General features: G+C 38.7%; 3 protein-coding genes across 6 annotated transcripts; 2 read left to right on the top strand and 1 right to left on the bottom strand.

Moving 5' to 3' along the window:
- Positions 1–269: 269 nt before the first annotated feature.
- Positions 270–22,287, bottom strand: STX2 (syntaxin 2). Of its 2 annotated transcripts, XM_067307393.1 has the most exons (11): positions 22,177–22,287; positions 16,179–16,250; positions 13,923–14,022; positions 10,579–10,653; positions 9,106–9,179; positions 8,792–8,900; positions 7,114–7,187; positions 6,865–7,002; positions 5,268–5,378; positions 3,787–3,914; positions 2,291–2,361 (listed from the first exon to the last, which is right to left on the bottom strand). In XM_067307393.1, exons 1-10 carry the CDS (start codon positions 22,204–22,206, stop codon positions 3,831–3,833), a joined length of 867 nt encoding a protein of 288 aa, XP_067163494.1. In that variant the 5' UTR covers positions 22,207–22,287; the 3' UTR covers positions 2,291–2,361; positions 3,787–3,830. The 2 variants fall into 2 exon arrangements, with proteins under 2 accessions (XP_067163495.1, XP_067163494.1); XM_067307394.1 differs by lacking the exon at positions 3,787–3,914 and having other exon boundaries at positions 270–2,361.
- Positions 22,288–27,438: 5,151 nt separating this feature from the next.
- On the top strand, positions 27,439–33,214 carry RAN (RAN, member RAS oncogene family). Of its 2 annotated transcripts, none has more exons than XM_013949197.2 (7): positions 27,439–27,542; positions 28,535–28,577; positions 29,443–29,527; positions 29,621–29,746; positions 30,853–31,040; positions 31,633–31,803; positions 31,916–33,214. In XM_013949197.2, exons 2-7 carry the CDS (start codon positions 28,542–28,544, stop codon positions 31,958–31,960), a joined length of 651 nt encoding a protein of 216 aa, XP_013804651.1. In that variant the 5' UTR covers positions 27,439–27,542; positions 28,535–28,541; the 3' UTR covers positions 31,961–33,214. The 2 variants fall into 2 exon arrangements, with proteins under 2 accessions (XP_013804651.1, XP_067163146.1); XM_067307045.1 differs by having other exon boundaries at positions 27,441–27,536.
- Positions 33,215–47,498: 14,284 nt separating this feature from the next.
- ADGRD1 (adhesion G protein-coupled receptor D1) lies at positions 47,499–216,852 on the top strand. 2 transcript variants are annotated; one of them, XM_067306966.1, is made up of 26 exons: positions 47,499–48,359; positions 48,456–48,492; positions 53,152–53,235; positions 55,930–56,025; positions 58,886–59,008; positions 64,171–64,350; positions 65,533–65,787; positions 69,439–69,503; positions 70,366–70,521; positions 73,496–73,555; positions 74,776–74,893; positions 75,819–75,929; positions 77,619–77,694; positions 81,293–81,434; positions 138,485–138,558; positions 140,544–140,667; positions 157,294–157,397; positions 160,214–160,325; positions 167,130–167,283; positions 174,762–174,828; positions 175,853–175,919; positions 183,803–183,894; positions 208,396–208,522; positions 209,738–209,779; positions 212,709–212,801; positions 213,482–216,852. In XM_067306966.1, the coding sequence occupies exons 1-26, from the start codon at positions 48,294–48,296 to the stop codon at positions 213,575–213,577; spliced, it is 2,721 nt and encodes a 906-aa protein (XP_067163067.1). In that variant the 5' UTR covers positions 47,499–48,293; the 3' UTR covers positions 213,578–216,852. The 2 variants fall into 2 exon arrangements, with proteins under 2 accessions (XP_067163067.1, XP_013804646.2); XM_013949192.2 differs by lacking the exons at positions 208,396–208,522; positions 209,738–209,779; positions 212,709–212,801; positions 213,482–216,852 and adding an exon at positions 184,664–185,268.
- Positions 216,853–286,460: the final 69,608 nt, after the last annotated feature.

Raw genomic sequence — 286,460 nt, 5'->3', positions numbered from 1 at the left:
TTTAATGTCGAAGTAAAATTCTGAGTAGTAACTTTAAATGAATAAAGCCCATTAACTTATTCAGTATCATCTCTACACCTAATTTGCTAATTTCTACACTTTTTTTGATTAAGAGTTTCAGGAAACACACTATTAAAACTTCTACTCTAAGGCCTAGATATCAATTGTTGGACATGTGTTTACAAAAACATACCAGCCTTATTTAAACATTTACTGGAAATATTAACACACATCACAATAACATCATAAATATAAAAAGTCACAAGACACTTGCTTAGATAAATTTATTAATGCATAGGTTAGAGATTTCCTCCCCCCCCAATATTAACAGAAAAAAAAACCCAGCAAAAAACGAGAGGTTCATGTGAAAAAACAAACTTGTTGAGGCAGCTATATAACAATTAAAAAAGTATTGAGTGGCCTATTCAAATTTCTGGTCTGCTTGGGCAAATTCTTGCATTAAAAGTAGAAAATTCAACATGACTATTTCGGGGGCCATTTTAAATAACCCGCAATTAGACAGCAAAACAGATTTTTTTTCCCTGAACTAATCTGTGTATTTCTATAAATAATATTTATTGATAAAAATCTAGAAAACTATAGAATAAAATATATTTTACTTAAAATGAGTTAAGTCAAACAATCTCTCCTTACTTTGTACGTAAACCTACTCACAACCATTGGTGAGTGTTCTGGACTTAGAGGTAAAGTAATCTGTTCATTATAGAAGCTCATGGTTTTCAAGAGCCTTCTTTATGGCTGGCTTGCAAAAGACAAATAATAAGCTTTTCTACATATTTGACATCTCATTAGATTCAGTATATTCACAGTATATTTGGGCAGCAAAAGCAGGAGTATTCATACATACGATACACATTGTAAACCTTGCTGAACTTCATGAAGGAAATCAAAAGGAGTGAATTATATTTTAGTGAGTTACTTTGATCTCAGACACTTTCAACAAAATATAGGTTTAAGTATTCTAACCATTTATAACAGTTATTGCAGTTAACATTATCTGTAGTTGAAATAATATCTGGAAACATTGACAAATGTAGTTTTAGACTGTTTAAGAAGGCACCCATTATACTTTCTCTATTTCTCTTATAGTGTAAATATATCTACATATCTACATGGATATTCTTAAACAATGAGAAATCAAAAATCCAAGTGATAAATATTTTACACAGAAGATAAAATAAAAAATAACCTATAACATTAAATGCAGTTATTTGGTTACATTTGAAGTCTTCCAAGCTTTGCAAGCTATCTTTATAACAGATATGTATACACTAAAACACTTCATATATGTTATAATTCATAAGTTGAATAACAAATCAGTGTCTTAGTTTGCATTACATTTGGGAGTTTTCTGAGGGGGTTCATTTGTCCCTATGTGCTGTATTCACACACCAACATAAGCAGCCTTCTGAAAATAAAATCTTGATTTGGCTTTATAGAGGAAAAAGTGTGAATTTTGTTGTATTCATATGAACAGTAAGGCTAAACTGATCCATCAGTTCCATTTGCACAAAAAGGATTATTTGTAAAATTACCTGCTAAAGTTCAAATTCTGTGTGCTTTGTTATTTCATTCTTTTACCACAAAACAACACAACTACTTTTCTGATTATACAGGCAAAGAAATATTTAAAGCAGTTAACCTTAGTCATGTTGAAAAAAATTGAAAGTGTAAAAAAAAAGCAGCTTAAAAAAGAAGTAATGCAATAGGCAGATAGTTGAATAACAGTCCTTTTAGGATAAAATATTTTAGCAGTTGTTGCAGAAAGAATTTTTAGGTATAAAGCTTAGATAGGTTAAGGTGACTGAGTAGTTATTAAAGGCATGGCTACATCTCTTATAAAAATGTTCACAAGAGTGCTAACAGAAGCAGCACTGATACGGTACTAAAATTCTTAATTAGAATTATATTAGCAATAGAGAAAAAAAGCCATACAGTCAAAATTCATTGTCTCTTAACTCCCTAATTAAACTGTTTATAACACTGAGATATGAAAAAAATTAAATTACTTTAGTTCAAAACAATTAAGAACAAGTTTCAGTCTTACAAATGTATACTTTATGATGAAAATCCATACATATCCTCATTCATTGTGATCTTCATTTATGAGCAAACATTAAGAGTGATTTTCTTTTCATTTTAACCATTAGTGATAGGTCATTATCATGCAACAGTGTAAGGCATCTTTCACAACAAATATTTCATTTTACTGAAGATGAATTTTTGAGTTTCTGAAGGTTCATAACTCTTGGAATGTGCTTGTTATGATAGTGTTGTTGCTAGGATAATCCCGAGTATCAGAAGCAAGACAGTTACACATATAATTATGAACATCACTTTCTGCAAAAAGAGAAAAAAGTCTAGATTAATGTACCTCATCAGATATATAACACTTTAAATATATGCATACTGACAGCAAATTAATAATGCTGATAATCCAAACATTGGAAGTATTTGGATTTTCTTTTTAAAATTACTTACTGCCATTAGTTTTTATTTGTTAGTCTTTTTTTTCCTTGCAGTACTTATGTTAACTATATAGTGTTTTTACTGACACTTTATTGAATACCACTAACTGCCCAATTGTGAAGGTTTGAGCAGGCTACAGATATTTATCCAAGGAGAATGGCAGTAAGCAAGCGTTAGGAATCTCAGATTTTAACTTCATAAGTAAATATTCACTATTGCATCGATTTCTTTAATGATACTAACAGAAATTGTATGTGGGTACTAATTATTCTATAAAGGAAAATATAGAAATGTTACACAGATAGCTATAACTTGTAACTATCATTACGTATACCTTAGAAAAGAAAGTGTTCTATTTGCAAACTCTGAAGTCAGGTCAGGTATTTCTGACTATCAGCAATATAATACAGTAAATTTTGCTATCTGCCTATAAACTTAAGACTGTAGCTGTGACACCATAACTGAAAACTTTGATATTAAAAAGATGTTAGTAGAGACAATTGAATTTCTGATTACTTCTCTGAATTGATATCTCCTATAGCACTTTATAACCATGTTTTCAAGATATTACATATAAGAAGTTGAATTTCTGCTGAACTCACGAGTGTTAAGTACTATTATCTTCTTAGCCTGACTAGATAAAGTGTTATTTTCCACAAGAAATGGTAGGTTAGTACAGCAAAAGACTGAACATCCAGAGAGATGTTCATCAGAGAATTCTGAAACATATCCTCATATTCAGGTTAGTGTCTTTTGCAGACATCCTTTTATATATACACTGTTACATCAGACTGTTTCATCAGGTCTAGTATAAATAAAAAAGCTTCAAAATAGGAAATTTTAGGATGCCCTGCAAGGTAAAACAGTTAGCTTCAGGGTTGTAGGTATTAGGCAGCTATTTTTCTTGAAAGTTCTGTTTAAAACCATAGAAAACCTCATTTGATAAAGCTCCAAGTGTAACTAATATTCCATCTTACTTCAGGCTGTTTGCCAATGTGAACTTTCAGTATATAAAGAAAACTGAATGCATTATAAGACATTAATTGGATGTTTTGTCACTTTTTCTTATTTGTTGACAAATCTTACATAACATGGTTGCATTCTGTAAGTTTACTGACTTACCACTAGATGTCACAGTTTTCAAGAGTCACATGCATAGAACCTTTAAAGTACAGATGGAGAAGACCCACCAATTCAAGTCCACCCCCAATGCTAACGGTAAACATATTAAGGGTTAGTATAACAATAATTGTTTTAGCAAGTTGTCAGAGCAAAATTAGTTGATTAGTTACTTACTGCCACACTGGCAGGAAGGCATGCATGCTGAAGTTATCTAAGCATCACCGAACACCAACAGACAAACCAATAATTAGAGCAATTATGGCAATCGACACCAATGACACAATGACAATTATCCATATTTTCTGTCAAAAAAAATAAGGTTTTTTTAATCAAACATATTAAGACTTGCACTAATTTTCAAATTTTAAAATATTCAGTTCTTAAATCCAGACATTTTTATTAAACTCACAGTACTGTCAAACTGAGGTAAGTTTTTCTGTATACTCCTGCATGCATAATTATAAACATTTTTCTAAACAGTTTTTACAGGTAAACTAGTGTGAATAATACCTAAAAGCTGTCTCATTTCAAATGTATTCAACAGCTATCAAAACAGGAAAAGCTGTGGTTTATGAATATATAAGAAATAGGATTGCTGACACTTCTTAACATGCCAGTTACAGGTAAATTAAAAAAAATTAAATATATGTAGATATCTGTCTATCTATATATAGATATACTGTTCCCTCAAATCCACCTCATTGTAAAAAGCTTCAGCAAATTTCAAAGCATTTGAAAAGGGGAAATAATGTCAAAGGAACACTTCATTCACTCTGCAGTCCAGCACATACAATTACAAAATTTAAAAAGAAATTACTTAATAGTTTGTCCTCAGAACATGTTATTTGGTTGGCTGATGGAAAGAGAGGTATTCAGGCATAAAAACAGTTTATGCAAATGCATAAATGTTGCTTTAAACATAATTCCCCAAAAGTTAGATAAGACACGCACCCTTTCCAGAGAAAGGATCACCCCAATTGTACCCCAATAGGGGTAAAAAAGCAGTCCTCTGTAAAAAGAATAGGTTATGGATGGAATTCTAAGAAGTAATGCTGCTTCAGCAAAACTAATGATTATATTTTTCCTGTTAACATGGTAATTTTATAGCTACACATCCTGATAAGTTTGCCAGTTTTGAAGACGCAAAAACATTTACGTTTATTTAGAGCTTGAATAACTGTAGGTATCACAATAATTCATAAAAAGGGCCTGTGGAGTTATCAACTAGCACAATGTATTAATCCTTCTTTTAAGGGTTTTCTGCTCTGCAACCACAACTTTAACTGTTCAGTTTTTGCTGTGTGTGAATTACTATTTATTCTCATTATACAATAAACTTCTGTTCTCTAAAGGTACTACCAAGTTTTAATACTAAAACTACCACACAAATTCAACACATTGACACATTTATAGCATTGTTATAAATTAGTATATGCTACAGAAAGATTCAAAGAACTTCACAAAAAAAGAAGAAATCAAAACATTTCTCATATTTTCTAATCTAATTTTAAATACTACAACTACGAAGAAGTAAAATACATTTATTGATTCTATCTTGTAGGGCTGAGTACAACAAAATCAGCTAAAAATGAAGGTCACTTCATATTGTGCAAAGTTAATATGATCATTAGCACAGTTACAAAAAGATGGCATACCCTTCGTGCTTTGCTTTGATATTTAACTGCCTTTTTTGTCTCTTCTTTAGCATGCTCCACATAATCTGATGCATTCATCACATTCTTTTCTATGTTGTTGATCATTTCACCCTTAAAATGAGATTATTAAGAAAAAAAAGTTTTATTATAGGAATCCTTGAAGCTTTGTTTAATGAATCTAAAAGAAAAAAGGCTATAGAATATTAAGAATTATTTTAAACACGTGTATGTTTTAAGTATTGCGACTGACATTTTCTGCATTGACATGTAATGGAAAAAAGGGAATGCGAAGCAAGGTCTCCAAGTTCTAACCCAACAAGAAACAGTCATAGGCAGGGCAGGCATTTCCCCCTCTTGCAGGAAAAAAATACTGAACACCTAAAACATACCTTTAGAAGCGAGGTACGTTTTAACAGCTGATCTAAAATTGACATATTAAAAAGGTCAGAAAACCCTCATGTGCTTGGAAGCAGGCAAGGATAACTGACCATTTTGACAGAAGATTAACAGGTATCTAAAAACACACACTGAGCAGTAACTTCAGGAAGCAAGGTTCCTTGCGACTGAGGGTTTAGAATGCCAGTACATAACAAGTTCAAATTAATTATGGTGAATGAACTTTGGTAATGAAATGGAGGATCAGTGAAAAATTATGGTAGATTTATTACCTGTGTTTCTGTCCATCAGAAGAAATAATCAGCAGCAGTAAACAGCAAAGCATTAAAGAATGATGCACAAGTAGCTTTTGTTCATTTCTAGCTTCATGTGAAATATATTTAGTTCATTAAAAAACTGCTACCTATTTTCCTTGGCTATAAATTTAATATCAAAGTAACATAAGACTTCTAGAACCAATTAAATTGATTGTCCTTTTCAGGACAATTCAACCTACATTGAACAGTTTCTCTCCTGAACATTAATCTTTTCACTTCACTGCAGAAGTCAGATAGTTTTAAGACCAGAAGTATTTTAGTCAGAAAACTGGTATCTGAAGACTAAAAATAGCATGAATTCACATACATCATCTTCTCAAGATAAATCTTATAAATGTAAGAGACTACTTGGATGACTTGTCAATCAATCCCTTTACATTCATGTTAGTTATAACAGAAATTATATCTTTGTATTACATAGGGGTTGCATGCATCCTTCCTAATGCACATTTAATTCTACCACAGCAGTCCATTACCATGTCTGTGAGAATCCTAAGCAAGCTTCCAAGATACTAGCTGACATTCAAGGAGTTGTTCTTTCTTACACATACACAAAATATTCAAGTGTTTTGCAATATAAGCATATTGAAGTAAATACTTAGAGTAGACTTTCTTTTCAGCTGGGCATACTTTAGTTATCTGTAGCACATACTATCAGTACAGACATTTGGCTAGATTGTAATTAGTCTAAAACAAAACAAAAAACCTTTAGTGACTGATTTTCATAGGATCTACATCACTGCGATTAGAACATAACAAAAAATTACACCTACAAAACCACTGCAAATAACACATTTGTATTATCTGAATATAATTGTTTCTGCATATTTCAAAGAGGAAGACTGAAAAAAAATCCCACTTACATAAAAGTGCATTTAGTTTACCTGAGTCTCAACAAACATAGCCATGTCCATAAACATTTCATGTAGTTCCCGTATGCTAGATTCCAGTTTCATAATATCCTTGTGTCGTGACTCAATTTCATTCAGAGCTTGTCTAGTAATTTGAGAGTCTGATATAATCTTAAAGAGAACAAAAAAAGATATGGATGTAAACAAGTATGTGTTGATGTATATCTAAATAGCAGAAGAAAGAGAATGGATGACAGACATTACTGGACCAGAAATACGTACATCGGAAGTAAAAATTGAAGGATTACCACTCTCTAACATTTCTTCCAGTTCCTCATCAGTGGTGGTCTTTCCAGCTAAGATAAAAATAACAGTACATCATATAACATCAAGTTATTTACTATTCAACATACAATTTTACCATTGCAGAAAGGGCAACAATTTCAGGAAAATAGTTATTTCAAGTATTTTTCAGGATAAAACAAGGTAGTCTTTAGAACTTCCAAGGTACCATTTTGCATATGGGAAAATCAAGTGATAGTCAGAAAACCAGTATGCTAGATTCAGTGTTAGGATAAAAGAATTCTGAGGAGTGGGGTTTTTTTGTTTGTTTTTTGTAGAGGTAGATAAGTTTGATCAAATACATTTACAATGTACATATGAACCCTGTTCAGTGGAGTATTTTTCTTCAGAAAGAATAGCTTGAGATATACAGTATTTATAAAGCATTCAATATTCACCTGTTCAATCATGTCACATTGGTATCTAATTTACTTCCCCCCCATGCTTTGGGCAGAGAATGAAATCTTTATAGAAATAGGATTTTAACAACACAGGATTATTCACATTCCATATAGAGAAAATGATTACCCACAGAGCACTCTCACTTCTACTTTTCATAATACACCAAACAATTTACTTCTGCATGTTTATGCAAACTGAATCCTATCTATTGCAGTGAGAAGACAAATGCAAATGTTATAAGTTACATGGCATATGCAAGTGATTTCTATTGTACAGTTTTAAAGATTACACATCATATACAGACGTGCAATTTATTTTACATGGGAAGGGCAGGGATTTGTAGTACCTTACATAATTCTGCCCTATCAAGTGAAAATTACAATTTTAATATTTTCCTAATGCTAATACCCAAGAATGCTGCAAAACCTGCTTTAAAATTTTTAGTGCCAAAGAAAAACTAAAGTCTCAAACTGATTCACAACAGCATTAATTTGAATGAGCTTTTAGTTTGGGGTTGTTTTTTTTTTCCTCCTCCAAACATAAGGGTGGAGAGTAGTGTAACTTGCCAAATAAACTTCACTGAAATGGCTGAGTTAAACCATGCTTAGCCTGAGAAGCAAATGAAAAAAAAAAAAAAAGAGAAGCACATGAAAGGCAGTCCTCTTACAATTTGCTAACGTTTTTGTTTGCATTTTTCATTTAAGCAGTATATGTATTTATCTTTACAGGAGATATTCACAAAGGTTAATTTTAGGTACAAGAGGTTATGGGTGTTTTAGACACCTTCTGGGCTCAGTGGAGTGGATACTGTAGTTCAGAGAAGAGTTCAGTGCTTTTCTAATCATGAATGGTGGAATAAGTTCATGTGAATCAGCAAACAAACGATTAATCTAATGGCAGCACTGGTGACATGTCAGCTGAATTTAACGGATGTTCTTATTGACACAAACAGCATAACAAGAGTGCTGTTTAGCATGTTAATTTTGGAATGGTTTTAATAACACTTGCTACAGAACATTCAGTGTCTTTACAACTGTTCTGAAGAGTAACAGAGTTTATGCCACCTGACAGAATTGTTTCTTTTCCCTCCCATTCACATGCTTCAAGAAGATGTCCAAGATGTATGATGGTTTATACCATCTTTAAGCAATGAGAAACAAAGGGAGGTTCTAACAACATAATTCAGCTTTTTATAAGTAGTATTCAGGTCACTTACTTATTTCTAATTGTCTCTGTATCCGACCTTTGCTGCGTTCTCGAAAAAGAATTTGGGTCTCGTTGTATTCTGTCATGACCTCCACAAACTTGCGAGCTAATACCGAGTGCTGGTTTTTGAAGATTAAAAAAAAATATGCAAAGTTTTTTGTTTTTTTAATACAACAAATGCTACTGCACAACATTGAAAGTGGTATTAATTTTCCATGAAAACAGAATATGAAGTTCTGAAACTATTTCAGAAAAGTGAAACTCATTATCTGATTTAGTAAAAGAATCCTTTTTATTTTTTTTAAACCGATTACACGATCATACCTGTGTTTTTCGTATCCTGAGGTCCACTGATGTCCGATTAGCATTCTCGCCCTGATCAAAACTTTGTTCAATAGCTAAGAACAACACAAGAATATAAGTCAATGTTCAGTTACTCAATAGTATAGATCAAAGTTACTTTGTAAACACTACTAATTATCACTTTTTGGATATATAATCCCCATGCAAACAAGGTTTAATTTTTCTTGTGTTTTTTTTTTTTAATTCAAAAATTACTACAGTTGGTACAGATCTTAAAACAGAGTAATTGATTGAATACTCTTAAGAGACAGACAGCTGTCTATTAACCTCAACACATTTCAAAAAGTCTAACAAAATAGGTTGCTCCTACAGTTTATATGATAAACACCATATCCTAGTGCTTATGGAAGTCTAACAGAACAAAAGCATATACTAGTTGTATTCTAGTAACATTCAAACAGTCAACACATTTTAAAACCAACGAACAATTAAGGACATGCCCACAGAGTAAAACCACAGCAAAATTAGCTAGTCTGAATTTAAAAGCAATTCCCTATGTAGACATTTATGCCATGCAGACTGTCTTTTGCAGTTAAACTTCTTCCAAAACACAGTATGACCAAAAAATGGCATTTCAGTTGCAGAATACATTTCCACACAGAGAAATTACTTCACATTGTAATTTTCTAGGTTATTTCTCCAAGTAAACAAGCTCTTTGTATTGCTCCACAAACTACGCAGTGCTGAGACCTGTATTTTTCAGCTGAGAAGCATGCCAAGGAGGGATGAAGTAGAGGACACTATGTTAGTGAAATTAGCTGTACATTAGTTGTTTGTCTGTTTCTTTTGGAAAGGTAAATTATAGGAGAATGGGGTTCAGCTATAATGCTTAGATCATGGGGCAAGATCCTTGGGTACATGGAAGAGGCACTATAGGAAAAACAGGAGGAATGCAGTAAGCTCGTGATCTCTAATGGTTATGTTCAGAAAAAACAAAGGAAAAAAGGGTCCTCGTTTGCATAAGAGGGTAGACTCTATAGCAGGAATGTAAAGAAAAATAAGGTATGGGTTTGGGGTCCTAGTTTGAATATGAAACTGAGGAAGATAGAAGCATGCCAAGCCTGCTAAATCCGGAGCTCTGATCATTACTTATAGCACTTGTCTTTTCCAGTACCAACAGAACTGTATCAAGCTGAGTCTGGAACTCTTACAACAAATAGAGACAAAAAACAAGCCTGCATAAACACTGAAACAAAAAGTTGAAAATTTTGTATTCAGGACTCAGTGTTAAAGTGATTAAAATAATAAACCATACACTGCATTTTCTTAAAATTTGGGGACTACCAGGAAAGAGGCATACAATACTATTTATGCATATATAATAGCGCTGTTAAACTTTAGAATTTCAGCTACAATGCAAGGAGTATATAACATGTATTTAGGATATTAGGAGTGTTATGTTTGATGGCAATTCTATTTCTCCTCCCTACTTACTCTTTAGCTTGGCTCGGATTTTATTAGCAGTCTTCTTTATTTCTTCATTTAATTCTTCGAGTTCTTCCTTTGTTCCTTTAAAAAATTAATTTTTTCAGAACCATTAGTTATTGATAACAAATCATTAAATCTCTCTTTTGGAAGACATTCAAGTCATCATCTCTAGACACTTACTAACTATGACCAGGGGAAATGAAGTAGTTGGTAAGTGACATGAGTATGATCATTAAGAAAGGTATAATTTTTAGAAAAACAACCTGCAAATGCAAACATTCACTCCCAGGAATCTTATTCAATTGAAAAAAATGAACTGGGAGACAAAGAGATATGATTTTTAGGCCTAGTTTCATAACATCGGCTTAAGATGTTCCAACTAGCATGGTCACTGACTCCCAACCTCGCACTGCAACATATCACCCAACTGTAAGGGCAAGATGGCAACAGGAACTTTTTAAACTGGCATTGTTACCATATTATGGACTCATTTGCTGAATTAATTTGGACAATTCATTTCATTCTCCCGTGCCATTGGGTAAACCATTTTAAAAAAGTGAGGCTAGTGTTTGGGTTTGTTAGCCATTTTGTTGTACTCTGGAAAAAACTAGGAGACCACAAATTACTCTTATTGATTCCGAGTTTATCGCTGTGGTACCTCTCTGTTTGTTCCTCGTATCAGTTCTTTGATCTTAACTCCCTGGTGACATTCATCCTGCTTTACTAGTTTACAGCTGCCCCTACTCTTTTCTCTCAGCAATCTGTGGTGGACAGAGAAAAATCAATTTAGCAGCACCTGTTTGTGCAGGGGCAACCATTAGCACTTGGAGGAAAGCTGCTGTTGCCCAAAGAAGCAACTTAAAAGGGGAACCAGGAAATCCGGACTGGCCATTGTGGTGGTGGAGGCTGCACCACTTCAATTTTTCCTTGGAGCAATTATATCTTATCAAAAAAGATGTCTTTGCATTAAAAAGATTTTTTGACATCAGCAATAAAAAAAAAACTTGCATTGCCAACATCATCATTAAATGCAAATTCCTCAAAAACTTGAATATTGAACTAAATGTAACCCAAATAAGCTAGGGATGGTTTGTAACTCAACCTTGCAATCCCATAATCACATTCAGTGAAATCATTCAGAGGAAAAAATGTATGATACTTGTAAGTATTTTAAATTAGATATTTATAATATCATTTTATCAGATTTCTATTTGTCATGGTGGGCCATTAAACCTGGGAAATGTTACTACCAAATCACAACCTAAACCAGGTGGTAACATTTCAAGCTTTTTTTTTTTTTTTTTTTTAATGAACATAACACTTCCAGGGTAATATTTTTTGCTAGTCAAAATGAAAGTTCACTGAAGTTTATCAAGTGAAAATATGGATTCATCTCAAAATACGTTTTGTTGTTTATCACAGATCCATGCATCTTTCCCTTATTAACATAACTGTACCATGCACTGCCTATATTGAAGAACACTATACAGAATACCCACAAAGAGCTTAGCTAGATTTCTGTTCTTAGATTTGTGTTCTGATGACACTAGATTCACAAGAGCCTAAATTACTTACAAGCAATGTCATGTTCCTACACAATTCAGATGCATTATTGAGCACAGTTTTTAGCACGAACACAAGTTGATGAATTAGCTCAGACCACAGATTTTAAGCATTCACATGAACCCAGCTGACTTTGCTGCAGATTATGTAACCCTCACTCTGCTGGCTGAAGTACAATGGCAGTAACTCCCATGTCTTGGCCATCACTATGGATTTGGAAGATGATGTTCCCTTGCGATGTAAGAGACATTTTGAACACCTGAATTTTATAAGTAGATTTTAAAATGCATGCAATGCTACTGTTTTATCCAGTTTCTCATCAAATACTGGCCCTGTGAATTCATTTTCCACTAAGTGTGTTGGCAGTTTTTAAAATAATGAGCAGGCTGTCCCTTGCTGATAATTACAGGCTGAAACAGTATTACTGCTTGTATTAAGACTTGGCAGATATGGCAAGTGCCAGATCTGTGGTCTGAAACCTTTACAGAGCCCCTGAAAACTATTTTAACATGAATATAAACTTGATGAACAACTTTCAGGAAAACAATCACAATAGCAGTTAAAACATCTATTCAGTCAAAATATTCTCATTTATGTATTACACACTATTGTATTAACAGGTCACTTATGGTTTGAGTCAAAAAAAACAAAAAACACAAAACACAGTACTTTCATGTTTAAATCAAACCTATCTCTATTCCTTTGCCTATTCCTTCCTCCAAACTCTTATTCTTAAAACAGAATAGATCAAAAAAGTTAACAAACTATTTTTCCCCTACCTGTTCAAAATGCTTCCTCTTAAACAACTCTCTAGATAGTAGGAATATAATTATTCAATATATTACAGAATTTAACTTATGGTTCCTTTATCAATAGGCTGTCAAAATCAATGTGAGGTCTTGTTCCTCTAGGCACAATTTTTATTAACCTGAGGTTCATGGACCACATGTGATTGGCCAGACAAAAAAAAAAAAAGAGTCTGCAAAATCATTTGCAAGAACAAAAATATATACCCATTCACATACAGGCAAACAAATTAAGAGGAAAAGTTAACATCCAAAGTTCAGTTTTCACCAACAAGAAGCTAAAAGTTAGGCTACTGCTGCAATATTCCACAAAAATATCTCTGTATCTTTCCCAATCCTTTCTAAACAAGGAAACAACCCCCTCCCCCCCCAAAATCCCACAAACCTAGGCATACCTTGAACTAAGTGAGTGAACCCATATTTCTGGGTTAAGTATGGGTTACTTTCCCTGAGCTTTTAAGTGCTCTCTTCAGAAAGCACACCCTAATTTTCAGCTATGGGGTTACAGCCTCTAAAGATAGAGCTCCAGGATAGAACCCTTACTATCTGAAGCAGCTGGCTGGGACTATATACCACTTTAGACAGGGTCCTGCCCCTGCTGAAAAAGAAGGTGACAGCTGCACCGTGTGAACTTCAGTTGACAACATCCACATTTTCAAAAAGAAGAAAAAGAAATGGCAGTAGTCTCCAAGTCTCTGAAAACACACAATTTCAATATACCACACTAAGCTAAGTTTTAGACTAGCATTGGTGTGGATGATGCAACAAATGTTGTGAAAATGCTTATTCAAATGAGAATTTAAAAAGGAAAAATAAGTAAAAATTTTCATTATGTTTTCATCTGAAATATTTAAAGAAATATATTGCATTAAACTTTGCTTTTTCAATATCTGCTCTGAAGTTCTATTCTGATACATAGCTAAAACAAAATTAATTTCCAAATATCTACTGACACATATGAAATAAAAAAGTGATACTTACTTCCTTCAGGATTTGGTGCTGACAGGATAATGCTGTGCTGCTTCTTCACTTCTTCCACGTTTTGTGCTATTTTTGCTATATTATTTCTAAGTTCTTCAACCTAAAAGAAGAGAAAGATATGGCAATGAAAGCATTAGAATAATTCCATGTGAATGATTCTTTTTTAAAAAAAGTTTTTGGTAATAAAAATCTTCAAACATTTTACTGCAGCATTAGTAACTGACAGAAATCCCAGCATGTGTATAGGGGCCTGTGTCCTGTGTTGACATTTAAACAGCTCCTTACACAAGTTTTTTATTTATTTTATTTTTTTTAAACACATGGGTACTTATATGCTATACTGGACTGAATAGCAATATACCTAAGGCAATTCAGAAAAGCATTAAACAGTAGAAATCACACTCCAGAGTCCTCAGTTATTTGTTAAAACAGAATCTTTTCTAAGAGCTTTACTACAATTTAAGTGAGAGGAACATCATATATACCATACTATGAAATATGGAATAACAGGTACCTACTACATACTTTGCCATCAAAATTATAAACTTAATCACGAAAAAGAGTCTGAAAATGGCCTCAAAAGGTATTTCAGTATATTCTCACATTTTGGGAGGAGGAGATATTTCATAGGCCTATAAGCAGTGTCTCCACAACCTCTCTGTGCAAGCTATTATAGTGGTTCACTATTCTTACTTTTAGAAAGGTTTGCTACTGACAAGCCTGGCATTTCTGGCTGAAATGAGTTTTACTACCTCTCTGATTCACCAGAGATGTGAAAAACATTATCTCCTCCTTCAGCATTCACACACTTGATAATGGCTGAGGGAAGTTACTCTTCTTTGGAACCACCCTAGTTCTTTCAGTCTTTCCTCATTGATTATATATTCTAGACCTCTTGGCATTCTTACTGAAGTTCTTAGGCTCTTTCCAACCGGTCCACATCTTCCTTGAACTGTGATGATTACAATGTTCCAGCTGAGGTCTTACCAATACTGAACAGATCAAGTCTACACATACTCTACAGGTCATCCTCCTGCTCACAACCAAACGGTTCCCTGCCCTCCCTTTTTTCACAGAAGCATCGAGAAACATTTAGCTAAATTTATGTCTGAAGGAGAAACCTTAAGTGCAGTAATCTGGCAGATTAATAAATCAGATAGCTCCCTACTAAAACTGACAAATATTATTGTAAATTTAGAATTCCAAATTTGAGTGCAGTGCATTTTACATAAAATGTCAACTGCATACATAAGTTCTTCCTTTTCATTCCTTGCTGCAAATCAGCATGAGGCATAAGTTTCTAAACAGAACTCAGAACCATTTTCAGTACAGGTTCCAGTGAAAAAGATGCATGTTCTTGTAGAGATAGCATAAATATCTTTTTTCTGTTTTTAGAGAATTCAGAACGTACTCTTATCACATTTAGTTATACAACTCTAAATAACATCTTCCTGACTAGTCAACCAACCTACTCAAGATTCTTTTCCTTTTAAATATTCTTGCAATTTTAACAGCCCATGTATATATAAACATGCTCAGTGATAAGCTTATAAGTTCCATGGAAGCTCTTCTAAATGCAGTCATTTCTTAACATCATAAACTATCAGCTGCCTATGACATGTCAGAAGTACAAATTCTCTTATGTTTAAAAGCTATGAAATAGAAAGCTTCTATTGAAATAGAAGCTATTCTGTAGGATACTGGAAGTAAACATCACAAAATTCTCTTTTTATTACTCCTCACATAGCAAGAGCAGATTAAACGGGCAGACACTACTATAAAGAGTGAAAACTGATACATATTTCTAGGGCAAAACTATATTGCTACAGTTCTGTCAGTTATCCAATCTGCAATTATTTTTAAAATAAACTGATCACTAACATTACAAGCAATGTCAGCTAAATGTCAAATAGTTATTATTTTTTTAAACAGGATTATTTTTAATAGCAAATAGATTCCAAATGGCCAACAACTTAAATGCCACTATTCTTCTTACTAGAAGAGATTTTAAAATTCTTTAAGCAAATTCCTCATAAACAGGGCATAACACATTTTTATGACTGCAGTGAAGACAGAAAATACCCTGAAATAAACAAGCAAAAGAGTTAAAACCTTACCATCATTTGTTTTAGCATATTGCGCAGTATATTATTGGGGGAGAGGGGAAATAAACTTGAATTTAATTAAGAATATTGCGACAAGGAGAAAAAAAATGCTGCAAGTCTTTAAAGCATGGTGAAATCTATACAACTTTACCTGCTGGAAAAAGTCATCCATGAAATGGTCTTTTTCAACAATAACTGTCTCTCCATCTTCATTTCTTTTACACTAAAAAACAGCAAAACAAATCAATGAAATAAAACTCAGGTTTCTGTTCTGAGACCACTGAGACTTCTTCCACATTGCTACTGCATATATATTTTTGTTGATAGTCTGCAAGGTCAAAAAGGAAGTTTTCTTCTTGTGAGGACTGTAATCTAAGGACAAATAAGCAGAGAGGTCAAAGGAAGTCACCTGACTACCATGAAGTTGTGAATGCTAGGGCATGTACTCCTCTGTAAACAACTTCAGGACAGAATAAGTCTATTGGGGATTTTAAAGTTTTCATTAGTTGTCATAAAAATTATTAAAATACAAATTAGCACAAAAAATATACAAATGCTCTCTCACAGCATAAAGATGCATCCAGTTAGTCCCGTGTGAACTGAAAATAATACTCAGTTTCACCAATACTTAGAGACAATATATCAAATCCTCTCAAAGAAATACCAAAAGTGGTGTTGAAGATTTTCTGACTTGTGATGTAATGAGCCAAGCATCTAAAGAAAACCTGCAGAACAAAAGCTATCAACATCTGCTTACTACTTTTTGCTCTTGGGTACTTTCAATGATCACATTCCACACTGATTTAGATAGAATTATGCTATACTAAACTGTACATGCATTACAGTCTAGAGATCCTCAGAACAGTAGCCAGTGAGACAGACGCTCCGATGACACACTCTTACTGGGAGGGTTACTCTGGAGATCTGTAAATCCCCTGAGTCATACTTCCCTAACCCATGAGCAAGCCTAGTAGAACAAGTGAGTCTTGACAAAGATTTAAATTTGTCAAAGGAACAGAGAATTAACATGCACCACACAAAAGCACAGAGTTCTAGCTTTCATGTTTTCTAACTCACTCTGTAGAACACAGACTGTTTGAACCGCATATAATCAAGATTAGAAAAAAATATTAATTACTATGTTTTACCATACAGTCTAGGGGTTAACTGATAGAAAAGACAAACTACAGGTTAGGTAATATTAAAAGAAATTCATGCCCAAACCTTCTTTTTCTCACAAGCCCCTCTGCCTTTGATCTTTCAACATCCACTTTCTGCTCTTCAAACCCTGATCCTATTATCCAATAATCCCTTTGCTTCTGGTTTTATTAAATTAGATGAGGTGTGGATTATTTGCATGACAATTCTGCAGTTTAATCCAATGTCAAAACATTGCTATTATCTAATAAAGAAGGTTATTTTAAATGATAATCTAAGCATCGAAATACTAGGGAGTACCCCACATTTTCAAGGAAAGTTATTATTTATACAGTTGTGATGGTTCTTTCCCTGCAAATTCAAAAAGCCTATAAGTCCCTATATGATAACATTATAGCGAGAAATAATCTGGTTTTTTTATATATATATATATATATATATATATATATACACACACACACACACACACATAGACACACCACTTTAGACAGGATCCTGCCCTGGAGATATATATATATACACATATTCAGGGGAACCATAATGTCCCAACTGAAATAAAAACATTAAGATGTTATTGCTCTCCTGCACCATTCTCCAGTCATCCACAATGCCATATCTCTCCAAAGACTTAGGCAGTGACTCATTTGGGGGAGGTGATTGTTGGAACTCAATCATTAAAGAATTTATCCTTAGAGATTTTGCTGATTAACAGCCCTGCTTAATGAAAATAAGTGAGGAAGACAGTGCCCAAAAGAAGTCAATCATGCAATTTCCACCCATATCAGAGACTGCAGTGCTAGAAAGCTACCAGTTATAATATTTAAGAATGAGTTACACTTCAAAGAAGTATAATTTCATTAGCTACAGAAAAGAACACCTTCTGCTTATATTTACTGAGTAAAGAATGAAATTTCCAATTATTTATAACAAAATTTTGTATTACACCAGTTAATTGAAATAAAAACAATTAAAATAGTACCACAGCGTCCCATCCGACTCCCACCCTGAGGATGCAGCAGGTTTGTCACTGCTGCATATACATAATAGAAATCTTTAAGATTTCCTTTAAAAAATGTCTAGAGAACTTACAGGCTAATTAAACTATGCTGCATAAAGTTATTTGGCATACCAAAAAAAAAAAAAGCATCTGAGGGACAGCAAATGCCAGATTCACAGCTACCCCTGCAAACTGTAGCTTAGCTCTCTTGTACACACACGCTCCCACATTATTCAGTGAACTAGATGGGCATAAAAGGAAGTAATGCTGACAACACCGAAAATAGCCTTTATGGTTGCCTGTTTCCATTAAGTGATTGCTTTTGTTATTCAAGTAATCTTCTTTTACTTACATATTTTAATAAAATGTAGAAATTTTTTTTCATATGAAAGTCTATCTTTTAACAGACTACCATTTTTACATGACATCTTCTACATTAAATTTAAAGTTTTCCCAGCCTCTTCTATTCAAATACTTTTTATTAGAAAATTTATGACACCAGAGGTATTGATCTAAACGTCACTGAATCTGTGTGTTAGGTGCACTCCTGACCATGAGCACACAGGTTTCCAGTTTTTCCTTACAGCATCAGTCTTTCAAAACATTTTCTTTATCACAAGTTGTGAGCCTTTTCCCTTACTGAGGGCCAACCAGATCTGTCAGGCACCTTTGGCAGGTCAATCATGCATGTTAGTAGCATTACTGCACAACATAGAAAAAGATCATATGGGGACCAACCATAGGAAACAACTTGATGCTGTTATGGCATGGAAAACTCACAGCTCATTGTTAGAAGATTCTGTGCTTAAACAAAGATTAATGTAAAAAATGAACTCAAAAGCAGCAACTCAGTAACTTTTTTCCTCCCTCTGAAAAAGCTCCTTTTGCAGTTTTTCCTTACTACTACAATTCTACCAATTTTAAGTGTTGTGACTTTGTGGTTCTTTACCCCATTCCTAAACTGAGCTTTGGGGGCATTAAGTGAATGCACAGGAGTTAGTTCACAAAAATCAGTGCAGTTCTGTTCAAGTTATTGTAAACATCAAATTTGCTTAGGCAGAGAAGGTTTATATTGTACATCTTCTTTAAATGGTATAACAAAAAAATTTTGAACTTTTTATTAACAGACCTTTAAAAGGACATCTGTTTTTAATACCTGACACTGGCTAGATGTGCTGAACTTACTGTCAAAACACAGATCCTATAGCTCTTTAAAATATTAACAGTCATTTTAAGGTGGTCTTGTAACCCCAAACTGCAAACCATTGAAGGCTAGGAGAACAGGCCAGGGAATCATTGCTGCGTGCTTGTTTTGCTGTTCTGTTCTTTGCTATGTATCCACTATTGACCACTATTGAAAACATCATACTGGATTAGGTAAAACTTTTTATTCTCATTTTAATCTTACACTCGTTTTGGCTAAAAACTACCAAAATCCACCTGGGACTTGATGAATTGGCCAGTCAATTGTATTAAAGGAATACAAAAGAGAGCCAACAGTTCAAACAGCTAAAAGTTGTTCATATAGGCCTGCACAGAATAATTTGGAAACAAGACATGAAAATAACCCCTCAAAAGTGAACAAATAAACGTAAGGCTGTTATCTTCTGAAAATGTGTGTACATTGCAAGACTCTTCCTAGTTGAGAAATAATAGGAAGCAAAATTATCTGCATGTCTACACCAGTTTCTCTTTCCAGAAAGTATTTTAGCACTATTTAACTGTCTGATACAGTGTATGAATGAAAGTATCCACAAGTAAAGATAGTTTCACATGTCAATGGAGCATGAACATGAATAAGTAACATTTCTCACTATTCTTTATAAAGATAAATCTAAGAAAAAAAAATCCACTCTAAGTGGCAAAATATTTTTCTTGCTGTCAATTACGATTCAGGAACACGGAAATTGTAAACTTAAATGTATATTTCTTCTTAAGGGAGTACTGCATTTATTTAAAGTGTGGACTGGTTAAAGTGCTACGACCTCTTAGTGCAGCGTATCAAGTCTTTTAAGGAAACAGGATGGAGGTAGCTTTTGTATAAGATATAATCAATTTAATACAAAATAACACTCTCACATTAAGGCAAAAGCTTAGTAATTCCTGAAGATCCTGGAGGCCCAGGCCTGTTTAAAAACTGCAACATACAAACACTACCCTTTACTTAATGATTTTGCCAAATAAAATACAGTGCAACTATACTAATTAGACCAAAATGGTTTGGCAAATAGGCAAATAAATGTTAATGCAGTTTGCATTATTTCTAGAGATTATTTATTCCTTTTCAAAACAATTTTATCTAAGTATGATCAAGGAAAGAGTCACTGTTCAAAGTGTTTATAGTAGTAAAGAAAAATCTTTCACTTCACCAAAATTTCATCTCTTTTGATATTTCAGATAAAGAAGCAAGATTGTAGATGCTACTTCAATGAATTCCCTGTGGATATCAAGTTTTACAAAGGCCATCTCCTCTGGTATGTAACTTCTCTAAACTTGTTGCTGACAGCACGCTTTCAAGTAATAAAACATAAGTTGGATCTTTGATAGTTTCTGCCTTCACTCAATATTGCCTTCACTTTGCTCTAGTTAGAAGAAAACCTTAATTTTAGGTCCCTTTGCTAGTTGTTGAGTTTTACAGGCTGTAAAACTCAATTTTACTCTTGAACATATGAAGCACCTGAAAATACTGACCACTGTGTTTACGATTAAAGAAGTAGTTTGCAGCAATGGTGCTTTTAGATGACAAATACTAAAGCTGGCCTAGAAACCCCTATGTACACAGTTATTTTAAAAGCTTCTAACAATATCTAAGCGAATGATTTTTATTTTTTAAATCAAAGACAGACCACTGCTGCTTCTCCGCAGTCAGAGAAGGCTACATGTTTAAGATTATAAATTAAAAAGCAAATTCAGATCATTTGGTGCTTCCTTTTCCTGGAAAGAGTGCACATATTCCTACAACCTGGACTAGTTTAGAAACAGGAAATAGGAGAAGTATACCTGAAAGAAAATAAACTTTTCTTTGGCATGACTCTTATGTATCTTTCCTGGTAAAGACACTGTAACCTAATTATGCAAAAAACTTTTCAAATGCCAATCCACCCTTTTGGAGAGGAAGGCAGAGAGACTAGTAATCCTACTGCAGAAACATAGAGCTTCTAAAATGTATTTTCTGGACCATAAGATATGAATTTAATTTTAAGACAAATAAGCCACAAATCTGTACATACCTCAGCACAGGGCAACTCCTACATATATGTGGAGTCCTAAAACTATTAGAGAGACCCCTGTGTGCTCTCCAATTTCATTTCTCCTTAGAATAAAGTCAAATATTCTTTTATTTTGATCAAGCCACGTCCTGTTGAAAACAGACAACGCAGTACTTCCCTCCAACTCTCCCTTCTTTTTTAAGGATACTGCTTTTAAAGCGCGAATAAGGGAAAGAAAAAAAAACGAATAAACATTTCCAACTACCATTTTGTAAACACACGCAAAACAGGATCCGCAGATAGCTTTATTTGCTGATGAACGTATTACTGGTTAAACAGCTCCAAAGCAGATAATCTATCCCACTACACCGTGGACAGTTCGAAAACAAAATGAGTTTCCCCAGTTTATCCGTCATTCAGAATATTAATATTTAAAGCGTGCTGGAGATCAGGAAGAGGAGGGAGAAATTAACCTATAAGAAGTCGGAGGCGCTTGAAGTTTGCTGCAAGAATCCCGAGGCTCAGAAGCGCCTTCCCATCCCCGGGGAGGAAGTTCTCCTCCTCCCCGCGGAGGGAGCTGGAAAACAGCGTGCGGCAGCTCGGACCCTCCCTGCCCCCAGGGACGGGGCCCAGGCGTTGCCTCGGCGCAGCCGGCAACGGAACATCAGCGTTCCCGCCGCTGACCGTTACCTCGGGCGGCGCCCCCTCCCCCTGCCCGGGGGGCCTCCCCCCTCTCCGAGCTCCCCGCCGCCCACCTGCCCGGCGACCCCCGCCCCAGCCCTCACCTCTGCCAGGTCGGCCAGCCGGTCCTTCATCCCCGCAGCCGCTCAGCGCCTCCCCGAGGCGCCCCCGGCTGCTCCTCGCCCGCTGCAGAGGGCCGGCTGCGCTTGGCCCGCCGCCCGCCCCCCCGCTCTCCTTCGGCCCCTCCTCGGCCGGGCCGGGCCGCGCCACCTCCCCGCTCTCCTTCCGCGGTGCGAGGGGCAGCTGCCACGCCCCCGCCCACAGTCGCGGCAGCGGCGGCCCCGCTCCGCGCATGCGCCGCGGGGGAAGGGGGCGGGGGCAGCGATGCAAATCCCCGGGCGCGGCCGCGCGGAGTGGCCGGGCGGGGCACCCGTCCCCCGGGAGTGACGTCACGGCGGGGCCGAGCAGCTGGGCGGGGCCGAGGGGGAGCGGGCTGCTGCGCTAATGTTTGCAGGGCGGCACGTGGGAGCGGTCGGGGAGGCGGCGGCGCGCAGCGCAGCGCGTCGCCGCAGGCTTGTTCAAGGCGGGCGCTCCCGAAGGTAGGCGTGCTCGGTGCCCGAGAGCCGACTCTTGGGGTTCCCACCCCCAGCAAGCAGTGCTGCTAGACGTTACAACAACACAAAATTTGGGGAGACTATCGTGAGAGAAAGAATTGTAAAAAGTTGCGATATGGTTACTTTTCAGTTGTATTTTATTCTTCTCTGGTATGTGATGTGTGCAGGCTGCAATCAGACTTCATGCAATTCATGCTTAGTTCAAAAAGTGAACAGACTGTTTCCTCTCCTTACTGACAGTTCTGCTCATCACAGGCCACAGGCACTTCCCTTTGCTGTTCCGTAATGTTAAACTGTGGCTTGCTAGTCATTCCGAGAGCATCTAAGAATGATCCACATAATGACAGGAAAGTAAAAGCTGCACACTCATTCTGTGGAACAGAAGATGAGCTGTGGACTTTTTTTTTCCACCATTCGACTAAAATGTGCTGAGAAACATTGCCTTTTAGTGAGTTTATGGTCTCGGGTAAAACACCAAAAACAATGACCACAAAGCGTCACAGGAGAACAGATTAAGGATTTTGCCAAAGTCCTAAATCAATGCAATAACAGATATGCTTTAAAGGCCTGGGAGATTCTAGGAAACAGCATGGACATACCATAGAAGGCATAAAGTCCTTAGTGGTCTTGTTTCTTTTTCTTAGGTGCTTGCTAGCAACTACTACTTCAAACTATAGTCCATTACCTATAATTATTAGTTAGTATCTCAGGTCTATCATATATAGATTTTATCTCCAAGTTTATATGTTTAGCAAATGTAATTTCTAAAAATGTTAATTTTGGATGCTGGCCATAATAATCCAATAATGATACATATTTTCTTAGTTGTCTTTAAACAAATCTACCCAGGTGCTGGATCGGGAATTTAAAGTTCCTGAATTAGCATTGTAAGTTGCTATAATAACAGTAAATTGTTAGAATGAAAGGTTCTGAAGTTTTGTTTTCTGAAAAATTTTAGATCTGCATCAGACCTTCATCACTGGCTTAGTAAGTGCTTATCTATAAAGTCTCTTAGTTAAAGCTAGAGTCAGACATGCTTTCATTCCTAGAATGGCTATTTTATTCCTTGGGAAAAAAAGAGTCTGTCTTTTCAGTTCTTTTTTTTTTAATTTTACTATGATCCATATTACCTATCCATGTTGAAAATGACTAATTTCCCCTTTAAATTTCATGTATCACCTTTAACACTAGTGTGCAGAGCTCTATTCCTATTCAAGCTAATATTCCAGACATTTCCACAATCAGTGCTTTAACTGTGAAGCATACTTATATTCCTTTTCATTTCTTGCTGGCATACACTGATGTTGTCTTCTAGAGTTTGCAAAATAGTTTGCTAATGTAGCAGTTGTGTTCAAAGATAGCATGCTGTTTAGCTCTGTGACTGTGTTTATCTCCAGTACAACCTTTTGTACCACTCTTTATTTGCATCTTCCCTTACTTAGTAAGTGCTGTCCTTTACTTAGTACATGTATCTGGGTCAGTGAGTTGCTAAGTTTGTTCACAGTTGAGCTGAGTCAAGATACAGGAAATGTAAAGATCTTTTAAAGGTAATTATTCTGCTGATTACTTAGTGATATCTTATGGACCCTAATCTCTTAGATAGTTATCTAACACTGTTGATGAGTGGTTGGAAGTGTTTTGTGGCCTTTGCTGAATGGGGCTATCTGGAGTAGATATTTTGTAGATCCTCTGAACTGAATGCTTATTTGTACATATTTAAAACAGATGATCACAAGTAGATCCCATATGGTAAACCTATCTTTGCAACAACTTGTACATATTTGGCAGGAGCTCAAATCCAGTGATTGGGGACCTTTTAATTAGCAAGTCACTTTTAATTATCCCAAAGTAAAGTATCCTACAGTATTATTGTTTTGTTTGAAGGAAAAAAGGTAGTTTACTAATTAATTTGTAACAATACTTAGAAGCTTCTGTCAAAGAAATTCTCAATACTTCTGGGTTAGGTCAGAACAGAAGCTTTTATTTACTATAGCTAGCAATAGAAGAGAGTACACGGCAGCAAACGTAAAAATAAGCCTCACCAATATGGTCTCTACATACCAAACAGGAACAAGGTAATATTAGTACAACATGTAGTTAAATAAACAACAACTAGTATTGCCCCAAAAAATCAAATCTATCAGCAACTGGCTCACACAATTCAAGATCTAGGTCTAAGACTGTAAGTCAACTGAGATACAAATGGCGACTTATCCACTGGGTGATCTGTGTGTTCCTTGGAAGAAGAGATGTCTTTTCCTCTGGGGCTTAAGCTCACTTGGACTATGATGTGTGAATCCAGTTAGGCAAGTCCTTGCACTTCACTGCAGTGTTAGTGATTAACTGCACTTGATAGGGTCCTTTCCGGCACGGCTGTAAGGCATTCTCCTGTTGGAATGCTTTAATATAAAAATATTTAATATATCTTCTGGCTCTAGGGGATGGCAAAGTCCAGCAGGCGGTTCTTGTAAGGCCTGAAGTACCTGTGTATGGACAGATCTTACACATTTCATTAAGGCTCTACAGTAATTCAATAATACATCATCAATTAGTTGCAAATTAGTTTGAAAATACATTGAAAAACCTATATATATACAGTACATATTCAAACTTCCTTTCATTGTGATGCCATGGTCTAAGCAGAAAAACAGAGTTCTTTATCCAAAACTCAGTTGTGTTGTGAAAACTATGAAAACGTTTGGTAAAATAATTTCTGTAAGTCATTTGAGTCTAAGTATGACAATGAAAAGTTGTATTTTTAGGTGTCTTCCCTATTGTTCACCTCACAGTCTAAGACCGTGCAATACAGACATGCAGTTTACATACTGAAATTCAGTGCTAAGTGGAGGATTAGATAAACAAATGAACTGTCATTCCATGATCAGTGGTGTGCTTCAGTTTAATTACATACAGGGCTGAATTTTTATCATATTAACACTTGTTTGAGAAAAGGAGGAAAAGATCTGTTTCAGTGTTGGCAGTCTGCAAAGTTTGATCAGCTTGGGAACTGACTGATACAAGACACCAACCATCCATTGGTAGTAGGATAGGGGAGCGTTCAAATAACCCAAGGCTTGAATTTATTGTTATTTTAACAAGCTCCACACTTCTAAAGCATACTTAGCACTGTGTAGAGAAAGTTACAGATTGAGAAATTTCCTGGAAGTGTTTATATTCTTAAACACTGCCACAAACCCCACTTATGTGGCTTCATGGGCTCCTATTGATAAATGGATGCCTATTTGTCAAGAAGGTAGGTGGATTCACAATGGGTTTATAAAGATAGCATTGTACTGAGAAAAATATGAATTACATATTCTGAAATACATCCTTCCTGGCACCTAGAGGTGATCACCAAAAATGCTAAAAAAACCCCATAGTACCACCTCCTCCAAAAAAAGAATACAAGTTCAGTGATTTTTGCAACAAATAAAATCTTAAGTAAAATTTTGGACTGGCATTCCACTATTAATTATGTGAATATTACAACAAAGAGTGCAACCTCTCTTGTAAAGCTTTCTGTACACATTGTTGCTATGTATGTAGAAAATGAACAAGAATAGTCTGTTTGTATGTATCACCTTCCATGAAAAAAAAATCTGTATTATTTCAAGACAGAGGTATTTAAAAGTTCATGTATTTATCTTGGATTAGGGGATGCAGCAACAAACAAATGTTATGCAGACTACAGAAAAGGAACATACTGCGTAAGCATACTGAGGTAAAAAAATCAGGGAACTTAGAACTCAGTATGAACATGTGGACTTGATATTTATAATCCCATGCAAATTATCTATTTTAATGTTAATTTAAATCGGTTTTTGAGCAGCTTTGCTCTCACTAAAGTTTAGACTTGAGGGCTTAAAGAACTTTATTCTAAATCCAAGGCCTACAAAACATCTTTGGTTTTATTTTCATTAATACAGGTAAATAGCATCTTCATGAAGACAGGTCATTTTTATGAAGAACTGAAAAGAATAGCCATATGGCACATTTAAGGAAAGTCCTTTTGAACACAGCAGTTTTTACCTGAAAGCTGTTCAATTAACTCCTGCTAATTTTTATTAGACTGCAAGACCTCTCTATATACTGGTGCTAGAGACAGTTTAGCAGGTTTTGTAAGTAACTACTTGCAGTTTTTAAACTTTGTCCACAGGACTATGGTAAGTGGACTAGTTCATTGCACGCTCCAAATCTCTCCCGATGCGACTTTAATGATTAAAGAGTTTCTCAAGCAGCTCAGCACAGCAGCACGTTCCCAGCCAGAAGACGCAGAGCCACACAGGGTCCATCTCAGCCAAACCCCAGCAAACCTCGGGCTTTACAGCAACAAGCACTACTTGGAAGCACGGTTTCGGCCCTCTTTCCAGCAGCCGGCGGCTACACAGGGATGGCAGAACAAGGAAGCCCGCCCAGCTGGAAACCTGCTGCGGATGGGAACGGTGCTGGCGCCTTTTTCCACCCCGGGCCACAAAGAGCTGCTCGGGAACCACTCCCCCATTCCCCTTTTTCAAACGGGCTAAATCTTGCCAGGCCGCTTTCACGCTCGGGACAACAGCACCGAGCCGTTTGCCGCGCTTAGGGCTGAGGTAAACGGCCGCCGCGCCGCAGCTAGCGGAGAACGAGCCCCCTCCCTCCCCGGCTCCCCTCAGAGCCGGCGCCCGCGAGCGGTTAAACAGCGTCCGAGGAGGCGCGCGCCTAACGCCCGCTCGCCCGCCCCGCACCACGTGACGCGCGACCCCTCCCCCTCCCTGCGGCCGCGCGGCGTCGCTCTCCGGGTATTTGAACCGCGCTTCCGCCATCTTCCCAGCGCCCAGTCACTGAGGGGAGAGACGCGGAGAGAAGCCTCGGTAAAGGTAACGGGGTCGGGACGTCCTCCTTTTCCTTGGAGGAGCCGGTGGGGGGAAGCGGGGCTGCTTTCAAAAGCGCGAGTGGTAGGGGTGGCGGTTGCCGTTAGCTACCGCCGGGGAGCGGGGGTAGGAGGCGATGGGTTGGGTTGTAGCGAGGCGAGGCCGGGCCTGAGTGAGCGTTACTGCTGTGGTCCCTAGTCCGGTGTCTTCCTCCCCCCCTCTCCCCCTTTGCCTAGGATGGGAGAGGTGGAAAGGCAGGAGCCAGGCTCCCTTTCGCCTCAGATAAGGGGTTGGGCGAGATTTGGGAGGCGAAACAGAGTGGGGCCTCCAGCGGGCCGAGTGTCTGCAGGGGGGGAGGGGAGGTGGCGCGCGCTGCTCAGTCATGGTGGCTCATGGCGGGGAGAGAGCGTTAGGCCCGTTGGTGGGGGCTGGGGGGGAGCTCGAGGCCCGGCCGGGGGGAGGCGTTTAGGAGGGCTCTGCTGGGGCGCCCTGGAGGGCTCCTCCTGGGCTCTGCCGATCGGAAGGCAGATTCTCTTGAGGGATACCGATTCTGGGCGGGGTGGAGGGGGGGAACTCCTTAATGGAGCGAGGCCGAATTCGGCTCTTGCTGAGGTGCCCTTCGGAGCTGCAGCTCGGGTCTCTCCGCGAGCCCGAAAGCACAAGGGGTGCGGCGGCAGCCTTCCGTTACAGGGCTCCTGGGGTGGGCGGGGAGGTGCCGCCGCCATTACCGCGCGCGCTCCCGCCGCATGTGGGGAGCCCGAGAGGCGCTTCCTGCCCCATGAATGGGCCCGGGACCTCGCGCGCCCTAACGCTGGGGAGGAGGGGGGAGCGGCGGCGTGGGCCGAGCCTGAGCCTCCTCGCCGGCGGCTGCTGACTGGCGCGCGGAGCACGCGCCCTGGGAGGCGATTTGGGAACTGAGAACGGCGCCCAACCCCTTCCGGCTGGGCCTTGAACCAGCTTGCTTGTTGTGAGCTCACATGCTTCCATTTCCCCTGCAGACCCAGCATGGCTGCCCAAGGAGAGCCCCAAGTGCAGTTTAAGGTAAGGGACTGTGGTTTTTTTATTCATTCAGTAGAAAAGTAGCATGTATAACTCTTGAGTACCAGTGTGGATGGGAGGTTTAGTTTTGAGAATTGTTTGTCCATCCTTAACACTGCAATCAGGTTATTGTAGTATAACATCTAATAACTTGTATAATAGACTCTAGTATTGTGTCAATATGCTGCTTCTTGTAGTTTAATCTAATAAAATTTAATGACTTTTTGACTATAGCATGATATGAAATTATGTGGTCAAAAGTGAGGTTCACAGTTGGCAACAAGGGAAAAAAATGTTTAGAATAGTTTAAGTTGTCTGTTAATGGCAGGGGAAAAAGGTTAAAGAACACAGTTTAGAACAGAGGCTTTTTTTGTTTATATCTTAAACAACCAGAAGTTATTAAGGCTGCTTCATGAAAGATTATTTGTTAATTAGACTTATTACAGTGCTTGGCTAGTGAACAAGATGCTCCTATCCCAATTGTCCTGTAGTGCAGCTTTCCTAACTGTAAGGTTACACTGAATTTCTCCGATTTAAAGAGAGACTAGAAAGTCATTTAATATTGTCACTTTCAGGGTGAATAACCTGAGTGCCCTTAATTCAGTCATTTGCAGTTTAATAGAGCCATATTTACAGTACATTTTAGTTTTCAGCTATGAGAACTAAAAAACTTGACTTGAGTTACAAAATGATAGGTTTAACAAGTTGGGTCCTAGTACTGAGTTATTCCAGAGGAATTTTCAGTCTTTTGTTTACAGCATTTTGTAGGACTAAGGTCTTTGCTTCTAGTATAAATACTGATTACTAATACAGTGATAAATGTCTAGAAGTCTAATGCCCTGACTTACCTGTCTTAATCTGCCAACAGCTTGTCCTGGTTGGTGATGGTGGTACTGGCAAAACAACATTTGTAAAACGTCATTTGACTGGTGAATTTGAAAAGAAGTATGTAGGTATGTCTGCAATAGTATTTAAGACTTAATATGTTACAACTAGAAGTGGCATTCACAAGTTACTAAGGGGAATGCTTTTTTTCCTTACTACAGCAACGCTGGGTGTTGAAGTTCATCCTCTGGTGTTCCATACTAACAGAGGTCCCATTAAATTTAATGTATGGGACACAGCTGGCCAGGAGAAATTTGGTGGCCTGCGAGATGGTTATTACATTCAAGGTAAGATGCATATAGTTGTAAGAATATTCTGCACATTCTACAGTACAATCCTTATTCATTCTACTAATGTTGGCCACTCTGAAAACTTTCAATATGGATTACAGTTGTGAGCCTGGCTTTCAGGTTTGCAGACTCTTCCTATAGGCTCAGTGCCTTTGTCAGGCAACTTGCCCTAATGTAGGAATAATCTCAGCAGATCTTGTTTCCATATGCTAGTGCAGGCTTTGGTATTAATGAAAAGTAGTAATGCACTTTAATCAGCAGTATCTTGTTTAAATTCAATGATTAGAGGGCGAAAGTACATGCTTCAGTTCACACAAACTTACCTGTATTAACTTACTGTGCTGGAGCAAGGACTTGCAACACATGAACTGTAACATTCCAGATTTAGTAATGAAATTAATAAACTGTTACAGCTTTATCCCTGTTATCAGTTTTCTTTAAATCTCCTTGCCAGTGTCTCTGTCTTTCTAAAGAAGTACTGATAGTGTCTCTGAATTTTTGCTTGGCCAGGTGCTATTTTCTGTGTATCTGAGTCACCTGTGTATTCTTAAAATTCTTCAAGGGATTATTAGAGTTTGACATTCTTGCTTTTCCTTTAGAAATATCAGGATCAAGTCAAGCCCCTGTGTTCTTTGAAAAACTGTTTTGGACAAGCACATCCTGACATGTGCACTACAAGCTCTCAACTTATCTGAAAGCCTGGATAGGATGCCTGGGATTAGTTAAATAGGTGTTAACTAACTTCTGTCAAATATTTGGGTAAATAAAAGTTGACTTTTGTAATTCTTGTATATTCCCACTTCATGCAACACCATGGTATTCAATGGGACACTTGCATGAATAAACCTAGCTGGTCTTTAGGATTGGACACTAAAGATGTGAGATGGCATATTGGTCATGGGCTGAATTTTGTGGACTTGTATGCATAGAACTTCTTTACAGAAAATAGCCTCTTCGAACTCCTGGGCTGAGGGAGGGAAAGTTAATGCAGGCATTGTAACTGTAATATGGGATTTCTATGAATACTTTTCCTATCTCTGTATCTGATAGGAAGGTGAGGGCTTACTGTACCAGTATAAATTCTGACTACTCTTTTCTTTCAGCTCAATGTGCCATCATAATGTTTGATGTAACATCAAGAGTTACTTACAAGAATGTACCTAATTGGCATAGAGATCTGGTACGAGTATGTGAAAATATCCCTATAGTGTTGTGTGGCAACAAAGTGGATATTAAGGACAGAAAAGTCAAGGCAAAATCCATTGTCTTCCACAGGAAGAAGAATCTCCAGGTATGGTGGCATGAGTTTGTAGGAATCCAAATTTATTTAAACTTTAAACTGCAGTTGGGTTCTATGTAGTAATTTGATAATACTTTGGTGTTCCATGTTTGTCACTGCAGGTTACAGTATTTCAACTTTACATCCTGTTTGCTTCTTGAACCTAACTTCAGGGAAGGGGGAAGTGATCTTGTTAGGGATGATCACCACTAGTCTTGAGCAGAAGCTATGATAAGAGATTAAAGAGCTTATATGCATTTGGCTTTTACTGCTTAGAGTCCCATCAGATCTTGCAGAAGTGAGACTCTTCCAAGTAGGCCAAGTCACAGGAGAAAAGGTAGATGCATTATTGTCTCCTGCAAGTTCCACCCTTGGTCAGGTCAGATACCTTAGTTACACAGTATACGCTATTGATTATCCACTGAAACTGTACATTTCTAGATGTTTAGGTCTAAACTGTTTCTGAGAGCGTAGATGAAAATCATGCAGTAGAAAAAAACAAGGTAAAAGTAGAGCTGATTAAATGCATATTGATCTTAGTATTGGCTAAAAATCTGTTGGAGGTATCTTTTTTGTGTGCATGTAACATGTATTCTTTTTGCAGTATTATGACATTTCAGCTAAGAGTAACTACAACTTTGAGAAGCCTTTTCTCTGGCTTGCTAGAAAGCTAATTGGAGATCCTAACTTGGAGTTTGTTGCCATGCCTGCTCTTGCACCACCAGAAGTTGTTATGGACCCAGCACTGGCAGCACAGTATGAGCAAGACTTACAGGTAACTGAGAAAGGGCACAAAGATCAAATGATTGTCCATTTGCCTGATAATACTTGGATCCCTGGGGCAAACAAGAGAAGAACAGTTCTTAAGTGTAGCTTCTTTGTTTCAGATTGCTCAAACCACTGCACTGCCAGATGAAGATGATGACCTGTGAGGGATGAAGCTGGAGCCCAGCGTCAGAAGTCTAGTTTTATAGGCAACTGTCCTGTGATGTCAGTGGTGCAGCGTGTTTGCCACTTTATTATCTAGCTGAGCAGAACATGTGCTTAATCTTTGGGATGCTGAAAGAGATGAATGGGCTTCGGAGTGAATGTGGCAGTTTAAAAAAAAAAAAACCTTAATATTTTGGACCTGCATATTTAGCTGTTTTTTGGACTGCAATTACTTCCCCTTTGAGTTTCAAATATAAGACTGCTGCAGTCACATCAGAGTATTAAGTGGTAAATCTTGTTTCTGTCATTCCCATTCTTTTTTGTTTAGATAATAAAGTTGTATTTCAAATATCTCTAAGCAAGTGAACTTTTATGCATTGTTAGGAATAATTCTTCAAGAAGTTCTCTGTTCTTCAGTTGAGGCTAATACTTGGTTGTCTACTGTATTTTTCCTTTTCCTCTGTTTCTCTTCCACACACCACCTCCCCTCCCTTTCTTGTTATGCTCCTCTTACTAAATCAGAGCTGACAGTTAACCTTCCCTTTATTTCCTGAAGCCTGTAACTAAGCACCTGAGGAGAGCTGAACTAACTGCCAGGTAAAACTAAAGCAGTGAACACTTGACTGGTAAGTGTGACTGAATTGACAAATAAGCATAAACTATCCCCTACAAATGGGCATGTTTGTGATCTGCAGGGCTTCTTGAGTCTTGAGGGTAGTTCAGCTTGCATATGCTACCTTTAGATATATTCTCTAAACTCTAATTTAAAGTATGTTCCACAACTTGCCTTCAGAGCTCTGTATTTTAGTAGCCTGAAACAAATGGCATCTAGGTCTGTTAAGTGGTGTAAAAGCTGTATCTTTGCATGGAACATCATTCAGTAGAGCTATAGCTGATGAAACAAATTCTGCTCATCTTAAAATTCACTAACTAGAAAACGGCTGTAGTTGAGCTAAAAAGCTCTTGGCTATGAAACGCATATTAACTAAAACCACACTTGTATAAATAGCAAGACTTTATTGTAACTGCACCAAGTTCTTAATTTGAAACTCTAGCTTATTATAGCACAAATGGTGGAAAATGTCAACTTTTAACACTATCTTGTAGAAATTAATCTTGGTCAATATTAGTACTGCTAGTAAACAGAATATAAGTTTAAGATTCCATTTTTCAGTAGTGTTTGATTGAGTACATGAAGCCTTGAACTCTTCAGTTTTGTATTTTTGGTTTCTTAATAAAGTGAAGCATTTCATTTATTCCTCTTAATTTGCATGTTTGTGTACATAACTCCTGCTACTTGATTTTTTTTTCTTAAATAACACTACTCAACCATTCTGATATGTGGTTGCAAAAGATAGTTTACTATGAAAATCTATTTATTAAACACTATTGTAAAGGAATCGTGTTTAACTTAGTGCAAGTTAAGTTCTGTATTGCTTAACTAGTTAATGAAAAGCTGAGTTGTGGTATCTAGAACCTGAAACTGACTAATGACAATGAGTATTTTACGCTTTTATCTGCTACATAGTAAAAAGACCAACTCTCACTTAAATATTCCATTGAATCTTCTTGCTGCATCACCTTGCTTGAACATATTTTTTGGGTTCCTGTCTGTAGTCACTAATTTACCTATGTGTACCTTGGCTAATACTGCTAGCTTGATTATCTGCTGCTGCTTTACTAGGTGCAGTAGCTTTTTTCTTTAAGCTGTCCTGCTTCTGATAATACACTGCTTTAAAAGTACAGATTGTAATAATTCTGCAGTGTTGATACACCTTTAAAAGGAAGAAGAAAAAACTGCAACTCTGAGTTTTATTTGTACTGTTTCAGTGTGTGCTTGTATGGTGGTATCTGCAACTCACCTGCAGTACACACAGGTGTATAACTGCTCTGAGGTTTTGGCTTTGTAACCTCTCATCCTTCCAAGTCCACAAAAATTACTCTGATGTAGTGGTAATAGTTGGCCTGCTGTACTATAGTCTTATTAGCCTATAATGTTTTGGGGGTGAGACTAGGTCCACTAGTTTACAGCTTTATACTCAGTTTGTCTTATCTAGAACCTGTTAATTTGATTATAAATGCAAGTAGTCTTAGTTGGGACATGTGCAAATTCCTTTCAGCTGTAGTTCCCTAACTATAATACAACAAAAGACTTGGAACTCTAGACAACTTTTTTCAGTAGTTTAACAATTTTTTAATCTATTTAGTTAATGAGGAATATAAAATTTGCATTGTAAGTACCTCTGTGCCAAATAGTCACATCAGTCTATATTACAGCTCTGCTGTTATTGGGACTGAACTCATGAGACTTGATTCCTTCTTTCTTGTAATGCTCACTCTATTCTACTTGCTTAACTGCTAGATGTGTGCATGGCTGGGTCAGGATAAAGGTAGGATATAATATGTTCTTTATACCTCAGTTTGTGAGTTTGTGCTGAGGTGCCTGGTTTCACACTGTTCTCTGGTAACTTCTCACCGGAGACCTTAATCCAGTTTTTGCAAGCAGGAGGAAGTGTTGGGATGTTTACTGTTTCTGGTTCCATGATGAAGCCTTGAGGCTTGAAGTATGTAAATCCAGAGGCTTGTATTAGAAAAGCAATTGGGAAATTGGTGCATGTGCAAACTTGAACATAAGGCAAAAGCATTAGTTTAAGAAGCTGGTAGAGGAAATATTTCACTACTGTAAGCATGTATTATTACCATACCTTTAAATGAAGGAAGTATTAAAGGCCTCCTTAGGAAAAATAAGGTTGTCTTTGGTAGATCTTGAAGACTTCAACAGGAAGTCTTTAACAGAAACTTCTTCAATGTTTTAGTTAAAACATGCTGCTTAATCTACAACGACTGGAGCCCCATACAGCAGAAAGGTCCAAGTCTTCCCCTTCTGCTTTTGATATGCAAGTTACAGTACAACAAAATGTATTCCCACCCTGCCTCAGACATGATTCTTCTCTTGCCCTTGTTCTGTTGTTAGTCTTGATCTAAATTCATGGAAAAAATGCTGAGACAAACTTCTCTTCTGCCTTCCCCTTTCTTCCTAGTGTGTAAACATAGCTTGGCTGAAGTAAGTTGCTTTCCTGACCTGGATGGATAGTACTAGTCGCTCTTCTCTTGCCTGGGCTTTGGCAACAGTTAAATAGGGTCTTTATAAAGCCTTTTCTACAGCAGGATTGATACAGCTGTTTTACAAACAACTGTGAGGAACTAAATCCTCTGCTCTCTGCTTGCTTTCAAATGGGTACTTTATAAATTGATGTCTTTCTTCTGTTAGAAGACTTGCAATTAAGAATCTTTTTTCCTAGTATGAGCTAGTATATGAACATCCCATGAGGGAATCTTTCCTTGCATGCATCCTGAAACTTAACTTTTTAGTTATCTCTACAAATAGCCAGAATCATTAAACAAGCTGCAGACAAATACTGGGAGATCATGAATGTCTATGCTGTCCCAGTCCAATAGCTTTTATAATCCTGTATTTTTTTTTGTGACAGTGCCCAGGCTGCAGTACTTTGGAAACAGCTGTAGTGATTTTGGAGTTCAGTACCATTTGGCTTGTTTGTAACTCTTCCTTTGGTGCAGGCTACAACCCTTTCAGCAGAGGGGCAGAAAAACATTCCTTTGTTTCAGAGTAAACTCAGCTGACTGACAAGTCAGGGAAAGCTAAATGTGGAAGAATTTTATGCTTAAAAGGAAGGCTTAATGTTATAGCCTATTTAACAGACTTGAGACTGATAAGCCACACTAGGGCTATTAAATAACCAAATATATATTCATATAAATCAAAAACTATAAATGTTTAAACACGGCATGTATGTTATTTATACTAAGGCTCTAACACAGACCCTATATTTTTGTTTAGGTTACAGATTTGGGCTTACAAGGCAAATGCAAATATTGTGACTGGGTGCTGTGAGTGATTCTCTTTTCACAATCTGTTCAGTTTGTGAAATGAGTGAATGACATTTCTCCAAACCCCTGGAGTAGTGTTTTGGAAGCTATATCACTGTAATGGGCTGATGTTGTTAGTAATGGTCTGCTAGTTCAATATAGGAATTGATTAATTTTGACTGTGGGTATTGCCATCATCCTGGGATTCTGTCATTAAAGTTAAAATTTGGTTTCCTATAAAGGATACATTTCTAGTGCTTATTTAGGGAAACACTTGAAAATACAAATAGAATTTTTGAACAGCAGAAGGTCATAAATGGAACTTCACACTTCATATAACATTTTAAAAAAAGTCAGTGTTTGATCTACCATCTCAAACATGGCAATTTTGATTGCTTACATGAAATGTGAATTTCACCAGTATGGTTCCAGGTTCTAAAGAGGCAATGAGCTTGACTAATTGTGTATTTCTGTTCTGACCTTTTTTATTATTAAAGACTGAAAAAGGCAGCTAGAATGAAAGACCAGTAAGTATGAAATAACTGTTTGAAAAGGGAAATGGTCATAAGCATGTAGCTCTTAAGGATAATTTTTTGATGTTGTCCACTTCCCCCCCCCCCCCCAAAAAAAAAAAAGCTTTGATCAATGCAAAAACTAGTACCTAGGAAGAAAATTTTAATGACCAATGTCCTTCCTGTTGTCAACACTTTTCTGTCAACACTTTAATCGATCCCAAAACTGGGAGTTGGGCTCGGGAGCATCAGAATCTTTCCTGATACGGTTATTGTCATTTAAGGCTTCTATATAAAGCTTTAAGCTAAAGACAGTAGAACTGAGTGACTAATATAAATGGTTCTTGTTTTCTTTGAACTCATTTTCAATGTAAGATTTACTGTTCATGAGCCAGTCCTACCATCTGATTTCCCAGTTGTATTAAATTAACTAATTCCTACTGCTGCTACTTCAAGCTTGTCACTACATGAGCAAGTGATAACTACTGATGACTTTCTTCCCATCACGATTTCTGATAGGTACTGTGATGCAAAAGAAGTGTTTTGCTTATGGTGAGAATGCAAAGGCAATCTTTTTTTTATGGATTACATGATAACACATTTGTTAAACTTTCAGTTCTCTGATTCCATTTGCAGGGCAGGTATTTAGGGGAAGAACTCAAGCCAAACGAGACTCTTTCCGTTTATAAATAAAAAGATGAGTCATAATCAACAAATCACCTTACCTTTCATTACTTATTGCTTACTACTTACAGAATCAAAGGACTGTATCTTTTTTTATTTGGGTCCAGATGCTTTGTTTTATTTGAATGCCAAAATTAAGGTCTAATTGTACAACTTCTGCTTCAAACTATAGCTAATGAGTATTTTTTTTTTCCAGAGGTTAGGAGTAAGAGTTGTTTGAGATGCATCATCTGCCTGAGTCAGAAGTGCAGAAGATGTTGCTTGATATGAGGTTTGAACCTGACTAAAGAACAACTTAGCACACTCTCTGAACAGCAGGTCTGATACAGCTTAAAAAAAAAGGTCATGGAGAATGAGTGACTACTGCATAACTTTCTTCTCTTGCTAGCTATATACAAGTAGACTATGTAGCATCCAAGGAAGAGAGTTTAATTCCAGGTCTGCATGGAAGTGTTCTCCAATGGAAAATGAAATGGTAAGAGAAACAGCAATTGCTTTTGTGGTTCCAGTTTCAGCCACATGATGGGGCACGCTGTCTATGTTACTACTTTGATCAAGTGAAACTAAACAAAAATACCTATTGGGGTTGCACAAGCAGCATATATTCTAAGAAGAAATAATCATAGGGATGCTTTTAGATTTATTAATGATAGCAAATAACTACACTTGTGAAAGTGTATTGTAAAACTGCTGCTTGAGGTGTGTTATCTGCCGGGACCAGAGAAGTGCAGTAGCAGCTGTTGGTATGAGTTTGTTTACTTTGTACAGTATTCTTTAAAAAACAAGCTAAATATAGTTGCACTTCTTCATAGGGTTATTTCTTCATCTTAAATTAAATCCACTAAGACTGAAATAGACCAAGACAGTGAATTACAAGGTTTCTTGTCACCCTGATGTTTTTAGCATGACAAAGCCAGTGCTGTCATACTTCGTTTTTCCTATACTTCAGTAACTTAAGGTTTAAAAAAAAAGCATCAGAATTCCCTATATAGAGTTAGTCAATATCTTGATAATTAATGTTGAATTCAGTAAAACTTTGCCTGAATAAATAAACCCACTCATTAAGTGTTGAACTCTTAAGCTTGGTGATTTTTTTTTTTAACCAAAAATCTACTGTGGAATATACAGTAGTCAAACTTGATGCAACACAACTTCATATATTATGCTTTAGTCTTGTCAGGTTGAAGTATAGGTGGTGACCTGTACAGAAAGTTTGATGGATCAATGTTGTATTATAGTTGTGTGTCTTTTCCCCCTTCTGTAAAGCGATTGTAAATGAGGGGGAAAGGTGTTCTTCCACTCGGACCTTCAGATTTGAAATGAAGTTGGCCAGAACAACTGTACTATGGCAACTTTTCTCTAATTATACTGGGAAACACTAGCTGGAAAAGGGTCTTAGTTCAAATGCCCTCAGCATATTTAGGGGATGATAAACTGCCTCTGTGCTGTCCAGGCAAGGTCCCTGGTTCGGAGTGGAATATACATGTGACTGACTTTACACAGGCAGATTCCTAACTGATACGATACTCGTGGAACTTCTGACCACTACAGCACAAAAGAAGTCCAGGTAGCATGGTGCAAAACTATTGTAGCATCTTCAGAAGTATAGCCTAGACTGTCAAGAAGATAAAAGCAATGAGTAAAACGTTGCATTTGGCAGGGAGAAGATGCTTCTGTGTTGTAAAGGTCTAAACCTGTAAGGAGGAGTATGACAGAACTCAAAGACAGGATGAGGAAAGTACATGTGAGTAGGGCTACCAAGAAAGGTATTGAAAACTGCTGAATACATCAATTACAACTAGAGAACGAAATACTCATTTTCATGGCAACTTTTGGATGCCACCTGGGTGATAATGTTTAATGTTCAAAAGCATAATTACAACTATACTTAATGAAAGTCTGTTAGTAGATATCAAAGCAAATATAAGAAAATGATGGTGGTGAGGAAAATAAGCAGATGGGGGGGGATAACAAACCTGTCCTGGTAATTGAGAACATCATTAGAAGTTTCTCCACCACATAAGAATTAAAATAAGACTAGTTTGTTATCTGTCAAATTGGAAGAGCTTCCTGTAGCCATACATGAGAGGCTAATCATGTTGCTGCTGTGCTTTCCTGGAAGCTGCCTGTGAAGCTGCCCTAACACCCTACAAATTGAAGTGACTTGTCAGTGAGAGTCATTTGCCACATTTTCTTGTAGTTGAGTAACTTGCATATTCTGAATTGGGCACTACTTCAGTAAACAGGGTCCTTTAGCAACATGTAAAAGATGAATATGCTTTAGGCATGTAATACATACTTTGTAGTACAGTTCATAACTTGTACCCCAGGGAAAACACTTCTATTGTGTTTTGTCACTCCTTTAAGTTATTTTGGTTGACTATTTTTTGGATGTGTTCTGAAGTGTTCTGGTTATAGGCACTTAACAGGTAGTTGCTGTCTTTTTGATACGTGTGTAAACAGTGCCTTGTACAGTTAGGACCATGCCTTGAGCTTGGAGATTTCAGTACAACACATACAATGATAATACTTTTATTTTCATGTTAATGTTCTGTATTAGCCTTGCAGAACTTAAATGAACAAGCATAAGTATAAAATTACTCTCCTGCCTGTGTAAAACGGATAGAAGAAAATAATGCTATCTGCTTGGATTAACTACGCTTTCAAAGTTGCTTTGTATTTTAGTTGCTCTTGCTCTCTCTTGTGTGGACACTTGCTAGTGGCTTACTGCTAGCAGAGGGCTTTCATCTGCTCTGAACACTGGATAGATCCTACTTCTAAATACATGGCATGTGTCACTGCACTTAAAAACTTAACATGTTAAGTTCTGTAATGTCACTTCCGCAGGTACTGGTTTGTGACTAGAGAACTTTGTAGAATTATAAATAAGGAAGAAACAGATGCAGCAGTTGACATGGTAGATATTTTCTGGATTGCTCTGTTTCTTGTTCTCCATCCCAGCTGGATGATTTTTGCATATGCTAAAAAGACATAGAGCCTAAGAGAAAGAAAGGATGTATTTAATCTCTTGAAAAATCAACATTTATGATTAATTAGAAGGGATCTGAAGGAGGTCACATCAGTCTTCATCAGCTGTAAGTGACATCTTAAAATGACACAGTGATTTAAGGAGGCTATGGAAATCACTGAGATTAGCAAACCCTTTAGAGAGAGGAAGAATGTTTTCATCTTAGTTCCATATCTGTTTTCATATCCAAAAATCACATGTTTTGAATGACTGATTTTTCTGTAGTTTGCTTTTCTGTAGTATGCAAAAAGAACAGTGACAGTAGATGGGGAAAATCAATAACTTAGATCATTCAAGGAAGCAAAATCCCTCAGAGTAGCACTTTAAGCAGCAGGTGAACTAAGTATAGTAAATGCCTTGTCTATGTCCAAAGCAATGTATTATTGCTTGCACTAATCTCATCTCTGGAGACAGCTTTTGCTGTTGCTTTACATGCATGTTTGTAGACTTACAATGATGGCAAGAGTGTGGCTTTCTGCACGGTGACTATCAGTTTATCTATTCTTGAAGTTATCAGTTGCAGTTCAGATTTGATGATTATTCAGATCTTGCTACGAACACACATTTGGCAGCCACTGCCAATATTTGTCAGCCCCGATTTCTCTCCCCACCCTCTCATTCCTTTTGCCATTTAGAACTAAAATAAGAGACTACAGAAGACAAGAATGTGTTATTCCCTATAAAGTCTTTAATAACATATATAATGGGCTTAGATGCTTTTACTGAGAAATAACTTGCAGATTGGCTTCTGGGTGTATACTCCATTTGTGCTGGACTGAACGGTAAACTTATTTCACAAAGCAGTTGAACAAAATTTTCATGGAGTTGCTTTTACCTGGAAGGGCATGAGAGAAATGAAGTAAGCCTGTAAAAGAGAAATTGGCAAAAATTTCAAAGGCAAAACTTTATCATTGTGAAATATGTCTCTGTTCAAGAAAATTTGATTACCTGAATGATGCCAAAAAATATGCAGTTAATATAGGCAGTGACTTTTTGGCAAATAAGACTTGACTTAATCATATATTAAAACATGATACTTTTTTTAATTATAGGATTAGCCAATTTTACATAAGCTTAGTGTTCTGTTGCTAAACATTAAGGCTCAGGTTATCAAAGATTCAATTAAATGAATCGCATACCTACAAATCCTTGGGATTTGCAAAAGCCTAAACTATTCTTGAAAAACAAGCATTTTGTACAGTGTCCAGAGTAAGATGTTCAAGGCACTACCACAATACAAAAAGCTATCTAATGACAGTCAATAGAAAATGAAAAGATAAATCCAATAACTATTAATCAGTAAGTGGGACCAAAGAAAACTTAAATGCATAATTTATTGTATGATTATCTGCTTACTTGGTATTTGAATCAGCCTCTTAATGTCTTCATAAAGAATGATAGGTAAATTAATCAGCTTAGCATTACAACTGTAGCATGGTATAAGTATTTTCATCTGACTAATCCTAAATTTTGTTGCCAAAAAGCTTGATTTTGTTTGCTGGCACCAGCTCAGCAACTTCACATTTTCTTAATTAGAAAAATATTTTTGCATGATAGCATTAGCCTTGTGAATTCTCTCCAAGATTTGTTTGTTTTTTCTTTAGTATGAACTGTTCTATTGTCCTTTTTGGTGTAATTGACTCAAAAGAAATCTCATGTGACATTTTCATAAGAATGTGGTCTGCTTTCTGACTTGTTTTTGCCAAAACGTCTTTTACTACCTGTAGTGCCATAGACTGACTGTTTTCATAGCTTTTTGTGGTGCTTTGCTGTTCTGAGAAACACTTGAGTCCCTCATCAACAGTGATTCTTGTGCAGGTGGATCCCTACCAGGGTCAGTGGGCCCAGTAGAGTGCTGTACTCCCCATGAAGTAGCTGGCTAAATCAGATCAGATATCCTCTGACTCAGCGATCTGGTTGCACTATTGAAGATCTCAACTGCATGAGAAGATGCACTCTAGCAAGAATCTTCCTATCGTTAATCACACTAATACAGATATAAATACATACAGATTTTATTAGGACTGTCTTTCATGCTAGTAAAACATCTATGCCTCTCCTGTATCATGCATTCTTTCAAAGGCAATATACATTTGCAGACACTACTGATTTTTAAAGCCTATACAAAATTTTTATGTAATGCTTTCTTAAAAGGTCTAGAAAGACTTGCTTTTATTCTTGTACTAAAATTGCTCCTTATAATGACTTGAGGGCTCTTTGGGGGATATTTTTTGCTATGTGTTGGAAATTCAAATCAATTGTATTTCAGAATTCACACTGAAAATTTAGTGATGATTCTTGCCAAAGTTAATATCATTTGACTATTGGGGAAAAAATGAATAAGGAGAATATACAAATATATGAATGATCTCAAAGGCCACAGATTCATGGAAAAACACACCTGGAATGGACCAGAAGTAGAAATTTCTCATCTTCATCTTCTTAGGTAAGACTGTTTTTATAGCATTCCTGACAAGTGTTTGTCCAGCCCATTCTTCAAGACCTCCAATAACAAAGATTCCACAGCCTTTTCTGTCCTTCACTTTTCTTACAATTGGTTCTACACTAACACAAACCCCACTTTTTTGATTTAATATGCAGTACAGAATTACTGTGAAAATTGTCCTTTGGAGCAAAGAAGACTTATTTGCTGAAAGTGAAAGAAGCTGATTCAATAGCAGTAGTTAAATTAAAGCAGAACTTGTGAGAATACAGCAAACTTGCTGGAACTATTGATCAAAATATTAACCAATATGCATATTGATTCTAGATGTCCAGTTCATCAGAATGAGCACCTTTCCCCTTTCTAATCATGTGACTTGCCTCTGTTCTCATTTTTCACTTACAATATAAACTACCTACTTAACTAGCTTTCACTGTTATAATGTAAGTTCTAATTCTTTTGAGGTGCCTGAATAAAAGACATTATGTGCAACCTCCTATGATGGTGAAATATTTTCACTCAGGGCAGGTCACACTAACATTCTATTTCAGTTCCCTCCCTCAAAGAAGAAATGAGAGGTTGGAAAATGAAAAACCCCCAACCCTTCAAACTGCAGTGCCTTTGTTTTAAGCGCTGCCAAATGCAAATCAAATCTGTCTGTCAGGATATGAGAACAGCTTCTTTCAAAAACAAACTTAGTCTTGGTGAACTGGGTGGAGCTGGCTTGGACCAAGCCCTGGCTCCTTTGAAAGACTGAAATGAACCATGCAACAAAAGAGGCTGCTTTTAGTCTGCATTGCAGATACTGATACCTACACCTTCTAATATTTGAGATGTAGCCAACAGAAAGGAAGAGGAATTTTAACTCCCTTTCCTGGCTATAAACTGTACTGTGTACTTAGTTTTGTGTACTAGTGGTTTACATTATTTGAACTGTAGTGGAGTGGCTTTGGTTCCAACCTATTTAACCCCTAGAATGGGGGAGGGGGGTGAGGACTAATGGTACAGCCGAAAGCTCAGCCCCTCAGTTTAGGAAGGTAACCATGGAATGCAGAAAGAAAGAATGTGAGATAGAGATGCACAAGTCAAAGAAGGACCAAAGGTACAAGACAAATTGCTTCTCTGTGAGACACTGGCAGTCCAGTTATCAACGAGAAGGGCTTCTTTACCCTGTCCCTCATTGTATTTCAACCTTGTATGGTAACTAGAGGGAGCATTTTGTTTACTAGGTCCTTGGCCTTCCTGTTGAGTGTGAACTCAGTACGAGGTTTCTAAATACAATGGCGGTGCGTTGCCATTGACTGTGAATATGTCAAACCTGGTCTGAGAGCCAGCACAAGGCCTTCCCATTGCTGCAGTCCTGTTTAAGGCCTGCTTCCCAGGTTACCATCGTGAAAGCGAGGGCGAGAAACTCTTTCGGGGTATAGATACACAATTCTAGATTGGAATAATGTTACATAAAGAAAGGGAAAAAACTTTGTTAGTAGTGACCCCTTTATCTGTAAAACCACTTCCATTTTGGAGTTCTGTGAGTGAATAATGTCAGTCTCGACTAAAACAGTTGTACTGGTCACAAAGGTGTGTATTCAGAAGGTGGTAAATACGGTACGGGATTGTGTTTTTGTTCCCTGTAGATGTGTAAATCTAATCAAACTGCACCTGTGTGCATCTGAGTAGTTCCAAGAACACCATAGAGTTATCCTGGTTGTGCACTGTGGCAAAGGATAGCTGGATTTTTTCACAAACTGTTTGTGTGTGTGTGTGTGTAACTGAAGTTAAATAACAGCACTTCTTCAACTACTTTCCGTGAAGATTCATGACAAGCCAGAAAAGTTAGCACTAAAATTACAAATTTCAATGGGTGTGTGTTGATATTAGCTGCAACCAGCTAGTTAATAGTATGTATTAGTCACAGAGAAAGTTTGACCAGAGAGCCATTTTTATCCAGAATATTTATTGGAGTATTAGTAGGGGCTGTGATACTATAGAAACTTAAGATTAAATCTAACAGCTAGATTTTGTTTAAACTACTCCTTTCTAAGGTATTTGTTTAAACCCTTCCATCCCAATTTTGCACTAAGTTCTCATGCATGGACTTAATGATTCCAGTGAAAACAATGGAAGAAAACTGTGTACAAATTTTGTCTTCTGTAGTATAAAACATTCTATTCTCTCTGCTTGTATTAACATAGTTAGAGGTAAAGACTTTTAACTTCAGGGTGTTTTTCATTTCCTAGTAAATATCAGCTATAGCATTTGCTAATTTTCTGGTTTAATAATATAATTATCCTGACTGAACATGAAGTGAACAAGGCAAGCTGAAACTAAAAGTTAATTTTTCTCATGGTAGCTCACAGTGTATTTTTTTATTAAATAGGCACATGCTGGTTATTGCTATGAAATTACTGCAACTGAACAAAATCTCGCCAACCTATGTCAGAATGATCGATCTTTATTTTTGTTAAACTCTTTTTTTGAAACCTTTCACCCCCACCCAGGCCCCAGGAACAACAAACTTTCCCCTTCTTACCTGCTATGGGACATATAAATTCCCAGTGCTGTTTGCAAGCTTTTGACTCTTTTTTTTTTTGGGGGGGGGGGAGGAGGGGGCAGGATGTGGGGGGGGGGGGGGGGATGCAGATCATCAGGCTCTCTGGTCTGTTTGGGGAATTAAATCTACCTGTCAGCAAATGTCCCAGCTGCAGAGCAGCTCCTCCGCAGCCTTTGCAGCTCCTCGCTCGGCAGGGATAGAAAACTGAGAGGCCTTTCAGTGAGCTGCTGCCAGCGCTGCGCTGTGTAGTGGCGCCTGCAGCGGGGACTCACCGCTCCCCCCTTCCCCAGGAGGGCACCGGGGGGGGGGGGGCTGGGTGGGAGAGATGTCATGGGAGCAGCCTGGCCGGGGGGCTCCGCATAGGCTGTTACCCGCACAGTGTGTACGGAGCTTTGTGCTATCACTATGGACAAGTACTTTAAACGAATGTTATTTCATCTGCAGGTTCTTTGAGAATAATTGACTAAAATGGCTTGTCTGCTGAGTGTCGGCTTGCTTGATCTGGCTTGCGTGCAAGATTCCCCATACTACCTCTGGCCTGTGGTGGGAGCAGTGTGACTTTTCAGATCAGTTTCCAGAGAATCACACGAATAAATTCAGAATTTGTTTCTGCAAGTAATCTCTGTCTGCTTGCAATTTGCTGTTTCCACAAAAATTTCTGGCAGTGAATGTGTTTGCTTGGATTCTCGCAATTGTTTTGGTAAGTATATTCTTTCCCTTGACAGGCTTTCTTGGCAAATATTTCAAATTCCTGTTTTTCTCTTTTTACATTTTACTTTTTCTCATGATTTTCTGCTGCAGCCCTTCATTATTTCTAAGGTGGCTCTACCTGTTAGTACATGATGCAGAATTCCTGGGCTTGCACAGATTTTTTCCTTCTGGATACAAATGAGTTTCTGGCTAACCATAACAATGGAAGGAGTCTAGCAAGACTTAGAGAATAAGCAAAAGTCAGACTGGTTATAACTAAGCAGCAAAATGAATTTCAGTTCCTAAAAAAATTTAAAGTTCTCAGTTGTTTTGTTGTGTAGGTCTGAAATCAGGGTTACAATCCAAATACTTAATTTTTTCCCAATATTGAACTTTTATCATAATTAATTTTGGTCACATTGAAATATTCATGCCTCATGAATATCTTGCTGCTTTCTAAATTAAATATGTTCTCTTCAGTCCTTGGAGCCCTGAAGTCCCATCTACTTGCCAGTCATCTGCAAGGATTTGGATACCTTCAGACACTTCAGAAGTTCAGTGTGCATTTGAGAAGTCAGCTGGGTAAATCAGGATTGTGATCACTAGGCAAACCTACTGGCCTTCCTGCTCTATCATCTCTGCAGAGAGTGTCGGTAGAAAATTGTTTCATCAAAAAGCAATAATCCATTCTAGCCAAGAGCCTGGTACCGAAGAAGCTGTGATTAAGAAGAGGACAAGTAGGAAAGAAGGTTAATATCCTGGAGGGAGTAGACTTAAGGGAAAGGGACCAGGCAAATATAGGCTGGTATAGGAACCTGAAGGTATGGGGCCAAGAACCACAAAATGGAAAGTTGGGGGGAAAGGGTAGCTGAAACACTTAAGAGTCCAAGATAGCCGTAGATGGTCAGTGGTGTGCATGGAAGCAGAATTGCATGGTATCTTTTTCTGTGGATCAGCATCTTGTGTCTCCATGGATTTCAGGTAGGGAATGCTTTGCTGCTTGAGGAAGCATCTGGGGCTGAAAATGAGATCTAATTTATTGACATATTTCTAAGTTGAAGAAATGATAAATAAAACAATTTGAGTTTTGCTGAGATATTAGCATGTTCTGATTCGGATTTCTTAGGTTATAATCTTGCTTACCTCACCTGTATATGGCTCACGTGAGGATTAAGAAAGAGCTGAAATGGGAATGCAGAGAAGAGATGAACAGGGATGGAGAGCTTATCAAAATTTGTTTAAAATATATTGTTTCATTTTTTTTCATTGAGAAATTGAAGAACTTGAAGGAACTTGTTTTCAGAAACAAGATATTAACACAGAAGAAAAGAGTAAATGAAAAATATATCAACCAGTTCTAGCTGCTGGGTTTTTTTTTAACATATAAAATAGTGGTTAATGCATGTGATATAATTTAGAATGTAGTAATTGTGAGGCTTTTATTAAAATATGTACTTAAATGTAATTAATTTTGATAAAAAGGGAATGGAAGTAAAGTGGTTCCTATAAAAGTTTAGGAGTCTTTTCTCAGCTTGTCCAATAGTTTTGTTGAGTGGATTTGAACAAGTCAATCAAATGGTTAGTGCCTCGGTTTCCCCATCTTGATAGAGACAAAATATAATTAATCCCTCAGAGTGCTATGTGATTTTAATTAGCTTTTTAAACTCATATTTCTTAGGCAGAAATACAAACTGTTATTTTAATAAAAAGATTTTAGATCTCCTTCAAAAACTCCTGTCTTAAATCTGTCATATTGTTCCTATGAATTTGAAATATGAACGCTTGTCCTGGCTTTGTTTCTTTTCTAAGTGTGCAGATCACCAAGAACAGTACTCTCTTAGGTCTGTTTGCTGAACCACGTTGACTTGTTTCCACTTGTTCTTAGCTGGCTGGTGTTAGGACCCTGAAAAAAGACAGCAGCAACGTGATATAAATAGAGTACCAGAATGGGACAAAGTTTGAGAAGAAAGCATGACATCACTCAGGCTTGCTCTCCACCCAAAAAGATCTGAGATGGAGTTGCAAACGTGAGCTGGACAAGCGAGGAGTTAACAAGTCATTTTAGTCCAGTTGCTGAGGAAATAGTGAAGAGTTATACGCCCTATGCACTATAAGGAAGTACACTTTCTTGCTAGCAAAACCAAAACTGGCTTCAGATCTCTGACAACGTGAAAGTAATTGAAAGGAAAAGACAACTATAGAAAGAAAGTTGAAAACAATCTTTTTGTTTGGCGTAGATTGTAACAGAAATATTTGACTTCTTTCCATGGAACGATACAAGTTTGGATCTGATGCACATTTCTTATAATTTTGCTCCAGTCATGGTAATTTATTTATGGATAAATGAAGAGATCAAAGTGTGAAGCAAGCAGATATTACTGAAAAGATCTGGAAGAATATTTTGCCATCGCTGAAGGAACGGACTTCTTGAACCTGCATGGAAAATGTCCCTTTTAATACAAAAAGGAGCAAAGGAAAACTTATGACTGAAACATTACAGGAATTTGATATCTGTTGTACTTTTAACCTTTAAAAGACCATGAAGAATTTATTATCTCTACTCTGTTGTCATTCTTTGCTGGTTTTATTGCAGTCCAAATATCAGGTAATATTCTGAATATGGCTAGCATTGAGATTTATTTGGATTCCTCTTAGCAAGTTTTGCTTCACACTGTCTCATTATGTAATGTTTTATGTGCAGGTGTATGGAAACTATTCCCAGCTCCCCAAACACCCAGGTAAGAAATGTTCTATTTATATTTTATGACAATAAGCTTAAATATTTATTTGCTTTTTGGTTTATATATTTTGTTTTTCTTAGTAGCTCCAAAGAAACAGTGATCTTACTTCAGACTTTATTACATTTTGAGTACGGAACTGGCATATGAATGTATCAGACTGCTTCAATCAGTTTAAATTCAGTATTCTCTCTACTAAATATTCTGCATAAAAACGTATATAGAGAAAAACTGCTTGTATTTGCATAGAAAAACTCAGACTTAAAAAGTAATAATAAGTGATCACTGTATATGAGTTCTCTGAATCAGACTTCTACACAGATGACTTTTTGCCACAATTTCATAGTGTTCAGCATTTTAAATTCATTGATTTGCAGTTAAATATTACGGTTTGTATACTTTCCAGTACTTTGGCATGGCTTCAGGCCATCTACCCTCCTCCCAGCCTTCTTGCTTAAATTTAAATCAATCATAGAGCATACTTGGGCTCTCATCTGTTTTCAGTGTAGAAAAACTCGCTCAAAGCTTATTTGAGGTCTGTGCGTAACTGCAGAGTTCTTCTGTTTGTATAAATAGTTTAACCTCAAGCCTCATGGTGGTGTACAAGTACAATTTTACTGTTTCACCAATTTATGTATTCCTTTGTGCTTTTAAGTTTTAACCATATGTAATTATTTTCATAATAAAACACAGCATGCTGTGGAAAAGCCATGTTGTTGGCTATTGCAGTCTCTTCAGCCAAGTTAGCTTCTTTTGTTATGCCTTCACTGGAAAACAATGAAAATATAGTCTCTGTTCCTATAGATTGGATCACTGGCTTTTAATTGGTGGCACAATAAGAAAAAAAAAGGCCTCACTCAATAAGGAGGCGAGTTATACGACACTTAGTTTGTAGTACTTGGTTTGTAGTATACTGTGTGTGTGCGAGCACAGCTGTGAGTGATCCTTTTTGGATTTGAACTGGGCAGTAAACAAGTTTCATGATTTGGTTCTAAACACGCAGAGTTACCTATTGAGAGAACATTGCAAGTAGAAGCTGAATTCAAGTCAATAGGTCCCTGTTCCCTGCCCGCCCGTGCCCTTCCCCCCAACCCCCTCCGGGTTTTAGGACTCTAGGCTGTAAGCAGGGTGACAACACGGCTTGCTTTATATAGTTCAGAACTGGGATCTAGGAAAGCCAGTTTCCATGCAGCGTGGCTAGACACAATTCACTCCTTTGCTGTATCTCTGTTACCCTTCCCATTCTCTTTTTTCCCAGCTTTTAAATATAAGCTCCATAAAATATAGCTTCTCTTTAGGTGTTTGCCTGATGTCAGTCACAGTAATGCATAAAGGCCTTTGTTGTGATGGACCTACAACTAGTAGTGTTTATGCCATGTTGTGCCATCAATTCATTTTTCTCTCTGGATTCTTCTTTTCTTTCTGTTCTTTTTCTGTATTTTACTGTGTTTTTTCCGTCATCTCTCTGTAAATTTTAATGCTTTTTCTAACACGAAAAGTTAGATATTAATGGAAGCAAGAGATGTTTGCATAAAAGCACACTGCAAAACTGCAGGCATATTCTGTGCTTAGCAAAATAGAGCTGGTAGTTTGAGAGCCAGGTGGAGGTATACTAGCACAGGTTGCCTATGTGGATGCTCTGAATGCAGCAGGAATTCTTCACTTTCACTTCTGCAGTAGCCAGTGTATCTTCTTGCAAAAATAGAACTGAGCACACACCCAGACTTAGTTTACTTAAATTAGGGTATAGGAACAAGAAAAAGTTTACCTTATTTCCTCAGTGTGCTTTGCCACACTCAGCTTAGTGGAGTTTGGGTTCCCTGGGATTTTCAGACTGTTTTGTATGTGTGTGGTGTTGTCTTTTCTTACCTTACAATAGCTTTCTCTTTTGGTTAGCAGTTGTACCTTTCTCTGTATTTTCCAAGTACGCAAAGCAAATGTAACCATAGGAGCTCATCCATTTCTCTAAACAGATCCCTTTCTCATCTAATTACTGTCATGCTCCCTCTCTGTGGGAGAACCTCTCTGGCAACTGCAAACATTCCTAGTTAGGGAGTCCAATAGCACATTCTGGTCAATTATGAATCATTTGTCAGATATCCTTGGGTATAATTCAGTTTGGAGGGAAGTCTGAGCAGGCTGTGTATCCTCATAAGATGCATGGTTTCTTTTAGTTCTGTGCTCTCAGATCTACAATTTTTTGTTGTGATGTTTAGCAGTTTTATCAGCTCTCCTCTCTTATTCGGAAAATCTTAGACTCTTTTGTCACAGCTCTGAAATTACACCAGGACGGCAGAGGAGATCAAGACAGCGTGGGTTAGACAGTTCGAGGGTGCAAAGAAAATTTTAGCCCCTCCAAGTTCAGTGTAAACGACTGGTCTCTGTATCCAAGACATTGGAGTGATTATCAAATGGGCAAACTGTTTTTGATTTCTCTCAAGGATAAGGAAAGGTGGGGGACAGGCTGTAAGTGTCAAGGGACACTGCTTTGTAGTTTGCTTTAATTTGCACTCCATTTTTATAAAGTTTTGGGAGCTTTGGTATGGTGTGCATATTGTTTGACAGGTGGTTTTTAAGCAACTTGTTTCGCTCATCAGGTTCTTGAAAGGTTGCTTGAGAATCAAAAATGAGTGTAGGACTGAGCCGCTGATATGGTATAACTTGTAACTGAGAGTTGCTTCACGTCCTTTGGAGACCCCAGAAGGATCAGCAGTATTGTACTTGTTGGGTAGTGCTATTGAAGGCACACTTACTGTTTATTTACTTTAAGTAAGGTTACTTTGTTAGTAAGAGTTTTCAGGAACTAAAATGGGGCTTCATTAGGTCAGTCCAAACATAATATTAACTAACCATCAGAATAATGAAGACAAAGACATAGGTAGACTTTTTTGAAATTAATAATCTTTTTTTTTCCCAACTTTATACTTTGTCTAATGCTTGAAAACAGGAGCAGGGGGTAGAGCTGCATCCCAAGGTGTTACATGGAAAGGACTTACAAAACTTGTGATCAGGGATATGGGAAATCATTTGGTTAATAAATCTATGGAAGATCTTCTGTGTATGAAAGAAGATGCAGAGGGGAGAAGGACGAAGAACACTTGACACCTGTCAATACTTTTTATTTTGGGATGGATAGAGGGAATTGAGGGAGGACCACATCACTTTCTAGCAATCACCAAATTTGATTGAAAAACTTAGTAGAGAAATAGTAACCCCTATAAATGCTGGCTTTTATAAATATTTGCTCTTGCCCCCCCCTCGCCCCCCCCACCAAAGAAAAAAGATTAACTCATACTAGTAGAATGATACGTCTTGATGATGAACAAAACATTCTCATTTGCAATCACTATAATATTTCCATGCATCTGTATCAGCCTTCTAAAATCTTCTTTGATATAGGCAATTATTCGATTTCTTCCAGCACAGTGGGTTAAATTAATTTGGGGAATAAAGGTTTCTTGCACCTAACAAGATAATACAGTTCATGTTTTATTACATTATTAGTGCTATACCCTTAAAATAGAATTGTTATCTTAACATAAAATTTAATTGCTTTGGGTAGCCTGCTTCTGCTCAGGTTTGAAAAATCACATCTCTCTAAAATCTCTTCTAAATCCTGTCAATTAGACTGTGTAGATAAATCTGCCAATGGGCAGGGGAAACGATCAGATTTTCTGCTTTTGTCAGCTTGTCCACCTGATGCTGAGGAGGACATTAAGAAAAACAAAATGCTCTCATTAGTCACGTTGTTTTTGATGTAGTGAAGAAGATTCTGAACAAATAGTTAATGCAGAGTAGTGAACTCTTTTCATATATTGCTTATTATTTTGGAACCCTGGAGTTTCCTTCCATTATAGGGTATAGTTCTCCTATATAATGTTAAGATGAGAGGAATTAAGGCTAGCCTCTTGTGCAGTGATGGCTGCCTGTTCAGACCCTTATGCTCTCATCCACATCACAGCTCTTCCACCATTGAGTACTGCTCCCTATTATGTCTGACTAGCGTGTCCCCATAGAGAAAGGGGGTAAAAAATGCTCAGATTAATATAATCGGAAGGTGTTGTACTGTTTCTCCTGTGGGTTTTGAGAAAAGGATGAGACTCCTGAGAACCTGCTAGCATCTTCTCCTATTCCCTTGGATTCTAGAGCTGAGTCCTCTATGGAGAGGTTTCTATATGAGGAAGGAGCAGAAGAACTATGCTATAGAAGCTAAACGGCCTACACAGCATTCCCTTCTGTGTGTCTTGTACTATCTATTGTGTTTTAGAAAGCTGTGCAGACCTTTAGTTATTGTGTCATATCTATTAAAATCTTATAATTATTGGACCAGAGCCTCAACTGCTATTTCAATGAATGCTGCCTGATACACTGGCAGAGATTTGGTCAGCGATCACTATGCATTTCAAATGCAGTTAGAATAAAAAAATCATTTGAAAAAACAGATTCTCTGCAGTGGGCAATCAGATATATGGCTTTAACCTTCTCTGCCATTTTGATTTATAGTCTGTCTTCTTTGCTTATGTGCAGTGTTTGATTTACATAAAATATCTTGTTTTACTTAACCTATTGACCTCCTTTATTGTTTTCCTCTGTGGAGACTTGTTACACTCAGTGTTGGACCTTACTTTAATGACCTTTTCATCTGTTTTTCCTTGAAAGGGTTCAAAGTTCTGGCATCGGCTTCCCATTACTGGCCACTGGAAGATGTGGATGGAATTCATGAGTTTCGGGATACAAATGGAGGTAGACACAGAATTTGTTGACAATGGCAATAACATAAGTATTTGTGGCAGTCTGTAAGTAGAAAGGCAGCAGGAGAAATAAAAAGGGGTTAGCTTTTATACAACAGCAGTTGAGACTTCTTTTTAATACTTTAGTAATGCTCAGATGTCCAGATGATATTGTATTTGAGTACTGTGGGTTTTTTGTTTTTTTTTTAAGAGAGTATTCTTGGACACTTTGAGCTGTCTACACATTTTTAGGATTACAAAGAGAAATGGTTAATTAAAATTAAAATTACATTGCTATTAGTTGATTTGGTACATGCATAACGAGCACAGATATACTCAGTGAGATCTTTGGCTATGCCAGTAGTGAAGATACCTAATTTTTTTTTGCCTTTTAAAAGGAATTAAATGCCCAACTTATACAGGCACTTTTGAAAATTGCACATAGTATCCATAGAAAGAGAAGCACAGGCTGTTACCTGAATATTTCTTGCTCATTTATATCTGTTTTTGAATGATTCCTTAAAACAATATTGTAGCAATACTTCAAAAAGTTTTTCAAACTGGTCTAAATCATGAGAGGCTTGTCAAGGTAAAACACTCACTGATTTGAAAGGAAGTTGGTAGGATTGGAGGGTTCCACAGGGAGTGATACTGCTATAGTTGTTGCTATTTATTACACAAAAATGGTAACATCAATCACAGTTCATAAGTGGGGAAAAGACCTCGACCTATAAATATCTAAAATCTCTTATTCCAGAGGTGCTCAAGTATTTTAAACTTAGACTCTTTGACTCCTCTTTCCAGGAAGTTTCTTAAAGGAATGAAACTGGATGCGTAGAAATAAATCTGGGCACTATTCTACTCCTGTTAGAGACTGATTGCAGCATTTCCATTGACTTCAAAAGGATCGTAATTTGGCCTACAAAAAGTTACCATATGAGTTCTTTAACACAGTGGTAAATATTTTTTCTGACAGTGGACTTCACATAGTTTCAACTGGAGTAAAGCACTCTATCTAGCATTGTTTTGGCATGCTGTGTTATAAATATATTAAGTACTTGAAAAAGATTCATGAAACACAAAATACAGCTCTTGGAAAAATTATAATTGCACAATTAAGGTTACAAAGAGCATTTTTAAAAAATGTATCAAATGGCATTGTTTCAGTGAAATTCAGAAATGTTTTACTTTAGCATCATGGAAGAGTTATAGGAGAATATACATAGTTTCTGATTCTGCAAAACTTCTTGTAGGAATAGGACTGGTTCACATGAGCAATCCTCTTTGACTCCTATTATGCCATTGTGTTAAACAAATTTATAAAGGAGCCAATGGCACGACTGCTGAAAAAAGATTTGGAGGACCTTGTCTCGCTATTTGCAGAGGGTGCCAGCAGCCAAGATCTTTCTCTGCAGTGCAGTTCTGACAATGTTGAATTCTTTCTTTAATGGTATAGTGGTTAATTCAAATTCTTAGTTCTTAGTTGCTTATATTGTGCCTTATAATACATGGATATAATTTCAGCTGCCCTCAGGAGAAGTTTTATGTCTCTGATATTTGACTTTGAAACACAAGAGAAGTTTTCTTTATTGTTGTAATCCAATGCTGGCAACAACTTTCTTGTTTTTGATACCATTCTGATTATGCAGTCCTTCTGTTTATTGCTAGAGTCTTTCTTGATGTTTTTCCACTTGTCATAATGTCATGCGATTATTTTCATTCCATATTTCTCCTCTTAAATCCTTGAAGCATCATAATCTGTCCGTCATGTTAATCCGTTTTATTTGTTGAAGTCATTGTGTGTGAAGCCAGATTTATATCTCTCAATGCATTTGTGTGGTGAGAGTCAATGTCAGCAAATTGTTTTTTTGGTTATCTCAGCAGTAAAGCTAGTAGGAACAATTGAAGGGACACAATCAACATAAATACAGTGAATTAAAAAAATATGGGGACATGATCAAGTTTTTCATCTGACCCCTAGTTTTCCATGCATTTTGTCTTGAGGTTTTATGACGCTTAAGAGCATTTGCCTTTTCCTTCTGTGATCAAGCTTGGTCTAAATTCCAAACCAATCAATATTTCTCTATTTACTTTCACAGGCTTTGCATCAGGCTCTATTTGCCTGCTCAGGGTAAATAGTTATAGTGTACAAGATACTGTTAAATTATCAAAATAAGCCCAGAAAATTAAAGAAAAGTACTTTCTTGTTAGATATTCAAATTAATTCAATGGCTCTTGAAAACTGCAGTAGATAGAAGAGTTCCAAACAGAAATGCCTTTAAGCTGAGGCTGTCCTTCTAAGCCTATGTTTGTCAGTTGCCCATAGACTTGAATTACCAATAGCTTTTGCACCAGTGTAATGATCTTTGTTATAATTGCATGAATGCATAAGAATTGCATTCCTTACCGACATAATTATATTAGAGCCCTTCATTTGAATGCAGTAGTATTATTTTATAGTTTTTCTCTTCAGTTCCTGTCAGAAAAGACTGGGTTTAGTGGTACTGTATCCGCTTAAATTGTATGGTTAAATGATTCAGCGTTTACATGTACAGAAGTCCTTGGTGAGAAGTGATTGTATAATAGCTTTAAAGGCCACTGAGCAACATCTCTGATCTGTGGTATATTGAGAGATATGAACTGGTTAATTCATTACTGATTGTGTTTATTCATTGTTTTGCTTGTTTTCTTTTGTTGTTCCACCCAGCTCTAAGAATCCACAACTTCACTGTGCTTCCTTCCCATAACTCTACCTTTGTATATACCAATGACTCTGCCTACTCTAACTTCTCTGCAACTGTAGGTGAGGATTTACATATTTTCTTTTGTTCTGCATTTGTCAAGCTTGGATGGTTCTTATGCACTGGATTCAAAGTTAAAACTGGGTTTTGGTTCAAGTGGTCATGTGGTAAAGTTCTGTTTATGCTTACGTTGATGTAAATCAAAAAGCACTCCTGCAACATTATTTGAATTACTCTTAATTACTGGGATAGGCATCCTAATGCTCAGCATTCCATGGATGGATGGTCACCAGAAGCCCTCCAAAACTTAAAATATTTGTATTAAGTTAAACGAAATGGACATTTTGGAGGAATATATAGGAACAAAAAAGCTGACTTTTTTCAAGGTTAAAAGGAAAAACCATTTCACCAATTTATAGCCCTTTTTAAGGGACCCATTAGGAAAGACAAACGCAACCAATTTTGCAAAGCCTGTAAGATCTCTTCAATCATGACATCTTTGATTAACATACAGAAAAAACAGACACAAATCTCATAGAGGTATGCTCTTTTAATGACTTTTTAAAAATGTCAACATGAGCCAGGAGATAAAAGGAAGAACAGAAAATGATAACTCCCCAGGCAGAAACACAGCAGATTGGAAACTTGTTATGACTAAACCAGCATAAGCTCAGAGTAATTTACTTGAAGTCACTAGGAGTTACTGTATAAGTGCAGCTGCAAACAAAATCTGACCTGTTGTTCACCTTAGTTAGGTATCAGCTCACATCTAGTTTTTGGAAAATCTGACCTAATGAGAAGGATGAAAATGTTAGAACTGTTGTTTGGGCTGCTCAGATACTAGAAGGTTTATATTAGAAGACTAAAACCACTATTTTTCTACTCTCTAACTGTAAAAGCATGTTGGCAAATCTGAACTCTATTAATAATGAACTTCAAATGACCCTAATTCTTTTCAGTCTTCAATTATCTGCTTTATAGGCCATTTGCATAGCTCTCACATAATAAGATACATTCAGTATGAACATTAAAGAGTGACATCAATGGCAAAGGAAAGGAAATGCTATGGAAACAGGAATGCATTACCTTATGGGATTTGTTCTGACTCAATTAATTCAGAGTTTACATGACTCAGAGAATTTAGAAATGTTTGCTTCAGTCCATAATACTTATTCTCTCAAAGTTTTTAAAGAAGCTAAACTTTATCTGTCAATTAGAGATAGATCTTGACTTCTTGCTCAAAGGGAAGGAAAGATACCTGAAAACCGCCCAATATTTGCAGTGAGATTTGGGATGAACCGAGAAAATATTTGGACATAAATTCACTGAATACACTGTGCTGTTCCTGTTTCCTCGAGTGGTTTACCCTATGGATGGGCTAGCACCATGACTGCTGTCTGCTTTCTCTCTGTGATCCTGCTGGTGGTCTACGGCTTGAAGATGAGATTCCCTTTCACACAGGACCCTGCTGCATAAGGGGGGATGCACCACCTTGAGGCAGCAACAATAGTATTCGTTATTACTGCTCTAGATAGAGGGTTTTGCCATGGCACTGCCCGTATGGGCTATTGCCATGATTTGTGCTGCGTTCTGTTGTGCAAAGAGGTTTCTGTTAAGTCAGGTGGGTACCTAGAGATAAACGCAGAGAAAAGCCCCTTATGTCACAACCTTCACTATGCACATATCTTAGACTATTCGCATAGTTGCCTGATTTCCCATGTGACATCATTACAATTTCAAATATCAAGCAGAACCTAGCAGGCAATTTCTGTACTTCAGAGCAGGCAAAGACTATGTTCTCCTTGCTGGTGTTGCCCTTGGAAGAGCTCTTACCTAACACTGTTTTTCAGAAGAAGGTATAGAGGAGAGTCCTAAAACCATGGTCCTGAATCCTTGCAGAACCCCTGTCACAAACAACAGTATTAACATTGGTGTCCTGGATGAAAATCCGAACTGGAGAATTACATTCTATCTGCTCAGAAATGAAGTTAAATTGTGGGTCCTGTAGAATACAGACTTTCTTACTCTAATAATTTTTTTGATTGTGATTTCTTATTGCCTTCAGTGCTAGAGATCCCTCCCCCCTTTTATTTTTCTGCCGTAGGGTAAATGAATTGAACTTCTCACTGTGTTAGCACTCAGCTAGAGCATTGACTTGCAGATCTTGGGGAGGTTTTCTACAGTAAAACAAGTGTCTTGTGTTGGTGTGAGTGTGTGTTTTTCTCTCTTTTTTTTTAATTGGTAGGGCTCATGTGCCTTAGTTACTAGGAGACAAATGAACTTTTTTAGGAGTGAACACAATAGAAAATCACAATCAGAAATCACAAGACAATTAGTCATTACATGTTAGACAAAGAAATAGCCTTTCCAAATGATAATGATGACATACCAATGGATGTCTAAAAAGGACATTAGTGCCTCTTAAATACGGCTGGTCAAATATATTTCACTGAAATATTTTTTTAATGAAAAGTGGCCTTGGTCATTTTTGAAAGGGAATGTGGAAAACTTTGTGGGGGGAAAAAATCTATTCTGTTATATTTTTTTGATGGATTGAAGAATTTCTTGACCATCTCTAATTCTTAATAATAAGACAAATACCTATATGAAGTGTCCTGTATAATGAATTCTGGAAAGTGTAAAGTTTATTCAGACTATTTTGAAATAATGTTTTTTTGGCTGTATTGCTTCAGCTGAACAGTTTTAGTGAAGCAAGAATCTGGTGAGGCATGCAATTATGATTTTTACAAACTTGAAATGTAAGAACTATAATCTGTATGGTTCCTTTAAAAAAAACAAACAAAGGGCCCCCCTGTAGTTGGGACCAGATAAACATATGAAGTGTATGAGTGTTAAAGTAATGTTTCCATGAAGTTTTAATTGATATATATCTTAAAAATTATTTTGCTTCTCCTTCTTTAGATATTGTAGAAGGAATGGTGAACAAAGGAATTTACGTCACTGAAAAGAAAGGGGTTACCTTTCTGTTCTTCGGAAGCTACCAAAATTCTTGCATTAGTAACCCAGAAGTTTGTGGACCTGAAGGTCAGTCAACTCAAACATTACTATTTGCTTTTATTATGCTGTTTAGTTATGTCATTAAATAATATATCATCATTGCTTTCCTAATGGGAACGAGCTCTTTAAAATTCTAACTTTTGGCGCTTCTCTTTATTGACTTTTAAGACAATTGAGTGCTGATTGCTGAAAAGTTATTCTTTTCTAACTGCAATTTGAATTAGGACTAATAACCAGCTACTCAAATCAGTGATCTAATATGTAATTAGTATAAACAAAAACAGAAACAAGCTTACAGTGTCCAGTATCTTTCCTGTGACACAAAGATTAATTCCTACAAGAACTGCAGTGTGACAAACAGATAAGCTGTCCTATAGGTTTCAAATTTAGGAGACTAGGTTTTCCAGTGTGACCTCTTAGCAGGAATGTTTTTTCAGGCTTACCTTTGGAGATAACAAAATTTTTACACTTCTGGTGTCTGGGAATCCATTTGTGCCACTAGTTTGAATCTTTTCCCTCTATTTCTCTTCCTTTTCTTCCTCTTGGGCAAAGATCACAAAATAACAGGTGTAATAAGGGTGCCCAGGTTTGGCAATATGTTAACTTAGAGAACATGATTAAAACTCTGTGACCGAACAAAATAGTCACTAGCAGAAAACAGTCACTAGTGAAACTTAAAATTCATTAAAAGTAGAAGAATCAGTGGAAACTTGTGGCTCTCTATACATAACCTCCAGCAGTCCCTGAGCCTAAGTAGTACTGTTAATATTGAATTTTCTTTCTTTTGTTGATTTAGGCTATCTTTTAAACTGGTAACATTACATGAAATAGGATTTATTTTGAGCTGCTGTAGTAAGAGCTGTGTCTTAACATTTTAAAGTAGGAAAAAACTCATATAGCAGATGGTATACAGGTACTACCTGAGAGTATTAGAAAAGGTAATTGAGTATCCTACTGCAGGCATATTTTCTTATACATAACATATCTTCTAATATTTTTTCCATACCACTGGGAAATAAAAATCATAAGTACTAATATTTCTACAGCTACAGTATAACATAATAATCAGAATAAATTATTTTTATAGTACCAGAGCTCTTCCAATACCTCACAAACAAGAACATTAAAACTATAAAACACTGAAATGTTCAGCAGATAAAATGTGAAGAGAAGAAATCATAAACAATGGATACTAAATCACTATAGCAAGTTTAAAAAAAAAAAAATCCCCCCTCCCCCTGCCAAAAAAAGTTTTCCTTTTTCTCTGAATCAAATGAAACCTGTGGCAATGGTAAGCTATAATTTTACCTAAGCCTATGTGTGCTTAAACATATCTTGATGTTCATTGGTTGCATTTGTGTGGATTTGGTGTTAAGTAGAGTTAAGCAGGGAATATCTTCTGGGGTTGTCTTGGGATCTTTCCAGATGATTACAATCTAAATCTTTGTGAAACAAAAATCCCCAATAGTGTGGTTTTTTTCCTAGCCTAAATTTAATAAAGGTTCAGCACTGTTATTTTGACTTGAGAAAATAAAGTCTTTTTTTTTTTTAATGTTGAAACATTCCTTCAGCCCCTCACCCCCACCTCTTTCGCAGGTTAGTTTTAAATAATGGTTTTCTCTGAGTAGTTTTGGACTAATTAAATTGGTATTTTTAGCCAAAACAAGTATTTGTGAAAGATGCAAGTAAAGCTCTTTTTTTTTATCATTAGTTTGAACACAGTAGAAATTAGTTAATACATATGAAACTGAAATAAAAAGACAGCAGCCCTCTGCAGGACAGAATTTCATAAAGCTATATATTGGGCTGGATTTGCTACAATTAAAGTCATCTTCAGATTAGCCTCATGAAATATTCTCTCATCAGGATGTAGAGATTCTGCATATTGGTAAACATTTGTAGTAGTATTTTAACAGTGTATACAGTCACTACTACACTATAGTATGGTGCTTCTCAGTTGAAATGTAGTTATATTTACAGTATTCTTCAGTGATAGTGTGTTACTAGTGGGTAGAAGGAAGACAGTGAGACTTGACTGGTACAAGACCAAGGAAGTCTGTGTTGGAGCAGGTGACTGATATGAACTTTGCAGGTTCCAGAGGAAACCTGCTTGACTGGCTTTCCTGCTGTCCCCATGCTTCCTTCCTGCTTGAGCCTTTCAGCATAATAAGAAGTTTCTTCAAGGTTTGATTTCGTACCACTTCATGAAATTAGTGAAGCATCATAAGCCAGAGTTAAGATGGAAGAAATATATAAAAGCAGAACTTACCTGCTTTAGGTTAATGTGGGAATCTAGTCAGAAAAGATGTAATTTATGTTTGACCAAAAATAACTTTTTATATTTTATCAAGCTGTCTGGGAAAAATTACTTTTCTAAACTCCAGTGGAATTATTGTATGACTTAACAGTGAGTTTTACTTTTAGGTTCACCACTTCATGAAGTGATGAAATCCATGTAAAGAGGATTTAGGTCTGTAATTCTTTCTGGTGGCTGTTACAGTAGCTACAGGATGATCCAATAGGATAGACATTAGTCAAAGACAATGGAAACCAGTTCCATCACAGATATGTTGTATAACTTAATCTTTTCATCTACATCATTTAAACTTCAACTGCCAGTCTATAAAGAGGAGATAACAGCACTCCTCTACCTTACAGGAGTGTTGTGAAGATACAGGGAAAAAGATTGTGAAACACTTTGATAGAAGAACCACTTGAATAGGCCTAATACATGAACGTAGCCTTGGTGGCCCTTTTAGCAGGGCCATGAAGGACAGTATGTAGAGACAAGGGAAATGCATGGCTTTCTGGAAGAAGAGTTGGATCAATGTTTCAACCTATTATTGGTGTTCTAGAGAAGCCAAAGCACGAACACAGAGTAACAGTGCAATACCTTCATCAGCAAGCATTTACAACAGATCTCAAATTCTTGAGTTGGGTGTTCACAGCATTTATAACTTTCAACCCATATGCATCAACATCTGGTAAACTCTGACTGTTCGTATACTGATTGATGTCTATGAGGCTAATGATAGTTAATTAGCATTTCCTTGGTGATTATTTTATCATGTATAAGGTATTTTGGAAATGGTGTATAGGTATGACAGTGCCCAGTTTGTACTGAGGATAAACAAAGATCGCTTAGACAAGAAGATAGTATGTAGCTAAATACTTATTCTTCAATAATATAAACTTTAACATTTCTGCTAAGTTAATATGACAAAAAATATGTGCGAATAGTATAAAAAACTGTTCAGAGTAGTGAGGGAAAATATTTCTGACTAGTGAGCTGTCTGAGGCATTTCTATCTAATCATAAAATTACAAAACGTAAGTTATGTTTTTGACAAGAAATGTACATAATAGTTTGAGGGCTTCATTAACTTGAGCTGGGCTACCTGGTAGCAAATTGGAAAAGTTCATACTGCCTGGACAGCCTGCAAATACTACTGACAGGCATCCAGACAAATATTTTGACTACATGTCAAAAGAGCATGGTCAGCCGGTTAAGAGAAGTGATTATTACCCTCATTCAGCATTCAGGAGACTGTATCTAAGTATTATGTCCACCTTTTGCTCTCCTCGCCTCTGTACAAAAGAGATGCTGACTAACTGGAGTGAGTCCAGAAGAGACCCACTGAGCTGACAAGGGGGTTGGACCATACTACATAGGAGAGGAGGCTTAGGCTTTTCTCTTTGTCATGAAGGGAATGCTAAGGGCTCTCTTCAACTACTGGAAGGGTGGTTATAGAGGAAAACGGAGCCAAACAATCTTGGAGGTATACAGTGAAAGCGTGAGAAGCAACAGAGACAAGTGGTAATAAAGGGAATTCTGTATAGATCTAAGAAAAAAAAATCCTTTATGATGAGGGCGGCTAAACATTGGGACAGTTTGCACAGAGAGGTGGTGAAATCTTCATCCTTGGTGATGTTAAACTTGGCTGAACCCTGTGCAACCTGATTTAACTCTGAGGTTGGCCCTGCTTTGAGCAGGAAGTTAGACTAGATTATCTCCAGGGGTCTTTCCAACTTAATTCTATGATTCTATGACATAAAACCTCTTCCACTTCTGTACTCTTTTGTAAGCATTTTCTCAACCTGCACTGAACTTGGGTTTTGTTCTTAGCACTTTGTGTTATAAATTCTGAGATGAACATTTTTAGGAACAGTTTAGTTCTAGCCACTTTCTTTGTAATTGCATTTGACTGCAGAGCTCCTTTACAGCAGAGACAGTGTGAACTTGTGAAGTGGGAGGAACATTTGATTTGATACTTACATTTCAGTCAAGCATTTTGAGGTAACCTTTATTAAAGAAATAAGCAATCTTTAGAGAAATCATGTTTGTTCACTGATGTATGATGTGAAGATCTCTTCAGGCTTACCATAAAATAGTAAAACTTATAGTGAATTTGACAGGATTACTTGTAAACAAAGTAATCATGTGCAAGGACTGCACTCACACTTCGGAAGGGATTCTTTGACTTTTATCAGAATTTTGACTGTGGCTTTGTATGTGTAGGTATCCCTTGCTTTTACATTGATTCTTTGCTTTCAGCATTTATTGTATCACTGAAGTGTGAAAACACGGGTGATAACATGCTTTTAAGAATTAAAGTATAATCGGCAATGGATGCAACTCAGTAAGCACAGGCATGCTGGCAGCCAGGCAGCTTGGAAGCACTGAATGTGCTGTTTCTTGTTCTGCAGGCATTTGGTGAATGTTGAAGAAAGATGTAGGTGCTGGGGGAGGAAATGAGGTTGTGTTTTGAAATAGATAAAGATCATAGGAGGAAAGGTGATCACAGGAAGGCGAGACTATTGCAGTGCTAAAGAGAGTGGAGAGAGAAAGAATTAAAGGGAATGGAAGGGTGAATCTGGCGGGGGGGAAAGACTTAATTTTTGGTACTCAAGGAACTTCATTTTCAACTGAGAGAAGCTACTTGGGAAGTAGTGGGTATTACTATGTGCTGGCTATGTGACAGTGTGATGCAAAACCAAGGAATAGATGTTTATTTGGTTTAAACTGTTAGAGCATTGTTGATTCAAAAAATGCTGTCCTTGTGTATGCTAGCAGATGATCTGTCCTCAAAAGCATTTCCACTGTCTGTATTCTACAGTACTGGAAGCTTTTATTTGCACTAGTTTGTTTGTTTTATTTTCATTTAAAATCCCCTCACTTGCTTCCATCAGGAGTAACGTTTTCCTTTTTCTGGAAGACTCAAGACCAGCAAGCTAGGTTTCCCTCTGCCTCTGGTGGACAAGTAATTTCCAGTGGTTTCAAAATCTGTTCAAATGAAGGCGAAGGCTCCGTAGAATTTTACACCCGTGGAAATGCAATGATGAAGTGGAGAGCAAGCTTTAGTCCGCCAGGTAAAGGTCACCCTTTCTTCATTCATTTCTTTGTTATATTTTACTTTATTCTTGCAGAGAGATATAATGTTAAGAACACAACTTCAGGAAAGAGAAGTAGACTTGGGGGCGGGGGAAGGGGAGGAGAAGAAAAAGATGCAGCTCTGTGCCTAAGAGCTCTCTTGATGTGGGGAGAGGGAAAGTATGAATTGATGCCATTCAGTAAATATCCTTGGATCTGTACTCCAGGTGTTCCTCAAATAGAGTTCTTATTGACATCGATAGATTAATGGGCACTTACATGGAAACAGCGGAGTGAGGAATGCACGTAAATCCCTAAGAGTTCTCAGTATGTTCTAAAACTGGATGTGTGTGTTGCTATAGTGCCTCCCAAATTTAGAGTTCATTTAATAACTATCTTGCTATGTGTTCAGTGGTTTGGTCATTTAATTATCTGTTAAGTATCAAGTTTTGTATGCTTTGCGTGGTATTAATAAACACTTTTTGAATAGAAAATATCTTCCTGCTTTTATCTTTGATCTAAACTGTATATTGTTGGGAAGTGGTATTACCTGATGACTGGAGCAAATTCTTGGATTCTGATAATGCCACTGGCAATCACTAAATCTTCTCTTAATTTAACTACCTTTAAATTGGGAAAATAGGACTGACTTTCATCATAGTAACAGAGTTATACAGCTTAATAAATCCAGTTTAAAAATGACATTTTAAGATAAAAGCTGTTAAATGGTAAGAATAATTTGCATATTTGTGAATTATTCTAAGTAAGAATGAGTATTATGTTTTGGACCTCTGAACTATGACAAAAACAGACAACTTTTAGTTAATCTATTTGCCTGTTGTCCAGTTCTTGCAGTCTTTATGCAGCTCTTGTTGAATGGAGAGTTTTGAGTCAGTATTGAAGAGACTTCAAATCTGGGCTAATAGTACCTAGCAAGCATAATTTATGCAACTTCAGTGAGCCCAAATAAGAGTTCAGACAAAAGCTAACAGGCATTCTGCTGAAATATGGACTTTCCCGTGTGTATAAAGATTAATATACGTGACACAAATGTTCCATAACTGTTAGCACTTTCCATATAGCTCTACATCATTGCAAAATTTAGCAAAAACTTAGTGAATAGGAAAGAATCTAAATGGAATTGATTCATGGATTTTGCTGTGACTATCAATATTTTGCAGGTCCTTATTGGACACACATTCTCTTCACTTGGAAATCAAGAGAAGGATTGAAAGTCTATGTCAATGGAACTCTAAACACAACTGATCCAAATGGGAAAGTTTTCTATGATTATGGAGACCCCAGTGCAAATCTACTGACTGGGACAGAGGGGGATCAAACTAAGCGCTATGTGAATGGGGCATTTGATGAATTCATTATATGGGAAAGGGCACTCACCCCCAATGAAATTGAGCAGTACTTTACAGCCGCTATTGGTGAGTATATGCACTGTTGTCATAAGTCTTCTGTAAAGATGCTGACTTAATATTTAGCCTGTGGGATTTTTTTTGCTACTGTTTTCCAACTTTCAGCTACTGAATATACTTTTTGGGAGGCTGACAAAAATGCAGGTATAAATGCCACTGAAACTTTCAACTCTGTGTGTGCTTTTCACCTTTAGTTCTCCTTTAAAATGTCACCAAAAGTTAACAAAACCAGAAGTATCTAGCCATTGTTAGATCCCCTAGGATCAAGAGAAGAGAAGCAATAATTAGACTTGGGGTAGAATGGTATTAGGGAATACTGATAGCAGATTTTTAACTTGCATGCTAGTTGTTGTGTAACTTAGAGCCAACTCAGCCTCTTAGTGTGTTCCCATAAGATGTGGATAATAATGCTCATCTTCCAGTTCCTGGAAGGATGAAGACTTAATTCATGTATGCTTGTGAACTATAAGGAAGATATTAGCTGAAATATAATGTAAAAGTGACACAATTGAAATTTCAACAAAGATGTCACACTTGCAAGACAATGGCAGGTAAACTCCATTAGCCCTTCTATGGATCATTATTAGAAACCTTTCACTACAAGAAAGGCTCTGTTGCTATAAAGTGCTTGTGTGTGAGTAGCAATTAGAAAAGATCCATGTCTGAACTAAAGCTATGGAGCATCTTGACCATTTGGCTTCACTGGCAGTTTCACTGCTTTCTTGTGTGTTTACTAGGCTGTTGAGACCTGAAGCAGTGGGAACCACTTTCACAACAGAAACTCTTTGAGTAATACAACTTTTGATGAAACCATCAAAATGAGAATGCATGCATTTGACTTCCAGTTTTGATTACAGCAATGCAGTTTATTTAGGATTGAATCCACTGAAAAAACCTCCAGCTGGTATATAATGGAGCAATCTATTTGCTTTGCAACACAAATCACAGTAGTCACCTTCAAAAATTTTGCATTTTAAAAAATGATTCTTATGTCTTCAGGCAATCTGGTTCAGAGACTATTCATTTAATACCAAAAATAGTATAAATTTTCTGTTCTGTGTTTGAACATCTTATTTAAAAAGAAAAAAGTTTTATTAACTTTAAAATGTTCAGGTCATGTTGGAAAAATTGCTATTGTATCTGGCTGTTGCATTTTCCACAGCAAACTAGGGTTACTATAACACTATCCAACCCAAAGCTACCATAAATCGCATTCCTTGATTTAATGTAACACAAGAAGAATGTTATGTTACTGAACTCAAGAGCAGTGGATTTTCAAATTGACCTGATCATCTATATATGTGCCCTGTTTCACTGTCAGAGAGGTATGACTTATATAAATATGAAAAGAACTACTACTTTAACCTCTTAAATTTTTGTGAATCCACAACAACCATCCTCTGACATCTTCCACTCTTCTAACCTCCTATCTTCATTCTAACAAATATTCAAAGCATCATGGAAAGCTTTTTCTATGAATGCAAATCCTGTTCTGAAGTTAAATTTGTAATTCTTCCCTCTATTACTTTGGTTTGGAAATCATGGAACAAGTTTGTGTCCACGTCTATTATGCATTAGGGCATTGCAGTCTTACTGGAGGTTATTGGGGTCAGAATATTTGGTTGCTGGACATTAAAGCTTGCAGCTGAGATTTTCAAAGACTTCAGAAAGAATTGGTTACTCAGATTCTGCTGAAGTCTAAATTTAGAGTGTTGTACAGAATTTTGCCTGTATTTTTTCTTTCCATCCCTGTTGTGCGGATTTTTTTTGAAAGCTGTATAGCAAGTTCTCTAAGTCTAGTTTATATATTGAGATGTTCCTATTGTGCTGTGAGATTTTGCGAGTTTACTGTAATTTGCATGACATTAGGTGATTTTTTTTTTCTTGTTAAAACCCTAGTTCACAGGTCCTCAGGGTTATCTGAAATTATCAGTTTTCAGTGCAAAATCTAAAATAAATTTCTAGCCTCTTTATTTAAAGCTTGATGTGTGTTTTCTGGAGGCTTAAAATTAGAATGCAAAGTGACTCCAGGTATATTATTTCTGTAAATTTTATGAAATTTAAACCAATACTTTAAGTGCTCAAGTGATTTTGAGCACTTGAGAAATGCGGAATATTGACTTTTGCTTTTTCTCTCAATGATATGGACTGATCAGTTTTTTTTTTTTTTTTTAATTTCTATCTTGACAGATGCAATTGGGACAGTCTTGGGAAGCAAGGAATATTACAGTAATAATCAACATAGTAAACCAAAGTCATCCTTGGTATCTGTTTATTGTCCCTGGAGGACTAAAATCAGGGATGAAGCTGGGCTACTGTGGTCTGAAATGAGAAACTTAATAGGACAGCTTCTTTATTAATAGAGTGAATGATCATGTTCCTTTTGGATCCATGAAAAAAAATGTGACCAATCTATGCCCCTCCTGTGTGAATTTGCCCAGGAGTGTGCTTTTTCAGCACATATAAATTCTTGGGAAGACGTAGATCAGAAGAAAATTTTATTTTGCTATCACAAATGACCCATAAATCCCCTTGCACAGAGAGGAATCAATATATTTAAAATGGAGCAAATGGAAACCATCCAAAATCGAGTTTATTCTTTTTTTTTTTTGTCTTGACAAATCACTTATGACATACTCATATGGTAATTTTCAATGGATATAGTTCTAGTGGGTGACATTTATTAGTAAAGCTAGATTGATTAATGGCAACCTTACTATTGCTTGAAATCAACTCAAATACCTACTAGAGACATTATCTATAATATGCTCAAATTACTAGTGGAGGCTGTATTTTGCCTGCTTGACCGCAGTACTTGCTTTATGCAAAACTAACGTGCCCCTAGGCTTTAATATGCCACCATTTCTATACGTGTTGGTCTTCTGTTTGAGGGTGGTGTCTTGTTTTCATTGCAAGCAGCAGAAGGATTTTCATTGGCTTTGAGTGTTTCTTAAAGATTTTTGCTGAAAGTCACTTTATGATTTTACCTTCATGTATGTGACCTTATTTAGCACTCAAGCAATTTAGACCCAAGACAAGTAATTATTTAGACAACGCTAGTGTCTGGAAGCCGTAGCTGAGCCCTGAGTCTCATTTTTATCCAGTGTCTGTATCCACAGTCCCTATTCTAAAGAGTTTATAGTCTAAACAGAGAACCTAGGACAGATGAATGAAATATAGGAAGGTCACAAGTGAAACTTTCAGAAGTGCCTATAGACTGTTTATGCTTCATAAGGCCTAGGGGATTTTGAAAAGTTTGTCCTAAATAGCTTACCCCAAAGTGTCTGTGACAGAGCTAGAGAAGGAAGTTGGATGTCAGATTTAATTATACAGTTGTCCCTTCTTTTAATAGAGGGATTTCCCGTGAATCGCAAATAACACTTAAATTCCTGTTTGCAAAGAAAGGTTTAACTAAGTGTTTAAGAGTTGGATTAGGTTGCAAAATTCAACTGCATGAAGATGAGGAAATAAAATTGAGAAGAACAGTAGAAGAAATTGTTTAAACAAGCCTATGCAGCTTCAGTACTGGAAATAAGTAAAATGCAAACAGCAAGTATAATACTTTTAGTCAGAACTGCTCCAACCTGCAATGGGAATACAGTTTTAGTGAACTTTTTCTTGTATGTATGCATGTATTAAAGCAGCCTTTATTTTCCCCAGGTGTACAAGTTGTGCTTTCTTCAACACTTCCATGGTCTATGATGACAACCACTACAAGGCCTGTGGTAGGACAGTCCTCAACTCCTTTCTGTAACATCAGAATGTGTATATATTACAAAGAGTTACAGATCCTCCACAGTTTAGTTTTTGTTAATTTTAGTACCCTGATTATAAAGATTTTCAGATATGCATAGGAAGCATTTTCAGCCACTAAGTGAAGATGGGTGAATTACAAAATCCTTAATAAAAGAGTAGAACTGAACTAGGACAGATACAGGGAATTCACTGTTAAAGAAAAATCTGTTTTTCATAAATAAAAATGAAAAACAAAACAAATTTCTGAAATATTTCAGTGTCTCCTGTAGGTATAGGAGGACATTCAAAAATGTGGATATTCTTCCTCTTGTTTCTTTTGAAATTAGAAAAAACAGTTATCAAAATAACAAAACTGTTTTCATCTGTTTAGAAAATGTTAAATGAAAGAGTTAAATAAAAACGTGCAGTCTATGTACAGTTAGTCAACCTATGTGCAATTAGCTGTTGCAATTTATTTTCACTTGCTTGGTATCTGCAGTGTCAAAGTTCTATTAGTTGTTGTCTTGTTAAGAGACTTTCAGGAAACCATGGCTGATATGACCTGAATTTCTGATGAAAAAAGCCATGTGTGTCTGATTGATTACCTTATCTATTTGTTCATCTGCTTTCCTTTTTCCCTTGGTTTACCTAGTCTCCTCTGCGTAATCCCAGTGGTCATACTAGGCTGTGTTCTATCCAGTGAGGAGAGAAAGGGCTGGGTTAGGAACCTGCTTTTTTGGCTTCAGGGCCAGAGAACTACATAGTTAAAAACTGTCATTTAACTCCCTCGGGGCTAAAAACATAAATAATGACTGCCTATAAGTTCTGATGAGATATCTCTCTCTCCTGCAGCTGTCTACAAATGCCTATCAACCCATCATAACTAATCTGACTGAGGAAAGAAGAAAGTCCCACTCTCCAGATACTATGCTGAACTACCTAGGAAATATATCATTCAGCTTGCCCAACAAATCCTTGTCGGAAAATACTGCTCTGCACCTGACTGAGGTATATTTCTTTCAGATCTGTGTGTGAAGCCAGATGACCCTGAACTTGCTCCAGAAGCTGAAACATAGAATGCAGCTTTGAAAGTTTTTGCTGATTGCAAAATATACATATGAAAAAACCTAGAGCTATTTTAATAAGTATCAGAACGTGAGCTTCAACCACAGAAAATGGCCTAAAGGTCTGGGGATATTATTTAATACTTAAATTCTAAACATTTGGAACTGTGACTGCAGATTAAAAATAATTATGTAGTTAAGCAGACAACAGCAAAGGAAAAATAATTTCTTATGAAGTTTTCAGCTGAAAGTGTATCCAATGAATGATATGCATTCCTGGAAAAACTTTAGCATTTCTTTGTATGGCCCAGCTGATCTAAAGTGCAGCTGAGTTTGACAGTCCTCTGTGAGGCATAGGACTTAAAGACGTTTTAATCACAGCAGTGACAGCAGCAAAATGGAGGCATATTACAAATAGTTAATATGGGTGCAGGAAGCAGTCTAGTCGTGGCTGTATTGGACCTCAGCCTGGGCTAACTGCCCATGTATGTGCTTATTAGCTAATATCTTTGAGTTCCACACTACTGCAGTAGGCTGCTACTGGTACTGAAGCAAGTTAGTTTAAATCACAGTGGAGGGTTAAAATGTTATCAATTACTGCTGTCTGCCCAACCTTTTGTTAATGTTTATTGCTCCCATAGTGAACACAGGCTAAGTTGTGCCTGTCCAGCAGTTTCTCTTTTGCAAAGTCATGTATTATGCTTGCTGAACTCTGAAATGGCTGAGGCATAGGCACATACTCTGCTCTGCCAGCTCTGCGTTGAAGGTGGTAACCTGTGGGAGAGGGACTGTTTGTGACATTAGCGTCTTTAGCTTTTGTGAATTAACGCCCTTGTTTTATGCTATGGCTATGCTGCAATCACAGCAGGTACTCCTGTGGAAGACGTATCGCAGATCTCCACTGAACTTGGTTCATTGCGAGATCAGCTCCAAAGCTTGACTGAGTAATTCATTCTCATTTAAGTTAATTCACAAAGAAAAAAATGAAGAAAAAAGCTTTCTGCAGTCTGAACTGAGGACAAAGGGTCACTTTCTGCTAATATAAAGTTAGCCTTCTGTAAAATGATGGGCAGCTAATTCCCTGATTTCAGCAGGCTAGAAAGCTGCTATTACAGTAATCAGCTCTGGCCTCACCAGTGATTGTTTCTCTTAGTGTGTGGGTAATACAAGGGTGACAAGGATTATTTATTTAGACAAACAATATAAATAAATGTTTTGAAAAATACATGGGCAGCAATTGCTAGTTTATATTAAAGGCTTAGCATTTGCAAACTCTAAAGCTTGAATCTTATGGATCAGTTTAATATGGAGCAAAAACCCTTCTAAAAAGCTTTATATGTTGTTTCCTTTATTTCACTGAAAATTGTGTGTGGGATCTCATTTGAAAATGGGATATCATCCTGTCAGATATCATACCTGTTTTCCACATCATTGTAGTTGCCATTTTGTTGCTCATTCATGCTATCTGATGCTGCTTTGTGTGGCATGAAAGTGATGTGCAGACAGAAACACGGGACATGATTAGCAAGGCTATTTTGGGAAATAAACACAAGAGTCCTGATCATGCATACAGAATCTGTCATTTGTCTGACTGATGGTTTGGCTTTGTATTGTCTGCAGCTAATTCCCTGAAAGGCAGGAACTGAGCGTCATTGCTTTTTTCTCTAGTTATCTCTGTCCTGCTTGTCATATGCCTCACAGCACAAAAAAATTTTGATTTTAAGTGCTGTACAATAAACTTTCTGATTACTGACACATATTTATAATGAATTACTTCTGACAAATTTTATTTGTGTTTTCTGTTATAATTCTGTTCTGCTCAGTAGGTCTAGTCCTCCTACTTTCCCTCCCTTCCTAGTGGTCTACCATATCCTCTTTGGGGTAATTCTGGAGACATCCTGTGGCTTGGAAAGAGATCCTTCCTAAATACTCTGGACGACTCGGGATGGGTCTCAGGTTTAGCATAACTTTCATGCATGCCCGGTGGAATTCCACACTGAAGGGGGCAGCACAGACTCTGTAGCCCCTAAGGGTAAAGCTCATATAATAAAGCTTTAGTGCTGCCCCATATGTCATGGCTTGCAAAAATGTCCTCGGAAAACACCATTGCTGCTTTCTTCTACATTTCTCAGTGGGACTTTCCTGTAACCATGTTGATGCTTTTAAGACAGAGAGGCATTGAAGCAGGAGACAGATTTCACTTTTAAGACCCAGGTCCTTGTTTTGGCCTATCATACAGTGCTGGTGAGAGTTATGTAAGTGCCTTGCCTCAAGCTGGGAGTAGTCCTATTGTTTAGGCAGGGAACGGAGCGACCTGGCTTTTGACCCTGGTTTTGTCGTAGCCTGCTGTGTGATTTGGGTGGCAGTCACCTTCTGTGCTCCAGTTTCCCCTCCTCCTATTTGTCTTCATCAGCAAGACTTCTTAGGACAGGGACTGCACTGTGCTGAGTGCTTGAACAGTGCCCACTGTGACAGATCCTGACCTCAAAAACAACCTCGAAGTGCAGAAGTTAAGTAGATAATCAAATTGAACAGGAAATGGCTCCCAGAAATATACCCAGTGCTGTTGCAATGCCTCTTTACTTAATAAGGCTAAGCGTTAGTGTTACATGAGTTTCAATAGCTTCACTTTCTCTTTGTTCCAGTGTTGTCACCTCAGCTGTAGTGTAACCATTGCATTTTGGGAGTCTCACAGGGGTGTTATTTTTATTAAACAAACTATTACTTTAAAATGTCACTATACAAAATATGATTAGAGAGCTGGCAGGTAGGGGATGAATCTGTGACTTGCATGAAAACAGGTCTGTCATCTTAAAATAAATTGAAGGAAATCCTAGCAGAGGTCTGCCTTACGTGCTTACCCAGAGATGTAGCTGATGAATAAGTAATCGAATAATATGATTTTATTTATCTTCTAGGCTTTTTTAAAAGCTGTTGATGACTTTCTTTTATTGCCCGCCTGGACTGATAAATCAAAGGTAAGACAAATAGCTTAGGTTTGTAGGTTATTTCAGGTGCATATTTTCTTATGGATACTAATGAAATTGGTTGCCTCTATTATTCTTCATGTCAGAACTTCTTGGCAGTTTGACTTGTTTGTTTTCTCATAGGTCGCTTTCATATTTTAATTAAAAATCCATAGACAAAAAAATAATTTTCTTTTATAGTGGTTTTGAGCCTTAGAATAAGAGAACTTCTATGATTTCTATGAGTTCTACTCCAAATTTAGCTTTTCATGAATTTGAGAAACACCAGATATTTTAAAATTTTTATTTGTTTTGAAGGTTCACTTTTTTCAATGTATATGAAATATATGACAGTGTTTACTTGGCTTAGAGGACTTCAACTTTGAGAGGGGGAAGTGACTTTTATCACTTTTCTCTTCTGGTCTCCTGTCAGCCCTTTTGGAGTGCAAAGAAATACTAACAGGAGCAATTCAAGAATTTCCTGACATCTTTTGAAGTTTGGATCTTAAGGGAGCAAAGTTTTCAGAACAGAGAGCTCTTATAATGAGAGAAAGGGACAGGCTAAAGTAAATTGAGCTCTTACTGAACCCTAAAAGGCTTTGAAGAAAGACAAATGTCTGATGGATTTAAGTTCTTAGCCTAAAATCTGTGATCATTTCTCATGCAAATGAATATTCAAACAGATTCCTTTTCCATTAAGCCATGCGTTCACTCAGATTTTTATGCATCAAGTTTCAGCCTGGAGGGTTGCTTTCCAGTGGGCATATAAACACTTTGAATATAGCTTTATGCCAGGGAGCACTGACATGTTTTAATAAAGATGAAACAAATGCCAAACTACAGTATGTATAAACTTATGTTCTGATGAAGATCTGATACTAGTCTGGCATCAGGGTGGGGTGGTTTTTTTCAGTCTTTATATATTGCCAGAATAATCTATTAAGTTCTTGGCCTCGTTGTGCTGAATCCTGAATATACTTGTCAAATACTGATGGGAGCAGAGAGTCATTTGGAGACATACTGTGAAACAATTTTATGACATTGGGCTCTGTGCAGCGTCAATTCATGTAACTTTTTATTCACTATATGTGGAGAAGATTGTGGAGAAACATATTTGACTGGACAGTCAAATGATGAATCAAACAGGAATTTATCATGGCACCTTGTCATTTTGTGCTATGAACTTCAGTTTCTTTTGTTATAGAGCCTTCTTTTTTCCCCACCCCCCCCAGACCGCTCCCATATTTGGAGGTTTAATTGAAACTATTGACTGTGTGATGGTGCACGTGGCACGCCATCTAGGAGAAAACTCGTTGCCTGTAACCGTTGAGGGCACATCACCTGTGGCAGGTAGGATTTAGCAGAAATATTCTCTCTTCCTCTGGACTGGAATATGTCTGGGTATTAGATATACTTCTGTGCTTGTAGCTGTGCCCCCCCCCCCCTTTGCCAACATGGAGGAGGAAATCAAAATAAATTATTTTCTCTTTTAAACACAAAATGTTGTATCAGTTGCAGAAAGGTGGCTATACAGTTAGTCCAGAGTTATTCAGCTCTGACAGCACAGTCAGGTTCCTTGAGGTTATTTGGGGAGGGGTTTAGAATATGAATTCTGTGAAATTAGTCCAATAGTGTATAAGCAATTAAAGTATTTCCTAGAGCTCTTATGTGGTGCTTCGAAGTTGCAAATGTCTGGATACTACAAAGCTTTAATCTGAGGACAGGAGTTTGCAAATAATAAGAGAAGTTTAGACCTTTTAGGAGGACTCTTTCTCTTACTACTGTCTAGCCTGCTAGCGCCCTAATTTCATCTGTGTCTTTGGATGCTACAGGTAGTAAAGGTAACTGATCTGTTCTGGCATTCTGTTCTGCCTCATCGAGATCTATGTAATCAGGCAAATAACCTGAGGAGTCATCAGTTCCATTAATCACCTCACAAAGTCTCCCTAAGCTGTCTTAGACACTGGCATTCTCAAATGGAACACTAAAAGTCTAAAATAATGCCTTCAGATGTCAGCGGAAAGGAGAGGGTGCACACGATGAAGTGATCCATGCTATATTAACACTCTACATGCTACTTTCTCCCGCAAAAAAAAAAAACAGATATAAAGACTGTTTTATACTTGCGAAATTTAATCCATTTTCTGCGAACAGCTGCGGCTTTAAAGTCAAAACTTGCAATAGCTACTAGAAGAGTTGACTCTAGTCATATAGTCAAGTAGGTTCTAATGGTTATTGATTTTCTTACTTTTTTTGGGGGGGGGTTGTCACACAGATTACTCCTTGGCCAAAATGTATCCTCAGACTCTGAATTTGTCCCACTATCGCTTTCCATCTCAAGGCCAGAGTTATATTTCCATCCCCAGTGAAGCTTTTCACAAAACAGGTAAGGAAAAATTTAATGGGAGGGGCAGAATTATGTAAACAGGGTATCCAGAAATCATTCTGCTTTTGGTTTGCCTTATTTTTCATAGTAACTGATTTAATCACTGTCAGTTATGTTGACTTGAAACAGAAACAATTTCCCTGTCATATTAATGAATGATTAATGCAATATTCTTCTAATTGCAGTATTCTTGCAATAATGCAAGTAATGTTCCAGATTACTTGAAGAGTACTTCAAATTACTTAAATTTAACTGGAATAATACAGTTTGGCCACACAGACTGTAGACACTTAATCTGGACATCCTTCTACATCAGGGAAGCCATAATTTCATAAGTTATTTTTAGTCATCTGAACTGCTATTTTTAAGAAATTCCAAGGTATCAGATCAGGTATCAGTTATACATCATGCAAAACATGTCGTAAGGTTTTATGGGATTAAACCATAAAATGAAAGATTTAAGTAGCAGCAGCTACAGAAACAGAATAAAGATGTAAGCTACAGTTAAGGGAGAAAGGCAGAACTCAATATTGAAATCCATATCTAAGCTAAAATTTTAATAATCCCCAAATCTGGTTGTATGGCAAAAATCTGAAGTTTTAGTCAAGATTTAAAAATTACAGTATGTTTGAAGTTAATTATCTATGTTGTAATTAAGGATCAAAGGGAGCATATTTACAAAAACACCTACCTGCTGCATAACTTACCTGGAGACCTTTCTCCTAGTCACCTCTGTTGAAGGAAGGTTGGTCTTTTTTCATAAAGTTAGCTGCAGGTAGTCTGCATTGGAAATACTCCAATATTTACTGAACTATCTACCTGATTTGTGATGACGGCTTTGTTTCTTTGCCCTGGCAGGGCCTTTGGCAGGGTGGGTGCCTCTGGCAGGGCACTGTGGGTGCTCTGAGACTTGAATAACTATTATTGCAAACCAACCTGTAATGCCAAAAATAGGATGTGAAAGGACTTTTTCCCTTCCCACTTATAAAGTCTTCTCACCATGCAGATTTTTTTTTCTTAATACAGAACTTTATCATGCTTGGTATCTTGAAATGATCCAGCCTGTTAGATACTTAACTCTTCTGGAGAGTTAGAAACCAACTAAAGCTCACTTCTGAGCAAGTTTAACCTTCAGGCCACATTTTAACACTGTACAAGTGTACTAACTTAAAAATTTATTATTTCACCTTAAGTAGTTGGCATTATAAATATTGGAAGCCAGAAAACGGGGACAATAATAAAGGACATCTGTGTGGCTGACAAAATATGCATCTGTCTCTCCACTCAGATGCTGGAGAACTTGAAATGCATACAGCAAGCATACATTTACTGCCAGCTTACAAAACTCAGACATGGGCAACCAATTTGTCATGTGGCCATTTCTAGTGATGTGGTTCTTGTGGGAGCTTTATAATTGACAACTGATTGCTTTAACAACTTACTCATTTTGAAAGTATAGTGGAACAGGGTAGGCATCTTTCTATTTTACATTTGATGTTTCCTGTGCTGTCCTGCAGGCTGTTCATACCTTTTCATTTATTTAATAGAGTAATCAGAACTCTGCTAAAGTAAAGATATGATAGTTTACAGAAGTCAAGGCTCTTAATTAACAGGGAGTTTAAAGTCTAGGAGAGAAATGTCTCTTGGAACTGTTGCTCTAAGGAATAACCTCTGTTGCCTTTTTTACAGCTTGGGTAACCATTGTTGGCCTGCTTTACCATAACATGCACTATTTCTTTCATAATATCAACCCTATGGATACCAAGTAAGTATCTTGGAACTCTCCCACTGTAACAGTTTATTACCTTAGTGATATACCGTTATAACAGTCATGTCTTTATCAACTGTAAATAAATTACGAGCCATAATCCTGATTCTGCAATGCTAAGGACATTTAGTCATTAACTAGAGAGGGATTAAGACTTATATTAGATGTTTTATTTTATGCTGCAGTAAAATAGATTCCCGTAGCAGTGTTTGTCTTTCCTTGTCTCCTATTTCCATTCATTAGACTGGATATTAGAATTTCATAATTCTAATCTTTGTCTCATAAGACCCAAATTATATCTTTTCTCCTGACATGCATAAAGATAATATTTGCACTTAAATGAAACAGGAAAACATAACATCCCTCCTAAGAAAAGCTTTGAATCCTAATCCTATAAGCCTGTAAGATAATTTTACAACAATAAACCATGCAATACTTCAAAGACCTTTTGCTTTATATGCTGTTACCAATGAAATCATTAGCAGGTAAGATAAAGTAAACTAAGAGCTGTATACCTCTCAGCAAGACAGTTCCCCAGGGAGTTTTGCAAGGCCATTCATGTAAATCATTACACTTTTATTTTAAGCTAGTATTAATTTATCTTTTTATTTGATCTCTGCTAAGGGATGTGGATAAGGTTACACTGGTTCTCAGTCTTATCCAATCTGTGGCTTTTTGTCGTGTTTTGTGTGACAGTAGAAAAAAAAATGCAGCGTCTTAATTCCCATGTATTTTAGGGATCGCCTTCCATGTATCTGTATGTAAAGAAAGAAAGGTCATGATAACCCTGGAATATATTTATGAACTCCAGGGTAAGATTCCTGGTTTATGACCAGTCTGATCACACTGAGATAATGATACAACTGTTACTAAACAGCATTTTCAAATCAAGTAGAAAGTTGTACTGTTTTGTACTCTGCTCTCTCAAAAAGGGCTGTTAGCAGGCGTGTGTAAAGGAACCGTATCATTAGTGTGCAATATTTCTTACTGGTATGAAGAAATAGAGGTGATAATTTATGACAGCTTATGTTTTTCAAGCAGGAGAATCAGTGCAATTTATTAAGATAAAAACTATAATTTCAATTTCCTACAGAGAAAAAGAAAATTAGTAGGGTCTTTACGTAAGTCAAAGTTTAGCAAGGATAAACACAACAGTGGGTGAAGACCCTGCATCACAGAACATTGTATTCTAATGCGTTGTCTTAGAGTCTACAACTTCTGGGGATCTGATGTGGTGAACACACACAGTTATGTCATCTTTGTGGACATTTGCCATAATCCCATGTATTGAATTTTATGGAGGATCTGGAGACGGATCTGTCTTCCACGAAACTATATGGATTCTGAGAATGAAGGAACTGGCCCTGTTGCATAGTTAAAGAAAACAAGCACACAAACACTGGAGTAAAAATGGCTCCTAGATTTCTGTCCAGATAATCCAAACTATTTGAACTGTTTGCAGTATATATAGCATTATGGAACCATGTCTATAAAATTCCAGATGCAGGTCTGTCCAAAATGTGTTCTAAAAGTACAAGGAATGCTAGTTTGGTGCTTTTCCTTTGTTGAATCAAGCGCTAGGTATCTGAAAAATGTTTTAAAAATAAGTATGCAATTCTTTCCTGCTTGGTTTTCTTTTGTGTACTTTACTATTATCTTTTTTTTATGTTTCACTAGAATGACAATGTTTTCCAGGAGTAGTTTGTTTTAAAGACCTTTTAGGCACCTTCTAGCTTTGGGCCACTTGAACACCTGCAATTTGAAGCCTGCCCATTTTCTTCTTGAGGGCAGAATTTCATTTTCTTGTGGTAAAAAGCAAGCTCTTGGAACTTTCATGCTGTAGCACCAGATGACTTCTATTTTCAAACTGCGTAACTGTCAGCCTCTAAGAGGGAGTCAGGTTGTGTGTGTGGTTGGTTATTTATTTATTTTTAAGAAATCAAAACTAAAAAGGCTTTGAGCCCAAATCTGCTCCTAGTCATTTGTTTGTATAAATCTGTAACGATCTCACTAAAGAGAATCAGATGACAGATCCACTGCCGTCTGACATGCGTTGCTGCGACTGTGCCACAGTGAGCAAAGACTGGCATTTGCAAGCACGGAACATAGAAACACAGTTTCTTGCTTGTGCTGAAGTTCTTTACATGTCTCCAAATTCATCTAGCTTTTTTAATGCAAAATTAAAATAGCAGATAATGAGTGAGGAAAAAAGTGCCTCTGCTTAATCTTTGGAGGAGGAATCTCAAAATGCTGGATACTGACCTTCATACTATAAGTCCTTCTCTACTTTTCATATGAAAGTAGCAAATTCTGCCCTCCAATGAACAAATTCAATTTACATTTTGGTTATTGGGAGCAGATGTAATTTCTGATGCTGATTTTTTTTCATTGGTCAAAACTGGAAATGGAAAAGAACTGGAGAAATGGAAAGGACTGGTGGTTGGGGTTATACAAAATAAGTTCTGTTTTATTTGACCTCGCTGAGCAATTGAATAAAGTTATGTTAATGTCTGACATGACTTTTTTTTCTGTCAATGAAAGAAAAACAAGAAACCATTGTAACAGGTTGCAGATGTAAATAAGATTTTTAATGTGCTTTGTAAATTGGCTCTTTCCAGTAGTGTGCTATGTTTAGAAACCCACAGTGATGGTTAATTCATCATGGCTTATATTTGTAATTGTAAATACCATTCATTCACATACCTGATTAAGAGGTAGATGACAGAAAACACTTTACTCATGCACAGTTTGTTACTGATAGTATAAAATTTTTTTACTTTACAGCCAAAGGCTTAAGTTTTAACTGAAAACAGAAATAAAAGTGTTCCTATGTACTGCAAAACTAATTCAGCCTAGAAAAAAATACTACCTGGATCAATGAGATGTTTAGTCAGGTTTTCCTCTGTTTGTATTGTGACCTGAGCTTAGTAAACTTTTCTGAACATACTCAGTTTTTCAGAGTAAAGCTATAAATTACTTCTAAATATATACAAATATACACATGCATTATTGCGTGTGTTGCACACTGATATGTTTAAATAGATAGCCTGAATATGTAGGCAAATTTTCTGCTCGCTGAAAGGTTGCTTTGCCTAGTTAACCTTATTTTTATACCCCTTACTTCATAAAATGCTCTCAGTGACCTAAGGCACTTCCAAAAAGGCTTTTAAACCTTTGTAAAAGAGGAGCAGAATGGACGAATACCGATGAACTCAGGTTTCTTAATCTCTAAAGCTGTTCATCTGTGGCTTCTAGCCTTCAATAGGATCTTTTGGGGCCAGATCTTGCTCCCCTACAGAAATTTGTTGACTTGAATGGAAAGAGGTGCTGATGTTCCAGTGGCTGTGGGTGTATGAGTGAGTTCTTGGATGCAACTCTAAGAATAAGCTTTGTCTTTCGCTGCTTGCTACAGCCCTTTGCTTTAGACAGTCGTTTAAGAAACTGAGTGCTATAAGTTACATCCCTGAAATTACTGCAACAGTTACACTAGACAGGATCAACAGTTTTCAGGTGAAGTTGAAACAGGCCAACATTGGCATGAACTGCAGAATGCTCTTTTACTACTTCCTTAACATATTGTTTATTTCTTTCCAAGGATTGCTGAAGCTGCTGCCTACAAAGGCTATATGATCTCAGCAACCAGTTACGTTATCTCCCTGAAAGTGGAACCTCCACCTACGTTGTCCCACAATCTTTCAGGATCTCCTCTTATTACCATCCAGCTCACCCATAAATTGGTAAGTGAAACAGAAAATTTCGATTTAGGCTATTATCAGGGCTCTTCAAAACTTCAGTCTCTATGAGGGCTTTTTTGTATTTCTCTTATAAATTTTGTGGGTATTTTTAGTAGCAATTCAGATGGCATTTGTGACTGCAACATTACATTTTTCCAACAATTGCATTTCAAGGACTTTTGTTTCTATCACAGCAAAAGACTGATTAATGCATGTGTTGAGAAAAGAAGATAAAGTGACAAGTATAGCTTTAGGCCCTTCTGAATGTGTGATCTGTATAGATGTGTTTGTGCAATTTACAAAAGGTTTGGTATGAATCACTACTTTCTCATTAGAGCTGGTGAGAAAACAAGAATTCATTTATGTAAACGCTTCCGAGGCTTTTGCTTTTGGTCTTACGCCACACTGGGATAAAACTGAGGTGTTTTGAATCTCTTCATGAAGAAACCCAGGGAAGTAATTCCTCCAAGGGCAGCCAGAAGTATGATGAGTAGAGCCACCTCCTGGGATAGGAATAGAACAGGTTCAAATCCTTGTTCTAGTGTGAGCTTCCCTTTTTAAAGAGCAGAGTAAAATTCCATTCTGAATCTGAGAAACATGGCACAAAGTTTTATTCAACCAGATCAATTTCTGTAAGACACTTCAGTTTTACCAAATCAGCATAATCCAGCAAGAAACTGAAAAATACCTGCTTCTAGTTGCTCTCAGGGGAGGAGACACCTCTTTTTGTCATGTCACTGACAGTAGAGAATAGTTTAGTTCAAACTCTGAGATGGTGGCTTGAGGAATGCAGCAACCGTGACCTACTCAATAGTGTTGAATGGAAATGGAAAACAAAGATTTCATTTTTTTTTAGATGTACTTAGGTGTTTCTTAAAAAACATTCCTTAGATGTTCTTTCATTTCTTTTATTGTATCTTCTTTCAATGGCTAATTTCCAGCCAGTTTATCATTCCTATAATACTTAAGGTAAAGATGGAGGCTAGGGTTTTTTTCCTCATGTGTTCGTTTTCTGTAAAGCATAGGAATGGAAATTGTTGTTTTGCCAAGTGTTTTTCAAACTGAGGACTATCCTGAGTGTCCCTAATGACCTCTTAGAGGCAGGCAGTTGGGTCGTGAGGGTTCTGTTTTTATTAAGTGCTATTTCATTTATAAAATATATTTTGCTTCATTTATTCAGATATCTCCTCATGCTTTAGTATGATGATTTACTAGCAAGCTATTAAACAGACATCTGCTTTTTCTTTATGCCTTTTGACTATCACTGTGAGGATCACTGGGATCTTGGAATACATATAGAAATGTCATGTTTACCTGTCTCTTTTTCTGCTTGATTCAGTAGCACCAGAATGTGGTGTGAATAGAATATATTCTGTATAGCAGATGCAGGTTGACTGGGGGTTTCAGACTCCACCTTGAGCAATGTACACTTTATATTGTGCAGTAGGGAAGAGGCTTTTCTGTCCTCTAGCTAATCAAGGTTACATTTGCAGGCAGCCATGTCTTATCTACCATATTATTTTTACTGTTACTTCCATTATAGGGAATGTGCAGGTTATTAGCTAGAAGGAGCAAATATTTGAATGGAAGATATTGTGTACGTATGAATGAAAAAGGTTTGTAAAATATATTCAGGAGCTAAATGGCTTTTTTGTTTAAAAAAAGAAAAAAAAATCCTGACTATTAATAGGTCATCCATTCTGGCCCTGGGGTTCATTTTTCATAGCAAAACTTATTATTAGCACACTGGGATCTCTAAAAAGTGACAGGAGTGATATCACAATATGTTGTGTGAAGCATGCCACTGCTTGGAGGTGTCAGATGGAAAAAAAAGTTTGAAATTTTTATTGACTTGTTCAGCCAACAAAATATAGCAACAAATTCATTTGCTTTGACCTGCAGTCTAAGGTTAGTTTTGTATCAACATTGGGTAGAGAGCAGAGGGCATTATGTTTTACTGATGTTAAATGCTTTTTTTGATGAAAGAAATAGAGGCGATTTCCACATTTGAAGATCATTGTAAACATACATAATTCCTAGAATCTGTAGGTACAAATAGTCTTTCATCCCTGTCTTGAAATCATTAGAAGACTCCAACTGTTAGACTTTGTCTCTGAGAAAAGCACATCAGTTACTAGAGTAAGTTGCATTAGTCTGTCTTCAAACTCAGCAATTAAATTTTTAGTGTATATAGTTGAAATGGGAAGCTGGTGGAAAGACTGGTCTTCATCTTTGGCCTTTTTTTTTTTTTTTTTTAATGATCTTTGTGATGGTATTCAGTGTTTGATTCTTCACAACTCCATATTGAATTTTCTCAGTTTGCAAGCAAAGGTAGATATATTGATTTATTTAAGTAGTCAGTTCAGCACGCAAAGCCCAGATGTAATCTCTTTGGGGAGAGGCATTATTACCATTGCTGTCTTAAACTTCAAACAAACAAAAAACCAAACTCCCAAACATTTTGCACGTGGAACATAGTTAAGAATTGTGGCCATATACAAGCATCAGCAAAACTGTTTGCCAAGTACAGCAACAGAATATTTATTACTGCATGTTTAGCATTGCTCCATGCATGTCTTAGGGCTGTGAAAGGTATGACTTAATCCACACTATTTTTTGTATCCTCACAGCAAATGGGGAGACTTACCCCAGTGGATAAACAGCATTTAAAAAGTAGCTCAGTGGCATCCACCCTGGAATAGAAGTGGTTCTTGCAGTAATAGAGACCTGGATAGAGTCCCGAAGAAGCCTTGACTGGCAGTTGGAGGAGGTGTTGTGATGCAAGGATGAAAACAAAGATGGAGAAGTTGAGTGTAGAAATCTGAAATTCAGAAGATAGCTAGATTAATAGTAGATAGCTAGATTAGGACTGAGACAAGGATGAAAATTTGGTGTGTTTGACTTGATCTCATTTCCAGATATCTCAGCATAGTGTATCTTTCTCTCCTCGCTGTAATGCTTTTACTGTATTCCATCTATAAGTTCTTCATAGCATTTTTAGACTTCATACTACCATTTTTAAACCCATCTACTCCTTTGCTTATCAAAAAAGGGGGGAGGGGGAAAGCAGCCCAGTTGCCTCCATAGATTTTTCTACCTTGGCTTCTAAAGATAATCCCATATTGTAGGTTGAGAGCAAGCTGGACTGGAGAGCACATGATCATTTAGTTTGGGTGGAGTTCAGTTTTGAGTAAATTTGAACACTAAGTATGGCCGAACTTGGGTGGATGGAGGAGGATGGACTGTGTGTCACATCTCCTTACCTCAGCATCATGCCTGATACTTTGTGTTCCAAAACTCTGCAAAATAACAAAAACAGATTAAAATCCTTGGTTCCGAGTGAACCTCTTGCTACCTATTCTATAGTATAGGTTGCTTTGGCTGGAATTGCTCTTATGCCTTTTTTTTTTTTTTAATAATCATAGTGGATTCAGCTTATTTTGTTTATAAAAGTTAATATATTTATTTATTGTAAAATTGTTATTTATCATTGTTTACAAAATAATTAGTCAAAAAATTTTTCGGGACTGAACATCAGAATGTCTTGAATGCTTTCATATTTTATAAATGCTCTTGACTTAGAGTTTTTGGTCCAATTTGGTACTCCAGGTTTTTTCCAGGCTGAGAAAAGACAGGTTTTTTAAATTCTCTACTTGGCACTAAAATCAATCTATGCACTGTTAATTCTGTAGGAAAATTTTTAGCTGCTCTGAATTGTTATCAGAGATGTCTGAAATCTGTCTGTGAATACATGTCAACACACTTGTATTTAAAGTTTTGAGAATTTTAATTTGAAGTGCGGAAGTATTTTGACATTCTAGTTGTGTAGTGAGCATAATCTTTATGTTCAGCACTGTTCAGACTGCACTGGGAAAATTACTGTGGTAGACTTTACTGTTAGGCTTACAACCACGAGAAGAGAGAAGGCACAGAAGGTGCACCCCTCTGAAAGACAGAGCTTTTCACCTGCTTACTTTTTGTTCACTTCAGTAATAATCTGCTGCTGGCTTTTACCTCTAATGAACTAGTCCCATCCTGTTACTTTGAGGAGTTTGAGGTGCAGTGAAGTTTTGCTCCACATGTACAGCTAGCAAGTGCACAATCTCATTGGGTTTTTCCCCTGAACCATTTGTGGACATAGCACCTGAGTTTAGTCTTGCATAGAGGCAGATTTCAATATCCATTTTCCTGCGGTTCTCAAGTCAAAATTAAATATCACCTGGTGAGATCTTTTCTATGTTCATCCCGGAATCGAATTTCAGTATTATGTGATGGGGAGGCATTTTGCATATCTTCTAGCTTGATTTTTTTTTTTTTTAATTCTTTTTAAAATTCCAAATCAGATGTAAAAAATCCAAATATTACATGAAATTGTCAGATGTGTCAAAACAGAAAATCTGTTTTGACATCATAAAATATTTCATTTTAAATCATTGTTTGCCATATTTCATTTATATTTTTTCCTAAGTGGAAGAGTGTAACCTAGAGTCAGAACGTGTGTGTAAAAGCAGAACTAGATGTAAAAGTTTGTAAATAGAATTAATAAAGGTATAGTCTGAGATCTGGGTAATGGGAATACATCTAGTTATCTGCTCTGCCTTTTTTGCTGGTGTTGTATCTTTCAGCTGTTAGTGTGAATTTGTCAAAAAAGCTATTAATCAGTGAGCAACAGAACCAAACCAAATACCTCTGGATATCTTCTTATATATAGAATCCAAATCCTGCAAGTAATCTTTGGAAACAAAGAAAAAGATAGAATTGCACTGAGCATCTGTCCCTGGGGAAAGATGCACAGTAAGGTGTTGTGAATAAAATATGTGAGCAGAACTGGTATCTAAGTTCAGCTTGGCCGGAAGACTGCTTGCTTGTGACACCTATGGCTTTGGGAATATAATTTATCTTCTGGCTTTTAATTAGCAGTTATCTCATACTAAGGAATGGATGAATGTACCCTCTCCAGTTATGCATAAGTAAAGAGACAGTGGGTCAAATCTGTTCTTTTACACTGCTGTAGATTTTAAATTACTCCACGGACTTCAGTGGAGCTATTTTAAACAATTTAAACTTGCACAATTTACTTTTGCATTTACTTAAGTGTAGTATAAATCAGGAAATGACTGCATATCTCTGAAACCTTTGACATGATAGCAGCACCAAGCCCTTTTCATCATGCTACATAGTATTCCATTCTATTAAGTGGTCTCATTCTGTTCAGTATGATTGCTCATGAAATAAAGGTAGAATTTAAAATATACAAGAAATTCTGGCTGCCAGATCACTGTGTTCAAGTATGTACTTTGTTTTACAGGCTAACAGTGAAGCCATTACATAACTTTGATTGAATATAATGGTTAAAGCAAGAGTATAAAATCCGTCTTAGAAAAATGTTTCATCTATTACAATACAACTTACTTTCATGTAATAATGAGAGAAACATTTGAAGTGGATACCAGTGACATTCTTATAGCTGCCTGTTTTGTTCCACATAATGTTCTCAGTTTAACCGAGAGAAAAGGGAAATAATAAAAGCTCAAAGGGAATAAATAACAAGTCCAAACAAATAGTTTTTCCCTGAGAAAAATACAGGGATATTAGGATATGGTTACAAAGAAAAAGTCCCTGAACTAAATACTACCTTTTGAATCAAGACTAAGGAAGCATTTATCATTTCACAGCCTCAATGGCTGTTAGATAAGTCTTCTCTTAGGCAAGGATTCTCCAGGCTTCTCTGAAATTGTGTTTGCATTTCTGAGGTAACTTTTGGAAGCTGGTGACTTATTCTTCTGAGATAATTGAATTTCTTTTTCTGTTTGAAACCAATGTTTTCATGTGAGGCAATACTGAGGCACTGATACCAAACTACTGCATTGATAAACTGGGTAAGAATGTAGGGAATACTTATGTTAATTCCTCCTTCTTTAGGCAGCACTGTGGGACAACAGGCACTGAGCGCACAGAGATTGATGTCTGTCCTAGGGGACAGACTAGAGACTAGGTGCTAGTGCAGAGCCTAGACTGGCGCTGCAGAGCCCAGAGGCTGAGAAGTCACCTCGTTGTTGATGCATATGCTGCTAATGTTGGATGTACAAAGCGTAGAGCAACTAGACTACAGACTACACCTCTTTCAGAGAGGACAGAAGGAGAGGACGTCAGTAATTACAGTTGCTAGGTCTTTTCTGTGCGCAAAGCTGTGTTCTCTGCTGCTCTTATGGGCCACAGCAGGAGCTTGGGGAGCACCGTCTCCCTTTCACCTCCGGCACAGCTGTTGAAGCAAGAGACAGAGGATGTTCTAGTGTTTTGGATGTGCATCCAGGAAAATACACTGATAGCTTAGGCACATTAAAAATGGAGCTACACTGGTACAATAGATAGATGCAGATGCTAGCGTTTGTCTGCACTGCGAGACACATTGCAGTTATTATTTGTTCCATACAGACTATGAACTGTGAAGCTGGGTAGGTTATCTTTGCCTTGCGTGATGTTCAGGCTCACAGCTGGATTCTCACAGGACCAATATTGCTGGAAGATGGCCAGCAGGGCTGGTAGAAAATTTTCTCTTCAAGTTTTTCTTGATGGAAAATGGTTTTCTGACATAAAATACTTCAATTAAAACTACTCACACAGATATTTCATGGGATGGAAATATTACTTGGTCAGTTCTTATAAACTAAAGATTCCCTATGGATAGGATAGACATGAATGTTGTACTTATATTATCCATGTTTTAATTATGTCTCTGTTCTATTAACAGTTTCTTTTCTGTTACACAATTCCCGAAGCCACTGTTTTTTGTTAATTTTTTTCTTCTCCTTATGAAAATATTAACAGCTTTAGGAAAATTGTTTTGCAAAAAAACTTCAAAGATTTAAAATGAACTTTGCATAAGAACGTAAGGTCATTAAGTGTCTTATTGTTTCTGCCATTTTTATCCACTTTCTCTATCCACAATGACCGCTTTTATAAGATAACAACATAGGGGTGAAAAGCGATTCTCATTTTTCCTCTCTGTAGATACAGATAGTGTCTACTGTGATATTTGGGGATCATTATGAGGGCCTTTTTGCTTGGGGCTTTGTATATGTTAGAGCATTACATTTAAGGGTCTTTTCAATGACATTTCCTTCCTTCCTGCTACTTAGAGTACAATATGGAGATCGGAGAGAACCACTAGTGTTTGACACTGCAGACTTGTATCAGATCTATTCTTGTCATTCTGTTGAGCTATTTTACTGTTACTGAGGTTTTAAATCTCCTTAAATATTTTATACAGCCCTGCTAGTCAACATACACCTAAACAGAGAACAAGAGCTTGATGCATACATATATATTGTTTTCTTTCTATAGAACATCTCAAAAACTCTCAGACAGAGGCTGTCATGCCAGAAAATGGTGTTCATTGATGGCATCATCTCTGACAGCTAGTATTGCCTGTAATTGCATCATATTCAGTGTGAACTCAGGTTTCCCCCCTAAACTTACCAGCACCCTTGATGTACCTGCTGGTTTGGCCAGGTTGTAATATGTTGTGGTCTATGTGCCTCTGTCAGAGGCTCAAAAATTTCCACCCTATCAAGGCTAATAGAAATGAAGGGAACTGGTAACAGCAGTTAAAAAACAGCTAAAACCATTGCTCATCTCTAGTCAAAGTGGATTATTATGTGAAAAGGTGACTGCATGGTAAAATCTTATGGGAGCTCTTTATGAACTTGAGTTGAAAGAATCAGCTTAAGTTCCTACTGAATTGCTGCTCACATCAAACTCACTATTACTGCTTTGCACGTGCATAGGTAATTTTATTAGCAAGTCCAAAGACCAAAACAATAAAGATGCAGTTATGCTAGATCCATGTTCCTTAATGGAGCTGTCTTGAGGTATACCATTTTGGCTTTGTCACTGAATGGATATAAAGAATGTGAATATCAGCATGTGTTAATATGTTGAACTGAGAAGTTGCTAGGATTTACTTGGAAAAACTTTAGATTGTCAACATCTTGGTCAAAGAAGGTTGACAAAGAACTTTAGATGTTGTACAAGCAATGTCTTCAGACATTGTTCTTTATAACCCCAAAGATATCAGGCTATTTCTTTTAGTATATTATAGATGTATTCTTTCAAACTATTTCTTTACAATAGGTTGCAGTATTTATTCTAATATAAGCATTTCTATTTATCAACAAAATTGCCTCTAAACTGTGCCCTCTAAGATAAAAATGTGGTTATACACTGTAATACCTTACACTGTTATAATGTGATTTTTAAAGTAATGCTGCTCTCCTCATCAGCAACTTGGATGAACTACTGTCTCTGGCAAAACAGATAAAAGAAATCAGCCAACACCACCAGTGTATGTGTGATAGTGTGAAGGCTGGTGCTAGTTTGCCTCTGACGAAGGTTTAATTTCGACCTGTCCAAATTTTTTGTTAGGAAGCAACAACACATTTTGTAAAATGATTATCCTCAAAAATTCTTGTTTCTGGCAAGAAGTTCTTCACAGCATGAGTAACTGGAGAAAAAGTAACATTTCACTTGTATGATCCAAGAAATTACAGCACATGGTAGAAATTTATAAGAGATAAATGTCAAGACTGCAATACAGATATGCAGCTTCAATTTGAGAAGTGTAAACTCCTGACTGCTACACCCAGTGTGAGAGGGGCTCAGATAATTAGATGCAAATAGAATTCTCAGTATAGCTGTTCTTTTCCCCAAAGATGTTTAATGCAAATGCTATTTTAAAGATTTGTTTGGTTCTGAAAAAATGTGCTTGACTAAGATAATACCTAGTTAGCTAATTTAGCTTTGTTTCATCTTGTTCCTTTGCTCCATGTGGTTCATTTTAATAAACGTAATGCTTGGGGAGTTGTCTGCCTCACCATGAAGTGTTGAATCTTTCCTACCATTTTATTACACTGAATCATTCAAACAGCTGCTTCTCTCCTCATTTTTGACGAAATCCTCTCTCAATCACTTTCTGCTTCTGCTTTTTTGCTTTCAAAAAGGAATGACTCTTCTTTGCATCAGAACTCCAGTGGTCTGCTTCCTCTAGTCTCATCACTAGAGTGCTTCATCAGTGAAGCCCTATCAAGTTTTCCTATTAATCCTGTCTCATTCTATTAAGTGATTCTTCTTCAATTTCCAAAACTAGTAGTCATATGAGAATGTGATCATTCATTATTGTATGTGCAGTCTAAGTGTCTGGGAAATGCTCTCTAGGGGAACTCCTTTGGAGATGGTAAAACGCAGGGAGATGGCAGACATCTCAACTCTGCTGCTGGAAATCCCCTGCAGTTCAGGGAGCTAGGGATAAGATTAAGGGACAGTTTCACCGAGCTTTTAATGAGGCAATGTAACTGAGTTGCATCTGAAAGGTACCTGAATATGATCCTTCTGTCTCTTGCTTGGTTAAGGGTGCCGTGTTGAGTATTGCTTAACATTACTGATGGGGAAAATAAAATGACAGAAGAACCTATTCCAATTTGTACACAAATATTTGTGCCACCACAAAAGAGAAAGTGTGGAGCCAATTTATTTTTACAGCAAGTTGTGTTGACTAACTTATGTATAGCTTGAGGAAAACCAAGACTTTTGCCCGCATCTGCAGAACTAATGTAGAATTCTTCACTGCATGGACTTTGCCAGAAAAACTTGAATAAAATATAATTAAAACTGTTATGCCTATGTATGAGCCACAATTAAGCAAAAAAAAAAAAGCTTGTAATTTAAGAATCAATGGGAAGTTCAACATTTCGTTACATAAGTTAAATCTTTACCATAAAGAATACAGAAAATCCATTGAGTTCAAATGAGAAATGAACATATTTACTTGCTAATTTTCTTGCTCCTGGGCAACCTTAAAATACCAATAGTCATTATGATGATATACAGCTTCTTTTAACAATACAGCAATAGTTCTGTGTTGTTAATGTTGTTATCAAAAACATTCTAGGACTTATTTTCTCATAGGAATCCATTCTGAAAGCCTAGAAGGGCACCATAACAAAAAATATAGATTTTCATTAAGTACCTTGAGGATTACCTGTTGTAAGAATGAGGATTGCATTGTAATAAGTTGTAATTCATGTAAGGTTTCATTTCCACATTAAGAGACACTTAAGCCCTTGGAGGCATGACACTTTTCAGATGTTATCACTCATTTTTCATGAAAGGCTTCCTCAATATTTCTTTGTAAATGAATCTTTTGTCTTTGAGGTGGATATTGTGACAGGAATGAGTAAGGGGATCGTGAAGTGGCTGAATTTTAGGGGGGGGGTGGGGGAACATTTTTTGCACAAGTGAAGTTTGTTCTTTCAATTTTAAGTATAGTTGACTGACTTTTATTCTCTGGGTATGTGGATGATTTTATATGCCAGCTTCCGCTTAGAATTAGTATCAATAAAATTACTTCTTATCTAAAGAAAAAAAAAAAAACCCTTAGTGCCTGGAACCAAGTGTTAGCAAGCCAAAGCAAAAAGCATCTGCTCCTCCTCTTTCCAGTTCCTGCTTGCCAAATGACAGTCCATCATTGCTCCCAAGTCAATCAATACCAAGCAAGGAACTCTAGAAAAATCTTGCTGACTTACAAACCACAACTGAGTTCCACAGTTATCCCCTTTTACAGAGCTGTGGCATATTCTGCTGCTTTTCTCTCTGCCTTTGATTGAACATTTGTCACAGGAGAAGGGAAAATTACAGGGCTGATATTTGACAAGATCAAATCTGGTCCAGTGATGTGGAGTTCTGTCCCAGCCCCTCTTACAATTTTCAAATTCATTTCAGCTGCCCTTGTTTAAGTTCCTCATCGGTGACTACATTCTCAGAGCTGTCTTGCATATGGTGATGGCTTATTGCAGGAGCGCTGGCAAGTTGTGCTAGGTTTAATGATCCGTCAGGGTTTCTGCTATGAAATGCTATATTTCTCTGCACAGTGTTAATACAGATATATACATATTTAGAATGTTATGAAAAGAAGTTACTGCAGAGATGGAGTAGCCAACTTTCAGATGTTAATAACTTTGACGTTTAAGATTATAAACAATAAAGTAAGAATAACATACCACCAGTCCCTAATCCCCAATATAAGCAAGCATCCTATGAAATATGTCCTGATGAGATCAAGCTGTTTTGCGGTGGCAAAAGTGAACTGTAGCATTCAAAACCACTACTGGTTAGATTTCCATTCAAAATGCCCAAATTAAATTTTATTTTAAAAAGTCAGAAATGTTTGAGATTTTCAAATTCACTGGAATCAGACACTTTGAAAGCATACTTTCAAAACTACTTTGTCAAGATACACATTAAATATACAGGGCAAAATTCTGTTTCAGTGACAATTCATGGTAGAACTTCTGTTGACTGCCATGGGGCTGAGTTTTTACTCATTAGTCTAATGGTGATCTCATGTTGCTTTTAAACTGATAAAACTCCATCCTTATTTATAACAATATATAGAGAAAAAAGAATCAAGTCCAAATATCAAAAGTGAAGATTTGTTTCAGATAATGTCTGGTTATTGTAGAAATTAATGCTAATGCTTTGCCAGATCTGTAGTAATGACATTTTGAAATATCCAGATAGAAAGGAATATTTAATCTGAAATTTGCCTTATAATTGGATTTAATTTTTAATTTCAGGTAAGTTCAAGAAAAAGGCAAAGGGAGGAAAATAAACCAGTCTGAAACCATATAGCCATAAATGCTTGGTTATGCTGCCAACATTCCATACCACGCAGATGATACCCTTTATGTGTTTCCAGTGTTAATTTGTGACTTTTTAAACACTGGCATTTCTATGAGCAAAGAGTAGAGGTATTTCTGAAAGTCTACCTCTTTAAATAAAGCTATTTCTGACTTTCTAAACATGTATTGATGGCCTTGGAAGGTCCCCACTCAGCAACCTTCAATGGTTCATATCCAGAAAGTGAAGCCTGATGATTCATTTTTTGTTTCAAACCTGTGATTAAAAAAGTATATGGTAGAAGTCCTCCTAGTCAGGTTTTTGGGCTTTATTTCTAGCAGCTTTTTGTTATCTGATTTTGTTCTAATGTTGGACTACCATCATCCTGTAGCTGAAATGATCTGGAGACCTTAGAAGTCTTGACTTTTTAGTTTTTAATCTCTCTCTCTTTTTTTTTTTTTTCCTTCCTCCCCTCAACTTTACTCTAAGGCTTTTCCCAATTCATTATTTCTTGTGTCTGATCCAAGATGAACCTAATGGCATGCAGACCGCAAGATATTCCTTTGTAAAGTAGAAGACTACTTCAGGAAGATTGTTTTATATTAGAATACACTTCTGTGTATTTAAAGATCACTCACAGAAATGAAAATAGAGTTTGTTAGGACCTGCAGACTACCATATCCATTTTCCATGTGTATTTGTTTTCACAACCCCTCATCACTCCCCAAAGACCTAGGATTGTGCACTTCATATTATAAGAGTCTTATGTAGATGTGAAGGTGTTATGTAATGAGGAGAGATTAAATGGTGTAAGTATCATCTTGGGACTTTCCAGATCCTCTGTGCCTATTGGCTTACCTCTAGGCAGGTTCAGCTCAGTCCATCTTCCAAGACAGTGTGATTGAGTTCCAGATAAGTTATTGTGGCAGGTCTTCTGGAGGGAAGTTTAAGAAAGCTCTTGTCTGTTTTCCATGGATTGTTAGTTTGATCGTTCGTGTTTCAGCAGCATCACATTGTATATTGTCCAAATTCTTACTGAAAGTGTTACACGTATTGGCAAGCTTGTAAGAACCAGATTTTTCCTAAGTTGCCAGTTGCTATTGTCTTATTTCTTCCTATTTTCTTGCATATGGCAAGAATTAAATTACAGAGTAGACCAGGCACCTAATTGCTGAGAATTCCTCCTAAGCCAGTTCTGTCTCTGACATCTTATCCCTTACACAGACCTGTGAGAGGCCGAATAGCCATGCAACCACTTGTTGTACAGGCAAGTCCAACAGTTAAACTTGCTTGGGCCTATATTTAGGAGGAGTACATAAAAGGCCCTCTGTACAAGTAACTTCTGAAAATGCAAAGCTCCGTCAGCACGTAAGCGAAATGACAAGTAGAATTTTTATAGTGAAAACAGTCTAGTTGGAAAACAACCAGAAGTCCATGTATGGACTTAGCCTCTGCTTTCATTTCTCTGGGAGGAGACTGAAAAGAAATGGTATAGTTAAGGGGAAGAGAAAGGTAACAAGTTCTCTGGTACATACTGTTCATAGACTAATGTTATTTGAACCTTTATGGTTTTATCCATCATTTGTATGAAAAGGAATTTTGCCCAGCCCCCATTTCCTTACTTTGTAGTATGTCCTCTTAATTACACTGCATATGCCAACAGTCATGCATTTTATTAACAGCACATGGATAATTGGCTGAGAAAAGTGATACTATGGTGTGCCAGATAACATTTTTCACGGTATTTTTATCTTTCCACCTGTAATTTCATATCGTTTCTGTTTTTTACTGCTGCAAAACTACAACAAATCACAGAACACGTAGGAAGACCATTGCTGCCTAATATGCAGTATTTTAGGACAGGCTGTTCTGATGGTTGCTTTCTTGGTATTGGCTAGAGTTACTGAAATAACTGATATATATTTTTATCATCAGAGTTTACACAGGCGGGTAGAATTTCCAAAATCTTCACACGCTGCTAAATTATTGCTACGGCATCAATGGTATCATTGTATAATAGCTATTTCCAGCTGACTTTTTGGCATAATGGAGTGGATTAGACACTGATTTCTAGTGTTGACTCTGAATATTTTTCTACTATATTTTAATATTTAAAAATGGAACAATTTATTGTTTCAAGTCAAGACTGGAAGAGGATTGGTGGGGAAATGACCTGTGTGGCCATATTGCTCTGCCACATCATATGGTGTAGACCATGAACATGAATCAGTGGTACTGACGGAGAGGCTATAAATTGCTTGGATCGTTGGTTAAACTATCTGACCACAGTTATGCTGATATTAATTCCTATTGCCCAATTACTATAGATTTACTCTAATACAGCTACATTTGGAATCAGATCTTTTCTGCCCTTGGGTTTTTTTCACTATAAAACTTCTCACCAGTCATTTCAGCCAAAGTGCCATCTGCAACTCTGTATGTATGTTTAATATGTTTTTATATTGCTTTCAGTACTATGGGATCTGAGTAACCTATTGTACATTCTCCTTGACATACTTTGCTTTAGCAGTTGCTGATTTCTCTACAGCACTGGTGTCTTCAAAGCCTTAACACAAAGCATTGAGGGAGCTAGGCTACTAATTATGTATAGATTAAACTCTTTGCTCATGCTCTTTTCCCTGTTAGATTGTGGTTTTACGTTTCTCTTCCAATCCAAGACTTTTGTATGCTTGTGTTCAAGTTTCTAGACTTCTGGCATGTCTGCCCATGCGTCTATGAAAACTCTTAAGCTTGTAGGAATGATTTATATGGCATGAATGACCCATACTTAAATGAGCATAAACAAATGATGCTTCACTCAGAAAACAGTAAATATACTAAAGCTATTCTTGTCTTCTGTTTTATATTCTGCTCCCTTGGAAATGTATGTAAAAATGTCCTGAACATGATGAGGTAATAAAGGACTAAACTAAAAGATCGAAAAGATGAACGTATTTTAAAGGAGGAAAAAAGTCTTGTATACCTAAGCTGGTTTTAGAACACTGTTGTGGAAAGGCCATAAGCTATTTTTTAAGAATCACTTTTTTCATGTGCGTCCAAAAAGGCACAAGATGTACAAGGATATGCACGGTAACAGGAAACTTATTCAATTGGATATACTTTTAATCATAGAGTATTAAAAAAATTTTTTTTTGAAATAGATGAAATAACTTGCATTAGATTCTAATGAAAATTGTGGCATAATTAAAAAAAAAGTCCATGGAAACTTTTTCTTTAAGGATCTTGCTCCTTAAAATAATCTTCTAGCAACTTTTCTAATGTTATTCAGGTGAATTAATTCTTACAGGATCAGACTGACATGTGCCGACGTCCTATGTGAAAATAGCATGTTGGCCCATGTTACACACCTCAGGCCTTACATATGAATACAAGGGAATATAGTATGGTTTTGTGGAACTGAAAATAGTCGATGATAATGAGGATTGAAAAGTTGTCTTCAACTTTCCTATGCTGGAGATAAAGGGGTAGTAGGCAGTTTCCAAATGGAATGAATTTGTAGTTAGCAAAAAGACACTGACAGGAGGATTTGAAAACTCTGCAAGTCCGGTTTATGCAAATTGATTTTTCTGTTCAACATTCATAATCTCTGCAGGAAAATACCATGAATATTACCTTGGACCACTGAATGGGAAAACTAGAATCTGGCCTATGTTCAAAGTGGAGTGCTCACAGCAGCAGTAAAAAAGCGGGGAAGGTTGAGGGACACGTGACTAACAACTATGCAGTCTGATGGAGACATAGATTATCGCTCTGCTGCTGAAGCCTAGTGGAATTAGTAGGGAAATAAGTGCACAGATTTTGGTGTGAATTCTGCAGTTGTTATTACACTCCTGAGCTGCTACATTCAACCAGTGATGGACAAATAATGCACCTGCTTACCAGCGGTAAGTGTCCTGCGCCACTGCTCCTCTCCACAGCGGCAGTCCTTGTAAGGCCAAACTGAAGTCACCTGACACTGCACTGTGGTTACGACTGCGCTTATTACAAGGCAGCATGGCTAAGTATAGGTTCTGTTACAGCAACTTTGCCGATCTAAAATAATGTTTCTATTTGGTTCAAACAGTATATAAAAAAAGAGTTTGGCTTAGAAAATAGTATTAATTTTAGCTCAGAAATGGCAAGAAGAGTCATACTGGACAGAAATTTGTAGATGGTAAATCTGTTTTTTTCTTGTTTCCCTCCTACAGCTTGTTATTTTAGAAATTCTAACTCGACTCCCTTTGCTTAGCAACAGAGCTGGTAGATAATGATATTAACAGCTAGTAATAGAAAATTGGAGTTGTTTTTCTGCTAGGAAATGTGCAACTGCTGAAGAGGGATTTTCCCTTTTTAAAAAAAAAGAAGTGAAGCTCTTCCCAATTTAAGAGCCTAATGCAAGCTGGGTCAGCAACAAAATTCCAATCAGGCCACGGCCAGCCAAGAACTGCATTTCAGTGACTCACTCTGAAACTAGCTCTGCATACCTTCCTCCTCTGCAGTGATTCACAACAAACTTCAGTAATCTTGATCTGCTCAAGCTATCATTTAATGACTAACATATGCTTCGAAGGGGAATGTGCACTCTAGACCCATGCAGGGCTTATATGATACACTTTCAGTATGTCAACCAGAGCATCGCAGTTTAGGGGAGACAGCAAAAAATGTAACAACATGTTTTATAGGGATTATTCAGGTGATTTGAATCAAGTGCATCACTAAGTGCTTTGCTGAAGTTGGTTTTAGACAGTGCTAAGCAAGAAGAGATAGAAGAGAAAATAATATATTGACAAACCCTGTGAGCAAATAATGAAATAGCTACATAGAAATTTAATGGCTTTGCTGTAAATGAAACTTGGATAAGCTTAAAGTTCTGATTCAGGATATTAACTTTTTTTAAAAAACCTTTTCCTTCATTACATTCTCCTTTTTTGGTTCTTTGTTTTTCCCAGGTTTTTCATTTTTCTCAGCACTTCTGTGTTTGAGAACTGCTTTCCTCAGACTATTGGATTTTAGTGTTTGGCTGTTACTTGTTCTTCTAGGGTTGAGCCCAGAGAAGTTTAATGCCTGTAACTAATGCGGGGAGGCTATGGGACATGCTTTATCTAAAGATTAGTTTGGAAATGCTTATGAAGATTAGCACAGAAGGTAATGTCTCTGAGGTGCAGAGGAAGTGAAAGTAGGCTTCAGGGAGATATATATGGGCTGAAATGAAAGGTGATTGAATCCAATTCCTGTCAAGGAAGCTACAGCAGTTCAAGAGAAGTGAAGAATTTAAAACTAAATGACTTAAGTGTTATCAGAGATGTGTATATCCAAATAAGACTTAGAAAGAAATCACAAAACTAATTGTGCAATTTCTTGCAATTGGAATGGGAATAACTGATGTAGTAGTTAAGAGCTATGCTTTTTATACACACACACACACACACGTACGTTCAGATTTTTAACAGTATGAAAGGTACTGCATGAGCTATTATGCAACCACAGGAATTGTTAGTAAAGATCCAGTGATATTTCACAATCTCTGTCAAGAGATTAGAGTGAGAAATTGTTCAATTTTAAATAAATTTTGCCATGCAACAACTATCAAAATGATTTTGTTTTAGAAAAATGACATCTGGCACATAAGCCAGTGCATGCATGCACATTCACCTGCAGAAAGAAAATAATATAGATATTTTTGATAAGGCTATTGGTTGATTTCCAAAAAAGAAGTAGCTAAATGGTTCCAAAATACTGCTTAAAATGAATTCTCAGGTTTAGTTAGAGTAAGTTTAAGCTTGTAGTGGTCAGCTAGTGACTTTTTTTTTTGGTCTCTTAGCCTGCCATATGTATGTATCCTAATTTAGTCATCTTCATAGCCTAGTATTTATGTATTTATATATATGGTTAATGTTAGTTTTAAACTCTATACTGCTGAAAAATGGGCAAGAGCTCAAGTGCTGTGACAGATAATGCTGGATTTAAACCATGCTTCAGTACTTTTGGTAGAAAGAAGACACAATGCTGCTGTCCTAGAATTAAACTACTACTTACATTTGTACTATATGGTGTGCCATAGGAAGAACTTACTGGCTTGGGCTGATGAAATGCGTCTTGGCAGATCATGTAAAGATTTAGGGTGGAATTAATCACTAGAGGCACAGTTTATTTTCAAGTGAAAAATACTTAGTCACTGGCTTTTAGTCTGATGTAAATCACTAACTCCATTATTTTGCATTCATGCTAACTGAAGATCTGTGAAATTTCATCCTGTAGAATGTGAGTAAATCTGGTTGTTCAGCATAATGATGAAATAACTGGTGATCATACTCAAATTTTGGAGATCCTGCCGTGAGTTACCTCAGAATTCTCATCTGTACAAATAGGAGAAAGGGGAGAGATGGTATAAAACATCACAGTGCCTTTCTTTGTGGACTGGAGAGATTATGCTGTAACACTTGTTACAGGTTGATATGACAAGCCTCTGAAAGATCTGATATTTTTGCAAAGCACCCAGGCACAGTGAACACTATGCTTTCATAGGTTTATCTGTGACTAAAAAGTGGTGAATATTTGTGAACTGAATGATGAAGGAGATTTCTAAGTGAAAAAATATCCTAGGGCACATAAGAAATGGACTGGTCCATGTCAGTTTGTGTGTGAATTATGATCATCTTTGGCAGCAATTTTTGCAATAGATTTTTTTTTTATTAGCCTAACGTTGTTTTAAATAATTTCAATAGTGATAACTTCAGGAGTACCGCTGTCCCTATTTTTCATTCTTTGTTTCTGTCCACTGTGATAATTGATATCAAATACTTACTGTTTGAATAGCCAGCGAAAGAATAAACTTAGAGAAAGCACCAGACGCCCTAGGGAATTTGGTTTTCTTGAGCAATGTTTGTAATTACTCAGCTACAATAATGAAATCTTGCTTACTGGTTCCCACTTGTAAGAACAGAACTGCTGTCATCTATAATAACAAGCTGTGGAATTTCAGATTTGGAAGGAATGTGTCTTTTTCCCCCCCACCCCCCAATCCTAAAAATAATTTTGCTTGATTGTTACATAGGGCAGATGAATGATATTTCTGCTTTTTGGAGTATTACTTAAAGCCCTTCTGAACTTGACTGATTTTTCTTTGACAAGAAAATCAGCCTTGCAACTTAAATGCCATTAAGTACACACTCTAAGTAATTAAACAACCAGAACAATACTGTATTTTTATTCTAATCTCTAATTTCTCAAACTCACTTTATATGTAATGATCATGTCTTGATACAAAACTTTGCCCATAGATTTATGTCAATGCTAATATTATGCAATCAATAGAATCGGAACGTGAAATTAGGGTTGTGACAATGTGATAATTTATTTTTCTAGTCTGGTCTTGTGTTTTCTTGACCAAATTGGGGAGAAAGCGTGGTTACAGAAATTAGCTAAATGTTTAGTGGAACCAGATTCTCATACAGAGTCAATCAGCAGGAGTTCACAGAAGTTAATAAAATTATTTCAGTTTGGGATTTTCTGAGGGATTTTCCTCAAGGAAAGACATTCTCGGGCATGGCCACAGTGGAGATCTATTGTACAACCATCCCACTTCTAATAATCACCAAGATATAAAAATGCAACTACAATGAATCTGTTGAACACACCCTAAAAATTTGTCTGGGATCATTATTTCAGAATGACATAAAAGCTTTGAAACTTGATACTAAATCTTAAACTGAAGCTGTTTGCTGAATGGCAGACCACACTTTAGAGGAGGCCAAAATGTTCCTTTCCTTGGTCCTGCATATGCAGTGTTCTGAGTCCTTAATTGTCACCAAGGAATTGTGACCGTTTCACACATTTCTCCCTTGCAAAGCAGTATGTTGGACTTCTTGTAAAACCCTTCAAGGAGCAGAAATATTTATATTGAAAATCTGCCAAGACTTAGACAAAGTGTTAGTGGGGGTAAAAGAGGTGTGGAGGAAGGAAGAAAATCACCTAGGGAATAATTTAATATAGCAAAAGAAAATATAGCACAAACAGCATTTCTATTTCAGAGAAGGATTACTTCACTCCTGGGAAAAGTTGCCAGTGTGATACAAATAGGCATAAATTCAGCATCCTCTAAGGGACTGAGTTCTCTTGCAAACAGGCTGATTGCTGTCAGCTCTTTCTCTCTCCAGAGTTCAGCATCTGATAAGGTTAGGTTAACTTTTAATTCTTCAGGTCAAAGCTTTTGCTAAGTGAGGTTCAGTTAGATGCTCAAGACCCATTTATTACTGAATTTGTAGGAAAACTGGCAGGAGCAATGAAGATGTATGTTCATACAGGCTGCATTCATAGAAACTGGCGAGTGGATGCTTCTTTTTGCGGTCACCCATTTAGCACATGTGTGTTTCCACTTGTAGTCATCTGAGCAAATGTCCACAGCCACAGTACCAAATGTGTCTGTCTGACAATGAAATTTCGACCCTTAAATCCTAAATATGGGTACTGTAATTTGTCTAGCAGGGAGTTTTGTCTCATTTTCTTTTTTAGATTTCTCTTTTGCATTAAAACGCACAAGAATGAAAAAGTAGTAGCATGGGGATGTTCAGCTGGGAGGGCTGAAATGAGATGTGTGCAAACCACTTGGTATAAAAGTCCCACACAACTTCCTGCCTTGAAGGGCAGCATGGAGGGAAGGAGGTGAAAAACTCTAGATAAATGTGAAATTAAACCTAATTATTGTAAGAAGCATGTGACCTCAGACTTGCTAACCCAACTGGTATATGATATCACTTTAATTCAATTATTTCTCAGCTAACCACAGAGACATCAAACCAAAGTATATTGTGTAGACACCAAGCCTGATGGAATGATAGGAATATTTTCAGTAAATATAATAATAATAATAATAATAATAAAAAGCAGAGGCTTAGTGCTTTATTGTTGTGGTACAGGCTGTACCCAAGGGAACAAAAGTGCAACTTCAGTGTATAGTATACTTTACTGTGTATTTCCATTCTTTTGGCATAATCTGCAGACTGTTGATTAGCTTTTTCCTTCCCTCACCTTCACTTGAGAATGCTTTGTATATCCCAGACCTGGATTTACATATTTTAACTCACTCTTTGGTTTTCTCTTGAAGAAAGGTAGGGTTCAGCAAATACAATTAAAAAAAAAAAAAAAGGCTGTAAATATTCTTCCACTTAAAACAACAACAACAGCAACAAAAAAAAAAACCCAAACCTCATTTAAACTTTGCTTTCTGCAACTATCAACTAGCAAAGCAGAAAATAAATGTACTGGCAAGAATATTTAGCAAAGCAGCAAATTTTAAGTACTTCCTGAAGATGGTTCCTGGAAGGCAGATCTCAGAAAGCCACTTAACTTGACTCTTAACTTAGATTATGCTCCTTCAGTGAAGAAAGAGTAATCCGTGACTTCTGGGATTGTCAAAGTCACTGGTGTTTTGAATTTTGCATGTTGCTGAAATGCTCAGAATGGATCTACATTTCAAAAACCTATACAATAAAAAAAGAAAACTCGACCAAATTCCGAATATAAAAAGAAAAAAAGCTGTCTTCAGTGATATGTCAAAAGCCCCAGAAATTTAGTGAATTGAATATAATTATCAGTTGTATGAAGGCAATTGATCAATACAATGATTTTTATCTGTGATGATGCTACTTTCAAGAGAGCTGCTTCTTGCTTGTGCTTTCTTGCTGCACACATGTCATCACACACTTCATCTCTATCATTGCTGGTGTGCAAGTCTTGTAGAACATAATTTTATTATTTGATGTCTAAGCTTCTGGCTCTTTCTCATCATATTTTCTTTCAGATCAGTGGGAGATTACTTTCATACAACAGATTTTTACAGAATGCCTCTTAATGCTAGCAGGGAGCTAGCTTCTGAATTGTAGATTGAGCCTAATTTTTTAATAATATATTATAAATTATAATATATTAATAATATATAATACTATAAATAATAATATTGAGCCTAAATGTTAGAGGTGTCTTTACTGCGCTTCCCACTAGATTAAAAAAAAAAGGGGGGGAGGGGGATGAGGGGCGGAAGGCAGACAAAACTCTTTGACCTTCCAAGAGTCAAGAGACTGGAAGAACAGTCCAATGACTGGGACATGAGGTCACTGCTATTCCACTGGTTCACTACAGCGCTTCAGAAAGTCCTGAGGGCCAGATCCTTAAAAGTGTTTGTTACCCAGTTATCCTCAATTTGAATGGAGCTACCTGTTTAACTTTGAAGAGCTGGGTTATGGTTTGTTTGAATAGGATTTTTAACACTTAACTTCTATATTATAAGAATCACTATAGAGCTAGCGAACCTAGAGTATCCTTACTGTCACTGGAAAGTAGTTGGTCCTTCTAGGACGTGATCCATCTGAGGCCAAAGTATTTGCTTAAAATTGGCTGAATTGTTTTGATTTCTGTCCACTGATATGGAGAGAACCTGGAGTGACAGACATTTGCATTTGCTGAGTTAAAACCCACCCTACATGTCTTATCTCATGGCAGAGTAATGGAGATCAGCACTCACTGGGAAGGTTTCTTCTGGAAGGGATATGGTGATGGGAGCAATAGAGAGATATTAGGTGATTAAAGGTACCTCCTCTAAATGTGTACTATTTATACTTAGTAAAAACTACACAGGGTTTCTGGCCACTCCTGTCTATAGATGAGATGTGGAGATTTGTATTTTTAATGATTGCAATTTGGATTGCTTGCTGAGAAAAATGTGCCACACTTTGGATTTTTAGTAGTGCGTAATATTTAAACCTAATGAATGCATTTGGAAAGATCAGAGCAAAATAAGAATAAATTTAAAAAATGAAAAGGTACTAAGATTATGAAAGCCCTTTATTTTTCTCATATATTTTCTTGCCTGACTGAACTATATTTTATGTTTTTGATGACACCACAAATGTGAATTTTCAGCCCAGAGCTACAGAGCCCTGAAAATAAAAATGTGTCTCGAAACTACTGATGGATCACTGACAGGGCTGGAGCTTCCAAACTAATGGAAAATGATGATATCCCCTGCATATAGATTAATTGTTTCAGTCAGAACTACAGTCTCTCTCATCTGTCTGACAGTATTCTTTATATGCCATTGCCTTATAGCTGGATTTCTGAACAGGAAGTACATCTTTATCATCTAGCTGTAGCTTTTGCTAAGCTAAAACCCCCCAAATTTGATATCTTAGCTACATAATTCTTGATGAATGGATCAGGTGAACTAGGATGGACTTGGATCTTGTCCCCCCGCCCCCAAATAAAGGGCAAGGTATGAACCAGACTGGGCCTGCACTCTCAGTGGCTTCCCCTTGGCTCTCCCATGCTGTGGGAGGGCGACTTTCTGCAGATTACATTTGTGTTAGCTTAGCTGTGCACCGTATATCCCTGTCCAGGGGTGCCCAGCAAAAGGGGAAGGAACTGCCCAGTGCAAGGCATTTCTTCCACACACTGCTACATCTCGTGCATACCAGCTTGCATGGGACATCACTATCAAAATGGGCTTAGGAGTACAAGGGACAGGATAGATACGAATACTTTGCATTTTTCTACTGTATATATCCCCCTTCTGTCACAGAACTTCTGCCAACTTTGGGAAAACAGGCTAAAAAATAAGTAAACTTCAATGTTTGAAAAAATGTGTCCGACTGAAACATAAGGCCCGCTGAGAATCGGAGTGTCTTGCATTTTAAGAGCTAACTATACTTAAGTATATTCTGTTTAACTTATTCCAAGCCTGGGAGTAATGCAAAACCATTACTACAGCTTTGGCATCTATTGACGAAAGAGTTTGTTTTATTATTAATTTGCAGCATAACAAATTCGATCAAAGCACACTGTCTGCTTTTGCAGTTGTATTATGGTCCACAGGCCCTGCAAGAGCTTTTCAAATCCACACCTCTTAAGGAGGACTACACTGGGCGATGCTAAGGATAAAGGCCAGAAAAGGAGGCAGTTGTCCATATGGCTCTTTCACAGCAGAGAGATGGTTTTGGCTGCCATCCCAGCTGGCCTGCAGCTGACATACAGATCAGTAATTTATACCACAGTGATAATATGTTGTAGTGCCAGTAACTTTTTATAACTCTCAAAATTTTTTATTCCTGTGGGGAAACGTTCCTTCAGTGTGGGCAATAAAATGATCACTTTCAGATGTCAGTGTGGACTTTTATATTAACATGTTGCCAACTATATATTAAGATGACCAGATTTTCTAGGCAACAAATCAAGGAGATGTAGTTAGAAATGGAAGCAGGAGGAATGTAGACCCCACTTGGGATATCATATAAACCTGCAGGCAAGGGCAGGAGTCCCCTTCTCTTTCTCACCTCCAGCACTTACTCATCTGTCATATCTTGAAAGTCAGATGCTAAATGACCATATCAAATGGTCATCGTATCCTGCTATGTTGTTCTATTTAAAGTCAGTTTGGTTTATAATTTAATCCTTGCTGCATATTCCTTCAGTATAATCTGTGGAAGTATTTTCCAGGGTTCATTCTGTCCCACTCATGCCAGCTACAAAAACTCCAGACTTTAAGAAAACATTAGCAATGTGAGGCAGCACCTTCCAACATCGATCTGCCTGGTGGTGCCAGGCAAGGCTGGGGAAGGAATGTGGCTTGCTGGAGAGCACCAGGCAATGGGCTTGATTTTTCTCCTGAAAATATTATCCCTGGAGATGTAGCTTGAATAAACTTAAACAACTCAAATATCAAATCTGCTTAACTGTTTCAATTCCATATGTATCAGCTAATAATGACCACCTTCAGGAAAAGATACTGATGCAGCTAACCCTTTAGTATCCTGGATTTTTTTTCTGTCCTCTTCACAAAGTCTTTTGAAAATTTTTTTGTTTCCTAATTTAGTAGAATAAAACCTACTTGTGATCAGGTTTCCTGCATGGAGTTTCTAGAGGCATAGGAATCTGCCTAGTCTTAAGAATAAGACTCAGCAGTTAGTCCTTGCTTTGAAATTTGTTCTCAAGTCCTTATTTTTTACTATGTTTCTAAGGTACTTGTAAGCTTTCTCCCTAGCATTCTGCTCAGTGATTTTCTGTCCTCTCCACCTGAAAAATAAACAATGCCAGAAACTCCATTACAATGACAAGTGTGCTTATTCCTGCAATTAAAAATTGAAACTTAAGAAGGAATTTTAGATTGAAAGCCTACAACCACCTATGTTTAAATCTCATATAACCAGTATCTTGAAAGGTTATTGCCTTGCCTTCAAGATTCAAACAATAACTTCATTCTTTCTACTGGATTTGATCAAAGATGGTGGGTGGGTTGTGGTTGATTTAGGGGCTTTGTATACCTTAGTATTATGGATGCACAGCAGTTTTTGAAATCAGTTGAAGCTGGATCCATGAAATAGAATTGCCTTCTGTGTGTAAAATGCATTAACGATTATGGGATTAAGAAAAGGCTTTTGCAGTGTCATTTGAGTAGTCTAATACTGAAAGAATGCAGTTAGTATTTCCTTTGTTTTACTATATGTATCAATTCCTTATAGTTAATGTGATTACAAATTACACATGGATCTCTTCGTTAATAATACAATGGCTCATCTCTGTTTATGGCTTTTGAAACAGAAAAGTGCCCTTATGAAAAATCTTGTAATATACTGTTTTCATTTTTATTAAATTTTAAGCAACATTTATCTTGTAAAAGTCATGAATAAGTAAGATATATGAGGTTTAATTTGAAATAGAAATGGCATCTTTTTTACTTCTATCTGTTTAAAGGTTTACATGTGCATAATTCTTTACAGGATCAAGATCTAAGTTGGTAGTTTGTTGGCTTTTTAGTAGAGAAAATGCCTAAATCACAAAATTACTATAAAACACCAGTTAGCACAATTATTGAATTAGAGCTAAGGTCTGAAATAGATCAAGGAGTGCGTCTAGGAGTGGCTTCATTTTCATTCATAAAAGTAATAGTATTCCTAGTAAACCATTATCGTGGAATATCTAAGAGGTGGGGAAAAACCTTCAATTGCGAAGAAGAGTCTTCATATTCTAGTACAGCCAGCACTTAATTTCTTTTAGGCAACAAAACCAAAAAGTTAATATATTTTTCTGTAGATGCTATAGAATGGAACCAATCTCAGGAAACAGCATGTCGTAAGGCTGTGAGGTTTACTGGAAATGTCCATCACTAATGGTCTTTTTGCAGTGGCAGTCACTCAAACATAACTTAAAACCAGATCTTCTAAAAGAATAAGTGCCTTAGTATACTAAAATGCATCGTGAACAGAAATAAGATGTTTTTTAAAAAATGATGAATGTTCCAAAAGGAGTAATACAGGAATATACTGAAAAGTAGCAGGTTTCTCCTGAAGCTGGGGGTACTGCGTTTGACATTTCTGGATGCTAAATACAGCAGAGGTGAAAATTCAGTTGAAAATATGGATTGGGTGATATTTTCAGCCCAACTTTAAAACAGATATGTAAAGAAATCACTTTTGCTGTGAGCCATATGCTACATTAATAGTAGATCTATGTAAGAGGTCTAATGGATCTTGATCTAATCAACACTTGTGTAAGGTAGAGCAAAATTTTCTCTGGTTGTCTATAGCCAAAACACTGGTTTTAGGTCTTAATTCTGTAGCTACGTTCCTTAAAAAGGAGAATCTCTTCTCATCAAACCTGACCACTGTTTCTTGTAAAGAAACAAGAGTCTTGTAAAGTCTTAGAAAAAATGAAATGCAGATGGTAGAACAGAAAAATACCTTTAAAGTTATATCAGTTGCAAAAGAAAGGAAGGAACTCCCTTCCAAGAATGTTCCGTCTTTGTGACGGGTGGTAGCATGCGCTGCACGCTGTCAAAATACATTCTTGGAGCAGGCGGTGTAAACATGCAATGGTGAGTCAGCCATGAGTCTGATAAACTGAATCTGGGCTCCCTTCAGCTAAAGGTGGGTGTAGATGGCCGTGCCCTGCTGCCAGTTAGGAAACATCACAGCTGTTTTGTATCTGACATCTTTGCTACAGGATAGTAGAAGACAGGAGTCAGGTCCTCAGCTGGTGTTTGCTGTGAAAGCCCTGCTTTAAGTCAGTGAACTATGCTGATTTACACCAACTGAGGATCAGGCCTACTGCTTTTTTAGGCTCTTTTCCAACATACATGCTTACATGGCGTTTTGTTGAAACCTGGGAACGCCTTACTTACTACAGTTCCAGCTCTTTTCTTCTTTTAGCTGCTCTAAAAATGGGAATATCTAGTTTAGAAAAAAGATCAATTCAGACACTGTTGCTTGAAGGGACACCAGCTCGTGATATTGCCCCACACTATATGGACATATTACAATTCCAACATGAATATATATTTCCTAAAATTTATTATTACCTGAAACAAAGTTGGTGAAAGTTTGTTGTCTTTGTCTCCTGTTGGCATGACCTGACATGGGTTTTGGGAGTGGAGGGATTGCATAGGAATTGGGCTTTTTGAGTTATTTTTGCAAGGAGACCTAGATTATTTGGGATGGCTTTATAAAACAAAGCACTTTTCACTGTAATATAATCCTGAATTTCTTTATAGGTTTCCTGGGCCACCCACTGTGGCTAGAAAGTTAGAATCTTAGATGGTGTGTTTGGAACTGCAGTCAGACTGGGCTAAAACATCTGGAAAGAAAAGGCCCCAGGATAATTGTTGAATTTAAAATAATTACCCTTTCCGTATTGTTCTTTGTTTTTTCACCCATCTGAACTGTAACGAGAGATCATCTCAAAGGTACAAGGCTTTTAAGATTTCCAGTGGTTCAGACATTGGAGGATGTTTTCAGGATGCTAGGTCTCAGGAGACTCTTGGTTGAATGTGGGATGGTAACAAAAATTGTAATGTTTTTTATTAGTTTAGGAAGGACAGGGGAGGGGAGTACTTAAATATAAGTCTGGGAAAATAACCGGGAGTGTGCAGCCTAGGTTATGGAGTGGAAGCATTAGTCATGTGTACTGCAGTTCTTATTTAGTCTCCTAGAGTGTATGAATCCCTTAACTTTCCAAGTGGGCACTAAAACATCTGTTGCTTGCTTTTTCATTATCTGTATTGTTCATCCTTCAGGTCTGAAGGAAAAACAATGAGGGCAACTTTTCTCAGTCTGTCTTCGGTCTGGCCAACAGGTTTTGCCTTTTCCAGCCGTTGCAGTGAGACAGGCTTCTCAACTTTCTTTCCATCTCTAAGAACTATGACTCTGGGATGTCGCAAAGAACTACCCTGACTAGTTGTAACTTTAATTGTCTAACACTCAGGCATATACTTCACCATTTTTGTAAAATTGTCACTGAACCTGCTCCAAACTCTTCTTTATTGTTAATTTTTTTATCCAGATGTCAAAGAATTGGCAGTTTTTATGTAATATGCATATATCCACACCACTCTGGTTCACCTGCAGATGGGAGGATATCCATCATCTTTCCCCTTACTTCAGGCCAAAAGCTTTAAATAGCTGAGGCAGAAATTCATAAAATGCCACTCACCTTTTCCACTTAGGTGCAATGAGGTACTTAAGTAAGGAGGCCCCGTCTGTGTTTCCCTAAATGTGCTGTCGTGGAGCCTGTGGGACTAAGTTCCAGGAACTGGAGAGACCAGTTATGTGAAGAAGGTGTTAGGGGCCCAGGGCAAGGAAAGAATTGGGAATATTAGCAAATAAAGATCAGTTTTTCACACAGTCATCTATTCGCTTGTGGCAGAACAGAACACAATCTGTTTCATACATTAAAGTGCCTGTTCCCTAGGCACCTCGTTCATTTGTTTATAACGCAGAGCACATCTGTGGAACTGCACTGGCCCCCGGATAGCATGATTTCATCAAGAGTGGTGGATGCAAGCCAAATGGGCGCTCTTGTTTTGCAGTCAGCCTGGGACTTTTCTCTTGCAGATCAGTGAATTCAGCTCTCCCAAGCAGGGTATAGGTTAGCACTTTAAGGTTTCTTATGAAATGTTTCCCGTTTGACACAACCAACCACTTTTGATTACATGTGCACCTGCTGTTTAAAGAACAACAGCAAATGCACTTCAAATGAAAAGACAAGAAATTGCTCAGAAGAACAATAGCCTGTCATGTACAAAGTATATTTACTGCTTTTATATTTTTCCGTGCATTAAAATATTTTTAATGGCTTCTCTCATTGCAAATTATAAGTAATTCTATGTTTTTTCTTAGGAACACTTCTTTAAATGAAGGGTTGTTTGCTTATTCTAAAGTAATTTGCTAAGTCAGGAATACATACATGCTATTGAGAGTGTTTCTATAAAAGCCTTTGCATGATTATTTTGAAGAGATTGATGATATAATTTGTCTTTCATGAGTACTTCAGTGGACTAACAGTTTAGCTATTAGTTATTTCTATTTACCATCTTTGCCATATGTGGACATAGTGATAAACAAGGATGCAAAACCCACAGTACGAGATTCTCCACTCTGTTACCTATACAAGTCATTTACATCTGTGAAAAAGGGATGTGAAATATACTGCCCTGATTTTCTAAAATGTTTCATCAATTTTGTACAGGTGTAAATAATGGCAGGTAGAGTGAGATTTTTCAGAAATGTTTCGTATTGACCTGACTCCGCTCAGAATTTGGCCTGTACAAATATAGAAAGTCCCTGTCTTTGGTGCAAGGTAGAGAATCGGGACTGTGTCTCTGCCCCAGGGAATGTAAGGTGTATGTTCCCATTCCTCCTTTTGGAAAGAGTTAGCCAGAAGAATATCTGAGACTGGTCACTGGAAAATGGTATAGCCTAGGTAACTAGTTCTTCTCCTATCACTGAGCAGTCTTACCATCAGAAAAGTTAACTTAGGGTTCAAATGGAGGATTATTGTAGGGGCAAGAGGTGCTAAAGACAAGAACAGCGTCAGAATGAGCTTGGAAAATTAGGTGATGAGTGAACTGGTGCAGGGAACAGGAAGACATCTCAGAGACTCTCTGCCTGTGGCCACCATAAATCCAGCAGGGATGGGCCAGTTCCAACACGAACTTTCCCAAAGTGAAAGGTCATTCAGATTCGGTACTCCATTTCAGGCTCTGGTTGCTCTATATGACTGAATGCTTGGCTGACTTAACAGACAGACTCCAGATCAGTGTTGAAAAATAACATGAGCATGGACATTGTTTGTTCTGGGAACGTTCCTGGAGGGATTCAAGTAGCCCAGAAGATCTAAAAGTACTGCATTCCTGTTATACTTGACTCTATGAGACTGTAATTATTGTACAAAATATATATAGCAAGTCAGCTAAGTGAATGTGTGGCGTTAATTCACATGAACTGATTCTCTTTTAAGAAATTGGATTGTGCTTTAATACTTCCTTAACAATTATCCAACGATGTTAGCGATCCTGGTCAAAGTCCAGCTCTGATTTAAGTGTGAAGTTAGCTGAATCACAGACCATTTCCAATAAATTCCAGACAATTTAAAAAGATGTACTCGGTTCTCAGAAAATTTCAGGCCAGAACTACACTACCATGTTCTGCTGTTCACCTCAAACAATAGTAAGTATGCAGGCAAGCCTCCCTGTGTCAATACGATAACAGTCTATGTCATTCAGGGATTTGGGTCAGCTTTACTGAAGAAAGAATGTTTTTGCTGGTATAAATGACATCTCTACCAGGAAGTTTTTCTGGTATCAGTGTGTTGGCAAGCCCCTTTCAGTGTGAATGGAGTGTCATCCCAAAATTTGTGTTTATTGCATTTTTCTCCACACTCTGAGGCCCATGGAATGAGGTACTTTACAGAACAGCTTAAGAAATCTCCCAGAGTGACCTTTCTGTTTTTTGTCTTGCAGCTGAACTGAGATCCCTTGCTTAGGTTGCCCAGCTTAAAAGCAAAATTATACTGAAAGGAGCTTTTTATTTTGCCTTTGAGAAGAGGAGTAAGTGAACTTGCAGCTGTTCTGTTATAACAGGCTCTGAAGATCTTTGTCACTATCCTCTCTCTTTAATAATGGTAATCCGACAGGGAGAATTTGAGAGCTGGATAGTGCTGTATTGTCCTGAGCTACCTTGCGGCGAAGGTGAGGAGAGTGCTTTCTGTCCGAGTCAGAGCAGCTGCCTAAAGAGTGCCTTGGTGTCACTACGTTCAGAGCAAAATGTCCAAGGCTCCTGAGAGAGTCAGAGGGTGATGCAGAATTAACTGTGCTATGTGACGAGGAAATGTTTTCTTTAACAACTCTTTTATTCACTAAAATTGTAACTTCAGGTGGGCTGAATTATCTGTGATTTTGTGCTGAAGGTAGTGAATAGCTCTGGCTGAGTCTTTATAAATGTATATATTTTGCTAAAAGTGGAAACATTTTATTTCAGTATTTAAACATGAAGTATATATATTTTCAAAATGGCACACTGAATCCAAATTGGCTATGTTTGTTAAAATAAACTATAAGTAACAGAATGAAATGTTTTGTTACATGCATGCAGGAGGTCATTTTATCAAGAAAGAAAACAAAAGAAAAATGTTGACAGTCCAGAATATTTCACTATGATTCCCTGTCCTATTCACCACTGTGGTCATCCGAGCCAGAATCTCAGAAGTTTGTTATGCTCTGCTCATTGCCTGAGCTACCTTCTACTGGTCTTCTGGAGTTTCTGCTACTTTTCTGTTCCTTCTTCCATAAGTAGAAACCTGATAGTTTTTACTGCCTTTGGAAACCAAATATGACCAAACCTTCTTCAAGGTCAGAGTTTTCAGGGTGTGTTTCCTATCATGATATCCAATTTTATAAACATGAAATTTAGTAGATGTCTTTTCAGATTACCTGTGTGTATTCTGTGTGAGACGTTTTAGATCTGCTTTTTCTTCTACTTTTCTGGAAATTATGATGAATTTAACTGAAAGCTATACTGAAACAAACAGTTTAGTAGAGAATTCTCATACCATTTTTCTTCACCTTGAATTCCTCTTGTCAACCCTGAGGCAGCATGTGCCTGAAGTTGAGTATATATCTTCGAATAGACAAAATTAGTCTACATGTATCCTTTATCTTGCTGCTATATATGCTTATAGTGATTTCTGATTTTCTTAGTAAGTCTCCAAAAATCAAGCTTTAATTTCTGTACTGCATACCAAGAACTAGTCTCTGTATCAACAATGGCAAATGTATAACATAATTTGGTTCTTGAATTGGAAGGCAATCCAAGTAGGTAAATACTAAGAAGATAATAAGAAGTAAGAAGAAGTAAACTGTTAAAAGTCTGTTCATAACCCTGCATAAAACATATACCAAATTTGCAATGTGAGTAGTTTATCTGCCTAGAATGATTGCCCAGAACAATACTAGCCCTCTTTTGTCCTACATATAAATTTGACAACTAATTTTGTACTAACATGGAGATTCCACACTTAGAGTAAAAATGAAATGAACTGAGCAGTTATCTTACTAGTCTTCACAGGACATAGCAGAACATTATACAGTCAGAGTGATAAAGAAGCAATTCTGTTTCTGGGGGAATTCTTCAGGAACATTTAAGCAAGCAAGATAATTCAGGAGAAACAGAGGATATTGTAATCAATTCCTGCTGTCAAGAAAGGACTAGGTTGATTAACTACAGATGAATCAACTTATTCAAAGCCATCTGTATAAAATTGTAAGATGGATAGGACTGAATGAATAATAGAATGGAAAATAAAAACAGTAAGGTACAGCAACCATACAAGGCCAAAACTTTGTGCAAAGATGCATACTAAAGAGAAATGTGTGTGGAGGACAGCCCTTGAATATATTTCTACTGATCAGTGCTCATATATCTCTCTGGAATTTGCAGGTGTCAACACACTCAAATGTATTCACCTTTCTGTATGTTCTTAAACAGTCTGAAACCTGTATTTATGCCTTCCTCTGGAGGAGCATGGGATATTTAATATGTTATACCAGAGCAGGCAGACAGGTCTAAGGTGTCTTCGGGCACGAAAATGACAGCTTAAATTTGCTGTTTACCAAACGCATAAAGAAAAGGGTTAAGATTAAGTGCTTATTTGAGTTGAGGAGTAAAATAATTTAGGATTTTATAAAAAGACTGGCTGTCACAGAACTGGCAGGATAGGATAACCGAGGCAGGGTGAAAGCTTAGGAAAAACTGGTCACTATCCAACAGGTACAGAACAACAGGCTATTACAGAAGACAACCCACTAGATCAGGTCAAGGTGTGTGTGGAGCACAGCCTCAGAAGGCTAGTTTAGAAATGAAGAGCTGGTGAGAAGTCTTGTGCCCAAGATATAGTAGGCCTGCTTCTTCCTAGTGATAAATCCAGTTTCTTTTGAAGTATTATCCTGGGGTTGTTTTTGACTGATCCTCTGTAGCTTAATGGAGATGGACTCATAAAACACTGTGAAACCTGATTTAAAAGAACAGCAAAGAGTAGTTGCCTAGAATATTTTAGGGCCTGTCAACCTTTTCCTTTTCTAGCTGCATCATCTATCTCTGAGCTGCCCTGCCATTACTTGAGCAGAACTGTTCTGTCTCTCCTCTTCTGAATACTTCAATTAATAGGCAACTTTGCTTCATTCAATGGCATAGGGTGATGATATTTTTAATGGCATTTCCTTATTGTTATCAATGCTATCTCATTGGAAATTAGTTATCTCAACAATTGTTTAACAGGCAACAGTCAGGAGTTTTTAACTGATTCAGTTCTGTCCTTGAGACCTTTTCATTCATATCTAGGAGGAGTGAGTGTCTGGCTTGGGGGTTTGTTAACACAGCAGCAGCCATCATTGCTATGCTCTAACAATTTTTGTTGTTAATAGTTGTTCATTTAACTGAAGTGTTGTTATCTCTGTGTGGATGGTCACCGCCGTTACTCATGTGCATAAAGGAGGTGACTGAACTAATTTGTTTAATTATCATCCTGTTTTACTCCTCTCCAGATTGTCTGAGACCTTAACACAAATTGTGCATGGACAGTTGTATAATTATAATGCACTTCATAAAATCAGTAGTTGTTGTCAAGCTGTTTTTCAGCCTTTCTGTTTTATAATAGTGAGCCCTGTATCCCAAAATCCCAAGCAGCTGGCTTATCAGTGAACAATTTTCAGTCCTAAACATGACAAAAAGGAAATACTTAATGTATGCTACAACTGAAGATTCACATTTCCAGGGCCTTCAATAGGTTTTGTTGTTGAACTAGGGTTTTCCTGGGGGACTTAAGTGTTGCATTCCTTGCTAGGTGCAAAATATTCTTGGATCTGTAGTTTATTGCAAGAGAATCAGACACTGTGCTTGCTTTTATGCTGGCTTCTGACCCCACAGAGCAAGTTAAAAGAGAACTGGGCAGTGGCCCTTGTTAGGGTGTTTTGAAAATCATACATACAATGATTCTGAAATATTCTGACCTCAGGGAAGAATTTAAACAATAATCTAAGAATCAGTGAAGAGCCTTGGGAGTCAAGAAAGTCAAGGCTTTTCTCTTCTCAGCATTGCAGGATGGGCAAGTCTGTCTTTTCCCTCTAACTCAAATATACATGCTGTCAGCATGACTTCATTTATGGTGCAGTGGCTTGCTCCTTAGAGATGCTATTCTCCCTCATGGAGGAACTCAGCTGGACATCAGTGAGTTTAGTATCGTCTTATGTAGGACAAGTCATCTGGGCTTCAGTATGGCAAACCTCTGCAATTTATTGACATGAGGAAGCAGCACAGGAATTGACTGTAACAGTGTAAAGATTTTGTATCACCTTATTTTTCTTTTTAATTTAATAAAATACCATACGGTGTAGACTGGATTTCTGGACTTCAGGAGTGTTTGGGGTGTGGAGGAGATGAATGAAATTGGACTCTAAATAAGAAATTGAGCAGAATTGTGCCTGGGGCAGGGGGGTGGTTCCTGATAAGTGCACAGCTTCTCAGTGGTGACTCTTTGGAAGAAGAGACAGTGTCTGTCTGTAGCCCTGTTCCTTCCTTAATCCTTGTCCTCTGTCAGGCAGCAAGTGCCTGCAGAGGACCGTCAGGAAAGGGCAGGAATTATGCTGTCTAGACATGTGTCAGCTGTTTCCAGCACCAGAATTATCAGAGGAAAAACACTTCTTTTTCGTGACTTGTAATAGTGTGCGATTTAAAGCTGTTTGAGTGCATAATTTACTATTGTTATTGAGTTTTTTTTCTTTAAGACCTTCCAAGATCCTCTAAGCCTTAGCTTGCCCAGGTCTTCTCCTGTTGTTGCTTATTTTAAGAACACCTATGACCCCATCCTAAGATTGGGTTTGGGAGACTGGACTTCAGTCCCTTGCATTTCCATTTCATCTCAGGCAAAGCTTCTAAATTACTATTCCTGCCTCAGCTCCTCATCCCTAGTATGAGTATAATAAGATGGGATCCCTACTTTATGTTTTAGGGTTGAAATTAAACAGTAGCTCTGAAGTGAAGAGGATCTTTTAAATATCTAGGTAAGGTCTTTTTTAATAAGATGGCATTCTTAAATAGTGACTACTATGTCAAATTCACATTGCACAATATTAAAAAAGTAAAGATCATGAGGAGGAATAAATCCCACTCATCCCAGTCTTAATTTATTTTAAACAGCAAAACAAATGAAACCCAATTAAGCTCATAAGTCAGTGTGGGAACAGAATCCAGAAAAGTGTCAGCTCCAATAAATATGACAAATACAAGCATTGGCATAAACTCCAAGGACTTATACCATTGGAACCACCATAAAGCCTTCTTCAGTGGATCTTGAGACATGACTCAAAATGTGAAGAATGAGAAGATAAATACAAATAATTTTTTTTTCTAAATGCCGAAAGGGTTATTTTTAACATAGTAAACATTTTCATTTTAAGTTAATGCCAGTCAGTGCAACTGGAAGGGCTTCTCAGTAGGATAGCGTAACCAGCTGAAGTATTCAAGATAATCTGTATTGAACTTTGTCATGGAGCTGAATAAAATAGATTGTTATACTAATCAGGTTATAATAACCAAGAGCATGGTTCATAGTCTTCATATCTTTGGCTATTTCAAACAAGCTTGAATTCTTGTGTTCAAAAACCTAGACACAAGGTAAAATGCTCAAAGTGTCCGCACTAGGCTGCGTTTTTATTTTCTAGTAGCAATAAATTCCCCTATCCAAATTTGTGCTCTAGTGAAGGATAATTGATAGATGATATATCTGGGGAAAATCCCCAAGGAAGAAGGGTCTGCAATAGATTACAAGATTGCCCTGGGATCAAGGTTTTCAGTGATTGTAAACTGATACAAAATCTGCTAAATTCAGAAGAACTTAGCTTTGTAACATCTGGTTGAGAACACAGACCTTATCCTCTGTTGCCTTGCACTTTGTGTTACCCTCTATATCTGTGCACAGTGAGCACTGATGCAATGCTGTTCTTATTTGTTAGCATGTGAGGCCTGCTTTGCACGTATCAAAGTGACTAGAAAAGGCACTGGATATTTGTGCCTTTGCAAGACTCAGTTCATTTTATCTGTCCTGTAAATATCCTAAATTTTTTTAACCTATATTTTAAATTTCTGCATAATCTTGATTTGTATTAAAGCTTAATGCTATATAAGACCTCTCTTAAATAAACATCTGCTTACAGCAAAGTATTTCATTTGACAAAATCATCATGTTGTAATGATCCAGAGTACACTGAGAGTAGGAAAAAAAGCTGACACACCAATGACTGTCTTATAAAAAGCTAGCAAAGGTATGAAAAAAGATACATAGAGAAAAACCTAAAGCAAACAAGAGATTTGGCCAGCCAGTTAAATTATAAGGGTAAAGTTTAAACACAACAGTTCCAGAAAACCTTGGAAGTTTTGCGGAATGAGGTTACTTCTACAGTCCTGAAGAAGTGGGTATAAGAAGACAACATAGGAAATTTGACTACAATTAATTTAATGAGACTTCGTGTAAACCTTTGCTCAAGCTCTGAACCAAACAGGACCTAGGTTTTAATGAAGTTCAGAAAGATATCGTTAACTTAAAAATATAGTGTGAGACTCTGCACTTCTTGGTTTGTATTTAAACTGAACATAAATGCCATGAGAAAAGCTTTTCATGTGGCATTTCTGGTTCATGGCTAACCAGGCACTACAGGGAATCTCACACAACTGTTGTTCCCCTGACACTGGAAATGATCCAGGTTGTGGGCCAAGTTTCAGATATAAGTAAATCATGCAGTTTTGGAGCACTGTCCCAGATTCCTGAGCTTTTTAAAATTAAAGTAAGAAAAAAGAGGGCTGGAAAAGATCCGGTTTTGGTAGAGTTCATCTTTCTGCCAGTGGACCACTGTTCACTTTTATCCCTTTCCTATGATCTGCCGCTCCAATTTTAAATAGGCCTTGTGATATAGTTCAATCAAGCTGAGCCATCATAAAATCTCTCTGTCTTCATCCTAAACAGGTGTTAGGAGCCTGCCTTTAATACAAAATTGAACAGCTGAAAGTTCTGGTTCTGTGGGAGAAATTCAGGTGCTTGGTACCTTTCTGAATAAGCACAAAGCTTTCCACAGTCTCTCTGGTTTATTCTAATTTTTCAAGACAAAAGCACTTTTTATCAACCTTATTCGGTATTGAGTTATTTTCATTCTCTTTACACATAGTTTTCTAGAAAGAGTGTTGCTGAATTCATGTATAAATTGCTTTAGTTCAAAATTGGACTCCTGAAGATTCAAATCTGCTCTCTGTAAGGGATAAATAGGAAGGTGAATCTGTTTGTGTAAGAAGCTTATTTTCATATACTTTATCCTTTTCCTGCCTTTTAAAATCTTTGTACGTGGTCCCTGGATTAGGGCTACCATGCTACCCTGATTATTAAGCTAGTGAACTTCAGTTGTATAATGTGAGGGATTGTAATTACAAATGGAGAGTGAAAGGATAGTTTTACACTGACCGAGCATTTGATATCTAAAACCAATTTCTGGAGCTGGAAGTATGCTGAATTATCTCAAGGGGAAATACTCCATGATAAATCACTGCCTCAGTTTCTCCAACCATAAAATGGACATGTTGATCTTTAAACACTCCATTTTTTAACCTTTCGTTTCTATTTACGTATTTAGCTCTTCAGAGCTGAAACTGCATGCGAGTACAGTGCCTGGTATATTGGCACTTAATAACACAAAGACTTGGGACAGAGATTTTAAGATAAATTGCAGCTGCATTGTTGATCGAGATTAATGGGAAGATAATGTATGATATTAGTTTGAGAAGTTTTCCTGTTCCAATGCACATATTTAAGAAAAAGCAAACATCTCCCCCTCGCCCCAAAAAAACAAGGCCCAAGAAAGCCACATTTTGGTCCCACTGAAGTCAATGGCAAAGACTTCAAAGAGACCAGGAGTTGGCTGTTTGAGCATATATGTTATTTTTTCAATAGGGCTAGCCAAACTAACTGAAAACAATTTGGGCAGCTCACATAGTTGCTGGTTCCCGTATGCCGCAAATATTTTACTATTTGGTTTGTGTCCATTTCTCATCACAAATTTGAATCAGATATTATTTAGCTTGCTAGTAGAATCCTTGGAGAAGAAACTGTTAAGCAAAAAATTACTAATTTCTGTCTAAAATTATTTTCTTAATCATGTAATGTTTTTAGCTAGCCCTCTAGCATAGCAAGCAATGTGATAGGAGATAGCATACATCAAAGAAGTAGTAGCCTCAATTTGCCCCAAGTGGATATGCACTTAGTTTCTATGATTCATATAGAATTCACATATGTTTTTCTTTATTATTATTATTTATTGTATCTTTGGTCTTTTGGAAAACTTCAAGAGAAAATTTATTCTTCTGTTAAAGTCAACAATTCGACAGAAAGATTTAACTGAAACTGGAAAATCCATTGCACTTTTTCTCTTTCCCAAGTATTACCCAGATAAAGCACCTATATATGTTTGTAGTGGTGACTTGTCCTTTCCTGAGTTCTCTGGAGGGAAATCTGAAGAACTCGAGTTTCAGAGTTGCCAACCCATGTACTGCGGTCTGTGACTCTCAGTGTGCACAGACCTGAAAGCCCTAAGGGAAACTGTTTTTCTTCATCACCTCAGTCTCTGGACATGTGATGTTACCCTGTGTCCGTTCTCATTCTTGCCACACACAACAGTTCGCAGGGAAGGCATTTGTGACCGGGGAACTGCACAAATTAGTTTGGTTAGTTTAACTCAGTTTTATTGGAAATAATGTGTTGGCCAACAGCTGAACCAGGAGTGGAACCTTGCTCAAGTCCAACAGTTTACAATGCTTCTTATTTTAGTCCTTTTACTGCTGCGGATAAGATTGTTTGACCTATAGTTTATGAGATGCTTTGGGAGAAGCAGCACTATATAGAAATGAAAGATATTATTATTACTATTACAGGGTTCTCCATAACTTTTATAGTTTAGAGGCTGTCAGCATTTTCTGTAGAAACCCTGCATTTTAGGTGTCTACAGTTTGGCCATGAAATTTTTCTGAGAGTCAAAACTTGGAAAACTAGAAACAAACCCAAAGCAAAGCTGTTGTTCCCCCGTCTCCATTTTTTCTTAAGATAATGAAAACAAGCTCTTTAGAAACCTTTAAATCCTAAAAAAATTTTATGCTCTTAAAAAAAGAAACAAAAACAAAGCTTATTGTTTCTCTCTTTTTTATTGTAATGAAAATTCTGGAAGTCTTTTCCCTATTGCGACAGATCCTGTAGCTTTAGATGAATTTGGTCCATCTGATCCTGTTACCACCAATATTGGTGACAGAACCCCCAATACTGGAATATTTCTAAAAGTCAGGAAGAGCAGTAGGATAGTAGTTAGGGAAAACAAGTAAAAAGAAAAATGACATATATAGCCTTAGAAATGAGGATGATCAACATGGCTTCTCAGGCTTTTTAGCTTATATGCTGTGTGGCAACATGTTAAGCAGTTATGTTGACATACTCTGGAGTGTGATAATGTTCCTGTGTCAGTTCTCTGAGAAATAAGTGCTAGTTATGTATACCTCTGAGATAGCAAAGTACATTTTCTGGGCAGGTGTTTAATGTGACTGTATTTCACAAGTGTTGTATGATATCTAGGCTGAGAAGCGGGGGAATGTAAGCGAGGAGAGGGATATTTAAATGTTTTGAAAATTTCATAGTAATTTTATTTCCAAATTAGGACACAATGTTTTATCATTCAGTTTCTTTTGAAAAATTGTATAGAAAACATGGAATTTCAATATTTTTTAAATTTTCATAGCTTTTTGTTTTTCCAGTCCCCCATTACTTCAAAAATGGAAAACTAAACAAAATTAAAACAGCTACTCCCAATTCTAATTGAAACGTAAAGAGAGAAATGTTAAGTTTCATGTAGATTTTCAGGAAAAATAAGAAACAATACTTCATGAATCTTCAGTGAGTTGCTGTGTATGTCTGTGTGTAAGAAAGCTATCCAAATCTCCCCAATAAGATAATTTTATATTTCATCAGGCTCCTGACGAGATTGAGAACTGTTTCTGTACTCCTCAGCCTTTGTAGCTGTGACTCTTTCTTGAATGTGATCTTTTTTACTATCAGATAAACTTGAGTATAATTTAATCTCATTAGAGTGAGTTTTTTCCATTAATAGAATGTATTTCATGAGAATATCCCTCTTCTGCCTGTGTCCATGTGTTTGCATAATTTCCAAGCACAGTCAAAATGCTGCTGGAATTGTACACAGAATGTTTTTACTGTGCGGTTTCATGCTGTGCCCAAAAACATTATTTTTTCAGCTGAGAACATAGTAAAAAATAACACTATAGATATATGAAGTTAGAAGTAGATGCCAATAGTTCTGTTTGAATAAAATCCACCCTATTTCAGCCTAAAATGGAAACATTTTCTAAAAGAAAATTTTGTCACCCAGAGGAGTGTGGGGAAACAATCATTTTCTTCTGCTTTCATCAAATAGCCCTCTAAGAAAGGTATGTTTAAAAGCAAGAACAAAACAACAAGATAAAATAAGCTTTTTTTTTTTTTGAAGGAAAGAAAATTGTAAATGTTGCAATCAAAATGAATAGAAAGCCATTGCTTTTTAATTGTGGGAAATCTGAACACATTGGCTAGTTTTCTGAGGATATTTTAAACCTTACCTCAGACCTCAGCATGCCAGCAAACCACTTGATATAGCTTGTGTCAGAGGAGCTACATTAGTAATTGATGCTGGGGAACTCCCGAATGTCATGTCAGAGCTTCGTGATTGCTACGTTCGTTGACTTGTGTATGTTATTAACGGTTGGATGGAGTCCCCTGGTGTAACATACATTAAAGGCTGCTTGTGTTAATTACTAGGAAGAAGTAGGCAGAAGTAGACATTTTTGATGTCATTTTGTATCAGATGAAGTCAAAGAATCCAAGTCTAACCAGTGCTGCAACCTATAATATCTAGGTACCACATAGTTGTATGCTGCAATTTGCACAACATATATAGCTGTCTACAGTAATTGTATTCCATGGGATATGTTACTATGTATGCTGTAATTTATCTTTAGATTTTTCAATATTTTACCATGTCCCCACTGAGACAGACAGACTGTTAGGCACACAGACCAGAAAGGAGCCTTGCCTTCCAGTTCTTCTGTGCAGTTGACAGTAAGATGCAATCTAGCTGCAATCTTGTTTATATACAGTAAGTCAAGGATGCGAATAGATTATTGCCGTCTGGACTGCCCAAGGCTGGAATTAGTTTCACTGTTCTTTCTATTAAGTTAAAAAATAATGTGATTGTCATTATGATTTTATTCCTTGAGGGCAGGGAAGAAAGAGGAGCCAGAAGCAGTAGAAGTAGGATGTGGATTTAGGGAGAAACAGGGTTTTCATAGCCTTTATTCTTAAAGCATAAGACATATGTCTGTAATATGGATTACATCTGATGATCCTCAATATAGCATCAAATAACTGCTCAGTACAACTGAATGTTTACATTTTGCCTTCAGATGTCTTTATATGTATTTTATCTTTTTGTTTTCTCCTATATGTTCTTGTGATATGTAATTGTCTTCCTACACTAAATAGCTGTAGCAACAACAGTCGAGAAGATCCTTACACCAAAGCAGACTGAAGGACATGCATAATTTTGATTGCCTGAGTAGTGCCCTCCTTTTGTGGGCAGGCTCAAGTGGGAATCATACGGATGTCTTCATGTCATGCAGGATCAGTCCCTGAATTTCTCTTCTGTGACATGTAATGCATAGACTCAGTGCAGGTGGTAGAAACTTTCTGCAGCAGGACTGCAAATTCTTCTTCACAGAAAGGTAGACTGTATATTTGGGAAAAGGATACAGCTAGAACCCATGGAAGGCAGTAAAAAGCAGGCAGGGACATTGCATACGGTAAAAGCTTTCTATCCTGAACAGACCCTCCCACAAATTCCTCTCCTGGATACACTTTTATGCATTAGGGCAGCTCATATCTGGGTAAATCAAGAATAAAATATTAGAAAATAGTGTGACCTGGAAAAGCAAAAAAAATGCAACATGTACCCTGGAAGCAGGCCACACCTGAGTGCTATAAAGCATTCTGGTTCTGGAAGGAGAGACTGGACTCTTACTGGGCTGGCAGCACTTTCGAGTAATGAAATCTGGCAGTATCTGCAGTCTCTGAGGGTGGTAATGTGGAATTTCGTTGGCCTTGTAACAGAGGCCGTGATCCAAAACTCCTTAAAATCCAAAGAAAGACTGTAACTGGCCTAAATGGGTTTGGGATCAAGCCATGAATTCTGTAATGATGCTCACTTCATAGGCAGATTGGGTTGGACATACAGACACTTGCTGATTTATGGGGAAATGAGACAAGTAACATAGCTTTGATTAATGTTGGGAGAGTCCCTTGATAACGTGCCTCTGACTGGGTCTAGGACAGAGCAGTAAAGCTGCTGATCAGCTTGGAGGAGCAGCTTGCTCTGTACAGCCCTAAGCCCTGAATAAGCAACATCTTCAGAAGATGACAGGCAATACCTATGATCCAGTCTGATTCACAGCTACAGCTGTGCTCCCCCTGAAGCTCCTTAGAGATCCAGTGCAACGTAAGGAGACTAAGCATGGCAAGACAAGTCTGTTTTTAAAACTGCATTAAAAAAAATTGGATTAAAAACTCATGCTGAACACCTTTAATGACCAGATTTGTAAAAGCTTCTATTACCAACAGCAGACATTAAAGTTGCATGTTCCTGAAGCATACTGATTCGCTTGAGCCACTGGATGTGGCCTTCTGATCTTGTTGTTTTTCCTACTCTCCTGAGGCACAATGTGGAAAGAACTAGGAGAATCTGCTGAAGCAAACAATGAGAAGTGGGAACAAAACTCCCCAAAAAGCAGGTTGGTTGGATCAATATTTTGCTGAAGGGAAATAAACAGAAATGAATCACTACTATATAAAAATGAAATAAGAGGCCTAGCTGGGTTATTGAAGTCCTGGGGTGATCCTGTGAGTGCTTAGGAGATTCCCTGAGCTATTCTTTGCCCTCCTGTATGCACTGGGTACATCTTACTTAAAATGTACCTAATATATACAGGGTAGCACCAAGATAGCTGACTGTTGTGCAGCACTGTTTTAAAAGAGGCATCAATAATAATCCTGTTGGCAAGGAAGGTTTCAGATGTGCTTTTGCTACTTTTGAAAGTTGTATTTTCTTTGTTCTTCGTGGTAAAGTACCCTTAAACGCATGACACGCTCATATGGTTGTACACACCTCTGAGCTCAAGAGGAAGAAAGAGGCAGGTTTCGTTTTCCCCTCCCTTGTCCAGTCTTTCCACTCCCTTCCCCAGGCTCTTCTGCTCTTTGATTCTGTGTAGCACTAGGAGACCATTGTGAAAGGCAGGCCATAAATACATAGATTGCATTTAAATTATATCCCTTTCCTTTGTGTTGATTCCCAGGGCTATTTTACTCCTGATTTATTAGTGAGCATAACCTGGACTATACCCTACAGTGATCGTGGTCACCACTAGGTAAATTGTGGCCTGATAGTACGGTTTTATGACGCTGTTTGTGTTATATTGCCGTGAACTTCAGCAAAGCCTTTTGTGTGCAGGGTAGTCCAAGAATTCTAGCTATTGCATTGATGCTACTGATAACTGTTACTGTGCTGAAGAAAATCTAAATACATCTCCAAGGAAGGTTGTTTTTCCTCTTTCTCCTATTCTTGATCTTTAAAAATACATGTTTTTGAATTACCACAAGTGTTTGTGGGAGAACCTTTCATCTGCATAAGAAATTAGTCCCAAGAAACTGAATTTACATTGTTGTGATGAACCACTTTTTAAGGATTCCTAAATGAGCAGTGGGACTGGGACAGATATGGGTAGCATGTGTCATTGTTGGTAATAAGCATACTGAAATGTCTTAGTTTTATAAGCAACGGTTGTAAGGAATCTTTAAACCTATCTGGATTCTGTGGCAAGCTGTGACCGATTAACCATTAGTCATTTATTAAAGAATACATTTATTTATGAAGGCTGTCTAAGCTATTTATTAAAGTAGTCATAAAATATAAAAAAGAGGTCTTAATTGGAAGTGTGGCCCCATTGGAAATATTCCCATGAACACTAACGTGAGCACTTCCAAAAATAAAATGTTCTGGAAAGGAAAGAAATGTCCATGCTCTATGGCATAAAGCATCCCTAACTAGCAGTTAAGAGACTGAAATAGTTGCTGTAATGTTCTGAGACATTGTGTTCCTAAAACTAGATGCTCTTTCTTTTTAAATACTTTTATTCACAGAGGAACAGGGATATTGTGCCCTGTACCTATTGAAGTCACTGGGAGTTTCCCTACTAAGTCAGTGAGAGCAGAACGGGTGCCTCTGAGCCCTTTAAAGCTGCTCTCATGTATCAGTTTGCCGAAGGGCTTTGCTTTTTGGTTTGTAATTTTTCAGAAGCTATATAGAATTATCCTAGTAAATTAAATTGTGCAGTCAGCCATTTCTGTTTGCAGAAGATTATAGTTCTGCTAGATCTAAAAGCATTTCCCCTATTTATATAGTATATTTTACTTAAAAAATAGAAAGGAAAAGAAAAGATGCTGACTGATTTACAGGATGACTGTGTCACAGGAACGTACTAGAATGTGGCACTCGGGTTTATTGTTTAACTACTGGCCACCGTAACTTGTTGAGATGCCTAAAAATCCAGGTTACCAAACAGTGACATTTCACTGAAGTGAAAGAAAGAGAAAGGAAGGGGGTGTAGCAGCATTTACAATAAAGGGGGAACATAAAATTTCTCAGTCTTTGCCCAATTTAAATCGTTGTACTAAGTAATCGACAAGCGAGCGTGGAGATTTTGCGAAAAGTTTTGCCAAGCTCTAATTACCATAGCTGCATTCCTCAAGCCATTAGATCAGTTTCCAGAGGGACCCATGGCTGATTTCAGGAATCACATGGAAAAACTGAGTTCGAGACAACCAGCGCAAGTTGGGAGCTGAGTAATTTTGGCGGTATTCGAATTTACGGCAGGAGATGCCTTCATTTGGCACTCTGTGCTGTGCCCGGGGGCGCAGGCCAGCAGGCAGCAATACCGTACCAGCTTTCTGTTTCTCCTCCCCAGCTTGCTGAAGTGGGCGTTGGGTTTGCCTGGCCTGCTGCCTTGCACAGCAGCACAGAGCTGCTTTGTTCAGGTGCTCGTGTAAACTTTTACCTGAGGAAAAAGAGGAAAAGCTGGTGTTGTTTGCAAAGTGCAAAACACTGAAAGGTTGAAAGGGGAGAAAAGGTGACTTGATGTAGGTCAAGCGGTAATCTCTCTGACTGAATGTAGGGTTATAGGCATGTCAAATTCAGATTGTTTTACAAGAAATGTTGTTAAAAAGATGTGGTTTAAAGCACCCCTCTTTTAAATCCCGTACTTCAAAACCACTACTTTAAAGCACCCCTACTTTGGTTAGGCTGAAGAGAAATCATATAGCGTAAGTTCAGAGCTCCAGCCCTGAACCAGAGCTGACTCGGTGCTACGTTTATTGTGCTTCTGAAAACACAGCCTCCCAGCTGCCTTTTGTATTTCTGCTATCCCAAAGGCTCCCTGGCTTGCTGGTAAACCACGGAGCACCAAGCTCTCTGGCCTTTCCCTGCCAGCCCCAGACTGCCCCATGCTCTGAAAAATGTTGAAAAAGTGTGACTGATTTTGCCAGCATTACAGGCTCTTTACACTGTCCTTCTGCAGCAAAGCAGTCGTAGCAGAGACAAGAGCCCTGACTTAAGTTACAGCTGGCTATTTTTCTGTTACTGCTGTATCAGTAACAATATCTCTATCAATGTACATCTAGATATATACATAAAGCTCCACTAACTTCCATTTTCTGATTTAAAAACTGAACTCAATGGCTTCATCTCTTATTACTCAACTGTGTAGCTGGAGTTAATGGACCAGGCCTAATTCCAGACTGGTTCTCAATTCATTGGATGTGGCTGATGCACAAATCAAATAGTTCTGGCACCCCCACATTTCCTGTGAATGAAAAATGATACTAAACTAAATAGCCGTGCGAATTTCATCCCCATTCATGCAATAGACTAGAAGACAACTCATATTTGGCAAATGTAGAGGAATGGGAGAAAAGATTCAAATCAGAGGAAGAAAAATGTAAATGTTCTTGAGAGATTTTTTTTTTCCACAATGAAAAGAAAAAAATAATAAAGCAATGAAAAATTGTGAGCTTAATCTTCGAAAGACCTAATCGGGAAAGCATAATATCTTAATGGGATATTAAGGTCTGGGAATACACAATCTTTCACACAGCCCATGACTGGGGGTTGGGGGGTTAAGAAGCATTGCAGAGGAGAATTTTTGTCTCAATTAATTAATCCACCCAGCCTGCTGCAAATCTGGGCTGTATCTGAGCAGCACAGTCCTGCTCTGGTCCCTGCACCGCTGGCCACAGATTCCTTGTTTGATTTGTGATCGTGCTGCTTAAGATGAGCTGTTTTAGCTTATTAATGTAATAGAAAACTCTTGCATTTATTGCTGTTTTTTTTTTTTTTTTTCCAGATTAGTTTGACTCTGTGGCTGTATGTTTGCTAGGACTGAAACAAAGGAAGCTGTGGGAGTATGTGGGCTGGAAGGAGAGGAAAAAACCATGATTTCTCCTTTAGGTGCTAGCAAAACTTACATTGCATGGGAGTAACATGAAAGCATGCTCTCAGACGAGAACAGTTTCTTCCCGTTTGCGCTGACCCTTATCAGTAAGAAATTATGAATCATTCAGTTTTGCCAGCTGGCTTAAGAGCAGCAACGGAGACCCCACCTAGAATTTCAGGAGACGGCAGTTGGTGGGAGCAAAGCCCCCGCTTTCACCTGCGCGAAGGTGGCTCACTCGAGTCGTGCCACTGTTTCCCATGAAGCTGCGACAGGACCGTGGAGACTGGCAGGGGAATACACAGATATCCTCTGTCTCAGTGAGATACTCGGCTAGTCCAAGGCTGCTTATCAGAAAATGCCAGAGTATTAGGCTGTATGTTCATGGCATTGTCTTTTACACTGGCCTCTGCGGACTTCAGCTGGGTTCCCACTGTGTAAGGCATAACAAGATACAGGAGTTGTATTTTAGTCTGTCACAGTACAGTCTGAATAGGTAGGACTATGAATGTGAAATGAAGCACAGAGATGTGAAAGAATATGTGAAAAGTCACGTGGTGAAACCAAATTTGGGAATAAAACCAAGTATCCTGAATCCAAGTGATTTTTTGATTACACAGAATAAATATTCCCTTATCTCACCTAGAGGGGCTGAATATTTGGGGCCTTAAGCGAGCATATGTTGTTGTAATGTTTTCCAGTCCGGTTACAACAGCGTTATCACAGGAGGATTGTGTGCTGCATCTCTCTGAAAGTCTTTGTCAGGAGATGTGACGCTGCAGTTGGAATGTTTGTTGTACTCTGTCATTATTTATCCCCCATTGCTTCCATTGACTGGCTGTCCCACCCACTCCCCACGGATTAGCAGAGTCAGGGAAAGGATAAGTGATGATTAGAGGCCAGTCAAGGGATGTAAGAGCTGAAAGAGTCAATATAAAACAAAGCCTGCCACATATAATACACAAAGAATGTGCGGCATTGCATTTCAGAGGCAACATTCTCATAGCCGGGATTTTAATGAGAATGGAAAACGCTAACATAAAAATCCAATCCTATAAAAAATATTAGCAACAAGAGTACTGAGTGGTAAATGTTTTACCATTAAGCCCGGTACCTTGTTTCTAACCTGAACTATTAAAACTCTCCTAAAGTTTTCATTACATCATGTCTTCAAAAAGCCCCCTAAAACATAGTTCTTTGTTTCAACAGAAATACTAGCAAGGATGACCAGCACCAATGTCTAATGGTAAACTATCTGAACATCTTGCAAAATCACGTTTCCCTCAAAGCATACAACACACCTGATCAAGCTCTAACTGAAGCTGATGAACGGGCTTCTTGTAATATCTGTAGAAGCTGATGTTTCCTTCAGTGGTACAATTTTGTTGATATTAGGATATCTGTGTCATAAAACAGAATCCCGTTAAGGTACATGGTGTTCACACAGAAAACCAAAAGGATTTTTGCCTTGAAGACCTTGCCCCTTATGTGCTCACCTAATTCTTGCTGCATTCCTGTCATCTCTATACCACCTCACCAAGCTGGAACTGTGTTGCTGAGCCCTTGTTTGTACATATGTGCTTGTTTATTTGTACATATGTATGTGAGAGACAGGACTGCACTTCAGCTACAGCCCCTGGGCAAGTCTTGCTGACATACCTGGGATTACAAAAGAAGTGCAGGGAACTCCCCCGTGACCAGCCACCTTGGCCTCTTGTCGTGTTCCCGTTCCCTTGGTCTTTGTCCTGCTCCCCCAGCAGGATTTGGCCATAGCACAATGCTGGCAGTTCCAGACTCCCAAAGTCACCCCTTCCCTGTAGCTAATTTTGTACTTGCAGGTGAAATGCAGGGCACTGAAGTCTTTATAAGGAAAGATAAATACATTGTTCCCAATAATACCATAAAAATTCCATTATTCCTATTAATATCTGCAGAGTAGATGAAATTTTAATGTTTCACTGCTCTAGGCTGTCAAAGTCCTTGTGCTCTTCAAAAATAAGGACAAAGACTTTGTTTGGTCTTTGTGCAGGAAAATTATGAAGACACATTTGTGATTTTTCTCCTCTTTATCTACTTAGAAAAGGCAATATGTATTGATTCTTCACTTGGCAATCTGTCTTGGGCTAACTACTATGGCTCCTTGTAAGGAAAATTACCTAAATATTCTCTAAAGCCTCTGCCATGTAAATATGAGTAAGTACTGATTGATTCTTCTTCTGATTATGGCTTTCAGTCTTGTAGGAAACAGAGATATTTGCTAATCTAGGCTTCATTTGTGTATTGGCAAAGAAGCAGGTAAAACTGAAACCAAACAGTGCCAGTGAGACTTGTCTTTGCTGTTGTATTTTGTAGCTGCTTGTTGCTTTTGAATTCAGTGCAACTTCTGACTGTTGCCAGTGCTTGCTAGTCGTAGGGATTGACCGCTGTTTCCAGGGGTTTCACTTTCAGCTGAGGACTTCGTGAAATCCAGTTATCAGAAGTTCAAGCAGGGGTCTCGTCTCGTCTGGGGTATGGGGTATGGGTGACTGTCCTGCAGAAATCTGAGCAACGTTCCCAGGCACCGAATACCTTCGTGTCCTGTTAAGGCCTCCATTTCCGAGCTGCCCTAACACAGGTAGTGTGGCATGATGGGCTAAGTGCACAACTGGTAACCACTTAGTGCTGAGTTCTCACAATTTCTTTTTTCTGATTTAAATTCTGTCTGCTTCAGTAACATGGGAATTGTGAATCACGAGTGCAGTTTAAATGTTAACTCTGAGTGTCTTGAATGGTTCTCATCTGATGCAAATGTTTCTCTTCTAAAAAAGTGCCATAAGGAGGAAAAGTCTAAGCACTGTTTTGGAAACTAAGAATTGTGGAAATATTACCTAATAGGAAAAGTATTCTTAAAACTGGTTCTACTCTGTGCATCCCTTTATGGGATTATGCTTTATGCCTGCCTTCTGGTCCCTGTCACGGCGCTTGTCATTGCCTAGATATTACTTCCTGCTACAGAGCACTACAGTGGGCCTGGAGAGTTGTATTGCCAAGGGAAATATTTCTGCCTATATTAAAATACTGTAGGTGCGGGGAAAAAAGTTTTGTTTACCTCTTTCTTTATGGTTCTGTTGGATTAGAAAATGTGTCCATTTTTAAACAGCCTTTTCAATATCAATCAAACTAGTTGGTTTCATTTAGAAGTACTTTCACATGAGTTAAATAAAATAGAGGGGATTAAAAAGTGTGTATAGAAGGAACATCTGCTTCTCATTTTATAAAAGCAATGCATTTTTAATATAATAATGCAGAGTAGCAGAAAATGGAACAGCAAAAGGAAACAAATAAAAAACCCTGACAAAAGAGACTGTCATCCACTTCACTAAACACTGATGGAAAATTATCATGAATGGGTACCAGCATGACCACAAAATCTACTTTACTGTAATGTTCGTAAGGAGGATGGGGGAAGACTATTGCTATTTCATTCACCAGTCCGAAAAAGCCAGTAAGCTCCCAGCAGTTTATGTGACCAGAATTTTGTAAGGGTGGTAGATGGGCTGCACAGACAACTTTGTAAATATTTCACTTTATTCACATTAAAAATACTGTTTTCAAAGAGCCTAAGAGTGCCAAAGTAGTCATGAACCACAGGAAGAACATGACAACAATTTGCATTACAAGCCAACTTTGGTAAGTCAAATTTCACAAAATGACTCCTTGGAAGAACCAGGCCAAAAGCCCAGGTTTGGGGTAGTTTTGTAGTTTTGGCTTTGTTTCATCTGTGCTGAAAGATTATTTCCAGCCTGGACCATTTAACTCTGACATGATAAAACAGTAAAAGATATAAATGGCATCTTGATTAGAGGAGAACAGCCCCCCGATTCTGTGTTTACTGCCTCTCAGTTAACTCCACTTCAGGTATGTCTAGAAACGGAAAGAAGGAGGGATTTCCTTTTATTTTTTTATGTGCCAGTCCAGCAAACTGTTATAGGGCTCTGACAGTCAAGATGGGCTCTTTTCCTCTCAGGCATGAGGTTTTGGCAGCTCTGGGTGTGTACAGTAACAGAGGGGAAAAGGGAAGACCAGAACAACTCTTCTGCATGGATGTATTTAGATATCCTTTTTCTGCAGCAAGAGAGCTGCAGTAGCATTACTTTAAAACAAAATAAGATTTTTTAAGCAATGAATAACTGCTTCAACATGGACACCTTGAGTGAAATAACATGCATGTTAAATTACCCGATTTAAATTAGACCTCTTTGGAGCCAGATTGCTTTCATTAGTTTTGGAGAGGTACTAACTAGTTGGAGGTGCCCTCAGTTGGTTGAAAGCAATGTGGTGTCCCAATGAGTTTGATGACATTGGCTCTACATAAACAATTCTATTAATAATATGCAGAAAAGAAACAAGCTCGTGTTTGCTCTCTCATTTGAATTGACTTGCTAGAACTCAAACAAGTAAGAAAACATGTCCCAGGTGTTTCAGTATCACTGATTTAACTTTGCAATCCTTAGTTCATCCTCAGACATCTAGATAACATGCTGGGTTGAGGGCTGAGTACTTACAAATTTTTTACTCCCTTATGGATTATTTGTTTAACTGTAAGGACATATCAAAACCAGCTGAGTGCTATATATATGGCTAATTAATTAAATGAGAATATTTCTAGAGAAAGAAGATTGATATTTGCACTTTGTCATTCTTTGGAATAGAGCTGTGCTTTAAGGGACATGAGAAATCATTTTATCACTTAAACATTAAAGCAGCTTTTGATACAGGTCATCAGTTCAATCTTGTGTTTACTGGTACTCATGTAAGTAATGGCTGCCCTGCTCAGCCCCATTTGTCACTGACTGGCATTTAAAAATTTTAAACATCGAATATTTACTGATGTACCTTGGTTGCTGCCCAAACTGAATTTCAAAGGTCCTTATCCTGCAGTTTCTATTTGTGCAAGGCTTCCATGGAAGTCGGCTCTATGTATCTCTAATGAAAATGAACCATCTTCTTTCTATGGCTATTTTTCAGTCTTTCTGAGCTTTCCATTTATTGCCATGATTTACAACAATATTGTGAGCATTATTAATCCAAATTGCAGTCAATGGGAGTTTGGCATGGTTTTACACTGCAGTACTGTGTCTTAAATAGTTTTGGCTTCCAAGCAGAAAGAATTTGGCATACAACTACTCGTCACTCCCCAGTGTTAACAAATACATGCAAAACACTCATCATGCCCATATGCACCCAGGTCCAAGAGAAGGGAAAAGGGGATAAAGGTATCATTACATATTTGAGATCTCTGAAATTCAGGAATGTATGAAAGCAGTGTCGATAGAGGATAAGTGGCTTAGTGAGGCTAAGCAAGGTACTTTGTGCTCAGAGGTTCCCAAGCACAGGCCTCAGTGCTGACCCACTGACGCTGTGCTGCATTAACTGCCTGAGGGATCTAAGTGACAGCATCTCCTATGTTAGGGTGGGAAATTTTTAGACATTAAATTAAAGAAAAGCCATTTGGAAGCTGTACCTGTGTGTTTAGGGAGATTATAATTTTAACTCAAAGGCTGCAGTCAGTTTCCATTGCCAAAATTGCTCAACAGCTCAGCAGCTTTGCTTGAGCAGTCTTGGGAAAAACTGACTTTTATGGTGTTTAGCACCCAGAAGCTGAAAGAAGAACTGTGGACCTGTTGTTGTTGTTGTTGTTGTTGTTATTATTATTATTATTATTATCCTTCTCCTTTCTCTGTCTGTCTCTTTCTCTTTCTTTGCATTTTAAGTTTAAATTTTCTAGGTAATTAGGAGAAGTAGATCATATAAGAGGGAAAGGAAAGTCAAGAGATCACGTGATCCTGGATAGGTCATGCTAACTGAAGATGTCACTGTGAGGACAGGAAATCCTTAAATTAGAAGCATAATTTTAGTCTCTAATTTAAGCCGTGAATTAGAATCAAAAGGACTTTTGATTCATGGACCTGTAAGAATATTTCAGTGGGGCTGTGAACTGCACAAAGGACACAAGCTTACTGACAAGAGACTTGTTTTGTCTCAGTGCCTTTTCTTGATCCCTTCAAAATAATCTATGCTGTTCTTAGAAGTAGAGCGGGCAAAACTTCAAAATCCCTGATTTAAACAAAATGCTGTATTTTGTAAGCAGAGACAAGACAACTCCAAACTGAACTCAATGGGGTAAATTATCAACTGCTTTAGAAGATCAGAAGTCCAACATCTAACTCATTGGGCTTGGATTGAGCTACAGAGTTTACATCAGTGGCCGATCTGGGCCACAGAATTCTCTTTCTTCACATATGAGGAAAGTATGCGCTGAATTAGACAAGGTGCACACCCTCCTCACTTGATGGCCACCACTATGGAGCTAAGCATTTGTTTGCTTTTTAAAATCAGGGGAGGAGAGGAGAAACGAGCTAATCTCATAAAGGTTCACCCCACCCTTTGCTTGGCTTCTCTTTCTTGGCGATTCTCCCTGGTAGCAGCTGGCTGGCTGTTTTTCTTCTGCAATTGTGTTCATGACATTTCCTGCAACTAGGTTTTTCTGAAGGTTTCCAGCAGTCATTTCAGCCCCCTGCCTCCCCTTGTTTTGGCCTCCTCCCCCACTAACCATGGCCTTGTGCTTAGTTCCCAGAATTGTAAGTAGTGTATCCTTATCACATGTCCATGCATATATTCTATATGCTCTCAACAGATATAATGAATTTCTGTGGCTTGCTTGTAAGTCTGACTAACTTGCCAAGAGTCAGTGGCTAGTGTAAGGGATGCGGAACAGCTATATTGCCATAAACAGTGTGAACAGAGACAGTCCCAAGCTACCTGCTCCATCAGACAGGAATGGACATGGGTTGCATTCCTGGCTGTTGCTGGCCAGTATCCTGGCTATTACTTCATTTAACACATTATCCTTTTTTGAAGAAGCAGCATGTATCCCTCTCCATGCAGAAGAACTGATATAAAGAACTGAAAGACAGGAGAACTTGTATACAGATCCTAGATTGCTTAGTGTATCAGTACTTTCCCTCTCTGCTGTACTAAAAACTGCGTACACTTTCCTTTCGCAAGCTTTTATAAACACTCAAGTGACTTAATCTTTTAGTGTAAAAGCCTACTTATATATTAAGCTCTCTGTTATCAATGTCATTAAATCAATATCCTCAGTGCTACAGGATCCAGGTCACATATGAGCTGTCACTCATAGAATTTAACTTAAGAAATGCAGTATTGAGACACTGTAAATTTGTTTTGCATAGATTAATGGGTACTTTAAATTTGAGCCATTGAAGATAGTGAAGGCTTATTCCCAATTGTAGCCAGTTTCTTTTATGTAAGGTGGGTTTCTATTCTAATGACAATTTTGTTGCAGAACTTCAGTGAAGTCTAAGAAGGTGAGTGTTAGATGCAGTTACCATGAATAGCACTGCAAAACCTTGCGAGGCCTACATTGTATGTGTTAAAATATAGAATATATTCTCTAAAGAAAATTAAGTTAACAAACTGTCATTTACCCTTCTTGTATACACATTATATATCTATTCTTTTCCTGTGTGGGTATGTACAAACTTCTGGACTGCTCATAGTCCAGAAATTATAGCCTCACTTGGTGTACCTCTTTATCTAATGAGTGACATCTGTGTTTAGAGTTAAAGACAGAGAAAAACAATAATTTGTCCACTGCCAGAGACATTTAATTGAGGGTAAAACATACATCTGGGTTTTATTTGTGTAAAAAGATACACAACTGAAGTACACATCTCATTCCAACCTGACCCTAAAGTGCCCTTTCCATTAGTGTATTAAGAATCAAGATTTATCTAGAGCTATCTTGCACATAGGAAATGACAGTTATTGTATGATCTTAGCTGCTATTACAGCACATCTCTTTCTCTCTGTGTCTGTCACTGTGTGTCTGTCTGTCATACAATTGAAGTAATTTATAATACAAACTGATGGTATGAATTCTTTCAATTGCTTTCTTCAGGAAAGCTGTAGACATGATGGACATAACATTATACAGCATAATGGGCAAACATTATCCTACATGCCCTTGCTGCTGGTAAAACAAAATGAACTCTGCCAGTGAAACTCTAAATTAACTGAAGTCACCAAAGGCCATTTTCCAGCTGTGATGGATTGTTAGTCTTCCGCAGTTTCTAAACTGGTGGTCTTCAGAAATGTTCTGAGCATCAAGAAGTGGGATTAAGCGAAAGAAATAGTTTCTAAAAGAGTTCATATTTCATAAGAAGTTTGCAATTTGGAAGGTATGGAGAACCCCTGCTTTTATTAAAAGATTAGACTAGTGACAGGGGACTCTCTGAAATGCATCTAATAGGGAACCCACGCAAAGGGCCATTAGGGGCAGCCAAGAGGAGAAGGAATCCTCTGTGCTGATTAACATAGCATACTTGGGGTTATTACATCTCTGTCACCACAGCTTGAAAGAAAGCAGCATGAGTGGAGTGGACATTATACCAGAGAGAGATTTCCTGGTGATGGGGGACTTGAATCTTGTCCTATTACCACTTTCCAATGTGGCACACTTGTGAGAGTGGAAAGTCTGCAGCTCTCTGCACCCTGTCAGCACAGGGACTGCGTGCAGCCTGGGGTTATAATGCACTGTTGTTTTCTATTCTATATCATTTTTACTAATAATGATCCCCAGTATATAAATTGCATTCTATGCATCGAGGCTCTGTATGGATGATAACTACTGCTCACATCACAAAACAAGATCTAGCACTGCAAAAATTTGTCCAGAGTTAATACAACTAGTGCATGAAGTAACTAAAATTAATACTAGCAGAGTTATCCATTTCTTTTTCATGGTACTCTGTCATCAGACCACACTGCTTAAATTACAGATATGTACAATGTAGCTCTTCAACTGCCTAAAACATGGTGGGGCCAGTTTGCCTTATGACCATCACCAAGAGACAGAAAGCAGACAGTTCTCTCTTCTCCATCCAGCTACACTAGATTTTGGTCTCACACACTGTTTACTTGTTCCCATCATGGAAGAAGGCTAGAGGATCTGGCTAGAACCAAAGGGGAAATAAAGACCCTTAGCAGATAAACAACAATCTTATCTCTTCATTAAGCTATGCTTCTGTAAGTACCTGACCTGCAATGTTAGCTGTTTCTAAGATGAAAGCTTGGGGAAAACAAGGTACCCAGGATCAGTCAAGGAACTAGGAATTTTGTGCAGAGATGTTGCTCAAGCAGATAGGAAAATTCCGTTTATGTTATCCAGAGATATGAGTTAAGAACAAATTAATAAATGGGCTTATCTACTGCATAGCTACTTCAAGTGTGTGGAAATCCAGTGTGAATGTCCTGTGTTAGGCAGAAATGCTTTGTTATCACTAGTAAGGAGGGAACTGTGCTACCTTGTGCCTGACACTTCACTGTTGGAGTTGTGGGAGAGGAGACAGCAAAATTGCATCAGAGACTTCTTGTACTTGAGTTTCGGCATGATGTGTAACATAGGTTTGTTTGTTTTTTTCCCCCTAAAACAATGAGAGACTTGGTTATCTTCTGGCTTGACAGTATTGGTCTTGTGTTGTAATGATCTGAGGGCTCTTAATTTCCCAATGATTTGTTTATGCTGAAGACTCCTGCAATTAAAAAAATAGCCTTAAGGTAGGGTGTAACACAATGTAGACTTCCTTTTTTTATATATATATTGAAAAGAGTAGAACAGATCCTGGAAATCCTTTCGTTTGCATGTCTTGTCTATAACAAATTTTTACTTCTGCTTCTTCACTCCAATGTCATTGTCATGAAACTGGTGTAACACAGTGGAGAATGGGGTGTCAAACCTTTCTGAATGGCGAAGATTGAGTTAGTGGCTAAATCTGTTCATGGAAGATAAAAATTAGGTCATCATAATGCCAAGGTTTGTTAAAATAAAATCTTGGATTATGGCATTGGTCTTTCAGCTTGATTGTATATTTAAAAATAATCCCTATTCTGGAAAGAAAATGTTTGTGGGTGTTCTCAGTGTTTTTAATCCTAAAATGTGGGATTTTTATTACCTAATGAGGACAAAACCCAAAGAAGCCAAATGTATGCTGAAGAATAAGGTCCCGATCCTGCAAAAATTACCATACATATTTACATGTATGTACAGTAAGTAGTGCTGTTTTGCTATTTACTCAAATGGGACACAGATTTCACTCAAAGTGAAGAGAGCTTAATCCTAGTGTGTAAAATTAAGACTGAATATCAGTCTTTGCCTGTTTGGGGTTTGTGTTCAAGCCATGAAGACTGACAAATTTTGCTTTCATTTATCACATGTTAATCTAGAATAAATCTTTTGAAGTTATTAGAATAATAAGAATTTAAACTAGTTAAATGGAAAGCAGATTTTTGTTCTTTTTATACTTTCCTTCAGGGTTTATCTTTTCTTTCTTGCAGACTCCTGAACAATACAGCCAAGCAGTAAATAAGAGCAACAAAGTCCATCTTTACTGTGCATTTCTGGACTATAGGTATGTTACATAATTTGAAGTTCTTTAACTTTGTTTAATCTGATTGCACACAGTGTGTGATCCTAGATGTTACCTATATTCTTCTTGTTCTCTTTGATCACAGGAATTGTTAAATTGTTAATGAAGCCACTGGGTTTACAACAAATACAATTCATAGTCACCTTTTACTGTAAACAGGGAGTTTTTATTCAATGACCCTTTGTTAAGTACATGATTGAGAGATTGAAAAATTTTGGAATCAAAGCCAAAATGCAGACTGATACTGATCACGCTTATGATGGTTTGTGAATATGTCCATTTGGGCAGAGGACTGGACATTTTAAATTGGCATACTTCCTATTAGGGCCATTGTTTTCACTGGATCTATGCCTGATTCACAATAAAATAAAAGAGCAGAATGGGACCCCCTCAGAGTATTTCAGAACTGTGAGTTTTTGTCAATGCATGCAGTGAAGAAAAGTTATGTTCCTGGATGCAAAACAGAATAAAAGGTAAATAAATATAACCCTAAATTTCACAAAGAAAAAAGGAATTATGCAAAAACGGTAGCTATTTTTTTAGCTGTGAATGTATTTCATGTGTTCTTGATTTCCAAGCATGCTGCTGTTACTGAGTTAATTGAGAAAGAATACAAATAGTGAATTTTGAATTTCATGAGGATTAACAATTTTTGACCTGTAACGGTATAAGCTTAATTGATGTAGAAATGGCTTGCAATGCTGTGATCCCTCCTATCCAGCATGCACATGGGAAGGTCAGTGTAGTTGTTATATTGAAGTTTTGTTTCAAGTATGCTGAACTGTCCCAGCTGCCTGAAGTTACTTGTTGTTATGGTTACTCACAGATTATGATAAATTCGAAACAGATTTTAGTGAAGCGAATTAATAGTGTTGGGGCATTGTTCCCATATCATGTTCCATTGGGGATTGAGCCCTTGAGGCTCTGCCTCAGGATAGAAACTGTAATATGAAATCTGTCCTTCCAAATGAGTTTTATTTGTGTCAAGATGCTCTTATTCCCTGTTGCATGGTAGTTAAAGAATAAGCAATTGGTTTCTGACCTATGACCTTCCTCCTTTGGGAACTGAAGGAGGTCTCAAAAGACAGGAAAAGGGTGAGGTAATACATGTCTTTAAAATAAAGACCCAGAAAATTACAGATCGTTCATCTAGCTTCAGGATCTAGAATAATGTTAAAAGTAATAAACAGTCAGTTGAGAAGCAGTCAGCCTGGGTGGGCAACCTACGGTACGTGAGCCCATGGAGCCCTCACAGAAGTTTGAGTGTGCCTTCCACATCCCTGCTCTGTCACAGGACTCCCGGTTGGGCTGTGCTCGCGCAGTGGTTTCCAGGTAACCCAAATGGCTGGCTCTGAGAAGAAGCAAGCCAGTGAGGATCACATCACTGCACAGTCCTAGGACCAGGCCGCATGGCCAGTCCAGCCATATCCTCAGTGGAGCAGGAGCTGCTCTTCACTGCCCCTGAGGATGAAGTGACAAAAAACAATTGACATAGATTGGTCATTAGAAATCATGCTCAGTCTAAATTACTTATTTTGACAGGTAAGTGGGACAGTGAATAAGGGAGAGACAGTAGATATGATATGCTTTGGCTTTTGCAAGATTATTGACTTGTCTGATACAATATTTTCATAGACAGTTCTCTAAATATAGAAAATTGGGGCTAGGTGAAATACCATAAATGGGTTGCACAGTGTTATCAAGAAATGTAATTATCAGTCATTGGTTATAAAACCGGGAAGAAATCTCTAGTGGCATTCTTATAGGAGTCTGATTTGGGCCCTGTTCCAGTCAATATTTTCCTTGACTATTTTCATGATGGAACTGACACTAACAATGTTGTGGATGTACCAACCTGAGATAGCTTTCAAGCCTTTATATCGCCTCTATAATACAATGCATGTCAAATTAGCCTAAATAAAACTTATTTTGATAGCGTTTACGTTCCATTTTTGTGTGCTTTGCAGCAATGGAACTGGTGTTTGGTCTAATGAAGGCTGTGTGCGTGAGAGTGGGGACCTCAACTACTCCGTGTGTCTTTGTAACCACCTCACTAACTTCGCCATTCTGATGCAAGTAGTGCCTCTAAAGGTGAGATTAAGAAAAGGAGTAAATCTGTCTGCTCAAAACGAAACATAAATACATCAGTTGCATCCACAAATCACATCAGTAAGTGATTGAAATTAAGCTCATTTTTGCCCAATTCAAATTTATTCCATGTCTTGCTTTCTCGGATGTAGTTTTAATATTTCTTGACTATGCATTCTAAAACTTTTGTGAATTGAAATGGAGCATGAAATGAAACACATCTGTGGTAGGTGGAAATCCTGAGGTGCTGGACTTTATTCTCACACTTTTGGCATGATTTCTTAAAGTACTGGGCAGGCAAAGCACCGGAAGACATGCTGTGCAGACGATTCCAGAATAGAGGCAAGGCCAGAAGATGAGCTAATAAGTACTTTCCCATTCTGCTTTTTATGATTTTTTTTCAAGACTGAGACAGCTGAGATGTGGCTGTTTAAGGGTTTTGGTAACTAGATTCATGGAGTATGAACAACCCAAATTTGAACTCTATCTGAAGCAAGCTCTGCTGCCAGCTGGTCCCTAACATGTGCTCTGCCAGTGACAGGGAAACCGTGTAGCCCAGGTTTCCAAGTGCCTCCCTGCTGCTGTTTCTTCACCTAACTGCCAAGCAGTAGCTTGTGCAGAAGAAATAACAGAAAGAAATCAAGGTTTTAGAGTTGAGAGTGAGCCCTTCATCTATAGTTTTTCTTTGCTCAGTTCCTTTTTCTAAAGAGTTAACAAGCAAGCCTCCTTTTCAGCATGAATGTGCAGCTTCCCTTGTTAACCTAGGGCCTTCTACTTGCTGTTCATACTGATTAGTGGTTTCAGCTGAAGTTGGTTGATGGCAAACCTGTTGCGTTCTTCACCAACATTTTCTTCTCTTCACAATACCTTGTGATGCCTTGAGGTTTCCTCAGAGATGGAACAGAGTGTCAGCCCCTTGCAGGTGAAGTGCTGGTCTGAGCCTGCTGAAGGATCTCCTTCCCAAAACTCAGCACCAGGTAATACCAACCCCATAGTGGATCTCAGCAGGCAAAGAGCACTCCCCAAACACTAGAAATAAGGTTTTACTGCTTTATTTGGGTGTGCTTCTATTAGGGGGATTCTATGGAGGCAGTGCTTAAGCCCTGCTCTGGACAACCCTGGGTTAATAAATAATGAACATAATATAAAATTATTTACAAATCATCCATTTAAAGAAATATATACTGATTGTCTATGAAATTTATATTCTCTGGCACATTCTCAGCATTCTACAAACACCATACTAATAATATAAATTAACAAACTGAGAAAGAGGTTTGTCAAGGCATAGCCTTGATACCAATTTTCTTCTTTCCACCACCAGCCTTCAGCTTTCTGGAGTCCTCATGTCACATTTATCACTGTGTGTTACTAGCAATTCTGGTGTCCTCTATGATACAGCTAAAGTGATTTTACCAGTTCTGTTGGCGTGGCTGCATTGACTACGAGACCATATCTCAGGCTCCCATTAATTGCTTTGAATGATGGGTTTGCTTCTTGTTTAATCCCAGATACAGGGTGAAAACTCAGCGTAAGGCCACTGAAGTCAGGGTCACAATTTAGAACAGAATGATCATTATATTTTAGTGACTGCTATCCAAAGAGCTGAATTAATACCCAGGGCCCTTTTGTATTAGCCTGTCCATTTGTAGATGGAAGGTAGCTTGCTCCGGTCACCCAGTTTTAATCTAACAATTAGTATTACTTGTAAAGCCCTGGCTGGTTTCTAAGTATGATTTTTCTAGGAACTCTTCGTACTCATAATAAAATACAGCTTTGCCTGAAGAGCTTTCCATCTAGTGAGACAAAATTAGAATGGGAGAAAGGCATTATTATTAACTCAGTTTTAAAGAGCAGTACACAGAGATTAAGTGATTTATCCAAGATTACACAGGGAGTTCACCACTTAAATGCTGGAGTAAGATTAGTTGATTCCCCAGTGGAGAACAGTTCTCAAACCTCTAACTTTCAAATAAACAGATTTGTGATTGTTATGATTACTGAGATGCTGGAATACATTTTAATATTATGCAATATTAACAATTGGAAATCAAACACATTTTATAGCAAAGTCTTTGAAGTCAAACAAACTTCCTCAAAAAGAGCTGAAAGGCATAAATAGAAAAGGTTGGAAGCATGAATACATTGTCCTACTCTTCACAGTCATTTAATGGTTCTATTTTCAGTATTTTCTCCCTTCTTATCTTTCTGTTCTAATGTATTTTCATCAGACAAAGTTTGCATGGAATGCTTTTGCACTCCTTTTTTCTTTCTTTGTGATAATAATAAAAAAAAAGTGCTGCTGAGATGTTAAGTGGATATGTGAGATGCACAGACCTAGTCACTCTGATGCATAGAAAACTTCCCTATGTGACAGAGCCCTGGATAAGTCTGTCCTTAATAGTTTCTTTTTTAAAACAACATTTTCTGTTGTATTTTTAATATCTCCTACCTAAAAACCCAGTTCTCAACAAGAAGGGAATCAATAGATTTTTTGGGGAGGAAAAGTGAAATTCTGGAAGGTGAGAGTAATTGCCTTACAGTTGTATTTCCAGTATAGAATCCATATGTTCCTAATGCAAATCATGATAATCTGAAATGGTTGCTGCAGATTTCAATGGAAAATTGTGCAGCCTAGGTAGAAAATAATCATTCATTTTTAACTTCTCAAAGTTCAGCTAAAAACAATTCTTGATTTCTGGATTTGGAGCAAACCAGCAGCCTACAGAGTACACACTGCACCCAGAAAGCTTAGTCATATCATTCAGACATGCACCTCCACTGGCAGAATTTATAAATGCATTGTAGCTTGGAGAAATCCTGATTCACTGGTTGGCAGGGCAATGAGCCTGAAGTACGTGTCTGCCTGGCTCCCTTCCCTGGCCTTCCCATCACCTGTGCAAGCTTGATGTGAGGGAGGCTGCACTGAGACAGGGTCCACATGGAGTCTTGGGTAATGCTGCCACTAACAAACCAGGTAAAGAGGGATGCCATACCTTGAATTTGCCTTAATTCCTGTTCCTATGGGTTGGCCATTATGTAGTGCTCTCTCAGAGTTCATCAGAAAATCTCATCCCAAATCTTTGACCAAGATGTCCCCTTTGAGTTGACAGTGTATTGGGTACTAATCTTTTTAACTGGTGAAAAAAAACAGGTGTCTTCATTGTCTAATTGGTATGAAGTTAGGATTTGGGCAAAGATAAGCCCCCTAGCTTTTGAGCTTTACAAGAAGACTATGCTCAGATGTAAATTCCTAAAGCATTTGCTAAGTATTTGTTTTGCATGTCTAAGTAATAGAGCCTACTCAATCAACTAGACAATTGGATATTTTTCTCCAGCATCCTTGGAAGCCTGTTAAGTAAATATTAAAATGCTGTGGATTTTAAACACATATACATGTTTATTCACCATATTCTGAAATTCATGAGCCAAGGTTCAAAAAGCCCAAATAAATCACCAGTTTGTATACCAGATTGTCAATGCTCTAAGAAGTTTTTACAGTGATGTTATATTAGATCTTTAACTTTTGTATATTGTATTTTTCTTTTCATAAATTAAGTTTCACGGATAATATTAGATGTGAAAAAGAGAGGGTGGGATTATGCATCTGCCCACATTTGGACAGTTCTGTCTAAATAGCTATTATATATTTGTGGCCATATAAATAGAACTGGATTAAATTTTTCCATGTGAACAGTATTTTTGATGGAACATTTATTTTTTGTCTACATTCAGTTTTTTACAAAAAGGGTTGTTTTTCATGAAAACTTATTGGAAATGGAATATCTAAAAATTGGAGAGCTTTTAATCAAAAGCTGTATTTTGATTCAAAAAGGTGATTGCATTCTTCATGGGAATTGTACTTTTGATGCCTTGTATTTCCATTCCCCTCCTGTGGAAGGTATCATTTCCCTTTCTCTCCATCTTACTGATAAGAGCTGCTGTCAGGATAAAACAAACAGGCAGACTTCCTCTCCAGGGGCACCATGACAGCCATTAACATAATGCACCAGTCGGCTTAACAATAAAAACGAGCAAAAAGTTCTACCATCGCTTGCAGAAAGGCAGGCAGATGTATAGAAAGCATTACACACAAGCGGGGGAGGAACATGGATGATTCCAAAGATACGTGATGCAGACCAGCATGTATATACTAGCTTCAGACCTGGGAAAACATCAGCAGGAAGACAGAAATTGATGTGGAAATCCATGAGCGCTGGAGACCAGTTCAGCACGATAGGTGGTCTGGCTTTCACAGCTCCTCTTCGTGAAAGCATAAGCTTTCCATTAATGACACATTGCAGGTATTTCAAGAGACAGTTGCTGTTCACAGCTGGAGAGTATGACATACTCTCTGAGTTCAGACAAAGCCCAGGTATCTGTAAGCAAGGAATACTGAAAATAAGTGACATTCCCCAGGAGTAACCTGCCACATAAATACTTCTGGCAAGCTTTTCTAATCATCAGAGAGCTGAGCTTGTATGACAACTGTTTGTCAAAGATGGTGACTTTTTCTTCCGAGTTATGCTAAATTTGAGCAGGAAATGGAATCAGCTTTGCATGAACAAGTGAGTATTGCAAACAGTATTGAAAGTTCACTCAGATTCTTTCTAGTGTGTATGTGCAGAGTTTGGAGTAGCTGCAAAATGATGTTTTTGAGCTGAAGACAAAGAGCTGTCTTGAGGGGCAATATCTTCTAATGGTCCCATTTCCCCACTGTGATTTCATTGTTACTGTCCCTTAAAAACGATTATTTTATTTAAAACTGATATTAAAAAAAAGCAAAAGATCCTTTTTTTTCCTCAAGTTACATTGCTGATGTTTTAGATTCCAACCAAATAATAGAAGGAAAAAGAGACCTTGTTCATGCATACTATAAAAGCACTCTAGGGCTATTCTCAGCCTTGAGAGCACATGCTTTATTCTTAGCCCCATACCCTCAGTACAGGCTCATATTTTCTTAGTATATAAATGTTTTTAAATTACATGTTTCATTGTGACATGCCCATAGTTAGAAAGAATCTCCTTGGTTATCTTCTTCTCTTTGTCCCCTCATGTGGTCAAGTCTGGCTTTTTTCACTTGTATTAAAAATAGCATGATCCAAACACTGTCAGCTCTGATGCACTTTGAACTGCCATAATACCTCTCTTCCTAGTAGTACTGGTCCAGATCATTTTCACATCTTCACCAATATCCATCAGAGAGAGATTTCTCTCTATATATATATTTACATAGTTTGTGTATTTCTCATGAACATAAGTGACTTCTTATATTCTTAAGATCCTTTATCATTGCAATTTCATAATAAGGTAAAGATCTATGTTAATAATTCATGCATTGGGCTTGGGGAGGAATTAAAATGCCACCTATGGAATTTATTTTGCTTTAGTGAGCCATTTATAGGAAGAAGATTGCAGGATATCTGGCATATGACAGTGCTTTCTCTTGAAAACTTGAAATATTGTGAGAGGAAGAATGCTGACAAATTGTTAGACTTTTATGGGCAGACTGTCTGGTGGGCCTAATTTTCAGCAAGAATAGAAACACAAGAAGGCTGTCAGGAACAAGCTGTGAGTTCTTGATTTTTCTGCTCCATCTTTACTCAAAACAGGTTAGAATAATTTAGCTGCTATTCTACTATATGCCAGCTGTAAATAGTCCCCAGAGACTGAAATCTACTGAGATAGATTTTTATTCCAATATTTCACAAAAAGAAATTGAAAGAGAGAGATCCAGAAGGAAAATATAAATTCTGGAAGCTTAGCTTAAGTATGACAAAATGAATGTACATCTCTGTGCACTGTACAGCAGTTTGTTGGAGAAGGAGTTCTGTGAATGCTGTGAATTAGCTAAAACTGAGCTTGATTTACAAGCGTGTTGAACACTACTCCACATTTTCTGTTTGTTTCAGCAACAGCTTGAACACACTAAAGTTGCACTGATTGCAAAAGAAGAGTATTAACAATACTGCTGATTAGCTTGATATCAGAATATGCAGTTTAGCTGCTTTAATTGATGTGGGGGATTAACAGTTGTAACAAGTTTATTTCAGGAATGAAATAACAGTGTTGGAAAAACTTACAACCATGTGGCGCTCAGATGTTAGACTGGCACTGACCTGTTACCCTGCTGATGAATTGGCCCACGTGGAATGCCAAAATTATTTGTGTCTTTTTCACTCTGCTGTTATGGCTGTATCATGGCTGGCTCAAATTCGGGTTTGCTTGCTGAGACTCATTTATCATGCAGGTTTTAACTTAAGAAATAATAACATTTGCTTGGAGTTTTGGAGATTAGTGATTATCAACTGATTTAATTAATAAATTAAAGAAATCCAAGGTAAAATGCCACCAAAGACAAGCAGAATGTTCTTTAAGGGACACATTCAACCCTTGATTACCTTAGTGAGGTTGCATGCATGTAATTAAGGTCAGAACATGATTAGAATTTGGAACTTGGTTGAGAAGTCTTTTCACAACTCTAATCAAGTTACTAAGGTTGAGACTTTTATAAACGCACCACAACCCCAACCCACCTCCCCATTTTGCAATGAAATGTGTCAGCGGGACATTTTGAATAGCTGTGCAGATGTTAACTAATCCGTCTACCCCTCCTCTGGGAAATTCGTTACCCCTCTTTCTGTAGGGGAAACTGAGGTAGACGAAACAGTCCCGCACAGCAAATCATTGCTGAAGCGGCAGTCCTCTCAAGGATTCGTGTCTGTCTTCTTCCTTGCTTAAGCCGCAGAATTATATTCTTGCTTTTGCCTCACCCAGTGCTTGCTGCAGGCAGAACACACCCATGATGCCAGCTGCCCTGCAATGTTATAATTAGGAGGACAATGGTGTATTAATATAGCTGTGGTAGGAAAAACAAATAATCCATTTAGTTTGATGTGTTTGCACTGGTTTATGTTTGCTTCTTCTGGAGCAAGCCCAAATGCAGGGCACCCAGGGTGACATGCTCCTTGTGGTGGTTTTCTTGAAGTAATACAGTGGTACTGTAGCACTACAGGCATCCTGTTTGCAGCAGGTTTGAACCCTGGGTAGTAACAGCTGAGGATGGGAGACAAGTTCCCTTACGTGTGCCGCCTCCGCATCCTCCACTGGCACAAGTCCTAGGGAAATCTCAACCTGCAATGCAGCCTTCCCCATGGTACCTTCCAGCTGGAAGGGAAATAGTTGGTGGAAGGGAAATAGTTGGTGGAGGGGAAATAGTTGGTGGAGAGGGAACGTAATTGTGCTTGAATGTCCTTAACGTACTCGTTAAATCAAAATGTGAGAGATGAGAAGGATGTTTCTCTGGAGCAGTCAAATGGCTATCACAGGGTGCTTCCTAGATAGCAGGAATCAAATTCAACACAGGGTAAGCCACATTCCTGGAGCATTCCAAAGAAAATTCAGACACCATTATTTTATTTTGGGCGGCTTTACTTCCTCTTATCAGTCAGTGGGGCTCTATGCTACTGCCAGGAAACATGCCAGCCATCTGGCGGTTTTTATTTCTATAGTGATCCAACAACTACAAAGCATGCCAGGCTATGTGTACCATCTGCCACATAAATGTCATTTCAGCAAAGGGATGGTGGACGCCTGGGGCCCAGAGTTCAAACATCTTTTTAAAGCAGAAATCATTCCCCACAGCAAAACTGAGCTTGGAGCTTGGGTTTTCCTTGTTTCCCCCGCAAGTTATTAATGCAAGACACAACAGTAATATTTATGGCTCCTAGACCATTTGCTTAAGTTGTTTTTTCCTGAGGGGCTTTGCTCTTTCCATCTCTTCCCACTGTGAAGGTGTAAAAATGACTACTGTGAAGTTCACATGTGGATGGACATTTCCAGCAAAGTGCTTATAAAACCCATGGCTGCAGCAGAACTGCTTTGTTTTCTTTGTCCTTTTAACGTCCTCAGGAGTTTGGCATTTTCATGAAGCTGACCGGTATCAGAGGCCAGAGCAATGGCCACGGCCCATGTGCTTCTCCCATTGAGGCGATGGCCCGTGGTGGCCCACGGGCAGAGCCACTGGCCCATCCTACTCATCGTGCCTAGGGCTCCCCGCTGCAGAGCCACCCAAGGCAGCAACTGTCTCATGCCCGTTCTCTCTTTTGTGGGAACTCGGCACTTCATGTTATTCTGAAAACAGAGCAAAAATCAGGGTTCATCTGTAAGCAATCCAAGCAGAGGGGTGTTAGGCTGTTTGCTTAAATTGTAAGCACCTCAGGTAATCTTCTGATAATACAGGACTTAGTACTGCAGCATCATGGTTCAGGGCTACGGCTCATAAAAGCTAGTACAAGAGAAAAAATAAAAATGAATACTACCGTACTGTGTCTCCCCACCAATAAATTACTTCCAACCAATGGACTAGGCTGAATGTTTCAGGCTCTAATTCAGCAAAATACTTAAACCTGCATAAGCAGTCCCACAGAAGTCGGGTTTAAGTGATCTTGAACTGAAACCCACATTGATTTAGACTAGAATATAGCCATGCTGATTATGAGCAGCATACTGTGAGCTAATGCTTTGCAAAGACCACAAATCTTTATGTGTACCTGCTACCAAAATATTTATATTTTTTATTCCTCCATTTTTAATTATTAAATTGCTATGGGCATAACAGACTTTTATATGTTATAAATAAAATATGCAATACATTTTTCTTTGAAGGTTTGCTCGAATATGAAAAATATGAAGGAACATTAAATAACACACCCAAATCCATCTATTAGATGAATATGATAGACTTGGATCATCCTTCTGGGGTGGATTTAGTTTAGTATCTTTCTGTAGATCTTATTTTGATCACTGGTAGCCATGAAAAATTGCTTGGCTGCTAACTCAAAGTAATGACATTACACAATCTGTAGTAGAAATTGTTCAGCTTTTTAAAGACATTGTCTGCATTTCTGAAACCAGAAATGACTGGTTTTCATTGCATTTGTAGCTCTTGTTCCATAATTCAGAAAGGAGAATCAATCAATACAGTTCAAACTGCCCATCAGTAGGCTTGAAAGCAGAGAAGCATTTACAAAGGGGAAAATTTAAAATTTAAAAACTACTGATCTTGCAGTTGTGCTATAGAAACAACCCATAGTATCTTTAGGGAGACCAGGATTTTGAAGAGGCTTTGGGTTTTAGCTGTGGGGCTCTCTTTACAACAGAAAAGATATCACATTATCTTCTTCGGGGCAATATATGTGTTTTTATTTTATTTTATTTTTCCCTGGTATAGCTGAGTTTGACAGCAAGTTTTCACAACATATAGCTGACTGAGAAAGAACAAAGTGCATCTATTCATGCTTATAAAGGCTGTTTTGAAAACGTCCTAACAGTCAAATGCTTCAAAAAGATGGGGCATAGGTGTGTAATTCAAAAGTTTGGAACATTATTTCCCTAACTCAGATATTGCAGTTATTAATCAAACATTGCACTCAGACCATTAAAATAGGAGTCTGAAATGACAGCCTTTTTCTTAAACTTTTCAGCCAGCTGAGGTTCAGATTATGTACTCTAATGGGACAATGAAATGGAAATAACATGGCATTCTCCGATTTCTGCTCTTTTGTAATTTTAATATAATTACTTTTCTCGGCATGCTTTTCATTGTTGGGAACATTAAAAGAATAGTGCTTTAGTCCAGTAATTTTTCTTTTGTGTTGCATATTTTAAAATTGGATAGGCATTGCAATTTTTTTGGTCCTTGTTTATTACCACTGACAGTTTATTTAACTGAAGAGATCTCTGCAGACAGTTTAGACAGCCCTTACCCATCAAATGAACAGAGATAAATCAGCCCGTGTGTTTATTCTAGGACTGCTTTGTAAACTTTCTTCTTTGCTCTTTCTCACTCTCTCCACTTCTCCCTCCATTTTATCACAGTGAATGTTGCCCCCATAGGGGATTTACCATTAAAATGACCCCGGATGAAAACAAGTTGTGATTTGAAAACAGCATTATCTCACTGATGTGTTCACAGTATGATTTTTGCATCATATTTTTTTGCTTTCACTACCCCCTTGCTCATCTTTCCTGAAAATTGAACACTGATTTTGACTTCTAACTCGCAGCCGGTGTTCATTCCTCTGCTATTCCATTTCTGTGCCAGTGCAGCTCTGTTGGTTTTCATGGGTGGAAATAGGGGGCTTTCTGGTTCTGTCCTTAATCCCACAGAACTGCATGGAAAAAGCTGGGCTAATGCTGCAGAACACCAAACCCCTCATATCCCTTAGAGAATTATTCAACTGAATTTCAGTCCGCATAGGAGAAAGAAAAGTGATCTTTTATTTTGGAAAAGCACAAATATCTAAGAGTGCTATAATGTTCAAAAGAGCTCTTCCATTTGAGGAGTATTAAATAAAACACTATTTTAATCAGAATACTTAACATAGGCTTCCTTTCTGTGGTGAAAATGAAAGCACTGAGCTATTTGGCAGTTAAATCTTCTTGCTCGCTAAAAAAGTTCCCCATACAGTGTAAAAATATTATGAGATTGCACCTTTATCCTCTGCTGTCTCTGTTGAGTATCATTAAATTTAGTCATCAAGTACTCTGGAGTTCAGTCTGTCTCCTGTGTTGACCTTTTGTGCCCTTTCCCCCCACCTTGGTGTAGGGGAGATTCAGGGTTGGGGACCCGGAGACCGCAGCCAGCCTGCAGTCCTGAGCACAAATGGATTTTTCTGAATCAGAGGCCAAGCCTGGCCTAAGGGAATTAGATATAGTCATTTTCATTGAATTTTCCCGGAAGCTGGGTACTTAATTATCCTCAACTGCTTTGAAAATCACAGGCTCGGAGTTTAGCAAGAGACCATGGTTTCTCTGCTTGCTAGACCCACATGGGGTTTCTTCTCCTCATGGCCTCTCTGATGGACTTCTTTGATTTGTCTGTTACCTGGAGAATAGGACACGTCTGTTCTTGCTGGAACAGAAAGTACAGACCAGACGTGTGAAGTCTTAGACGTACAGACAAAAGTAGCTCCTTCAGTTTAACAGATGATAATTTGTTGTAAATATATTTAACATTATTCAGAGAACACTGCAAGCCTTAGGACCTCAAATGAAGGCAGGAAAACACTCCACTTTGTGCTACAAAAAAAGAGATATGAGGAAGAACTTGGAAATATCTGCTATTCTGATCCCAAAACTTTATTACATTTTGGTACCACTTCACAACTTGACTCCTTCCTCCCTGCTATGCCGCCTTCAGGCTTCATTTGAACTGAAACCTTGCTGTGTGAGAAGTGTGAGGAGCAGATTACCTACTGTTTGATGGCATTTTGCCCAGAATGATTTAAAAAGACTACATGGGTTTTTAAAAATACTAATTAATACCTTAGCAGAGATATTTGGAAAATTTTAAATTTTTCATGTCACAGTGAAAAGTTTTAAATAAGCAGCCACAGGCTGGGCTGGCTTGAGAAAAACGTTCCTTTAATGCATGAAAAACCCCCTTTGTAGCACTTTATTGCTGATGAGTAGGAGATGTGGAGTTAATAAGGAATGGGAATTCAAAAGCAGTTCTCCTGGAAATGGCTGATAAAGATGATTGTGCTGCAAAGCGTGACTCTCAGGGGCCTTTTTTCTCTAGACTTGTGGTATCTGATACATCGCGGCTGGAGAAGAGCAGTCTCTGAATCAAGGTAGACTTTTTTCTGTGAGTCGTGGCTGTGCAGTGCCGTTACGTATGGCAGCTCGGCCCCACCAGAACCATACTTGTGGGCTCAGTGAGGAAAATGAGCCTCCTGAACTAAACACAGATGTTAATTTGAAAGAAATCATAATGTTATGTACATAACCAAGTGCTTGGCAAGCTGAAGGAAAACATCAATTTGTATTGTTATTATTATTTAATATATAAATAAAGGCCTCACTGGACTGAAATTGAATTTCAGCAGTCTTTCTGGAGGCAATTAAAACCATTAGCTTCATCAGCCAAGGCCAGTGTTTTAATGTCTCTGAAACACTCAGGCTGCCAAAGTTAATTATTCATCCTTTTCTTAATTGGATTCAGATTGAATTTAAAGGTGCAGATTCAATAGGGTTGGCTGAGCCTTAGTTTTTCATCTCTCTCTCTCCTCCCTTCCCTCTACCCCACAAGAAACGATTCATAAGAAGTTGTTTCACCACTTTGTAGAAGGGTTTTACAGTTGATTTCAGGCTAGGACAGCAGCTGATTATCTCATGGTAGCATGGTATCTCGTGCTTTTAGTGGCTAAATTTTGAAGCTGTTATTTGATATACAGGCAAACACTTTCAGGATCAGATACAACAACCCTTGTTTCAAGTATTAGAACTCAGCTCTTCGTCTGATATGTTGCCTCTAAAGACACACACACACAGTGGAATATTTTGCAGTATGTAACAAAAAAAAATTTGGTTTAATACTTCCCCAAAATGCCATTTCCTCTGGACACAGCCCAAAGTACCCCCTCTGCAAGGGAGAAGACATGGGCTCAGCTGACTGAGAGAGAAATGAGAGAAAAGGAACAGGAGTGCAATTTCCATGCAGACCAAGGGGGCACCTGGAAGGGGCCGCGCAGCAGCGCTGACCTGTTGCTACTGCACGTTTCTATAGCCCATTTAGCTTTTTGATGGTTTGTTGTGTCGTGTGATGCATATGGTTGCCAGTTAATATTATATAAGTGAGTAGGTTTCCTGATCTAGCTCCATATCAGTTTTTCATGTATAGCCTACTGCAAGTCTTTTGGTCACAACTGACCCTTTCCAGGCACTCCAGACATGGAAAGTACCATCCTATTATAATAATATATTTTTATCTTCCTATGCAATATTTTTAACTGAGGAGTTAGATGTCACTCGTTTCTCATTATTAACAACATCATAAAGGAAAAACATACGATTGGAATCTGAACTCCAGGACCATTTCTCAGGCCATCTGGTTGTGATTTTCCAAAATTAAAATGTACTAACTTTTATGAGTGAGAACTAGGGTAAAACAATAGAATATAATATTTCAGATGGACACAACTAATGAAACTGTCAGATTTTTGTCCATACTATTAATGACGCTTTCCAGGTAAAAACTGTCATGCAAAACAAAATGGGTGTGGGTTTTATCTGGAATATGAGTTTTTGTTTTGACTGTTTGTCAGAATGGAAACTAAGAAACATTTGTCTGTTAAGTATTCAGGATTACTGACACTCGCTTTACTGCAGAGTAAAAGAATGACAAATACAGTCAAAGAAGCAAAACCTTTTAGAAGCAAAGAATAATTTTATGTGGACTAGGACAAATGTAAGAATCAGGCTCATGAGACTACATCACAGATTGCTCAGTGTTTTATTCGATACTCTTTAATGCTGTTTTCATCACTAATAGCATTAGTGCCTGACTAGCATTTTTATCCTGGCTATGATATCGTCCCTTTTTTATAAAATTACCTTATTGTATTCTATATCAGGCCCTAAGTCTGAAAGATTTCAAAAAGACAACATGAGGTAAGAAGAAATCAACTCATATCAATGCTTTGGGATTTATAGGATGTTGTTTCTTAATTCAAGGTGCACATTGCTGTCATAATCCAGGTATTTCTAAAAAACTTGCCTGCTTGTTATAGATCATAATGTGAATAATAGACACGTACCATCCAGCTGTGTGGTGACAGCTGGGTTGTGAGAAGTTAGTAGAGACCTGGTCTTTTAAATACCAGTTATCTTCTCTCCCACGCTGTATATCTGTCTTTAGAAATGAGGCTCCAAGTCCTGGAAATGATCCCAGACCTTCTTATCATGTTGTGTCCTGCCCCTTACAATTCATAGCATCCACGGAAAGTAGCTGTTTTCAGCAGAGAGTGCTGCCACGACAGGGACCTGACCTGCGCATCTCTGACCCCACGGTTCAGTTTGAGAACAGCTGCAATGGGTCCCCACGTTTTCCGTAGTAAACAACACACAATTCAAAAATACCTAAAAGGCTTTCAGTCCCTAACTCGATGCAATATTAGAATGTGGACTATAATGAGGTCACTTTTGAAATTGTGGAAATTCAGATCTGCTGGGGTACACAATAAAAATAAAAGGATGGGAAAAGCGTGTCCGGCAGGGCAGCCCGGCTCGCGGCCGCCTGGGCGCCCTGCAGACGACCTGAACTGCTTGTGCAGCAGCAGGTGAAGAAACAAATGAGACAGTCCTGCTCTGGCAGCAGCCTAACCTCTGCCTAGCAATTCTCCCAAGTATATACTGCAAGACTGCACACCAGCCTTTACTTTTGGCAGGCCATTACCAGACTGATGTGGGTATTAATTTAAAGGCATAATTCTTAGAGCTGCAGAGTATCGTCAGATTTTGTTAAAACCCACAGAAAGTACCTTCTTAGATGCATGCTGGTTATGATAGAAATTAATTAGAAAAGGATGTTTATGTGATTATCTTCTCTTGCATGTATTATAGGGAAAAAAGCAAAGGCTTTGTTGTTTACCCGTTTCCACTAGGTGGATCCCCTGTTTCTTCTGTACCTCTGGTATGTGATGGCAAAACCTTTCCTCCCCTTTGCAGATCTTATCTGCCTTCCCCAGTGCAGACAGGCCGATACAACACTGTTGGGAGTACGGAGCAACTGCAACCGCGGCAATGAGCACTTTCTGGCTGCAGTGGGAGTGAAAGCAAGCCTTGAATTGCTCAGAAACACTGTTTCCAGAGTGACTTTTTTTTTCTTTTTCTTTTTTTTCTTTCTTGGAGCTGGAAAAGCTTCCCTCTCCTCCTGGCTGTAGGACTGCAAGCCATCCATTGCAGAAGAAATGGATGTGTATCCAAGCAATCAGGAAATAAGGTCCAAGCTTTTTGGACATGCATATCTCTTATGAGGAAATCTCTTCTAAACTGCCCAATTTGCCACACAGGTTATTCCTATTTCAGGAACAGTCTGTGAAGAATAGTTACACATGGCTTCTCTGGGGGATAAGGGGAGATAGGGGCTCTTTTATAGAAATTATGTGGACCTTTTTAGCTGGTCCAGCACACAGAACTCTTTGTCTCCGTAACTGATGCTATCCAAGTCAGTGAGAAGAAATGTGTCTGCCTGAAAGAGGAAAAAATACTAAAGAGCTGCATCATATTTCCTAGGAACTGTAATACCATAGCAACAGTTGTCTTTCATTGCTGCTGCTGCTGCTGCTGCTGCATTGCTTGATAGTTCTCAGATTGCTGTGAGAGCTAGAATCTATTCTTCTATAAAGCTTACTGCACATGGGATGATACGGTTGGCAGATAATTACCATAAAAATGTATATGTACAATACATTATTACTCTCTGTATTCAAAATGATTTTTTTGGCATAACCACATGGCATTTTATTTCTCTCCTTTAAAAAGAATTTTAATTGAAGTTTATTGGTAGAACGGGTTGGGCTTGATAATCTTTGAAATTCTTTTTTGGGGGGGGAGAATCAGTATTATTTGGGGGGGGGAAATAATACTAAATCTAAAACTGTGAGAAAGGATTATTTTTTATTAGTTGCAGTTACAGTAAAAGATTGGAAAATATACTGTCCCTTTCAGTATTTTTTCAGAATGAATAAATATTTTGAATGAGTTTTCAGCTAGGAATTTAATTTATAGTGAAAAGAAGTTGAAATAGAAACATAGTGTTTCAGACTTATCAAAATGAAAACTTTTGATTGACCACAAATTTTTTTCAAATGTTCAGTTTATGAAAATGTCAACTCTATCCAAATTCAAGTCAGGAGAAATGTTTGAAAATTCTTCTGAGATGAGAAAACTTTTCCCTGCTTAACTCTTTTCTACTTATATATTAATACTGCCTGGCTCGCTTTGTTAGGTGTGGCCTTTTTGTCATTTTTTTAATGAGAACTTGCATGGAAAATTAAAGCATACATTCTGAGTAATTTAGGATAAGCTACACAATGTCCCACCCCTTTGAATCTATCCAGGTTCTAACATGGACTTTCTGAATGGCTGGCACAATGGAGCTATGGATTAAATGTCTATGAAAATCAAAATACTTCTACAAAAGGTGGCTGTAGGTAAAGACTGAGGCTGAGACTGGAGGGCTACACTCGGATCACTTGTGCTGGGTCCATTCTGTGGTTTTCCACTCTGTACGTGTCAGTCCAGCTCCTTCAACAGGCACTGAAAACATTAAACAAAAGAAATGGGCTATAAATGGCCCATGAGTTATGGGTTATCTTAGTCTGTCAGTTCTCACTGTTGTGAAGAACTTCTGGTATTTGCACAATGATGTAAATTATTGCAGCCTGAGAGCATTAGCAAAGTGCCCTCCAAGCTGTAAAGAACCCAGTCCTGACAGTGTTGTGCAGCCCAATAAACTGCTCTTTTTTGTGTTATCTAATCTCAGGCTTGACACTATCACAACAACAGAGTTGAAGCTAACTTATTTTGAGGAAATACTGAATTATGAAATACGAGAAGAAACCAAAATGACATGGGAAGTTGAATGCCCTGGCTGTTCGACTCGCAGTTCAGAGAGGACTGTTCATTTCCCATGTTAGAAACAGCAGCAGATGATCACTAACATCAGCTTATTTATAAGGGGATGGAGGAGGAAAAAATATGTGTAAGGTGGTAGATCCGTGGCTCTGTAGTGTAATAAATCAATTAACAGGTTTTTATTTTTGTTTTTCTCTTTGTGTACAGCTAACAAGAGAACACCAGGTGGCCCTCTCCTCCATCACTTACATTGGCTGCGCTCTGTCCGTCTTCTGCTTGACGATCACGCTGGTCACATTTGCTATATTGTCGTGAGTAATTTTACCTTAATACCTGCTGAGTGACTATCATACAGAAAGTCTAGCAGTGCATTTCAGGCCACTGGATTGGATCCCTTCAGGTCCTCAGAATAAAACAAAGGCTTTTATTTCTAAAATCTTCCTAATTAGATTCTGCACATGTATTTGTAACAGTTGGTTGGTTATTTCTAAATTACTTTAATTTCCTGAAATGGGATGGTCTTTATGTAGCAAGCTATTTCCTGACTATGTGGGACTTTTTAGAGATTGTTTTTAAACTCTCCCCATAGTGCTATAGTTCAGGAATCTTGTAAAAGGGGGACTATAAGTGGGCTTGATTCAGCGCTCAGGGCAAACAGAGTATTAGCAAGGACGGCACGATCAGACCCCTCCAGCTATATCTTTGGATCGGTTGGAGTGTAACAAGTGCAGGACTTCTTTCTGCTTTCTAACTGTTTTGTCCATAAGGCATTGTAATAATAAGCCATGCAGGTATGCTTGTAAAGGATGGCTCAGTCAACGTTAGCTGCCTTACTTCTGTTTCATACAACCTGTGTACAATTGCATCATGTAACCCACATTTATTTTCAAGTATCTTGCTGTTCTCTCTTAGGCTAGTTTTCAAATGTGTTGATGTAGAGGGTGAAGGACACTATAGGCAGTGTGAAATTCACTCCATCACTTGTGTTTAAATCCTCTACATCTCTGTGGCCTCATGCTTGTAACACGGTAGTTCCTCTGTGGGCTCTTTGCACTGGAAAGATTTTTGCCATGAATCACCTAGGGTGTTTAGGTGAATTCATATTCCAGTGGTGATAACTGAGTTTGAGGCCCAGCTAGGCTTGATACAAACATTTCTGAAAAAACTTTCGTAAAGGTTTCTATCTGAATAAAAAAGACAAAATCTGAAAAGAGGTGAAGTAACTTGCCCAAGGTTGCACAGCAGATTGGGAGCATAGCAAGGAACAGGATTCATGTCTCCAATCTCCTTAAGCATTAAACCATGTTCTTTCTACTCAAGCATTCAGGTTTTGATTTCTGTGCCCAAGTATGTCTTTTGCACATCCTACTAAGAGGCCATTTTTTAGAAAAAGGGACCTGCTGAAACTCAGTAAAGTGATTGCAATGTTTGTTCCAAAAATAGTATTATTTCCAAGTCTCAAGATCTGTGTTGGTCATACTTGGATTGTGTGTAATGTGTGGCAAAATCCACTCCAACTAAGTTCCAAAGTCTGCTGATGTGGCATTGGGCTATTGGTATGTTTAGGCTACAGGGAATGATCTGCTCCCTTTTTGTCTGCATGCAAAATTGCGGATGTTAGTGTTTAAAAAGGAAAGGAGCAAAGGGAGCTTGTACTGCTACAGCTGGACTGACAAACTCTCAGAGAAACTGGAGACAAACACGAGACTTGGAAGGAGAATTTGGACCCAGCTGACAGTCACAGGGTTTAGCACCCCACCTATATATAGGGTCATTTAAACTGCCAATTAAAAATAATTTGGTTAGGTTTCCCCTGGAGAGTAGGGCCTCATTAGACAGCTGAGGCAAAATTTTGCAATGTGGTGTTAGAGGACAGTGAGGTAAGTGGAGAGGAATCTGGCGAGTTCTGAGCTACTCTGCACCCTGGCAAAGACAAGCGGTTTCCAAGAGTGTGGTTCTGGTTGCCTTACTGCATGAAGCTTCGCGTTAGAAAGTCATTGGCACCAGGCAGCACAACCTGTCTCTTTGAATCACTTTTAGGACATCAGTACTTCTTGTCTTTTCATGTTCCTCTTCACTCCCTTGTAATGAGGCGCTGCTAAAACAATGCTGAAAGAGTGAAGCTGACAGCAAGCCATCAGCTGCATCATCAAGTCTGGGTCACCCTGCTCCAGAGGCCACAGCTGGTGTGTCAGTGTGTCACCAGCAGTTGCAAGAGTCATCACAATCTTGTGTGATGCAAAGAAAAGAGTGGAGTGTGTACTGTTGTGCAGAGGAAGCACTGTAGTTCATGGAGCTAAACAGTCCAGGTCTTCTGAGATGGTTAAAGTTGACAATAGGGGCTGGCAGAAAGCATGGGTTGAAAACGGAAATCTGCTGTTACTAATAGTTCTTTTTTTCTTTTTTTTTTTTAAAGAAAAGAATAAAATTATGCAAAAGGTCTGAAATGTTCAGATAAATGTTTTTGTTTGTTTTCTACTTCCTGTTTCTGGATGAGAAGAGAAGCCAAAGGTCAGAAGACTCTGAGGAAAGCATGTTCTTGGCAGATTTCCAGCTGGTTTTTGCAAAGCCAAGAGAGATAGGTTCAATGATGTTGTAATGAAGGTCAGGGCTCTGTCAAGATAGGCGCTGCACATACCTATAAGTAGCTACAGTTTCTGTGCTCAAAAGCTGATAATAGTAAAGTAAAAATTGTAACCTGACTCTTTTCAGGTTCACTTATTTCTAATACAGGCAAATACCAACAAAATACTAAGAAATTCTGCAGTGCTGTGTGAGCTAGTTTCTGCAAGGTGCAGAATGCTTTCTGTGAAGTGCAGATCCTACTTTGTTGAGAGTACAGCACCATTCAGGATCAAGCCTTTTACAAATATTCTATCCCAAGTTATTAGCAGAGCTAGTTAATGTGTAAATCAGTCTTTCTGCTGCATTCATTACTGTGGCAGAATATGCAAGAAACTAGTTAGGTACAGCTCAATCCTGGTAAAATAAGCACTCAGAAGACATAGCGATAGCCCCACCAAAGCAAATGAACAAAAGCCCATCAAAATGCTTGAAGATAAATCACGAATGTGTTAGTGCTTCTTGGAATATTGTTTTATTCATGAGTCTTTCCATCTTCTGTCAGGTCTGTCAGCACCATCCGCAACCAACGCTATCACATCCATGCCAATCTATCCTTTGCTGTCCTGGTGGCTCAGATCCTGCTTCTCATCAGTTTTCAGTTCAGCCCTGGAACAGTAAGTGCTAGAAAGAGTGACTGTGTTTTCTGGCAAGGCATCTCCATGGAATTAGTGCCAGATGCTGTATGCAAGAAAGTGTCTGTTGGAAGATCTCCCATTTTTAGCATGTCTAAACCAAAAATGCCATCCCACAACACTGGATAAAGCCTTTTGCATGTCCAATAGTGTTATCATAGTATCCATCCATGTTTGGCTATTTGCAAAACTGAAAGAGATATGCTCTCCATCAAATGTAAGAAATCACTCTAGCATTGGAGCACATTACAGTTGCACGTTAAAATGGAATGACTAACTTCTGTCCTAGGCTCTTGTTCTCGTACATCCTTTTCTTATGTTGAAAACTGAATTTTATATTGGAGAAAACTGTATGAGTTTTGTATTTAAATTTAATTTTGTATGTATTTGCATTTGTATTTCTGTTAGGGTTCAGCTTTTTTTAATCCTCCAATCACTGCTCATAAATATTTTGCTTTGTTTCACATTAAAAGTCATCTTATTCTTGGTGGAAGGGAATGAGTTTTCTGATGGAACTTACTTCCTGTGACAATTTTTTCTGCTTTCTTGGACAGAAAACCAAAAGATCTTTGGGGTTTTTTTTGCTCACAAAGCTTTATCTCCATGGTACAATATTCTGTTTTGCTGAACAGCAGATCTATTGATCATGATCTCTATTCTGGAAATTTAGATGAGTTTTAAATATCATTCATGTTTATTTGACCCAGGTCATAATCAATGAGAAATGGACAGCTAGCTTAGCTAGCCAGAGATGGCAGAGAGTATTAACTCTAGATATCACTATCTAAGAGTTTAAGCTCAGATCCTCAGTATCATAAAACGCCTATACACCTCTCTAGGCATCTAAGACCACCGCTTAAGCGAATGACAAACATCGTTGTATTACTCACTTGACAATTAAGTTATATGAATATATAGGCTTTTTCTGCCCAGTCATTTAGATCTGAACCTGAAATTACAGGTTGACCTTTTGGGTATGCTACTACACTTGGGAATTCCTTATTCCTATATTCTTTAGAGTATCAGGGTCTAAATCAATAGAATCATGATCTAAAACATTAGTTGGATTAGATTAAGAGGGGTATGCCAATTTAACAGTATTCCACACCAGTGAAAAAAAATGTGTGTCCACTGTTGTATTTAAAAAATGCTATTTAAAATAACATAAGATCTCTTGATGGGAAGTCTCACTTGCAAAAGGCAGAAACAAAACCTTATTTTAAAATAATGTTCCAGTGTGCTCTGCTTTTTTGATAGGACAAAACTTGGCTGCTTTGGTGATTAGCTGTTGTTCCATATTACTTCTGACAATCAACAAGATGTTTTTATTAATCTGTTATTCTTTTTATTCTCAGTATAAGTAAATATGAGGTTTGTACACTTTTAATTTTGGCAATACAAAAGTTATTTAAATTTATATTCAGCTCAGATGGAATCCCTTGAGCTTCTAAGTTTATAAATAATAATAATGTCTGTTTTTACATAGCTATTATTACCTGAGGATCTAAGAGCACTTTACAAAATTGAGTTCATATTCTTCTGCCTGTTAACATCCAGATAGGTCCTGAGTGAGTAAGATAATAGGCAAGGGAGAAAATAATATGCAATAGTTTAGAAAATGAAATGGAGACAGTGGAGAACAGCAGAAGTTACAATTGGAAACAGAAGACAAGGAAAACCATGCATTAAAATAACCTTCTCTAAATAAGGATAGAGCTAAAACTCTGCTGAAAGGACATAGGCTTGAGAGCAATAAAACGTTCACTGGGCATAAGCAGGATGTCCCATTCTCATCTTTCCCCATTTTTCAGCTAATCCAGGTTCTCAGACAATCCAATTCAGTCAGTTCAGATAAGGAGTAAGAGCCTTTTTACACCTTATCAAGGCCTGCATCACCTCCAGTCTTTTAAAATACTAAGAAATACAAGTTGCATTTCCCATTTTCACTGGATGCAGGTAGAGCCCATGTTCACCAGGTCCTGTCCTAGCGCCCACCCACATTTATAATATGCCTTGTCCACACATACATCTGCTTGTTTAGTTAAGCAGATTTAGCTAAGCTTGTGAAACACTCGTAGACTTAAGTTGCAGTTTAATAGGGACATTTTTTCATTTCTCTTAACCCTTTTCCAAACTGACTTTAGTTAAATTGAAATTAATTTATCTGAAACCAGGTAGAGTATGGCAGAAAAACTTCTGGAAGTGCTGTAAATAAACTGGTGTAACATCAAACCTTAAATTAAATTGATACATACTTACCTGTGGGCAAACCAGAATTGGGAGCCCTCTGAGTATGGCTTTATTTAAATCCAAAGGGGTTGGTTCTCTAACCAGTTACCTTTTCAAAACTTGATTACATTTGAGTGCAAAATGTTCATGATATTTATAGCTATGAAGGCTTATTTTTTTCCTGTTTTAGAACTATAGCACACACCAAGTCATATACATTACAAATATCATGAAAATGAAGGCCTATTTGAGGCCACAGGCTTGCTTTCCAAAGTGAAACCGTTCACAGGATCCATGGATATTTCAGCTCTACCATTTCTGTAACATCATAATTTTATGGGCACAATACTGTAAAGATCTTAAAGTTGAAAGCATGATGTGCATATTATCTGCCATATTGTTATTTTTATTGTTTTACTCTCTTTGGATCGGGGTGTTTGATTCATCCTTTTGTTAGTCTTGTGTCTTTACCTTCTGCATACTGTGCTCTCACTAGTTTTGACACCAGTTTTAATACCTTTGATACTTTAATTGGTTGGCTAATGATTCTTTACTAAAAGATGGAGACAGCATTTATATCAGGAGGTCTAAATTACTTAATCCGTTGCTTCTGCCAAAGATAGGTCTATGTAGTGCTAAACATTTTATAAGTGCCCTGCTTGAGAGGACGCACGGTACCAGTTTGCTTGAGGAAGAGCAATGCACTCCTAGGGATGGCATCACATAAACAAGCAATGAGCTGCATCGCTTCCTTGCATGACTGCCTTTAGACTGTCCTTTCTTTCCCCATCTCCATCTCTAGGGATACTGAGTATTTAGTTTTTGATTCCAGATAAAGTATACAGTATTTTCTGGTAATTTCAGATGTATTACTTAATCATTTGCAATTCATACTATACCACTTTTCCTTTTGTAGAACAGGAGTAATTTTTAACTTACTAACTACAAAACTCTGAAGTTATTTCCATGAATAGGACTTCGATCTTCATAATAAATCCAGGAATATCTGTTTTTTACTTTTTTAGAAAAGGTTGTCCTTTACACCTAATATCAGTACTGCTAAAACAGTAGTCCTGAATGATCACGGCACATTTCAGTAACACAGTTATTCCTGAAACCAGGTTATTTTTCTTCTAGAGACAGAAAATATCTGCACATACAGCATTTTCTTCCTATACTGACAAGCCCATAAGACATCTTTGCTATCCAAATGCCAGCTTAATGACTTCCCTAGAGCTTCAGCCGTAGATAATTTGTTTCTTCACACAGATTCACGTTCTTAGTTATGCTTACTTTTCTGTCTTGCTATAGACCAGAGAGCACTGGTTTTATTTAACGGAATCTCAACAGCAGTGTGCATTTAGAAAAAGTTAACCAGCAACATTTCTATAGGCTACTAAGGAAAAGCTAAGACCTGAACATGTTTGTGGGAGAAAGTGAAGTATTACTTAGACATAGGAAAATGAAAAGTGGAGTGGTTTGGGGTGTTATGTAGCACTGTGTTTTGCTGGCAAAGTCAGTGTGTCTACTGTTTGCAGTTTTGCAGCTAGTATATTGAGCTGTTTCTCACTCCCTACTCCTGCATGGTACTCCCATGGTGGGGGAAGGGGAATTTAAAACAGTTCCAGATGGAGAAACAAAATGAGCTACTTTTGTTTATGCTACAGGTATCTACAGAAATTCAAGACTGTGTCAGAGCATATAGACTGCAGGGGAGGACATTTTCAGAGGGTTCTGTATAATGCAATAACATTGACACTCAAATTGAAAACACTATTTTAAATTGGATTTAGAAAATGCATGCAAATTTACCCATCTGCTTTAAGACTGTCCTCAATGAATATTATTTTCTGCGAGGTGATGCTGAGAGACTGCTTTACTTTCTCAACAACCAGTAGCATGACTGGCCTTGCTAGTGGCTGGTCTGATTTTTCTATTTCCACAGACTCATGAGCAGTAGCAGTAATGAGAACCGTCTTTTTTTTCCAAGTATCCTACTAAAAGTAGTGTGCATTGTATGATACAGCAAGGGACACCATTTTGCTTTTAATATATAATGTCTCAGGTTTTCAGTGCCTTTTTCTAGACGGCAATTCTGTCAAAATGTCCTCAGAGTAATAGGTAAGACATTAATACAGAAATAGAAGCAACTTGGCTATTAATTTTATGTAAAAATCTGCAACTCAGTATTACACAAAATTATTTGCAGACCAACCTCCTGCTACTGCACTATGTTTTATTTTTCTGCTCTTTTATGATGTACATTGTTTGGCTATTCAGAAAACGGAAAGTATCCATTTGACAAAACTAGCTTTATGTAAGCTTTACGTTGTAGTTATATTGCATGGACTAATCTTCCTGTAGAACTCAAAAGGCATTGAAATGGATTTCATAGCCTTACGATAAAATTAACTGGAAATGTTTTTTCCAATTTTTGTCAATAAGCAAATCTGGTTTAGTTATATGTCACTGAACATTTCAAAATAGTAAAACACTTACAGATGTCACTTACATGAATTAAAACCCAAGTTATTGCTTTTTAATACATGTAATCACAATGGATTTGCATTGGAATGTCCCCACACCAGCACAGAGCCAGCTGAACACAAGTGAAAAGGTACTGGGAGGCTTTAATTTTCATTATACTACCAAGTCCCAAGGTTTTAATTTTCATTACAGTACCAAGTCCCAAGCCATCCACAAAAAGAACAAAATGCCACCACAGAGCACCTGAGCTGACACAGCAAAGGGAACTACTAATTGATATTTGAGGACACTGTTGCAGCAAACTGGTTCCTACTGGTAATGCTACCACAGCCCACACTTTCCGACTGCGGGGACATCTTACGTGTGATTTTTCCAGATGAAGAGAGAAATGGTGAAGAAAAAAGAAAAAAAAAGTCTTCCCATTTACATGGGCTGCATACAAGCAACCCCTCCGAAATTCTGTACGTGTCGCAGAAGGGACGGTACGATTACAAAGCGGAATGAGCACCATCAATACGCTGGCCGATGCAAACCGGAGATATAGCGGGAACTCATTCCAAGAAAGTGTTTAAACTGTACCTTAACTGAAAGCAAACTAAACAAGGTTATCTTGTGGTATGATCACTGGCAATCACATCTGTTCAATTACTGTATGATGAGTGATCTGTGGTGAGACATCCTCAAAAAGCAATTAGTGGTGAAAGGAGAATGTGCTGTGTGAATATGTGAGATGTGGGGAAGAAGAAAGGATTAGGTTTTACTGTTTGCATAAGGGAGGTTGATAGGAGACTTAGAAAAAAATGTAATGATCTCTCTGAGGAATAAGTGGTGAGCGCTGTTACGACAGCCCTTGGGGAAAAGCCAGGCGTTAAGCCCATACGTGCGTTTCCTGTAGTCCACAGAAGGCCATAAGCATTGCTGGGGCCAGGTCTAAGCCTGACTCGGGAGGAATTTTTTCCTTCTCACTACGCTGCCTTTGTCCTGGCATTCCTTGCTCTGTTGCGGCAGCATTTATTTCACTTCAAAACATTTTATAGCTTAAATTGAAGCAGATGCTCCAGTTCACTCCAGTTGGACTCACTTACTGGATGGCAGTTTTCTGTCGCTTAAACTTTCCTGTTAGTTTCTATTTCCAGAATCTCAACAGCTCGTTGTGCAACAAAAGACTATCAAGGAGGATTCAAATTGTCTATAAAGAGAAGACTTTCAGTTCTTTACCTTAACCACTAGATGCGCTCCTGTCAAGTATGGCTTTGTATGCATACTCCGGGCTATGAAAATGGAGAATTCAAACAGGGAGGCAACTACATAACCAACAAAGACCAATTAGAGCTTGAGAGCTAATTATAGCTTGTAGAATTTCTTTAAATGTTTATATTACTATTGCCGATGGAGGGGCATATGAAGCTTTTACTGAATTTCTTACCTGGACAGACAGAATTGCAATACAGTAAGATTTAATTTGTGAGTTTTACCCTATTTTTAATAAGAACAGCAAAGTAGGGAAGCCACTGGCAAAATGAAGTTAAAGATCAAGTTAAATATGGTACCCTATTTGAAGATTTCCAGCTTTCCCTCAAACTTAGGTGAGCTACTGACTTCCCACTGTGTTGAAAATGTAGTTTGAACCATGCTGTTTTCCCCTATCACAGAACAGGGAGAAGGGTATGGGATGGCATCTGTACCACCACTTCTCTGACCCTCCTATATTTACTGCATACTCAGCAACAGGCAGCTGAACCTGCAGTTTCAAGTTCTTAAATCTTTTGTAGATTCTATTAAGAGTATTGCTTATGCACAAGTAAACAACCAGTTTGATTTTCCACAGCATGTTTAGCAATGGTTTTTGTGTTTTGATTGTGAAATAGTAAGAAAATTTGTTACTCCAAAGCTATCTTAAAATGCTGTAGAAAAATAAAAGTCCTCTAGTGCTCCGTTCTTTAAGAATGTTTTACTCCAGTGGTTTAGTATTTAGTATGTAAATATAAAAATTATCACAAAAATTGAAAAACCCTACCAATATGACTGCATCACAAAGAATTAATGTATTTATTTTTGCTCTTACTTTAGGTGCCTTGCAAAGTCTTGGCCATTCTCCTTCATTTCTTCTTCCTGAGTGCTTTTGCATGGATGCTGGTGGAAGGATTTCATCTCTATAGTATGGTCATCAAAGTATTTGGGTCAGAAGAGAGCAAACACTTATACTACTATGGAATTGGATGGGGTAAGCATTTAGAAGCTGCTTGCTTTCAGTCTCTTCACCATGGACAAGATTATGTTATGGATCCTAATCACCTATTTTTTATAGCATGCATGCAACTGAACTTCAGAATAGTTTTTAATAACGACATACAATGTGAATGTATTTGTCATGCCGTGATTCCTGTCTCAGAGTTAGACAGTGTTCAGAAGCATATGTAAAAGATTGATCTTATGATCATAGTTTGCCTTGGTTAGAGTAGGTTTGTTGGAGAAGCATATGTATAATTTTTCTGTCTGTAATCAAACTTTAAAATATATAATCCCTAAACATAATCCCACTGCAGTAAATTCCTTGACCTCACTAAGGCCAGATCAGATCCTTGATTACAAAATCAATAGCAGGAGTATGGGAGAGAGGTCTCACTGCACTGCTATGTTTTTTTTTGTTGTTGTTGTTCTTACTCATAACACTGGCTTATTCTATCTGTATTCTGCAATCACCATACATACAAAATGGGCACAGTATTTCAGGAGTATCACAGGACTTCATTAGTTCGTGGTTTGTGCCTTAAAATCCCTAGGCAAAAGAGGCTGCAAGAAAGCTCAGTGTTATTATTAAGAATAAAAAAGTAGTCCTACGATACAGGAATATCACAGATAACAATTTACAGATTTTTAAATGCAGGAACCAAAGCATAATCTCTCTTACCACCATCTAGATGTTCTCTAATTGCCTATCTGAGCTGCAACGCCCTTTAACCCCCAGTTAGTTTTACTGTTGATGGCCAAACAGCGTTTCTTATTGACCAGTTTCTCCAAAAAGAAAGGTAATAACATTTTCACTCAGAACTACTGAATGGCTGATGCTCAGGGAATCTTGGCAAAGAGAGCACATTTTTGAGTTCTCCCATTCATGTAACTGTTCTTGTCTTCTTTTCACTGTTCCTTGTCAACGCATAGTCCATCTCTGATTCAGACACCCTCACTGGAAAACTGGTTAAAAAATGCACTGCACATTATCTCAGACTCATTCAGTCAGGAGAACTTGTTTGCCTTAACCAGGCTCCAAGTTTGCTTTTGAGTCTGAATTTGCAGATGCGATAGAGACTCTCAGGATAGAAGCTCTGAGAGACTAGTTTGTTGGAATGGAATAACGCATTAAGCTACTGGCCCTAAAACGTCAGTCATAGTGTCCTTTTAATGTACTTATTTAATGATTTTTCATTCCTGCTACCTTCTTTAGTTCATAAAACTTATGATCAGCCATTTTTATGTTGCCATTTTATCTATTAGAACAGTTAATGTCTAATGGTGGATTGCCATAATCATACTGGATTTAAGTAAAATTCTGTACTGCTTATGGCAAATATGTTAACCTTGCTAATTTTAATGCAACCTAAGGTTATTAAGTTGCTATTCTTTCCTAAACCGTCCAAGGAAATGGAAGGATTAATACAAAGTAAAGGACAGTGTTGACTAATGACAGCTAAGCAATTTACTGTATAACTTTATGTCAATATTCTCTTTATTTATTTCACTTAAAAAACTTACGGAATGTGTCCTTATCCTGATTGGTTTAATGTTTTTTTTTTCTTAAGGAATGGCCAGTTTGCATGCCAATAGTATCCACCTTAAAGCTTCCAGGTGCTAAAAGCATTTGAAAGCTGTTTTCCTGCACTTTCAGTGCAGTAGATTTGTGTAAACTATTTTTGGCAAAACCAATTGAATTTTCTTTTTATAAAACCACTACTTAAAACAGCTAAAGAGGAGTATGTTAATCCTTTTAATGCATACAGGCCCAAGAATAAGAGAATCTAGATTCGGTGCTAAAGGTAGAAAAACCTGCTGGTTTTAGAGAAGTTTCTTGTGATCTTTTTTTAATCTAAAGCTCATGAAATACAAATCCAAGTGGACCAAATCAATAAAATGTAGTACCAGGGATCTATTTTCCCCTTCAGAAATACTATGTAAAAAACCACAACAATTAACTAACTAGCTGGCATTTATTTCACTAGGGCATTTGCTTATAGCAGATGCTTTGATTAACTTAATTTGCAATTAGTCATTAATCATCTTGTGTAAATAAATTCATGATTTATATGTATCACAATGTACCTTCACCCTTCTTTTCCTGGCACTTTGTGTAAGGCTTATTTGTTGTAAAATGGCAGTGATCTGCATTGCGATTTAGAAGACACAAGGACGAGTGTGAAATCTGAATGCGAGACCACTAGTACTAAATGTTGCATTTGGCCTCGGTCTGCTGCGATATGATTGCTGTCACTCAGGGGGCAGCAATTAGCACGCTGAGTGCACAATCTGTTGCTGCAGAGCCCAGTGGGACGCAGCGGGATTGCTAAAGAGGGTTTTCAAAGGTATTTTGAGTAAAGCTCTGGAGGACAATCCCTTAGGACCAGCAGTAGGTATTGTGATCAAAATAGATTTTCATCACAAAATAAGGAGGCACCAACAGTAGAATTTTCTATATTCAGTTCTTTTAGCAGTGTTCTTGGCAAGGATTGCATGAGAAACCTGTTGCCAAGCTCTGTTTCTTAAGTATAGCACTGGGACTGTGGGAGACATCATTCACATAACAGTAATACATTTCTCTGTGAAAACCTTTCAAAAGCCCTTTTTTGACAAATATTTTAATTTTTGAAAGCAAGTTTCAATTATTATTCCTACAGTGACTTGGGAAAACGTTTTCTAAAATCCAGCAAATCTATCATGTTGCTGGGAAAATAGTTTGTATTGCTTTTCTCTTTTTTTTTTTCCTGTACAGCTCAGAGTATCTGCATTTGAGTTAAATGTTGAATTTCCTTAATCATATTTGAAATTATGTCTTTGCTGAAAGTGTGTCTAAGTATCATTGAAATGATTTAACTAGGCAACTGCACTCCAAAGTGTTTCTCTCTTGATAAATATCTGCGTAACCTTCACTCAGCCAGCAGTATCACAATTCACTGTCTGGTCTGTAACTCTGATACTCCTGGAGTTGGTAATGGATGTTGCTGAATAACAACTTTTTTTTAGAGACAAAAGCCACACTGCGTTCACTACTTTAGTAGGTGCTTAGAACTGCCAAGGCCTGAGGAATGCTTAAAAGGATGCCTAGATTTGTCAGGTCCCAACTTTTTCTATCATTAGCATATTGGCATTGAATATGAATTGAAATGTTTCAATAGAAATGTTTAATTAGAGATCAAGAGTCAGTACTGCCTTCAGCAGCAGTGTGCGCTCATTCTCTAACGTGTCGAATTTGGGCTGTTGTGTCACAATCATGATGAAAATACAATAGAGAAAAGTCATATGTAATCCCCTAAAATTCCCACATCTTGATAAAGTTTGGCAAGTCTGGGGAAAGAGGCTAAAAAGGCTTTGTCCCAAAAATGATTTTGTCTGGCAGTTAGAAAGAAAGTTAGTGCTGAGTGCAGCTGTCAAAAGAAATACAAGTATTCTTGTGCTATCCTGAGACAATGATAGACACACAGCTTCCAATGTCTAATAGAAATGGCCAGTTTTTTACAGTTTGGCTTGGCTAATTATTATACTGACCAAAAATGATAGAAAGCATTTGAAGACAAGGATGTCTCATCTCATGTTAGTCAAAGCAGGTAGCTCATTTCTTCATTCTTCACTTTTTTTTGAAATGTGAATACATTCAACTTCTGCAAACTCATAGTTCCTGGAATAATGACAAACCCCAGCCTTGAATTTAAAAACCCAGACACATCATTCTTATTTAAGCAATGTACATGCATAAAAGTTTGCAGAATCTGTGTTAATGACAAGGTGAAACTTGAGGAAAGATTTGGCAGTAGAGGGGAACAAGGAACTCTAGAGAGAGTTCACTGATCTCCTAACATATACTGAGAGTTCTGAGAGATGCTACTCCAGTAAAATGAATTCAACAGTAATCAAAGAGGCAGGTTACCAAATGTGCAGAGCTGATTGAAGTTCCTGTGTATTATCTTTAGTCCCAAGGGTGCTAAAATTACCTCAAAGCCTGCAGTTGTCAGTAATGCAAAAGAAGAGCAACTTGAGGAAGAGGATAATATCCTACCTTTACAACTACCTTGAGATTGATTGGGAAAAAAAAATACTTTGTTGTCTTGGTGATTTAGCATAACACACACAGATTAATGTATCAAAATTTTTCCCACCTACCCATTTGTAGGGTGCTGGTGATATAGTTTGTGATACTGGAGATTTTTCTGTAGCATTTTGGCGTTAGCCTGTTTTCCTGTTTCAGACAATTTCCTTTCCTTTAGATATATATGCTTAGAATAGAGATTTCCTTCTGAGCTGTCAAAGATCTAAACTACCTTACTTGCTGTTGCTTAATATAGTCCCAGACTTCTCCATGGATATGATATAAACCAGTAAAAAAAAGAAAATCATATGAAATTAACTTCTACAAAAGAAATGAGAGAATATACTTTTCCCCATCAAGTCAAATAGGCAGTTTCAGGTTTTGGAAAGAAAAATACTTTCATTTGTGTCTAATGCTTCACTTTTCTCTATAAATGACATATTTAGCCTTTTAGAATTAATGTCTTAAAATTGCTTGCTTCAAATTGTCTGCTATAGAGCTTCTACAGCCTTTCAGTTTCTTACTATATATAGAAGACATAGAAGCTTTAAAAATACACCATATAGGTTTACAGGTATTTTTCATTTTATTTATCATTAGTGCCTGAGAAATTTAAAGCAAATGGATTAGATGATATGAAGTTTAATGCTGAAGAAGAGGACAGCTACTGATAATCTGTCTGACATTCATTTTACTCTCTGCCCTAGCGCCTGTGTTCGGGCTCCTGTCTGAGCAAGGATTGCGCTATGGGGCTTCTTGTGCCCCAGTATTCAGAGCTGATGCCTACTCTGCAGGCTGTATTTTGATGCGGGATTCTGGAAGTAGCTTTAGACTAGCTGGCTGGGGGACCAGAGGAACTCTAGCTGCAGCAGCACAGAGCTCGCTGTGGGATGATTTACCCTATTCGAATGTGATGCTCCATTGCTCAGGTACTACAGGGACACAGATGTCACCCATGCCATAGCTCAGCTGCCAGAATGCTGTACAAGAACATTTTCATCTGATGCTGTGCTCTGGAAAGTACAGTCTGTTGCACCATAAATTTGGTGATTCGGGGTAGAGTTGGTGAGCATATTTGTAACATCTGCTAACTGAGAAAACATTCAGACACAGTAAAAAACCATAATCGTATTTCTTTCATGGATGAAAAACAGTGCCAGCACAACATTAAGATTACCTATTATGGATGTAGACTAAACTTTACAGCTCTTATGCAATTATTACTGACAAAGGATTAAGCAAGCACATTTATGTTTGTGTATAATATATTATCCATATAAACTTTTTAGTCCAGATCAAATCTTATGATGCCCTGAGGCTAAATATGTTTTTTCAACCTTTATGAAATTTATTGAATGATTGTTCCTTAGAGGAAAAACACTCCTTTTTCATTGTAACAAAACCTCGTTGTTGCTTCCATTACCATCTACCTTTTAATATCCTGTTAATGCAAAGTAAAGACAACACTGCACCGTAGGCTGCAGACCATTTTACTTTCTCTGACTTAACAGCTCTTTTTATACAGATGACTGCACTACGTTTCATCTGCATAAGTTTTATTATCTTCCCAAGGAACTCTCTATTTAATTTTCTTCTTCACTGCTGTTTAAAATTGATAAAGAGTCATGCTAAATCCTTTGCATATCCAGCATTTGATTTTGGGGAAGAAAAGAAAGGCAGATGAGAAGTACGAGAGAGAGTTACGTGCAGGTGTTTTTGCTTCTGCGACAAAGTCATCTAGGAAGAGCTTGTTTGCTGCGGGAAGGGAACTTGCATCAGAAGACAAACAGTACCAATCAGCAAAGTTAGGTCTCCTCATTAACTGGAGATCTGGTTGGAAATCTGCAGACATCCCTGAATGACTTTTAGTCTAGTTAGTTCACATATTCATGGCAGCGCGAGTTTCAGCAGATGCGCTTATGTCTGTGCTTAATTGCTCTGTTGAATATGATTATTCTTTGTTCACATGTGTATAGGATTGTCCTTTCTTAATACATGTATGTGATAGTAAACTAAAATGTTGCCTTTGCTTAAGTCTTACACAAATAAAACTTCTAAGGCTTATTTATGCTGATTTAGACAAGTATGGGAGAGCAGAGTCAAGTTCATAGGATGTTAAACTCCAAACTGCTGAATGAAATTCAAAATCTAAGACCTAAACAATACCTGCATGTGCTGCTTTTTAACTATTGAGTATCTTTCTCATTTATAAATACAAGCTGTTTCTAGTCACAATCATAAAAGAATCAAAATACTTCTTCCCAAAACTGTAGTTCTGCAATTACAGCAGAATTTTACAGAATTTTCTGAGGATGATGCTGGCAAGAGTCAGCAGAAATTAAGTGTCAGAGGATTTTGTAAAAACCTCATGCAAAAAACAGTAGAATTTAGAAGAAAATTGGTACTTTACTTTAAGCTATCATATATAATACTCGGTCTGGGACCTGGTTATTAAATTCTGTAAGATGATAAGAGCCCCCAAACTTCAGATTTGATTAAATCATACAGGGATTAACAGACAATCATTTAATATTTAAAGAGATGAGGTTTTACTATGTTCAGAACTACTGGCAAGAAAAACCCTTTCCAGCTCCTGGCTTGGAAAGCTGTGCTGAAGTGGCACAACAGGATATCGCAGTGCTACGGGCCAGAGACGTGCAGCTGCCACTGGCAGCAGAACCGTAATGTCTGACTCCGCGTAATTCCTACGTAATCCCGTAAAAATTCCTACGTAATCCCGTAAAGCCTTCTTGCACCTCCAGGTTGCAGCCCCGTGGAACTCTCAAAGCCCATCTGGAAATGAGGTCTACTTTAAATGCAGAAATCCTGCAGGGCTATTATATATTTATATTAAAATAAATCTTGTTTGGGCATCTAAGTGGGATCTTAATTTGCTTCTGTCTATTCATAACTGTCTTTCACTACCACTTGCAATGCTCTAGACAAGTAAGTGTCACCATTTCTGACTTCTTGCCTGCTAGTCATGTACCCATGTGAGAAACTCAGCTCTGTTTCCTAGATTGTTTTTTAGTTCATGAACTAGGTGCACTTGCTTGAGGAGAGTGGTTAAATTAAATGAGCCTGATATTGCGCCACAGAATATCACTTTTTGAAAAGCAAGAGATAAAAACTCTATTAAAAAAAAAGGGTTAAAAAAACCCCAGATTCTTGATGAAATTAGGACTAATTCAGTTTAATTGTTAAATTATTGCTTTATTGAAAAGTCATTTTGTTGTTTGCAGTTAATTGATTAAAACGTTGTATTACACAGAAGGACTCTGAGTTAGACTTAATTCTAAAATAACTCAGCTGTTCTGTTGTCCAAGTGCAATTTAGCTGAACTTGCATGGTTTACTGGAAGGTGCACTTTTGTTACTAATATTGCCACCAACTTTGATTTTTTGCAGGCTGCCCACTGGTGATCTGCATAATTTCTGCAGCATCAGCCATAGACAGCTATGGAGAAAGTAACAAGTGAGTATGAAAACGTCTTCACTCCAGTTACAATAAGAATGAAAAACGTGGTGGTCAGGATAACTCTTGCAGATCTTTTAATAGGGCCACAGTTCAGCACCATCTTGCTGACGAGTAGGGAGACAGGCTGCATAAAACAGAAGCACTGTGCATATATTGTAGGCATATTCTTATATCTAGAAGCCTCAGGTTTGGTTTTTACTGCTGAGGCTACATCTGTATTTATACGCTATAAGCTCCTGAGATGTTTTGTCTATTTTTCCCTTTTGCTGCAGAGGCATAAGGGCACCTACAGTGGCCACCAATGTGAGCGCTCTGCTTACCCCACATGCAGAGTAAAGTGGAGGCTGGACCATAGCTAATGAGATGAGAATAATCTTTGATTAAAGATATTTATTCTTTTAAAAAGAACTTCACTGAAACATCTGAAGATTTAGAATTGGTATTGTTAAAAAATTTGAACAGAGTTCCAGTCTAAATGGGAAAAAAACTCCTAAATTTATTTGAGATTACTGTAGTATTCAATCCTACCACAGTTTAAGCAAAAGATTTGGAACAACGGTTGTTTTTTCTGTGTGGTAAACTAGCTTTTATAGTCACTGATGTAAGAAAGAAGTGTGAAGTTTACATCATGTTTCCCAGCTAGGCAAGGAAGAAAAGCCTTAAATTTTTCTCTTGCTACAATGACAGTGCTCAAATGAAGGCCCACTATACAGTACAGAGGAACAATAAATAACAAATAATACATTTCCTTTCTTCCTCTCTTTCCATCCTTAATGCCATGCCAGGGCATGCCGGGGCAGACAGCTGCGCTGGCTCTCTGCAAGGTACAAAGCAGAGATCCTGCCTCCGAGTCCTTGAGGATGCGGGGAAAGAGGAAGTCCTTGCTGATGCTCTATCAAGTCTCTTGCTTTTAAAATTCATCAGTCTTTTTGCACTCTCTTTTACTCTCTTTTTTTAGTTAAGAACATTACTAATTAAATGACTATGTTTGATCTAAAATCATTCTGCTTTTTCTCTGCAGCTGCTGGCTTTCACTAGAGAATGGAGCAATCTGGGCTTTTGTGGCACCAGCATTGTTTGTAATTCTGGTAGGTAAACCTACTGCTGCTGCCGTTTTCTTATCGCCCATCTGTGTCAACCACACAACAGAACTTACTTGAAGGTCTCATGTCAATTTTTGTGCCAGGCCATTGAAATTGCTTGAACTACAGAGATGAATGGTTCAGAATTATTTTGTTTATGTTCCAGTTTTAGTGTTTCATGTCATTGTGTATTTGTCTGTGCATATTAATTCTCACACTATTCATTTCACTAGTCCAAGACAAAAGTACAACCTAAAATTCTGGGACAATCCTTTTCTGAAACAAGCCTATTGGGATCATTAATAACTACGCAGAACTGACTAATCTTGGGGGTTTTACTGGTTCTGAGAAGGAGCCCCGACAAGAACCAGTTCTGTGGTTTGTGTTTTATATAGGCCATTAAAAGTTGAAAGGCTAATTCCATCCCACTGGTATTTGAAGCTTTAACTTTTAGAGAGCTAACTTTCCTAAATGAAAACTGGGTGCCCTCAATCAAGCTGACAGTCAGCAGAATTTGCCAGCAGACAGCAGGAATGGGTTAGAGTAGCTGCACGAGTCCCACCCCTCGGGTGAGCTCCAGGGAAGGCAGCAGGCTGCCTGCACATCTTCCTTCCTTCCCTGGCACTGTGCCATGGCGAGGAGCTCCTGCTCTTCCACCACCTTGCAATTTAATAGCAGCTACTGCGGTGTGACGAGCTGGTGGAGGCAGGGCTGCTGAGGGTTCAGGTGGCTGCCTCGGACACTTGGGTCAGTTAATCTTTCCAGAGGCGGATGTGAGTTCACGACTCAGATACTGATACATGAATGTCCTACAGCAGTTTAATTATGCCCACACATTAAATTACAGTGAATTGTTGCTTAATTGCTTTGATTACTTAAGGAGTCAGGGTTGTTTGCAGGGATTAAGTGGAGATTATTCCTCTACAGCACTATCTCCAATACTCTAATTGATCAGGTTATATATGATTTCTGCTGTGGGCTGTAATGTCAGAGAAACAGACCCGTTGATTAGTGAAATCATACTTCCTTTAAAGCTTTACTTAGATTTGAAAGACATGAGCCCAAATCTAGACCAAAGTCTGTGCCTACTGTGCCAGTTACGGAGGTGCAGCTCAAAATGATAGCCTGACTATTCGCTTGGAGGAGCATCAGAAGGAAGCCAATGACTCTACCTTTTACTTCCCCGAGAAAGCCAGAGACATCCCCAGCGTTCTCCACACAGAGGAACCCCTCAGATCCTGCTCAAAAGGACTGTCTCCACAAGCTGCAGAAAGGAAGGAGAGCTCTACATATAGCCAGTGCCACTAGGCCATCAGTGTTTACTACAGTATATTTCCATAACTGTTTGGCGAGTAGCAGATGGCTGCTTGGCTGACCTATGGTCACAGGCAATTTTCAGCTGCAGCTCAGTGGACACCCTAACATTGGCCTCGGAGATAGCTAAATCAGCACTGCTCGTAGGCAGCCCAGCCCAGCATCCCTTCCACTCAGGCTACAAGTGCTGAAACAGTAGGCTATGCAAACATTAAAAAAAAAAAAAAAAGGGTATATTGATGTGGCAGAAATTGCTTCATGCTAGCATTTCATCAAATGATTAACAGCAGCACTGGAAAATCCCTGTGCAGTTAGGGTAGAATTTCTTTTACCTAGGTGAAAGAGTATATGTATAAATAAGAAATGTTGATCACTGGGTTAGAATTGACTAAACAGCTCTGGACTGTACTCCAGCAAGCTTAATTTCTTGCCTGTTTCTACCTTTGACTTTCTGTATGTAATTCTATATTCAAAGATATGTAGGTATTGAAGACTGGAGAACATTTAAAATAACGTAATATTCAAACATCTTATCACATCAGCACTTGCTTTCTGGCCATTGTTTAGCCACAACGGAGGAAATGAGATGCAACCAGTAAAATCAAATCTTTCCCAGCTCCTGTCCAAAGATGGTTTTAATCAAAACATGCCAGAGAGTAAAGCACTTACTTGCCTGAGTGAGCACAGACTTCAACAGTTTGCATGCATAGCTGCTTGCCATAAAAGTAAGGGTTTAACTGTCTGGCTATCACTTATGATATATAATATCTGTACAGCTGAAGTTATATTCTTGTAGGGATACAAATATTTTGAGAAAGAGAAAGAATGAGCTCACAAGCTTCATCCACGTAGAACAATTTGTTAAATAGTCTAAACTCAGCTCTGCCCAAAATAGCAGCAAGCTGGTTGACAAATTATCCTCTCTGGGCATTGAATATGCTGGCTGAAAAATGTGTTAGTGCCTATAGGGAAATAACAAGGCTAAACACTATTTTGTGTGTGCATGTGTGCCTGAGTTCTCTAACTAGCAAATTAGCCACTAGTTGCATGAACTAGTGTTCTGCTCTGAAAATACGTCCTAAAAAGCAGTTTTTGACTACTTTAATCCATAATTTCTCCCTGCCAAGAAAAAGGATTATGCTGGGAAGAAAACAGGGGGATTGCTCTTTTCAACTCCCACTCCCCAGAGCCGAGGCAGACACGTTCTCCTTTCGTCCTTCCACAGCCTCACAGTCAATATAGACATCATGGAGCCTTGAACACGATGATGTGGTAGGAGTGTGACTGGGAAAAAAATACACATACTTTTCTAGGGAGTAATTCACAGAACATCCCAGCCCTATATGGATTCCCACATCCAAAGAGCACTTTTCATGGGGTTTGAGTCAAGAGGCATGAGGAAAGAAATAGTTCCCTTTACATGTAGGTATTTTGGCTTCTAGTTGCTCCTTAAAGTTTAAAGATCACTTCCTCCCCACCCCGCCCCCCCAAAAAAGACCAACACCCTCTTAAGGCGACTTTGCAAGAAAATTTTTGCAATTAACAAGAAACAAAATTAACCTCAGTTGAAGTTGGTCTGGGAAAATATGTCTTCAAAGGAAAAACTTAAACAAAGCACCTGAATTTTTGGAACAGGGTAGTAAAAACCTTCTGGCAGAAGGCTTTGTTTGTTATCAACCATCTGCTACCTTGGTGTGTTTCCATAGATATGGCAAAATTAAGGAAATTCTCCTGAAAGTATCTGTGTCTATGGAGCAGTGGGTATGCTAGAGATCGTGAACCAGTCAAGTGTGGGGGTGAAAATACTGGGCTGTAGTGGCAAGTTCTTTCTATTGTTTTCCCCATAAATAGTTATTTTCCTGGTGTTTTTTACAAGTATTTCCACTGAACAGCAATTTTGTGGAGCTGAATGATTTTCTTAGCATATTGCTAACACCATTCAATGCTGTGTGGTCATCAGCTTTGTAATCAGTATCTTCATATGATACTCCTGGGAGCTTGGGTCCCAGGTGGAGATTGCCATCACAGTCTGTAGCTGATATATTAAGCACACAGGAAAAGATGCTCTCCCCTTATACCTGCTAATCATACATGATTTAGTAAGTTCTATTGGCTTCATGGTAATTATTCATATCTTTATGAGTAGCAGTGTAGAATTAGGCTCATTTTCCTGTGTTGAATAGCAGCTTACTCTGCAAGTAGGTCCACTAATTTAAAAGTGACAATTTGTGTCCCTTATTAGGCATCACTCATCACGAGAACAGGTGACTTAATTGGACTCATGATGTTCAAAGGCCCTGAAACAGTAGGATTCTTCAAAGTTGTTGAAACTGAGTACATACTTAAGTGCTGTGGTGGATTAGAGCATAAATTAACAGATCACAGGAGCGAAGCTTCTCATTTTTTCTTATTAGCACTCAGTTATAAGTGCTTTTACTATTTTAAAATTAATTTTTTTCTTACTTAACTCACAGGAGAGCATGCAACATATTTTAGAACAAGGGAACAGACTGTAAGAAATTAAAAATGAAAGCTATTAGTGCTAGGAAAAAGGAGAAATCAGGGATTTGTTTCACCTTCTATTTAGTATTTTTCTTGTGCATTTCCTTTCCAGTCTTAATGGTTTACTCTGATATTCAGCTCTGACTGGTGTAACACCACATGTGTTAATACTAAGTCATGTACCCACAAATCCAAAATAACATAATTTAGTCTGTTCTTTCTGTAGTTGGTCTGGTTTAGCTAAGAGTGGAATCAGGCTTTCTAAAATAATTTCCACAGTTTTGAACATCAATCTAACTTAATTGATTAGCTCTGTATGGAAATGTATAATACCCAGTAATGATTACTGATGTGACCTAGCAATGGGCTGCAACTGCAGTAACTTGCAGTGTTAGTGTGCTACTAATGATGTTGTGATAAGAATCAAATTAACTGACATCAGAGAGTATGTTACAGCTCGGACTGGAAGAGTCTGTTATAACTCTCTGTATCATTGCCTGAAACTGAAGTGGAGCCTAAAATAGTTTGTGGTTTTAAGGAAATCTGGTCAATTGATTTAATTAAGGGAATATGCTTTATCTATTTTTTTAGTTCCTCTGTGCTGCCAAGCCTTTTCCTGGCTAGGACACAACACACCAGATCAGAGGGTTTTACTCATGGGATTTCTGCACTGCACTAAAGAAGCAATAAAAATCTCATGAGACCTAGAGGAAATCTGGATGAAACCCCTGCAAAGAAACCTAAGTGAAGGAAAGAATTTGTCTCACTGTAGTTCTATCCCAGCTTTGTAAAACTCTGTGAAACAGCAAAGCAGCCCTTTGAAAAGCTAGCCACCTTGACATGGAGTTAAAGCTGCTTTTCTGCTTCTCTGTCTTGTGTGACAAAACTTCCACTGACTCGATTGCTGCATTCGTTCTGCTCTTGCAGTTAGACCTTCACAACATCCTGCTGGGATTGTTGGCAAAGGGCTGCAGCATTAAGTGCTACAACTGCAGATAGTTCTTGTAGGTCAGACCATGTTCTCCTTTTCATGTCTCTTCCTGTAAGTAGGATTGCATGATTAAGCAAACAGGGTTTGGCTCGTGCACTTTTTGTTTTTCTGTGTCCAAAAAGCTGGTCTGAAGGAATGTTGATGAGAAAAGATAATATTGAAAGAGATCTTTTTTTACCCATTAAACTCTAGTCCTGATCTGACAATTTTTAGGCAGGTGAAACTGTCGCTAGTATGAGCCAGAGCTCACTGAGTCGCTGGGATCTTTCCATGGGCTCTGGTGGGCTTTGGATGAAGCCTGCAATAATGAGAACTGGCGGCTCCTGTGGATTGCACGAAGAGTGGCGAGTGCCTGGGGCTGGACCAGCTCCTTGAAAGGAGCCCTGTGCATTAGGACACAGGCGCTATTGTTCTTAGCTGTGTTTTTTAAAAAGCAGAATGTGGTCAGTGCCTGCAAGCAAATAAATTCTAAGTTTGTGTGTAATTTCGAGGCAAAATAACTGCAACTGCCAGGCAATCTGGCCTTCCAGAAAAGTAAGAAATAGGAGCTATACACAGTTCCCTTATCTAAATGTTTATCCTCCTAGATTGAATGTTGTGATATAGGTTAAAATACAAACGAGTGTTTCATCAACTAAGCATTCCCCTGTTCAAATCATTGGCACAGTATTTATGCCAGATGCCAAAAAAAATCATTAAAGGAACAATTCAGTGGCTGTATTTTGGTTTCCCATTATAATGACAGTGGAAATACCTCCATGCTTCGCTTACTGAAACACTAACAAAGGAAGACATCCATAGCTAATCTGTTTATTTAGGCTGGATGAGATTACTCTAATTTCTAAAAATACTTAAACAAAAATTTTCAAGTGGTTCAGGAAATTTAAACATAGAACTTACTTGGGGACTTGAGTGTAATGGTTCGTTGCTAATTTTACAAGTACCTTGTTTTTTATTTGCAGTGAGATCACAGTGTTTCCTTCTCATCTGATAAACATGTTACTGATGCTTCCCGAAAGGGGTGTATTCACACTGACTGAACAAGAGGAGGATCTCAAAGTATTTATAAACCTCCATTTTAGACAATCCAAAATATCAAATAAATTAATTTCCAGTTTCATTTCTCATATATATAATCATGAAATTGAAATTCAACTAGAAATGCTGAACAGTTTGTGTTTTGGAAAACCACCTAGTTTCTGTCTCCTTTGCGACTAGCTTGCTTGTGTTGTTTTGCTGACTAGATCCTAGCGTTCATGTCCAGTTTGAGTGGGAATCTGCAAGATTCTGAATATTCCTTTATTGGTACTTATCAACCATAACTTTTATTGACATTGGTAAGACATTCTTTTGCTTGCCTACAGTGGAAATTTTCTGTGAGTATTTTTAGAATACATTATTTATACATAATCTGCATATTTTAAAAATGCTATACAGAAAGCAAAATCTAGTAGTGTCTGAAGAGTTAAGAATGGAAGAACTGTTAGTGAGACATCCACAAGGAAATGTCAGAAGGGGAGACTAGTATTTTGGATAAAAACTAAATGAGGTTGCTGAAAGATTATACATAGGGAAGGAAACGAGGGCTACAGAGAGGCCTTTCCTGTGAAATTCCCCTGGAAAGCTGGAGTAGTGAGGATGGTTGTTGGTAGACATGCAGCAGAAATGACTGGAGAGTTTGGAGGAGGAGGAGAAGAGAGGAAGAAAACAGGAAGTGTAACTTATCTTCACTGTTTGCTGCTTCAATCAACCTACATATTTAGCATACAAATGAGTTGCTCAAAAATGCCCATTACTGCCTCTCAGAAGTCAGAAAACGTATTTTCAGAATATGATTTGGTGGGAACAGGAAAAATGACCCCAGTGCCTCTGAACACTGAAACTGTTACTCACTTTTGTAAAGGTGATTGAACAGTGAGTTCACTTGTAATTAAAAGGCTGTCAGCTCCCCCGAGGAATGCTCTGGATGGGCTGTAAAGTCTTGGCAGAAATGATTTCTCGCAGCTCTGCTCATACCTTACACCAGGTGATGATCTGCCCTTATGTAGCTAAAATTAAGAGTGGACAGATGATTTGAAAAATACCAAGGATAATTATCATCATCAAACGTAAACATTTTTTAATTCACCCCCTCATCCCCCAACATTAGAATGTTTATGTCAAAATAGATTATGGTTATTGAGTTTTAACTGAATAATAGTACCATTCTGAATTTTTCTCTTTCTTTTTGTTCTCTAGTTAAAGACAGGTTTGTTCTTTTCTTGTTCTTAACCTCATGCTAAATATTCTGCTTTGTAGCTGATATGTAAGTTTGGACAGGAAGGGGGAAATATGTCTTTCACCTTCACATTCTCTCCCTCTCTCTTTTCTTTTTTCTTTAAACCCAAGGTCTTTTCACAACAGGACTGTGTTTGCCACATCTCCTTTAAATGGTAAAGATTCCTTTCTTTCTTCACTTGTGACTCCAGAGCAAACTTTCTTTTGTTGCATCTTTTTAGCGTTAGTCTTTTCAAGATTTCCTAGATCTCTGGTGGGAATTCTTTTCATTTTATGGATGTTTCTGCTGGGCCTGACATCAAAAAGAGTATGGCTTTTGAAGAACAGAGTTTAAGCTTAACATGTTTTCCTTATTGCTAGTTTAAAATGTACCTCATGCTTAAATTGCAAGCAGACTTTGGGAAGGAACCAGAATTATACACCATAAAGTCTAGTGAGAAAGGTGCTTTCTGAAGTATGTGCATGTACAAGCACAAAGGGACACCCCCACCCCCCCATGCGCCCTGTTCATTGAAGTTCTTGTCTAATTTGCCAGTTGGTGGTAGATTATTAGGGTATTTATTTGTAGACTAGGGAGCCTGAGCACTTAATTGCTGCAAGAACTATCCAGTGTAGGGGAGAGGGAAATCCAGTGACAGTAAGGTCAAACAACAGCCCAAAATTAGAAACCTCTTTCACCAAATAAATACAACAGGCAAAGTTCTTAGTTCCTGTTCTATTTGTACAATACACTCTTAGGGCACTCTGCATCTCTCACTCGTGTGGTACTTATTTTCCTGACCAAGTCTTTTTCCTCCTTCTTCAGGTCAATATTGGTATTCTTATTGCTGTGACAAGAGTTATCTCAAGAATCAGTGCAGACAACTATAAGGTCCACGGAGATGCCAATGCATTCAAGTAAGTTTTTCTCATTCAAATTGTACTATAACAAGTTAATAATCTCAAGCTAACAATGTCATATCATAAAGGTAGGTATCATGGACTTATCCCAAAACTTATCCCATATCATTCCTCTTTAGAAAAAAACAAATAATGTCACAGGTAGCATATTATTCTCTTGAATGCAGCCAATGAACCTGTATTTTATGAAAGCTGAATGCTGCACAAGATGAAGCCTGTCGTTCAGCACAAGCTAAGGTGTTTTCCTGCTTATTAGAGGCTCCAGTTTTCACTGATTCACAATTTCCCTTTTTAATAATGGAGAGGTTCCTCTTCCTACTATATTCAAAGATAAATCCTGCAAAGTATCATCAGTCTGTACAAGGGTATTACAACAATTCCACTCCTTCAGAGGGTAAACCTTGTTTCTAGCCCCCAAGTCAGCATAATATTTGGGCATATACTTATCTTTAAGACCCTCTTGATACTGCAAAGCATACAGACTTATGCTGGATTTAAATGTGCGTTTAAATCCAAGTATTTCTTTATATTATAGTTCTTTGAGCCTCTTGGGATGGTGGCGTCTCTGAGAGTGTATCATGTTTAAATACTATGCCAGAGAGGTGAGAGGGAAATGTACAGTAGGCACGTAGCTGTAGCTGAACACACAAGGACAAATTCTGATTTCTAAAATCCATAGCATTGTATATGCGTAACTAAGAGAATAATATACTGAGTTTACAGTAAGATGCTGAATATTGCATTTTGTATCTTGTTTCTTCTAAAGGTGCTTTAATCCAAATACAAAAAGGACACTGTATATAACTCAAGGAATATATAACTTAGAATAAAAATGTGATGATGGTTTGTGTTTTATATTTCTGAGTCACAGGCTATTGTGTGATAAGGATCTGGTGTCACTGTCCTGAAATGGTGACATAAAGAATCATTTTTATGCTTAAATTACTTATGTAATTAAGTTTTCAATATTGGTGATGCTTTTCTAACTGAAGTTAGTTTAGTTATTGTGTATTTATTCAGCAGGAAAAGAAAACCAGTAAATAAGTTTACACAAAAATCTATAAGATAATTACTTTGTAGTGAAATGAAAACATTGGGAATTAAAGTGGCTGTTGATTCAGGTTTGGCTGAGTCCCTGTGACCTTCAGAAATACAGAGGAAATATAGAACCTTAGGAGGCAAATAACTGTGTATTGTCAATGCCAATTTGTATATTCTATTAGAGTTATGAAAACAAAGGAACAACCTCCATAAATAGAAGAGGAGCTACACAGATAACTCTATGTACTTAGACATTTCATTACTTGTATTCTAAAGAAGACTTGATTCAATATACACTGTACCCTGCATACTGATATATAGGTATATGTATTAATAGGACACCTTGTGTCCTATGTATTAATAAAGCTATATAGGTGTATATATAGTAAGAAAATTTATGAATAGTTGATGTAGGAATAGGAAGAAATGCATTTTATCAGGAGTAAATGTTCTTGGTCTAAATAATATCAGCTCTAGATCTGGAGTGGTGGAGCCACATCACAAGATGATCCTTGTTCCAAGTATTTTTTTTTTAATTCAGTTTTAGGAAACAAAACAACAAAAGCAAGGTAGTGGAGAAAAGTAATAAGTAGTGGGAAGATACATCTGAAAGCATTTAATCATGAAAGCATTGGTTAAGCAGAAATATGCTGTGGTAGGACAGCTTTACTTATAGAATTAAATTAATTCAATTAAACATAATTAAAGGTAAACAGAAGATAAACAATAGCTCTTTTTTGTGGATGTTATTACAGAAATGTGTGCTCAGAAGAAATTTGAAATGAGGAGGGGATAAATAGCTGTCCAAATCAGATCTTAGAAAGCATTTATACCCTGATTCAACATAGCACTGAAGCATGATAAATTAGTTTCATCTACAGAGGATGTCACAGAGAAAGTAACTGGCGTTACTGTTGGAAAAAAGAGAAAAATAAGGCTTTTGTAAAACTGGATTTCTTTTTTTTGTCATCAGTATTGCTTATGCAGTTGAGAAGTTTATATGTCTAGTATAAACTGGTATATCATTCTGTCTGTAGTACAGTTTTCCAAAAAAAGACAAGAAAGAAGCAAAAGAGGGTTCTGTTCTGACAGCTATATGGGAAATGTTACTCACAGTAAAACATAAATGCCTTCAGCCACTAAAGAATCCGAGACGTTGATTAGAGCTTGTTAATGTGTGAGAGTGGATGAGCAAAGCAAAAGCAAACGGTGACACAGGGCACACACAAATCACGCAAATGCTATAAGTAAGTTCTGCAGTTTCCGTCAAGTCACTCTCAACAAGGACTACACAGCAATTTTTGGATCAACAAGTTCAGTTTGGCTGGGGGAGAAATCACTGAAGACTGCAAAATGCTTTGTGTAGTATGAGCCCTAAATAAAGGGCCTGTCAGGCATCCGTCTAGGTAGCGCAGTTCGTTTGACATTAGCTATGGGGGAAATTGGAATATGTTAGAAAGAATTTATCAAACACTTTCTGGAAACACCTCTAAATTAAAATGGCACAACATGATTTTGGTGAGCCAGGAAAGCACTTTGTCAATACTCTGCAGGTTTTTTGCTGCAGTAAAGTGGCACATAGGGCAGAAGGGGGGTTTTTTTAGGCCTGTATATTCATGGTTTCAGAAAGCAAAAGACTATAAAGAAAATGAAAGCCACAAGGCAAGGAGCTAGGGAGGGGAAGCCTGCTCAATCCAATAATCTTGAGAGGGGGAAAAAAAAAAAGGAATTTCAGTGCTGTATTTTCAAGCTGGGATGAAATTTAAGTGGCAAGCACAATGAGAAACACTAAGTTGTTGTCTGGAACAATTTGGATGATAGTACTTGAACAGCAGGGTTCCTAAGTTTACAGGTGTAATGAAAGGCATAGCAAAGCTGACTGGAGATTGACGGAAGTGCCCGCGGAAGAAGTATCACGGAACCGGCACTGCCGGCTCGCTTCTCCTTGCTAGCTCAGGCCACTGCTTGTGTGTGCGTTTAGGGCCCCGAGCCGAGGCCGCCAGGCCTGCCGCTGTCTCCGAGATCCAGGACGAACAGCACTTGTAGATACTCGAGTCCGAAAATCTGAGCCTGCGGTTTTTACCGAACGGGCTCCTCCTCAGCCTCCATCACCCCTCGCCGGGCTGTGCTGCCGGAGGGGAAGCCTAATCTCGGGGAGAAGGGCTGACCTGCCCGGGCTGCCGCAAGGCCGGCACCTCCGGCTCCGCCGGTCCCGCGCCGCCGGAGAAAGGCCGGCTTCTGCCGCGCGATTTCCCTCGTCTGGTTTAGGCGCTCGCCTGAAAAGTGCTGGTTTCTCCCCGGTGACTACGAGGAAGCCCCGACTGCCCAGCTGGTACCGAGCGATCCGCTCGGCTCCGGTCTGAAGCCGGGGGGAGATGGATAAGTCCCGCTCTGAGGCCGTGCGGGGTCGTGCCCGTGGCTGAGCAGAGATTAGCCCAGGAAATTGTCGCAAAAAGATGCAGTTCGGAGCCATGACGATACCAGCTAGAAAAGATATTTACTGTTAGAGGAGTGCTAGGCCTGCAGTGTATTTAGTTTCCCTAAAGATTAAGTTCCTTGGCAACGCAAGTGGATAATACCAACGCGGACTAGTTTCTCTTGGCAACAGACAGCAATAAACTGATGTAATTATTTACAGTAATTGTTCCTCATTTTCCATATGGCAACAGGTCCTCTCGGCATGCTGACTCAGACGGGACTACAAAATATGTAGGAGAATAAGCCCGGGCTTAGCTCTGAGTGCAGCTTCCAGGGAGGCCTGGAAGTGGCCAGGAAGATTTTCGAACGCTTCCTGGAAGTAAAATACCTCAGAAAAGGCTTTATGTAGAAGTCATAAATTTGTTTCAAGCTGAGTTTTCTCAACACCATTTTACTTTATTGTATTTTTATATTATTTTTCAATTATTTCGTTTGTTTCACAAAAGCTTGAACTTCATGTTTAAAAGCAAAATTAGCAAAGGAAGTTTTTTTAAAAAATCATTTTTTTAAATCATAAAATTAATTCATTCAAATTCTACCCAATTCCCATCCCCCCCAGAATGAAGTGCAGTACATTATGGGCTGATTGACCTTTTCAGGTTCAGATGTTGCTTGTCACAGTGAAGCTATCAGACAGCATCTTGCTGATCATTTTATTCTCATTTTAGAGATGTAGGTGTGGGCCTTTTTTTTCTGGAACTAAATAATGATGCACCCCAAATAAAATATTGGATAAACTGAAGAAGAAGCATAGAGGAGTAAAGCTTATATGGATATGATACATGAACTACAGAAAAAAAAAAATAGTTTAAGGTCCAACCAATTATTTATTCAAATTAATTTCAAATTAATTCAAATTAATTAGTATATGATCAGAGATATTAATTAATGAATAACAGACTCCTGTGACAGTCTGGATACTAAAACATTTGGTAGATGAAAGTTTTTTGTGTGTGTGAAAATGGTTGCTTTTTGGCATTTGAAACTTCAGTTCTTTAAGAACAGTTTATTGCTAGGAACTGAGCAAGGAATTATTAACAGCTCCCATTTATTATTTGAATTTATTTGAGGACACATGTTTTTGTTTTGTATTCTGAGGCATATCGAAAGCAAATATATAGCATATGAGCTGTGTCAGTTGTGATTGATTATATTTGAACACTTTATTAGATGAGAAGTTACTGACTCTCAGCAAAGTAATTTTGTATATTAATTCAGATGGTCATTTCTGAGGATGTTTTGCATCCAGAAAACAGCTTTTCCACCAAAAAAAAGCTTGTTTGAATGCTTTTTCTTTATAGAATGCTGAAGCAAATACCTTGAAACATTTAAATGTATATATACGCATTTGTTTACATTATCCATCCTTCTTGACTGGGCCCTCAATTAGGGGGATAATTAATCATATGTTTGTGTTTAAGCATATGAGTAGTCTCCTTCTGAGCTTAATGCAATTAAAGCAGATTAGTTTAATGGAATTGCTCAGGTGCTCAAAGAGGCACGTGATTACATTTCTGAGTTATGGACCATTTGAAATCTGTTTCTTACTTATTCCTGCTGCACGTAAATTCTTAATTCCTCTCTTATGCACTTGTGCTTACTTGGAAAGAGTTAGATAGCTGGTACTGTGAGAAAGGATGTCTAGTGTGACCGCGTGCTACCAGCGTGCACATTTCATTACACAAAAAGGGAACTCTTTCCCGGTTAAGTCTGTCATAGGTAGTTGTTTGATCACATGAGTTACATGGCTCCTGGATTACTAGGGTTAAAGTCTAATACAATTTTCATAGACCTTAGTCTTGCACTGAGACTAATAGGAATTGTAACAGAGGAAGAAATGCAAAGCACATCTCTCTATCTCTGTTCCAGTAATGGTTTTAGTCTAGAAACAAAGGTACCATGCTTGGCAATAGCACTGTGCTTCCACAGCTTATTCACTTTTGAATCATATTTGTCCAGAAAAGACAAAGTTTCATTAACTTAAATCTCTATTAAATTGCCAAGTTCAGCTCTTATTGAATGCTTTCTCACTGCTTGTTCTGAAATGGCCCAATGAGTTGGAAAAATCTGTATCATCATTTTTATAAAGTGTACACTTCAGAAGGTGGCGAACCAGAAGTGATAGCTATCATAACTGTCCATGGAGAAAGCAATTACAACATAATTAGAAATATTTCTTAGCTTTTTACCCCATTCTTTGTTTCATTTTACTCATTTCCTTCGTCCCTCAAAGCTCAATCTTCACTCAGTAAAATAATGAAACTGTCTCTTAGTTCTCTACTGAGGGAAAGGAATAACATTTTTTCTGTTAAGTTAAATTAATGACTGAAAAGTGGAATGAAAGGCAGCAGCTTCAGTGCATGGGAGCAAAACAGGGTTTCAAGAAAAGCTCAATGAGGCAACCAAGTAATGTAAGCTGTTGTATTAGCTCTTTCCACATTTTTGAATACAGGATAAACCACTTTGGATGAAGCTGAAGTGATAACAGGGTGGATAGGTTTAATGTGAAGCCATTCCTTGTTTTGGTTATTTGGGGAAGAAAAAAAAAAAGCTGTACAGAAAGATTTTCCTTCTGACAGATACAGCTAAGAGCGTGCTCTCCTCCGACAGCTCATGATGCTGCAAACATCTGCACGGTTTAACCGTGTAATTGGCCATTCCAAACCACTTTACAAAACCATCCATTATATCCCTGCAGCACGCCAAACGCACTATAGCAAATTGCTCATCCATTTAATCAATGATCCATTCCATGTCATGACTCCATATCGGTATTTTACGTTGTTTATAAACATAGCGTCTGCCTTTCAGCCCAGTCACCTTTTGTCTCAGATTAAGTTAATGCATACCACACCTCCAGAACAGTGCTGCTAGCTTTGGTGCTTTTATCATCAGCCATTACTCTGCAAGATACTGCGCATTTGTTGCACTTTGTTCCTGTGATTCAGTGCCTGTTTCATGCCTTTTGGAACACCAAGACATCTCTTCCTAAGGATTATTTCCAGCTGTTCATTTTCATAGAATCTATTCATCAATCACAGCATTGGCTTGAAGCAGGCTCTAGAAATAGTTCTTCTACCAAAGGAGATACTACTACCTCACTCCATAACTAAATTCCAGCTTTTTATGATAGCATTATGAAATTTCTTTTTTTTCCTTTTTTTTTTCCTTTCTTTTTTTCCCTCCCCTCCAACCAGTGTGAGGACAATCTGCAGCCAAACTTTTCTGAAAGTTCATGGGGATTCAAGATCCATAGCACTAGCAAATACATTCTGTGCCTTGCTGGGTGACAGATGCTATAGCTGCAACCCTTAGAGACACTTAAATGTTCCGAGTACTGCTTTTTGGTGTTCTGTGGAGAAAGAAAAGATCTTTTCACATTTGCTGAAGGAGAGCCTTCCGTTAGAAAGAGCAGCCTGTCAAGTCATAGCTGCTTTCAGCAATTCTTTTTCCTGACAAATTCTAATTGTGTGTAAAGAATCATGTTCCTTGGACATGGCTTCAAATAGCATGAGCTATGTACCTCATGGAAACCCTTGGAAGGAAGAGAGTGCCTGGCAATAGAGGAAATAATTAAAATGAAAATATTAAGCAATGACAATTAGTGAGCTGAAGTGCTACTGCAAATGATAATGTCTTAAATCTAATTAAATTTTTGGCTCATTGAAAACGACAAATACAAATGTAGTTGGGTATCTCCTTATTAGACTCAGGGTTTTAGACTAAAAATACATGGGTTTGAACATAGGCAGTAGGTGTATTAATGAGGAGTGCTAATCTTTTAGGAACCATAATGATAGCAATGGTAGTGCTTTCTTTACTGCAGAAGCTAACAGACTGGGAGGAAGGCTCCAGTCCACACTGTAATAGTGCCAGGCACATTTTGGGCACTGCCCTGCGACTGCATGGACCTGGCCTCAGCACCCTCTCGGGCAGCAATAGTGATCACTCTTCTAGGCTGGCCACATCCATATTTTAGATGCTTTGATTATTCAGTATAATCCTTACATAATGCACTCTACTGAATTTTTTGTGTGCTCTTGTCCTTAGCTAGGCCAGGGTTCCCCTCACTCTCCCTCCCTGAGCACTATGTTCCAGATGTCTCCAGGCTTCCTCCAGTAAAAGCTCAAAAGTCTAAGCAACAAAATAAGATTGAACTGCTGGGGGTGGGGGGTGAGAGGCTGTAGCGTAGAGGAAGGGTGATAACAGCTTCCAAGTATGTAAAACATTGCTCCAGGGAGAAGACTACTTTCTGTGACCACTGGAAAAGGAACAAATAGTAATAGGCTTAAACTGCTGGAAAACGCATGGGAAGAGGGTAGGAAAACAATGGAGTTGATCACCTGGGGAGCTGCTCAGTTTGTCACTGAATGGCTTCCAGAAGTGGTTGGACAAACATCTGTCAGGACTAACTTCTGATGTCAGGCATGACAACTGATCCTGTCTTGTGGCAGAGAGCTGGACAAGATGACATTATGAGTCCCTTCCAGAGCTTACTTTTTCTTAGCTCCCTTCTGAGCCGTCACCTTTTATAGAAATTGGTTTCCATCCATTGTCTCTCCTTACACAGGATTTACTGCTCAAGGGTGGCCAAAGCCTGTTGCTTGTGGGCTTCAAAAGACCAAGGAACTCTGATACTCATGTTTAGTCCTTTCTCTGTTAAGAAAGACACAACCTTAACAGTGATTAAAAAAAAAGGGTATGACCTCCTGACAGCTTAGCTAGCCTGCAGACTGCTGATGGCCCTATCTCTGAGCCACCAGCCTCAGAGGAGAATGACAGCAATAGGCTTCACTGTATGAGGCTGGGATTTCTGAAGTGCCCACCTTGTAACAGAAACTAAGCAAGCACCAGATGGCTAATTCTAGTAGACCTCTTTGAAAAGGCTACCTTCAATGCTTTAAAGTGTTTTTGGGTTAAGGTAGGGGGTGGGGGGAGTTGCCTGTGCACATCGATTCAAAAAGGTTTTGGTTCAGGCATTCTGAGTCTAAATTCTGTATGGCTGCTACATGTGACATGGCAACAGCAACGAAAGATAAATAGCTACCTCAGCTCTATCCTGCATCACGTGGTTTGAGACATTATAAAAAAAATCCCCACTAAAATACAGTGGGTGTCATTCATTTTCAAGACAGCTAGTATGTATTTCTTTTTGATGTTTGCAATTTTAATACCTTCAACTCATTCATTAGATCTAAATGATTAAAGTAAAATCCGTATTTGAGGCTAAGCAAATATATTTTATATAAAAATATATTTTATATAACAGGGTCCACAACACACACCCATACTATACCAGCAAGACTTGATATTTAAGAGATGCTGGATTGTCTCAATACAAATTATAATGCTTTTCATTAAAGATGCTTAGGACATATCTGTTTTTATATCTGAATGTCACAATAGAATGAGGTTTATTAAAATTTGGTTAATTAAATCCCTATGATGAAACCTTGCTATGAGCACAAAACTGGTGCAAGGCAGCTGCTATGGGAATTGATCTGGCAGGGACAAACTGAGCTTATGAAAATCTTGAAGAAGTTAGCAGAAGTCAGGTGGGATATGCAGGATTGCTCTTAGTGTGCTGAATGCGACAACAGCATCAGTAATGGAAGGATAGGAGAGAAGGTGTCCTACCAAGCCACCGTTCAGCTGTTTCTTACCTTCAGTAACTAGAAACCTGCATTGTGCTTACTGATTCGTGGTTGAACCAGTCCTTTGAAGCCACCTATCAGTCCCTAATAGATGGTAAAAGCTGTTACTGGAGGTGAAAGTGTTTCTCAGCAGGAGATTGAGGCTGCACTAGATTGAGACAAGGCCACCTTAAATCAAATCAGGATTTATATGGCATTTAAGGGGAACAAAACTCTGCTGGCCCCATGCCCACGGTTGGAGTGCACCCCAAAGAGTTCCTGAAGAGTCTTTTGCATACACAGGAGGCAGGTCGGAGGTGATGTTAGAGGTTTGATACTGTGACATACGGGAACAAAGCAGGTGTTTGGGTTTTTTTTCCAAAGTTATCTAAAAAGAACATGACTTCTTTACTTTATCTGAACATTTGACATATTCAAAGCTTTATCTTTAATTCTACACATATTTAGCTGCTAGCATAAAGTGCTTTTTTTTTTTTCCCCTTGATTGAAGATACTCATGCTGACTGACTGGCTTATCTTCCTATACTTTCACATGTGTAGACTTTTTTTTCATTCCACTGAAAGGATCAGTGGCTAGCCAAGCATCTCATTTATAAATAGCTTGGTGTCTTTTAGAGGAACTAACGTATTAGCACAAATTCTCTCCTAGATTTAAAAACTCAATTTTCTTGATGAAAACTGCAATTATTGCAGTTAAAAGAATCTGTCTGGCATATCAATCATTAATAAACTATTATAATTGTTTCACATGAATGAATTCTCTGGAAGCATTGATATCTATAAAGGCTGCTCCAGGAGCCTACTTGAACATCTGTTCATTCCGAAATGTCTTTTTCAGAGCAATGCCATTTACAGAGCAGGATGGTTTGGAGGACATTGCTCGATACTCCAGAGAAAACAAGTGTCTGCTGCTGACTTGTCTGACCCTTGGAAAGTCATTTAACCTCTTTTTCCTGTCTCTCTCTTTCTTTCCCCCATTCCCCTCCTCTTTTTATCTTTATCTTTTTTTTTTTTTTAATCATGCTCTGCTTTGTAAATCATGTCTCTTAGGAGTTAGGGCCTCCATTCACTAGGAGTCTAAGATGGCTTCAGTGGGGTTTAACTCTTCCTTTGTACCAATATGGGTTTGGGCTCCTGTGCCTCTTTCAGAATTCTAATAACAGAAATCCTTCTTCAGGTTTTGGAATCTATAGTGAAAAGAAAGATCTTTGAAACTCACATTCTATTGTTTTTAAAAATGCCCTAATTTGTCAAAAGCCCTGATTTGTCAAAAGCCCTAATTGCTTTTAGACTTCAGTCCTTTAGTATCTGATTTTGAGGCATGAAACTGCCAGTAGGAGGAGGAGTGTGTCGTATGAGTCATAGCTTTCTGCATGGTACCAGAGTAACAATTAAATGCTGATCGTTCATCATGAAATGGTACAATTCACTGTGAACAGCAATAGCTTCAAGAATTTGCTTGAAGTGCTGCATTTACATCCTTGGGCCATTTATAATCCTAGAACTTCTGTGTCAGCCTTATGCAGAATAATAAGACAAATATTATAGTTATGCCATTGCATAAAGTAAACGCTTATTTAAACGAGCAGTTTGTGTGGAGCTGTTGGCAACTATGTAAATCACTACCCAGCCTGACACAGCTCTTAGCTAAGTGTAATTTACATATTTTCCCCACAATGCTCTCTCCAAATAAAATAAAACAAATGAAAAATACAAGTAATTGCAATAGGAAAAAGGTCTTATTTTAGTATCTAAAAGTTTGAAAGGATTTTTGATTCTATCTTCAGGTAACTAAAAAAAACCCCCATCATTAACTCCAGCAATGTTATAGGTGTTTTGGAAATAAAAATTGCAAATTACACACAATTCTTTTCAAGTGAAAAAGAAGCAAGGCAGGAACATATACATCAGTGGAAGAAATGGAATAAAAAGCACTTTTAATTTGAACTGGTATTAAAGATAATCAAAAGGGCAGTTAATTCAGACCAAAATTAGGAGCACAAGAATGTCACGAGTAGTGAGATTTTTGAAGTGGGGTACTGCAATCACCCGATGAAGAGCTATGTTCTTTAATTCTACGCTGTTTATTTTCCCCAGTGAGTCTCACACACACCTTCCTCAGCAGCCCTCTTAAGTTAGTTGCCTTATTTTAATAAACATATTAAAAAAAATAAGGACTATCCAATATATGGTAACAGAACAAAGAAGCCCTGGCTGTTCTCATATAACTAGAAATGATAATGACGACTCAAATTACTTGATCAGAAAGGTAAGCAGCGTCAGACAGACATAAATACGTATGGAACAGAATAAAGGAGGCTTGCCGTGAGCCGTTGTTCGAGCTCACTGTACAGAAAAGGAGAATTGGCAAATTCTCAGTAGACTAAAAAGCTAGGAAATTAAAAAATAAATGAAGACGGTGTCTATTTTTCAATTTCATAACATATATGGAGCGTCTCATTAAAGCAGAGGGCTTGAGATGCTTCCAGACAGCCTCAGCGCTGGCGCTGGCGCAGCCCGCGGGCCGGCTGGCTCCCGGCCCGGCCCCCGGCCCCCACCCGCTCGCGGCCCAGCATCCGACAGCCAGGAGGAGGCTTGCGGCGCTGGGACATTCCCAGGAGAGCCGGGAGGCAGGGAGAAGGCGAGGGGAAGGGATCCTGCACCCCCAGAGCCTGCCTGCTCCCAGGGCCTTGGCAGGGAAGCGGGCAGATTTTCCACAGGGTGCGGCGAGCACCTAGCGGGGAGACGGCTGAAAGCAAGCCATTTCGTGAGGTGCTTTCATTTTGACAAATCAGAAAATACTTTGTTGGAATTTTTCTGATATCTTGTGCTGGGCATTTCCGCAAGTAATATGAAAGTTGTATGTTGCCTGATTTCTTTAAAACCAGCTCAATAAGAAACCTGGCTCCTCGCATGGCAGCAGCGCTCAACTGAGTGCTGCTGTGCAGTTTGTGTTACCCCGGAAGCACCACTCACGAGCAGTTTTTCTAAACCGGATCGCAAGGTAGCATGACTGTAGTTGTACTCTAGCAATTTTTTCCCCCCCCTCTCTCCTTATGTGCATTTGAGACAGGCAATCAAGCAAGTATATGGCTATTTATTTTCCAGTACTGCAGTTAAAGCTCATATGAACCATTACACAGAAAATTACTTTCTTTTCTTTCTCAGTTTGTATGCTTGACCTTGATGGCTTTGCCATTTGCTCGTACTGTTGCCATGGAAATGGGAGAAAACGATCTTTCTGTTGATATCAATGCATAATTAAGGGTCACTGAGACCATTCAGGTCAAGAGATCATTTTCTGAGTTCAGCTCCTCCGGGTGTGAATGTTATTCTACAGAAATTTTATGTATGGGCTGATGTGATAGTTACACTGTCATCCTAAATTAAACTCTGAGCCGCACTGACTTCAAGATAAGAGACTGAAATATTTGCCAAATCTACACATTTCCAATAAACACCTTCTCTGCGAGGCTGCTTTCTCTGTGTGTTCACGGCTATACAAAATTATCAAGCTACGAGGTGTCAGCTGAACAGTGGTAACTGCCTGTGTGATTGCTCCTGCCCATTTCAAATTGTGTGCAAAATATAATCCCTTATCCTGGTAAAAGCCCCCAGTGACAGACATTTTAGTCTCCCCAGGGTGTAGCTATTTCAGAGCCTTTTCTCCTAATGGCTGCTCTTGGCGCGCCTGACATTTCCACAAGGGCTGTTTAAAGAAGGACAAATAGCAGCCTGTCCTTTCTCCCACGAACATCAACAACAGGTTCTTTCTTTCTCCACTGAAGCTAACTTACATATTCAAAGTCTGTCCCTTTTTTTCATGGGCCATGTCTTCTCGATTTTTCATTGCTTTCCTCCACAGTCTTTCCAGCAGGACCACATTTTTCTTGAATATGACACTCCAACCCAAACATGCTCCTCCAGTTCGGGCATGACCAGTGTAGAGCACAGCGTAGGAGCCACCTCATGTTTTTAACATATGCTGTTCCTGGTTTGACATCCCAGAGCAGTAAGAATTTTTTTGCAAAGGGATTACATCACTGACTGCAGTTTTATAAACTTACTCTCTATTTCATTATTAATTAAATGAAGCTGGTTCCACGTTAACAACTAATGCTGTACTTCAGCCAATTCTTAGATTGTTTAGGAAAAACATCCCATCCACACCATCCCACCCCCAAGGTGGCCCCATCCACCTCGTCTTCCTGGTTTAGCAAGCCAAAATAGACATGAAATGTCATACTGTTCCCATTTCTGTTTTGCCTTTGTTGCACAGAGATATTTGAAAGGTCTGCCTGCCTATGGTTTCTGGCTCTCTGAGCAGATCTACATTTTTGTGGTACACCCTTTTGTCCCCCTGCATGTCCTTTCTGAACAAGCTGTGCCCTTTCCTATCAGTATTCCAGTCAAGTGAATTCTTCCATCAGCCTCTCTGTTATGGCGAACGCTATGGGGTCCTTTTCATAACTTCTGTAATTTGACAATCCCTCTTTATTAGCACAGGGTCTGTCAGCATGGTTTACTGCTGGGAAAACAAAGATTCGCACTGCATGATATAACAACTATAAAAAAAGATTTAGATGGATGTCAGTAGCACAATAAGACTAATTTCAGTATATTGCTTCAAGATCCCTCATTGAGATTTAGCCAATTAGAAGTAGGAAGGGTTGGGCTAATACAGATTCATGCTTTGCATTGAGAATATACCTAGGGATAGACTATACAGAAAGCTGTCATGAGATGGAAGTCCTGCACTGGGCTCTTTCAAACTGGATAAAACAATGGAGTCTATAGTGGAAGAAATAATTAGGTGCAAATGCTGGAGAAAAGTGGTAATGACATATAGCCTGGGCCATCTGGCACCCGCAGGCTGGATCTAGCCCGTAGGGACATTTCCATTGCCTTGTCCTTGGAAAAGACAGGTAATGAGTTTTCTGGCAACAAGCTGTTGTAACAAATTCCTGCTCCTGGGGCAAGTCCAACACAGAGCTAGGCACTAGGTCCACGTCAGAAGAAGGGCAGAGACTGAAGGAACATCTGTTTTCACGTATGCAGAATCTCCACAGCAGCCAAGGTTAGATTATCCTATTAACTATATCCTATTAATGTCCTGTTAACGCCTCTAACATCATGGTCATATTATGTGAATTAATTATTTGATATCTTTTGCTAGTCTGTCCTAACAGCACAATTCCATAACCTTTTTCACCCCAGGACTACTTGATTGCTAACTGCATGGATTAAAAAATAAAAATAAAAAAAAATCCCCCTGCATAATTTTTGTTGTCTGATTGTGAAGCAAAAAGTTGCTACTTTGCCGAGTGCTTGCTCTGTAAGGCGCAATCTGAAAACAAGAGGACAATTTGACCCCTGGAAACAAACTGGCTCCTAATAACGGCTTATGTATAAAAAAAGACCCATTAAAATATTACAATTTATTTTATTTTTAAAGATAGCAAACTGATCCCTCCAGACTCCCCAGTCAATCTACATTTGTGAGACCACTAAAGAACCCCTAAAGTGAAAGTGGATAATATTTTCCTTATCTTTTTATCCCCTCTTACCCTCTTGGAAATAACTCGAGAATCAACCATTAAAGAGGAACCAAACGCTGTAAGAGCTAGGGAAATGAATAATCTGTGTTTAAAAAATCAATAAATCTTCACTACTGTAAGGATCAGGGCCTGTCTTTTTTTTTTTTTAATAATTGCTTTAATTTTCCACATGGGTTTCTAAATTTATTTATTTATTTATTGGCTTCTGACCATAGTCATTAATACCAGCTGCTGGGAAATTTGTTCTCCCATCACCCAGTATCAAGTCTCCCCATAAACTTTTTTCCAGCAGGCGCATTATTTAGATTTCCAAAAAATTTAACATGTGACTGCAATAAACAGTCAACTGTCTATTTTGGTTTTAAGGGAATGGACCACTGATCGCCAAGTTACTATAAATGATTGTACATTAAAAGACTATCACTGCTAACCTACAACGGTACTAGTGTTACACTTGAGTGGTCCTCTAACTGGAAATATTTATATTGCTTGTTCTTTTAGAGATTATTATGGGAACAGGGAAAATGCATTTTCAGTTACACTGGGGCTATTCCAGGGGGTCCAGTGGTTCTCCTATAGCAGCAGAGCATGATGGGCAGCACGAAGAGCCCCAAATGCAGATTTCTGATGATTAAAGCACAAATATGCATCAAGACTGTTAACCAGCTAAAGTTCCCAACAGAGACAACATAAACTTCACTAGGAATAGAGAAGATTTGGGCATCCCGTGGCAATATATGTTCTACCGGATATCCTGTGGTAGAAAGACTCCAAGGGCAGGTACTATCTTTAGCTCCTCATCCAAAGACACTTATAAACACTCCTCGGCTGGATGTGGAACACTTCTGCTGTGAGAATAAGCTCTTATTATTTTCTTTGATGACTCAATAGTAAAGTTCAGTGGAAAATTAGCTTTAGCCTTGGGCTTGGGGACTGAGCAGCAGAGAATGCTGTCTCAGCACCAGTGCAATGAGGGAGGCTGTGTTAAAAACAAGGTTGAAAAGAACAAAATTTTTAGAGAGTGAATGGAAAAATCCCACTGCAAATACAGTTCCCCTGGGCAAATCCTAACCCCCAGAAATGCAGCTTGCAATGACATTACCTGTGAATTCTTTATGTTCTTTTAATGGCTTGAGCTAAAGAAAAGGGGAAGGACATGTTTTAGTTAAGCCCTTACTACTTTCTTTGGAAAGTTTTCTTTTTGGTGTGATTTTAGGATCACAAAGTGATTCAGGAGACATGGGACTTGATCTGTGAGAGGACTTAGCAAGGCGTGTATTCTTAAATCCCCTGCTAGGTGCTGAAGTCAAAAGTCAATGATGCTGCCAGTCCCTGGAATTGCCTTCTCAGCATTAAAATTCTTAAGGTACCTCCATCTCTGGTTATGTCCACAAGTTTGTCAGGCTTCACGGAGTTTTGAAGGAAGACTTGGATTGCAGTCCCTGCTCCACTGAATACTTAATATGAAATAGGAAATATTAATAAAGCAGGGATTAGATGAGTCCCTTCTTTCTCAGGAGAGCGCTCTCAACTAATCATCTGTAGCGTTACACTTTCTCTCTCTGACCCAATGAATATTCAGTTATTCTATATAAGTGGAACAGGTTCAATAGGAGAGAATGACCATCAGGCAGGGGGTCAAAATGCTCCTCTGGAAGAAGGGAACTGCAATCCCTTAGGCAGAAGAATATTTTTTAACCCAGACCTCCTATACTCTGGGCAAATGCTGTATCTCCTGGTCTTGTCAGTGAAAGGGGAGGCATCCCTCTCATACGGCTAAGAAAAGGACCTTAACCCTCTCTAGTTGCTTGAAGGAGAAGGACTCAGGTACCTAACTTCAAGGACAATTCTGCTGCCCCAAGCAGAATACCCACATGAGTCCCTGAAGACACTGCAGGACAGTGCGTAGAAGACCAACATGCCAGCCACAAAATCACTGCTGACTGAGAAGGAAAACCAGACCTAAAGGAGCACTAGGCTGCGAGTCTCATTGAGCCATCCCTCATGCTGGTGATGAGGGTGGCCCTCAGAGGCAAGGGAGCATGAGAGAGGGCAGGCTGCGAGGAAATCCCTACAGCTTTACCTGGAGAGACAAGAGGACGTGCGCACTGCTGAACATACATGTGCGCTGTCTAACTAGAAATTTTAATTAACTCAAAATGTTGTGTTATAAACACCTACAAATACATTGTACGCTGTACTCTTACTTAAATGAATTTCTTACTGATGAGGTGTCAAATTATTTTTCATGAGCAAATCAAAGTTAAAGTATTCCCCCTCCCCACAAAGCACGTCATGTTACACACTAGTAAACTAGAACCTACTTTACTTTAATTCCTGAGCTGCAGACTGAAAAAGCTGCTGGCACCTGGAAGAAAAGCAGCTCATTCATAGAGCATCCAGTTTCAAAGATGAGCATTGCATCTCCTACCAGCTAGATGCTAGGTGCTCAGAGGAGCCTTTCTTATTTCATCTGCTGGATAGGATGCTAAGGCAGCTCCAGCTTTTGGGATGACTTATGAGAAGTGCCATTGCTTCAGCAGCATCTGCCTTCCTGTGAGCATCTATGGTGAAAGGGCTGGTTATTGTACACAGAGCTTAACGGAAAAGGAAAAATGCTCCCCCCCGTCCCTTCCTTCCCACTCTCATGATAAAAAACAATCTGAAATTACGTGCTACAACAACCTAGATTTTTTTTTCCCCCCTCATTGCTACAATACTTTTCACTAACAGCATCCTTCCCAGACTATAATTGGCACCCACCAAAAAAAAAAGAAAAAAAGCAACAAGCTCTGAAGTGCTCGTGCATATTACTTGCTCAGCCTCACAACATCACTTTGAAACTTGCACTGAAAAACGGCATGGGTGGGTTGCTAAGTTCGGTTGGGAGCAGAGAGATTTTGACCCTCAGACCTGTGCTGAGACTCTGCCAAGCTGGTCACATCACTCAGTGTATCACACTGATGTGCCTTTAGTTATTTTACATTAGGAGTGAAAAAGAGCTTGATCCTGTAGACTCCAACTGGCATCAGTGGGCTTTGGATCAGGCCCAGAGATGGTTGTTAGCGTGACCATTGCTGTTCACTGCCTAGGTCGCTCAAAGAGACGAGTTATTCTCAGTGCTCCTCCAGCTGTCTGGTTGGAGTTGGTGGCAGCTCGCCACCTAAATCGCTCAGTCTTGGCCTTACTCCTTGGAGAATCAAGGGGGACTGGCGGGGAACAAATGCTCTGTGCGCTTGCAAATGCCACGGCGGGGAGAACCGCCAGTCCTCAGACGCCCCAAACGCGGGGCAGAAGGAATATAAAAGGTGTGTGTTAGAAACACTGCTGAACTGAATGAAAACACATTTTCATAATCAAAGTTGCTAACAGGGTTTCACAGCAGTTGTCCAGCTTTCAGGTTACTGAGTGCCACTTGTAGCAAGTTGGAAACAGAGGCTAAATTCATTTTTCCTGGTATTAGTCTGAGATTTTTGTTATAGGCTTTTTGTGTTTGTTTTTAAAGTACAAAGGGTAATGTTGATAGTGTCTTGTGAAGGGTTTAAGAAACGAGAGAAATTTCAGTTGAGGCCTATTTGTCAGGGTAACAATTCTGATGAATTGTTGTGAAGGAATTTTGCTTTTATAGACAGTATTTCCTCCAACTATTATATAATCTTGGCCTATGGGTCTGAATTTAGTTCTTACTTCAGCAGGCATCATGACTGAAAAGTAGATGTCAGGAGTCTTAAAAGGATTAGTGCTCCATATATAACCAATAAAATTGATTTATGAATTAGGGTCCCCTTTACAGAAGTAATAACATTTTCATTCTGCAAGCAGTGAAATTTTTCTTGTGGCTGTCAGCGTAGTCATTCTGCATCGGTATAAGGTATCGACAGTGCGCTCAGGGCAATAGCAGAAAAGGGCAGAGATTAAATAAGGGGACGGAGTAAGCTCAGTTGAGGAGGCCTGTTCTAAACCAATTGCAAATACAATAAAACTATAAGACCCAAGCCGGCTCTTGGAAAAGCGTTCCTGGTAACTTTATAACAGTGCAATAATTTTATATGATGTTAGTGATGAAAATATGTCTCAGAGGCTCTGAAACTTGTACTTCTCGCACACCAGGACTTCAATGCAACTATCATAATTATCCAGCTCAGAAAACTTCCTCTGTTAGTTGATTAGTCCCCCATCATTGGATTCCATCTCAGACTGAGCAAGATGCACAGAAAATATCAAAAACCTGCACTGCCTTGAGTGCTAACACAAAAGCAATCAAACAAAAGCCAAATAAAGAAGTTTGGAGAAGGTGGTCTCTGGTGAGTAAGGTTTACTTTTCAAGCATAAGAACAGGAAAAGGGAGGATAATTCTTTTTTTTCCCCCCAGTGCAAGACTTAGAGTGAATGCATGCTAGATGGACAGATTGATTAAGAGGTAATGAAGAAAGTTAATGCTGTTCTTGCAAGTAGTATATCAGAAGGATTTTCAAAAGATCCCCTCCCTCCCCAACTGGATTCATGGACAGGTGCTCAAGTGAGCAGGACTACGCACTTTTAAGGAACAGCAGTGGGTGCAGAGCAGCCTATGCACATCTGACAGCAGGACTTCGCCACTGTGCAGGAGCAACTCATTGCTGCTTGCTTTTTACAATAAAATAAAATAAAATAAAAAAGCATACCAATCTGAATTAAATCAACTCTCAAAGTGTCTGTTACTGAGCAGCACTTTCCAAGTCCATGCAGGCCACCCAAAGGGATTGCTATAACTGGGGCAGAGTGAGAAACAGCCCTAACTGCAGTCTGAGTTGATAGCTACACTGTGTACAATTAGTAATATCCCAAAGGCTATTGCATATACACTGAATATGAAGATGTAAGTGGACTCAAGATAGCATTTTCCAGAAGTTGTCTGTATTCCGAAGTAATAACAGGTACATAGTTTTAAAAAAAAAAAAAAAAAAGCAACAACCACCCAAAGGAAACCATAGAAAGGAGATGCTCTTCATTCATTCCACAGCTGATAATTCAGTGTACATAGACACAGAGAGACAAAAAGCTCACAAAACTTAATGCTATTAGAATGCGGAGGAGTAACAACGTCTGAGCTTTTGAGGGCGCGCGTGAGAAACAGGCTGTCAGGTTGCTTCCAGTTCCAAAGGCCAGAGCACAAAAAGGAGCACAGGGAGACATTTACAGGGACCTCTGCAAAGCAATGGCCATTTTTTTCCCTGTTTTCCATTACATGGGAACAGAAGGACACCCAAAGATTTTAGCAAGACTTGTGAAGTTCCGGTGGGGACCCCACTGGCCTCGCTATCTGCAAGGTAAGAGCTGCCCCCTGCCCAGAAGTATGACTTCATCGTGTCACCAATTTCACCGGCAGCATGAAAGATGTCACTATCATCCTTTGAGTTTTAAGGTTACATATATTAAGTTGTCCGTATTTTTTAATCCAAAAACAACATGTATTTGATTCCTTTCTGTATGTTAGCGTACTATAACTAATTAACCAAAATATTCAAGCAGCGAAAATGTGGGAATAAAAAAAAAAAAGTGCAGCGTGGTGGAATTGGTGTGCCTAGTGGAACATTAACTTTTGTATTTCTAGGGTTTTTTTTTTTGTGATTTTTAACCATGGTTAATGGTGTTCTGACACAGCATTTTACATGTAATTTTTCTTTTTCAAAGTTCAAAGACAAAAATGAAATAAAGAAGGAGAAGGGAGGGGGAAGTAGAAGAAAATAAAAGAGGACGAGGAAACAATAGAGCCGAGGTCTCTGCTTGGTGCAGAAAGCTCATAAACACCTTGAACCAATAATTTCAGATGTAGGGTGAAGTTCGCAGCAAGCAGGCATAAAAATCTATGCAATAATTAAGCAAAAAAAAGCCGTAATGGGATTTAAGTGATACACAGGCAGAGTCAACCCTTAGATAGTCTGAAGTGAATTTCATCGCCAGCTGGTGGATAAAATCTCCATCTTTTAAATCGATATGCACTTAGAGGCACACATATACGTGCAAGGAAAATCCCAGGCATCTCTACTTTGTCTTCATTTTTAGCTATGCATTTCTGCTGCATATGCTCTGGACCCTGTGTTTAAAAATGAATCGTCTTCATCAATACCTTTTTTATTTTTATTTTTATTATTATTTTTTTAAATGCAAGATACTTGTGATGTTAAAGGCTCCTGAAAATGCAAACAGTGAGGAGGATTTTAAAAACATTGATATTAAGTACCTAACTCCTTTCTGTCCAAGACCACAAACTACAGACAAAGATTTTTTGCTGAGATCTGAAAACATAAATGAAAACTTATTTTTGGCAACAAACCATCTAGGGGAAATTATATTCCAAACCGCAAGGTCTATGAAAATGGAGAGAGTACGAAAACAAAAGGGGGAGAGGGGAAAGGAGGTTGTACAGACGCCCAGGTTTCGCACACACACAGCTCTGGCATACCAGTCGCCTGCTGCGCCAGGCTAGAGGGGACGTCCCGACCACCACGGACACCCAGTGTACCCAATCCACCGCGGGGCTCCGCGCGTCCTCCCCCACCTGCCCCCCGTCCTGCCCCGGTGCCGCTTCCTGAAGCCGCGAGGGCTCCGTACAGGTCCCTGCGCGCAGAGCGCGTCGCAAGGTCGCTCTGCCGGCGGCTCCCCAGGGCAAGGCGTGAACAGCTTTAATCTTAACAGGAAAGAGAACAAAACCAAAAAGACCCACCACCCTCGATTCATGAAAATAAGTTTGTATCACTTAGCTGCTCTAGAACTGTACCCTTTTAAATGAATATTATAACTCAATACGAGAACTCAAGCTTTATTTTATTTCTTCATATTCTGGCTGAAGAAATTCTTCCCGGAATAAATTGAATTGTGTAGAAATATTCATGGCCAAGGACATTAAGATACTTATCAATATGGGGGCGGGGAAACCCCGACTCCGGCTGTCTTCCCTGATACAGATTTTCCAATAAACCTGAAGCCTATGCAGTATTTCAACATACACTTTTAATCAAGGATATAATGAAGTGGGCGCTCAGGTCACTGAAATGAACACAATGTCTTGGATCTAAGTATTTAATTAAAAGTTTTTTTCTTTGAACTATATTGTGCAACAGCCTCATTTGTCTCACGTTTGCTGTAATTATAGTGGTCTCTTGTCATGCAGTTCTCTTCTCTGCCTGTACTTTAACGCGGATGAGGGGGTAAAAGGCACAAGTAGGACATTAGTCTCCTTAGAACAACTTTGTTTCTTGTATACGTTTCCTGCTCAAAATAAAATAAAATAATCTGAGTTTCCGAGAAATGCAGTTCTTGCAAGCATGGCCTGTCCTTCAGTTTTGCTCTACCCATGGTCCCTGTACTGCCCTCTTGGCTTCTTTATCTATAATTGTACCATAAGATTGAATTCACTGAAATATTTTAAAAGTATATTTAAGTGTAATCGCATGCTTAAATCCTGCAGGTTGCAACAAGAAGTCAGCATACATTTATGTAACAGGGATTAGATCTGCCTGGCTTGCAGGTTCAGGATGTCTCTAGAGAGGGAAAGCTTCCTTCCTTCTGCTTTCTGTCTTGTTGCACCAACGCTGTTCTCGGCTGCCCAGGAGGACGCGAGTTTGTCCTTTGCAATCTGTCACTGAAAACGCGATGCCCAGGTGTGCAAAGCGTCAACATCTGTTCAGCCTTGACAGGCAGAATTGCCCCGGGCTACCTAGTCAGCGCTTTGACAGCAAGAGCGTTTTGCCCTGTGGGATTCCCGGGGAGCGGTGACCGAATGGACAGACACCACGAATGCTTTCTGGCTGTCCAGTGCTGCGAGCCGGGGCATAGCCCAGGACCAGGTACTGGGAGAAAGCGAGTGGTGACTTAGTAACGCCGTCTGTATCTATTGGTCACCCGGCCCAGCTCTGTCTTGCACCTGCCTTTACCAGGTCAAACTGATATGAAAAAAAATGAACTGTGCAAGATCTGATTGTTTTAGCCTAATCCATCTGTTTTTTGATTAAGAACAAAAGAACTGCCACCACAGATTAGACTGGATGGACTGGTGGTCCATCTGGCCCAGTATCCTTACTGGGATAGGTCATGCAGATTTATTCCTCTCCAAATACTCCCAGCTTTCAGCACACAAAAGATTAGGGACTTTTGGCGTAAGTGGCTGCACCTGGATTGTCACATTTAACAGTCCTTAGTGGAACCGTCTTCCATGAATTTATTGGACCCTTTTCTGGGCCTCCAAAACATCCTGTGCCAAGGACTTCCTGAATGTAATCATGTTGTCTTCATGTTTTTTTCCCCTATGATTACACTAAAAACTCTATAGGACTATTACTACAATACTGTCGCAGTCACCATTACAGGGTGTACGCACACATGAAAATACAATTTGTTAGTACAATTCAGCAGTATGAATAAGATCATTCAGGACAGTAAAAAGAAAGATGCCCTGAGGGTTTCCTAAGACGACAATTGTGTAAGAGAAACAATAACCTGCGAGTTTAATTTTGTCAGACTTGCCTGCCTTTCTTGAAAGTGGTTGACTGGTAATTCAATTGCAGAAGAGATTAGGAACATTTAAGTAAAAGCAGGAAATGCACCCAAGAACAGCCAGTAACTATTCTGCAGAGTCCCGAGTGCTTTCTCTGAGGTTCGGATGCCCTTAATTCCTTTGGCAGATGAAGGAAATGCACCTTCTACAAGAGGCTCATAGTTCTTTGGGTCTTTAATGTAGAAAGCTATGGAGATAGTGAGGAAATGTGGTTCTGATCTCAATTTTTCTAAATGAAATTCCTTTGTTTTCTCTATGGCTTCCTTCTTTTACTCTTTACATAGAATTTGATCCACAGAATTCAGCTGTTGTAGAAAACTCTCTATGATCATTTAATTTCCTAGTACAATAATTTCTTTTATTCTTCCACTACAACAAACATCCTGTACATAGCTCATAACGGTAAATATAAGATTTTCTCAATGCTATTAGCTTTTCAGCTGTCATATCACTTAACTCAAATTTTGCCAGTACAGCAAGCTGAGCAGAGTGAACATATATCAGGAGGGACCTCCAAGAAACACAAGTCATTTCAGGAGTTGGCGTACTTTTCTCTGAATCAACTCTGAACAAAGCACAGCAGTAGCAGAATAATACTATGGTGTTAGAGGATGAGACCAAGTTTCTTCCCATTTGTGATTAAAGATCCCAAGTCACTTTCTAGAACAGAAATACCCCATTGCCTTGACCCAGCTGCAGCACTAAGCAAACGTACTCTGGGTACACTATATAGTGGTTTTAGTTTTTCCATGCAATACTCCCTTTGTTCTCAGTTTCTGCCCTCTACTTTCTACTCTCACACTATTATTATACTTCACAGATGAAATGATTATACTTCAGTACCAGCTAAAGGCGTGGTATTGTAGTTATATGACCACCTCTCCTGCTTCGCCCCCACTACCTGAGTTACTGACTGTCTCAATCTGTAGTTATCCCATTTGATAGCAAAGTTCTGTTGTTATCCCCATTTTTATAGATGAGAAATAAGAAATTTAAAGACTTCCCCATAAATACCAAATAATTATATGGTGAAGAGCATCACTGACTTATTCTATTATAGTTAAGCCACCATTCCTCTTTATCAACTTTCTGCTTACATTTATATGCATACCATACACTGATTTGGTGCCAGGAAATAATTGATAAGGAAATAATTGATAAGGAAACTCCTTGCTACATTGCCTGAAATTTGTCTGTTTCTTCACATTTCTGTCTTCGTTTTCTCTTTCAGACTAACTGCTAAAGCAGTTGCTGTGCTGTTACCAATCCTGGGAAGCTCATGGATCTTTGGCGTTCTAACTGTCAATGACCACGCGTTAGTGTTTCAGTACATGTTTGCTGTATTCAATTCATTGCAAGTAAGTACCTGGTGTGAAAGTATATGGCTACCAAACTGCTGCTGAGATCCAACAAATGGATCATTAGAAATGTTTCCACATGCTCATATTTATTGGATATTCCCCATGTTCCTTCCTGCATCTTTTAAGTCTGTGCTGACAATACAGAGCTGCCAATTGTTTAGTCTCTGCTTGAACAGAGCTTTCATTCCACTCCTTAGTGTTTTCAGGAGCAATAATTTAATAAATGAGACAGTGAGCTCAAGAAGTGAAATTCATTCTTCCAGCCTCAGGTACCAAAGGCTACATTCTTCATTGGAGATACCTGAACAATTTTTCAGTGTCAGTTTGAGGCTTCAGCACTGAGACTAAGTGAAAGCAAATAGAAGTTTTTGGGACCAGCGCAGTGTAAGGAGTAAAAGGGGAAGGATACTGCATTTTGCAGAAGTCAGCACATGACTCTTGCACAAAGGCAATTAAACCCTCTTCTTGTGAAGACACCAATCCAAGAAAATAGCTCTGTTTGAGAAAGAACATAAGCATCTGCTTAGCTTTTAGCAGAGCCTTGAGTAGAGGCATAAATCTAAAGTTGCAACCATTTCTCAGGAAAGCATTATAACGCAAAGGAGAAGAAAAATGAATTCTTGTGAATCGTTTGTTCAACAGAACAGCTCAGAAATAAATACCACTATAGTCACAGAAAGAGTAGAGTTCTCTGGCTTTCAATTTTCATCCCGCTTCCTCCCACCAAAAAACCCAAAACCAAAACAGTTTGCCTGTCAGTCCCCAAAAGAAAATAAAATTATTTTGGGGAAGCCTTTTTGCTTTCCATTGGAAAAAGAGTCCAAAGCAAGCAAATGTCTGTTGTGAAAGTTTTCCTAATGGTTAATACCTGTTTTTTAATATGAAAAGTATTGAAGCAGTGCTTCCCAAAGAGCACGTCCCCCGCTGTTATCTTTGCGAACACAGACAGAATGTTTTCCTATAGCTAATGAAAATACAATGCCTGCTTCTTTTCAACCAGCTTTTCTCCTTGAACACCCCAAAGTTTAGGAGGTGCTGTTTCATGGGAGAAGGTCCAGGCAAGTCTCATAGTAACCTGTGGGATTCTCCAGTTTAACTTGGGGCAGAATTTGGCCCACTCCTTCTTTATAGATCTCCAGCTACTTGATACCTGCTTTATACAATACTGTAGGGAATAACCTCAGTCTTTATCCTTCTCTTATCTGTTTTCAGGGATTTTTCATCTTCCTGTTTCACTGCCTTCTGAATTCAGAGGTATGTTTTCCTCAATAAATACCTTAAATGAGAGACTTTTTTTGTAGTAGAAGTAGGACTTGAGTTTTTGCAACAGTGCAAGTTCAGTCAATTAATCTGAAAATGATGGTTGGTATTTTTAGGTAACTGTTGTTTAATGCTGCTGATTTGTGTATTATCCTTATTCCTCAGTCACAATTGTTCAGTGATGTATGCTATTTCTATGTAGATATCTCTACAATACATACAGAAGGTGGGAGCTTTACCAAACTCGAGTGGAAAACAAAAAATGGCTTTCCCCACTGTCACTGCCTGTTACATCATTGACATCATTTTTCTTTCAATAAGCACATGACTGTTACTGACTTTGTAACTTGCAGCATTTTGACCCATGACCATCATTTATTTTATATAACGTAAGAAAGAGGAGGTTTGGGATGTGTGGCAGGGGGACAGGAACAGATGGGAGCTCCAGACTAAGGACTGAAGGACTCCTCCAGCACGGAGGGAGCCTAGCAGGGCCCGGACTACGCTGCTAAGTGAGCAAGTTTAAATTGCGGCAACAGGACTCACTCTGGCAGCCCCTGTTGGTGGGCCTCTGCCTTTATTATATCTGGAGTTCCAGAGAGGAAAATAAATATTAATCTCAGCAAAACATACTTTTGGAGATTGCTCATGCGTTTCTTAATGGGAAACCAAACAGAGTAGAACATATTCCAGGTATTTTTCTTGGCAGAAAGGGAAGGTTTTCACAATGCAGCAAGAGGAATCTTTGCACATTAAGCCTGTCTTTCAGACCAGCTGGGGTAAAGCCAAAGCCTGGCCCCTGTACGCAGGCCCTGCGGAGACCGTCTCTGCCGGGCCCCGAGCTGGCAGCATCCTCTCCTCCCACGGCAGAGGGTAGGAGATGCCCAGCAGCACGCATTATCAATAAAACTTTCTACTGAAAGCCGTTTGCAGCATGCTGACAGGGGGGCACTGATCAGTGAATACCCACATACCTTGATTTTCCCAGGTCTCTTCCTTCTGTGCACTACTGAGTAGCTCTGCTCCATAACCTGTTTCTTCTCCCTGTGCATCAGAAGCACTCCAGCTCTATGCAGAGGATCACTCATGACAGTTTTTTCATTAATCAGTTACCATTTATTAAGTTTTGCTAAGCTATCCAGTCTTAGGGTATCGACTGGATCTTTACTGCAGTCAGTCCAGACTGAGGGCCTACTGTAAAATTCTTGAACTTTATGGGAATCGGCTAAAGTTAAGCCGACAGGTTAAAGTTAAGGAAGAGAGATATTTCTTTATCCTATTCTCCTCCAGGCTCAGAAAGCCTTCTTCCTTCTGTCAAGCATCTTAGTCTAACATCGAATACAAATACTTGAATTGCTGCCATTTTTCCATGAACCAATGAGAAACAACATTCATAAATTTCTCGGAATCTGAATCCTTGTCAAACAGTTCGTATATAGCTAATATAAACAGTCACCTTTGTATAGTAGCTCATATAGGCTCCACTGTATGCCATGCATGCAAATCCAAGATACTCCTTCAGGTAAACTCTTACTATAAAGCAAAATCCATAGATATTTCCAAGTAGTTGGAGAAAACACAGCTTTGTTCCCAGCAATCCTGGACAAGAAATACCTCAGCATTATAAGGGACCACAGGAAGACAGGGCTGACAGACTTGAGAGGGCACCTACCCCCATGCACAGTGTGACATACCCATGTCACCCTGGCCAAGGAAGCCCCTCAGCCTCCCCGCAAAGCTTATCTTGGTGCCTACCTAGCTCTAATACTGTCCTTCCCAACAGTTTCCTAGCTTTAATCATTCTTGCTGCAGTTTGGTCTTGCCATTTCTTGTTTTAGCCACTATATATATATTTATATATATATATATGCATACATGCACATACACATATAATATATTAGAGCAGATAATTCCCTTTCTCTCTGCAGAAGAGGAAGACTTATCCTATCTTCCCTCAGTCTCCTCTTTAGATTAAAGAGCCCAAGCATCTCATAACTTGAGTTTTCTAGACCTGTGATCCTCCTCACTCTCTTCAGGGTTGTCCCCAACTGGTCCATATTTTCCTTGGGATGCTGGACGCAGTATTGTAGCTAAGGCCTGGCCATTGTAGAAGAGGGAGAAAGGATTACTTTATGTATTTTGCAGACTCCACTCCTCCTGACAAAATGCATAAGACTGATGAATCACTGTCAGCTAGCAATACTGATTTCTAAACCTCCCATACTTTCCTTACCAACCTTTGTTTATGCAGCAGATTATTTTCTACGTGGTGCAGAGTCTTACCTACATCTATAGGGAATTTCATCCATCATCTTCTAAACAATTTCACTTCCAAAAAGGCTGTCGGCCGGCTCACCTCCTCAGGGCAGACAGGCACCATTAGAGCTACATGAGCTCCAGGGCAGAGCCGTCCTGAATGGGGGGAGCTTGTGGTCATCTTGGGCCATATATCTGGTTAAAAAAATGTTAAAGTGTCCTAGGGAGCTGCTGAGAATCAGTACAATCAGAACAGTCTCTCAGAACAGGACTGCGCATACAGGAGATATATGCTTATATACCCTGCAGGTTTGTTTTTTTGCTTATATTTTTATTTATTTTTTTTTAAAACAAGATGAAAGGTAATACAGTCATAGCTTGGACATCTAGGAGGATGTGATAGCCCAGACAACATGAATATACTGCTGGTGAAATGAGACAGGAGTGAGGTTGTAAAATGCTTTGTATTTAATATATGTTACTTGAAAAGTGAAGTTACAACTTCAGATCACAAATATAAAAAGAATGTAGAGGTTTGTTTGTTGTTTTTGGTAAAGTGATGTTAACGTGGAGGTAGGATAACAGGGAGATGACTCTAGGCTGAACCTGAGAAAATACAGCTTTATCGAAAGATATCTTCTGTTTGGTTTCATATTTTTTTCCTAAGGTTAGAGCTGCCTTTAAGCACAAAACCAAGGTCTGGTCCCTCACCAGTAGTTCAATTCGCAACGTGAATGTGAAGCCCTTCAATTCAGACATTGTAAGTAATCCCTTCCCCCCCACTGTATACTTGAAAGTTTTCTACATGAAATTCAGTTGGAAAGAACAGGACACAAGGAGGCACATGGGTATTGCTTATACCCAACCTGCCACAATTGTGCAGTTAGGTGGAATCAGCAAGTACTACGTCCCAGCTACAAAATTTGTTTAGAAAGCAGAGGGTTAAATTCTACTTTCTAGTAAATCATCAATTAAAGTTAAACAAGCTTTACCAGCCCTAGAGCATAGTTCATTGAGACTATTCCCATCAGTTGTAGTGGACATCATATTATGTATTCAAGCAGCATTTAAGTAATACCTTTGTCTGATGACTATGGCTTTTAGATAGAGTGCTTTTACATTTAAGTTTGGGGAATAAACTCTTAAATAAATCAACACATGCATGCATCATATGTTTTCCTAGCTCTCCTTAAATTTTCTTGAGGCAAAAGACATTTGTTTTTATAAAGGACCAGACTCCTGAACTGATGGATATTATTAAGTGATCACTGCCAATCACCTTAGAACCTGGCAATAACTGTTAGAAGCCCTTTATGGTTTATACTCTCAAGACTGACAACGCTGTAATTGAAATAAAAGCTTGAAAGCACCTATTGACTCCAGACAAGAGTAGTTTAGCAAAACAAATCAATCTACTTCCAACATTATTTTGTCTTCTAGATGACTGGGAACAGGCCAGGCACAAGCCCCACGAAGCTGAACACCTGGGATAAGAGCACCAATTCAGCTAATCGCATTGATTTATCAGCGGTCTGACAGTGATACCAGCTTCTCAGTGAAGGAAAAAAAAACCAAAAACACAAACAACCAAGCCATACATTCAGGACTTCTGACACAGTGTCCACCAGTATTTTCTCACTGTTAATGCCAGTAGAAAACTGCTTTTTTAATCACTGCCTAATAAATTGGAAATTGGCATATTGTTTTGTTGAGTAAATAGTCCTCAGCTGCTTGCCTTCAAAACTGTAATGCAATCTACCACTTAGCTATTAGCAATATCTGTAAAAATAACTAGCACAAATATACACTGGATGCTTTTGTCAGCCATGATGAAAACACTAGGTATTTAAAAGAGCTTATTGCTATCTGAATCATTCCCAGCTCCCAGAACCAAGGAAAGGTAACATACCTTGGGAAAGATGGATTTTTATGCTCTAAAATGAAATGCTTCCCACTGTGATGCTGTAATGGGGCTACTCTGGTCTTGCTGTGCACTCTGTTTACATTTAATACCTTACAGAATCCAATTACCCAAGTGAGACTTGTTCAGAATACAGAGTCAACAGGTGATTAATTTGAATACCCCAAGGAAGCCAGAACTTGAGGAGGAAGCAGGTTCCAGCTATTCAGCTCCCAGTATGGGTATGGAAATAGCAAAGCTAATATACATATGTCTCTGCACATAAACAGTATATGTAACATATACATGGCCTGTGAGTATTTTAGATATTCCTCTTTACATTGTATCTGTAAGAGACAGAAATGGCTAAGGCTGTCCTGCAGCAGTCTGCAGCGTTTCTATCACTGAGTTGTGTCTGCTGTCATATCACGGTGCAAAGCATCTGTATTGCTTTGCCTGAAGCTTTTGGATGCAATCAACAACTGTCCATCAAGCACATTTCACAACAGCACTCTGGCTTTTGGAAATCAAAACCTGGCACTGTGACTTATCTTTCTACTTTTACTGGTCAGATTGAGACACTGAATTCCAAACACAAAACCATAACACAACACTATACTGTGAAGACAGCCAGATTACAAATAAGTCTATGTATTGTTACCTATAGACATCTTTTAAATAGGTCTCTGCTGAGTCTTTTGTGGTTTTAAACTCTGCTCAGCACTTAATAGCTTCTGCTTTAGCACTGCTATGAAGTATATTTAAGGGGGGAAAAAAATATTGTAATTTTTCTTTTGACCAGTGTTTTCTAGGTTCTCAGAAATGAGGTTTGGAGCACAAGGGGGTGAAATCTCAGGCACACCAACGCTGCACCTCTCCAGCTGCGGAGGGGTAAAGTAGACTACAAGCCCCAGAGGTGGTCGGAGCCCCTAAATACATACCCTGCTCTGAGATGTACTCCACAGCAAGGGTCCCCAAGAACCATTTCCAAAGGTGAGGCCCCCTTAGGAGAAGGGCTTTCCAGCCTTGTCTCCTTATTCCCAGGCGCTGCTTGTTTGCAGTAGCAGTTTCTCTAAGGCACCTGGTGTACTGGTTCGCAGGAATTACCAAGGTAATTATATTGGCTTTCCTAGTACACTGGGCTACAAAAATATCACAACAAAGAAGGAGATAAGCAAGTCTTCACCTCCCCCTACTCCCAGCCCCCCATGAGTTATTTTCTTAATTTAAGGTTTGTATCTTCAACAGCTTGGACCACCTCTGGTCCCAGTCAATCTAGCAAGACATCTGCTATTGATTTCCAAGAGAAAAGGTATCTACCCCCTAATACACATAGTCAAAATTGCTCATTGGATAGTAAATTTGAAAGGGAAAAAAGAAGTTTGAGGTTTAGGGAACAGAAGGTATTAGGATTGAATTTACTGAAGTGTTTCATTCAAAGGAAGTGGAATTGAAAGTTCAGAAAACATCAATGCATTTCATTTTTGATCGATCCAAAACAAGTTCTCTCTATGCTTCTCTCCTAAGGAAAAAAAGTAATTGTTTCAGTTTGGGCCAAGCTTTTCCATCTCCCCGCCTTCTCCCCCTCCTGGCCAAGACTTGTTGGATGGTCACCAAACTGAAAAATCCACAGTTCACCCAAGTCTATCCCTGACTAGAAATTGAAGCATTTCACAGAAATTAACTTCGTTTCACCAGATATACACTGAATTTATGCGGCTATAACAGGGCAGAATGTGACACATCGCATATCATACGTATATATTCATACAATATATATGCTTCTAATCTTGTTTCTTATGTTGCTAAATAATTCTTAAGCTGTTGACAGCTAACCATAAAAGGAGGGTCAGTAAAAGCTAAATATCTAAATGGCTATGTCTTCCTTTTGGCTTTTGTGTATGGCTTTTTTCTAGCCCTTTGAACATTGAACTGTCTTACAGCTGTGCAAACATATCTGCTTTTCTTAGCCCAACAGTGTTTTTTTTCCCAAAAGATAGAGGAGAAGGAGCCCTCAGAATGTATGGAGGCAGATTGTGACAGAACATTACTGTGATAACAGAGTTCAAAGCGTCTGTATTGTGTGCAGACAACATATTTAAGCATATTTTTTGATACTGGAGCACATTTTTTTTAAACCACTGTGACCATGGATATAGTTTTAAACCCTCTTTGATAACTTCTCTTATAATTATTATGTTGTAGTATGAACAGTTCTGTGAATGAACCAGAGGAAATAAAAGCTGTTTTTATCTTAATTTTTAAGTATATTCCTCTCCATGCCATATTCATTGTATGCATCTCCTCCGATGCTGACTGTATATTGGTCACACACGTTACTGCCCAAGGTCCATTTGAAAATACATGACATTCAAGTGACAGTACCCAGTGTAGAGGGTTAAATCTGTGTTTCATCCAGGTATATCATATTTTAAAATTGATCACCAAAAGTAAGTACAGCATGAAAATGCTTTTGGTTTTATACTTTAGAATGTGACATAGATGTATTATATATTGAGGGAGCATTTATTATCCTGTATCTACTGAGATTCACTGCAGGTACGACAGCGTTTCCTCCAGTGAATAACCTGCAACCCGTGCTTTAACTTTTGAACACTACTTGTAATGAAACAATATATCTTGTTTATGTCACATGAGGTTAGGAGTTAGAACACTGTATTTATGATATTAGTTTAGGGACAGGGTTTCTTCTTTTTGATAAACTAGTAAAAACACAAACAAAAAAAACATTTCCCATTTCCATCTAAGTCTGTTTGTTTTGTTTGATTCAAAGTATGTTTGTTGTTACTGAATGCAGTAAGGGTACTGAATAAGAAATGCTCAAATGAATCTTTAAACAATCTCTTCCTGTCCTGAATCTTTAAACAATCTCTTCCTGTCCTCGGTCTTTTGAAGTCTGAAAGTCTTTCAGTTTATTTATGGGCTTGTATATAGCAGCTTTTGCAATATTTTTTCAGGACAGCATCATTTTGTCAATGGTACGAAATCTTAATTGAATGACATGCGAGTTTTAAAATAGATAATGTAGCAAGAATGACTTTGCTAGCAAGTAGTAAAGTAATTTAGTTTTGTTGTTTTCCCTCCAAATAAATGAGAAAACTTAATTTCCTAAAAGGACTTTTGTATTTGTTCAAATTATTTTGACATGGGTTATAAACAACATTAGAAAAGTTATGGCTCCCTGTGAATACTAATGTTATGCTTAAGCAAGCAGATCTTTACGTGTATTAGAAGTCCTATTGAATATTTGCATCGCATGGCCTAGTGTGGCCCAGATAACGTGCAAACAATTTTTCTGTGTTAAAGTCTATACCCACAGAATATTCTGAGGAAACTCATTCCCTCCCCTTTACGAAAGCAGCCCATTTGCTGAAGCAGCTGCTGCAGATTATTTCTTACAACCCAACTATTCCAGCAACCTGGTCAAGGTCAATTCCTAGGTGAAAAATTGGTTTCTATGGATATGACAAATGGCAACCCTGGGCCATCAGTTTCTGTCACAGATACAGAGGGGAAACATCTCATTCTACCAGATCTGAATATACTTGTGTGCGTGTACATATACACGCATACACACACACACACACACAGCGCCAACTCTTTCAGAAACCCGCTCCCGTCCCCACACCAGCATCTACTTCTGCATCATTTCTGTGGCTGGGGACGCAGGAGGAGAGGGGTTCACAGGCAACCAGTAACTTGCCATGGCATTTGCCCTCTCCTCGGCCAGGCAGCTTTGCCAGCTATCAGCTGTCTGATCCGGACCATGTTTTGGGAGCTTGGGCACATGGACGTGGCCAGCAAGGATCCCATTTCAGAAAAGCCGGGCTTTTGTCATTGCCCTCCTCTTCTGCCGCGTGACCTTCAGCAAGTAACTTCTCCCTGCTATGCGTTTTCCCCTCCATCAGTAAAGCGAGGCTAATGATCCCGTCCTTTTCTGTAAAGCGCTCTGAAACTCCCCGCTGACCAGAGAGCGTTCTTCACCCAGAGGAGCTACACGGTCGTTCTGGTTCTTTCTCCTATCGCTGGCTCCGGTGCTGAGGAGAAAAGCTGTACGATGGGGCCTCTAACGCTCACCCTCTTCCTCCCCAGCCGCTGCTTTACACATTTACTCTCCACCGGGTCCCATCACAAAAGAAAGCACCTGGTAATCACAACTGAATTAGGACACAGATTCCTCAGGTTTTTTTGTTTTTTTTAATAGATATAAGAAAAACTGCAGATATGTCCTTCTCCCTAGGGGTGTAGAAGCCAAGGCAGACCCAGGAGCACCCACGTGCATGAAGCAGGGATCTCAGGCCATCCCACCCCACACGCATCAGAGCAAAAGCGGGGAATGACTCTCATGATGCCACCGAGTCACCAGATGGGCAGGACACTTGGGTCCCTTCAGGACAACCACCTTGGGCCCTTCCTAACGGAGAGATGTTTCTTGGGATTTTGTACAGCTAGCGTGGCAGACCAGCCCAAGGCCCATACCTCGCTGCAGCACCTCAGACACCCAAGCTTTGCCTCTAGGATTAGTTTCCCCCGATAACAGGGCAAGGGGTCATAAAAATATAAAATGGGCCAGGCGGGGGGGGGGTTAATTCACAAGAATTATGATTTTCCCCCCCACACTGTCCTTTTGCATGTTGTAATCAATCTTTAAATCAATCTATCAATCAATCTTTAATCAATCTAATCAATCAACCTACTTCACCTTTATTTTAAAATGATAATATACATCCAGAAATGTTACCTCTCAAAGCATGAACAGCCCCAAGAGCTTATTTGCCATCTCTACTATTGCACTGTGATAATGTTTTCAAGGTTAAAGCTAGTTCTATAATGATTAATAGGCTGCCCGCTGCCTCCTCTGCGTTGCATAGCTGTGTAGACGCGGGGTGGTGGCGATGGGAAGTTAAATGGGAGGGGAACTGTGTGATGAAGAATTACCAGAGCAATTAATCCTGAAAAATTAGAGATTGGAATTTAGATGAGAAAGTTGTTTCATCATCTTTCAATAGCTATTATCAAGAAACCTTCCTCCCTTTGTAACCATCCAAATCACGTAGCAATGAATATGTAAAAGAACGCTTTCTCACTATTCTGTGAAATGCAGGTGTTTTTTTTTTATTAAACTTTTATCAGTCATGACAGAATAATAAATTAGATAATTTTGGCATTGGTTTACACCATGTTTGCCTTTAAAATATTTTCATTATATCTAGGTTATGCCTGGATGACTCAGTGTAGTCTTTGTCATGGATAGTTATTGCTATAATTGCCCTTGTTCACACAATTTTCTTGCTCAATAATACCATATGTTCTTGGAATTCGAAGACCATATTTCATCTTGTCAAGGACGATTACAATACTAAGTGTACCACTGACACCAGCACACTCACTGGCCGCTAACACACGGTACAAGCAGAGCCATAAGGATGGCTTTTACGCACTGCTCAGCGCATCTTTACCAAACAGCTTCCATGACCAGCTTCCATGACCAGCTGCTAATTTGCCAGGGGTAAACCCCAGCACAGCAGCTGCAGGCTGCCTAATTTACCTATAGCAAAGGCAGCTGAAGTTTTCCCTCTCTATGCTTTATTTCTCTGTGGTTACTGGGCGCAAGCAGGCTCATCCAGGGAGTCCATACATTGCATTTAAGCATTCTCAAGTGAAGCACTTATTTCACATTCGTAAGTAGAAATAAGTAACGCATACAAAATTCAAAATCCTTGGAACATACCGAGCAACTCTGTCAATTAGGTTTTAGTTTGTGCTCAGAATATTTTAGGGGAAAAGGCACAACAAAACCAAACCAAAAGCCTTTTACGAGAGTAAAGGTTAAGTTAAACAGCAAAGATCAAGTATTACATTGAAAATCTTGGCCCTATGTAACAGGATTTTGACAACTTAACAATTACGTTACGGTAACTATAGCATGCTTCATTCCGGCACTGTTGTTTCAGATTCTACGTTGGTCAGCCAAACACGAGCACATTTTCTCACTAATTCAGTCACGTATCGCTAACTTGTCGGATTTTACTGGCTCCAGAGAAGAACAGTGTGTGCGTGCACGTGTATGTGCGTATGGAGGGAAGAGGGAAAAGCTCGGCTCTCACGCTGACCCGTGGCTCCTTCATACTCTGTCGATGCCTGAGTGGGAGGCTGCAGGTGCCGTGAGACTTAGCATGGTCAATATTTGCACAGACAGCTTTCCGCAGCAGAAGTAAAGAGCATAATTATTAAAAAACCCTGTCTGTGGACTCCATTTCACACACAGTAAAACTAAATTTTGTCCATTTCAATTAAATATTGTGCATTGAAGTCTCAAATGTGCAGCTGCTAAAATACACTACGAGTTTGCATATTAACTCCACCATTCAGAGATATTCTAGAAATTTTTCTTTCTTTCCTAATAGGCCTTCCTCCCAAATTTTCAAAATGTTCAGAAAGAGAGAGAAACCAAGAGCAGGACACAGTGTAATCTTATCAGAACAGCTTACCTTAAGAGACAGAGAACAAGTGAATTAGTTAAATAGATTATACTGAATTATCACAGGGAATTACAGAACTTTGGGGCTTTTTTTTGGGGGGGGGAGGGGGGTGTTTGTTATATGCCTTGAGTTCTATTAGTTATTTGCCACAACCATGACTTTCCTTATTTGGCACCTACTTCCTGTGTCAATGGTTCACCACCGAAATTCATAGCTAAGCTTTCTAATCGTGGAAATGCATTGCATTTAATTTGGCAGCATCCTGGTGTTGGCTTGTTGCTCTGGGATGAAAATTTCCCCAGCTTTACTGTAAAGGAATTGCAGGACATTATATGGCTAGTTCAGGCTTTGTTATGCACCGTTTTGAATAGATACCGTAGGTCAACATATATTTTAAATTTAATCAACGTGTTGCATTTTATTATTTCTGAGATTGCAGGTTAAATACACTGAGATTCAGCTAGCATCAAGACACATTATAAAACTACGCCAGTATACTTCCTTTGGTTTGTATGCCTGTTTTGTACAGTTTTCCATCAAAAGGGTCAGCCCTGGGGTTTGTCTGGGCAGCTGCTGCTGCGCAGGGGAGGGAAACCGCCGCGTAGCCAAGCAAAGAAGGGAACATTGATTTGTCTAAAAGTCGTGTCTACCTTTGAGCAGTTCCTCTTGAAAAGGAAAACCAAACTTCGAATATAACCTTCCTGTTGGCTTGGAAGGGGGAGGATGCTCCGTGTGGGTGCATCCAAGAGGTTCAACGTGCCAGAAAGGGTTATAGCACATGCCTGCCTGCAACACTACTGAACTAGATTTATTGACTCAGGTGGGCTTTTACAGCCTTAGGTCCCTGTATTCCCAAAAGGCTGCTCAATATTGCCTGCTAATACCAAAGTCAACATGTAACATGCAAAAAGTCTCCCAGAATTAGCTCTTAAAAGCCAAACCATAAGAAGTACAGTTATTTGGGGATGTTTTATATCATTTCTTACACCTACAGACTAATAGGGCATCAGATCTGGTGGCTGCTTATCACCCAGCATAAGTCCGATTAACATCGGTAACTCTGTAAGCAGCTTGTGTAAGCTTTTACCGTTACTCAGTAGTTCGGGAACAGTGTTTGTTCCCAGCTTAAAATAGCAACTTCCATAATGTCTTTGATTAACTTATCTACGTAGGGCAAATAGCGCAGAGAAGCAGCACAATGCAGAAGGCGTGCACAGCGGGGAGAGGAAAACGGCTCCTTTCAGTTAAACGTTACCGGATAGCAGCAACATTTACTGTTACAACACAAGGTGCGAACGAGCCACGCATGAAGATCGTGTGGCCGTAACGGGGCGGAGTGGTGCTCTGGAAAGAGCAGCCGCTGGGTCCCCTCAGATGAGCCACCCGGCCTCCTGTCTACGATGGTCGCGCACACGCACAGACCCCTCGACCGAGCAGAATGAAGCTTTGTACAAAGACACCCGTCAACTTCAGCGCTCTTCGGAGCCAAGTCTGACGCGGGAAGCGGTTCCTTGGTTCAACGTGCCCTGGGGGCCGGGGAGGCTCTGCCGGTGGGTGCAGTCGCAGCAACGCCGTCCCGGGCACGACTCAGGACACGCGCTGCCCCGCGCCAGCCGGGAGCCGGCGCACGCTCACGCTCCGCGGAGGCCGGCGCGGCAGGTCGCACCGCGGCACGGCCGCCAAGCCGGCGCGCAGCAGTGCTGCGCCCTCCGGACTGCCACGGGGGACTCGCCGCCTTCCACAACACCGTCAAGGAGCCGCCTCTCCCTCAAACCCGTCAAGGGAAATGGAGAATCACAGAAAGAGTCGAGTCAATGCATCTGTCACAGGGAAAAGAAGAAGCCCCAGCAGCGAAGCGATGCAGTCCTTCCCCCCACGGCGGGGGGGCAGGAACCACCCAGAGCATCACAAATCCAGATTTTTGCACTCTGCTCTTCAACACAGCTGGAAAAAACATGCAAAAGCAGTTCCCTGCTTGTCCAAAGGGTCTCTAGCATCCACGGCATTTCTGTCAAAACCGGTTATTATTTACACTTAGTGAGTCACCTGCCTCCAATGCTCCATGCAAGATGCATTTGTGCTGCAAAATAACTCGCCCGGCGCTCTGCCATCTCAAGAGCGGCGCCTACTTGCATCAGAGCGGCCACTCCAAGGGGTTTGAGTGCAAAGTAAAGGGTCATATTTGTGCCCTGCCTTCAAGAAAGTCACTTCTTCCTTATTCGGTGTTGGTTAAAATCACTAGAACTGCCCCTAAAATCCCCGTTATTTTCTGGTTTATTGAAGGACTAGGCCTGGCAAAGGAGCGGACACTGCAACGCGGCCCCGGCCAGCCCGGCGCCTGGGCTAGCATGCGCGATTGCAGCCCTGGCTCGGGCCCAGGCGATGCCCCCCGAGCGGCCACGGGGGCCCCACAACCACCTCCACGCCGAGGGTCCTGCCCGAGGCGCCCACGGCAAACGAGACGCCCCAGCTCCTCTGCCGGCCCCCTGCGGCCGCCCAGCGCGCACTCACCGGCAGGCCGGCACCTCGTGTCCTGCTCTACTGCCACCTTCCTCCTCGAGGCTGGGAAGGCTCAGGCCACCAAGGACGGCCGTTTATAGAGGGATGTCGTCCCCCCCCAGGTGCATCGGCGCGGGGTGTCCTGCGACCAGGGCACACAGCTGACGTCAGCTCGGGTGCAGAGAGGGAGATTCAGCTGCTGACTCCTTTGCAGATCTGCTGCAGGTGTGCAGAGTAAACTCAGTGCAATAATAATCACCTGTGTTTTTCCCTCTCTTACATTAGCTGTAACTTGTAATGCCAAAATGCAAAAGCATTCTGTAGTGCAACTTTTAACAATACCTTCACTTAAGAGAATATATTTGGTCCTGTGAACAACTAACTGTTCGTTCAGCTAGAAAAATGCACTCGCTCCTGGGTGTACAACAGTACAATAATTTCCCATGGAAAGAAACATCAGATAATTTTCTTCCTACATATCACAGCTTTTCACTTAATAGAGCTGTTTGTCAGGTAGTAGCTTGGGTAACGGCACTAGGAGAAAAGTTCATTGGGAAGCTCAAACCAGCTAAACTCTAGCTTCTTTACTCACACAAAATTCAGCCCCTGTGTACTATATTTGGGGAAACTTTGTACTTCCCAAGCTGAGCAAGTAGGGGCTTCGAGGCTCAGCTCAAGAAAAATAAAAGCTAGGCAAGATGAGTAATGCAAAGGTGGGCTGCAGTCTTATTCTCGGTTTGGGCCACGAGCTGCAGACCCCAATTCGCCTTGTTTCCATGCACCTTATGTACAATGTACACACTCATACACACACTTCTTCTAACTCTCCCTCGTTGCCAGCACAGCGGGAGCCTGACCAGAAATACCTGGTTTTGGTCAAGAGGCGTCTGCCTGGCGGCACTGCGGCCTGTGGCTATTGCAGGCAGGCAGCGAAGCCCTGGGGCCGGGCGAGCAGACGCGCGGAGAGCATGAGCTCCCTTCGCATCGCCGCCGACCCTCGCGGCGGAGCACGCTGCTGCCTTCGCCAGCCGGCGCCGGAGGCATTGCGTGGGCGGTGAACAGAGCAAACAGTGAAGTGAGAAAATAACTCCCGCTAAAATACACAGCTCTGCATGAAAGCCAGCAACTTGCCCACGGTGTACGTCGCAAGCTTTATGCTTTGATCAGATGTGCGATCCACAGGTTGTGAGGAGCTGGAGTACACACCAACCCGCTGTCTTCGGAGGAACAGGTCTATCTGCCTGGTGCTTCAAATGGGGCAGGGAGGGTCCAAAGAAGTAATTTTTAGTATTCTGTCAAATCAGGAATTCCCATAAATTGCAACAGAGATCATCACCTGCTGTCATGGCCAAAAACTCTCTTACTCCCTCAAGTTGCTCATGCCAGCAAGAAATAAAATTCTCATACGCGACAGCGACGATACTAAAGCACAATAATGCATCCTCTGCAAAACAGAGACCTATCCGCTCCTGTCTGAATAAGACACAAGCATGCTATCATCCATGTTATAACTTTCTAAAGCTATTTTATTTCCATCATTGAGATATTCCCAGCCTAATAAAGTTCTCCTCCCCACTGCTGACTCCAGGCGAGTTGAAGAGTATATGAAGTTTGTAAGCTGGGTCTGTTGTGCCAGTAAAGTTGCAAGCCCTGCTAAGCCACAGTTGTTTAAGCAACCCTCAAGAGTGAGTGAGTGAGTGAGCGCTGCTGAAGACCTATTAGCTGTATAGTTTGAGAACTAGGAAACTTTGTAGAAGGAAAAGCTGAAACGTGCTGTGTGTTTCATGTTACTTCAGTGTTCCTCACAGCTATATTAATCATCGTGCTTAGGTCTGCATGATATTTCTGCAGAGCATGAGGGCTGGACCAGGGTTATGGTCCCTTGTTCTAATTGCACTTTACTCTTGGTTTTGAGCAATTTGAAACCTACATTTCTAATCTGACCATTATTAGCAAGTAACTTTTTTATAAATCCTCATAGTATCTTCAGTTTGAATTTGATTTTTCGTTCATGACTTTTTAAAATAAATATATTTAACCCCCCCCCCCAATTCTAGATATCTAATTTATTTGACCATTAAGATTCATTTTCAAAGTACATGACTCTGATTAGGGCACCTCTCAAAATATCTTAAGAACTTTACTGACCGACTATTTTAGCCATTTGTGTAAATCCTCCCAGAGCTCTTGTATTTCACTTATCTGGTATTATCCATCCAAGAGAACCTGGAGCAGATGTCACAGAAACTATAGGCATTTATTTCCTACATAGCCCACGTGGACCACTGCTACTGTAATATTAATTTGGCGATTGGCACATGGAAGAGGTTGTACTAACACTGCTTCTACCGTCTGCTTTTTGTTCCTACATATGGTGGGTTTTATACAACAAGATTAATTACAAGTCAAACTGTATTTGTCTAGGATGTGTGAGACAGCTGGTCTCTGTTTATGGTAATCAAATTATTCACAGGTCTTGTTTTCTCTTCATTCTTTTAAGTTGGTTACTTCCCTTTCTATATATACCTCTTCAGTTAATTTAATTCCTTCTCAGGCATTTCTTACTTGTTCTTACCAGTACATGCACCAGATATTGTAAATGGCCATTTTACTCTTTTCTTTTAACATTCACATCTGCCACATTCATCTGACATTGCTCCGCCAAGCTGGGGAAACTGAGGTTATGTGATAAAAACAAATTTGAGCCTATCTATAAAGCCCAGGTGGTAAGGGGTTTATTTGTAAACATTCATTTACAGAAATCACTACTTGGCCGACAGCTTTCGGGAAAACATCCTCTTGATGCGCCAAGGCGGCTCTTTGAAGTAGATCCTCAAGTGCTGTGAATTGGCTTCAATTAAGTTATGACGACTTACACCAGCTGAGGGTCTGTCCCTAGCTAACGTCTCCATCAGCTAATAACTGATTCTGTGTCCCTATCAAGGGGCTTTGATCCAGGTCCTTGATTCCTCTTGCTGTTTTTCAGGTGGGGAGCGGATGGTTCAGTCACCAGGAGAAGGCAGGAGCTGTTTTGGCCCTTCTGCACTAGCTCTTGGTATTGCCTTAGCTGGCTGAACCCCACCTGTCAGTGCCTTATTTGGTTTTACGTTTTGAATTTGGTGTAGGATGGACATTGGGCCTCCGAAGGTATCAGTTTCTATGGAATATATTTTTCCCATACAGACAGATCCAGGGCACAAACTTATTTTTCCGCTGGTTTGAATTTATTAAAATTGTTCCAAGGTGGAATTCTACCACAATAATTTATACTGCAAAAAATACACTTTGCCCTGGAAGCTTCTGAGGCACTTTGCAAGCAGGAGCACAGAACTGCCAGGTCTCTGAGTCCAGTTCTCTGCCATCCTTGACGCTAGGCAATATAGTCCACTTAAAAAGTTATTGAGCTGCTTTCCTTAAAAAATATGCAGGACTTTTCCCTCAATCAGTATTCTGACTGAGGGATTGTTCCCACACCACAATTCCCAACCTAAAATGTATTCACCATATTTTTTGGCCAAAATAGGGTCAGAACAGTAGAAAGGTGTCTGTGTCCGGGGATGCCTTGCTCAGCTGCCGAGCCGTTTCTCGTACAGACGAGTCACTTCTCCCAAAGCTTTTCCTGGGAGCTATAAAAGGGGCTTACACAAGGAAAGCTGAGCCCCCAGATGAAGGTGATTTTCCCCTTTATCGTTCAAAATTGCTGCAAGTGTGGCCTCCTTTGGGCCCTCTTTCACATCTGTAAGTTGAACCAGGCTCTGTTTGGAGTGCTTCTCGCAGCTGCTCTTAGGCTTAATTTCTCTCTCGGCTACCTGATAGTCTGGAAGGGCACAGCAAAGGAAGGATTTATCTGAAGGCAAAACCCATTGATTCTGACCCGAGATTCACGACATCCGGATTTACCCTGCCTCAGACATGCAAAGCTGTAATTTGCTGTATTTTCATCCAACTCACAGAACATGCTCAGACAACAGCGAGAATCCGGGGGCTGCTCCCCGGCACTGGCTTGCCTTAACAGCAGGTCAGTGGTCTCCATGGCAACCCAAACTGGGAGCAGCACTTAAAATTGATCTTCTTATTAATAATTTCATTGGCAAGAAATAAAAAGACCCTTTACTGAAAGCCCAGGGCTCCTCTGACATAAGCTACAAGTAAAGCACCTTTTAATTAGCAACTTGCCCCAGGCCAGCAATACTCCACATCCTATCACTGGCTGGACTCGGTCGCCTCCAATTGCTAGTAGGGAACTTGACTTTCCCGATCTCACGGTTGTCCTCCAGGTCTGCTCCGTGGGCCCCAGACAACAAGGTATTAAGATTCAGTGCTCTAGGAGCATAACAACAAGCACGACAAAAATGCCTTGATGGAGCTGCAGGATGGTGAAGGCAGTAAGATCTATGGCATCTCCATCAGAATTTCACTCACTTCTCTTTAGCAATGCAGCAGGTATCAGGAGATTGAACGCCAGAGCAGTAAACTATGCTACAATCTCTGTGAAGCACTCTCTTGACCAGTTTTGTGCACAGTGTTTACTTGTTGTTTATTATTATTATTAATACAAATAATAATGTTTAAGAGAGCAGTATTTAGAAGCCAGCAAGAAACATGGTTGCATAAACACAAAGTAATAGCCGGCTCCTCTGAAAAGCTGGCAAGTAGGATGGATGCAGAAGAGCATCACTCAAATGAACAATAACCGGTAGAAGCCTTCTTTTGTGATACAGCCTCCCCTGAGTTTACTTGCTCTTCCTTGTGCTGGCAGTGGGACTAGTATGAGGAGTTTCGGGAAAGGTCTCTATAATCTATTTTTATTAATCACAAACATTCATATAACGGCAGTGTCTAAAAGACTCAGTCGAAACCAGAAACCCATGGTACTGGTTGCTCTACGTACTCTTGATCTTTTAGGGTCATTTCCCCCAAAGGATACAGTCTAAAGAGACGTTTGGGCTGCACAGTGCGGTTCCGGCTTGTGCGTGCTTGCCAGTTCCGTGCCTGGGGAAGGGAGAGGGCAGGACTGGAACGGTGACGGGAGGTCAGGGCAATCGCAGACAGCGCCTTCTGTGTCCATCCTGCCACTGCGTTAACGATACGGTTTGAAAGAGAGGTTTTTTTAGGGGGAACAAGGAACAATCTTTTTTAGGACTAACTAGCCTTAAAACTAACTAGTAAACTCCGTTCACAACATGGCAAGAAGACTGACTCTGTGTAAAGTTCCAGTCTGTGTAATTATTAGGCAATTATGAAGACAATTAAATTACTTGGTCTTATTTCTCTTCTCTCCTAACAGGACTAAAAATCGGCTATTAAATCCCAGCTCAGAAATTCCCTAATTTATAACCAGTGAGGAATGTCTCTGACTGAAGTTAAATCACCTGGGCTTGGGCTCAGTTTTATCCCCGAGTCTGGTTTCTTAGTATGCAGACAGTTACAAAAAAGAAAAGAGGGAAAGTGGAAAGCGGAGAAGAAACTGTTGCCGTGGAGGGGAAAGTGGAGATTCAGTTCTCCAAAAATTAGAGGGCAGAGAGGGACAGATACCTACTTTAAGTCTGGTTCTCCTGCTTAATATTTTGGGGCTCTCTTCTCTCTGACCCCAGCACCACCTTTGGCATAGAGTAGCTCTCTGTACGAAGTCCTGCTAATACCAGGCTTGAAGAAAGATTTAAGCATCTTCTTTTGGAGGCTCTTCCTAAACAGAGTCTTAAGCCAGGACCTGAAGCTCTGACTGCACTGTAAGAATTCAGACCTGATTCAAAGCTGATGGAAAATGACAAAATTTGCATGCTGACTGCAGTAAGATTCAGATCAGGGCTTGACTCACACTGGTATCACCGGGAAAAGACCTCTCTAATTTTTAATAAGGAAGGGAAAGACAAAACACTAGAACAACCAGACATAGCAGTCAGAAATGAAGAAGAGGATAAAAAGCTTTTGTTTCTGCTTTTTCTATACAGTATGAATAGATTCCAAAACTATTTTGAAACATCAAAATAATTCAGAACAAAAAAAATATTGAAAAATACCCCCATAATCTACCAGCCATTATATTATTCAGTGTTCTTGGAAAAAGACAGTCCTGGTTTATGATCCAAATTACAGATAAGAGCTGGCAACAAAGCAAATAGAATAAAAAATGTTCTTTTATATAAAGAAAGTGGGAGAAAAACCACGGGTTTGTTATCTTGCCGAGAGCAGCCCAGTTCTCCGTCAGAAAAGGTGGCATTTACAATCAACCTTATGAGGAAAAGTAGATAAAAGAGAAAAGTAACAGATGAAAGGTGGCTGAGGCAAAAAAGAATATTTTTTCCCTTCCTCCTATCTGGAAGGCCAAACCGAGGGAAGTGGCTGTTCTGCACTTGGCATATGTTTAATTTTACAGGAGTACAGCTTTGCTAGAGGAGCTGAGGAGGCTGCAGCCCTTCTCCCTCTCCCGACTCCGAGTGCAGCATCCTTCGCATCCCGTGGTGCTGGAGCAAACACGCAGCCCAGCTCTGCCGTCCAGGCCGCAGCTGCAGCCCCCTCTCTCTCTTCAAACACACGTCTGCATCTAAATGAAGTTAAGATGCTAAAGCAATGCGAAATAAAGACCTGCCTATTCTGGAACAAGAAATGGGCTTGGGTCCCACGTCAACAAGTTTCTCGCACACCTAACCTGTAGCACCGGAACACAAAGCTACGTAAAGTGCTTAATGTCAGGTATGTGCATGAACACTTTGCCGTTACTGAGACTGTAACATAAGACTTCAGGTAAAACGAAAGCTAGCTGTATCTCTCCCTGGAAGCTCTGACTGCCTCAAAATGTTTGTGCCTCTACTGATCTTGAACAGGATACTGCCGCTTTTTCCATGCGAGTCATTCTGCTCAGGCCAGCGAAGCCAACAGAAAGGTGCCTGTTTACTCACTCATTTTCAAGCAGTGCAACTAGCACAGCCAGCCGATTACAGACGCCTCCGACAGAAATACACCAAAGGGGCAAAAGTTGCCTTTTTCTTCTCCTCCAGATAATTAAATTCTATAAGAAAAATGGATAGTAATAACATACATATCTAGTATTATTACACTTTTTGTCCCTATTATATTTATTTCCTGGTAAACTTAGAACATTTTTTCTAATTTTCTGATTACTGCCAGCTATAATACAATAGAATTTTTCCTTCTTAGAACTTACACCCTTAGGATATTTGTTGCCGCTGATACCCTTTTCCCTTACAGTAAAGAAGGAGAATTAAGGACTTGCACTCAGCTGAACATAAATGAGTCACAGACATCACTGTCAGAGTCTAAGGAGTGATTTGTGACTAGCCTCTCTGTACCTCTCATTCAGGCAGAAATCATTAGAAAAGATTTAATCAAGAATGAGTAATGAACCTGATAGAAGCTGGCCAGACAAATGAGAGAATCACTTGACTTCTGTTAAAAGATGCTAGATTTTTTAAATCAGACCTTACATTTTTTATTAAGTTAATATAACCTCAGTTGTCGATTTCAGCAGAACTCCTGTTCATAAATATGTATATTTAAACTTGTAGATTTGAAAATCTGAGCTATTTTAGTCCTAATATCAGATTTTTTAAATCTGAAAATCTACCTTGCTGCAAATCATAAATCTAGAAGAGCAATCTTGACTTTGAAATATCATGATGCCTATGGAAGCTCCCAGCACTTGGGCATTTGTGGCTTTTACAGGAAAAGCCAGTCTTAGGCTGAGAAACAACCAAAGCAAAACAGCACAAATCAGCAAAATACAGCAGTGCAGACTGGACAGTATATGTGCCCCAGGAGCACTGATTCGGGTGACGATAGGTTTACTCCACACTCCTTGCTGACTTCTGGTGACATATGCAGTGCTCCCGGTCTGCCCTTACGCTTGCCTCTCAGCAGTGCCCTTTCTTAGGAGTGAGCCCATCACAGCTGATTCCAGGAGACGACACCAACGAGGCTGCTAGTCCCTTTTCACTGACCACCTGCTTTGAAGCGGTGGAGAGAGACCAACCCATTTCATGCGGCCCCTGGGCATGCAACGTGGATCAGCCGGAGCAACCGAGCACAGGCACCAGGCCAGGGCGCTCCCAGGGAGATCCCTCTCCTGCGGGCAGGAGGTGCTGCGCCGTCGTATAGCTCATGCCTTGGGTAGAAAGGCCAGGTGGACCGAGCTGTGCTGAATGACACCAAAGCTTCTGAGATGCCAATTATTAGTTAGAAGAGCCCGGCAGAGATATCTTAAAGCTAATTTCATATGAAGTGGGAATGTGGCCAGAAACCGGCCATTTATCCCAGCGATGAGAAGCCAGTATTTCATCTGAAAATTCACTCTGTTGCACATCACAGAACAGGCATGCGCATAATACCGGGACAAAAAAACCTTTCAGTGCTTGTGTATTCACTGCTACATGGACCTAAGCACACTCAGCACTCTTACAGCACCCTCTGTCTAGCTTTTGTGCTCTAATTAGGAAACGTACTGGGCAATTAAGTATTCAGGAAGGAGCATTTGATATGTGAGTGAAGAATAATATGGCTGCTGTGAAATGCCAGTTAACTCACCCTCCCACTCCATTCGTTTTCAGGAAATGGAACGTAAAAAGACATAGGCCTTGTTTGCTTCCACCTCATTACTACATTAGCAGCTTAGGCCTGGTGTAATCATTTCAGATCATCACAGAAATTGAACACTTAATATTTTGTGGGAAAAAAAGAAGCGGAAACTAAAAAATCCTTTTTAGAGACAGTATCAAAAATTTTGGAGTCAATTAAAATGCTTCAATGGAGTGACAGAAGCTATCCCATCCTAACTCATTTTGAATAGTCAGAGAAATGCACGGATCCAATGCTACTCTTGTAGAGCAGTGCAGGTTTAAAAAAAATAATTTTTATATGAGCACTTACACAGAATTAGGATCAGAAACATGAGAATGCTAAATAATGGCCACTTCTGGGGAACTTGAAATCTACTGTGTTTCTTCTTCTGGATGTTCCATAGATTTCTGGAAATTTTGATGATAATATTCTTACAACCATGCTGAGGTTATTGTATCTCCTTGGAGAAATGCCCCAAAGAATAAAATATATCAGCAGATTTGCCTTCAAAAAAATCCTCCTAAACTTCACAAGAATTATTATCCTGCATTTGCATCATTTTTAATTTTCTTGGAATTCTTCTCTTCCAGTTCAACAGAGGAAGGTGAAACAGAAAAAAACAGGTTGCCATAGACTGTCATAATTTAGACTGGCAGTTTCCAATACTGGAAATTTTGGGATAGAAATATTTTGCACATAGAGAGTGTAAAGATATTTTGGATAAGTATCTTACCTGTGACATTACTCAAAGATTAGGAAAAAAATTAATAATATATAACAATATATACTTTAATAACAAAATATAAATCAATAACAAATAATAAAAATAACTGAATACCATCCCATTTTAGTTGATAAGCCTCCCAATTTGAAGCATAATGGAGTCAATGGAAAGATTTCCAACTATTTCAGTAGGATTTAGGTCATGTAATTCTCTTTTGCTGGAACTGGATGAGCCATTGACATTTTTTCACTGCTTCACAATGACGACTGTTCTGCAGAGTGTTTGCTAAAAGCTTGTCGCAAACATTCACAATTTGCCATTCACAAAGTGTTTTTAGTTGTATGGGTCAGGTGGCATTTTGTTCTATTGTGTAAGTGACTAATAGTAAAAAAATGGAATACTTACAAAAATGGAATGTGCCAAAAGAATATACATTGTGCCAGTTAGGGAACATTTAGTCACTTACTCTGTTTTCTCATTTGATGAAACATGCAATTAAATAGAAAGGCACTTATCAAACTTCGCTTCGCATGAAAACTCAAACATTATTATTAACCCCCATATATATTGTATTTAGGTCAAACAGTTGAAGTTTCTTGGAAAAATGAACATACAAAGGACTCGCTTGAATCAAAGTTTATTGCTGAGTTCAAGTAAATAATGTGATCATCTTTTGTTCTCATTATTCATCTCACTATATATTTGTGGTTCACTAGTCACCAGCAAGGAGTCCAGAGCAAGTCATTATTATTAAAGTAAGACATCAGTTTTGAGGATGTGCCATTTCACTTAAAAAGAAAAGAAATACAAGGCCTTTGTACAGAAATGCAATTTCCAAATGGAAATGTAAGGGGAGGAAGAACAATATTAGCAGAAAGCAAGCGCAGACACTGTGTCTTCAGAGTATTTCCATTTTATACATGAAAAGAATTTCTTCCTCTATCTCAATATTGTGTTTTTGCATCTCCTGATGTGAATCTTATTCTAGTTCTGTGCCATGCTGATCCATCCACTCTCTAATGAATACGTTAGGGACATTACCAAGCAATCAGGAAATTCTGAATTGAAAAAAAAAGATCTCTGTTGCAGCAAGGTATTTATTCTCCAAAGCGCAACTTCTTCCTCATGTCACATTTTATCAAGAAGAAAATTATCCTTCAGGAACAAGGCCTCATCTTTTCAAGAAGAAGAGTTACACAGCAGTCCATCACCTTAAATCATTTATGCTATCCTGATGAATCTGTCCTGAGAACTATTCAAATTAAATGCTTCCAAGAGAAACATGAAGGGTATGGGTAAAAGGCAGGACTGAAGGACTGTATTAAGAAGGTCATTCCTGACACTGTTCTCACCAGGCTCAGGGTGGATCAAAAAAACCTGAACATGTACTATCAGTGTGGCATAAAGATAGTTTCCTGTCAGTGAACTACACTGTTCCATATTCACCTGAATTCAGGTGTAAAATCCATCATTTTTGCTATTTTTTAAAAATTCAACAGCTGTTTTCTATTGAAGTTAGAGCACCTTGAGTTGTCTCAGACATGCTATGGGGCAAGAAAGTACACACATACACCACAGCAACCAAGTTAACCTGAGGTAGCAATGGCTAATTTGGGCTGGTTTATCCTGAATGGATGAAAATAGTTAAGAGATGATAGAAGGAGATGCTATTCATAGCATCTTCTGCCTGGTCTATTTATCTAAAGAATATTTTGGGGCAGGAATTGTCTACCCTCACACATTTTTAAAGCACAATCCTTTCATTTGTCTGCACCTCTGAGCTGTCCTGGATCATAAATAATGCTAATTTCCACAGCAATTGCAATAATGCTACTCTTTTTCTGCATCTTTCAGAAGAGCATCTCAAAGCATGATAAATTGATGACTTTATCATTGACTGCACTAGCAACAGCATTGACTCTTGATTATATCTCCACAAGATCAGTCGCACAAGATTCTTTTTCTCTGTTTTGCAAAACAGGCTAGTGCAGTATAAATTAATGGCTTGAGATCTTTTGCTAATAACGTAGGAATATTAGCCCTCCCTACCTCATCCTGCTGTAGTACAGGGACTTCCTTCAGATATTTGTGCTCCTCTAATCAAGTCCTGTCAAACAGTAAGAGTCTTTTTTATTTCCAGGGTAGACTAGAAAAAAGCAACAACATCCAGACAAGATGTTATGAAGCAAATACACTGAATATCTGCCCAGTCCAGGACATTTTGAGGCAAAAAGCAAAGAGCTTATAGCCAAAAGCTGTAAAAACTTCAGAACTGTGGGTACCTAATATTGGCACAAAATCTGAGGGACTCAAATGCCTCATGGAAAAGGATTTCTCTTCTGCCCTCCCAGAACTGTTAGCTGCCTGAGCTCTCCTCCTGAGGGCGATTCATCCACAGACCAGATTTCTTCTCTCATAAAATACAAACTGTACGAATAAATGAACAAACAGGAACTGAACAAAACTGCCACTTTTAATGATGTCTACTACTTACTATTGAACCATTATCATTGATCTTCTTCTCTTACACCCATTTATTCATCTTATCCCTCTCTAGCATCTAGTTTTAAGATGCAAGTGTGCGCTTTTTGCAAGAAGATCCAACTTTTATTCTGTATATGCAGGGCACATAGCACACCAAATACTGACTTCTGATTACTGCCTTGAAGTGCTACTTTAATACTTCCATAAAAATAACTGTAATAATAATTTGAGAATAATTACAAAAGGTCATTAAGAGTTTATCTCTAAAAATAATATTATTATTGCTAGTTCATCCATAATTTAATAGATCCCTCAATCTTCCCTGAAATCACCACTGCAGGTCACATGGCAAAAAAAGGACTGGGTAAAAACTTTATACTAACTTACATTTTTGAGACAAATTTATGGGTTTAATCCTCATGACAGTCTTATAAAATGCAATCTTGTCTGACATCTGAGGAACCTTCCTCAGGATCATGCACATAAAACAGTAGAGCTGAGATTTGAGCCCTGGTCTCTAGAAAGCCCGTTCTGTAGTGTAGTCGCAGAACAAGCCTTTTGCTCAGCTCTACCTTGTTCTGTGCAATAAATCTAGCTAAGCAGGTTCCCAACGCCTGTTCGTCCAAATGGTCAATCTTTCCATATCCAGGAACGCTCCTTGCCTGACCACATTTATGGATCTTCCCTCGGAGAACACTGGCAGTTTTGAAGGGAAATTATGACACCCATATGTAACATATCAAAAGATCTAGAAAGAATAAAGTGGCTGGGTTAACGTTTAGATCAATTCAGTTCTTTAATCTCCTAACAGGCTTCAAGTAATGAGTGTTTTTTAGTTAAGTTTTTTACAGTGCTAGAGAAGCTAAATTTCAGATGTTTTAATAAAAAGGGAACAGAACCGTTGACAGCTCATATTAGTTGATAGACACTGTAAAGGCAGGCATCTATTTAGCCACTCTAGATTTTGATCTACATAGAACTTCAGGATTATTGTCAACATTTAAAAATCTGACTCAAGCAGAGAGACACCTAACTAAAATACCCTTATCCAAACTGTGGCAAACTCAGAGAAAGACTAGAATAAACTCAACACAATCACTGAACAATTCCGATCAAACCCATTTTAGCTTCACATTATGAGTCTGATTCTTAGATTTTAATAGATGACTATTTATGACCTACATCTCCAACTAGCAGGATAGCTCAAAGTCTTAGCTGTAATATGTGCATTCTCTTCCTTCAGGACTCCAGAAAGGCCTGAGAGGCCCACGGGAAGCAAAGCATTAGAGTAGCAATGGGATTTCTCCAACTCATTCAACAGGTTCATTCATCCGCAATTTCAGAAAGAGAAAGTTGAAGGTATATTAACTTTCCATCTCTATTCTTAACAAAAGAAGGGAGAAAAGGACTAAAGACTGTGTGCTATATTCCAAAACACAAGTATACTGAAATGCAGAAAAAAAAAAAAAAAGGTCAGGTGAAGATACTTCTCACTCCTGCAAAAACTTCTCTAATAAAAGTAGGAGTCTCCAAATAGCCATATGTTAACAGAACCATCTAAAATCTATTTACTGCTGGGTCAAAGAGCAGGCATCTCTCACTTCCTCACATTTTCGCTTGAGATCCTTCTCCCAGGTGGACATGAGTAATCAAGACTATAATCAACAACCTGCTAAGCTGGAGTACTTGCTGGCTTTGACTCTCTCTTAACTTCTGAAAGCAGGGCAGTTAAGGCTGCAACACAACGTGTAGCATAGAGCGTGATCTCCTGTTCTCAAGCACTGCAAGCTGCTCAATGCTGTAGTTGAAAAACCCAGTCAGGGCTAGTGTCTTCATGCCTTTGATACAAGACATGAATGGGTTGTATTAACATGTGGTGGCACTGGATGGTCTCGGGAGCACAACTGTCCCAGCCCATGGCAGAATGTTATCTGTTCAGTCTGGACTATTTTTTCTGCAGGTAGTTTCCTGCAATTATATCCACATTTCAGTGAATATAAAAGCAATGACTCATTCTTCATTTGCAGAAGGATAAAGGCATTTGATCACTATCTCCATATACTAATTTGACAGTATTCAGTAAACAGTATGGTCACTTTTGTGGTTTTTGTTTAAACGGAATTCAACTCTAACCTGTGTAGGCACTTCATAATATGCACTGAATATTTAGCTGTATTTTTAGGCAGCTATGTTCAATTTTTTTCACGCCTTTGCACTAAGCATCACAAAGTCTAGAGGATTTGAACAGCTAAATCCCACTTTCATAAGTGACTAAGCAACTGGAACCCAAGTAGCAAAAGGCACTGAATACACCTTAAAGTCTAAATCACAGGTACAGACATAAAAACATATTTAAATCCTCAAATGCCAATGGGTACCTAGTAAAATGTTCAAAAAGCAACTATAGTCCAGCTTTTACTTTCCAAAGATGTTTTTGAAGATACAACTGTGTGGTTTTGGCCCAATGTCACTTTAAGGATGTGACTTGGATTTGTAAATCGGCTTAGAAACTTTCAAAAATGTTTCCTAATATCAATTCTGTAAAATGGAGTTTATAATAACATTTGAGGAAAGTTGCTTCTACCATAAGAGGTGTTACTTATTTAAATTTAGTCTTTTAATGTATTATGTTTTTACAGGGTTACATACAGCTATAGGTAAACACCAAAAAAAATTGAATTTATCAGAGATTTTGGTGCAGTATTTATTTCGCATGTTATTGCCTTTGAATTTTAGTCTCTAAAACAACAGTAGCTGAATTATTTTCAGTATTCTCCTTGCATCCTTGCAATAGGAAAAGAAATCTCATTCAAGTCAAAATGGCTTTTATTTCCCATTGATATGTATAACCAAAACCTACAACAACTAATTTCCCAGATTAAACTAATAAATTGAGATTGCATCACTAGAATCCTGACTATTGCAAAAATATGCACTAGGGAAGAGAGATTTACTGAGACGTAAAAAAATCTCCATTTTAGCTACATTTTCATAGTGCCTTTGGTCAGGATGAGCTGACAGTTATCAGAATCCAAGATAAAGATATATGATATTTAGAAACGGCATCTAAGTTATTATTCCAGAGAATGAGCAGAGTAAGTGAGCTATCAATCCTGGGTTCTTAGGCCAACCTAGTTGCTGTCAGTAAGTCAGTAATTATTTATGTAGCTTCTTTACACTGAGTAACTAAAGGATTCTAATTATTTATTTCACAGTTGCTGTGTGGAGTAAATTCAGTAATTATTTTTTGCTAAAATACATTGTATAAGGGTACATTGACTTGGGGAGCTTCTGCTGTACTCTGTGTTTGGCAGAGTATTTTAAATGAAAGCATTGGTTACCAACCAGCCCCTGTTAATAAGAATTCATCTCCTGCTGGCATGAACGAGGCAAGACAGAAATATATAAAGCTGCTGGTATTTAGTATATTGTAAACCAGTAGGGATAAGTTTGGTTTTAAATTAGAACGAAAATCATGCTTTAATCTGAGAGGTCAGAAAGCAAGTTGGATTAATTTGTCAGCCAGAAAACCTTGGCAAACGTTCCTGATTTCTCCTTCCCCGCTGGCTCCTGCATCACTTGGACGAAGTCCGCCGTAAGCCTCCCAAGCCCTCCGGTTCATTTTGCTTTCCTGGGAGAGGCGAGCGCCCAGCATCGCACAGCATCCCTGACCAATGCCGTGAACTGCCACCAGCCCATGTAGCCAGGACTCATGAGCAAGAGGAGAAATGAGATGCCATCTAAAAGATCCACTTCACAAGGACTCCATTTTATCTTTTTCCCCCCCCTTTTTTTGCCTTGTCTCTTCTTTCTCCTTGTTCATCTAATTTTTCATCAGTCTTTCTAATTAAGAACAGGTCACTGAGTAACACAGCTCCTGAAGGACAACCTAACTACTTGAAATGGATGTAGGGAGGTTGTATTTAGACATGATAGTGTTTGGGCTTAATTGCTGTATCTCTCCTGGCCTGTTACAGCGCTGCTGGCAACACTCTTGAAGCCAAATCCTCTTCTGCTTGAGAAATTTTCTCAAAACTTGGATCTGTTTTGCCAAATTCTCAAGAAGAGCTAGCTGAGGCATGCCCTGGCACCCGGCGTGCAGCGGAAATGTGCCTGGGGTGATTCAGAGCTGCCTAAAAGTCTGCGGCATGCACATTACCGAGCAACCTTCCCAAGTGGCCTAGCAGATCGCTGTAACTGTGGATGGTTTGGCTTCCGGCCATAGCTACGAGGCTTCTCCTTCCTTTGCTTCTCCAAGCTTGCTCCTAACTCATCTATTTTCACATTCCCTAGATGACACGCTGTCTTTCTGGGTCAGAGATGCCTGGTCTTCTGTTCTGAGATAACCCAAGTCCACTAAATACCTAATATATTATGAATAAGGTTTTGAATTCAACCCAGAAATGAATAGAGAGCCCAAGCAGCCCATGAACTCCTGCAATATGGTTACACAGCTTCTCTTTTCTCTGTAGCAAAAGGCTTCAGCGATGTTGTAGTCTTCACATTATATATATACATCTAATCTCCCATGGAAAGAAGTGTGGCAACTTAATCTGCAGGCGATGAAAGTGTGGAACAAAACAGTCACAGTGCCAACCCCATGCTGAAGTTGGGCAAAAATACCTCTTGGCAAAGCTGAAATCTCTCAGGGCATATTTCAACACAGTTAATTTTTTTTCCAGGAAATTAGTATACATACAATAAAATTGTTTTGCAAATTTGAGTAGCAGTTACTGTCAACTACTTTTGCAGTTGCAATGTCTTGGCCAAGACTGGAGCCAGTTCCAACCGGCATGGGTGCATTTTCTGTCTCTACTGACTTGCTACCAGCAGCAGCCAGAACAATCTTGAAGAATCTGTTAATCTGACAAGTTTTCTCTATATAGGATAAAAGTCATAGCTCTTGCATAGTGTAAGAATGAATTGTCTGTACTATTCACAAGTTCTCAGACTAGGGACCTCTATGCAAGCCAGAGTGTCAAAAATAGTGAGAAATTCAGCAGGATTATATATATGTATGGATGGATGTGTAATTTAATGTTCCATGGCACTGAAAGCAACTTCTACACCTATTAATTTGAGCAGACACAAGAAATGAGGAAAACTCAAGAATGTCAAAGGCTGACAGTAATGAAAACAGGAATGGCTTTTTTGGCTAGGTAAATTAGATCAAGAAACTATAACAAGAACTTGTAAAAGAAGCTGCAATAATGCCAAGAATAATGTTTGTTTGAAACCCCAATTCTAGATCCTATTTCACAGAAAAGAAAATATCAGAATTTTAAATATCAGAAATTTAAACATGCTCAAATCACTGTCTTTGCTGAAGGAGGCAAAAACAGCTGTACTATTATGGCTTACCCTCCCATATGCCCTCAGGTACAGAACATATATCATGGAGAAGGGCAGCGGTTGTACTACAGGTATGTGTAAGAGAAATATTGACCTGACTCCTATCCTGCTCTTTTGTCAAAAACAAAACCAAACCAAACCAAACCCAAAGCCCCTCATTCTAAAAGAACAGACTGCAGATTGTATAGATATCGAGGCCCTTAATGGCGCTACACAAAATGTCCACTTTAAGAAAAAACTATGTAAAATAGTACTAATAAGAACTTCACAAGTACAGTGAACACCCATAGATAAATAGCAGTAAGAAGTACAACATACAGAGGCATCAAAGATACGGACAAGCCTTCTCATTCTTACCTCTAAGGAGACTGTAGCAGTGACTTTCATGAACTCAGCGATTTTACATGAGCTCTAAAACCTCCACAAGTTTTAAGTTAAAGAGACTCCTTGTCATCCTTTTTTTTTAAACATGCAGTTTGTTCCTAATAAAAAGAGGCCAGGAACAACTGAGGAAGTCTGCTAGAATTCAGAATTTCTACAGTAAGACCTTCCACTTGCTTCTGTTTTGCTACTCATTGGGAAGAAAGTATTATAAGGCATTAGTTATACTCTGCGACCACGGAAGCCATCTTCTAGCCAGGATTTAAGAAACTGGCAGCATCTTGCAGAGGCCAAGGCAACCAGGGCTTGGGAAGTCTTCCTGAAGACCATCCGCACAGAGGGAGGAGCAAGAGACTGCAGAATATCCTCTAGGTCTGATTAAGGAATTTAGATGTGGCAGTGAACAAATAATAACCATGACAGAACATGGAAAATGAATAATTCTGCTTTGTGCAAAACTGCGTGTGTCTGTTAAACATTTAACATTATGTACTTTTCATTTACATTTAAATTAAAGTGGAGTCATTCAGTTCTGAGGCAAACATCCATGCAAGTTGTTGAAACAGTTTGCAGTATTTCCGAATGCAAGATAATAATAATATTGTCTTGCAGAAGTTCTATATGTTCCTGGAAATGGCAAGTGATTGTGATTTCTTTAGTGATCTAATTGATATGACATTGCCTCTTTTATTTCATTGTGCTCACTATGAGTATAACCAGCTGCTGGGTTTTCAGAACAGAAAAATGATGCATCAGATGCGTGAAAGTGAAGGGCTAGAAACGTGCTAAAGCCAAATCCCCCAAGAACTGTGAGAGCTCGGACCAGAGAAAAGAAGGGAAAGTTAAATGGTACATGTAAAACTCTTGTCCTTCAGACAGAGCACAAGCCTCGGGAACCAGACCACAGCCCAGTAAAAACTGACTCGGATTTAAGATTCATTATAAACTGGAAAGTCAGAAGAGGTTAAAAATAAAGAAAATCTTGCTTATGTTCAAGGCAATACAGTCCATCTTCACATACAATAGAGCTTCTGAATGGCTAGATATTGAAAATGTGAAAAATGTTATGGTGTCACACACAGAAAGGTTGTCAAATACAAGCCAACACTGAGCCCATTCAGAGAAGTAAATACATCTGGGACTAACTGGGAGTAAAGCAGGAACCGGACCACTGGATCTGTTATTGTCTGTATCTTTCTATAAACAGCAATAGAAAATAATTTTTTACCCTCTGTAATAGGATTTTGCTTTGAGCCCATAGCAGTATAGGCTCATTCATCTGCTCCATGATCTCCACACTTCCATGATAAGTTACCTAAATTACGAGAGTAGCACCCAGCCTCTTGTGACAACACGGACAAATGTCATGGAGTTCTGGAAATCTCCTCCTACTTCGACAGTGCATTCACTTTACAGTAGCATAAACTCCAAAACCAAAGATCCTTCCAAAGTAAATATACAAAAATTTCTAAATTTCTAAATTTCTAAAGCCACTTGTTTTCATCAGCTGATTATTAGAGTTTGTATTAGTTTCTACCTTCCCTCTTGCCGTAATAAACAGGACAATAAAAAGACCTCGGTCCACCGCTGTAAATCCTTAATATTTCCAGTTTCTCTCCTTGGCCCTCTCTGAATGCAGACGGACACCAACGCTTTCCTCGAGGCCCCCTGACAGTCACCCCGAAGCAGAACAGAGTTCTGGCTGCGCCGCAGCGCTCTGCCTGCCTGTACCCGAGCGCGCCTCTCCCGCAGTCATAACTAAATCCAGAGCCATAACTAAATCCAGAGTCATAACTAAATTCAGGAAACAGAGCAAGGGGGGAGAGGACAGGACTATATAGGTAAGATTACACGTTATTTAAATGCCCAGCTCTGTCTGTAAGTCTAATCAAAGTAATTATAGGTAGTGGTTACTATGTATAGCAGAAAACAGAATGATCAAATTAAAAGAATGACGCCACAGCCTACCTGCTTCTGAGAGCAAAGGGCTGCAGACAAACAGGCTGCTGCGATCACTGGGGCTACTTTTACTTTAATGCTCATGGTCTTTAATTTCACTGAAGCATCCTCCATTAGCTCAGGCTATATAGTTAACTAATTTAACTTAAATTTTATTTTAATTTCCTTGCTATGACATCAGCTCCTATTGTTCCTCTGTGTCATCTGCAAGTAAAAAATGTTATTTTGTCTCAATGTTAGCTGATTACTAGAATGAGCACAATTCTGGTAGACATTCTGGCAAAAGTTCAACTCTTTGCAGAGGGCCAGAACAACACATATGCCCAAATTAAATCCTGCTTAAGCCTGGTGAAGTTTTAAATGGAATTTAACTGTGGCAGAGACCGTCTGCTACACCCTCTGTTCAGGGTGGATTTCCCTCAGTATAGATTGCACAGGATTATCGGCTGCTGCCCAAAGTATATTTCCTATCTGCCAGAATGGATCCATTTATACATCTAAGGTACCTGCTGTCACACCATAAATTTCAAAAAAATCAGTTTTGGAATAAGCAAAATAGTTTTGGCTGCTCAGCTACTTTGTACCCACATACAACACAGGATAAATATATAACGGGACTGTGCAGGTGCGGGAAACCGGCAGGGTACCGATGCGAGCATTAGGAGGCTGCTGGTAATCCTTGCAGAGCGATCAGAGTGAGAGCTGCTGCAGAGCAGATGTGAGGGCATCCGATTTACAGAAAGGTGTTGGTGGGTCCGTGTTGTGTTTCGTATGGTTTTCCTAACGGGAATTCTTAGTCCTTCGAGGTGAGGGTCGGCGAGGGCCCTGTTCCCGCCGTGTGCCGACTGCTGTGATTCTTGCAGGTTGGGGCGGATTAGCCCCATCCTACCGAATCCAAGCGCCATGCCCCTCGCGCAGCACCGCTGCCCCTCAGGAGACCGCCTGGTGCCCTGACGGTTTACAGCAGCTACCCTTGCAAACCAGGGTGTTTACTACAAGGCAATTTCTTTCATTACTTTTACTTTTTTGCTTTCCCCCACCCCCCGGAGAGCCAATGAACTGAACTCATTCTCACGCAACACAATGTGTTGTGGATTATCTCTAAATTTTAAACCAATATATCTGAAGTGGTGCCATGAGCTGTATGGACAAGCTTGTACTGCTGTAACGATGTTTTTTTTTGAGTATTAAACTTGTTCCTATTTAGTGTAAGCAAAACTAGAGTTTGCCTCTTTACAGGAAACTAAGTGGCTAACTAGCCTTTTGCGCTGTCTTAACTCTGCCAATCTGAATTCGCACCAAAGCTGCTCCATGCAGCTTTCTCACCACCTTTTAGCCAAAAATCAGGCTCATACACAGAGGTCAAGCTATGTCCATGTTATTTCTTCACTGAACTTGTCTCTTGTGTACTTACCCCCAGGTGAACAAGCTTTCTGTAAGAGAAATCTAGAGATTTTATGAAATTTTTTATTCAAGTCATATAAGACAGAACTGCCCAAGCAAGAAATAAGATCTGATGGTAGATGAAAGTTTGCAATGTGCCAGATCATGTAAATTGCTTAAACTACCATGATTAGCAAGTAAATCTGTATACAAAGCAAAGCGTGCTTTCAGACAGTTCGCCAAGGGCTAAAAACGTTCGAGGGTGATCTGTTTCTGAGTTTTTGACAAAGACCGTTACCGCACTATCCACCCTGTATTCTTTTAGTTGTCAGTCCTGAAGGTCTTCTTCTTCCAAATCTAGTTCTTACACTTGTAAGGGTTCCCCTCTGCCTCTCATCTGCAATTACAGTGTAATAAAATTTATATTATTCAATCGGTATTGAGACACATACTTTCCGGAGAACTGCAAAACAGGAAGCAGCAGTATTATTTCCAGCCGCACCTGCTGCAGCGCAATGTCTGGATGTGCCTGTGGCCATGCAATTGCATAAATGCATAGCATCAGACCTATCCTTTATGTACCTCTGAGTTTAGGATTGGCTAAATATCCGTGTTTGTTAGTTTAAAAACATAACTAACCCATTTTTATGTGTGGGTGCCTATGCTACCAAATATGCATTTTAGCCTACATAATCAGGTAGCCATCACATTTCCAGGCATGTTAGGGAAGAGCATGGGAAGAGATGACAGCAGTGCAAGATGAGACCTACAAGAGCTCTGAAAATGTCAGTAAGATTGAAAGCTCACACAATACGTAACCATCACTGCTGGTTACCTCTAAGGCAGGCCCTGAAAGTCTAGTACATAATATTGTCACAGTATAGAAAATTAAACCGACTGGACCCCAGCTTGCATTCCTGAGGGAGGCAGCTAGCTATGGCTGTTCAAGGAAGAGAACACGGAGACTAGTGGATTGTATTGAAATATATACCCAAGCCATTTGACCTTGGTTTGGTATACCTATGGCTTTCAGATGTAAATCTACACAGCAGACATTGCATGAAAAGAATAATGTTTCTGATTACATTTCAGGCATTTGATGCAGTCAACATTATTTCTTCCTTACATATTCTCAAAAAAAAAAAAAAAGAAAAAAAAAAAGAGGAAAGACACCCTCACAATACTGCACAAGACACCACCATTTGGACCATTCCTGGCTTTCCCATGAAGAAGTGACACCAGATTAAATTAAATCATATGAGCTGTGATGCATATATCCAACAACAGTTGATGGATGTAGAGGTCAGCAGAAGCTACAGGAAGTTTTGGGCTCCTGGACATTTGCAGAGCAGCTCTACTGACACCTTATGGGCTGGGTGAGAAAAATACTGGCACCCAGGCCACGAAGAAAGTACCATGGGCTTGGAGGGTCTTTCCTTGCTTAGAGGGCTATATGGCTGAATAAACACAAATAGGACTGAAATTAAGCTATAGGAACTATTATTTTACTGAGTATTATTCACGTGGTAAATAAGGCTGAAAGGCCAAGCAAAGCTTCCCAGGAGTGAAAAGTTTAGATATTTACTGCTGGAGAAACAGGATGATAAGGAATAGCTTTCAGAGCAGAGAATGTATTTTCTAATCTGATGCTAGCACCTGCATTTTGACAGAGAAGAGGCAAAGGATGTGGCTATATGTGCAGGACAGAGAAGGTATAGAGCTGAACGTTGCCGTAATGAAGTTTGGGGCTCACTAAAAGCCCAGAGTTATATCTGGCAGAAAAATACACCTTCTGCAGGCTAATACAGTGATGGAAGGCTTGATACTAAGCACTCAGTATTACCTTACAATTTAATTAGCAAAATTTTGTCTCTACAAGTTGTCTCATATGGAAAAAAGAAGCTACCTTGAAATCTGTAAAATATGAGCTTTGCGAGAATTAATGGTGTATCCAAGAAAAATCAGCTGAGAAAATAAATAAGAAATAAAAATGTTTTTTGATGAACAAAATGACAATGTTTCAGTTCTGGCATTTTTGTTCTCTCCTCCCACTTTCAGTTATACTTAATCCTTTCCCACCCTCTTCAAGATAAATGGAAGCTTTTGATTTTGCAGTTTTATTTTTATACTCAATCTCCATTCAAAGAAGGCACCTGTAGTCCTGACAAACATCTCTAGGCCTCACTAATCAGTACTTTTGTTTTCTTTAAAGCAAATTTAATCCTAGGGTCAAAGCGAGAGTTGTGGAGACTGATGACCTCCATTCAATGACAAACAGGAAGGGCATCGGCAGTATCAGTAAAGGCTGCCCCTCACTGATTAAACAACACGCTTTAAGCCCAGCTGAGACAGGTGATTTGTAAGGGTGAGAGGTGAATTCAGCTTTCATGTCCATTTAGTCTTTGATACCTCTACCTAGACTAAAAACACAGGCTCCAGTTAGTGACATCAATCATCTCTCCCACTATTATTGTTTCACAACCACCACCTCATTTTTGATAAACCACAGAGCAGTCCCAGATGGTAGCAAAGAGATTGTCCTTTTCACATTTGGAGTATGACTTCAAAAGAGATCTGTTGTTGGCAATAGGTATTTTTGACAGATACACCTGATAAACGGTCTGAAAAAAGAGAAGGTTCAGCAGTTGGGAATAAAGTGCTGGCACCTATCAATTAAAAGGAGCCTTGATGGATATATGTATTATGTATCAAACAAGGGTGCCTAATAAGACATTATTAAAATACAGTGAACACTAATCTATAAAGTTGAAAGACTACTACAGTGATGGGCTACAACAGCTACAGATAGCTGGTTTCTAAGGACTGCTTTTTGTTATCAGTATGGTTTTTAAGGATTCCAGAGAGAACGACACTGAAGATTTAAAAAACCATGCACATTCATCAGATGTTTTTGAAAACCTGCCATTTAATTTGGAACACAAACATCTGTGTTTATTTTTAAAGAGTATCTTAAAAGTCAGTATTTCTTTTCTTTTCTTTTTTCTTCCCTTCCCTTCCCTCCCAATTACAGTACAAGATATCTGGAACATGCGCTTTCCAGTGAAAGACACCATTTATATGATAAAATATCTGATAAATTATACAGGATTTTATCACACTCTACTACTATTTCCAATCTGTTAAAAAATATGCGAGGAACTAAGCCCTTGGTTCAGACTCCGATCTCATCCGCACTAGAGGAAACCCAGAATCACTCACCTCTCAGTGAAACCTACACAAACCTGAAAATACGTTATTCAGTCAGAATGTCTTTTTTTTTTTAACTTGGGAAATCAGTACAGACTAAGCACAACAGTTACTCGGCAGTAATTCCTGGCTGAACACAAAAATATGCAAGGCGCACAGCAGAGAGCCCCGACTGGAAGTTAATGAGTTTACAGGTTACTGTAAATTCACAGTCACACCTTTTATAGACCAGCCAGAGGAAACACTTCAAGACACAGGCTTATAACCAAATGACCTACCGTGTATCACTGAAAACCTAAAAAACCTTCAATCACAACAGTGCAGATTATCTGAAGAAATGAGCATAACGTGTTATTGAAAAGCCGTGGGACGTGCGCTCTCCAGATCTGCTAGTATATTCCAAAATGTTCCCCTGCACTATTTAATTTGGAGACAAGGGGTGAGACTAGTCTAGAAACGCCGTGCCTGTCCCTCACGTTCCCTGCTCTCACGTCCGCGCAGGAACACGTCTGCAGCACTCTCCTTAAGTGACAAAGCTGCTCAGCTCTGTGATGGGGTTGGCACCTCATCTTTTTTTGCTAAAAAAAAAAAATGCCTTATCTCCTGGGTTTTTACTGATTCCGTTTTTCAAATAAGCCAGTCACACATTACATATTTTGAAATAATCTAAATTCATATCCTTTTTGCTTTCTTGTTCTATTTCTTCAATAATTACAAATATTAATACAGTGCACTTTACTCTCCCCCATAAGCTCAGAGAGTGTAACACTAAACTAATGAAACTCCGAAAAGCAATTGTAGGGTCTGAAAAAAATGAAACCTTGCTGGATCTTGGCTGTAAATCTGAAAATCTTATGGCATCTGGCTGCTACGAGATACTCTGGGAAATGCCAGATGATGTCCCTCCTGCCTACTTGCTCTTAACCTTCAAGTCTCCTGCACTCCTCCCTTAACAGCCGAGGAGCAAGGAATCCTGGGTTAAAGCCGCGGCTGAGCATGTCCGTTAGAAAGCACAAACCACCATTCGCTGCTGCTCATCATCTCTTGGTAGCTAACGCAAACGAGTCCCCAAAGATGTATTTACTGAACTAGACAGCTGTACAGGAAAAGAAATGGCAGCTTATAGCTTCTGCCCGTAGGTGATGGTAAAAATGAATTGCTACTTATAATTATAGTAGTGGAGGTTTAAAAGAAAGAGAAAAAAATTAAATTGCTCTTTGTTGAGGTTTAAAACCAGAGATGTTAAACCCTTTTCCATCATGATGCTTGGCGACAAGCCAGACTAACCAGAAGTGGTACCTATTTCATCTGTAATGCCAGTCCATACCAATGGCATTTTTTAAAAAAGCAAGGATCATCAAAATACAGTTCATCAAAGCTCTAATTAAAAAATGGCAAAACATTATAACCCATTATCTGAAAAGTGATTAGAGCTGCACACCTGGAACACAGCTTTTTTGCAGAGTAAATGGCATACAAACAGCATGGTGTCATGCACCCCTGTGTTACAACACTTAGTGCCCCTCCAAGCAAGCTGTTTGCTTGAGCCATTTTCCATCCCCCAAACAAAGCGTAAGGAGGTACACTGGGGTTAATATCTTCGACTGTTCGTGTATCGACCACGTCCACTTCTTGCCCCGTGTCACAACGCTTCAGCTCAGTGGGCTAAACACTGTGCCTCCCTTTCAGTTGCACCTTCACTGTCCGGTGTAGATGGGACATGAGCCAGTCCTCATACATGTATTAAAGTTTGTAAGAGAGGAAAAGTCATGTCTTGCTAGAAATAAACTTTGCAATGTAAATCTCAGTGCAAAATGTAAGGATTGCCAGCTAAAAAGTTGCATACATCATTGCTTTAACACAAATATAATGATCAGAAATTATTTTAACTTATCTTTGAAAAGCGCTTTTCATCTTCACGGCTCCCAAAGTGTTTTATGATCACTGATTGTGATTCTGATTTTATGAAGCACTTGAACTGATGCTCAGCTTTTAGCACATTTCCACTCACCTTGCGTCAGCACAGCCATTTAGAACATAGTTAATTTTCACTGAGGTTGATGCCTTGCTGAATTAGACTCTAGACTTTCAGTGCTTGAGATCATTCAACCACTGCAAAAATGCTGAGTGTAATAATGAGTATGCGAGACAAAGAACGGAGAATGAATGATGCAGAGAACTGGTTAATGCTCTGCAAGCGGCCTCTTTCCCTATGAATTTTCTACATAAATTCCCACTCCTCTGAACCTGTTCTTTGCAGGAACCTGGGGAGATTAATAGCTTATTCAAGTGCATGGCCTCTAGCATGTCTGGGACCAACAGTTTTGAAAGCTTCTAGACTCATACACTGTAGAAGAATAAATGGAAGAAGTAACAAATACACAATACCTATTATAAATTAATTTGAAGAACAAAACACAAAAACTGTTATTTGACATAAGTATTTAACTTCCTTAGCACATTGGTGCCAGCATTCACCATTTGTTTGCTATTTTTTTCTTCAAGTCTTGGCTGCAGCAAATTCTAGAAACCAGCTTTTTGGATCATGATTACCTCAAATTATTTTACTGAGCAAACAATGGGTCAATACATTTTCCAAACACGTCAACAGGATTTTTTCACATTTCTTTTACAGGGTACCAGGCTGATTCTAAAGCAATTAAGTCATGACAATGCTGCTCCAACTGTATCTCATATTTTTCTTCATAATTTGAGCAGCAGTTTGACTGAAAAAGAATGAAAAATCCTCAAGTTAACCTCAAACAATCCTTTTCTGAACTTATTTTGTCAAACATAATTGGAAATAGGAAGAAAACTGTTACTTGTTTCCATACCAGCTTTTGTTCTTCTCAGGTACTGACTTAAAAAAGGAAGAACTAGCAGATTCCAGTAAGCTGGTGTTTTAGCAGTCATAAATCCTAACTCACTTTTTCATCAACAAGTACTTCAAACTCTAGGGGCTGATTTGATGGGAGATTCAGAATGAATGATAAAGATTGTGCAACCTTTACATTTCAAAACCAGCTTTGTCTACTGATTTTTACTATATGTTGTGGAGATTACATTCTCTGAAGTACCTCTGTAACTAGTTTTCCTCTCCTTTTCCCCAGTTGGTTCCATTAGGATCTGCTGCAATTTTCTTGAGTTCACCGGCACAAACCCCTCAAGCATTTTAAGTTACAGGGTGGTAATTTTGGCAGTTGTGGTCTCTGCATATACCGGGTGCTAAATAGCAGATCGTTTCCATGTGAGTGGGTGAGAAACATCACTCATGAAACTAAAGAGGAAAACCCTGAGGAAACCTGAAGATATTTTTGAATAGGAGGTTTTGCTGATTGGTGTCTCCAAGACAGATGTCCAGATTTGGCACCCTGAACTGTACAGATGGTAGTCAGAGCCATCAGGTGCAAGGAACTGTTTCTTCGCTAATGCAGTGCTGGACACCAAATTATACCCTCATCTACAATACAAGTAAATGTCTTCTCAAAACAAGCAGAGGAGGCCAGATGTAACTTACTGTAGGAATAAATGGTATGTATTATGAACAAAAAATTGTCATTTAAAATATAATTTCAGCTACTCTCTATCTCTTGCCTGGAGAGAAGAAAATTATAAGACTTATGCCCACTTTTCCCTTATATTGAGGAATGCTTCATTTTGACCTCAAAAGTATTTGCGGCCCGCATAAGTCTAGTGTGCTCTCACCTTTATTGCTGAAATGTAGATACACTAGAAATACCCAGGAAACTGAATCCTGTACATTGTAATAGAAGGAAATGGAAGGCATTTAAAGTTTCCTTAAGCTTCGTTTCTTATAGACAGCTTCATATTTTGTCTGTTAAGCTGTTCAATCAGTATAAGTAGTACTAGTCACCATCTAAGGAGTGTGTCTGACTTTTTCAAGAGCAATTAACAATATCCGTATCTGCGAGAAAGATGAAAAGATTTCTGAAGCCATTCTTTCCAGCCTTTCAAACACATCTTAAACTTTTTTGCCACAGTCCAGCTTTATCCACTATATGCCTAACTACTCTGAAGCGTTAAGCTGTTTTGGACACATCTTGCTACATTATTATTATAAAAGTTTCATTTAGAGCAGACAGTTGAAATTTTGTTGTTGCAGTTACTGGTGCCAGACTGATACACAGGGTCATCACATGCAACATCTTCACCACAGGGAGAACGAAGGAAAAAAACCTAGCGCATTGCAACACGAGTAAGATATATTGATAAATGTATGTTCAAGACACTTTTCTTACAATTGCTCAGTATTTGGCAAGCAGGCTGTATATTTAACTGAGAAAATACAGCACATTTAGCCAGAAAATATTGCATTTTATTATCATGTTTCTTCAGGAATTTCCCTACTAACGTATGTGAACTATGTTGGAGTAGAATTTAAATTGCAGCAGGAATTCCTGCAGAAGTCCATGAAAATACTCATGTCCCAAACGCTGAGAGCTTTATTCTGCTTGAGCCAAGCTGAAATCGGATATGGAAGCACCTGCCTGCATTTAAATGTCTACCACACAGGCATCAACATCTGAATTTGTGGTTCAGATTCCCTTCGCAGTCAAGGGAGAGAAAACAGCACGTCTTATCTCAGCCTCCCAAAGACCTGTAAAGGAGGCCAGGGAATCAGGCATGAGGAACGCCTCTCTCTCCGCTGACTACCTCTTTAGACGACTAGTTCAGATGCAGAAACTCACTGTCACACATTGGTAATTAGGTGAAATGAAGCCTGCCAGGGAGTCTGTAGACAGAATTATTCAAGAACAGTTATCTCTTGATGACAGATGCTAAAGGCAGACAAGTCCTAAGATTGGGAACAGTCGGAGAAGGGATTGCCCTCATACAAAATCTGTTCCAAGTATTGTATTATTTATATTTATGCTTCCATAGCACTCTGGGAGTTTTGAGGTACATCTTGCATCTGCACTACCACAAACCCATCCTCAGATGAATACACAGGAAATTTTTAATGTGTTTTATGGTCTCTACACAACTGCATGACTGGGAAAAATGTTTGGGCCAAGGCCCATATTTCTGTTCGGAGCTGGAACTGGCCGCTCACAAGCTGATCTTGGGGATAGTGCGGGTTACTACTCAAATAATTCCATTCTAAATGAGGTCTTCTAGCATACAGTATTTCACTTAAGAAAATACATGCAAACTTCTCACCCATATCCATATTGGACTAAACTCTTTATTACTTCTTTAGAGACATTTAGAATGTAACTATCTTTTATACAAAATCCCTTCCTCACAATGTTGGCAGTTTAAGGGGATCTGAAGAAAGCAGCAAATCATTTACTCCCAGTTTAATGCTCCTTTAAACGGCCAGAAAAGAGCTTCAATGCAAACTACAGACAGATCTATTGCTAGTACCCAGCAGCCCATCATGATAGAAGACATAGCTAAGATTAAAAATAATAATCATAGAAATCATCTATGGAAAAGAAATCATCTAAAGTTGTTATTCAGTGGCTGGCACAGAAAACACATTCTCTACCCGAGATTAGTAATGAGTCATCTACACAACGTGAAAGGAAAAGCATACAGAAGGGATATTGAAAAAGATTGAATTTAGAATCCAAAAATAAATAAAGAAGCAGATTCCAGGCAGGTAAATACTTTGGTAAGTTACTGAAAAAGATGGCATTAATATCAGCCTTATCTCCAAAGCAGAGAAGTTAAAAGTACATCTGGCAATCTACTGGTGTTATCAGTATGAATAAAATTCATGCTAAATGACAGACAGGGGATACAGACCTTTTTTCAGATAAAGAGAGTCTGAAAATAAACAACAAAAGCTCAGTGTGTGAAAACATGGTCTGGCAGAAAGGCTAAAATACAGAACAGAATTCAGGTCTCCATGAAAAAAAAAAAAATCTATACGCAGGCTTCGTTTCACACACAGTTTTAGAAATTAAGATCTAAAGTGTGGGATGCAGGGTCACAGTGTTCTGGATGCTTTGAAGGTACGTACTGAATTATGCTGCAGGTCACATTCCTCCAGAGACTGGAAAGAAAGTCATCATCAAAAAACTAAAAAGGACACCTGAGAAGTACAGGCTAAAGAAATCACATTAGCCTGCCAAAAGAAAAAAAATAAATAAATAAAAGGTGAAACAGAAGAGTGTTGGAGAATATGAATGCGTGCATGCTACAGCCTACACGACAGAAGGCCAGGGAGGGAAGGCAATGCTAACGGTTGATTGAAACTAGATGTAGATAAAAGAGCCATGTGTCTGTTCTGCAATTTGCAGGGGGTGTAGCTAGAAGATCCTGACGTGGCCCACTAGAGAGTCAGGGGATTTAGGTAAATCCCCCAAACAAATCCAGGTCTGGACCTCAAATGTCATTGGCATCCAGCTCACGGGTCTGGGTTCAGGACACTTCCTGCATTGAAGGAAATGAGAAAAGGTCATACCTGATCACCAGAAAATTCATCGACAGAGAGAGAACAACCAATAATTAAGAGAACAGAGCTGCCCTTATGAGACTGCACAAGATTTAAATTCAGAGAGGAGAAGGATTCCCAGATGGTGAAATATCCAGGGAAATAGTGCGTTTACAGAACAAAGAGGATGAACAGCGGGACAGGCAATGGCTTTGCTACAGGCAGAGCTATAATTAGATCAGAAAGCAGCGTGGTACATGACATGGCAGACTTGCTAACACATATCTACCACAGATCCACTCAAATACGCTAGTTCGCGGGGTGCTAGGAAGCAGTGGTGCCCCTGGGTGCAGAACCACGCGACGAGGCGTGCTGCAGGGAGCTCCAGCGGGCAGCGCGACGCCTGAAGCATTTGCTCAGCATGGTCACGGCACAAGCCAAGGTGCTGCAGTGTAGACATCTATGGGATGCTGCAAGCTGCTTTTGCAGGATCCCACAAGAAAGAAATGCTGTGACTTCATCCAGCTGCCACATTAGGGGACAGACAGTAGGAAATTAGGGAGGAGTGACCAAGAAAAGCAGTGCAGCCGAAGCCTTCCAGTTCACACTGATAATGTTTGGGCAGATCTGATTAAACTAGCCCAAGATACGGGGCTCAATACAGGAGCAATTGAATGAAATAGTATGGTCTGCAACACACAGTTGTTCAGGCCTTGTGATTCAAGGCTCCCTCCAGGCCTAAAAATTCAGCAGGTAACACTAAGTTCAGCATAAAACTGAAAATGGCAACGAGAGGCTCATAAGAAGTGTTTTTAGTCATGAGAACTGATGCTGGGAACACATTACTTACTGATCACATGCAGGAAAGAAGAAATAAAACAGGAACAGAGGTTGGAAATCATCAGAAGAGACAACAGAGAAAGATTAACCTGCCACAGGCTTTTTATGTAATTATATTAGATAAGTAAGAAAGGTCTCTAAAAACAGTTCATCTCTCTGTCTCACACAGAATCAAGAGCAGCTGACTTGCAAATGAGAAATGATGGGATAGAAATATTTCTGAATTACTTCTATTTTTCACAATTTCCAATTCTTTCAAGATAATTTTTGAACAAACACTTTTACTGTAATCAGGTAGACCATTTTTTGGGATTAGGGCCAGGTTTACAAAGCTTTGGATAACCTAAGTGTGAACATGCACGTCTAGCTGGATTTGCAGAAGGTCCTAAGCAAGTCAGGTAGCTTGAAAGTCACTGAGGGGTTTGACATCTACCCAGCTCCCGCTGGCACTTGGTCAGTAAGTGCCTATCTGCATCTTCAGGTGCTTCATACTCTGTGAACCTGATCCCTGACAACTAGCTACTACTAATGCCAGTAATTACATCTGGCATGAGAGGAAAGCCAAAAGTATTATATCCTAAGCCTTATAATACAGTGTCTGAATTTCACCTCCAGGTCTGGATGCTTTACATTACTCTGAGCTATACCAAATTCATGCGGAGCAGGAGGAGCCTGAAATAGTCCAGCCATGCAGGTAAATCTGGCTCACTTTATAAAACACACAGTGGTACTCAAGCGAGTACTGTGAGCTCTCTAAAAAGTTCTCAGCAACACAGACCAAAGCAAATTAAACATCCAGAACTGTACATATCCTTTTGGAAAGGACAACTGAAATCTTGGTGGAAAAAAAGAGAACACTGACATCTGCAATAAAAAAGGAGCATCTATCCATTTACACACATATATAAATAACTTGGCATTCTATAATCATTACATTAAATACATTGCCATATGTACACTTGCACATACATAAAATATTGTCCCAACTCCATTATGAAGCTCAGATGTTTAGATTATCTTCCTGTAATCTAAAAAGTAGTGTCACAAATGAGGACTCTTAAAAGTTCCATATTATTCTGTTAAATTCCACATAATTCTATTTAAGATACTTCACAGGCTGACCACCAGCCAAAAATCACTAGAAACTTTGATTATTTCTATTTTAACCAATAAATAAACTATAATCTCAGAGCTATGCTTATATGCATTAAGTTTCTATTATATCTGCACTGAATATATAAGTCTATCTATGACATACAGTGGTAATTCATAGCAAACTGGGATAAAGGGTAGCAAACACACCCTAAAATAACAATTTCAGCAGAAGTGCTTCTAATCAAGTTTAAAATCCATGCACTTGAAGCATCCTTGAAGAATTTAATGTGCTTCTTGTACTAATGATATTTTTTCTGTAAAGTTAATGTAGTAATTTCCAGATCATTTTAATGTGTTGCTACTGTTCATTAAAGCAAAGATTAAGCTGCCAGATGATAGCATGCTATTAAGTCTAAAAAAACTGAAGAAAAGAAATTAACTATTTTGACACTAACTAGGCATAATTAATGGCCATCCAAGTTGGGTTCTGAAGCGGTTTCCTGTACTAGTACACAGCTTATTGACAGTGTGACAAGAAATTTCATCAGAACAAATGTGCCAAATTGCATTTGAAGCTCATTCGAAATTTCTATAAAATATATCTGATAATTACGTGACGGAAATTTGAACTTCCAGCTCTCATGAATGCGCTATGATATATGCTTATGTATCAACTGAAGCATCAACCAGCTGCTACAGGCTGCTCAGCAATATGGAGAAGGAAAAAAATTCTAGCTAACTCCTGCTCATCTGAAAAAAGAGGCAGGGTAAAACTTTCTTCAAAAGATTTTATGGTGTACTTGTAAAAAACAGCAATGTCTTAGAGCAACACCTGATAGGCATTTTTCTTGGCTATTACATTTAGAGCAAAAAACTGGGACATGATTGTTCTGCAGCCAGAAGTAAGAAATTTCAAAAGCAATGTTTGGATGGGTGATGTTTGGATACGGCAGAGCTGGTGCTTACTTGAGAGGGAAAAGATGCAAGTCGTTCCGATTTTGTTTTAGGACTGAACACCTGTGATGCCTAAGACTGCCTATTAATATTATTTTAGCACAGAAAACAAAGGCAGACACTTAGCTCACGTAAGCAGTGAGTCAGTGCTATGCTTTTCAACACAATCTAGTGGGAACTGCAGATTGAATACATGATGTCACCCAAGGCATACAAAATGTTGCCAGTTCCATTACTTTTTCCTACTTACACTGTATAATTATATAAAAAGGACAAAAGTGAAAGTTCCCATGATTAGCTAGCTTAGTGGAGGAAGCCAGGATTCAGGGCCTGTACTGTCTATCAAGCATACTGTCTATCAAGCAACAGTAAATTACCATGTCTGTGAAGACGGCACACAGTTGGCGATGCTATTACCTGCGTGGATGATTTCTTCTAGAAATTCCTTTAGACAGAACATTTCTCTGTTTCCAGCTTTGGTACTTAACGTGTACACAGGGAAAAGCCAACGACAGGATGCTAATGATGAGCCTGTACCTTAGAGCACAGGACATTAACAAGGGAAATTGTGCAAGACACCTGTAGTCAATGGGATTACACATCTGCTTAAAAATGAATGTGTTGGCCTTGGATCTGCATTTACACACAATTCCAACAACACTGTTGTTGAACTACAACAGTACAGTACGACAGCTTATACCAGGTACTCAGATCCAGCAAAAATCCTTTGTTCCGTAACTGCCAATCTCTGTATAGCTGAAGTATCGAACAGCACATGTACTCCTCACATACCTAGGCTTTCCAGCTCCATTTCCATGAAATACAATTTTAATATTTCTTTGAAATTCTAAGTTCCTGTTATACCTTTTAAACAGAAAAATAAACCATCTCAGACATATTCATCCCTCCGATTATTCTCTTTGTTGGGTATTCTTATACCTTTACCATTTGTAGGCGTACCACACAAAAGAATAAATTTAACAATAGACGGCATTAATAAACACTCTTGGGTGTCTGGCTCTTATAGTTTCTCTAATCAACGTTTTGCTCTTAAGCTCTTATGCAAGACACAACATGATACTCACTCACCAGAAAGCATTCAACTTAATACCATGTAGATTCTTCCTTGGAGTCAAGCTTTTGCTTAGCTTCTTGCTCCCTTAACTTAACGGAAGTTATTTTCTTTTCTCCGCACGGGAATTATCTAAGGGGCTCAATCACATAAAAGGGCTCCTCTCTGACGTCTCCTGACCCTCTGCTACCCGCGGCCCCATTTCAGCGAGGCACCTGGCACACACACCTGGCTTTAATCCGCAAACACGTCATGCTGCAGGCGATGGAAGGCTCACGTGTTGAAGGGCTTCACTGGCCTTAATGGCTTAAGAAACACCTAGAACTGAAAGAGGCAACTTAGAAATCATCTTTAAACAGCAAAATTTTTCAAAGTTTTCTGCACCCTTAATGCACCCTTTCATTTGAAATGACTGTAAAGGAAGGGCCATGATGGTATGTTCTTGATCATCTAGGGGTACTTGTTTAGCCAGGAAACCAGAGCGCTGGTCTTGTCTGTGTTTCAAGGCAGCCCTTTCCTGCCACCCCTCTGGTAGTCCTCTGCATTCACTGCCGCTTTCCATAAACCGGAGGAGAGAAGCTCTAATCTGAACTTAGTGCTAAGCAACGGATGAACTAGCATAAGGAGGCGAAGAATATATCACGTTGAACTGAGAAGCAGCCAACATCTCTTTTCCAAAAACCAAAGGTGAAACCTCAGCCCCACTGAAATTCCCAGAAGAATTCCCCTTGATTTCAACAGGATTAAAATTCATCGTGAATGTATGTCCTTCACAGCATACTGCTTCCCTAGGCATATGGAAACTGCACGAAAAGAGAAAGCGCCAGCACACATCTACAGAGACCTATTTTCTCGGCATACAGTATTATGAGCATTATTCTGAGGATTTTCATCAGTGATAGGTTTTAAAATGTGCTTACACAACTTGAAAAGGTGCCCTTTGATCTCCAATTCCCATTGAATTTAATTTTCCCCAAAACTGTTGTTAATGGTTTACAAAAGGATTGTTGCCCAAAATGACATGGGTGGGAGAGGAAAAAAATGCATTGTTTCATGGAAAATGAGAGCTTGTGAAAAAAACCCTTTCCTTAAAAAAAGGAGGAGTCAGTAAGTGCTTCTATGTCTTCTAGTTTTGATTCAATAGATTCGATTCAATGGGTCACTAAATTAAAGCAATGATGACTAAAATCAATTTTTTGTGCAAAAAGAAAACGATAAAGTACAAAGCGCTCTAACACATCAGATTTGTTAATCATCTAGAGAAAACATAATTTCCAAACCACCTATTATACCCTATGTGAAGAGCAACTTGCTTTCTTTTATGTAAATGAGACATGGTTTTAGAGTTATAAAGACTATCTTCTCTTCACCAGAGGGACTTGGCTAATTATTATAACTACTCAAGCTAGTAATACTAATAAATCCAAATCTGCCTGGCACTGTAATTGCTCTAGGCTATCTGACAATATGCTACAGATGTTCTGTGAACTGCTCGAGGAACTCATTCCTCCGTATGCTCAACATAATGAAAAGATGGGGCTCTCCTTATTGATCCTGGGAAAAAGATTTTTTAATGGAAACAAAACTCTTCTTCCATCCATTCTCACCCTGAATACCTTTCCTTGTGTAGGACAGGGAAAATGCTGAGTTGACGCAGAGGCAAAGACATTCTTATAGGGAAAGAGACACTTTGGCCTATCTTTTAGTACCAATTATTTGTATCCAGCTGATTGTTACAGCTTTGGATTCACGAGGCTGGATTATTATGAAATGATTTATATGAAAGCACAGTTAAAAATGGATACCTATTCTAAATTAAACTGAACAAGAAGGATAGACCTATGTCTGAGATCTATAGGGGAGCTGAGATGACTACCTGGCTTCCCACATAACTGTTCTTTATCTCACTTCCCTCCAGTGAAAGAGCTTTTTCCCAGCTATTTTCCAGTTCTTAAATAGGAACTGCAAACACTTTGGGACAGTGATATGCATATACAGTTCTTAGTAGAGCTGGCCACTGGTTTTTCACAGATCTCTTTGCCACCACAGTATAGTAAGTAATAACAACATGCTACAGATTTGAGATACTTGGACACACTTGGAGAGACTAAGAATATTTTACCATAAAATATTTTTAGACACAGGTTCTGCAACAGTGAAACTCCCTTTAGAAACGATGAGGAGAAAAGAGTATTATAGCTATTGTAGTTAATAAGCTTTCTTTGCCAAAAGACAGGAAAATGAAAACACATGTACAAGCCCAGCCCTTAGAAATCTCTTACACTCACTGAGCCATCAAGTCCAAACATTAAAAGCTGATCTCCAGAATATGTTAAACACTATGTCTGTATTCATGGTGATTATTAAAAATGGATAGTTCAATCAGCGTGCAGTACAGCAAAAAGTATCTGGTTTGCATCCCAACAAAGAAGCTATATAAACAGAAACTATCTCTTGTAGAGGATGAAGGAATGAGATGAGAGATGAAGGAAAAAAATATTGGTAATTTTGAGGTATGTAACTTTGGAGTTAGTATTTAATGAACATACATTACTTGAGGTCCATGGAAAAAAATGGAATTTTGATCAATTGGGCACATTGCTCTATATAATTATGAGTCAGAATTCATCTTCTGTTCAAAAAAAATCTTATTATGGAAAATATGTCATGTTATCTGTGTTAGGGTCTCCTCTCAATAGGAAATTCATGGTCTTAAATGAAAGCTTCAAATTCATTTTTTTTGCAAATTTACCATACAATTTCACTGGAAGGTGAATAGTTCTGTCGGTCTCTCAAAGAATCAGAGGTTTAGTTGCAGAGTCCCCGCTCCCTTAAAGCATACAGACAGCTCTATAATTAATCACATTAGCAATCTCATAGAATTCAGCATGTTCAGAAGTTTTTGTCGGATTGGGACCTACATTTTACTCTTGTTAAACATAAAATCTTGAAACAAAAATAGCAACTGACAAAAAACACATCGCTTCAGTCAAAGGGGCTTTTTAGCTTTCTTCTTGTTTTAAATGACAAGGGGGTTGAATGTTCATTTATATTCATTATTCTCTCTGGATTTATTACAGTTGTTTTATTTAATTCTTACAAATTGCAATAGTCTGTGGCTCTAAATCAAACTCTGACAATGATTTCATAAGTTGTTAAGCAGAAAGCTCTTCATAAATGGAGTTTCATATCTGGGATAATATCTTTCACTGTATAAACAAATATACTGACAATGCTAAGTGCAGAACAGCCGAACCAGACGCTCTAATATTCAGGAAAAAGAAGGATTCTTTTACCGAATTTAGAACTGTCTCAAAATGCTGTATATTTACAAAAATATATACATTTTACATCCCTAATATATTATGCTTACTGACATTTGTTTCTTTTCAGTTTAGAATAAATATATAGCCAGTTGGTGAGTACTCTATCAGTTCTTTTCATTGCAACAAAAAATACAAACTATAACCAGTTAATCCCTTTACACTGTGGAAGATCTGAAGAAAAACAAAACAGTATCAGCTGGTACATCAGTGATCTCTGACTCTCTTCCGATAAAGAGGGACCGGCATGATCTTAAAACAGTCCTTTACTTTTCTAGGGTAAATAAATTTTTGCTGCTGCTGCAGTAATATAGATAACAAACCAAACTAAATAATTCAGCTATAATCTGAAAAGCTGAATTTTTATACAAGTGAACCTTATGACTAATTTGTTCATGTCAGTTTTCACGGTTACTTTTTGGTCTATAAATGCAGATAAAAGTCTAGCTTCCTTTGAAAAACAGTTTCCTTTATGAGTTTGACCCAAAGATAAGTTAAAGACAATGCAAGAAAAGCTGCACTGAACAGTGGAAAAATGATGCACTGCACTAAAACACACAGGCACTTGGATACAGCACCCTAATACCAAAATTAAATCACCCATTATATCTCTCTTGGCCAACATTTTACACCATTATGATAGTTTTGACAGAAGAAGGACATGCAGACACGCAATCCAAATTGGCAGGCTGCATCTTACATCCGTGCTCATAAGCATCCCTCGAGAAACCATGATGATTAAAAATAATTTTTTTGGACTGATTTATCTGTGCCATAAGGGAGCAAGTTATTGTCACATATACCATCAGTGACTTAAAGGGTTAAGGATGATGGTTTTCTCAAGCAAAGTCATGTGGATTTATAGTGGAAAAAATAGCTATGAAACAGTCTAAAAAATAAGCTTTTGCAATAGCAAATGCCTCAACTTCACTCCAACACTTATTCAACTGCAAAGAGCCTTTTATGGCTATGTAGATTCCATCTTCAAAATTGCTGATAATTGTTTATATATATATATATATATATATATATATATATATAAAAGAAATAGCTCCATTATAATTCTATAAATCATTACATCTTATTGCACTAGAACAGGCTGGCAGTCTCTGTAAATGGAACTACAGGAATGGCACATTCTAGCTCGAAGTAAAATGCGAAGGGAAATACTCTAACCATAAACATCTCCAAACAGCAATGCAGCCCTGTAGAGAGAGAGAAAAAAGGACATTTTACTTGTCCTGCTGGACTCATTTTTTGTCATTCATCCAACTACCCAGCAGCTTGACCTGCATCTATTACTCTCTTTCCTGGTTAAAGAAAAAAAGACCTCCAAGCTTTTGAATAAAAACACCTGAAATCTGCATTCACTTCAAATGGAAAATATTACAACCCCTAACCTGTTTAAAGCATCCAGACCACTATTGCCCACTTTCTTCATTCTATCCAGATTCTATTGTATTTTTCTTGCCAAAAAGCCCTGTTATATAAATTTTTATGCCTCATTTCCTATGTTCCTTCAGATGCACTTTTTCTATTAATTGGTTTCCCGGTGCTTTGCAAATTTAGCTGATACCACTTTTTTTTTTTTTTTTAACTCCAAACTCTTTCTGCAGTCTGTTGTTTTTCAGTTTTTAAATTAGTTCCTATGTGACATTTCCAGATCATCCATTTGGCTAGCATTAAGATGTGTTTTTCAATAATTACAAAGAAAACAACCCCTCCCTGCGGAGCAGTGAGGGACAGAGAAGGAACTGCCATGGCTTTAACTATGACCAATAAGCAGGTGCTACACTATTTTAATCAGGCTCTGTCTCCTAAGACACCCCTTTTGAGTCAGTATCAGTCACTCAATATTACCAGCTCTTTCCAATTGTAGTATTTGGGTTTTGCCCTTTGGTATGAGCACTGAATGCACTAAGCAAATAACATTAATTAACAAGAAGCCTGGGTGGACACAACTGAGTCACCAATACATTTATAAATGTTTAGAGTTCAGTCTAGGTTATGCAATTCAAAAAATGGAAAACTTCACTCTGAAATTATGTAAGCTTATAAAAAAGACATAGCTTGTGGTTCAGGCTAGGACTGCTTCTGCCAGAAGTCAGAGGTCCTGAGAAATCTCTTAGAAAATTCATGCCTTGGGCTGACACTGTTAACTTGTTCTTCCTCAAATACATGTCCCATTTCTGTGGGGCAGGAGGTCAGATGAGTGACTTCAAAGAACATAAAACATTTTGTGTCTACCTCTCTGCATAGGAGCTTGAGACTATACTAGTAACAGATGAATGACCTTGTTGCAAACCTTCCAACTTTTGGAGTGACCTAACTGCACAACTTTTTTTCATATCACAACAGGTCTGTGAAGAAGAGACATGAAGTCTTTGAGTGTTTTCGCATCTTTATAGTGCAAAGGCTTATAATATAGACAGTTAGAGGGACAGAGGTATAGACCACAGATATTTCTGCTCAGTTTGGAACTGGGACTAATGGAGATAATCCATCCTGAGTCATACTGAATCCTGATGTGGATTTGAGAGCCTCCATTTCAGCAGAGTCCTTAAACAAAAACAAGATTATGTACTCCACTAAAATGTTAACGTGGCCAGTATGAAAGTCTTGCCCTGGTCAGTCTTGTCTTGGTGAGCAGCTGCATTGCAATGTCAGCCCCAGTTAGTCCAGGCTTAAAGTACCATTCAAGACACATAAAAGAGTTTGTTTATAAACAAAAAAAGATTTGAGGGTTAAGATTTGAGTAAGAGCCTACATTAACACTGCAGTTAAGACATCCTGTAACTGTTTTGTTGAACTGAGGTCTCAATAAAAGGGAATGCAGACTGTCCATTTTGTCCATTTTCTTTCCTAGGCATACTTAAATTTTCTTAAAAAGATTGGTGATCATTCCCATAGCATCATCAAAATGTACTGTGAGCATTTACAAATGTGTAGATATTTCTACTGGGTTTTACTGTCTGTCCATTCATAATTAAATTCTAAAAGTTCACTTTCATCTGAGCTTAGACATTTGCTTTTGTACAGTGTCTACTAATTTCAACTCTTACTAATTTCAATACCCCCCTGCTACAGGTAAGAACTAAAATGAGTAAATAAAAATGCAGTAGCTTTGGCAAATTTCACAAAAAAATAAGGCTTACTTTTTTATGCCATCCAGATTTCTGCTAGCTTCTGAAAAACATATTATACCCCCTGGCAACACATTACAGAATCACAGTGTTAGCTAACAAGAATGGAATGAGGTAGTTATGTGATGGAAGGGTTAACCTGGGTTAAACATGATTGCTCTGTCATTAGAGATGATGCTATCTGTGACAATCAAACAGTTTACAGAGGCTTCATTCTGCAATCCCAGCAAGTTTTTCAGAACTTGCCAGCACTTCTCAATGTGCTTGAGATCAGCATCTTTCTCAGGGCGAAATGAGAGCTGCTCATGTTGTTTCTCTGCATCAGTTACCACTGCAACACATCTTACTCCTCTTTTCCTTCAAGGACATATACTTCCTCTTGCTGGGAAATCCCATTAAGAACCCTTTGGTCTTGCTGAATATCTCCCTTCACATTTGCCTGGGATCCATGTAAGGTGGAGAACCGCAACGAATGGCCATCCAAGGTGGGCCGCGTTCCCTCTCTGTAGGGAACCATGCGCTCTGCCATCAGTCTCTGGAGTCCTGCCATAAAGACTCCAAAGCTTATTGTTATTTCTCCTCTGCCCTTTCAAGCCTTTATTTTATAAGATATTCCACATTTAGTAAGTGTTTTGGTCTCACATTTCTATAACACACCAAGAAACTGGTCTTCTACTGTCTTGCAGAGACGGTCTCTGCAGAGGAGGTAGCAATGTTCTCACTGTATAACCCTGCCTCATCAAACTGGTATTAACAAATAATGTCCTCGGTATTAGACTTCCTGACTTACTAACACCTTTAGTTATGGGTTGCTGGCTGGGTTTTTTAACATTTTTCATTCCTTTACAATCTTTTTTCTTTTTAATCATCTTCACTACTCTCAAGTATCTTTCTCTACATGATTCCTTCAGTCCCTCACCATTCTTCATTTGACATCTTATGCCCCTTGTTTGACAGCTAAATCCCCAACATATAAACTATGTTGATGCAGTCTCTTTTAAATGAAAGCATGCTATGAGAGATTTTAGTCCCTATTTGTTTGAATATCTTGATTCTCAAAAAACAGCCTAATTATTTTATCAGGGACTCAAAACTCTTTGCAGCCCAAAAATCACCCTGCAAAATGGTCTATATGTTTCCTTAAACAGCTGTAAAAACAACCTGCAATTTTTACCCATATCTCTTACAGTGCCACATTGAAAAGGAATATGAATGACAAGTAATTAATAAATATCTGCAAATTCTGAGATATTATCTGTGGAGCTTACAGAACTATTGATAAAGGAGAGGAAATTCAGCAGAAAAAAAAATCAGAAAAAAAAAAGTAGTACATCAGAAACAATTTCCTGAAATCAAGACGTCTTTATAAAAGAGATTATGACTCTATAAACTGTCATATAACATTTTTCAACCAGGGATCTCAAAGCATGGAAGAAAGGACAGGTAATAGTCTGTCCCCATAATCGGGCACCTACAATGAAGAGGAGCAACGTGACTTGCCCTAAGGTCAAATCTTAGGTGAACAGCAAAGTGCCAGGATTTTGTTTGCCCTTCTTCAAAAACTTATCTCCCCTCTAACTCATACAGAGAGAAATAGATTGCAAATAGCTACATGAGTGGAGAATACTCATGGAGAAGTGGGGAACTGGCACATATTCCCATGATTGTAGTTTCTTCTTAACCCCCTAAATGTCCCTATTCAAGCTTTCTTGTTTGTCTCCACCATTCTGTCAATTTTTCTTTACGTTTTAAGCTTTTGAAGATCTTCAGTTCATGATATTGAGATCAGTTTTATATATTTATGAGAAAAAGGCCTGATTGGTTTCTGATCTTTATATGATACCGAAATATGTATTTTTAATAATAAATGGAATGAAACTCAAACTCCTGAAAAACTAATTAAGGAGTCCCTGCCCAGTGTATCACAAGTGCCTCATTTTACATTTAACAGCATTATCTTCTCTTGTAAGAAAAGGAAGCAATGTTGTTAATTCACTTAAAATTGACCTGGACAAAGAAACAGAACCCACTGGTAGGTGAATGGCTGAACTAAGCTATTTTTCCTATTTTCGACTCCTACAGTTGTCTAAAAGCAGTCCTTCTCCTGTAAGTACAGCAAAATGCAAAGAAACAGATAAAGTTTGAAAATCCTTCTCCTTTGATTGTAATGCATGTCCAGTCGCATATCCCACTATTCTTTCTGATGCTTTGAGAAAAACTGAGATGGGAGAACGGCTGGTTCTGACTGGCAAAGGCAGTTCAAGGCTGGGTAATTCTGCCTCTCTCCCGACACTACCAGCACAGCTCACCTTGCCAAGGAAGAACCACCGGCTTTGACAGTGCGGTGCCTCATAGATCTAAGGCTTGCTGTTTCTCTTTCCTTGGAGGTGAGAAGACATTAGAAACATTTGGGTGAGCTTAGCACAATAATCCATTAATTACTGTACTGTACTCTTAATCACATAAAAGGTAGAGTAAATGTAATGCAAAAAATACTTCACTACATTAGAAGAAAAACAAAACCCCATTTCTTTAAACAAATCAGCACTGATGAAGTGCTACAGGACTGGATGGTACCCTACTGCTTCTGAGCTATACAGAAAGGTTTTATTTTTACGTGTGCTGAAGCAGAATAACATTATGACAAAAATAATATGTAAAATCATATGAGAAGTGAAGCTCTTTAACTGAGAGAAATGCTCCAGCACATATATAAAGGGAAACACTACACACAAATGTGCAGAACAGAAATCTACTTTTATGTACACATTTATTAGAAGGTGTTCAAAGAGGTAAGAAAGTATATAATTAGAAGCACCAGATCAAAAGATGCCAGTTTTATCACTAAACCATGTGCAAATAGATAGTTTAAAAATAATCCCAGACTGCAGACACAAATAGGCCAGGCACGTTCATTCCAGGTCAGAGCAACTACAGAGGTCTATCTGCAACAGAATCACAAGATCACAGAACAAGGAGTTCATCTGAAAACCTGGTGCCTCCCAGATATGTGGATCTGATTTCTTACACATTCTGGGAAAAATGTTTGGCACCAGAGCTGCGATGGAGTCCTGAGCTCTAGCTGTGCGCGGAGGCTCCAAGAGAAGCCCATGTGGGGCTTGAGCATGTTGCTCAGCCCAGTTCAGGTGAGCTGGGGCGAGTCCTGCCGTGCACGAGTGCAGCGCAAAGCTTGCTCGCCTTGGGAAAACATGGGCTTCTGTGTAGAGCTCCCTCCTAAACACTCATCACTGTAAAGATATTCACACTGGAAGATCTCAAAAGCAGGCTACTATTCAGCTTTCTTGCTCCAGTGCAAAATGCCTGCTTGATAAATGCAGCAGTGTGCTAACGGAATGGCTTAACACGGCCATCAACCAGGTAGGGTTAAAGCCTACGGCACTTAGAGTATCTGTGCAAAGCAAGCACCTAATCTGATGATATTTTCCAAATTATCATCAGGCCATATTTAATTGAAACGAACTCTCACATCTTCAATTCCAGTTCTGTTTCTCAGTATAACCATAATAAGCTCCATCAGTGGGTCTGAAAGTGCCCTATGTTGCCAGAAAAATATTGTCGCTACCGGAATGATAGGATCTTTATTTTAACAGACCCATAATCATAATAGTTTAGAGTGTCCTGAAGTAGAAGAAATCTTTTGTACTTGAGATCACTACATTTCATGAGCTGAAGTGCATCATGGACCCAGCATTATGGATCTGTATGTTATGCACAATAGAGATTTAAGGATACAAACCACATCTCCTGTTGAAGACAACCAACAGATTCCTTCTGACCACAAGGAAAACCATTTCTTACAGTATCAAAGCACCCAAGATCACAGCAGCAAAATGTCAGAAATTTCAGACAAACAGCTCACTTTAGATCCATTGGGTAGGTGCTCAGCAAATGCTTCCACACCCACATCCTGCAGGAACAGGAGAAAGATCGGGGGGGAAAAACAAAACAAAAGCAACAAAGTTTTAATAGAAATATGTTTCTTCTATTTTTGTATAATCCAGAACTATTATAAGGCTGTAAGTTAAGGTCTGTGTAAATATATGGACATTCAGTTAGAGAACCAGACTTCTGTTTCTTTCATATTAAAGAACATATACTTTGGCAGGACATCATTAGGAATAATTAATTTATATGAAAATACACAGTAATTTGCCTAATTTGGCTTTGCAGTGTTAACCACTGCAAAATAGCACTTAATACACAAATTAAAATGTTTAATTGCAGCTGCAATAGTCATTTTTGGAAAGCACATTAAAATGCTTGCAAGGTCAAGGGAGTCTGAGATAGCTCAATGAGAAAGTGAAGCTTTAAAGTACTCAGGAGGTTGAGGGAATTATATATACATACCCACATACTCACAAGCATTGTAACTCAAGATGCTTAGGGACTCAATTTTTCTAAAGAGCAACGTCAGTTGCCATTACAAGTAGTATTGAAGTCATAGCAAATTCAAAAGCTATTTTGATTTTCTTTTCTCAAGTGACACCATGTAGCTCTGGGATAAATTACTTTCAGATGCTTTAAACGTAATTTAAAACATACCACTCACAATAAACAAAACATTATTGTTTATGAATGTTTTATAATGATATTATGGAAAAATCCATTCTTGCTCAGATGATGGCAAAAAAGAAAGATTGCAAAAATCTTTGGAACAATAATACTTGCTAAGTTACTCACATTAGGTCAGGAGATTACAACAACCATTTGTATTTATAGCCTAGAAGTACAGCTGTGAAAATGATGTGAACTTAAAATATCTTTAACAACTCTAAAAATTACTCTAATTGTTTTATTAAAATATTAATAATTAAAACACTTACAAAAATGGATTAAATGCAATTTGCATATCTACTAAAACCTGCAGGAGCTGGGAATAGAGAATGAACCAATATGTGAAGAAATTAGACTTAATAAATATTGTGCCCTTTTCTTTCACCTTAGTAGAGATACCAATAGCACACATTAGTAAATTACGATTATTTAAATTGATTTCCAGGCAATGGGATAAAATGGCAGAGAAGAGAACAAGGACCGGTGTGCCTGCCCGGCCAGGCTACGAGAGCGGGCAAAGGGAGGTGTCTGATTCGCACGCGTGTCCAAGGGGCGACTGGACCGGAGCAGTCTTGGCTCCATCATCCTGGCGGAGCCATGGCGCTGCCCTGGGCAGGGACCGCGAGCGGGGCCCTGGAGCCGCGGCTTTGGAAGGTTTGTGGCTGCACAACAGCCTGCTTGGGATGGAGCTCGTCTTCCTGGCTGGATTCGCAGGGCTGAGGCCACACGAGCTCAGCGCGGCCGTGGCAGTGCGGGCACATCCCGCCGGCTGCGAAAAAAGGCCGAAGATAGGAGTGGAAGTGGATAGAGCAGCACGGGCTCTCCAGGCAGTGCGAAGGGTCTTACTGAGATAAGCTCTTCCCCTCTCTCCCCATTCCCAGCGGTTTTCTGAGAAATACTTCCGTGAAAGGAGAACAGGGAATGGCCCAACTATTGAGAGCGTTAAGGGAGAAGGATGCAAAGTCCATTGCCCTAAGTATTTATCAGCTTTGCAGCCCTGGATTCTTGGATCAACTCATTCTTTCACATGCAGCATTAGTTTTAACTTGATTTTGTTAGTGCACACACCCAAATGAAAATACTTGTTTTTAAAACCCAGAGAAAGGCAGCACATCTTTCAGTTCCCCAGAGCACTCCCAAGTAGTCTGCTTCTTTTCACAAGCACTCTAATAACACAGAGGAATTACACAGTCCTTGTTTATAATATGATTATGGCATTAATTTCCCTTTCTTTGTTCTTGTACCCATATTCCTAAGTTGCCATTTGATTCTGAAAATCTCTCCAAAAGATGCATTTCCCCTCCTCTGCTCAAAACTAGAAAGGCATTAGATCTCAGCAGAAAATCTCTTCATTTCAGGACGCATTACCATGATGCAAAAGATCATCAGTAAGTAAGAGTAAGATTTAAAAAATTTTTCTGTGCAAGCAAATTCTCACTTCGGGCGATTAGCGCTATTATTTCGGCCCTGCTCCTGCGCCGGGCAGGCACCGCAGGCGAGCGCGGCTTCCCAGGCGGGCTGGCCACGTCCCCTCCGCACGCAGGCAGGCGTCGAGCGCCGCGGAGGGGCACCGAGCGCCTGCCCCCCGCGGCTCTGCCCCCGCGAGCCCGCTGCCTTCCCCTGCGGGGACGGGCTGAAGCCGGGGGCACCGACTCTGCCCCCACCTAAGGAGCTGCACCGAAAAACAAGTTCGCCCTGAGGAGCAGCACTGCCCCAGGGCAGCTCTGGTGACGGTTTGGGGGAAAAACACAAGGTATTTGGTTGCTTTTTCCTGGGCCTCCCGCTCCGATCTTGCCTCAAGACAGGCAGACTTGAGGCGGCAGAGCTTTCGCTGCCTGCCCGCTCCTCTCCAGGCAGACAGCATTCAGGGCAGGGATGTCAAGGAAATGGGGGGAAAGACAATAAAATACGGAGTTGCATAGCCTTCCAGAACAACAGCCTTGCTCGTCATCCCGGAGAGGAGCTGTGCCGCTGACAACAAGGATAACCGCATAATACAGCACCATTTATTCTTGGCTCTTTACTGGAGAAAGCAGGAAACTCATTTGATTAAAGAGGCAGCTGGGTACTTTATGGCTCTTCATTTCTTTCTTATTCATGAATCTCTGGATAAATTCAACCTAGTTCCTGATATCATCGGAACGATCCCAGGAACACCGGAGAGCCGAAGCGGACACGTGCCGTCGCCCAGCTACAGCTTCAGCAGCCGGAGCGCTGCGCTGCTAGAGGGGGAGCGTGGACGTGCCGTTAAAGCCCCAAGGGAGGGGAGGTGCTGATGGCTCTGTTCACGAAACCAGCAGGTCCAGAGAGCGGAGCACGCTGCCACAGGAGGCCCGTCCCAGCGGCGCTGCCGGCAGCCCATCGGAAAAGAACTGTGACAGCAGGTTAGCTTGAAGACTTTTGGTTTTGTTCCCTTTGAAGAGGTATATAGAGAAGTCAGCAACTTATTTCCACGATTGCTTCCTCCAAGTCTAAGAACAACGTGCAGCCCTAAGTATCTGTGGTCGGTCAGGAGCTCCGACCACACACCAGCAGATGTAACTGGATACAGCTCCTCACACACGGGCACGGTGAGAGCCCTGACCGTAATGAGCTTGGGGGAGAGGGGCGGCCAGGTGGGTACACGGATAAGCAATCACTTAATACCTGCTTCTCTAGCAGCTTAGGCTAAAATTGTGACTTTCTCATTCATTTTATGGGAATTCCTTTTTTTTGAATATAATTGATCTGTTTGATAATTAACATATGTTTTCAGTGATTACCAGGATTTTGGGTAAATGCTTTGTGGCCGAGTATCAAAAATAAAATGAATACACAAATCTGGTCACCAGATGTCACTGTCTCTTCATTCAAACATGGCCAAAAAACATAAATCCATCAGCAGAAAACAAATAAACAAACAGATATGCACAAACAAGTGATAGGAGAAAAACTGGAATACGAAGGAAAGACAGACTCCTTGCAAGTCAGCAGACCTGGAAGAACAAGCTTGCAATGGTTTACCTGATGTAACAGAGTTGACAAACCTTTAAGAAATTTACAGATACTGGGATTTATTTTTCAACCTAAGTGGCCGGAGCAGCAGGTAACATAGGGAGTGGCTTGGGCCAAGGCCTGTAGTAGTACTGGTATTTGGTGTATTTAAATGAAAGGAACATTTTGTACAATATTGGCAACCTGGCGATTAACTTGCAAAGCACATGGTACCAATGCCTTGGGCTGACGAGCAGAGCTGCTCTGTTGTCTTCTCTGTTTACACTCTGGAAAGAGCCGGCCAGTGTCTTTGGAAGTAAAAAGCCCTGTAATTTCTGACCTCAGGATTACGAAGAAACTTGGAGCAATGGCATGAAGCCTAATGAGAAAGTTAACAGATGACCACTAATTTATTACAGTAATTCTCCTTTTTTTCCTTGGCAGATGTCACCAATTGCTTTACAGTTATAGAAACTTAGAGACCTAATGACTCTGACTTCAGCACGCTTCCAGTGAAGCCAGGCTGGGCTCTACAGTCAAGATTACAGGAATCGGGCTGACCGGATTTCTGAGTAGCTTCTTCCCCTGCACATCTCTTAGGAAAATTCCAGTTCTGTGAATATATAAATCTAGGGTTATAGGTAAGTGCTACTAATATTGCAGGCATTTCAGTAGCTCCTTGTCTGACAGCATGGCCTCTTTAAAATTATTTTACAACTTGCACATTTCTTCACTCCCAGTTGCCAGAGGGAGAGATGGTTACACGATTACACAGCTTGTTCTGGGGCAAGCTGAGACCCACATCACGGGCTGTCCTGGGCAAGGGCAGAGATTTCGGAGGTTTTAATACACTGCTGCCCTCCATTAAAAGAATTTTTTTACATGGTAGAATCAAAGCTCCAGGTATACGTCTTTGAGCTCTTACATATTCTTTGCATCATTTTGGAAAGCACTATATAATGCTTTCAAAGGCGCAGGGCATGGTATAACTGGGACTAACAGATTGAAATCAGCAGCCGAGGAAGTCGAGTGCATGTCTGTCTGTAGTTGCTTTTATATTAGTTAACACAGTTAAATTCACACTGAGAATTTCCAAAATATCTATTCAGACAGCAAGTTCTTTGGGGAAGGGAAATGGTTCTTTTCCTTATTTAAGAGCAGCATGCACCACAACCCCTTCCCCCTTGCCCCACAAATGAAATGACGCATTTTATTTGAGCTAATAATATGGTTTCTACATAATTCTTATTCCAGGTAGGGGGCCTCTTTATGCTCAGTTCTTTACTAACACATGATAAAGACAGTCTCTCTGATGAGTGCTTTGACAAGAAAAGGCAGCAGGAAAGAAGTTTTATTCTCTCTGTAAGAATCAAGAAATACAGCACAGAAATGCAGCATAGTGGCCATATTTCCAAAAGGGATCATCACTTAACAGTCCTATTTCCAGTTATTTTAAAATAACTTGGCCAAAATCATACAGCAATTCCTCGTTAAAAGGAACATGTTTTAATGGGAATTCCAAGTTCAATAATGTCATCTGCATTTCATATAGTCTTTTATATTTTCAGATATGAAAATGATTTACAATAAAGGTGAAGATTTAATGTCCATTTACAAATGAGACTCAGACTCCTGACTGATTTGCCTAAGATAACCTAGAAGACCAAAGGCAGCATTGGGGATTGAATCCAGTTTTCTTGCCTCCACATATAGTTTTTTTACTCAGGCCAACCTCACTGAACAATAATAGTATCATCTTTACAGAATAAGGTTGGAATTTTATGCACCTGGAATGTCCTCATACATAAAAGTATTCTATTCTTCCATAAAGATGGCATATGGCTGTAATACACTAAATTGCTGAAAATTTCCATGTGAAAACTGCACCTTACAGCTAAGGATGTCTGCAAGTTATCTAATTAGAAATATTTACAGAATATATATATATATTTATACATAAATATTTATAGAAAAACTGGTACTGTATCAAAATGGACTGCATACATTTTTACATAGCACCAATATTGTTTATTTGTGTGATGTTACCTTTCTGATCTTTGGACTTGATTATAAAATTTCAGGATAAAAAATGCTTCTTCTGGTTATGACAGGAAGTAAGGATTACAGCATCAAGGCTGTAATAACTAAACACTGATAGTATTGTTTCTATAAGTTTTCTTCGTGGCATCTGTGTGAGATGTCTACTGATTCCAATGAACAGTTGCAAGTTAAGTCTTCCTGCTTAGGACAGACAACAGTCAAGCACTTTTATAAGGTACTGTATGTTACTATGATTCAGAGAAGCTCAGACTGACTCAAAGTAGAAGACTTTTTAAAAAGAAGCTTAGACCAATTATTAATTTATGTTCTTATTCTGGGACATATAGTAGAAGCTTTCTGGCTTATAATTGTTACAGAAATGCATGAAATTATTAGGGCTTTTTTATGACAGTTTTACTTCCATTAAAGCCCTGGAAAAACTGTCAATATTTGCTAAATGGAAAAGGCTGAAATGCTAGAGAGATATATATTGAGCACTTTCATAATTATGAAGGGAAAAAAGACACAAAGCTTTTATGATTATTATTTAACATTCAGATCTCATAGTAACACCTAAAAATTTCAGTCAAGTTACCACCCTAGCACTGTCCAATACTATAGTAAGTGACAGTTCCTGTCCCAAAGAGATCAGCATATTAATATCATCTGATTTAGAAGATGCAGCAATTACATTAAGTTTAAAATTTGCCCTTAATGCATTCAAAACCTATGCACTGATTTCCAATGAAGGAAATTCAATGCTGGTATTTAGTATCACATTCTCTACTGAATACATTTGTCAACTGAGGGTATTCATGGCAGTTCCCAAATTTCTTTTGGATGACCCATCTTACTTGTTTTTAACAAAAAGCAAATGAAGGAGAGTTTATTTAAACTCGTTCGGGCTGAAACCCTTATTGGCTAGTAAGACCAGCTGGAAAAAGCTAGTATCCATGGGGTTCCTAAAGTGGTCCTGCATGGTCCAGCGTAAGCGTCATTAAAATCTAACTGAGGGCAATTAGACTGAATTATATGACACAGAATCTTAACTGAATAAATAGAATGCCTAAAAAAAGGAGTAGTTGAGCACTAATATTCCTAATCAGAGGTACAAGCTCCACAGCAAGGGAAATTTCCCACTACTATGTCATTTGGAGTGACAAGGCAAGAGAACAATATGAAAATTAAGTGACAAATCCTTTAGAGGAACTCTTGAATCTTTTCAGTGGGCTTTTTAAAAGTCCTTAGTGTTTGTCTCAGTGCCACTGGGGCCAATAAAACTCTCACCATTGTCAATGGGAACAGATGTATCCCAAGTTAATCACCCTTTAAATTTCTACTCCAAGTACAAATGATGAAAAAAGTACTGGAAACCATAGAATCACCTGCAGAAAACAACTAGTCGGAGAAATGCATGCAACGTTCCCTGTCTGAGTTTTGCTGGCAACGGTGCTTAGGCCCTTTGCGTAATGAGCAATGAGAGAGAGTTCAGAGACCTACACAAAGACTCTTCAGCTTTGCCCTCTCCTACCCACCCTTTTTTAAAGTTCAGGGAACCAGCGGACCAGTGCTGGCAGAGTTACCATCTGCTCCACAAATTATTTACGGGACTGTGGGAGTCAAATGGGTTGGAGTAGACAAGAGAGAAGGAGATGATGCCAGTGAGCTCAGTTCAGCACAGGATATTCCTCACTTCCACAGGACTTCAGAATTTGCTTAAATGAGTTGATGCCTTGGGGCAAAAGTAAAATACATGGCAGGAAGGGATCTTCTGCATCAAAAGGTCAAATTCTCTTCTGCCACAGGCACCATGCCCACTAATCCTCTATGTTGGGGCACTGCTGTCTGTCTTAACGAATGGTTGGGCTCTTTTCCCTTCTTATTCTGATGGGATGGCTGTTGCTGAACCTCAGTGCTCTGATGGATGGGAACCAGCTTCTCAATTGCTAGCCTAAATGTATTCATGAGTTGTTTATATCCATTTGTTCTTGTGTCTCCATTATTCTTCTCCCTCCCTGCAATTTTATTTATATATAGTAATCATGTCCCTATTCAGACTTTGTTCTGTGAAACCAAGTAAGACAACTTCTAGTTTCCTCCTGTACGTCTCCATTCCCCCCATTATATTAGTAAACCTTTCTTGCTGCTTTCTGGTTTTAGCTCATCTTTCTTGAACATAAATAAGTAGAACTGTGAATGTATTTCAGATGAGGTAATACCAGTGCATTCTTCAGTACCTTAAAACTTCCCTTCTCTATTGGAATTGGCATTTCTCTGTTGCACATGAAATGTTTAGTGTACTTATTCCAGATCTGCATGATGCTGAAAGGAGGCTTGTTCCTTTCAAAGCAGGGAGATTGAAATCAGTACTTTCAGGAGGATCCAGATACAGAAATTGGATCTAATGTGCACTACATTTTCACCTTAACTGCTTCTCTCAAAATGAATTCAATAATTAACGAAGAATAAAGTATACAGGGAATAGGAGGGGAACTGGGTGAATTCTGGTGTAATTTAAAAGTACACTGAAGAACATGGGCTAAAATGTCGTAATATTTTTGTTAACACCATTAAACATTCTAAGAATTCAATCAACATAGTCATTGTAATTACATAATTAAAACTCAGAACAGAATAGTATAAATGCTGTTTTATGACCATCATTACATAATGAGTGGTTATATAACAATCTCAACTAACTCTAGATTTGGGTAATTTAAAAAAGTTGCTGATCTCCAGAGTACCATGCATAATTTTGGTCCAGAACACTTGAAAAAAGAGCAACTCTGTTAAAAATTTTGTTTGTGGTTCATTTTCTTCTTTTAAAAGATTTGGAAAACAAGAGTTCAATCAAAGCCTAAAAACTCAAAAAGTGTAAAGTGGATTTATTTTAGCGACATAAACGGCCAGCTTTGAGCTGATAAAATAATACAAATTGATTTTTAATGAAGACGATAAACCCCAGAAAATAACAGCTTATGGGCAATATATAACAACTTAAATCGGCAGCTCAATCATGGAGTCTCTGCCTCCCACACACCGGCTTACGTGCTGTGCATCTCAAGATACACAGCACGAAAGACACAGCCCAAAGAAGAGGAGGAGCAAAAAATCTTTCAAATATTGGTTCAGTTTGAGAGGCTTTCTATCATACAGTTGCTTCTGCTAGCTACCTAGGAGATGCTCTGCAACTCAAGGTCATTGCTTCTCCTGGTTTCCTCCTGTCCCTATGCCAGAACTACCACGTGCTGTGAAGGCGGTACAGCACTGGACAGTAGGTACCAGGTCTATGTTGTCCCTAATCTGTGCCAGCTGCCACGTGCCTGTTAGTCCCTATAGTCTTAGGTCTTTATTTTGCTTAAGAATAGCATAAAGGGCTCTGACATAAATGGTAGCAATCAAGTAATATATATAGAACCTTAAAACAGCATTTCTGGGCATCACAACAGAAAACACAACCGGCATCCAAACTGCCACTTTTCATTAGACCCCATACAATCAAATTCACATAAATACCCCCATGTTATACAACAGTGAGTATGCAACTGTTGCTTGTTTAGATGAACTAGAGCTAGCTTAAAACAACATAAGTGCACACGACCCAGAGCGCAGATCTCATTGCAGGCTACAACATCTGAGAAGGTGGGTATGTTTTGGAGATGTTAGCCTGAAAAACTTTAATCAGTCCCCAGCCTAGGTGGGGTAAACCCAGCGAACGTATGTCTGCATAAGCTTCAGCCAGATCTTTGAGCAATGAGCAAATGTACTTTTGTATTACATCTTTTACTGTCAATTACCAAAAACCATAAGCTAAGTTTGCATTAAAATCTATTCTATTCTCAGGTCATATACTATAGGTTACTCTGACATCAGTGCTTGTTTTTATTTTACCAAGAGGAACAAAATTATAGACATCAACCAAAAAAAAGGTGCACATTACAGAACAGTTTACAAATGTATGCTGAACTTTCAAAGAATACTAATAAGTAAGAATACTGGTATTGGCATGAATGACTCAAAATACTCAACATTCATTGATATCATTGTAGTAATTTGAAAAATAGTTCTATTTCCATGCTTTAGTGAAGATACCACTAACAAGACATGTTACACTAGGGGAATCAATGGCAAAACAATATTCTCTGGATTAACTAAATTCCAGTTTACAGTATGCAGATAGCAAGGAACAGGGGCGTTACCTGTTTAACGACACCTGTTTGTCCAGATGATTGCACGTATTCTATTCCCTAAATCAACCACGAAAGCTTCCTCTACATGCAGAAATACTGTATTTCTTTTATTTTCCACTTCTTGTAACCTTTAGTAATACTAAAGAAAAGTTTGTTTGCCCTGCAACAATGGGTGGTGAATGCTTATTTATGGTGTGACTGTAAACTAAGGGCACCATCATCTTCGAGGCATATGACCTTCGCAATTAAAACAAGCTGATTAAGGTTAATGAGCCAATTAATTTTGCACCTGGTATCATGACTGGGGGTGACATTCTGCACTTTTTGTCCTCTACAAGTATATAACAATCCAAGACATTCATAAAAAGAACAGAGGATAAGAAAGGGTGGTTTGGATTACAAAAAAATAGTCACCTCTGCATCTCCTAAGCCTTGAATGGAATCAAAGCCAATGAAATATTCATATAGTTGTTTCTTCACCACTGTTAGAACATTGAAAATTCCATTTTTTTTCCAAAGCATTATTAAGGCTTAGGGCACATGTGTAATATCAGAAGTACTTACTGAATTAGTTGTGTCATGTTCATGAATCACTCACAGTTGTCACCATTAGGACAGCTGTAAAACAAACATCTCCATTTCATTGACATACATGCAATTCACCCTGTCCTCAACCTACATTTGCTAATAGTAGCAGTTTTAAAGTACCAATATCAAAAGGTACAGGACTAACTAAATCAATACAACAGTTTTAATTTGATTCTTATTGAATAACTTCTCCATTTTGTGGCCATGGGAAGCCTGAAGTTCTTGCTTCATTTGCTCTTTTATTACCTAATGTTACCATATTTGATGGATATTCATTCAGGAATGAACTTTTGGCCTTTTAGCAAAGAGTAAGATTAATTTGTATATGCCTCTTGTATTCAATAGCATCATTTATTTGCAACTCTGATTTCTAAATGCACTCAGAAAAAATGTCTTAGGAGTTCTTTTATTTTAAATAAAAGATTCAAACCTGTTGAATGGCATTGTGCAAATGGCATCAGAATGTTTCTTGTTCATCCCTAAGTGGAATTCTATTCAAATTTGCCTGATCTCACTGCCAGTAAGACATATTAAATCTGGAATCTCATATTTAAGCTTGCCTTTCACTATCTCATCCATTATAAACAGTTGCCTCTTGGCTATGAGTTATGTTATAATGGTACTGCAAAAGACTTTATATTCGTATTTAAAATGAGAAATCCCTGTCAATGTAAAGATGTAACTTATATAATTCATCCTATTATTCATAAAAGCGTGCATCGGCCTTCAGAACAGGCTAGTTGTCCCCATGCTAGTGCTGCTTACCTATCAAGAGATTTGACAAACAGAAATATTCAGCAATCAACAATTGCTTCATTAAAAAGTTTGTCTTTCTCCTATGCTATGAGAAGCCTGATACGGAATCTGTCTTGGACTTTCTTTCTATATTTGTAGTGCATTTTTCCCTTTTTACAGTTAGGTTTACATCATATATTGCACAACATATGAATTCTTTGCTTCTTTTCGAAAGTTGAAATCAAGAGAACTACACAACTTGTCAATATACTTCCTGGAAATTCCCAAAATTCAACAGTTACCAACCAATTATATCATTCAGCTTTTCTATTTAAGTTACATTATAAACTTTTTGCAATACCAATTTAAGTCCATACACCCTGAGAACAAGTTAGAACTCAGGTGCTTCCATTCCAGTCCACAAGACCAAGCTGAGTTCTGCAGCTAAAGACAGCACAGAAGTAAGACTGAAACTAAAAAGCTGTATTCCACATTTCAATTCCTGATCAAGAAGTTTTTCTCAGTTCTCTGACATTTATGAAAACAGATTTAAAAAAAACAGATACTGCAATTTAATCCAAACATGATGTAGTTCAAATTCAGTGATTGAAATTGGCTCCTGAAAAAAGCAGGATGGAATAGTGAAGTTGGTCCTATCTCACAGAAAAAGAGATGTAGTAGAGGAATGCAATGAAGATTAATTGCTGTTCATCACCCAAGTGCTTAGTACATAAGGAGCAGCTGTAAGGATCTATACTCAGCGTACTTTCCTGTTCCATTTCTGGACTGTGAGCAGTGCCTTAATTTATTCTAAAGTGACCTAGCTGGAACCATTCATTGATCTCACTTTTCAGGGGCATAAACAACCACTCTCTCTCTGGATTTGATATTCTGCCTTTTGTTTCCTTTCCTGCTCTCAAGGGAGGGAAGAACAATGACTTTTGCATAGTAAGCAGCATGAGTTTTCTTCAGCAAAGGACTTTTTTGGTATTACCTTCATGTGCCCCTGTTCAAATATGATCAGACCAGTGTGTCTGGAGGTCCCTTTCCACACACCTTCCTGCCTTTTCTAGCATTTAATGCTTACTTCTGAAGCAGAGGTACTCTCCTTAGTGGGAGCCAAAAAGTACATTAGTGAATTCATCTAAGGGAAGTGTGCTGTTAAATAATAATATGTAGACTAATTAATGTAAATGCAATGGCGAGAACACGCTGACATTGTTAAAGTTAATGACCCAGCTGTATTACCATTTTCTTCGTTGTAATATTGAGAAAACCAAAGAACTTGGCCCTCTGCATCCTAGAACCGCATTTTCACTCTGCTTCTCGCAGAGCCAGTTAAACTGTCTTTCCATACTTTAGCAAAAACGGCTGCATGATTTCAGCATGGAATTTGGGACAACAGTTTAGCTTTACTTACAGTCTCAAGCAATATGTGACACAAAAGTTGTATTATGCCAGAAATATTTTCCGAAGGCCCTGTCATTCACTGTCACAGCTCTCAGAGGCCCTGTTCTCAGTCCCAGTTCTCCTGTCCCCCACTTCTTCCTTCGCTGGCACGGCTGAGCTGTGCTGCTGGCTCCAGGAACTTTTAACATCCTCTGTGACGATTCAGGGGTGGTAGCTACCTGATCAAGGTGGGGAAGCCAGCATCTGACCAATTTCCACTCCTCAGCTCCTCTCATGTATGCAACGTTTATTTGCAAGGAAAATGATTTTTAAAAGTGCATAGCTTTGACCAAAGGTCATTATGGTCTAGGTGGAAGCATATATTTTCTTGTGTTGTTGCAGAACACAGAAGTACCACCTCCCTTATTATTTCATTCAATCGCAGCAAATAATTCCAGTGTGGATGCTCACATGTTTGACTACTAATATAGGAGAGAAATGGCCCACTTGATGAGGAGCTAAATTCAAACTGCATTTTAACCATGTAAAATTCCAGTAATTTCAATTGAAAATTCCAGTAATTTCAGTTGTTTTACAGCTCACCTGAGTTAGACTGAAATTCTGAGATATTGGGTGGTATCAAGGTGAAGATGGTAATGTATGGCAGATGTTTCTTGAAAGAAAGAGATAACCCTTTCAAAAGCATTTAGACATCTTCACTTGCAACTAAGAGATTTTCAAATGCAGGCACTGAAATCAATAGGAAGTCAACACCTAAAAATTTTTAAAGCCTGACAGACACTTGACATTCAGAGTTAACTGCTAAAAATGTTTGATAACTATCCTATAAGAACCTATGTCCCCTTGATTTTCAACATAAATTAGGGTCAGAAGTGCAAAAGTCTCCTTTGAAAAGGGACTCTGACACTCAAAAACCCTTTAGAGCAATGAAGTGCAGTGAAGAGACACTGAGCCACTAGACAAGCTGCGAGCTCTGGCAGTGAAAGCAGTTTAGCTGCCTCTGCTCAGCCCTGCACCGGCATGATAACCTGAGAAGAGAGGATGATTAGTTTGGGCACAGCACCACACTGACTTCTAGTCATAATCTGGGACAGCTGGTATCTCAAAAGAGCAGTGTACGCTGCCATAAGGACCACCAGCCTAGGTTGGCACTTCCTTTGGCATCTCGGCTCCGTCTTCCCCTGCTGCACAGTGCAAACTTGCCCACAGAGACTTTGGAAAGGTTTGGCCCCGTTCTCGTTAGGTAATGCTGCAATTCCCTCAGCAATTCCCTCTTGATCTGTGGATAATAGGCAAAAACCTTTACCAAAAGACTACTCATGAGAAAAATAAATGTTACTAATTTAACATTAAGCAGTACTTATATCCTTTCTTTATAATTACACTTCAAGATAAACAAAACTGAAAAAAGATTAGCGGTCCTAGAAATGTGGATGAATCTCAAGCATAAAATCTGTATGGGGACTCTTTCTCTGGTACATTTTGGCTGTTGGAAGAGATACTGAGTGACACAAGTGTTTAATGTACAATACCATGAAGAAAAAAGATAGCCCTCTTGCAAGTGTCATCTGGAACATGAAAAAAGCTATCTACTTTTTGCCTTAGAACATTCTGTAGTCAAAATATCACTAGTAATTCTGACGATGATGGACAAGGTAGAAGACAACCCACATGCCCCATAATGGTTCTTTTTTGAAAATAGCACAGGAAAAAAGCACACATTTTCGCTGTTAAGCAAAGTAAGCATCTGCACTGCAAAGCTTCCCAAGGAGCTGGTCTGTTGAATACTTGTCATTTGTGTATAATTACTTTTTGACTGAAACTGGTCTTCAGACAAGGCATGAGATCTGAAGCAATGGCAGTTTTAGACCTTTTGTGCATATACGTGGGGATGAAGCAGGCTTTTGAAAATCATAAATTTGCATCAGCAACACACAATGCTCTTAAAGAAAATGAATAAATAATGTAATGCTCTAAGTGGCCTAAAGAACAGAACAGCTGGTGACGAGCTCTTGGTCCATTTCAGCATGAATATTTTCATTTCAAATTGACATGCTTCAGAATGAGGGGCAGGACTTTATAAAGAGTATAGAACTATGCTGAAAACTAGAGGACACAAATTTCTCATGCCATTGGTTCATATTTCCCAAGTCACACATCACTGGCATGTTATCTAAGCAAGGCTAGGACTCACAAAGGCATTTAGCCACCAAGAGATTTTTTTCACTGTGGAAGTGAAGTTCATGAGTTCAGGCCACTGTCTTGTGCAGTCCTTGTGCAATCTGCTATGATTCACTTTTACCATTTTAAAATTTCCTTCCAGCTCCAAGTCCTGCAAAGGGACTGCCACGTAGAAAGAATAAAAAATGGCAAGCACATCTGGCCAGCCTGCCTAAAGCCACTCGCTCGCAACATTTGTTTGAAATCACAGCAACAGGGACTGCACTGGCTGAGCGCCTGAAACACGTGGCAAGGCCCTGTGCTTTTACTCTCTGTGATTTTGAGTATGACCAGACAATTACTGTGAAGATGATATTCTAGAGACAGATTTTCTAGATATTTCGGCTGTCACCTAAATTCTGAACTAAATGTACAGATTCTAAAAAGTGCCCAGTGGTGGAAAAATGCCAAATACAGGATAAAGCACTGCAATAAAACACCACATTTTAGAAGAAAAAAAAAGAATAGTAGAACTATTCTTTTTCTCTTTTTTCCCTTCCTTTTACTTTTTCCTTTCACTGAGAAAGTCTGGCAGTCAAATAGGCATAGGTACTGAGTGACATTCATGGTCAGCCCTGCTTTTGTTGTTGATCTACACCAGTGGAAATGGAGAGACCACGAATATACCTTATACCTTGCAATCTAGCCTTTCAACAGAGTGTATTTGGTTGCACAAAAATAGCAATTTTAAAATTTCTAGTGAAAAATAACAATATTTGGAAATGATGTTGCCTCATGCCCACTTCTTGTCAGCTGGCCAGGAATCCCTGCTCTGACTGTACTTCACATGGTGCATCACACCCAGGAGCTCTAATGATACATCACAGTGACTCAGTAAGAGGAAATAACTTTACGTGACCTGGAATATACAGTCCAGCCATTAAAGGAGTTTGGGAATATGAAGCACTCAGAATGCCACATCTGCAAATGGGATTTATATTTATGCATCTTTTCAGCTGAAAGGTTGAAAAGAAAAAAAGTTTTTATTTGCTAGCCAGCTCAGCTACACATATGCAGTGTGTGTAAGAACAGAGGAGAAATGTTAAATATATTTACCATAGGGAATTACTCTATATAACAAAGCAAACACAGGCCCTAACTGCCATTTCATGCAACTCTCACAAAGAGTGAGAAAAAAAACAGTGAATTTCTTCAGTCATATAAACACAGAAAAAAAGAGGAAAGAATCCAGTGTACGTGCAAACACTTTTATAGATACAGGTAATTTTCTGCACAGTGCTCAGTTACCATAGTGATGGACATGAATCAGATTAGATAATTTCTCTACTCAAGAAAACCTTCTACTGAAGTCATTGGCAGTTTTTCCAGTTGATCTGCAGTGTTAGGTCCGTGTTTATTATTTTTTTCCTCTACAGAACAGATCATATGAAAGTTTAAATGGCAATGTGTGCACATCATAACAGTATCTAAAGTAAAGATAAGGAGACAGTTTAAACATTAGTCACAGACTGGCTCCAAAGCTCACTCTAATCAATTGGAAAACACCTATTAATCTCAGACAACTTTTAGCAGAGACCCATGAAAACACAAAAATCCTAGGGGGGAAAAAAATGAAGGCAAAGAATTAAGAGAGTGGATGAAACTCCTTTGATATATTAGTAGGGCCAGATGATTACAGAGCTTGACAAAGGATATCCTCAGTGCCTTGAAGGACCTTTGCTCAAGGAGCTGCTGCCATCTTTGCAATGGCCATGCAGCATGGGACTAAGGGGGACCCAGCTCAGTGTACCCTGACCAGGAGCTTCCCTTCAAATGAGACACAGGAGCAGATGGGAACACAGGAGGAGCACGCAGGGAACAAACTACAGCGATCTCCTCTGCCAAAAAATGCACCTCCAAAAATAGGTGTAAATCACAGTTCTCCCTGTGGAAGATACTACAGTGGTGCAAGGTAATGGGGCAGGGCTACATGGGGTTAGTGGGGTAGAAGGAGTTTAGGGTTCTCATGTATTCCCTGCTCCCTTTTCTGGGTGTGCTACTGAATGTGTGAGCTGAAAGATGGTTACTGAGGGCTAGGATGTCGTCAGCCTACCCAAGCTGTAAGGTAAAACACATTAGCTTAAACTTCAATTATTCTACTATGAAGAAATAAAAAGACTTGCCCAGTTATCATGCACAGTAAGAGGAACTATATGCTCTTCCTGGACCAATGTCTACATCATTTCAACACTGTAAGCTTCATGTCAGATGCTTGAGCTATCTGTGCAGCTCCTCAGTTGACACAGCTACTGAAACTTGAGCAATTGGGAAAATTATTGAAATTAAATAGCAATTCTTATCTACCAAACCATCCTTCTTCTCTGAACATCACTGAAAAGTCTTTGCAGAGTGATGAACAGATGACTCAGAAGACCAGAAAAACTTTATTAAAATTTGAAGTCTGAAATGATAGTTATAAAATGATGGTTCTACTTTATTCCAGACACAAAGCCCTAACACAGCTTTGCTGCTCTTCTGAGAGTGAACGTGCAAAGAATCTTTGGTTAACTACACAGCAGTTAATTGGAGAACACCAACATATCACAATATTTCTCCTGAGATGTTTTAAGCTGACCCTTTCTTGCATCTTCTGATCTCTTAAAAGCTACTGTCACCACGGCCCTGGCAGGAAACAGCCTTTAGTGGATGAGTGGCACTGTGTAATGCTTCTAGCGCTCAATAGCCTTTGGAAACACATTCCCATGGTAACACTCCAAGCCCTGATGGCTACATCATTTCAGCACAGTAAAGCTTCATGTCAGATGCTTGAGCCATCTGTCCTGCTCCTCAATTAACATAGTTAGCTACTGAAACTTGAGCAATTATGGATATTATTGAAATCACATCGCAATCAAGGAACAAATCCACAACACAAAAGCAGGACAGAGGAAACCCTAAAGCAATACTGAAACAGAGCTAGTATGAGTGAAAACAGAAGGAGGGGCATTTCATCCAGAATTAAGTGCAAATTAGAACTTAATTTGGCCCATAATTCTTGTCTTGAGTCCTCAATTTGACAAGGAGCAGTTGCAATTCTATTGCCATTGGTGTACATGACTATACACAGCGCAAGGAAACAGAAAACCAAGCTCAACATTCGCAGCCTCTCTAAATAAGCTTAAGAGAAATACTTTGAGTCTGAGGTGGAATTACACAGTGCAGGCCATGGGTAGAGCCATGAGAAGGAAAATTCCATTTTCTTTTAGGTTTGGATCTGAGCTAAATACTGTGCAATCATCTAGATTTATTAAAAGCAAGGTAAACAAAATTACTCTATACTGAGCACTGTCAAATCCTGAAAACGTATCACATCACATGGATGCTTCCTTAAGCTTGGCCTCTAGCCCATGGATACTGGGGTACAAATCATTGGATTAAAGCAGGTAAACAAGGGCTATGAAGGCATAGCAAATGATTTCTCTAAATAAAGGTCCTTTCAGTGAGAGTCAAAGCTGTTCCTTGTGCTATGTGATGTGCAGCAGGCCCACAGGTAATGAACTGATGGGAACCTAAAACAAGAAGTGCAGAAAAGGAACACGTGGGAAGGAGCAGTGCCGACGAGAAATGGGACTGTGGGCATGCGGCTGGGATGCTAGCTGCAGCGACAGCGCTCTGTAAACACTTCTTTTCTTGTTTCATTTTCAAGCCCTGGAACGGGACTCATCTCACCTACCTAGAGATGTCTAAATTCAGATGTCTCCAAGTAGTTATTTAACCATCTTAATAGTCCTTGGAGAGACCTAAGCATTTCTAAAGCATGACTTATATGGCACTTTAGACACTTACTGTAGAATAGGACAAATCATTCCCTATTTCTCTCCACGGACTATAAAAGGAATCTATCTGCCTAGCCCAGCTAGAGATGTCTGTACTGCAGATGTCTAAATTAAGG

Source organism: Apteryx mantelli, chromosome 17 (genome assembly GCF_036417845.1).
Source record: "Apteryx mantelli isolate bAptMan1 chromosome 17, bAptMan1.hap1, whole genome shotgun sequence".
Taxonomy (NCBI): Eukaryota; Metazoa; Chordata; class Aves; order Apterygiformes; family Apterygidae; genus Apteryx; species Apteryx mantelli.
This window is presented reverse-complemented; position numbering and strand designations above follow the sequence as displayed.

Bases quoted from the DNA above. Each gene is read 5' to 3' on its own strand.
- STX2 (XM_067307393.1), bottom strand. From the start codon at position 22,206: ATGAAGGACCGGCTGGCCGACCTGGCAGAG. The intron at 16,251-22,176 runs GTGAGGGCTGGG...GCTGTTTTTTAG, and splicing joins GGCTGGCCGACCTGGCAGAG to TGTAAAAGAAATGAAGATGG. The intron at 3,915-5,267 runs GTATGCCATCTT...TTTTTTTGACAG, and splicing joins ATCAAAGCAAAGCACGAAGG to AAAATATGGATAATTGTCAT.
- RAN (XM_013949197.2), top strand. From the start codon at position 28,542: ATGGCTGCCCAAGGAGAGCCCCAAGTGCAGTTTAAG. The intron at 28,578-29,442 runs GTAAGGGACTGT...ATCTGCCAACAG, and splicing joins AGCCCCAAGTGCAGTTTAAG to CTTGTCCTGGTTGGTGATGG. The intron at 29,528-29,620 runs GTATGTCTGCAA...TCCTTACTACAG, and splicing joins ATTTGAAAAGAAGTATGTAG to CAACGCTGGGTGTTGAAGTT.
- ADGRD1 (XM_067306966.1), top strand. From the start codon at position 48,294: ATGAAGAATTTATTATCTCTACTCTGTTGTCATTCTTTGCTGGTTTTA. The intron at 157,398-160,213 runs GTGAGTAATTTT...ATCTTCTGTCAG, and splicing joins GTCACATTTGCTATATTGTC to GTCTGTCAGCACCATCCGCA. The intron at 208,523-209,737 runs GTAAGTACCTGG...ATCTGTTTTCAG, and splicing joins CTGTATTCAATTCATTGCAA to GGATTTTTCATCTTCCTGTT.